This window comes from Perognathus longimembris, chromosome 28 (assembly GCF_023159225.1).
Source record: "Perognathus longimembris pacificus isolate PPM17 chromosome 28, ASM2315922v1, whole genome shotgun sequence".
Taxonomy (NCBI): Eukaryota; Metazoa; Chordata; class Mammalia; order Rodentia; family Heteromyidae; genus Perognathus; species Perognathus longimembris.
The window spans coordinates 691616-930865 of record NC_063188.1 but is presented as its reverse complement, the minus strand read 5'-3'; the positions used below and the strand labels follow the sequence as shown (position 1 = coordinate 930865).

The following is a 239250-nucleotide window of genomic DNA, read 5'->3' as shown; positions in this document are numbered from 1 at the left end:
TGGCCTGCAAGATGAATGTGGTACTACTGCCTAAGATTTAAAAATACATTTGAAGGTAACCATTGATACAGGATGGTTTTAGAAAATAAGCAAAAATATTACCTTTACCTCACCATCTCAGTAATTGTTTCTTAACTCCATAGTCACTCACTTAAAAGCATACAGCTAAACCATTTTAATATACTCAGAACTGTATAGCCACACCATAGTTAATTTTGCATTTTTATTGCATCCGACAGAAGTCCTGTATGTAATTCCTACTCTTTCCCCTCCTAGCCACTAACAATGTTGATGTACTTTCTATAGACTTACCTCTTTTGAATATTTCATAAGAATGGAATTATACAATATGTAACCTTTTGTGTCTGGCTTTCACTGCACAGTTCCTTTGAGAGTCATGTGTATGACCTGTGTCAGAACTTTATTCATTTTTATGGTCATTAAGTGTTCTGTCACATAGACAACATTGCACTTATACATTCAGTTAATAGACATTTGGGTTTCTGTTTTTGTCTATCATTAATAGCACTAAAAATTCACATTGATAAGTTTGTGTGTAGATACATATTAATTAGGGTATGTGGTTAGTAGAAGTACTAGGTCACAGAACAATGTTGTTTTCCCTTGGGGGGGGGGGAGGGTATTTAAACAGTTTTGTAGAAGAGTAAAAAACTGGAAAGGTACTCATCTGTATACTATATTCTAATATACTATCACATATACTGTATCACTATATACTATAAGCTATTGCTGTCACAGAAAAGCTACAATATGACAGTCATGCTTGTATCCAGGGATAAAATGCCCGATTTGGTAATAATATCTGCAATCCAAATGTATACACATTCTGACAGCCTACGTGAAGCCAAAAATGCCTCTGGTCAAAGTACAGTTCCAAAAATCTCAGGTTGCCGTGCTCTGGGGTTCGTTCCTACAATCTTAGCTACTCAAGAGGCTAAGATCTGAGGATGGCTACAAAGCCCACCCTGGCAGGAAAGTCCACGAGACTCTTTTATCTACAATAAACTACCCGGAAAAAGTGAGTGGTGCTGAGGCTGAAGTGGTCAAGTGTTAGCCTTGAGCAAAAAGCTCTGGGACAGAGCTCAGGCCCTGAGTTCAAGCCCCACGTCCAGCGCCCGCGCATGCGCGCTTGCACACATACACACTGCTCAGGTCACTAAAAGGTGCTGGGCAGAAAAAGGCAATGCCGACGGGAAAAGCCTTAATTACAGAAGAGGGAGGGGGTCCCATTGCCAGTTTTTCCTGACCCTCTTAAGTAGCCACTGTGTGTTATGGGGGAGGAATTTGCGGAGGTGCTTTAATGTTCCTTAATTCGGGAACATTGCCACCATAGCCTCAGAACACACCGTGAAAGATGTTCTAAACCCTTGTGTTTAAGACTAGCCAATGAGTGGTCCTATCTTACACCTGTTGTAAAAGTCACTTCCCTGGAGCAGTGTCCATTGGCTTTAAGGCCGGATCCGTGACTTGTTGGAGGTGGGGTTCTATGCTTTATTTAGCAAGTGGTAGCATATCTATTTCAGGGCTGTAGTCAGTATTCACAGGTGTCTCGGAAACATCTCCATTTGGGCCCACCTTATCCACCTACTGGGTTCCTACCACCCAGCTTCAGCCAGAACCCAGGAGTCCCATCCACTGCGGCTCTCAACAATCCTTCCGTTGTATTTGGAAAGGCGGCCATTCGGACTCTTGCTAACCTTCCTCTTGTGAAGCACTGGTGGGTGGCCTACCCCTTCCTTATGCCAAACCTTCCGCCTCCTCCCGGGCGCGCTTTACCCACCATTTGAGACTGCAGGGTGCTGGTACGGCGCGCCAGCCTGCCCCGTGCGGGCTGCGCCTGCCCTCTGGCCAAGGGAGCCAATCCACACATGGCCACGTGTTCGTCATTGGCTTTTGTTGCGTCACTCAGCCCAGCCAATCACCAGGTAGACTGAGGGCTACCAGGGCACGCCCCTGGGGTCACGCATGAATCCGTTGTACTACGTGCCTCAACCAATGGTCCTAAGTGAAAGAAATGCAGTATGGAGGCTGGTGCCAGGGTCAGAGCAAATGTAGAAGGCTGCGAACAGTTGAAGTGGGCGTGACTGTGGGAAGGGTAGCTAGGTTATACCACCCATTCTTGCCTGTAGTCCTAAAGGGTAAATACAGAAAGCCATTGAGAATAGTATGTCCCTTTTCCCATTCACACATCCAACATGAGTGGATGGGGTTGAGTTCTCCCAGCGCACTGTGCCATGGGGTTGAGTTCTCAGTACACATGCCCAACACAGACACCCTTCAGGGGTAACACATGAAAATTCCCTTCTCCTCTACCTTGAGTTTCTGGGTAGAAAATCCATGGATTTTGGATTCAGGAAGCCAAAAACGACACCACATTTGATTTGCTAGCTGGCTGGGAAGGCAAGCAGTTATTTTAAAAAATACTCAGAGCAAGAATCCAGATATGGAGTTTGGCTGGGTGGCCACACCTGTAACTTCAGCACTGCCAACACTAAGACAGGAGAATTGCCAGGTCCAGGACAGCTTTGAATACATAGTAAAACCAAAAGTGTCATAAATCTGGTACTGTAAGAGGTGGCAAGAGAGAAACTGTCTCCCTGGAGCATGGTGAGACAGAATCCTAGCTACAGATAGAGTGGAAACATGAGGAAGCTGTGGAAGCTTCGAGAGTGATGTGTGCTTGGAAGGCTCCTGCCCAGGAGAAATTATACTAGACATTTCCAGGGAAGGAACACCAGTCCCCCAGAACCAAGAGATCAGGCTCCATCCATCGGCAGGACAGCCTCAAAGGAACTGCAGACTGCTCACACCGCAGCTTCTACTAAGGTCAACTACATGTCCCAACCCCAGGTTTCAAGGTGCCACTTGTCTGAAGCCTGCCACCCCTCAACACTTGCTATGAGAAAGGCGGCAAGGCCAGGCACCAGTGGCTCATGCCTGTAACCCTAGCTACTCAGGAGGCTGACATTTGAGGATCATAGTTCAAAGCTAGATGGGCAGAAAAGTCCCCGTCAGATTCATCTCCAATTAAGCACTCAAACACCGAAAGCGGGGCTGTGGGTCAAAGTGATAAAAACCAAGCCTTGAGGGCTGGGGATATAGCCTAGCGGCAAGAGTGCCTGCCTCGGATACACGAGGCCCTAGGTTCGATTCCCCAGCACCACATATACAGAAAACGGCCAGAAGCGGCGCTGTGGCTCAAGTGGCAGAGTGCTAGCCTTGAGCGGGAAGAAGCCAGGGACAGTGCTCAAGCCCTGAGTCCAAGGCCCAGGACTGGCAAAAAAAAAAAAAAAAAGCAAGCCTTGAGCAAAAGAACTCAGGGAGAGGGCCCAGACCCTGAGTTCAAGTTCCACAACTGACATAAAAAAAGGAAGGAAGGAAGGAGGGAGGGAGGGGCTGGGGATATAGCCTAGTGGCAAGAGTGCCTGCCTCGGATACACGAGGCCCTAGGTTCGATTCCCCAGCACCACATATACAGAAAATGGCCAGAAGCGGCGCTGTGGCTCAAGTGGCAGAGTGCTAGCCTTGAGCGGGAAGAAGCCAGGGACAGTGCTCAGGCCCTGAGTCCAAGGCCCAGGACTGGCCAAAAAAAAAAAAAAAAAAAAAAAAAAGGAAGGAGGGAGGGAGGAAGGAAGGAAGGTAGGTGGCAAGGCAGGAAACTTAGCATGTGGGCTGGCATTTTGAAACCCACACAACTTCACTTTGGATTTGACCCTCAGAATCATAAGGCTTGCACAAATGACGAAGAGGATGTTAAGGGATGTCCTGGGAGTCCCCTGGTTCTCTTGCAGTGGCCAGTTGTTAGTTTAGGAATCTGGGCTTATCATTGCTTCACTGTATACCATCAGATGGACCCTCAGGAATAGCCTAGATCCCAGTCCCTATTGCTATCGCAACTGTGGCTGTGGGCAGGGTCAAGCAGGGACTTGCGCTCCTCTAGCACTGGGGTCACTGCCTCTTCATCCCAGTCAAACGAAGTAGGTACTTAGTGAATCATGACGCCATGGCAAGCCATGGGTGATTTGTGCCCGATTTTCCTGAGGAAAACTCAGCCCAGTACTCTGGGCCTCAAAGCCTAACTATGCCAATCCTACGACGCCAACTTGGCAGTCTGTCTTCTGGGACCATTCACAAGACCAATTCTGTATCAGTCAGGGATCAGTCAGAGAAAAGAACGTTGCAACCACCTCAAGAGAAGCCATTTAATTGGAAGGGTTGCTACCTCCAGAACTGGAGGTCAGAAAGCATAGAGACTCTGAACTCACACAGCTTACAAAGGGTGAAATGAAAGCCCCTAATGTGAGTGGTACAGGCCACAACTTGTAAATGTCCCTTGAGAATTCAAAGGGAATGGCAATCTTCCTGAAGTTTATCCTAGGGCTGGGAATATGACCTAGTGGCAAGAGTGCTTGCCTCTTATACATGAAGCCCCGGGTTCAATTCCCCAGCACCACATACACTGAAGTTTATCCTAAACCCAAAGGACAGGATGGCTTTCCATGTACCTCCCCCTTTCACATCTACTGGCCAGGCAGAAGAAGTCAAGGCTGGAGAGTGCAGCATGAAAGATGTCGAGGTGGGGGTCAGGCCTTGCTACTTAAGCTTTGGACACTGTGTTTCCATTGGTCTTCATTTGTAAAATAGTGATAACATTGGAACCTAGCTCATGAAGCTGCCCAGAATGGAATGGACTGGTCCTGGTGATGCTTGTTGAACCAGCTCAGTTTGCAGCAAACATCTATACTGTTTATGTGACTTTGTGGTTCACACCTGTAGAATGTCCACGGCTTTGCTCTTGCTCTTTGACTGACCTGCTCATTGTCAACGATGGCGTCTGGTGTTGGCCTTCTTCCTGGCCTTGACAAGGCACTGGATCCCTTTTCTTTTCTTTTTTTGCCAGTCCTGGACCTTGGACTCAGGGCCCGAGCACTGGCTTCTTCCCGCTCAAGGCTTAGCACTGTACCACTTGAGCCACAGCGCCACTCACTTTTGGCCGTTTTCTATATATGTGATGCTGAGGAATCAAACCCAGGGCTTCATGTATATGAGGCAAGCACTCTACCACTAGGCCATATCCCCAGCCCATTAGATCCCTTTTCCTACCAGCTCAGAGGGGTCCACCTGCCTACTACCTTACAGCATAACTTGGGTGGGCCACCTGCACATCCAGTCCCATTGTTTCCATGCTCTAGGTAGCCCTACAACAACATTGGGTGTGTGGGTAGGATCTCAGTTCTACAAAGCCTCCTCCCCACACCATCTGGACACTCAAGTGCCAGCTCAGCATGGTGGTACACAGGGCCATTCCTACGGCTTCTGAGGCAGGACCATGCCTAGTTGGAGGATAGGCTATGGCATATAAGCAATAAATGAATGACTAAGCATAGAGATAAACATAAAGTTGTATTGAGGATGCTGCAGACCCAGCTCCTGCTTGCCTGTCTGACTTCATGTGTCCTTGGCTTCCCTCTGGGGCTTTCACTTACCAGTGGCCCAGGTATCCATGCAATGAAACAACTCAAGGTCTCATAATTACTTGTCTTCCTTTCTCCCAGAGTCCACTGGGAGCACTGCTGAGGACAAGTCCCAGGTGTGTGACACTCACCAGTCCCGATCCTTGCCTAGTCAGCACCAGCTCGGCTTACCGGAAAACCCTGGCCCCACCTGCCCAGGCACGCGCAGGAAGCACTCACAGATTCTACCTAGCAGCAGCGCCTGCCACTTCAGGTGTCGACCTGGAACTTCGTAGCTGCCTGAGGCAGAGGGAGGAGGCGCCGTGGGCCAGGTCCCCTGTGCAGTGTGCAAGGCCGCCCGCTCCGGGAACGGGGGGACGCGCATGGTTCTCTGCCCCCTTCACCAGAGCGGCTGCTCAGAGGGCAGGCGGGCGCCTGTGGCTGATGGGCACCCGGGTCTGCAGAGACCCTGTCCACGCAGGCCCCGGGAATCTTGCTGTGCCGGGCGGGGAGGAGAGGGCAATTGCCAGCTTTGCACTGCCTGGCTCTGCTCACCGGGAGGCCGGGCTCCTCTCCTTCCTGCCAGTCCACAGGGACTCTCGGTGGTGTCCCCATGCTACTGTCCTCGTCTAAGACCCCACGGGCCAATATCCAGTCGTGTGTGTGTGAGTGTGTGTGTGTGTGTGAGTGTGTGAGTCTTGGGCGATGCTGGGGATCCATGATCCCGCCCTCAGTGACTGCGCCGCCTGCAGCCCAGTACTGTGAGGAAACTCGGTCCCCACGTGTCAGCTGGCAGAAGGACTTCCGGAGTCACCGCGTGAGTGGAAAGCCCCAGGGGCTCCCCCAACCCTCCCCACTCCACACCGGGTTCTAAACTCCAAATGGTGACACGGAGCCAGGCTCTGCGGGCGTTTGCCTGTGACCCGAGCACCCTGTAAGTAGAGGTGGGAACCTGGAGGCCCCACGGTGCGCGACGTGGGGACTGTCTCAGACAACACAGACAGAAGGCCGGGGAGCCCAAAGCGCAGAACCATGGAAGAAATGGACAGCACGCCTCTCCTGTGGGGGGGGGGGGACACCACGACAAAGTCGCATGACCCGGAAATCACACAGCCCTCATTGAATGTTCGCTCACATAAGAACCTAGAACGTTCGACAGCCGGCCCAGCAGTTATTCCCAAGGGTCAGAAGGAGATGTCTGCCAGCTGTGTGTCCAGGGAGAGCCATCCATGGTGGACGTCCAGCATAGCATGGGTGACACCTGAGGGGAGGGGGGCGGACAGACACGAGGAGAGGGGGGTGAGCAGGCACGAGGAGGGGGGGTGAGCAGGCACGAGGAGGGGGGGGCCTGGGGTCTGGGGGTCTGGGGGGGGTGAGGCCTAACCAGCAGCTGCTGCTGAACGCTGAGAGCTGGCAGCTGAGGGCTGGGGGGCGCCACGCTGCACGCGAAGTGTACACAAGCTCTTGGAGCCGCTGGTTCCACTCCGAGCTGCAACCCCAGGACAAAGCCTCGCCCGCCAACCCCGGGCAGCTGGGGTGTGGCCAGTGGCACGCCATTTGCTGAAGCGCTAGGTGGCCCCGCGCGGGGTGCGCGGCCCACCACGGCGGTGGCAGCCCCGCCCACGCCACAGGACGGACCCCACTGGGCAGAGCAAGCGTCCGTCACACGCGAGGGCGGGACTTCGCCTCCGGCTGAGCTTCCCTATTGGTGGCTCTAGTCAGCAAGGGCCGCAGGCCTGTAGGCCCAGCTTCCGGGCTGCACCCGCCCGCGCAGGCGGAAGTGGAGGCGGGCCATCCAGACGCCTTCCGCCAAGGTTCCCGCGTCTCCGTGCTGGGGGCCCGGACGCCGACGCCCCCTTAGCCGGGGTGTACGGGGTCTCGGCTCTCCTGAGGCGAGAAGCCGAGGGGCCTCCGCCGAGCCCCAGCCGCGGGGGCCCTTGGGGTGCCACGGGCCCGCCCCTCCCATTCCCCAACAGGGCCGGTGTGAACGGTCACTCGGGCCTCCGAGAAGGTCCGGGGGGGGGGCGGTGGTGTGCTCCCCAGGGAGCTCAGCACGGGGGGTGGGGGGTCAGAGGGCGAGGCTCACCCCCTCCCGGGGCCCTCCCCCCCCCTCCGCCAGCCCCCCGCCTGGCGCGGAGCCGAGCGCGGTCACGTGGCCTCGGACCACGCCCCCGATCCGGGCCTCTCGGTTCCCCGGCGCCCCCTGGCGTGAGCTCCGCCCTCCCGCCGATTCCAAGGGCGGCTGTTGTCGGCCCCACCCCGCTGCCAGCCTGCAGGCCTGGGTCACCAACTGCCCTGGAGCCAGACCGGCACGGGAACCCGGTCCGCTCCACGCTACTCGTAATGGCTTATGGGCATTAGTTACTTCAGGCCAGATAGGGTGGCCCTGCTGGGCTATTTTCTAACTTCTGCTATCAGGTGGTCCCCATGCTTAGCATCTTCACCCAGTGCCACTTGTTACCCTCCCACATGTGACGGACAAGCTCTGGAGGGGCTTTGGTGCCCGACGAGAGGAGAGGCAGTCAGACAGACATCAGGCCAATATCAAGTCACGTGTGTGTGTGTGTGTGTGTGTGTGTTTGTCTCGGCCGATGCTGGGGATCCATAATCTCAGGTCCTTTTTCTTTCTTGCCTTTCTTATCCCTTTCTCTTCATTGACACAGTGTGTCACTGTGTAGTCCAGGCTGGCCTTGAACAAGACAGGGTAGTTCTTACTGTTTGAGGGATTACAGGCTTTTGCCCCCACCCTCTGCCCAAGCAGCTATTTTCTTAAAACCTCATCTCCTAAGTGACCTAGTTTCACTGCTGCATAGTTTTCATTGACCTCACAGGTAAACCCTGGAACAGTATAAGAATATATACAAGGGAATAGCTTGTCCCTGCTTTCCACTATGAGTCGGAAGCCAGCTTGCCAGAGGTCTTTCTGTGTGCCACCAGAAAGTGTCCTTGTGCAAACCCACGGAGCAGGCTGTCTCAGGGCCCAGGCTGGGGAGGGGCTGAGTTGTTGTTTTATTTTTTTTAATGTGCCAATCCTGAAGCTTGAACTCAGGGCCTAGGCATTATCCCTAAGTTTCTTTTGCTCAAGACTAGCTCTCTTAACACTTGAGCCACAACTCCACTTCTACCTTTTACGGTAATTTAGTGAAGATAAGAGTCTTACAAGCTGGGCTCTGGTGTCTCACCCCTGTAATCCTAGCTGCTCAGGAGACTGAGATCTGAGAATCATGGTTCAAAGCGAGCCAGACAGGAAAGTCAGAGGGACTCTTATCTCCAATTAAGCACTTAAAAACTGGAAGTGGCACTGTGGCTCAAAGTAGTAAAGTGATCACCTTCACGGAAAGAGCTCAGGAACAGCACCCAGACCCTGAATTCAAGCCCCAGGACTGACAAACAAAAGCATCTTGCATACTTTCCTCCCCAGGCTGGCTTTAAACCTTGATCCTCAGATCTCAGCCTCCTGAGGAGCTAGGATTGCAGGCTTGAGATACTGGCACCCGGCAAGGAGCCACCCTTGTAAGGACATAGGTGGCTCTCCTATATTTGAAGGAAAAGATGGCAAATTAAAATCTAAAAAGCAGGGCAGGGACATAGATTAAGGCCCTGAGCTCAAATTCTACTACTGCCAGACAAAAAAGAACCCAGAAAACCCCCAAAAGGAAGGACCCTTTGCCCTAGAGAGCCTGTGGCCCCCCACATCTGCCAAGGGTACTCTGTGGCCATTCTCAAAAACTTGTTGGCCCTGTGGATGAGTCCCATCCTCCAGTCTGTTAGAGCAGGTGGCTCAGCACGTCCTGAATCTCCCACAGTCTGAGAGGCTGGACACTGCCCATACCTCCAAGGTACCCCTTCCCAGGGCCTCTTGCATTGCTTCCTGGACAGTCCAGACCTTCCCTCTGCCTCCACTGCACATAAAGCTGTGTGAGCAAAGGCCTGGGGCTGGGGGAAGCCCAGGCACGTGCTGCTTTCTGCAGGATCTGGACTCTGCTGTCTCAGCCATTGGCAGCTGGAGGCCTGGTGTTTGGGGTTACAGTGGGGCACGGGACGAGCTTTCTTCTGAGCAGAAAAAACTAGTTGCTATCTTGTTTCCCTTGGGAGAGCCTGATCCAGCATGTATCACCCTAGTGTGATTGCTGGCGGTCACCGCTGGGTTGTTGGCCTTGCCCCCTATGCCAACTTCACTTGTCATGTCTGGGTGCTCTGCTCATGGATCCTGGCCAGAAGCATGCATTCAGGACTGTCATGGCCTACAGGCCGCATTTCCCCATCCCCTTCCTGGGAGCCTGGGCTTCTGCTTCACGTGCCAGGCGGGACTCAGGATGGGGCATGGTGACTCCCAGCTCTCAGTGCTGCCTCAGGGCACATGCTCTCCAGTAGCAGAGGGAGTGAATCGGGAAAGTGACCAGTAAAGACTGAGGGGAGCATGTTGCTGGGGACCCCAAAGACCTCAGGATCCCTGCAAGCTGTGGGCTGAACCCAAATGGCAAACCTTGGGAGTGGAAGAGCTCAGGCAGATGGTTTGGGATGGAGATCCTTGGAAGAGTTCTAAAAATCAATTTAGTTCTTAGTCATAGATGACCTACTAACCCTTGTGGAATGAAGAGATCAAAAGCTGGACACAGCCAGGTGCTGGTGGCTCACGCCTGTAATCCTAGGTACTCAGGAGGCTGAGATCGCAGGATCATGGTTCGAGGCCAACCAGGGAAGACGAGTCCCCATCAGACTCTTATCTCCAATTAACCACTCAAAAACTGGAAATGGCAGTGTGGCTCAATGTGGCCAAGCTGTAGCCTGCAGCAGAGAGGCTCGGGCAGCACCCAGGCCCCGACTTCAAGCCCCACAACTAACCAAAATAAAAAAAGGTGGACACATTGGTGGCATTGTTTTTTCTCTCTCTTCATGTCAGCCACCACAGTACTGCCCAGGTACAACCTGGGGGCCAAGGGGACTGTTGTTTCCTAGCTTTGTTATGCTTCCAAGGCCAGCTGCCCTTCCTTTCTTAACACCCCTTCTGTAAATACCAGTTACTTCAGAGCTTTGGGACATCAACCTTGTCACTATGTGGCTTCCTGTTTTGCCCCATCTGCCCCTCCCAGTCCTCACCAGGCTGCAGTCCAACAGCAATCTCACCTGGCCCCTCCGCTCAACCCACTTTGTGAGCAGCCACTGAAACAGGAAGCTGTCACCACAGCCTTCTTCGGTTCTGGTGAGGGTACCTGACTGCTCATTCTGTTACCCCATTTATGCTCACTGATGTATTCAGGTCTGTATTACTGAGCTACAAGGAAGCAGCAGCATTTGCCATGCTCACTGCCCACAAGAATCATCTAGACTGCAGGACAGACCTCAGTCCCTGGCACTGAGAAGAGGATGGTGTGGAGGTGCGTGTGGGAAGGTAAACCAGACGTGAGGGGCTTGCAAAATACAAGGGATTCTGGCTGTGAGTAAAAAACTAGAACTGGCTGTATGTGTGGAAGCACACTCGCATGCATGTATGTGCACAAGCACATGCAGGTACAAGAACTTGAACTCGGGCCTTGGGGTCTCACTGGGTTTTTTTTGCTGGTGCTCTACCACTTAAACCACACCTCCACATCCAGTGTTTTCCTAGCTAATGGGAGATAAAGAGTTTTAAGAATTTGTCTATCTGGACTGGCTTGGAACTCTGATTCTCAGATCTCAGCATCCTGAGTAAATAGGATTACAAAACGGTTGGTTTTTTGCAACAGGTCTTACTCTGTAGTTCAGGCTATCCTCAAACTCAAGACACTCCTGTTTCTACTTCCTGAGCGCTGGGAATACAAACATGTACCGACATACCTGACTGACTCATTCCTTTCTACTTAAATAACTTATTTTTAGTACTAGGGGTTGGGCCTAGCACTGAGCTACACACACACACACACACACACACACACACACACACACACCCCTAACCCCTTTTCTATATATTTTAAATGAACCATGTATTATCTTTTGAATAAAAAAAAACTTAAAATGGGTAGGGAGAGTAGGATGCAGCAAAGAACTTGCCAGGAGAAGGTAATGAGGGTGTCTATGCTGCCACAAACTCACTATGTGGCCAGAGTTAAGAGCCTATAGAGAAGCTCCGGAGCCTTGTAAGAATCCTGCACGGATACCATACCACATGAGAAGCTAGGCTGAGTCCCACTACCCGTAGCAAGCAACGAATCAGAGACTTGACCCTATTTCTAGATTGAGTGTCTGCTTCCCACCTGCTCCTCTACTTTCCTGTGCTGGCAGCTTTCCCTGGTGAAAATATCTACACAGTGTATTGTGTATGCAGTTTTGCCTCTTTCCCAAGTGGGTTGGTTCTCCAAACATAATAGTTACAAACACTTTGGAGAAGGAGTTGGAATAAAACTCACAAACATATCTACAGATAACAGCCAATTCCTCCCCCAATACCAAAGCAAAACTGCAGAAGCAATCCGACAAGGCCATACAGGAACCCTCAAGACCCGAGACCAGAGTCCCCATGCCACAGAAGCCCAACTGCTCCCGCTCCCCCAGCAGTAAGAACCAGCAAATTAAAAATAAACGTTTTCTTTTTTATTGTGTGTCCATGAAAACAAAGTCAGGCCTTTGGTTATCACCCTCCCCGCCCCCCAACAAAGTAACAACAAACAGAAGGCACCCCCACAAGAAAGTAACAACAAACAAAAGGCATGCATGACGACAACAACAACCACAACAACAATAACAACCACAACCATGGTGTCCTCTAAAGGAGTAAGGTCTTGCCCTCTTGGGCCCTAAGGGTTACAGGCAAGCAGTGCTAGGAGGCTCAGAGGAAGGTACACCCAGGCTCACCTGGTCATGGAGGGCCGAAGTGTGCTACTTCCCTGGTAGGACGAAGTGTGTGTTGAGGGGAGCACTTCCCTGGGCTAGGCCCGGCACCCCCAAGCTAGAACACACAGAAAAGCCCCCACCCCCCACCCCCAGCAAACACTGCTAAGGCAGTCAGGATGTCTGAGAGGAACTAACTGGCTCTGAGCCAATCCCCTCAGGGATCCATCCAAAAGGGGTTGCCTTCCTCAGCCTGCATGTTATAGTAAACAAAGAGCAGGAAGGCCGCAAAGACCAGGAAAAGCAACAGCTGGCCCCACAGAGGGACCTGGCGATCCTGACCAAGACCAGCCACAGGAGCCTGCTTTTCTGGCCGGATGGCACGTCGGGTGAGCCATGAAGAGGAAGATGAAGATGAGGATACAGGAGGGGTGGAGGATGTAGGATAATAGGACAAGCCCAGGGAGCTCCTGGAGACATTGGAAACGGGGCGGTAGTGCGCGATGGTCTGGTAGACACTATCCCGGCCATACACGGGACGTTCCCTGAAGCAAAAGAAGGGAGTAGATGGGCAGGACCGCCTGAGCCCATGACCTACCCTGCCCCTGTCCTGGCCCTCCCACTACTCACCTATCCTTGCCCTCTTCTTCAGAAAGAGAGAACATGTCATCACGCACCTGCAAAAGAGACTTGGGGTTAGGGAACTGGCCAGCAGGAACAGCATGGCCCTGTGACCTCCCTGAGTACAATGTGTCTGTCCAGTCTACTCTGATCATAGTGAAGGCCAAGTGTCCTTCCCCTTCTAGAACCATTCAAGGGGGCTGGGGATATAGCCTAGTGGCAAAAGTGCCTGCCTCGGATACATGAGGCCCTAGGTTCGATTCCCCAGCACCACATATACGGAAAACGGCCAGAAGCGGCGCTGTGGCTCAAGTGGCAGAGTGCTAGCCTTGAGCGGGAAGAAGCCAGGGACAGTGCTCAGGCCCTGAGTCCAAGCCCCAGGACTGGCCAAAGAATAAAAAGAAGAAGAAAGAAAAGAACCATTCAAGGCTCCTGGACTTTTTCCTGTGGAACCTTAACCATTTAATGACCACCCCCCAAACCCTCCTCCTTCCTCTCCCAGGATTGTCAAAACCAAAATTGCAGACCATGGCGTAGGACCTATGTCATGTGGTACAATCAACCTCCTGTGCTCTTAGGTTTTTTGTGTTGTTGTTTTTTTTTTTTTGCAGTGTTGGGGAAGGACCCCTAGGTAAGTGCTGTATCACTGAGGTATACACCTAAACACTAATCAGGGAGTTTTGATGACCCCAAATTAGGTCTTTGAGCAAACAACTGTATCTATGCACACCATAATGCTCCCTGGATTTGCACAAGCCAGGGATGATCCCTTGGGGTTGCACTGAAGGCTTTCCTGACAGACAAGCTCACCTGGTGGAGCAAGGTGTCAGTATCAGAGAGTGAAGTTGACGGGCGAAAGCCCTTGGACATGCCCACAGATTCAGGTTCTCCATAAGTCTTGGTGGTCAAATAACTCTCCTCGTAGTAGTCATCATTATAACCTTGGAAAGAGGGTCCATGCGGTTTAGTGGTGACTCTCACGTGGTACAAACTGTATTGGGGGATGGTGCCAGTTTTCCCACCCTATGGTACTGGGTCTCAGGTTCTCCTTATCCCAGGATCCCTGATGGATTGGGGTGAAAGGTGCCCACCCCACCCCTGCCTTACCCTTGCTCTGGTAAAGTAAGGCATCCTCTTTCTTGGGCAGATCATACATATCCGAGTCCACGGACGCTGAATCTGAGTCTGAATTGAAAGATTGAAACGCAACAGGAGTATTTGACCCTCCAGGTTTCCTTCCCTTCTCATGAATGCCCACCTTGGCTAGTGCCCCTGCCACACCCTCGACATCCCATCCTCCCAGTTGTCCGAGCCCCATGTCCACTAGTGGCCAGGAGGGCCTGTGGTGCGGAGGTCTCACCCGAGAACCGATAGGAGTATGAGGATGAATTGGGTGGTGAGAGCCTCCGCCTCTGAGTCTCGTACTCGAAGATTTTCTTCTCGTAAAGCTTACGAGTAGAACCTGGCCAGATACAGGGCGATCAGGGTGGGGGCCACGAAGAGAGCGCGGGGGGATGAACGAAGGGAACCCGACCGGAGGGGGCGGAGCGCGGGAAGCAGGTCTGGGGGAAAGACCCCGAGCGCCGTCGGCTTCCGCTTACCCACGACAGGCCCGTGCGGGATGTTGTACTGGCGCAGTACCGCTGCCAGCTCGGTGTCCGACAGAACCGCGTAGTCGTCCATGGCGGGCGCGGCAGGCACTGGGAGATGAGGGCTGAAGGCCTAAAGATGGCCCGGGCCTGATGACAGGGGCCCAAGCAAGCACGGCTTCCGAGCGCGGCAGGGGAAGCACCTCTGGAACAGGCACGCCTGCGTCACCCCTGCGTCATGGCACGTCACGGCCTCGGGCTCCACAGGCTGCGCGCGCTGAGGGGGGCGGGGCCAAACCCTGGGACCAGCCGGTACAGACCAGTCTGGCTGTGAGCACAGGTGGGGCCCAGCCCGAGTTTGTGGAGCGGTTGGCTGGTGTGCCTAAACGTCCCAATCGTGCAGGATTGGTTGCCAGCGGACAAAAGGCGGGGCCTGCAGGAAAGCCAGGCAGTGTGGATCCACTTAGTAGACAGAACTGATGGGAGGGGGGTGGCCGACTGAGAGATGAGACGTCACACATGGGTACTTTGGTGCTTGGATGTATGAGTGGGGCCGAGTGATTACGACCTGAACCGGCCAAAGCCGGCCAAGAGTTGACAGCTGGCGGGTTTTTGTACTTGGAGTGGTTAGCATCCATGTGTTCTGTAGGGTTCGCAGCCTCCCTCCGGTCAGCAGCAATGCGAAAGGCCCAATACTAAGAGCCCCGGGCGCTGCTGCGTATGCCCAAACACGGACTCTAGCGCGGCCCACCGCAGACAGCCAGTTCTCACGGCCCTGGCCCACACACCTGCGATCCAGGATTCCCCCACCCCCTCCACACCAGGAAGGAAATGGGGCACTGGGCCAACGGACTTTCAAAGGAGCCTGGGTGTGCCAATGGGCACGGGCCATGGCCATTCACTAACTGCGTGCAGATGATGTGCTTACCCACTTGGAGCCAGAAGGGGGCTTCAAGGGGTCTTCTGCTGGCAGAATAGTCCACAGTGACATAGCACATAGCCAGGCAGGTGGGGGATGGAAAACCGTGGGAGTCTGCGAAACCTTCTTGATGATTCCTCACTGTGCCCAACATTTGATAAAGGCCTTGACCATAAAGACGGTGGCAAAAAGATGGTGAAAAGATGGTCACAGTCATTCTTAACAAACTCCACTGGTGGGACTTGTTGCCAATTAGAATGCCCTTTATTGGATAGGCCCAGATCTGGGAGCAGGGACGGTGGGATCATGAAGAGTGCTTTTTGTGACAGGCCAAAAAGAGGGGAGAACTTTAGTCAGGAATCAGGTCCTGGCTGTCTGACATACCTGTTCAGGGTCACAGGCCAATTATTATCCATGGGGGTTTAAAGATATAGACACTTGCACAGTAGTGAAGAGATGGAGCCCTGGTTCTTGATGTTTGGTGTTGGTACTGCGGTTCAGAGCCTGGTATTCCTGCATAGATTTTCACTCAAGGCTGACACTGTACCACTTGAACCACTGTTCAACTTCTGGATTTTTACTGGTTAATTACAGAGAACACTCCATCAGATTTCCCTGCTTCAGCTGACTTTAAACTGTGATCCTCAGATCTTACCTTTCTAAGTAGCTAGGATTACAACAAGCTTGAGCCACTGGTACCTGGCTTGGAGTTCTGTTTTTTTTTGTTTTTTTTTTTTTTTTTTTTTTGGCCAGTCCTGGGGCTTGGACTCAGGGCCTGAGCACCTTCCCTGGCTTCTTTTTGCTCAAGGCTAGCACTCTGCCACTTGAGCCACAGCGCCACTTCTGGCCATTTTCTGTATATGTGGTGCTGGGGAATTGAACCCAGGGCCTCATGTATATGAGGCAAGCACTCTTGCCACTAGGCCATATCCCCAGCCCTTGGAGTTCTGTTTTGACCATAGACATCTACAGACATTTCTGTCTCTAGAAATTTAAGAGGATGTTTGTGGGTTACTGAAGACACTTTGCATGGCAGTTAGAGAGGCAGGAGAACCTTCGGTAGGAGTTTGCTCCTTTTCTTTCAGAACTGCTGTGTGCATGTGTGTGACAGTGTGTGCTCTGGCCCATTCACCAGCTGCCTCATGCAATTTTTAGTTTTGGCAAAATCAGATTCCCCAGCACCTCTCCAAGCCTTCTTTTGCAGTGCTGGCTTCTGTCCCAGAGGACTGTGTGTACAGAGCTCTTGCTCAGTCCTCCCCCATAGCACCCTCCCCATAGAGATCCAAGCTGTTTCCTTATGAGGTCAAGGAATTTTAGGTTTGCTTTCTCCCTAAGGAACACTCCCGCACCTGCCTCTACTCTGCCTTTTATGCCCCCCCCCCTCACCGTTGCCCCTCTATAAGAAATCACTTCATATGGCACCAGGAAACCAAACTGTGATACTCTACTGTACCCACCCCATAAGTACCTGGAGCTTAAGTCTACCTCCTTAGCAATGCAGCTCTGTTCTAGAGCAGTAGAACGGAGGGAAACGTTTAAGCAGCAGAGCTGAAAGGCTACTCCCTTGTCAGTACCTGGTTCTTTGGGTGCTGACCTGACCCACCCACTTCTCTCACACAACGGTCATCAGAGGGGCTGCATGTGAGTGTACAGGTCATTCTGAGGGTCTCTGGGGAGCCTTCTGGGAAGGACAGGCAGATACTTGGGGTATCACTAGGAAACAACCACTTTTAGACTGAGAAAAAGAAAAATGAATTTTTTCCACTTAAAGATGGAAAATGACTTCTAAGAAATAGATTGTATAAATTGCAGTCACAGCAAAATAGAATGTTGAAGGAAAAATGTATATCAAAACATTTTGTTGGGCTGGGAATGCAGTTTAGGGGGTAGGGTGTTTGCCTAACATGCATGAAGCCTTGGGTTTGATTCCACAATAGCATATAAACAGAAAAAGCCATAAGTGGCGCTGTGGCTCAAGGAATAGAGTGCTAGGCTTGGGCAAAAGAAGCTCGGGACAGTCCTCAAGTCCTGAGTTCAAGCCCCAGGAGTGACGAAATAAAATTGTGAACACAAGGGGGAAAAGGTTTTACTGTGATCTTCACCAGCAAGGAAGAAATTGAAGTAATTAACTTGAGAGAGAGAGAGAGAGAGAGAGAGAGAGAGAGAGAGAGAGAGAGAGAGAGAGAAAGAGAGAGAGAGGAGTCCAGATTCAGTGGGGGTCATCATATGACTCAGCTATGCTGTTCTCACTCTTCCATGCTCCATCCATGTGATTGGGTAGGTGTGTTTCCCTCTTCCATGGATAGCCTTGGCTATGAATCCACACACAGGCATTTCATGGACCTCACCTCAGGTCCCTAGTGTAGCAAGTGAAGATACACTGGTATGAATATCATTGTCAACAGAGCCTGCAAACGCAGCAGTCGATACAAAGAGCTTGGACAGTGACTAGCATCTTGTTTTCAAGTCCACTTATAGATTGCCAAACTCACTCAGCAGTTCTAACCAAATTCTTGCCTTCCTTACTACCTCTGTTCTTTTCTTGTTATTTAGTTCTTCTTCTTTCCTCTTTTCCCCTCCCGGGGTCCCCTCTTTTCTTTCCCCTCCTCTCTCCTCTCTCAATGTCTAACTATGTATCCCAGACTCCTCTCCAACTTGAGACTGTCTTATTTCATACTCTTGTGTGGCTGGGATTACAGGTGTGTATTCCCATTCTTCTTTCTCCTCCTCCTCCTCCTCCTCCTCCTCCTCCTCCTCCTCCTCCTCCTCCTCCTCCTCCTCCTCCTCCTCCTCCTCCTCCTCCTTCTCTTCCATCTTCTGCTCTACCAATTGTACCAATTGATTTATGCCCAATATATTTTTGTTTTTCCAGTATTTTGGTTTTTTCAGATAAGTCTAGCTACTATCTTTGTCTGAGCTGGTTTCAAACTCTTGACCCCTCTGGATCTTCTTACCACCCTAGTAGCTAGGATTATGGGTATGTGCCACCATGACCACCTTTCTTTCTCTTTTTAATGAAATAACATAGAATAGAGTACACCAAGGCTGGAGATGTGGCTGAAGGGATACAGTGCTTGTCTAGCAAGTCCAAAGCCCTGAGTTGAAATCCCCAGTATCCACAAAGGAAAGAAGGAAGGAAAGTAGGAAGGAAGGAAGAAAGCAAGCAAGCAAGGAAGGAAGGAAGGAAGGAAGGAAGGAAGGAAGGAAGGAAGGAAGGAAGGAGAGTGACAAAAGTAAATAGAATCAGGCATGCTGGCACACACCTACAATCTCAGCAGAAATTGCAGTAAGAGGATCACAGGTTCAAGGTCAGCATGGGCTACATAGAGAATTCCAGGTCAGCCTGAGCTACATAGCAAGACCCTGACTCAACAAAACAAAAGAAACCCCGAATAGAAAAAATTGGAGTACATTACAGGTAGTGTGGGAAAATTTTCCTTTTGTAAGATGTTTGTTTCAGATTGTGTGTGTGTGTGTGCGCGCGCGCGTGTGTGTTGTATATAGTGAATCGGGATGTGGAATGTATGTTACATTGGAAATGGCATGAAAAATGTTAAAATGGTAATGTTTTGTGTGGCCTCCCCTGCCACGTGATATTTGTGCTGAATCGGAAGCTATTAAGAAATGGACATATAGAAGAGGAAGAGCCTGACGGTGCCAGGGTGTGGCTATGTCCACCAAATTCCTGGGCCCTAGGCTTTTTGGATGCACCCTTCTGCACAGTGTCAGGTTTGTGGCTGTATCTAGTTGCACTGAGAATCCAGTGCATTCCTGCTCACTGCTCCCCGGCTAGGCCTTGCATCCAGATGAATTCACTGGCGCTTTGCCCGTGATAGGCACTCATTGAACACCTGCAAGGGCCATGTTGCCTCTCACTCCAGGGGACAGGATCTGACTTGTGTGGCCTGCTCAGGCTTGGGCAGACTTGTGGTGACTGTGGGTGTGACTCTGGAAGAGGTGGCTTTGGATCTGGGCCTTTCCAGCAGGGGAATGCTTGGCTCCCCTAGACTCAACCACAGTCGTTGAGATTGGGCCTAGACGTGGGCTTCGTGGAACCCGCGCTGGAGGTGATCAGCCCTCCCTCGGGGCCTGACGGCCCTTGCAGAGTGGTGAGCTCATGCTGGGGGGCGGCGTCGCCCGGCAGCCCTGGGCACTGAAGCTCATGGCGCGCCCCCGCACCCCACCCCCCGCCCCCGGCTCCTGGGCGATTTTACCAATTAAGGCTTTCTCGCCGGGCCGGGCCGGGCCGGGCGCGGGGTGGGCGTGGGCGGGGATGCGGCCAACAAGAAGGCGGGCGGCAGCGGCACATTCGCGTGGAGGCGCGCGGCGGGCGTAGCAGAGGCCAGCAGAGCCCTAAGGCATTGGGCGCCAGCGCGGGCGCGAAGGAGAGCCGGGCGCCACCCCGCGGTTGCCTGCCGCCCTCTGGGACAGCAGGTGAGGGGTGCGCGGGGCCAGTTCTGCTGCTGATGGTGGCTGCGCTCGCGAACTAGGGACAGAAGTGGCGAGGGCGGGCGGAGAGGCTGGCGGATGCAGGCGCCAACGTAGCACGTCCATGTCCAGGCCAGGGGCAGCTCGGGGGGCGGGGGGGGGACTCAGGTCCCAGGCATCTGGGAGTGGGTGCCCAAAGGCTACCTTCCAATGCTGCCCGGTAAACTGGGCGCAGCCTGGAATCCAAGCCCCAGGGTATGGGATCCCCGAGAGAGAAGGTGTGTGAGCTTTTGGCATTAGAGGAGTGCAGGCAGGAGATAGGTCAGCGTGTGGGCACCGATGAACCACATGCCTGTTTGGGCAAGAAGGGCATGGAAGGAGGATGACTGGCCACTGGAGACCTAGAAGGACACATTGCAGCCAGGGCAAAGCCCTCTTTGCTCTGGGCCTGTTTCTGGAACCCGCTGCTTTGGGCAAACAGGGCTAATTCTAAGGAAACTGTACCCCATGGAGCCTGTGGCAGGGATGTGGTAAACCAAATTTCCTTGCTGGGCCCTGGGCCCTGTGTTCTTAGGTTGGTGCTTAGTGGGAAAATCACCGGCAGCTGGTATGTAAGCACCAACTTTCCCAGATCCCTACGCCACCCAAGGCCAGGAAAAATGGGTGAAATCCTTTGGCAGGGGTAATTGCATAAGCTTCATACTGCTTGGTCATGGTAGGAGTTCCCAAAATGGGTGTCTTTACCTGTGTCGCCTGGGTCTTCCTTACCAGTCTAGGTCTCGCCTGCTAATCTTCTGCTTCCTTTCCCTCCTGGCGCCCCCTGGCTACACAGGTCTAGAAAAGGCTCTAGGGATCATAGCTGAAAGGCTCCTGAACTTGGGGCTATCGTTCCCAGTGGGAGGACCTAGCCTGGGGTCTGAGTGTGGGGGAGTGTAGAGGTGGGTGGAGTATGTCTAACATCCAAGAATCTACTCCAAATAAGGGAAAATATGAAAGAGCTGGATTTTGCTTTCCTGAGGCTGCCCCATGTGGGGGCTTTGGGATGGGGCGACATCTGGTGGTGGTACTCTGTCCTCTTCCCGACACCATCCTTGTATACTTTCATTCCTTCTTTTTTATACATAGCCAAATCCTAGGGCTGAAAGCTAAGACAACCCAGTATCATCCCGTCTGTGGAACGTGACTATTGGCCAGTTACTAGGATTCAATTTCTTTGTTTTCTTCAAATTAAGAAATGAATTCAGATGACCCAGCAGGATGGCACTTAGTGGAGAACTAATTCCTGATGTAATTTCATCCCTAGGAACTTGCTTTCTAGTGGGGGAAGGGAGAGTAGTAGGACAACACTAAGACTGTTTTGAATGGCACCTGGCAGGGTGGGGCCTCTTTGTAACTCTCACTCTGGTGCATTTGGTGCAGGGGTGTATGAAAGTAGACCTCAGTACTAGAAAGTGCCATTTGGCACCCTACTACCACCATTGGTGGGAAAATCACTGAGGTTATAGGCATCCTTCAAAGTGAACATGTTGAGAGGCAGAGGAGAGAGCGGGGGGGGGGGGATCCCAGCCTCAATGCATACACCAAGGCCACAGGAGAGCCAGCCATATTTGGGCATGACATGCTGGCCAACCCAGGACCCTCTTCCCCCTGGCCTTTGGAATATAAATTATTACTATAATTGAACAGTAGGAACAGATGTGTATGTTTCTAAAGAAAAAGAGATGGAGACGGAGAAAGGAAGAGGGGAAGTGCAGAGGACAGGGAGGGAAGTGAGTCTACTTGGGGAACCAGCTATGTGGAACCTGACTTCTTGAGTGTCCTCTATAGTTTACCTCTTCCTGGTTTTTTGCTGGTCTCTGTCTCAGCACAGCAGCTTTGACATCATCATCTCCAGAATTCCCTACCAGAAAATTAAGTTTCAGAAAGTAGCTTCACACTAGTCTCAGAACACAGTCCTGGCTCTTAAGCAAATCATAGCCACCTGTGTCTCACACTCTCCCTTAGTGTCCTGGTGCCCTGTCCTTGAGCTGCAGTACATCTACCACTGAACTTGAAGCCCATTGAGCCCTAGGTGCTCAATCCTTATGGATTTCCTGAGCAGGCCCTTCTGGGACTGAAAAGTCCTGGTCCCCTTGGCATCCTGCCTGGTATGCTCTGTCACTTTGGACTCGTTGCTGTCTTCGTGCACGCAGTGTGTGTCCACGGCCCATTGCCAGTTGGCACAACCAGGCCCCTTTGAAATCTGCTTGGTCCCTGAGTGCTGGTGGCCTCTTGGCCCATTGTCCCATTTCCTCGCGGGTGTAGTATGGGAGAGGGGGAGGCGGTGGGAACGTGGGTCGCAGGTGTGTGGGCCAGGACTGTCAGAACCGGCTGGCTGTGTGGGGCAGGGTCTGTGGGGCCGAGTTAAGCTCTGCGTTTTGCTGGCGCTGTGAAAGTACTTGCTGTTAGTTTAGGCCCTTCCTACTGCTGGTGATCAGAGGGAGGCTGAGTGCCCTAAGCCTGAAACGGGGGGGGAGGGGGGCATGATGGCGGGGTGTGGTGGTGCTGGGACTGGGGCGGAGTCCCAGTGGTTTAGGGACAGCCCACCCCCTTCCTGGCCCCCCCCCCACTCCGTGGGGAAGCGAAGTCCCTTGTAAGGGCGTGCCGGGTGCAGCCCAGCAATCTTATGTCAAACATTGCTCAGCCTTTCTTCCCTCTGGGTGCATTCCCTATAGTGCTGGTGCAGAGGTTACGAGATTAGGGAGCCTCTGCGCCATTTGGGGCGCCGAAAGACCCTCCCTAAACCCCTGTAAGTTGGGTGGTATCAGCAAGAGGCGGAGACCTTTGTGGGGGCATTCCAACGGGCGGGGCAAAGTGGAGCGGGTGCGGCCCCGAAGCTCCACCCATATGTTCCGCCCCATTGAAGTTCTGCCCTTGGATCCGCCCTCTGCCCGCATTTAAAGGGCTCGCTCTCTTCACAGCACAACCTCTGTTGTTGTCAGCCTCGACTCTCAACACGCCGGAGTGCCTACGGCTTTAATTAAAGGGCCGTCCCCTCGCCGAGGCTGCAGCACCGCCCCCGTGGCTCCTCACGCCTCAAAATGAGTAGCTCCCACTCTCGCGCTGGCCAGAGCACGGCAGGCGCGGCTCCGGGAGGTGGCGCGGAGACGCGGGACGCCGAGATGCCGGCTACCGAGAAGGACCTGGCGGAGGATGCACCATGGAAGAAGATCCAGCAGAATACGTTCACTCGCTGGTGCAATGAGCACCTCAAGTGCGTGAGCAAGCGCATCGCCAATCTGCAGACGGACCTGAGCGATGGGCTGCGGCTCATCGCCCTGCTGGAGGTACTCAGCCAGAAGAAGATGCACCGCAAACACAACCAGCGACCCACCTTCCGCCAGATGCAGCTCGAGAATGTGTCGGTGGCGCTCGAATTCCTGGACCGCGAGAGCATCAAGCTCGTCTCCATCGGTGAGGGCGCGGGCCGCCCTGGGGCATGGGCGGGGGCGGTCCCCCCCACCATCCCGATGGCCTACTCCCAATACCCCTTTCCGGGCCTCGGCGCAGCCATTGATTTCCCTGGGGCCCCTCGGCCACTCTTGCTGGGCGCAGTCCTCGAGAACAAAGGCGCGCGGGCTAGCCTGCGGAGCTTGCGAACCGCTAGGCGACCCCGCCCGCAGCGGGACGCTGGCCTGCGCCCAGGCTTAGCTCACATCCTCCACAGGCCGCGCCCCCACCACTATATACATCGTGGGACCGCGCCTGGCAGGGCGGGTACTGACCGGGCAGCTGGCACTGAGTGCTTCACCTTATCCCGGAGAAAGAGGAGGCCATACAGCCCTTAAGAGGGCTCTGGGGCCTTCATATGCCCTGTGGTTCTAAGTTGGAGGTGTGAACTTGTGGATCCCATTGTGTAGGGACTCTTTCAGCTTCTGTTTTCAAAAGATGGGCATCAGCCTCCCCGTGGGACATAGTTTACATCCCCCATTCAGATTGCCCCATCCCAGGAGTGGGGGGAGCTTGGGGACTAGAGAGAAACAAAACTGCACCCAAAGCAAGTTAGACATAGTTGAGTTGAACAGATCTGTCTTGTAGTCTGCTTAAACAGCAACTTTGCTGTTCACCACTTGCAAACGTGCTTCCTTAGTTGGCTACATCAAGGATGCAGGACTTAGTTGAAAGGTGCTCTGGGCTCTGTGCCAGGCTAGTGGCCTTGTCACTGGGACCAGCGAGGCTGGCATTGGCAAACTCTACTGCAGCATCCCAAGCCTTTCTCAGTAGAGTCTGCCCCAGAACAGGCACCTGAACTGGTGACTGGGGGAATGGGGAACAAGAAAAGTAGCAGAGGGAATGTGGGAGCCCAAGAAAGTGAGAAAACTCCGGTTTCCTTTGCCACTCTGGAGCTCTGAATTCTTTTGGAATGCTAGTGGAGGCCCACCCCCTAGCCTCAACCTACGTCCAGCCAAGCTGAGTCATTTCTGAGTCTGGGGGGGGGGTTACCGGATGTGGGGAGGCCAACCACACCCCAGCTCTTTGGGGGGGGTCTGCTCCCTCCTTCTTTCTCCCCTCCTTCTTGTGAGCTGGCTGGAGCAGGCCTAGTTCCCAGAGCTTTGCCATATAAGGCAAAAAAATGTTGGAAAGCAGCAGTGATTAGGGGAGGGAAGGGGGCTGGCTGGCCCAGGGGCTGGGGAAAGGGGGTGGGATGGGGCGGGGCCATCTAGCCAGGCAGTCTCCCAGCCCTAGGTCCTGGACCTCCCCTTCCTCTTGGGAGGAGGATGGTGCTTCCATTGGCCTGCTTGATATGGTGGGGGGCTGCCTTAATCTTCCTGCACTGGTGGGCCTGGCTTTACTCCTCCCCCACCCGTTGGAGGTCACTGAGGGCTCTTGTGTTGCATCCAGAACTTGGGGGTGGGAACCTGGTGAGAATCCCTTATCTTGTATCCCTGCTGTTCTCAAGCCTCCTTTCCCATCCTCCCACAATTTGAGCACAGTGAACAAAGCAGTCCAGAAAGGCAAGACCCAACCTGTTAAAGGACAGAGGAGGTCACACAGGGGCTCAGCTAGTCTGAGGTTCTGCCTGTTGGGCTGGGAAGCCACCTGCCATTGATGGCCCTTCCAATGTTATCTGTCTTGTCCTCAAGCCTCCCCCTCCAGTTGACTCACTAGACAAATATTCTCTGATTACAGGGAAGGCCAGTAGGGTTTCCAAAGACGAACTCTTAAAACCTCAGCCCACCCTGAGGCACGCACCCGTGAGACCCGGAGGTGGCCTTGGGTGGGGCTCCAGAGGGGTTGCCATGGTGATGGGTGTTCAGGGTGCCCGCCTTAACCACTTCCCCTGTGGTGAGCCTGCTGGTTGCCTGCAACCTATGGCCCGTTAGGTGGCAAATAGGGAGGGCAGTGAGTGGCAGCTGAACAGGTTCTGCTGAAGCAGCAGGATGGGGGACCCCACCCAAGGCAGCTACCACTGAGTTGCCAAGAGGGCCCTAGGCACCAGACCTAGCCTCATTCAGCCCCACCCTCTGCTTCCTCCTCCAGCTAAGTAAGGGAGGCCCACAGTGTCTCTGCTCTGTCACTCCAGCAGTTCCCTACAGGCCCTAGTGAGTCAGGAACATGCAGTCCAACCATTTGTTCCTTTGGGCCTTGGCTCCCCCTGAGCCAGCCCTGTAGCCTCCTGACTCCTAACTTGGCTTAGGAGGATAAGGAAGTAGGGAGGGGCGGGGTTCAACACCCCTTCACCCAAGGGTCCTTGCCCAATGCTTCTACTTCCCCTGCCTTACACTCCCACCCACCCAGGAGCCGTAATTGTATTTCCCAATAACTCTTTGCCAACCTGACTTTCCTCTTCCTCAGCCCCAGCCCCGCTTGAAGTCCAGGGACTCTGTTTAGAAGGCCAGATGGGGCTGTGTTCCTCCTGGTCCACAGAGATCCTGGGTACATCTCTGCCTCGGCAGGAGCAAAGCAACCATCCTACTCACTCTCCACAGCTGCCCTGGAGGGTCCTGAAAGGCCCAGAAAGAGCCCCGGCCCTTTCTGCAGGCTGGGCTGATATTCTGCCCTTCCTCTGGGCTTGGGGCTGCTAGCTATCCCCCCCCCCTTATTGTGTTGCATCATCTTGTATCTTACAGTAACTTTTCTTCCATCCTCCAGCGCATCCTTCATGTCTGAACATCCCTTTGTGATCCCATAGAGAACTGGGGAGTAGGGTAATCCACACTCCACCCCCTTGTTGAGGGGGCCCTCTTCCTCCTAACTGGAGCTGTCTGCTGCCAAACCTTGTCCGAGCAGTAGCCTGGTTCCCTATCTTGGGGCACCCTCCCCCAAGGGTATGGGAGGATCTGTGTCTGCCCACCACTGCCACTCTTTTGCCCCACAGACAGCAAGGCCATTGTGGATGGAAACCTGAAGCTGATTTTGGGCCTCATCTGGACCCTCATCCTGCACTACTCTATCTCCATGCCCATGTGGGATGAGGAAGAGGATGAGGAGGCCAAAAAGCAGACACCCAAACAGAGGCTTCTGGGGTGGATCCAAAACAAGTTACCACAGTTGCCCATCACGAACTTTAGTCGAGACTGGCAGAGTGGCCGCGCGCTGGGTGCCCTTGTGGATAGCTGTGCCCCAGGTAAGGGCAAGTGGCAGTGAGGGCCATTCTTCTGAGGCTGCCTGGTGACCCTGGGAGGTGGTTCACAGCACGGCCTTCCTTATTTCACAGGTCTGTGTCCTGACTGGGATTCCTGGGATGCCAGCAAGCCTGTGAACAATGCAAGGGAAGCCATGCAGCAGGCCGATGACTGGCTGGGCATCCCTCAGGTACGACGCCACTGCTGGGCTCTGCCTGAGCCTGGGAGGTCAAGCATGTTCACAGCAAAGAAAGTCCCAATGGCTTCTGTCTCCTTCCCATGACAGGTGATCACCCCCGAGGAGATTGTGGACCCCAATGTGGATGAGCATTCAGTCATGACCTACCTGTCCCAGTTCCCGAAGGCCAAGCTGAAACCAGGGGCTCCCCTGCGGCCCAAACTGAACCCAAAGAAAGCCCGAGCCTATGGGCCAGGTGAGACAGCCTGCACTAGGGATACTCCCAAGCATACAGTGATATCCTCCCCATGGGACCGTATCCTCTCAGAACTTGAAGTCCCTGAGGGGTCTCTGCTCACATAGCACTTACATGACCAGATAGCTCCTCAAAATTCAGGCAGATGAGAATGTATCAGTGTTTGGTCACAAGTGTTCCCTTAACAAGAGAGAGCTGGTAAGTTCCTCAAGTTCCTTTGGGGAAGCCACCTCAGAGAGGGAGAATCCAGTGGGATGCTTTTCTGAGAGACAAAGCAGTCAAGGGATCACAAGACCAAAGGCTTAGGCAAGGGGTAAGGTCATCACATCAGCAGAGCAAACCTGAGTGCTGCAGAAAGCTGAACCCTTTCTATCCTGGTGGCAGGTGCCAACAGCACAGGTGAGTCCCTAGGCCAGTCTCACATACTGGGGTTTATGCTGAACAAACTTGGCAAGATGCAAGCATGCCTGCTTTGGAGAGACTGGCAGGGAAGGATAGGAATTCTAATACTGCATACCTGACTCTTCCTGTCTCAGTGTCTGGAGTGAGGCAGTGGCCCTAGCAGGTGGCCCACCATGTTCTTCCCTTCCCCTGATAGGCATAGAGCCCACAGGCAATATGGTGAAGAAACGGGCCGAGTTCACTGTGGAGACTCGAAGTGCCGGCCAGGGAGAGGTGCTGGTGTATGTGGAGGATCCAGCTGGACACCAAGAAGAGGTAGGATGATGCAGGCATCCGAGGGCACGCCCTGCCGTGTCCCCTTACAGAGTGCTTGCTCTTCCCAAATGTTACTTCCCTCACTGCAGGCAAAGGTGACTGCCAATAATGACAAGAATCGCACCTTCTCCGTGTGGTACATCCCCAAAGTTACGGGGACTCATAAGGTGAGCCCTGAGCAGGCAGAGGCTGCTGTCTGTGGGCAGTGGGTAGATGGCCCGCACCGCCCTCATGGCTTGCTTTTCCTGGGAACAGGTGACAGTGCTCTTTGCCGGCCAGCATATTGCCAAGAGCCCCTTTGAGGTATATGTGGACAAATCACAGGGTGATGCCAGCAAAGTGACCGCCCAAGGCCCTGGCCTGGAGCCTAGTGGCAACATTGCAAACAAGACCACTTACTTTGAGATCTTCACTGCAGGTGAGGAAGGGACTACCAAGGCCCAGCTGGCCTGGGGGAAGAGCTGGCCTAGCTAGCCTAGGCCAGGAGCTTATCCTGTGCCTTACAACAGGAGCTGGCACTGGCGAGGTGGAGGTGGTCATCCAGGACCCTACAGGACAGAAGGGCACAGTGGAGCCTCAACTGGAGGCCCGAGGAGATAGCACGTATCGCTGCAGTTACCAGCCCATGAAGGAGGGCGTCCACACGGTGCATGTCACCTTTGCTGGTGTGCCCATCCCTCGCAGCCCCTACACTGTCACTGTTGGCCAAGGTAGGCCTAGCCCTGGGGGTGCCCCAACTGTGGTACTGGGGCCCAGACCTCCTGTGGGAGGGGGAAGCCAATGGGGCCACCCAGCTCCAGCCCCCATCTGGGTGCCCCTGGAGCCTGAGCTTCACTCTCTGGGCATGCACTGTCTTTCCTCCCCTCCTGGGACCCTTCCTCCTCCTCCTGCTCTCCATCTCTCCTCTCCATGCTTTTACCTTCGGAAGAGCTCGCTCCAGCTGTCTAGAAACCTGCTGCTCTCTGCTCTGCCCACAGGGTCAACGGTACTTGGCTCCACTTTCCTCTTGGAGGGGAGGGGTGGGTGGGGGTCTTGGGGCTGGCTTTGAGCAGGTGGGAAAAGGCCTGCTATGTCCGAGCATGGGATACAGTCCTGGGGGTTACAGTCCTTTCCAGTTCTTTCTTGCATGTGCCTTACCAGCCTGTCAGGCAAAGCTCTTAAGGGACTTTCTAATTGTAACAGCCTAGTCCTGTGGGTGGCAAGGGAAGGGACAGCCAGCCCCAGGTCCTGGCAGCTTAACTGACTCTTCTGTCCACAGCCTGTAACCCAGCTGCCTGTCGAGCTGTTGGCCGGGGCCTTCAGCCTAAAGGTGTGCGGGTGAAGGAGACGGCTGACTTCAAGGTATACACAAAGGGCGCCGGCAGCGGAGAGCTGAAGGTCACTGTAAAGGGTCCCAGTAAGTTGGGCTGGGGCTGGGGCGGATGGTGGCAGCCCTCGAGGGTCACTGCTGGCTAGATCTGAGTTGATTCTGTCTTGGCAGAGGGCGAGGAACGTGTGAAACAGAAGGATCTAGGAGACGGTGTGTATGGCTTTGAGTATTACCCTTCAGTCCCTGGCACATACACGGTCACCATCACATGGGGTGGCCAGAATATTGGACGCAGGTAAGTCCTCCTACCGTGCTACTCACCCCTTATCCCGTGTCTGATGATGAGGGGCTGGCTGGCCCTTTCTGGGTGGCCTGAATCTGCGGGGTACATAATGACTCCATGCTGGGTGGTGTCTCAGTGCTCCCCTGTGTGCTTCTCCATTTGCAGTCCCTTCGAGGTGAAAGTGGGCACGGAGTGTGGCAATCAGAAGGTGCGGGCCTGGGGCCCTGGACTGGAAGGAGGTGTTGTTGGCAAGTCAGCAGACTTCGTGGTAGAGGCCATTGGGGACGATGTGGGCACTTTGGGTGAGTCAGAAGCTTCACTATGGGCACTTGGGGCAGAGGACTTGGGACAAGGACAGCCCCCCGTTGCGGCTCCAGGGCACTGACGTGAGTGTTGGCTGTTGTCAGGCTTCTCCGTGGAAGGCCCATCGCAGGCCAAAATTGAATGTGATGATAAGGGCGACGGCTCCTGTGATGTGCGCTACTGGCCCCAGGAGGCTGGCGAGTATGCTGTTCACGTACTGTGCAACAGTGAGGACATCCGCCTCAGCCCCTTCATGGCTGATATCCGCGACGCACCTCAGGACTTTCACCCAGACAAGGTACAGGGCACGCGGCACTGGCTTGCTTCTGGGCCTCCTGCATGGGCCCCACTGTGTCCAGCACCATGCTTGGGTGCCACACTAGGCTCCTGCCTGATCTGATTGGGGTTTTGGAGACCTTGACTTGGTCTCCTGAGATCTGGGTGGTCTCTTACCAGGTAAAGGCACGTGGGCCTGGATTGGAGAAGACTGGTGTGGCAGTCAACAAACCTGCAGAGTTCACTGTGGATGCTAAGCATGCTGGGAAGGCCCCTCTCCGAGTCCAAGTGCAGGTGAGGTGCTCACCTGTGTTGGGCAGGCCAGGCAGGTGCCCAGACCTGGGCACTGACCAGCAGGGGCCTGCTTCTGCCTGCCTTATAGGACAACGAGGGCTGCCCTGTGGAGGCGTCAGTCAAGGACAATGGCAATGGCACATATAGCTGCTCCTACGTGCCCAGGAAACCCGTGAAGCACACGGCCATGGTGTCCTGGGGAGGTGTCGGCATCCCAAACAGCCCTTTCCGGGTAAGCTGCTGCCCAGGCCTTTAGGCATCTCCCTAGAATTGCTGCCTGTTTTAAAATACGTATTATTATGAAGTAGTTGTTTCAATTCCAGTAGTCAATTTCTGAGCACAATGCTCCTTCGTCATCATCACCCTTCCATCCTTCTCCTTTCTCTATCCCATCCCAACGTTCATGTTACGTGGTTCATTGTTTATGTAGTGCACATAAAATATAATGTGTACATTTGCTCCCCCTCCGTCCAGTCTTATGCCTGCCCCTCTTGTGGCTTTCCACCCTCTCTGGACATGGGTCATAAGTCAGCTTCCTGGTGCTCATTTTGTTGGGCATTTCGTTAATTGTTCAAAGGAGTTACACAGTTTGACTTTTGTGTGCTCTATAGCAATTTTTTTTCTGGTACTGGGGTTTGAACTCCAGATCTAGGTGCTGTCCCTGAGGTTTTTTTGTGCTCAAGGCTAGCGTTCTACCACTGGAGCCACAGGTCTACTTCCAGCTTTTGGTGGTTTTCCTGCTCCAGCTGGCTTCAAACCGTGATCCCCAGATGTCAGCCTCCTGAGGAGCTAGGATTGCAGGTGTGAGCCACTGACACCTGGCTTCTATAGCAGTTTTAATGAGAGAGTTTGTGTGCCATATGGTCATGCATTTCAAGCAGACGGCCTCTGCTGCTGCACACTTGTCCTGCTCATTCATTTACACTTGTTCCCATCCCCTACAGGTGAATGTGGGCGCTGGCAGCCACCCAAACAAGGTCAAGGTGTATGGCCCAGGAGTGGCCAAGACAGGGCTCAAAGCCCACGAACCTACCTACTTTACAGTGGACTGTACGGAGGCTGGTCAGGGTAAGGCCTGGGTCTGGGTAGAAGGACAGGTGGGGATGTGGGGTATCCCCACAATGTCTGAGCATCTGTTGCCTTCTCTCAACCACAGGCGATGTCAGCATTGGTATCAAGTGTGCCCCAGGAGTGGTGGGTCCTACTGAGGCTGACATTGACTTCGACATAATTCGCAATGACAATGATACCTTCACAGTGAAATACACACCCCGTGGGGCTGGCAGCTATACCATTATGGTCCTTTTTGCTGATCAGGTAGGTTTTACTACTTCTGGTCCCTAGACTGGTGGGTGTTAGAGTATTGTTCTGAACCTTTCTTCTGCCACCACCTACAGGCCACACCTACCAGCCCCATCCGCGTCAAGGTAGAGCCCTCCCATGATGCCAGCAAGGTAAAGGCTGAGGGCCCTGGTCTCAGTCGCACAGGTAAGGATGAGTCTCCTAGAGGAGGTTGAGAGGAAGTAAGGGTGGAGGACTCAAGAGCAAAGTCACCATATCTCCTCAGGTATTGAGCTTGGCAAGCCCACCCATTTCACTGTCAATGCCAAAGCTGCTGGCAAAGGAAAGCTGGATGTCCAGTTCTCAGGGCTGGCCAAGGGGGATGCGGTACGAGATGTGGACGTCATTGATCACCATGATAACACCTACACAGTCAAGTACACACCTGTGCAACAGGTACCCCTCTTGACCCCCTCCACCGCAGTGATTAGGTCTATGCCTCCTTTCTACGATGGGCTGGGTAGGCGGCCCCAAGGGGAGAAGCGTTGGGGAGCAAAGCTGATTATGTCTGACTTCTCTTGCCTCTATGTGCCAAAGGGCACAACTATAGGTCCGGGGAGACCAGGGGTCCTAGTCGATGACCCCTGCCTTTCTGCACCCATCTCAGGGCCCAGTTGGTGTCAACATCACTTATGGAGGAGATTCCATCCCCAAGAGCCCCTTCTCAGTAGGAGTGTCCCCAAGCCTGGACCTCAGCAAGATCAAGGTGTCTGGCCTGGGAGAAAGTAAGTTAATTGGTACTTGTCATAATCACTGATAAGAGGCACCCCTGCCCTCAGCCAGAGTCTTGCCCCAGGGGTTGTTATAATTTAGGTGTCATGGTTGTCTTGGTTTTCCCCTTCTTTTTATCATTCCAACAGAAGTGGACGTTGGCAAAGACCAGGAATTCACAGTCAAGTCAAAGGGTGCAGGTGGCCAAGGCAAAGTGGCATCCAAGATTGTGGGGCCCTCAGGTTCAGTGGTACCTTGCAAGGTGGAGCCTGGCCTGGGGACTGACAATAGCTTGGTGCGCTTTGTGCCTCGTGAGGAGGGGCCTTACGAGGTGGAGGTGACCTATGATGGTGTGCCAGTGCCTGGCAGCCCCTTTCCTGTGGAAGCAGTACCTCCCACCAAACCTAGCAAGGTAATATAATTGAAGTTGGGAGGTCCTAAATGCAGTCCATCGTGCTCAGGGCCCAGGGGGTATCTGCCTACTCCAGATTGCCTTTCCCCTTGCTTATCTTTGCTCTTGTTGATGGATGGCTCAGCCGACGGCAGCCTGTGCTTGTTCGTTTCCCTATTGGGGGGAAGAAAGCCAGGGCCAAAAGAGATAGATTTGGAGTTGAGCTGGGGGTGGCATTGCCTCAGCTCCTGGTCCTCCTCCTCCCTCAGGTGAAGGCATTTGGACCAGGACTGCAGGGGGGCAGTGCAGGCTCCCCTGCCCGCTTCACCATTGACACCAAAGGTGCTGGCACAGGTGGCCTAGGCCTGACCGTGGAGGGCCCCTGTGAGGCACAGCTGGAGTGTCTGGACAATGGAGATGGCACCTGCTCCGTGTCCTATGTGCCCACTGAGCCCGGCGACTACAACATCAACATCCTCTTCGCTGATACCCATATCCCTGGCTCCCCATTCAAGGCCCATGTGGTTCCCTGCTTCGATGCATCCAAGGTCAAGTGCTCAGGCCCTGGGCTGGAGCGGGCCACCGCTGGTGAGGTGGGCCAGTTCCAGGTGGACTGCTCAAGTGCAGGCAGTGCAGAGTTGACAATTGAGATCTGCTCTGAGGCTGGGCTGCCAGCCGAAGTGTACATCCAGGACCATGGTGATGGCACGCACACCATCACCTATATTCCTCTCTGCCCTGGGGCCTACACTGTCACTATCAAGTATGGTGGCCAGCCTGTGCCCAATTTCCCCAGCAAGCTTCAGGTGGAGCCTGCTGTGGACACGTCAGGCATCCAGTGCTATGGGCCCGGAATTGAGGGCCAAGGTAAGGAGGAGTCCTCTGGGGTGTGTGGAGAGGGGGTGGAGAGCTGGGGTCCCTAGAGCCCCAACTTTCTCACTGTCCCTTTTCCTAGGTGTCTTCCGAGAGGCCACCACGGAGTTCAGTGTGGATGCTCGTGCTCTGACACAGACAGGAGGGCCCCATGTAAAGGCCCGTGTGGCCAACCCATCAGGCAACCTCACGGAGACATATGTGCAGGACTGTGGTGATGGCACATACAAAGTGGAATACACACCCTATGAGGAGGGTAGGTGCAAATGCCCTTGTGGGCCAGGTAGCGGGTGCATGGGGCAGCCCAGCAGCCTCCTGACCTGGCCTGCCCTCCAGGACTCCACTCTGTGAATGTGACCTATGATGGAAGCCCTGTGCCCAGCAGCCCCTTCCAGGTGCCTGTGGCAGAGGGCTGCGACCCCTCTCGAGTGCGTGTCCATGGGCCAGGCATCCAAAGTGGGACCACCAACAAACCCAACAAGTTCACAGTGGAGACCAGGTGAATAAGCCACCAGGGGTAGGGGCAGATTTTATCAGTCAACAGGCCTGGGAACCCCAGGGACTAATAGGCTGTCCATTTGGACCAGGGGAGCTGGCACAGGTGGCCTGGGCCTGGCTGTAGAGGGCCCCTCTGAGGCCAAGATGTCCTGCATGGATAACAAGGACGGCAGCTGCTCAGTAGAGTACATCCCCTATGAGGCCGGCACATACAGCCTTAATGTGACCTATGGTGGTCACCAAGTGCCAGGTGAGGAGATGGTGGCAAAGAAGGGCTACGGCTGCCTCTTCATCCCTACTCAGTCTTACATAGCCGCTGTCCCTCTGCCCCAACCCACAGGCAGTCCTTTCAAGGTCCCTGTGCATGACGTGACAGATGCATCCAAAGTCAAGTGTTCTGGGCCTGGCCTGAGCCCGGGCATGGTTCGTGCCAATCTCCCTCAGTCCTTCCAGGTGGACACAAGCAAGGCTGGTGTGGCCCCACTGCAGGTCAAAGTGCAAGGGCCCAAAGGTGAGTGTTCACATGCCTGGGGGTAGGAAGGTCAGGGAGACCTAAAATGGAGGTGGGGCAGGTGTCTAGGGATGTCGGTGAAAGACCTTCGGTTGGCCATAGAGCCGGGCAGAAACGGGAAGAAGATGGAGTAGACAGGACCGGGCTATGGAACAGATGTGGCGAGGGTCTACGTCCACATTATCTTAGGCTGCAGGTGCTTGGGATCCTTCCTGCAGTTGGGAAGGACGTGGTGAGGGCCTGGGGCCCAATGGGATGGGAGTAGGACTGAGTCAGGGTGCCAGCTGAGCTTTGTTTCTGGGGCCAGGCTTGGTGGAGCCAGTGGATGTGGTGGACAATGCTGATGGCACTCAGACCGTCAACTATGTGCCCAGTCGAGAAGGGCCCTATAGCATCTCAGTGCTCTATGGGGAAGAAGAGGTGCCCCGGAGGTGAGCAGCAGGCCTACTGTGTGTGGGGAGGGCAGGCTGGATGCTGAGAGCTGCCTGCCCATCACTCACAACACTTTGGTCCCAAAGCCCCTTTAAGGTCAAGGTGCTACCCACACACGATGCCAGTAAGGTGAAAGCCAGTGGACCTGGACTCAACACTACCGGTGTGCCAGCCAGCCTGCCAGTGGAGTTCACCATTGATGCCAAGGATGCTGGGGAGGGGCTCCTGGCTGTCCAGATTACGGTGAGCTCTCTGGCTGCGCACAGAGCACAGCAGCTCCGGGGAAGAGGAGGAAGGGGAGAGGCCCAAGCTTTTGTTCTGGAGTGTGGAGCTGCGGGCAGGACAAGCAAGTAGGGAGTTGCACCTGGAAGACAGGGAAAGGCAGGCCTCTTGCTCCCAGCTACAGCATTAGGATGGGGGTGAGCAGACTCATTCACTGCAGACGAAGAGCATGGTACATGTGCCTGTGGTGCCTCAGTTTCCCTACCTGTCATCTCCTGGGCCAGGAATAAGGACAACCCTGAGATCTTCTAGGCAAGCTCCTCTTAATACAAGGAGAGGCCCTGGGGCCAAAGTTGGGGGCCAAGCTCTGTAGTCTTGCCTTTGGTCATTTTCAGTACTGTATACTTCAAGGATTCCATTTTCAGACTCTGCCTATGGGAGTATAAAGGACAGAGCTACACGCAGGTAGCCCTTGGGACCATGGTGTTTGAAGGGCCCAGAGGTTCTTCTTGGAGCAATGGTGGGCTTGGGCCAACCTCCCCCCACGCCTGTGCTCCACCCCACAGGACCCTGAAGGCAAGCCCAAGAAGACACACATCCAAGACAACCATGATGGCACATACACGGTGGCCTACGTGCCAGATGTGACAGGACGCTATACGATCCTCATCAAGTATGGTGGGGATGAGATCCCCTTCTCCCCGTATCGTGTCCGGGCTGTGCCCACTGGGGATGCCAGCAAGTGCACAGTGACAGGTGAGCCAGCCTGCCAGTGGCCACCATGGAGCTCGGCACGGGGCGTGGGTGTGCCTGTGTGCAAGGGCTCGCTGCTTGGGGCGGCGTGTGGGAGTGGGAGCCGCCCCCTTGAGTGACTCACCTGACCTTTCTCCTTGCTCTCTGCCCTCTCACCTCAGTGTCAATCGGAGGTCACGGGCTAGGTAAGCTGCTTGCTGGGGCCACTCCCAATGCCCCTCCTGCCCAGAGGGGCAGCTTCCTTTCCTCTTCATTGCTAATTCATTCCCAGAACAGTTCCAGCTGCAGCTCTAGGCAGGGATAGAGTGGGGAGGCTACATGACACAGGGTCACGGGCTGGAGAGGGTGAGGGCCCAGGGAGGTTTCCGGAGCTGAGCGTGGGTGCTCTGGCTCTTCCCCTCTCTGGGCCTCTATTTCCCTATCTGAGCACTTGGGTTGCAGCTGAGAGCTTTGGGGTGAAGTGTATCCTAAGAGGTATCCCACTGGGGACTTTGGGGTCTGGGGATCTTGGCACCCCAGGGAAGTACCTGGGGAGCAGCAGCAGGTGCTTCCTTTTCACAAGTGCTCCTGCATAGGCAAAGGGGACAAAGGGTCTCCTCTCCTCAGTGGGAGTCTTGAGCCCTGGTCAGATCCACAGACTTCCATCCCCACCTCCCAGGGGCCTCTGCGTCCCAGGCTGGGGGAGGTGCATGAGCGGGCGGGGCTGGCTGGCGGTGCAGTAGTGCCAGTGCCAGTGACTGCTTGGGCCTCCAGCATGGCGGGGCGTGGCCCAGCCTCAGAGCCCCAAAGTGCACTCGGTGACCCGTCTCCCTCCTTCCCTCCCTCTCCCTATACCCCCAGCAGTGACGTTATTCACACAGTCCCCATCCTGGGGATAGGGGTACCCCAGGGATGCTGAGAAGAGGGATAGAGAGTAACTTAAGGATTTGGGACAGGGGCTACATTGCTTTACAGAGTAGGCCATGGGATCTGAGATTCGTGTGTGTGTGTGTGTGTGTGTGTGTGTGTGTGTGTGTGTGTGTATCAAGGAAAAGAATGACAATAGTCTTCATTTCCCTGGCCACCATGTATAGAATCGAAGCAGGAACTCCAGCGGAGGGGCTTAAGTCACTTTCAGACAAGTCAGAAGCTTGTCTTGGGCCAGATCAATGGCTATCAAGCTGCAAGTGGGAAGACAGTTGGGGGTGAACTTTGAGGATGGCATGGCCGAGACCAGCTGATTGGCTGGACTGCAGGGAGAACTTGTCTGAAGTTGGCTCAAGCCACCAGCTAGCTAGTGTTGGGCGGGTAGGAGTGAGGCCTCACTGGGCAGCAGGCAGCCAGGTGTACGGCTGAGGGAGCTTCCTGGGCTGTGGAAGGCTAGTACAGAGCCTTGTACAGTATGAGTCCTCGGCTAAGAGGGGGACTTGGGGGCAGGCTGGCCAGAGGGGCCCTTGAACTTGGTCCTCAAGCAGCTGCTTTCCTGGAAGGAGGCAAAGCCTCACGCAGCCCACAGCCTCCAAGCCTCCACGGCTGAGCCCCAGATCATAACGTCACTGTCCTTCCCCTTTCCTCGGGCACTATGGGGCCCTGGAGGCTGCTCGAATGCTCTATCCTTGCAACCCAGAGATGGCTGTGGCTTGGGCCTCCTGTCCCCTGCCCCTGGGTGCTGCCGCTGCTCTGCCAAACCTGCTGTGCTGCACTACTCGGGTGCTAACCCTGCTGCCCCCCTGCTCCCTGCTCCCAGCTGTTGCCTGCGCTGGGCTGCCTCTCACCATGAGCCTCTGGTTGAGCGAGCATTCTCAGTTGTCAGGAAAGTCCAGTTTCACCCACCATCAGGCCTGGGGAGCGGGGGGTGGGGGGAGCTGGGGGTGGGCAGGGAGGCAAGTATCACCGCCCCCCCACGCTGCAGCAGGACTCTACCTCACTGCGTCCACACAGAGCACTGGGGCCCAGGGCCGGGCCACAGGGCGCTGGCGGCTGTGGGCCTTGCCAGAGCACTGATGTTTATCAGCATGGGCCACGAGGTCAGCTGAGGCTGAGTTGGCAGCAAATGCTTATGTCAGGATCATCCCTTCCTGTTCCTCCCCAGCACCTGGGTACCACCATTAGACCTGGGTCATGTACTTCTTGACGTGCTCAGGAGAATCCTTCCTGCCTTCTGAGAAACCACTCGCCATTCCAGCTGGAAGGGGGGGAGGGACGGAGGGAGGGGATCTGGCTGTGCTTGGTGGTGGCATAAGAGGCCTGGACAGGCAGGCTGATGGCTGCAGGCTGAGTGCCAGGCTCACCTGCTGGCCCCCCTTTGGGGACCTGCCCTGCCCTCTCAGGTGCTGGCATCGGCCCTACCATCCAGATTGGGGAGGAGACGGTAATCACTGTGGACACAAAGGCAGCAGGCAAAGGCAAGGTGACCTGCACCGTGTGCACCCCCGACGGCTCAGAGGTAGATGTGGATGTGGTAGAGAATGAGGATGGCACCTTCGACATCTTCTACACAGCCCCTCAGCCAGGCAAATACGTCATCTGTGTGCGCTTTGGCGGCGAGCACGTGCCCAACAGCCCCTTCCAAGTGACAGTGAGGAGGGGCCAGGGATTGGTGGGCAGGGGGATCCAGGAAGATCGTGATTTGTCCCTCTAGGCCCTTTTGAAAACAATCTGCAGCTTTCTTGCTTTACCCTGCAGGCTTTGGCTGGGGAGCAGCCCACCTCACAGACTCCATTACGGCCTCAGCAGCTGGCTCCACAGTATACCTATGCCCAGGGGGGTCAGCAGAATTGGGTAAGGCCTGGCCTACCTCCTGGATTCCTCAGCCCACATGGACACTTGAGGCTGACCTGTGGGGTGTGTGATGAGGCCCTATGTTACATGTGCACAGGGATCCCAGGTTTTACTGTAGCCCCTCACGTGATCTCTGTCTCCACTGCAGGGACCAGAGAGGCCTATGGTGGGTGTTAATGGCCTGGATGTGACCAGTCTGAGGCCCTTTGACCTTGTCATCCCCTTTACTATCAAGAAAGGAGAGATCACTGGTAAACAGGGGCTGGGAAGGAACTCAGAAACCAAGGAGGTCAGAGTGTAGCAATGGGCTGTCCTGACACCAAACCTGCTGTCCTGCAGGAGAGGTTCGGATGCCCTCGGGCAAAGTGGCACAGCCCTCCATCACTGACAACAAGGATGGCACTGTGACAGTGCGCTACGCACCCAGTGAGGCTGGCCTGCATGAGATGGACATCCGCTATGACAACATGCACATCCCAGGTGCGGCCAATGCCTCTGTCTGTGTCACATACGGGGTGGGAGGAGCACATGAGGTTGCCATTCCATGTGGCCCCTGTTCCTCCCACAGGAAGCCCCTTGCAGTTCTACGTGGATTATGTCAACTGTGGCCATGTCACTGCCTATGGCCCTGGCCTCACCCACGGAGTAGTCAACAAACCTGCTACCTTCACCGTCAACACCAAGGATGCAGGAGAGGGTGAGGGACCCTGGATTGATTCCTGAACGGGGCTCCTCACCCTGCTCCCTTGCTTGACCTCGGCTAAGCCATGAGGTGTTCTCACCAGTGCAAAACCCAGCAGTGTATCTCTAGGCACAATTCCCGATCTCACGTGTGACTGTTTGCAGGGGGCTTGTCGCTGGCCATTGAGGGGCCATCCAAAGCGGAAATCAGCTGCACTGACAACCAGGATGGGACATGCAGTGTTTCTTACCTACCTGTGCTGCCTGGTGACTACAGCATCCTCGTCAAGTACAATGAGCAGCACATCCCAGGCAGCCCTTTCACTGCCAGGGTCACAGGTGAGATGCACCAGCAGCAGTGACAGGTCCAGGCAGAAGGGTGGCTGCGGTCCCCTGTGCCGGGATTCACAGTGGTGGCTGGGATGGCCTGCTCTCCCCGTCAGGTGATGATTCCATGCGGATGTCCCACCTAAAAGTGGGCTCTGCCGCCGACATCCCCATAAACATCTCGGAGACAGACCTTAGCCTGTTGACAGCCACTGTGGTGCCTCCTTCGGGCCGAGAGGAGCCCTGTCTTTTGAAGCGCCTGCGTAATGGTCACGTTGGTAAGAGGCTGAGAAGGGACCAGGAGGGTCTGGAAAGGGCCCCCACCTTCCCTCATTGGTGATTTTGCCCTTTTCCCAGGGATTTCATTCGTGCCCAAGGAAACAGGGGAGCACATGGTGCACGTGAAGAAGAACGGGCAGCACGTGGCAAGCAGCCCCATCCCAGTGGTGATCAGCCAGTCCGAGATTGGGGATGCCAGTCGGGTGCGTGTCTCCGGCCAGGGCCTCCATGAAGGCCACACCTTTGAGCCTGCTGAATTTATTATCGACACCCGAGATGCAGGTAGGCAGTGGTGACCTGCCAGCTGGAGCAGACAGGCTGCATTTGGCACCCTGGCTCACAGTTGTCCATTCTCCAGGCTATGGTGGGCTCAGCCTGTCCATTGAAGGCCCCAGCAAGGTGGACATCAACACAGAGGACCTGGAGGATGGCACGTGCAGGGTCACCTACTGCCCCACAGAGCCCGGCAACTACATCATAAACATCAAGTTTGCTGACCAGCATGTGCCTGGTAAGTGTGACCACTGCACATATCTCCCTGCAACTGGCAGCCCTCCTGGCCACCCCCTGGGGCCCACCTGCAGCAGGCACCCTGTGGTGAGCACAGGCTGTGCTTTCTTCCCATAGGCAGCCCCTTCTCTGTGAAGGTGACCGGTGAGGGCCGGGTGAAAGAGAGCATCACACGCAGGCGGCGGGCCCCTTCAGTGGCCAATGTTGGCAGCCACTGTGACCTCAGCCTGAAGATCCCTGGTAAGGAATAACATCCCAGAGGCATTCCTAAGGCAGCTCTAAGGGCGGGGACAGGGGCAGAGAACAGGGATCCTGCTCACCACGCCATCTCCCACTTGTAGAAATTAGCATCCAAGACATGACGGCCCAGGTGACTAGCCCATCAGGCAAGACCCATGAGGCAGAAATTGTGGAAGGAGAGAACCATACTTATTGCATCAGATTTGTACCTGCTGAGATGGGAATGCACACAGTCAGCGTGAAGTACAAGGGCCAACATGTACCTGGGAGCCCTTTCCAGTTCACCGTGGGGCCCCTGGGGGAAGGAGGTGCCCACAAGGTTCGTGCTGGAGGACCTGGCCTGGAAAGGGCTGAAGCTGGAGTGCCAGGTAGGTGTGCTTAGCCACTGAGTGCTTGCTCTCCCGGGTGGTGGTGAGGTGGAGGAAGTAGCTAGCAGCTGTGTTGATCATGGCCCTGCTTGGAGGGGGTCTTCGGCCACAGGGCCAGCCCTCCATGAGGACATACTGCTTTCCTACAGCTGAATTCAGCATTTGGACCAGGGAAGCTGGTGCTGGGGGATTGGCCATCGCTGTCGAGGGCCCCAGCAAAGCTGAGATCTCATTCGAGGACCGCAAGGATGGCTCTTGTGGTGTGGCTTATGTGGTCCAAGAGCCAGGTACTTGGGGTGGTACTGGCTGGAGTTGGGGGAGGTGGGGCCTGCGTACTGGTGTTGGTGTCAGGGGCTACTTAGAGCCAGCTCCCCCCTCCCTCCCCAGGCTGTGGGAGGCAGAGGCAGGATGCCCAAACACTGACGTGTTGTGTGTTTTGTGGGTTGGCCCATGGGGGGGGGGGATGTGGTGTCCTCAGTACAGCCTTGTGTTCTCTTTCTGTCCAGGTGACTATGAGGTGTCAGTCAAATTCAACGAGGAGCACATCCCTGACAGTCCCTTTGTGGTGCCTGTGGCTTCTCCGTCTGGTGACGCCCGCCGCCTTACTGTTTCTAGTCTTCAGGTGAGGCACTGAGAGAAACTTCCCACCTGAGGCTCCTGGGCCCAGCCAGACCAGAGCCACCATGGAAAGCAGGCCTCGGCAGTGTCGAGTGTCCTATCCAGAACAAGTCTGGGTGCTAGGTCTCTGCTCTGGCTGGGCACAGCCCACCGTGTGGTGTTTTTCTCGTGTCTCAGGTCTAAAGGCTTTGAACAGAAGCCTGTGCCCCTTGAGCACCAGGGCTGAGGTTTAAAGAGGGACAGCCTGCCAGGGCTGGGTGCTGCCCACACATGGGACCACCCTTCCTTTGGGTTGCACGCGTGCGTGTGTATGTGTGTGTGTGTGTGTGTGTGTCTGTGTGTGTGTGTGATTGTAGGACATGGGTCTAGAGGGTAGAATGCTGGGAAGTGTGTCTGTGGCTTGCTGCTCTTACAAATCAGTGGCTCTCCCTCTTTAAACTAAGTTGGACACCAGATGGGTAAGTGTGATTCTGTGAGCCTCCTGCTTCTCTAGGGCCCTGCCTCTTCCCTTGCCTGGACCCCAACTGCCCTATCTAACCTCATCTGCTGTGCTTCCAGGAGTCAGGGCTAAAGGTCAACCAACCAGCCTCTTTTGCAGTCAGCCTGAATGGGGCCAAGGGGGCAATTGATGCCAAGGTGCACAGCCCCTCGGGAGCCCTGGAGGAGTGCTATGTCACAGAGATCGACCAAGGTGAGGCCCTCTACCTGCCCTGCCTAGCCATCCAGACATCTGTCTTGGCCTATCCAGGGACAGCAGTCTTTCCCAAGCAGGCCTAGAAACGAAAGGAAGGCCGAGATTCTGTAGCAGCCAAGACCAAGTTCCAACACCTGGGCCCCTGGTCCAAGAGACCCTTGCTCAATTTATAACCAAAAACCCTTGGGGATAGGCTTGCCAGTCATAGTCAGTAGGAACATCTGCGGAGTGAAGCCATGTTCCAGAGGAAACCGTGCGGTTTTACCATTGGGCTGCCCTAGCCCTGTGGCATAGCACTTCATTGCATTACACCTTGCATCACATTATACTCATTTCACAACCCAGTTCCACCTGTTCTCAGTTACCAGAAGGCAATGTGGAATTAATAGTAAAGTGGGTTTGTTTTTGTGTTTTGGTGGTGGAGGTGGTGGTACTTGAAGTTGGCCTGGGTGCTGTCAATGTAGCTTTTATTTTATTTTATTTTATTTGGACTCAGGGCCTGAGCACTGTCCCTGGCTTCTTTTCTGGAAGGCTAGCACTCTACCACTTGAGCCACAGCACCACTTCTGGCCTTTTCTGTGTATGTGGTGCTAAGGAATTAAGCCCAGGGCTTTGCACACTCCCAGCCCCTGTCGTGTAGCTTTTTTGGCTCAAGGCTGGAGGTCTACTAATTGAGCCATACCTCCACCTCTAGCTTTTTGGTGGTTAATTGAAGATAATGGATTTTCCTGCTTACACTGAGTTTGAATCACAATCATAAATTCTCAGCTATTTTTTGTTTGCTTGTTCATTTTTTTTGGCCAGTTTTGAGGCTTGAACCCTGGGCCTGGGTGCTGCTATTCCTGCATTTGTGTGCTCCAGGCTAATGCTCTACCAATTGAACCATAGCCATACTTCCAGCTATTTTTTGTGGTTAATTGGAGTATAAGAGTCTCACTGACTTTCTGCCCAGGCTGGCTTTGAACCATGATCCTCAGATTTCAGCCTCCAAAGTAGGTAGGATTACAGGTGTGAGCCACTGGTGTCTGGATCAGAGAAAACTTTTATTAAGAAGCAGCAAGGTAGGCACTTGGCTTGTAATAGACTTCAATCCAATTGGGCTTTGACAGTGGGCTGCTTTGGCATCTAAAACTTCACCCTTCAGAATATATGTGCTGCTGGGCTCTTATAGGAGGCAAAGGAAATGAAAAAGGCCAATACTAAGGCTGTTCACAGCAGATGCTGTTTACTAGTCACTGAAAGGAACTGCAAGCCCACAGCTTGTCATTGTGCTCCTCAGATAAGTATGCTGTGCGCTTCATCCCACGGGAGAATGGCATCTATCTGATTGATGTCAAGTTCAATGGTACCCACATCCCTGGAAGCCCCTTCAAGATCCGAGTTGGGGAGCCTGGGCATGGAGGGGACCCAGGCTTGGTGTCCGCCTATGGAGCAGGCCTGGAAGGTGGCGTCACAGGTAGGTCGATGGGTATAGCTTTGACTGTGGCTGCAGTCTTCCAGGTGTTTGGTGACAACAGAAGGTGTGTGGAGGTGACAAGCCTGTGCTGAGTGGCTGAACTTAGGGAATCTGACCAGGTGGGTTGTGCCTAACCTCCCATGCTCCCAGGGAGCCCAGCGGAGTTTATCGTGAATACAACCAACGCGGGAGCTGGTGCCCTGTCAGTGACCATTGATGGCCCCTCCAAGGTGAAGATGGATTGCCAGGAGTGCCCTGAGGGCTACCGTGTCACCTATACTCCAATGGCACCTGGCAGCTACCTCATCTCCATCAAGTATGGTGGGCCCTACCACATTGGGGGAAGCCCTTTCAAGGCCAAGGTCACAGGTGAGCCTAGCTCTGGGCTACTGGTGCCCACCCAGTGCCTGGCACTCCAGTTACCATTCAGCCCCATCCATTCTGCCCTGCAGGCCCCCGTCTTGTCAGCAACCACAGCCTCCACGAGACATCGTCAGTGTTTGTGGACTCCCTGACCAAGGCTGCCAGTGTCCCCCAGCATGGAACCCTGGGTCCAGGTCCTGCTGATGCCAGCAAGGTGGTAGCCAAGGGCCTGGGGCTGAGCAAGGCCTACGTAGGCCAGAAGAGTAGCTTCACAGTAGACTGCAGTAAAGCAGGTAGGCAGCTCTGCCTCTGGCTTCTGGAAACACTGCGCCAGAAATAACAAGACATTCAGCATATGGGCTCAGGAACTGCTGTCTTTTGTAGAGCCACTTCTTGCCTAGGCCTCCCTTCCTTCTCCCTTGTCTGTCTGTCAAAAAAATAGCTCATGCCTCTGGGGACAAAGAGGACATAGTCCCATTTGTGGGGAGTCTCCTTCCTGGCTAGTCCCTGTTCAAAAGGGCAAGTGACAAGCCTGGGACTGGTGGTTCATGCCTGTAATCCTAGCAACTCAGGAGGCTGAGATTTGAGGGTGGCGATTCGAAGCCAGTCCAAGCAAGAAAATTTGAAACTCTTATTTATAATTAACCAGCAAAAAAAGCCAAAAGTGGGCCTGTGACTCAAGTGGTAGAGTGCTAGCCTTGAGCAAAACAGCTCAGGGACTAGTGCCTAGGCCCTGAGTTCAAGTCCGAGGACAGGCACAAAAGAAGAAAAAACAGCTCGGAGGAAGTGGGGTTTCCTATGTTGGCCTGGGTTGGGGGAGGTGCTGGCGAGTGTTTGGAAAGAGAGGCTATGACATGGAGACGGGGGTCTTAGTGCTAGCTGAAGGATGTGGGCCTGTGACTGAGATCCCTTCCCGCCTCAGGCAACAACATGCTGCTGGTGGGGGTGCATGGCCCAAGGACACCCTGCGAGGAGATCCTGGTGAAACACGTGGGCAGCCGGCTCTACAGCGTCTCCTACCTGCTCAAGGACAAAGGGGAGTACACACTAGTGGTCAAGTGGGGTGACGAGCACATCCCAGGCAGCCCCTATCGCGTCATGGTGCCCTGAGCCTGGTGCCCATGCCAGCTAGTAGCTCCCATGACCGGAAGTGATCCCACACCCACCCACTCCCCAGGCAGTCCCATCCTCTCCCCTAAATCGTGCCCTTGCCCCGGCCTGCCCTGGCCACCCTATCACTGCAGTCGCCCCTGCCCTGCGCTCTGCTCACCTGCCTCCCCTGGTCTGGCTCTGGCCTCTTGGCTTTCACTTGGGCAGAGGGAGCCATTTGGTGGCAGCGCCTGTCTTCTTTGGTTCTGGGAGGGGTGGTGGTCCTGTGTACAGCCACCTGCTAATACTTTTTCCCAGCCAAGAAGAATAAAGTTTTGCTTCTATTCTGTGAGTGGCCATCATTTTTCATGGGGTTGGGGGTAAGCCTAAACTGGCAAGGCACCAGAAGGGCAAAGCAGAGAGCCAGTCCACGCTTGAGGATTTCCAGGTCGATCCCCCTTGTTCCAAAGAGGCCCAGTCCCTGATTCTAGGAGTCCTCATCTGCATTTAGTTCATCTCTGTATCTCTGGATGACAATACACAGGGAGAGTGATGTGATGTTTGCAAAGTGAGAGCTAAGAAAAGGCCAGGTTGCAGGAGGCAAAGTGCAGGAAAAAAAGGCAAAAGAAACTCATTACTGGCTAGGGTGAGGTTGGAAAACTCCTGTTTAGAACTCAGCGCCACCCACTCGCTAGGCAGGCACTCTATGACGGGCCCATGTCTCCAGCCCCCAATCTGTGGGTTCCGTGAACAGGTGCTCACCCTGAAGGAAGCCCAGTGTCCTGACACCAGATGTGCTGGATGGCCTTCCCCTCCCTCGTTGGGTGGCCTTACGATAGCCGCCCCCCACGACACATGCAGTGGGGCTTGCTTGACCACTTGTCTAATGCCCTTCTGTATCCCCTGTCCATTGGTTCCCACACCAATGCAAGCGTTTTCTACCCTGGGAAGCACCCCAAAGCAAATGTGCAACATCCTACCGCCCAATGAGACTATTCTGTGAGGGTCTGGATAGCCCATTGCACCCCAGCCAGCTCCAGCCAGGGACTGCCAAAGACTCACTTGCGGGCACATGCAGGAAGCCAGGTTCTCTGGCCAGGACACATCCTACAGGTTGACTCCTCCCTGTACTCGAATCAATGGTGTCCCTTTCAGGTAAGACAGCAGAGCCCTTAGCAAGCTGGACACTGGATAAAGTCCAGCCGGTGGCCAGCGGCTTACACCTGTAATCCTTGCTATTCAGGACCCGAAATCATAGGACTGCAGTTTGAAGCCAGTCCAGGCAGGAAAATCTGGAAGACATGGATCCCCAATTAACCACCAGGAAGCCAGAAGCTATGGCTCTTGTGGTTAAGTGCTAACCCTGAGCTGAAACCTAAGGGACAGAGCCTAAGCCCTGAGTTCAAGCCCCTAGTAAAGTCCAGCCCCTTGTCACACTACTACTCAACACAGGAGGGGGAAGGCTGACCCCTCACTTGTGAAGTCTGTAGAAATTTCCCAGCTTTAGCTGGGACAGGAGGTGCATGGGGGGAGGGGTGGGAAGAACAGCCTCCTTAGGCATGGGATCTGTCCTGTTCAAAGTCAGCTTGTGATACATAGGGAGACGTCCAAGGAGAGAGAGAACAAGATGGGTGGCAGTGACTCATGCCTGTAATCCTAACTATTCAGCGGCTGAGGTCTGCGGATCACAATTCTAAGCCAGCTAGGCAGGAAAGTCGATTAAGCTCTTAGCTCCAATAAACTACCAAAAAGTAGAGCTGTCACTCAAATGATAGAGGGCTAGCTCAGCAGAAGAACTTCAAGGGCAGCATCCAGGCTGAGTTCAAGCCCCAGAGTTAGCACACAAAAATTAAAAAGCCATGAAGGGAAGTTAGTGAGAAATTTCCAATTATTAACCAACCAAAAAAGCCGTAAGTGGAGCTGTGCACAGCTAAAGTGATAGTGGACCAGCACTGATCAAAAAAGTACAGTGGCTCACACCTACAACCCTAGCTACTCAGGTGGCTGAAATCTGAGGACTGAAGTTCAAGGCTGACCTAAACAGACAAGTTTGTCAGACTCTTATCTCTAATAAATTACTCAGAAAAGACTGGCCATTGCAGGGGCTGGGAATATGGCCGAGGTAAGAGTGATTGCCTCATATAGATGAAGCCCTGGGTTCGATTCCTCAGCACCACATATGTAGGAAACAGCCAGAAGTAGCGCTGTGGCTCAAGTGGTAGAGTGCTAGCCTTGAGCAAAAAGAAGCCAGGGACAGTGCTCAGGCCCTGAGTTCAAGTGGAAGGACTGGCAAAAAAAAAAAAAAAAAAGCTCAGGGACAATGTCCACGCCCTGAGTTCAAGTCTAAAACAACAACAAAAAAAGCTCTGCTCAAAGGCCTGAATTCAAACCCTAGTACTGGAACACAGAAAAAACTATGCCTGATACTGGCTACCCCTTCCTGACCTCAGTCTGTCTCCCCTCCCCTCTAGCCACAAAGCCCTTCTAGGACCTTGTCACTCAGGAATGTGGGACTTAACAAATGTCACTGGGGGTAGATGCTAAGCGTGGTGTCATCTGATATTCAGAAGTTGGAAAATAGCCCAGGAAGGCCCAAGCCATTAGAAATACCTTAGACATTTTGTTTTCTTTTTTCTTTTTCTTGTTTTGCCAGGCCTGGGCACTGTCCCTGAGCTTCTTTTGCTGAAACGTACGACTCTAACAGTTGAGTCACAGTGTCACTTTCGGCTTTTTCAGGTTATGTGGTACTCAGGAATCAAACCCAGGCTTTCATGCATTCTGTGGAAGCACTACCACTAAGCTACATTCCCAATTCCCGCCCCTTTGGTAGTCCTGGGGCTTGGACTCAGGGCCTGAGCACTGTCCCTGGCTTCTTTTTGCTCAAGGCCAGCACTCTACCACTTGAGCCACTGTGCCACTTCTGGCTTTTTCTGTTTATGTGCTGCTGAGGAATCGAACCCAGGGCTTCATACATGCTAGGCAAGTGATGTAACCACTAAGCCACATTCCCAGCCCCAGTCTAGACATTCTGACAACACAAAAACTAAAATCCTCTCCCTAAGCCCAAACCTCTGAGCCTTTGGCAACAAAGGGAAGAGACAAGTGAACATAAGGAAGCACCACTAGCAAGATGTGAGTAGCAGCTCCTAGCCTACCATAGAGAAGAAATCATAAGGCAGAGGCCTGGGCCCCATCTGACCCAGGCCCAGACCAGGCTAAGAGGCCCAGGAGAGGGCAGGAAATGGAAAAGGCAGAGCTTCCACAGGATCAAGCACCCGTCCTGGGGAACCTGGTCCCACAGCAGTAAGATGCTGGGGCCCCAGAACTGCACAGCTCTGGAAAGTGGCAACACATAGACCAACCAGTAAGGCCAGCAGAACATGGATGCTCACAGGTGGCCAGGCCATCAGCACCCAGAAACTAGGGCCTCCCAGTTGGGGCGGGGTAGGGGCAGCAGCAACTCGAAGTTCTAGGTGAGGTTGGCATCCTCCGTGGGCCAATGCGTGTTGACACCACTGGCTAAGTGTTCACATGCACCTGGACAAGAGATTTCTGATCACATGCACTTCCAGAGAACAGCGCTGATCTCTGCCTGTGCTCGCCTTGACCCTGTCTCAATTGACCTCACAGTCAGGAACGAAGGGGCTCCAGCTGATGCCCAACACCTTGTGGGCCCGGACCATGGAGCGGACCGGGTTCCCGTGCCGGTCTGGCTCCAGGGCAGTTGGTGACCCAGGCCTGCAGGCTGGCAGCGGGGTGGGGCCGACAACAGCCGCCCTTGGAATCGGCGGGAGGGCGGAGCTCACGCCAGGGGGCGCCGGGGAACCGAGAGGCCCGGATCGGGGGCGTGGTCCGAGGCCACGTGACCGCGCTCGGCTCTGCGCCAGGCGGGGGGCTGGCGGAGGGGGGGGGAGGGCCCGGGAGGGGGCGAGCCTCGCCCTCTGACCCCCCACCCCCCGTGCTGAGCTCCCTGGGGAGCACACCACCGCCCCCCCCCCCGGACCTTCTCGGAGGCCCGAGTGACCGTTCACACCGGCCCTGTTGGGGAATGGGAGGGGCGGGCCCGTGGCACCCCAAGGGCCCCCGCGGCTGGGGCTCGGCGGAGGCCCCTCGGCTTCTCGCCTCAGGAGAGCCGAGACCCCGTACACCCCGGCTAAGGGGGCGTCGGCGTCCGGGCCCCCAGCACGGAGACGCGGGAACCTTGGCGGAAGGCGTCTGGATGGCCCGCCTCCACTTCCGCCTGCGCGGGCGGGTGCAGCCCGGAAGCTGGGCCTACAGGCCTGCGGCCCTTGCTGACTAGAGCCACCAATAGGGAAGCTCAGCCGGAGGCGAAGTCCCGCCCTCGCGTGTGACGGACGCTTGCTCTGCCCAGTGGGGTCCGTCCTGTGGCGTGGGCGGGGCTGCCACCGCCGTGGTGGGCCGCGCACCCCGCGCGGGGCCACCTAGCGCTTCAGCAAATGGCGTGCCACTGGCCACACCCCAGCTGCCCGGGGTTGGCGGGCGAGGCTTTGTCCTGGGGTTGCAGCTCGGAGTGGAACCAGCGGCTCCAAGAGCTTGTGTACACTTCGCGTGCAGCGTGGCGCCCCCCAGCCCTCAGCTGCCAGCTCTCAGCGTTCAGCAGCAGCTGCTGGTTAGGCCTCACCCCCCCCAGACCCCCAGACCCCAGGCCCCCCCCCTCCTCGTGCCTGCTCACCCCCCCTCCTCGTGCCTGCTCACCCCCCTCTCCTCGTGTCTGTCCGCCCCCCTCCCCTCAGGTGTCACCCATGCTATGCTGGACGTCCACCATGGATGGCTCTCCCTGGACACACAGCTGGCAGACATCTCCTTCTGACCCTTGGGAATAACTGCTGGGCCGGCTGTCGAACGTTCTAGGTTCTTATGTGAGCGAACATTCAATGAGGGCTGTGTGATTTCCGGGTCATGCGACTTTGTCGTGGTGTCCCCCCCCCCCCCCCCAGGAGAGGCGTGCTGTCCATTTCTTCCATGGTTCTGCGCTTTGGGCTCCCCGGCCTTCTGTCTGTGTTGTCTGAGACAGTCCCCCACGTCGCGCACCGTGGGGCCTCCAGGTTCCCACCTCTACTTACGGGGTGCTCGGGTCACAGGCAAACGCCCGCAGAGCCTGGCTCCGTGTCACCATTTGGAGTTTAGAACCCGGTGTGGAGTGGGGAGGGTTGGGGGAGCCCCTGGGGCTTTCCACTCACGCGGTGACTCCGGAAGTCCTTCTGCCAGCTGACACGTGGGGACCGAGTTTCCTCACAGTACTGGGCTGCAGGCGGCGCAGTCACTGAGGGCGGGATCATGGATCCCCAGCATCGCCCAAGACTCACACACTCACACACACACACACACTCACACACACACGACTGGATATTGGCCCGTGGGGTCTTAGACGAGGACAGTAGCATGGGGACACCACCGAGAGTCCCTGTGGACTGGCAGGAAGGAGAGGAGCCCGGCCTCCCGGTGAGCAGAGCCAGGCAGTGCAAAGCTGGCAATTGCCCTCTCCTCCCCGCCCGGCACAGCAAGATTCCCGGGGCCTGCGTGGACAGGGTCTCTGCAGACCCGGGTGCCCATCAGCCACAGGCGCCCGCCTGCCCTCTGAGCAGCCGCTCTGGTGAAGGGGGCAGAGAACCATGCGCGTCCCCCCGTTCCCGGAGCGGGCGGCCTTGCACACTGCACAGGGGACCTGGCCCACGGCGCCTCCTCCCTCTGCCTCAGGCAGCTACGAAGTTCCAGGTCCACACCTGAAGTGGCAGGCGCTGCTGCTAGGTAGAATCTGTGAGTGCTTCCTGCGCGTGCCTGGGCAGGTGGGGCCAGGGTTTTCCGGTAAGCGGAGCTGGTGCTGACTAGGCAAGGATCGGGACTGGTGAGTGTCACACACCTGGGACTTGTCCTCAGCAGTGCTCCCGGTGGACTCTGGGAGAAAGGAAGACAAGTAATTATGAGACCTTGAGTCACAGCCTGCCTCCAGACAATGAACAGGAGAAAGAGGAAAGGAGAATGATAGAATGTGAATCATTTAAAAAATATTTCATCATTCTGTTTGTAAAACTGGTAGAGCAGGGGCTGGAGATATGGCCTAGTGGCAAGAGCGCTTACCTCGTATACATGAGGCCCTGGGTTTGATTCCCCAGCACCACATAACAGAAAAAGCCAGAAGTGGCACTGTGGCTTAAGTGGCAGAGTGCTAGCCTTGAGCAAAAGGAAGCCAGGGACAGTGCTCAGGCCCTGAGTCCAAGGCCCAGGACTGGCAAAAAAAAAAAAAAAACTGGTAGAGCAGTAGCCCTGAATAAAATATCTGAGGGACAATGCCCAGGCCCTGACTTGAAGCCCCATGAGGGACAAAAAAATCTTTAGTAAAAGCTGAGTGCCAGTGCTTCAGACCTGTAACATTAGCTACTCAGGAGGCTAGATCTCAGAATTGGAGCTCGAAGCCACTTTGAGCAGGAAAGTCTGTGACACTGCTAACTCCAATTAACCACCAAGTTGGAAGTGGAGCTGTGACTCAAGTGGTAGAGCTCTAACCTTGAGCTACTGTAATATGGAGGTTAGATCTATCCAGTGCCATCATTGGCCACATGGAAGTTGTGCTATCTAGCATCTTGTCTTGAAGGGTGTGCCTGAATCCCAAGAGACACATGGCCTATAAGCTACTGAACTTGTCAAGTTTCTGCGACTGGGAGCTTCCTAGGACCCTGCTCCCTGACCTGACCTTATTTAGGGTCAGGCCAGCTTAGGCACCATTGTTCATGCCATATGTCTCCATGTTCATTTCCTGTCTCCTGGCTTGTCTCCAGTCACCGTGGCATCCCAAGTCAGCTCTCCATTGGAGCTGGATTGGTTTGTTGATATTGTTTTTTGTTCTTTTCTCCCTGGCCTGTTTCCTAACAGTGTTAAGGGTATTTACGGACTGCAGGCCTTTGTAGCAACTGGCTGCCTACAGACTACTAATAAAGAGTCCAAGATGTGATCCTTCAATATGTGGCTTTGTGGATAATTTACTACATAATACAATGAAGCTTAGTGACAGTGTCCAGGCCGAGTTTAAGCCCCAGAACTGGCACAAAAAATCTAGTAAAAACTATAAATACATAATAAAAACAAGTGAAATATGCAGTCAGTAATATACTCTTTATGGGAATCATGTACCTGATACAACTTGATCGAGTGGAGTCTTAGCCTGCTTCAGTCATCAGACTTAAGTCCTGTGATGGAAGGGGAGGTAAAGTTTTTGGAAGTGTTACTGGAGTGGTGCCGGTGATCCTGCAGGGAGGAGGTCTTCAAATGAGATGATACCTCTGACAGGTCCTTGGGTACCAAGTTCTTGATGTTGTCACAGAAAAGAATTGGAGGATGCATTGAATTGGATGGAGGTCAAGAAGTTTTGTTAGGGGGCTGGGGATATAGCCTAGTGGCAAGAGTGCCTGCCTCGGTATACCCGAGGCCCTAGGTTCGATTCCCCAGCACCACATATACAGAAAACGGCCAGAAGCGGCGCTGTGGCTCAAGTGGCAGAGTGCTAGCCTTGAGCGGGAAGAAGCCAGGGACAGTGCTTAGGCCCTGAGTCCAAGGCCCAGGACTGGCCAAAAAAAAAAAAAAGAAGTTTTGTTAGGAAGATACACAGTACTCAACGGAGACACAGATGTAGGCATATTTGTTAATAGGTGCAATTGGTGTAACATGAAGGGAAAAAAGTCGTTTAGGGTTTGGCTCAAATTTATGTTACGGTAAGTGCTACGTTTTGTTCTTACACACAGCACATTTAGCCTTTCTTGTTTCCCTTTTCTTTAACCCTGACCTGTTCACTGAACTTTGGTCATTGATGTCTGAACACTGTTCAAAGAAAGGATGGGTTTGGTTATGTCCTCTCTTCAGGGGAAGTGTGCATTTTTGACAGAAGTTAAACTTCATTCAACACATGTTTTATGTGAAGAAGAGCCACTTTTTCAAGTGTTTGTTTTTGCAGGATAGATGTGTTTTAAGATACCCTTGCTTGGTTACTAATTATTTTGGGAAAGCAATTGAGTCAGTGGAAAAGAGCTGCCCTTTTATTGTACCTTATGAGCGTGTAAGGCTTAAAGCAAAGAAGAAAATGCTTTTGTTTCTAAATACATGGAATCGCTAATACTGCGTGTGTGTGAATTCCTGGCTTGTGCTTTGTATGTTTGCTTTCCTTGGTGTCCCCCGATCGCCACGGCTGTGAGGGCATGCCACAAGCGTTCCCCAAAGGGAGCTTGGCCATTTGCTAATGTAAATATGGCCTACACCTGTCAGGGGGCAAGGGGAGGACGGTTGGAAAACACCCCTGAGAATCTTCACCGCGTCCCCAGAACACGGGCGTCCTGCGAAGCTGCGCCCGGGCCAGGCACCAGGCAGTCCCGCCCAACTTCTCTGAGCCATCACCCGGGAATGCGCAGACGGTAGGTGTGGGTGCTAGCCCGAGAACCGCCCCGTAGCGATTTGTGCACCAGGCAGGCTGGCAGCGGGGTGGGGCCGAGAACAGCCGCCCTTGGAATCGGCGGGAGGGCGGAGCTCACGCCAGGGGGCGCCGGGGAACCGAGAGGCCCGGATCGGGGCGGGGTCCGAGGCCACGTGATCGTGCGTCCGGCGTTCAGGCGCCACAGCGCGATGGGCGGGGGATGTTCCCGGTACTCACTCCCTTTTTCCCCGTCTCCAAATGTTGCCTGGGAAAGTTTTCTCGACTGGCTAGAGCCTAGTTGTGCCTGCGAGCTCTCCAGAGCCCTAATTCCGAGTGGAATTTTCTGTGCAGAAAGGCACAGGCTCCCCAGGCAGCCGGAGATGGGTATATGGAACACGACTCCGAAAACACGTGCAGTGCTGTGGGGTTAGGGAGCTTGTGGGGTGGTTCCCCTGCTCCACTTTCCCGGCTGACAAAGGGATGGGAGGGGCGGCCTCAGTCCTGTGCTTTCCCGCCAGGTTCTGGAGTCTGGAGGAAATCCTGCAGTGTTTTTGTCTGTGTGCGCCAGCTACAGGGTACCCGCGCTGACGCGGGGGTCCCTTTCAAGTCATGAAATATGTGTAACCCCGACACGGTAAAGCCGGTTAAATTTCCGCCCAAGATGGCCAGCCGGAAGCTAACTTTTCGAGCTGATGTGTCGAACTCCCATTGGCTAGCAACCCGTCCGTCGTCTGGGGCCTCGTCACCGCCCCACTCAAAGACTGTGAAGCTCGTCCTTTACGCAGGCGCAGAAGAACAGCTCATCTATGGTTCACTTCCATGATAGAGCGTCCACCCGCCCTCTAGCTGGAACTCTATGGTTCCCGGGCGGGAAGAGAGTCGGCGTATATAAGGCATGCGCAAGCGTGGGAGCGCCTCTTTTCCTCCGGCGCGGTGAGTATGCGCTCCCTCTTGTGTGGTAGAGCGGCCTTGGCGTTCTCCTCAGGGGTTTAAGCTTTCCTTCGCCTTGTATCCCAACTTTCTTTGTGTCGTTGCAGCCACTGAAGATTCTGGTGTCGCCATGGGTCGCCGCCCCGCCCGGTGGTGAGTACAGTCTTTTTTATTTCAGTGCTTCGGAAAGGGACCGAATTGCTTTTGGCCCCAAACATGGCCATTGGGTGGAGCCTCCCTCCCGTGGCAGTCTTGTCCTGGGAATCGACTCCATGTTGGCCGTACTTTTCTGTTTGCTTTTGTTGGTGACTGATAGCATTCCTTTTCTTGGAAAGTTACTTTGGGGCTTCCCCGGATTTGACGGTTGCTCCGTGTCGGCTTGGGAGACGAGCGGCTGCAGCGCTGCGCTCCGCCCAGCACCTCCACCGTGCTTTCGGAGCACAGTTGTCTCGGGATCTTTTCGTGCCGATCCGGTTTCACTTCCGGGCCTTGTGTTCGGTGGCCAAGGGACGCTTCAGGGCACCCGGAGAATAGAGCTCGGTGCCTCGTGCGTGCTGCAGGGGGCGCACAGTGGCTTCTCGGGTGCCCGATTCTATCACGTGCCCGGAAGTCTCGAGTTGGCAACCATGTATAGGATTTATAGTGCACCGCGCCGTGCTGGTAGTGCCGTGCTGTTTAATGGGAAAGTTTGAAGCTGGATTATCGTAACGTTGTAGAGAAAGGTTTCACTTCACATTCAAATATGCTTTACTTGATCTTGTTCAAATATGCTGGAAATTGGTTGTCAATGCAAAGGAAAATTTGGAACAAGAGATAATTTGCCTAGAAAGGATAAAAGGGCCATTGTACTTTAGGGGACAATTTCTACAAATATACAAATTCATACATCACACCCCCTTGTAATTGTTCAAGAGATCTTTCAAGAAAATGTATTCACCATTCTGTGTATTTCTTCTGCAGTTACCGGTATTGTAAGAACAAGCCGTACCCAAAGTCTCGCTTTTGTCGAGGTGTCCCTGGTAAGTAGCAAAAGAGCTCCCACAGTGGTTTGATTTCTGCTAAATCAGATTCCCTGCAAAGACATTGCACTTACAACCAACTTTTTTTTCCAGATGCCAAAATCCGCATCTTTGACCTGGGACGGAAGAAGGCAAAAGTAGATGAGTTCCCACTTTGTGGACACATGGTGTCAGATGAGTACGAACAGCTCTCCTCTGAAGGTGAGGTTGGACTGTAGATTAACTTATGTGCACTTACCTCCTGAGCTGGGAAGGGCTGTGCTTGTTCTATACTATTCTCACTTTCCTACCTTCCTTACTCCTAGCCCTGGAGGCTGCCCGTATTTGTGCCAACAAGTACATGGTAAAAAGTTGTGGCAAAGATGGCTTTCATATTCGAGTGCGACTGCACCCTTTCCATGTCATTCGCATCAACAAGATGTTGTCCTGTGCTGGAGCTGACAGGTGAGCTGAGACTTGAATCTTGCCAATACATGACACCTGTGTGCTGGGTTTGAAATTTTGTGAGAAACAATAAAGGACCTCACATTGTCAAGACACTCATAGTGAATTAAAGGGCTAACAAATGCACATCTACAGGACTGACTGCTCCAGATAACCAGGGGAGGTGGAAGCATGGCTCAAGCTGAGCAGATTCTGGGGCACAGGTGGAAGGGGGGTGGTTATGGTGATCATGATAGCAATCAGCTACTAGCAACCCTGTAGCTAGAGAGCTGTCTATAGCATTTGGTGGAGCCTCAACCATCACATTGAGAATCCTCTGCAGCCAATTAAGCCGACCAGGTCCCTTTACTCATGGGGACTTGGTGTGCACTGGTTGCAGACAGCAACCTCCTTGGTAGTGTACGGCAACCTGTTGCTTGTATGGGTTGCCCTAAGGGACCTTGGAGACAGTTTTCCAGTGTTTTCGTGCCTCTCATACTACTCCCCTCTATCTAGGCTTCAGACAGGTATGCGGGGGGCCTTCGGGAAGCCCCAGGGCACTGTGGCCAGGGTTCACATTGGCCAGGTAATCATGTCCATCCGCACCAAGCTGCAGAATAAAGAACATGTGATTGAGGCCCTTCGCAGAGCCAAGTTTAAGTTCCCTGGTCGTCAGAAGGTAAGTAGTGCTGCTAGCCATTCTACCTTTCCTTGTTCCTGTTCACGTCACTTATTTGTTCCAATCATTCATCCCCAGATCCACATCTCCAAGAAGTGGGGCTTTACAAAGTTTAATGCCGACGAATTTGAAGACATGGTAGCTGATAAGCGCCTCATCCCAGATGGCTGTGGAGTCAAATACATCCCGAATCGTGGTCCTCTGGATAAGTGGCGAGCCCTGCACTCATGAGGACCCCTCACCAAACTACACACTCGCCCCCCACTTTAATCATGCTCACCAATAAAACTTGCATTGTGTCTAATACGTCTTACATCTAGTTCTTTATTGGGGTTAGTGGACTTCAGATTCATCTGAGCCACATTTGTGGCCAGGTCTCTGATTGTATTTGGTGGGTACCAGCACTGGGACTTAGTGTTGCACACGTGTTCACAGTCAACCCTGGCCAGAAGCCTCCAATGTTATTTTCTAGTGCCTAAGTAAAAGCCTAGACAGGAGGCTCCCACTTGTTGCCACAAGGAAGTGTGACATTGGGAATATTTGGGCCGGGTGAGGGACAGGTTAGTTACAGTGCAAGTTGACTGGCTTCCCGCGGACCCTATTACTCCCTTGTGCCAGCCTTCTCTACCTCAGATGGAAGTGGAAGCTGCATCCCACCCCTGGCAGCCCTGCTCATGTGACAGGGTTCAGTGGGGCAGTGTGGATGGGTCCTGGCAGGCAGTGGTAATCCTCATCTGCAAGCACCCTGTGGGAGGGACCTTACAGCAGTCTAGGCTGGTGAAGCAGCCATATGAAAAGTTCCTGAGCAGGCTCCCTTGAAAAAGATGAAAGAAGGGAAGCAAAGCAGCTGCTGCAAGTCCTTATGGGCCCTGTGGGAGCTGTCTGCCCGGGCCTTGCTCCTGTTAGCACTAGGAGACAGTGCTGGGGAGTGAGACCAGCACCGAACTAGGAAGGACTGGAAAGTCCAGGGAGCTGCAACAGCCACCCACTTGGTAGTAGCATGTTCCTCCAAGTGACTAAGCCCCTAGTGGGCCTAGCCCATTCCCATTCCTCGTGTCTGTGTGTGCTAGTACTGGGGCTTGAACTCAGGGTCTTGGCACTCAGCATTTTCTGCTCAATTCTCCCGCTACCACCGAGTCACAACTCCACTTCCAGGTTTTGCTGATCGAGTGAAGATAAGAATCTCAGATTTGGGCTGGGAATATGGCTTAGTGAGAGTGCTTGCCTCGTATACATGATTCCCCAGCACCACATACATAGAAAAAGCTGTGGCTAAAGTGGTAGAGTATGAGCCTTGAGCAAAAGAGAAGCCAGGGACAGTGCTCAGGCCCTGAGTTCAAGACCCAGGACTGGCAAAAAAAATCTCAGATTTGTCTGCTTGGGTTATTAGTTTGCACCTCAATCCTCAAATCTGAGCCTCCTAAGGACTTACAGTTAAAGATGGGAGCCACTGGTATTCTGCTCCCTTACTGACTTTGGGGTGGTGTCATGCTGTATTGACAAGGCTGGTCTTGAACCAAGCATTACCTCAAGCAATCCTATTACCTCAGACTCCCAAGTAGCTGGGCCTTGAGACCATCAAAGCTAGAGCTTTAAAATGCATTATTTATGTATTTAATACCAGCACTGGGGCTTGATTCAGGGCCTTACATTCTCATTTTTTGTCCAAGGTTGGAACTCTACCACGTGGGTCACACCTTCATTCCCAGAAAGAATTTCCATTTTTAGGCTGGCTTTGAGCTGCAGTCCCCGCATCTCAGCCCCTGGAATAGGGTTGCAGGTGTGAGCTACTGGTGCCTGGTTCTAAATTTTTTATTAAGATAATTCATAGGTGCTGCTGGCTCACACCTGTACTCATAGCTACTCAGGAGGCTAAGTCTCTTGCTTAGCTTTCTGGTTCAACGCTGTTGCTTTACCACATGAGCCACACCCCCACTCTTTTAAGTGGGGATAAGAGTCTCTCAGAAATCAGGTGCTGGTGGTTCAAGCTCGTAATCCTAGTTACTTGTGAGGCTGGAATCTGAAGATCACAGTGCAGAGCCAGCCCAGACAAGAAAGATCGTGTGATTCTTATTTCCAATTAACGAACAGAAGACTATAACTAGAGCTGCGGCTTAAACTAGTAGAGCACTGGCCTTGAGCAAAAAAAACTCAGGGGCAGTGCCCAGGCCCTGCGTTCAAACCCCATCACACACACACTAGAAAGAAAGAAGACTCTCATGGGCTTTTCTACCTTGGGTGGCTTCAAATGATATCCTTAGTCTGTGACAACTCATCCCTAACCTAGCCCCCACCATTCTACTGTCTATATATATTTGATTGTACTAGTGGCCTCATAGAAGTGAAATGACACTGTATTTAGCTTGCTTTGACTCTTGTTCGTATTATTTTATTTTTTCAGTCGTGGGTCTTGAGGGAAGGGCATGGGCGCTGTCCCTGAGGTCTTTTCGCTCAAGGCTAGCAATCTACCACTTTAAGCCACAGCACCACTTCTGGCTTTCTGGTGGTTAACTGGAGATAAGAGTCTCACAGGCCGGTACCAGTGGCTCTCATCTATAATCCTAGCTACTCAGGAGGCTGAGATCTGAAGATTGCAGTTCATAGCTAGCTTGAGCAGAAAAGTCCCCATGAGACTTTTATCTCCAGTAAGGTACTCAAAAAAGCCTGAAGTGGCACTGTGGTTCAAGTGGTTGAGCGCAAATAGGCTTAGAAACAGTGCCCATGCTCTGAGTACAAGCCTCAGGATGGCAGAGAGAGAGAGAGAGAGAGAGAGAGAGAGAGAGAGAGAGAGAGAGAGAGAGAGAGAGAGAGGAGACAGGAGAGAGCAGACAGGAGAGAGGAGAGAGAGAGAGGAGAGAGAGAGAGTTAAACGAGTCTCACAGTCTTTTCTTCCTGGGCTGGCTTTGAACTGTGATCCTCAGATGTTAGCTTCATGAGTAGCTAGGATTACAGGTGTGAGCCACTGGCACCAGGAAAACAAAGACTAATTTTTGTTTTTGTTGTTGTCTGTAGGGCTTGAACTTAGGGGTGAATGGTATCCTTGAACTTCTTGCTCACATGTAGTGTTCTACCACTTGAATCAGGTTCACTTCTGGGTTTTTTGGTGGTTAAGTTGGGATAAGAGACTCATGAACTTTCCTGCCTGGACTGGCTTTTAACCCTGATCTTTGGACCTCAGTTTCCTCAGTAGCTAGAGTTACAGGTGCAAGCAGGAGAGCATCTGATTACCTAGCAGACAGTGTCAGATCTAACCCAGTATGCAAAAAAAAAACACCCAAAAAAACCTGCGTAGTATTCCCCCTTCCCCACACCCCGAGTAGAGGATCCTCTGGGCATCTCTCCCCAGTTGGGATATGTTATCCTTAAGATAAAGTCCCGGCTTGTTGCCGGTGGCTCATGCCTATAATTGTAGGTACTGAGGAGATTGAGATCTGAAGACTGCAGTTCAAAGCCAGCCCGGGTAGTGGCGCTGTTGCTCAAATGATAATGTAGCTTTGGGCAAAAGAGGCTCAGAAACAGGGCCCTGAATTCAAGTCCTAGGACCAATCAAAAAACAAAGGTAGGGCTGGGAATATGGCCTAGTGGCAAGAGCCGCCTGCCTTATATACTTGAAGCCCTGGGTTCGATTCCCCAGCACCACATATATAGAAAATGGCCAGAAGTGGTGCTGTGGCTCAAGTGGCAGAGTGCTAGCCTTGAGCAAAAAGAAGCCAGGGACAGTGCTCAGGCCCTGAGTTCATGGCCTAGGACTGGACAAAAAAAAAAAAATATATATATATGTATATATATATATATAACAAAGGTATAAGGAGATTTCTGGTACGATATTATGGGTGGCAATATGGCTTAGTGGTAGATGTTTGCCTAGCATGTGTGAAGCTGTGGGTTCGATTCCTCAGTACTATAGAAAAAGTTGTGGCACTGTGGTTCAAGTGGTAGAGCAAAGAAACTAAGGGGCAGTGCCCAGGCCCAGAGTTCAAGGTCCAGAAATGGCAAAAAAAAGAAAATGGGTCTACGATATATGTGGACATTTGTGCATGTCTGGTGTAGTGCTGGCAAGTTTGGAGGGTGTGAGGATCCCATTAGGGTTTTTTCAGGTACTCAGATAAACATTCTGCTCAGGCTTGCAGTACCAGCTCTGCTTTCAGCCTTGAGGGGCTCTTCACGTCTCAACACCTACGCTCCCTTTTTCCGTAGGCTTGCAAATCCTACTACTGATCTGATCTGAGCTGATTGTGTGCACCTTTCGCTGTTGGGGGGGCGGGCTGGAACTCAGTTCGTGGATATTGTCCCTGAGCCTCTTTTTTCCCCCATTTGTGACAGAGCTCCCCTTCGGCTTTTTAGCGGTTAATTGAACATAAAAGTCTCCCAAGCTTTCTGGCTTAGCCTGAGTTTGAAACGTGATCGTCACATGTTAGCTTCTGAGTTGCTGGGACTACAGGCGTGAGCCACCAGTGCTCCGCTCAGAGCGAATTCTGTTGTAAACATACGAAGACAAGGCTGGGAAAATGAGGTAACTGTTTCCGGATACCCAGGGGCCGAGGTGAGACCCAGCCCCCGCGGGCCAGTAAACAGCCTCTGGCTCCCCCCGGTGGCGGACTCAGCAGGCGGGCCTTAGTGTGGGAACGACTGTCAATCTCAGGCCCCGCCTTCCCTGTTCCCAGTGGGAAGATGTTCCAGCCGGGCCCGCAGCAATCTGAATGAGCAGCTACCTGAGCAAAAGGACAGCGTCGACGTGCAGCAAGTGCCGAGGAAATCCAGATGTGAACACCCCAACTCTGACCCTGGCATTCTTTAGCAGGGAATTAGGAGGTCCTCATTTGCCAGCATGTTCCCCGACTTCACGTTCTTAGGCACTGCATTCAACATTGCGCCGATATTAGTGCTCTCAAAGCCTAAAATGAGGGACAGCGGAGGCCATGGGTGCTGGAATCCATCTGTTCCCGTCCTCACTGGATGAATGTTTGTAGCAGGCCAGTGTTCCTGTTGCTTATCTTAAAAACGTTCTGCAGCCGGGTGCCGGTGACCCGCGCATGTAATCCTAGCCACTTAGGAGGCTGACATCTGAGGATCGCAGTTTGACTCTAGCAGGAAAATCCCCTTCACACTTATCTCCAATAAAGTATTCAAAAAAACCCACAAGTGGCACTGTGGTTCAAGTGGTAGACCGTTAGCCTTGAGTGCAAAAGACGCTCAAGTCTAGCTTCCAGGTCCTGAGTTCAAGTCCCAGGACTAGCCCCCCCTCGAAAAAAAAGTAAAAACTGGCGCTAATTGCGCTGGGAATGTGGCTTAGTGGTACAGTGCTAGGGTAGCATGCATGGAGCCCTGGACGCAAATCCTCAGTACCACATACAGAGAAAAACAACAAGAAATATCATGTGATCGTATAAAATATATCACACAGATAAAAATATGTTACTGTATGTATCAATAAATGTTGTACATTGTATGTCCTATCACACATTACATTCTGGATTACATGTATACATCATATGGTACACTCATACAGTAGTATGAGTATGACATTGAATGTTTGTGATTCTCTAAAAGTACATAATATAATACATATGAATTGTGCATACTTAGTATGTTATGTAACAAAAAAATACTAAAATATCATAAATGGTTGGTCCTATGTTGTGGGAATATTCCCTCAATAAAGAGGGGGATAATAAAAACACGTGACCAGATGAGGTGTTCGGCTAGGCAGCCCTAGGTACCTAGGTGAATAGAATTAAGGACTTGCCAGGGTGGGGCGGGGCCGGAGTGGATCCGCCTCCACTGCCGTCAAGCGACGCCATTTGCGACAAGCGGCAGGGAGCCTAGCGTGCTTGTTGGCTTGCTTTCCGGCGGGTGTGCGATCCAGGCGCCTTTACCATCCCTTTCGCTGCTGCAGGACTGCAAGCCTGGCATCTGGCCCCGGCGACGGCTCCGGTGTACCGAGACAGCAGAGCTCCCCGGATCTGGACATACGAGGTGACCTTGGTCTAGTCTTCTGTGGTGCCGAGTAGCGGCCCCCATCCGTGCGCGGGGCCTGTGTAAAGACCCTCCTGTGAGTGCTTGAGGACACTGAGCTACCTCGGTGCCACTGGCAGTCCGGTGGCGGGGAGCAGCGGGCCGCCGTGGGGGGGGGCCGGAGGACATGCCCCTCCATGTAAAATGGCCATTCCCCACCGTGCCGCCGTTCACCTGGACCCTGGCCAGCAGCGTCGTCATGGGCCTGGTGGGCACGTACAGCTGCTTCTGGACCAGTGAGTGACCCAGGCCCCCCCCACGCCTGGCCAAAGTTGGGGACTGGGTTTGGGGACATGGGGAGGACCTACGCTGGCAGAGGCAAGCTTTGGGTCAAGGTAGAGTAGATGGAAACCCATACCCTCCCTCCTTTCTCCCCAGAGTATATGAACCATCTCACCGTCCACAACAAGGAAGTGCTCTACGAACTCATCGAAAACCGGGGGCCTGCCACCCCCCTCATCACTGTCTCCAATCACCAGTCCTGCATGGATGACCCTCATCTCTGGGGTACCTGAGCCAGACTACTGGGCACAGGAAGGCAGGGAAAGAAGCCAGACAGGCCAAATAGGAAAGAATAAATTTGCTTCTTACTGGGATCTTTGCATAGCCCTGGCACTTGTGATTCTAGAATGCCTCAGGATGGAAGCTCAGTTTGTGCAGAGGAACTCAGAAATTTAGACGGAATGTGCAAGTAGCCACACAGCTTTTCCTTTTCCTTTTACTTGTACATCATGGCAGCAGAGCTATGTTCTCCAAACTCTTGAGTGCCCTACCCAGTCTTGGAAACAGCTTGTGGGAGGGAGACAACCCGCTGCACAGGATATCATATCAGACACGCTCTGAGCTGTGATATGTATGAACTGCAGCCTGGTTCTAGCATTGTCCTTGAGTTTGTACCCCTCAACCAGCTCCACTTAGGAGCCTGGTTGCCTCACCTACAAATTCCTGCTTTTTGTTTTATTTTATTTTTTGGCCAGTCCTGGGGCTTGGACTCAGGTCCTGAGCACTGTCCCTGCCTTCTTTTTGCTCAAGGCTAGCACTCTACCACTTGAGCCACAGCGCCACTTCCGGCCTTTTTCTATATATGTGGTGCTTAGGAAATGAACCCAGGGCTTCATGTATACAAGGCAAGCACTCTTGCCACTAGGCCATATTCCCAGCCCCTTATTTTTCATTTAGTACTGACCTTTAGACTCAATGCCACACACACGTTGGGCACTTACTCTAACCCTGGGCCTTGGTTCCAGCCTAGAAATTGCAGTTCTGCAAGGTTGCTTGGCTCAGGTCATCAGATGTCTGGGTAACACCTCAGATAGAAGGGTGCCCACTGCTGAAAAGAGGGGTAAGACTATACTACAGCTCATGGGAAGCCACTTGGTCATTTTGGTCATTTGAGAAGAATCTGTAGAATGCTCAGGTAGAAAGTGGGAGGGAAGGAAGGAGGCCCTAAAGCTGTTCAGTAGCCTGGGCCAGGTAGTCACAGTCACAGTAAACAGATAGGTTTACAAGAATGCGAATTGTTAAAATCTAACAGTGACTGGAAGCTGGTGGCTCACACCTGTAATCCTGGCTACTCAGGAGGCTGAGATCTGAGTATCATGGTTTGAAGCCGGAGTAGGAAACTCCATCAAACTCTTATCTCCAATTAGTCACAGAAAAAGCCAGAAGTGCAGATATGGCTCAAGTGGTAGAGTGGTAGCCTTGAGCAAAAGTAACTCAGGGACAGTGCCCAAGCCCAGAGTTCAAGCCCCAGGACTGGCACAACCTCTCTCTCTCTCTCTCTCTCTCTCTCTCTCTCTCTCTCTCTCTCTCTCTCTCTCTCTCTCTCTCTCTCTCTCTCACTCCCTCACTCTGTTTCCCTATCTGTCTGTCTATCTATCTATCTATCTATCTATCTATCTATCTATCTATCTATCTATCATATATCTATTTCTGCATCTATATATGGGAGCCAGGCACTAGTGGCTCATGCCTATAATCCTAGCTACTCAGGAGACTGAGAGCAGAAGATGAAGGTATGAAGCCAGTCCAGGAAGGAAAGTCTGGATACTTATCTCCAATCAACCACCAAAAAACTGGAAGTAGAGTTGCCTCTCAAAAGTGGTAGACTGATAGATAGCCTTGAGCACAAAAGCTCAGGCACAGTGCCCAGGCTCTGAGTTCAAGCCCCATGTTTATTTCAGGAAATAAAGAAATTTGGTGATGAGTAAATTGTGGGGGTTTGGGAGGAGGTGGGAGTCAGGGAAAACGTGAGGCTCCAACTCAAAGGTCTAGGAGATGCTTCTTTAGCTTGTAGAAAATGTTGCTGCCCTTGACCCACGTTCCTTGAAATGGGGTAACAAAAGAATTCTCCGTTAGGACAAGATGAGCTGGAGCACAAAGCCTTTCTTCTCCTCTAGGGATCCTGAAACTCCGCCATATCTGGAACCTGAAGTTGATGCGTTGGTGAGGACAAATGGCCCCTTGAGTTGTGTACATGTCACCCAGACTTGCCCTTCTCCTCCCTGCCCAGGAGAGGGCATCCAGGAGTTCAGGCAGGGCATGGGGTGGGGCCCCACAGGCCCTGCATTTGGGCCTCCAATTTGCATGCTGATTTTTGTGGGCATTATGCTGGAGGTGGGCAAGGAGCAGTGAGTGTGTGGTCAGGATGACTGAATTTGTCTACTTTAGGACCCCGGCAGCTGCAGACATCTGCTTCACTAAGGAGCTGCATTCCCACTTCTTCAGCTTGGGCAAGTGCGTGCCTGTGTGCCGAGGTGAGCTGCTTCTCTGGAACACACTTCTAGGGGTTATCAGGCCTCTCCTAGGACAAGGGGGCTGGTGGCCAGTGCCCCTGTCCTGGAGGGACTCCTGCAGGACAGTTTGGAAGCCAGAACATGGCAACAGTGGTATCAAAGGCTGCTGAGAGGAGAGATGGTTTCTTGGAGGTATCTTCCTCTACAGCTGTCTAAGGGTTGTATGTGCTAGGAGCTGAGGTGTACAAATCCAAGGAGGCATTATGCAAGGCCTCTTCTCCTCAGGAGGTTGATAGAGGTTCACAGATGGCAGTGTGATCTTATCTTTTTCTTTTTTTTCTTACTGGTCCTGCAGCTTGAACTCAGGGCCTGGGCTCTGACCTTCAGCCTCTATGTGCTCAAGGGTAGCAGTCTACCACTTGAGCCACAGTGCCACTTCTGGCTTTTTCTGTTTATGTGGTGCTGAGGAATTGAACCCAGGGCTTCATGCATGCTAGGCAAGCACTCTACCACTAAGCCACATTCCCAGCCATAATGTCTTCCTGGGATACTCCTTATACCTTTCTTTTGGTTGGTCCTGGGGCTTGAACTCAGGGCCTATGTACTGTCCTTGAGCTTTTTTTGCTCAAAGCTAGTACTCTACCACTTGAGCCACAGCTCCACTTCCAGGTTTTTTGGAGATCAGAGTCTCACAGACTGTCTTGCCTAGGCTGGCTTAGAACCGTGATCCTCAGGTCCCAGCTTCCTGAGTAGCTAGGATTATTTTTTTTTTAATTTTTATTGTCAGACTGATATACAGGGCAGTTACAGTTTCATACGTTAGGCATTGGATACATTACTTGTACTGTTTGTTACCTGATCCCTCGTACCCCCCCACCCTCCCTGAGTAGCTAGGATTATACATGTGAGCTACCAGCACCTAGTTTGTGGAGGACATTTTGTTTTGTTTTGTTTTGTTTTTTTGCCAGTCCTTGGCCTTAGACTCAGGGCCTGAGCACTGTCCCTGGCTTCTTTTTGCTCAAGGCTAGCACTCTGCCACTTGAGCCACAGCGCCACTTCTGGCTTTTTCTATGTATGTGGTGCTGAGGAATCGAACCCAGAGCTTCATGTATACGAGGCAAGCACTTTACCACTAGGCCATATTTTCAGCCCTGTGGGGGACATTTTGATCCCTATTCTCCAGATAAGAGCTCAGAGGGATTGAATTGCTGGCTCCAGATAATAAGATTCAAACCCAAATTGCTATTTCCTTTGGAGAAGCAACATTTTTCCAAGCAGGGAATGAAAGGAATGGTTTTCTAAACATGACAGATGTGGGCTAGGAATGTGGCTTAGTGGTAGAGTGCTTGCCTAGCATGCATGAAGCCCTGGATTCGATTCCTCAGCACCACATAACAGAAAAAGCCACAAGTGGCACTGTGGCTCATGTGGTAGAGTGCTAGCCTTGGGCAAAAGAAGCCAGGGACAGTGCTCAGGCCCTGAGTCCAAGGCCCAGGACTGGCAAGCAAGCAAACAACTACAACAACAACAATAAGAAAAAAAATGAGCCAGGCTCCAGTGGCTCATGCCTGTAATCCTAGCTACTCAGAAGTCTGAGACCTGAGGATCATGGTTCAAAGCCAGCTCGGGCAGGAAAGTCCGTGAGACTCTTATCTTCAAATAACCTTCAGAAAACCAAAAGTGGCACTGTGGCTCAACTGGTAGAGCACTAGCCTTGAGCTGAAGAGCTCAGGGACAACAGACAGTGCCCAGGCCCAGAGTTCAAGCCTCCCCCCCTCCCCCCGACTGACAAAAACAAAACAAAACAAAAAACATGCCAGATACTGGAAAGGTAGAAAGAAAGGTAGAACATGTCAGTAAAGGGCAAAATGTGAATGATCTGGCTACTTCCATTTCTCTAAGAAAATAAGCAAGTCCGGGCAATGCCCATAATCGTAACTATGCTACAGGCTGAAATCTAAAGCTCCAAAGATCTAAAGTTCACTTTTCCCACCTGGGCAGGAAAGTCCGGGAGCCACCAGAAAAACTGGTGCTGTGGCTTAAGTGCCAAAACGCTAGCCTTGAGCTGAAGAGCTCAGGGACAGCGCCCAGCCCAGAGTTCAAGCCCCAACCAAAAAGAAAAAAAAGAAAGAAAGAAAGAATAGAAAAGAAGCAAAGGCTATTATGTCTTGCAAATGACTGTGGCATTAAAAAAAAATCAGATTCTGCTCTGAGACTTGAGGAATCCTCTCATGTACCCTTATCACTGAGTCTCCACTTCTCCCTCTCCATATGCATTTCTGGTATCTTTGCTTTTTTTTTTTTTTTTTTTTAGCAGGGAGGGAGAAGATGGAGATGGAGTTTAGGAGCCTCCACCACCAAGTTACACCCCGAGTCCTATTCTATTCTTTTTACTCTATATTGAAGTTTCATTGTAGTCAAGGATAGAACGTAGGGGCTGGGAATATGGTCTAGTGGCAAAGTGGCAAGAGTGCTTGCCTCCTGTACATGAAGCCCTGGGTTCAATTCCCCAGAACCACAAATACAGAAAATGGCCAGAAGTGGCGCTGTGGCTCAAGTGGTAGAGTGCTAGCATTGAGCAAAAAGAAGCCAGGGACAGTGCTCAGACCCTGAGTCCAAGGCCCAGGACTGGCCAAAAAAGAAAAAGAATAGAATGTGCTGGCTGCTGGTAGTTCCCACCCATAATTGGAGCTATTCAGGTGACTGAGATCCGAAGATTGAGGTTCAAAGCCAGCCTGCGTAGAGAAGTCCATGAGACTCTTATCCCCAGTTAACCAGCTAAAAGCCAGAAGTGGAGATGTGGCTCAAGTGCTAGAGTGCCAGCTTTGAGCAAAAAAGCTAAGGGAGAATGTGAGGCCTTAGTTCAAGTCCCAGTAACAGTGTGTGTGCACAGGCACACACACATGAATAAACTGAGGACTAGAGACATAGCTCAGTGGTACAACATGTTTAGTTCTCACAGCCCTGGGCTCTATCCGTAGCATTGCCAAACAAAACAAAAGCTACAGAGTGAAATCTTATCACAAATACAGAAAACGTCTAATTATATTTGGCTAAAACAGAAAGCCTTTGAAATACTTGACTTCTGTGTTAAAAAAAAAAGTTGTTTTTCTTTCCATTTTTTTGCCAGTCCTGGGCCTTGGACTCAGGGCCTGAGCACTGTCCCTGGCTTCTTTTTGCTCAAGGCTAGCACTCTACCACTTGAGCCACAGTGCCACTTCTGGCTTTTTCTGTATATGTGGTGCTGGGGAATCGAACCCAGAGCTTCCTGTATACGAGGCAAGCACTGTACCACTAGGCCATATTCTCAGCCCCTTTTCCTTTTTTTTCTTTTTTCTTTTTCTCTAGTCCTTGGCTTGAACACTGGCACTGTCCTTGAGCTTCTTTTGCTCAAAGCTAATGCTCTACTACTTGAGCCATAACACCATTTCTGGCTTTTTCTGTGTATGTGGTACAGAGGAATGGAACCCAGGGCTTCATGCATGCTAGGCAAGCAGTCTACCACTAAGCCACATTCCCAGCCCTTCATTTTTCTTTACACATAAGACTTTGTAATACATTTAAGTGATGGAGTGATTTTACATAAGCTACAAAAAGAAGTAGAAATAGCATTTGCAAAAGCTAAAAAGTATGAAATGCCGCTCCAAAGGCACATATTTTCCATCGTCATCACAAGCTCAATGGCTAGGTTTCACCAGTAGGTTTGGGTAAAGAAGGAACAGCACCTATGATGACTACTGAGATCTACGTTGCATATTATGACCTCAAGAATGGAAACTGGGCTGGGTGCCAGCAGCTCACACCTATAATCCTAGGTATGCAGGAGGCTGCAATCTGACGATCGCAGTTCAAAGCCAGACCAGTCTGAAAAGTCTCTGTGAGACTCTTATCTCCAATTAACCACTCAAAAACCAGAATTGGTGCTGTGGCTCCAAGTGGTAGAGCGCTAGCCTTGAGCAAAAGAGATCAAGGACAGTGTCCAGGCCCTGAGTTTAAGCCCCATGACCGATCAAAAGAAAAAAGAAAGAAAAGAATGGAGACTATTATCTTTTTGTACCTTGAGAAAAGTCCAGGGGCTGGGAATATGACCTAATGGCAAGAGTGCTTGCCTTGTATACATGAAGCCCTGGATTCGATTCCTCAGTACCACATACACAGAAAAGGCCAGAAGTGGCGCTGTGGCTCAAGTGGTAGAGTGCTAGCCTTGAGCAAAAAGAAGCCAGGGACAGTGCTCAGGCCCTGAGTCCAAGGCCCAGGCAAAAAAAGAGAAAAATCCAGTGGGTAATCACTCTTCACCTCTACTGAGTGAGCTCCAGGTCAGGTCTCTGTTTAGAATGAATTGAGCCTCCTGGATTCCTAACTAATACTTGTCAAAGAATAGGTCATTTAGAGAGTAGGTTAAGAATCTATTTCTAGCCAGGTGCTAGTGGCTCATGCCTCTGTAATTCTAGCTACTTGGGACAGATCTGAGGATCGCAGTTCAAAGCTGGCCCAAGTGGGAAAATCCGTGAGACTCTTATCTGCAGCTAACCACCAGAAAATCTGAAGTGACGCTATGGCTCAAGTGTTAGCGTGCTGGCCTTGAGCTGAAGAGAAGGAACAGCACCCAAGTCCAGAATTGAAGCCCCTTGACCAGGAAAAAAAAATAATGATCTATTTCTAAGCTGGTGCCAATGGCACACACCTGTCATCCTAGCTACTCACGAGGCTGAGATTTGAGGATCAAAGCTCAAAGCCATCCTGGGCAGGCAAGTCTGTGAGACTTACCTCTAGTCAATCACTGTAAAACCTGAAGTGGAGTTGTAGCTTAAATGGTAGAGCACTACCTTGAGCAAAAAAAGAGCTCAGAGACAGCACCCAGGCCCTGAGTTCAAGCCCCAGGAGCAGCACACACATATACACAAAAGAGCCCATTTCTAGCTGAGCATGGTAATTCTAGCTACTTGGCAGGCAGAGATAGAAAGGATAGTAATTTGAGGTCAGGCTAGGCACAAAAATAGAAATTGAGAGACTCCGTTGCAACCAACTTACAAAAATGCTGTGTGTGTTGATATGCATTTGTCATCTCAGCTATATGGAAAGGATGTATAGGATAATCACAGTGGATCCTTCTCACAGGGGCACTAGAGTGAGGCCCTGGTTTCCAACATTCATTCCTCCTGCTGGCCCCTCCCTTATGGGACTTCCCTGAAAGACCTTCCCTTAGGGAGGCATTTTGGACAAGATTAAATTATCAAGTACTTGGGAAAAACTCAATATTGTTGAAAACAAAACCTCCAACAGAGGCGCTCTCTCTCTCTCGTGCTCTCTCTCTCTCTCTCTCTCTCGCTCTCTTCTTTCTCTTTCTTCCTTTCTTTTTTGTCAGCAGTAGGACTTGAACTTGGGGCCTGGGCACTGTCCCTGACCTCTTTTTGTTCAAGGCTAGTGCTCTGTCACTTGGAGGCACAGCTCCACTTCTGGGTTTTTGGTGGTTCATTGGAGATTAAAGTCTCACAGACTTTTGTCTGCTGGGGCTGGCTTTGAACTGTGATTCTAAGATCTTAGCCTCCTGAGTAGCTAGGATGGCAGGTGTAAGCCACCAGCGCCTGATGAGGGTGTTTTACTTTGAGAGGAGGATAATATTGAATAAAGGAAGTCAAGGGCGAGTATGGCCATGCAGAGAGGCGGGGGAAACAGTCGTGCCTGGTGTGGTGGGAGAAATGAGCACGTCCAACAAGTGGGAATTTAGGGTGGAGTCCCCAGGGTGTGAGCCTCCAGGAGAGGAGCTGGTTTTATTTGGAGGGTGTTGAAGGCAAGCTCCACTTTCTTAGAAAATGGAGAGTGAAGGGAACAGACCTTTTTCTGCAGGAGACGGAGTATACCAGAAGGGGATGGACTTCATTTTAGAGAAGCTCAACCATGGGGACTGGGTGCACATCTTCCCGGAAGGTCAGTGGGGCTGGCTGGCTGGAGGCCTGGGTGTGCCTGAGAGCCCTTCCCAAGCTCCCCCTCTGCACTCTCTAGGGAAAGTGAACATGAGTTCCGAGTTCCTGCGCTTCAAGTGGGGTGAGTGCTCCGCCCTGCCCCCTGTGGCTGGGTGTGTGGGGACGGGGGTAGTTCAGTGGGCTCGCTTTCACTTGGGGGCAGCAGGCTGGTCGGGAAGCGCAGCCCAGCTCATGGCAGCGCTTTGCCTCTCCCCTGGACAGGAATCGGACGCCTGATTGCGGAGTGCCACCTGAATCCCATCATCCTGCCTCTGTGGCATGTTGGTGAGCCATGACCAGGGACAGGGAGAGAGACTTCCCTTGGTGGTGTGTGAGGTGGCAGAGAGAGGGCAACTGGGAGGGGGGTGGGTGGGACTCCCTGTGGCCCCAGGCAGCCCTGTTCCCCTCAGTGACTGGCCCGCTGTCTACCATGCTGCAGGAATGAATGATGTCCTTCCTAACAGCCCACCCTACTTCCCCCGCTTTGGACAGGTGAGTAGATCTGCTGACCTTTGTGTGGCTCTGGCTCTGTGCCTGTCTGCTGGCTCTTCTGCTCCACACACCAGAGCACAGATGTGGGAGGAGCTGAGCTTTAGCTCCAGTAGGGGAACTGAGGGAACCTTAGACAGGGGTTTCCAATGAGAACAGTAAACCAGGTCTGGGTAGGGTAGGCTATGGGGTTAGGATGGTGCAAGTCAGATGTAGGACAAGTGCCAGGACTGGGAGTGCTCTTGGATGCCACAAAGCCTACCTGCTTGTTGTGGGGGGTGGGGGTGGGGGACGTGTGCGTGCCCACCTGGGCTCTGTTCCTAAGCTTTTCTTTTTGCTCAAGGCTAGCACAGTCTACCACTTGAGCCACAGTGCTCCATTTGGCTTTTTGCTGTTTCATTGGAGATAAGAGTGTCGTCACAGGGCTGTGATCCTCAGCTATCAGCCTAATAGGTAGCTGGGATTACAGGAGTGAGCCACCAATGCCCAGCTCTAGCCGCTTATTTTAAAGAGGGAAAGAGGCCAGAGGGAGCACATAATATGTCAGGGTAGGACTTGGCTCTGGCTCTCCAGGTGGCTTGGGCTGGCATTGGGGACACTTCCTTGCCTCTTGTGACCTTCGGTGGCCGGCTTCCCCACAGAAAATCACCGTGCTGATCGGGAAGCCCTTCAGTGCACTGCCTGTGCTTGAGCGGCTCCGGGCAGAGAACAAGTCAACAGTGAGTGTCCTCCCCGTACCTGTCCTCAGTCCGCCCACCCCGCAGCCTCCCAGGGCACCATGCCAAGGTCCCTAAAGGGTACAAGCCAGCCCTGTCCTGTCTTTAGGTGGAGATGCGCAAAGCTCTGACAGACTTCATTCAAGAGGAATTCCAGCGCCTGAAGACACAGGCGGAGCAGCTCCATAACCACCTCCAGCCCAGGAGATAGGTGTTGTCCCACCCAGCCCCTGGCTAGGAGTTCTCAGCTCCAGGAAGTGGCTGGATCCTTCAAGGCACGGGAAGAGGCAGAGCTGGGACCTCAGTCCCAGCCTAGTTGGCTCTCAGCGCCACCATTGGCTTTTGCCCTGCATGAACCTGGGGCTGGAGGATGGATGCTGGTTTTAGCTAAGATGTGGGTTTTTGCAAATTGGCTCCTAACCACTACTGGAGGCTCTCTTCTAATTGGTGAGCATCTAGCTTCTGTATGGTTCTTCAGTTAAAGGAAGGCCTCAGCTCTTCCTCCCACTTGTCTGAGAAGGCACGAAGCAGCTTAGTTAGGGGCCTCCTTCCTTCTTGCCTTCCCACTTCCTCTCCTGGGGTTTGCACTGGCAGGGAGCAAAGCAGGCAAGTGAGCAAGTACTTGGGTGGAGGTACCAGGGCCTGGCTAGAACTGTGCCACAAGGGCCATAAGGCCCTTTGGGCTGGCTGCTACCTGCCCACCCTTGCCAGTGCAAGAGCTGCTCATTACCTCCTCAGGGATGGCCGTCAGCCATGTCTTCTTTCTACGTGAGCTTCCCCCACTGCAGCGCCTGTCATTAGGCAGGGCCTGTACATGGGTCACCTGCAGGCAGGAAGAGAAGTTCTCGGCCAGAAGTGAAGCCCAGCTGAGCAGAGCCTGCAGCAAGGGCCTAAGAGCTGGTCACTCATCCCCATGCTGGGCTCCACCCACTTTTCTACCCTTTCTGTCTTGGCATCTCTCTTGTCCTGGAATCTAGATTTTCATGTTTTTTAAACAATAAAGCATCTACGTTGTGCCATTGTACCTCTGGCTTCTCTGTAGGGTGGGAAGTAACCCACTGGGCAAGAAAGCAGGATCCACCAGGGTGTTGGTGGTTCACGCCTGTAGTCCTAGGTACTCAGGAGGCTGAGATCTGAAGATCAAGATTTGAAGCCAGCCTGGGCAGGAATGTCCTCAAGACTCTTATCTCCAATTAATCACAGAAAAAGATGGAAGTGGCGCTGTGACTTCAGTGTAGAGTTCTAGTCTTGAGCAAAAGGAGCTCAGGGACAGCACCCAGGCCCCAGAGTTCAAGCCCCACAATAAGAAAAAAGAAAGAAAGAAGAGACAGAAGAGAAAGAAAGCAAGCAGGATCCTTGAACACATTGAGGTTACTTAAGCAAATAGACATTGCGCTCTCATAAAGCTTGTTATTTTCTGTAGTCCCCATAACAATCTTGCAAAAGTAGATGTTAGGGGCTGGGAATGTGGCTTAGTGGTAGAGTACTTGCCTAGCATGCATGAAGCCCTGGGTTCAATTCCTCAGCCCACTTTCGGCCGAAAGTGATACTGTGGCTCAAGAGATAGAGTGCTAGCCTTGAGCAAAAAGAAGCCAGGGATAGTGCTTAGGCCCTGAATTCAAGCCCCAGGACTGGCAAAAAAAGGTGAAGGATGATGGATATGGAGGAAGAATGGAACGGTGACTTTGATCCTGGTATATTGTATGGATGTATTGAAATGTCCCAGTGAACCCCCTTGTGCAATAAATATATGCTAATAGCAAGTCTTTTTTTCAAACGATAGAACCACAGAAATGAACCAGTAACAAAAGAACATTCAGACAGTCAGAACTGCTACAATTATATTGAATCTAATTATTTAAAAATAAATGATTTTTCTTAATCACCAAAAGAGCCAGGTGTGGTGGCGCATGCCAATAATCCTAGTACTTGGGAGGCAAAACAGGATTGAGAGTTTGAGGCAAACCTTTGCTTCGTAATCACTTTCAAGGCCAGCTTGAGCTATACAGTAGCCACCTTACCAAAAAAGCAAAAGTAAGTAAGATTACCAAAGGGAGCTGGGTAGCTACTCAGGAGGCTGAGATCTGGGGATTGCAGTTCAAAGCCAGCTCGGGCTGGACAAGTCTGTGAGACTCTTATCTCCAATTAACAACCAGTAAACCGGAAGTGGCGCTGTGGCTCAAGTGGCAAAACACTAGCCTTGAGCTGAAGAGCTCAGGGACAGTGCCCAGACCGGAGTTCAAGCCCCAACACTGACAAAAATAAGTGTGTGTGTGTGTGTGTGTGTGTGTGTGTGTGTGTGTGTGGTTTTGCAGTGCTAGGGGTGGAACCCAGGCTAGGAGAGAATGTGGGGCCTGGGGAGTCTTGAAATCTTGGCCTGGTGATGCCACAAGTTTGTTTGATACAGTCACTGTGGTGCATCTTGGTGTTGGGTTGTTTTTTGTCTTCGGGGGTTATATTTCAAAGAAAAGCTCATCAGGGGTTGGGGGTATGAATGCAGGCCACAGGGACTTTCCATTGTTGAATAACTCATTTCATACACGAGAAACCTCCTACAGTGGGCAGCTGTGAGGTCCCCCTGAATCCCAGCCACTTCCAGTCCTGCTGTCCTGCTTGGTAGTAGGTAAGCAGGATGACTCTTCAGACATCTCAGACATCTTTCACTTTGCATTATGGAACACAGCAGGAACAACTTCCACTAGCTGCCAATAGAACAAACGTAGCAGTTGAGGAAGGCCCTCACCTGGATTTAGAAGTATTGGCACCATGGAGGAGCCAATAGTTCCTGCAATTGGCTCCTGGGCAAACAAGTGGGCTGCTGAGAACTCTGATCATGATAATGCCATTTTAGAAAACTCAGGTACCGGTAGTCATACCTGTAGTCCTAGCTGCTCAAGAAGCTAAGATCTGAGAATTGTAGTTTGAAGCCAGCCCGGGCAGGAAGGTCCATGAGACTCTTACCTTGAATTAACCACCAGAAAACCAGAAGTGAACCTATGGCTCTTTTACTTTTTTTTTTTTTTTTTTTGCCCAGACCTGGGGCTTGGACTCAGGGCCCGAGCACTGTCCCTGGCTTCTTTTTGCTCAAGGCTAGCACTCTGCCACTTGAGCCACAGCGCCACTTCTGGCCATTTTCTGTATCTGTGGTGCTGGGAAATCGAACCCAGGGCCTCATGTATACGAGGCAAGCGCTCTTGCCACTAGGCCATATCCCCAGCCCCCAGAAGTGAACCTATGGGTTAAAGTAGTGGAGCCCTAGCCTTGAGATGAAGAGCTCAGGGACAGTGCTGAGGCCCAGAGTTCAAGCCTCATATATCTGACATACACACACACACACACACACACACACACACACACACACACACACACAAGTATGTGAGATTTTCCTTCCTTCCTTCCTTCCTTCCTTCCTTCCTTCCTTCCTTCCTTCCATCAGTTGGGGGGCTTGCACTCTGGGCCTGGGCACTGTCCAGGAGCTCTTTCACACAAGGCTAGCGCTCTACCACTTTGAGTCACAGGTCCACTTCTGTTTTCTGGTGGTTAATTGGAGATGAAAGTCTCACAAACTTTTGTCTGCTGGGGCTAGGTTTGAACTGCAATCCTCAGATCTCAGTCCCTTGAGTAGGCAGGATTGCAGGTGTGAGCCACCGGTGCCCATCATCCCTCTTCTTACAATGATACTATTGATTAGATTATGACCTATCCTTACCCAGTATGACTTTATGATAACTTAATTACATGTACAAAGACTCTCTTTCCCAATTAGATTGTATTTACAGATGCTGGGTAGACAGGAATTTGGGAAGGAGAACATTTGACACAGTACATACTAGGAGAGAGGGAAAGAAGGGGTGACATTGTTCAAAAAGAAATGTACTCATACCTGGGCCCAGGTGGCTCACACTTGTAATCCTAGCTACTCAGGAGGCTGACCTGAAGATCATGGTTTAAAGACAGCCAGGGCAGAGGAGTCCATGAGATCCCAAATATCTGTCTGAAAACTAGAAGTCGAGCTGTGGCCCAAAGTGGTAGAGCACTCACCTTGAGTGAAAGAGTTCAGAGACAGTGCCCAGGCCCTGAGTTCAAGCCTCACAACCAACCAAGAAAAATGTACTCATTACCTGATGTATGTAACTAACTTCTCTGTACACTCCATTTATAATAACAATTCAAACATTTTTAAAAAGCTTACTGAGTTAAGGGTGTAGGGGACTTCAGACATTACGCAGAAGACCCCAAGTTCAATCCCAACAATATCTCCCATAAAATTACAGTGAACATACAGATGATATACCAATTTCATAGATTCTGCATTAACATTTTAGAATCCTTATCACACATCTATCTTTTGCCTAGTGTCTTTCCTTTTTATTTTTTGGTGCATTTCAAGGTAACTTACAAACAGAAATTCTTTTTTTTTTTTTTTGCTAGTCCTGGGGTTCGAATGCAGGGCCTGGGCACTGTCCCTGAGCTTTTTTTGTTCAAGGCTACCGCTCTAGCACTTGAGCCACGGAGTCACTTCTGGCTTTTTCTGTTTTATGTGGTACCGAGGAATCAAACCAAAGGCTTTATGCTTACTAGGAAAGCACTCTACCAGTAAGGCACATTCCCAGCCCCTAGAAATTCTTTTTTTTCATAGTCAGCATACATATTCTGAAGGAGAGAATTCAAGATTTGGTGTTGTTTATCTTTTTTTGTGTATGTATGCTAGTACTGAAGCTTGAACTCAGAGCCTGGACACTGACTCTGAGCTCTTTTTCTCAAGGCCAGCCTTTTATCATTTAATCCACAGCTCCACTTCTGGCTTTTTTGGTGGTTATTTGGAGATAAGACTCTCATGGGTTTTCCTGCTAGGACTGGCTTCGAACCACAGTCCTTAGATCTGAGCCTCCTCAGTAGCAGGGATTACAGGCATGAGCCACAGGTACAGGGCTGTGATTATCATTCTGTTTGTAACAATTACTATCTGAGAGAGCAAAAGACTGCATGGGAAAGAAAAGAAGTCTCCCACCCAATTCATTTGATACTGTGCCTTTCATTTTCTGACTGTAGCTGTTACTCTTTCTTTTGTGTTAGATAAATGTTTGACAGGGACAATCTTATAAAATTTTACGTTAAGTCACCACTAAGACACTGGGATTGCTCTTGTCAAAAAGTTGCCAAATGAAAGAAACAGTTTCCTAACCTGGCTCCAGTGGCTCACGCCTGTAATCCTGGCTACTCAGGAGCCCAAGATCTAGGCATTGTGGTTCAAAGCCAACCCAGGCAAGAATGTCCATGAGACTCTTATTTCAAAGTAACCACCAGAAAACCAGAAGTGGTACTATGGCTCAAAGTAGAGTACTAGCTTTGAGCAAAAGAGCTTAGGGTCAAGCCTCATGATCAACAAAAAATATTTTCCTTTTTTTTTTCAGGCTGAAGATGGGGATTCCTAACCTTCCATTTTCTGTCTTTGGGTAGCACTCTACCTACTGAGCCACACCTCCAAGTCCAAAGGGATTGTTTTTGAACCAGTCCTGGGGCTTGAACTCAGGGCCTGGTCACTGTCCCAGAGCTTCTTTTACTCAAGGCTAGTGTTCTACCACTTAAGCTACAGTGTCACGTCTGGCTTTTTCTGAATAGTTTATTGGAGATGAGAGTATCATGAACTTTCCTACCCAGGCTAGTTTTGAACAGCCTCCAGAGTGGCTAGGATCACAGGCACGAGCCACCAGTTCCCTGTGCTGTTTTTTTTTAATGTTTTATTTTTGTGATTCTATTTATTTTTTCCCTTTATTGTCAAAGTGAAGTACAAAGGTGTTGCAGTTTCATACGTAAGGCAGTGAATACAGTTCTTGTTCAACTTGTTACCTCCTCCCTGACTTCCCTCCTCCCCCTTTCCCTCTCCCCCCATGAGTTGTTCAGTTGGTTTATACCAAATGGTTTTGTAAGTATTGCTTTTGGAATTATTTGTCTTTTTATCCTTTGTGTCTTGATTTTGATATTTACTATCCCTTCCCTAGTTCTAATACACGTTGTATACAGTATCTAGGGTACTCAGATGAGATACAGTGATAGTGGGGGTAAAACCACAGGAAGGGAATAGAGAGAAACAGAAAAAAGGTGAGGTTTCATATGGCCTTTTGAAAATAATTACAATGACATAGCACTCGTTTCCATAACCTGGAGTTTATTTCACTTAGCATCATCTTATGTGTTCATAAGGGTATAGCTATTGGGCTCTTGTGATCTTCTGCTGTGACTTGCCTAAACCTGTGCTAATTATTCCCTATGAGGGAGACCATAGAGTCCATGTTTCTTTGAGTCTGGCTCACTTCACTTAGTATAACTTTTTCCAAGTCCTTCCATTTCCTTACGAATGGGGCAATGCCATTCTTTCTGATAGAGGCATAAAATTCCATTGTGTATATGTACCACATTTTCCTGATCCATTGTTGTAGTGAGGGGCATCTGGGTTGGATCCATATTTTAGCTATTGCAAATTGTGCTGTGATGAACATTGTTGTGGTGGAGAGTTTATTGTGGTCTTTGGTTGTGGGGTTTGAGCTCATAGTTTGGATGGTGTCCCTTAGCGCTTTTTTTTTTTTTTTTGGCCAGTCCTGGGCCTTGAACTCAGGGCCTGAGCACTGTCCCTGGCTTCTTTTTGCTCAAGGCTAGCACTCTGCCACTTGAGCCACAGCGCCACTTCTGGCCGTTTTCCATATATGTGGTGCTGGGGAATCGAACCCAGGGCGTCATGTATACGAGACAAGCGCTCTTGGCAGTAGGCCATATTCCCAGTCGTTAGTTATTTTGTAAAAAGGAAAAAGGCAGTTTCCTGTCCTCATCTTCCTGCCTTCTAGTGACATTGCTAGTAATGATGTCCTTGCAAGGCCGCTTCCCCCGGGGTTTTGTCCTGTCTCTTCTGTGGCGTGCGTTTCTGGAGCGCCCTCCTCCTCCTCTGCCACGCTCAGTGCTTGTGCATTCGTGAGGGGTGCGAGCGTGGGCCTTTTCCTCCCTGCGCTGTAAGGCAGCTCGCTCTGTCCGCTCCTGTATCAGGCAGAGTCTGAAGGAAAAAGCAGGAGACCTTGCTGTTAAGGAGAAAGAAGGGCTCGGGGTTGAGTGTGGGACTCTGTGGAACTGGTCCTGCCCAGCGCAACCGGGTCAGCGGGAACAGCTTCGCCCGCCTCCTTCTGCCTAGATTACGCGCCTGGAGACGCGTACAGCCAACCGGGGAAAAGCACTGGCCTTGAGTGCTAAGCTGTTGGTTCAATCACCGACGATTCGCCGGGCAGGTCTGATCTCTAACCAATCACGGGGCAGGGCGGAGCTCGGGCGGACTGCACGGTCATGTGATGTGGGGTGGCTGCTTTCCCAGGCAGTGAAGGCAAAGGCTGTGATGGCGGCGAGTGTGTTGACTTGGGTACAGACGGGGGCGCCGTGGGCCCTGGCGATCTGGCGGATGCCGTGGCTGCCGCTTTTGCTGATCGTGACGGCGGCGGCTGCGGAGCAGCAAGTGCCGCTGGTGTTGTGGTCCAGTGATCGGTGAGCAGGCCGGGTTGGGTCCGAACGGGCTGGGCTGGGGAGGGCTGTCCTGCGCGCAGTGGCGGCTGAATCGCCTTCGCCTGACTGACTCTGTGGGTGTCCTCGGCGAGAAGCTTAGGGGCCCCTTGCTCGATGGCGCGCTTCGTGAGGGCAACCATCAGAACCGCATGCCGTGCTTGTCAAGCGGGGACCCCATGGGCTTTGGATCTCAAGCCACGAGCCCCCGCCTGACTGTACGCCTTCTGTCCCCTGTCAGGGACTTGTGGGCTCCAGCAGCCGACACGCACGAGGGCCACATCACCAGCGACATGCAGCTTTCTACCTACCTAGATCCCGCCCTGGAGCTGGGTCCCCGGAATGTGCTGCTGTTCCTGCAAGACAAGGTGTGTCCCCACTTCCCTTCCCTGCTCTGTCCAGGCAGACACCCCCGCCCCCTCTGTAACACCCATTCCCCAAGGAAAGCTCTAGTGATCTGTCCCAACTCAGGGCCATGTGGCTAGATTGTTGGGAAGGCTTCTGGGAGAAGCTTCAGTGGAAATGGTAAGAGCCATGCAGATGGCTCTAACTTCATGGGAGGAAACCAGGGATCACCAAGCACTTTACTGTTCTAGGGATGATCATACCCATTTCCAGATAAAAAGATGTATGAGAGGGTAAGTGATTTGCCCAAGGTCACACAGCTAAATGGCTGGCAGAACTGTATTTCTAATAGTAATGATCATAAAACAAGTACTTGGAAAAGGACCCCTCATTTAGAGCTTCCTATGCACTGTGCTGACCTGGTGTCATTACCTTGGTTTACTGCTTGTATTTGCTGAAGTTCCACGGTTTAGAGACAGCACACGGGTTTCAATTTCAGTGTATACTCATAACAAATTTGCCGTTTCCCCTCTGCTCCAGGTCCCTGCTCCCAATGCAGATGTGAAGAGCACAGGAAGATTCTAGGGCAGCAAAATTTGGTTAGAAGCTGTCAAGTCTCTACTTGTCCCTTCCTCATTAGTGGCCAATCTAGCTGAGCCTCCTTGTGGCCTTAACTGTTGGTGTGTCACATGGTATATGATGGTGATCATGCTTGCCGGGAGTCCTTCTGGGAGGTAGCACATAATGTCACAATGGAACTCAGTGCTACTTTTACCACAGTTCAGCCCTTGGACACATCATCTTCCTAAATGATAGTTGCTGCAGGTGTAAAATGCACACAACACCTGCATAAAAGGGCAGTGAGAAATGATCTGCATGAAACACTGAACTCAGGTCCCTCTGTCTTAGGAGATACTTCCATTCATTCATTTGCTAAAGACAAGAGTGCCTAGCACATATTGGATATTGTTAAGTGCTGGGACTGTCAAGAGTGAGCAGAATAAACCATGGCCCTAGCCTAGGAAGCTGGCCTTCCGAGGGCACATGACCAACACTATCATCTGTGTTGTTTAGAATGCCACTTGTGCAGTGTAGCCAAGGAAGCAGGCTGAGAGGACAGAGTGACCAGGGACAGAGCTTTGGATAAGAGCGACAGCCACGGCGTCACTGGGAGATAGTGTCTTGAAAAAGGGACACAGGGAGGGGGCTGCGTGGCTTGGGGAGAAGTGCATTTCGGGCAGGGAAGCTTTAGGTGCCAGGGCCATGGGGCATGGAATGCCTCTGGTGAGTTCAGGGAATGCTGGTGTGTGTGGAGCATCAGGAGTGAGGTCAAGGTGCAGGCCATAGGCTACGAGGTGGCCGGGATGTGAGAGAAGGCTGTGTAGTACATAAGGGGAGGGAGAAGGTCACTTGCAGCTTTGAATGTAACAGCAAGCCTTGGGTAATGTGGAGCAGGAAGCTGTGGAATGTGTTGGCTAAAGAAAGTCCACTGGACACTGCACAGGCAAGCAAACAGCCAGCATTCCTGCCCGGCAAGGTGGCGAGGTGAGCTGCTGTGTGTACTACACATGAGCTTAGGGAAGCTGATTAAGATCAACTCTGCCCCATACTAGATGAAGCCAGAGAAAGGGGGTGGGGGTTGGGGTGGAGGTTGTCGTGAAGGGGAAGCACTGAAGGACACATGGATGTTGAAAGGGAAGGGGATGGGGTTGAGGTTGCTGTGATCCGCAGAGGCCACCTCACTTCTCCTCCTACCAGAAAATGGTGGGGCCGGGGCTTACCCATGTGAGAAGGATCCTGTCACACTGGACTCAGCTGCTTCTCCTTTGCTCTGACTTCCACTTCTGTCTTACAAGGCATGCAGTGAATGCTGCTCCCTTCCCCCAGCTTCTCTCTTCCTTCCCCAGGTCCTCTTGTCCGCTGACTAGTCCTCCTAAGCTTACCACAAGCCAGCTGCCCATCAATCTCTCAACCTCATGACTGCCTTCTGTTTGTCACCCTCCTCTGAGAGTGCTGGGGAGCTTGCTGCCCCACCCCTATTTCCATGCCACACCTGACTGACTGTAATGATTTTATTCCCCCTAAAAGTGCACACAGGCACCCTGCCTTGGCTCCTTTTCCTGGCGCAATATTCTAACTTGTCTCCTCTGCTTCCCTATTAGCTAAGCATCGAGGATTTCACAGCATATGGTGGTGTGTTTGGAAATAAACAGGACAGCGCCTTTTCTAATCTGGAGGTAAGAGCGTCTCCCAGCCTGAGGCTCTGTGGAAGGCTCTCCCATGTCTCCTCTTTTTTTTTTTCTTTTTGGCAGTCCTGGGGCTTGAACTTTGGGCCTAGATGCTGTCTCTGAGTTCTTCAGCTCAAGCCTACCACTCTATCACTTGAGCCACAGCGCTACTTTTGGTTTTCTAGTTGTTAATTGGAGATAAGAGTCTCATAGACTTTCCTGCCTGGGCTGCCTTTGAACTGAGATCCTCAGATCTTAGCCTCCTGAGTAGTTAGGATTACAGGCATGAGTCCCCTCTCTTAGCACAATAAGAACTATAATCTGGGACTGGGAATATGGCCTAGTGGCAAGAGTGCTTGCCTCACATACATGAAGCCCTGGGTTCAATTCTCCAGTACCAGCGCCAGAAGTGACACTGTGGTTCAAGTGGCAGAGTGCTACCCTTGATCAAAAAGAAGCCAGGGACAGTGCTCAGGCCCTGAGTCCAAGGCCCAGGACTGGCAAAAAAAGAATTATAATCTTCAGAGCTGCATGTGCTGTGTTGTGATATACCTGTAATCCTACATACTTGGGAGGCAGAGGGTTGAGGATCGAGGGTTCACACCAGCCTAGGCAAAGGCAGTGAGACCTTATCTCATAAACAAATAGGCTGGTGAGTGTGTGGCTCAAGTGGTAGAGTGCTACCCTTCAGCTCAAAAAGCTCAGGGACAGCACCCACGCCCTGAGTTCAAGCCCCCACAGGATTGGCACAAAAAAATGAAATTTACAATTAAAAAAAAAAACACCACCAACAACAGAGAAGCAAAAGGGTATGGCTGTAGCTCAAATGGTACAATGTTTGCTTGGCGCATTTGATGACTCTGGGTCAATCCTAGTACTGGGAAAAAACTATACCCTTCAGAACCACAGGTGCTAACTTGGAAGGTAGAAGGGCCTGGGACAGAAAAATTGGGAGCTCTGAAGAAGGGGTACACACATTTGCTTTGTGACTCTGTAAGACCCCTGTGTGGATTTGGCTTGCCAGGGAGGTTTGGGGGGTCAGCATGAGCACACTTTCTTGGTTCATTCTTCTGCCTCTCCCCTGTCCCCAGAATGCCTTGGACATTGCCCCTTCCTCGCTGGTACTTCCCGCTGTCGACTGGTATGCAGTTAGCACTCTGACTACCTACCTGCAGGAGAAGCTTGGGGCTAGTCCCCTGCATGTGGACCTGGCCACGCTTCGGGAGCTGAAACTCAATGCCAGCCTCCCTGCCCTGCTGCTCATCCACTTGCCCTATACAGCCAGGTATGGCCTTGGCCCAGTTTCCAGCCTGTAGCCTTGGGATGCAGAAGGGGGGCTCTGGGCTCTGGTGGTATAGTCCATCTAAAGATGATCATCCTCCCTATGTACCACCTTAAAACCCTTTCAGAACATTCCACATGTGCCCAGAGAGGCAGGAAGGATCTCCTACCAGGTTGTGAGCTAGAAGTAGGTGCTCAGCACTGAGCTAGGCCTGTTATGTTTCTAGGGACAGGCCAGACATGGCTCCATTTGGGGGGGGATCCTTCTTGCTGGCTAGTACCTGTTCAAAGAGCAAGTGCCAAGCCTGATGCCAACGGCACTCATGTAATCCTATTTACTCAGGAGGCTAATATCTGAGGAAGTTCAAAACTAGCCCAAGCAGGGAAGCCAATGGGACTTTTATCTCCAAAAATCTTCTAAAAACTAGAAATAAGCAGGATGCTGGTGGCTCACGCATGTAGTCCTAGCTACTCGGAAGGCTGAGATCTAAGGATTGTTCTTTGACTCCAGCCCAGGCAGGAAATTCCATGAGCCTCTTTTTGGCAGAGGCGGTGTGGGTGTTGGTCATGGGGCTTGAACTTAGGACCTGGGTATGTTCCTGTGCTTTTGTGCTCAAGGCTAGCACTCTACCACTTTGACACACAGCACCACTTCCAGTTTTCTGGTGGTTCATTGGAGATAGGTCTCATGAAATTTCCTACGGAAGCTGGCTTTGAACCGTGATCCTCAGATCTCAGCTTCCTGAGTAGCTAGGATTACAAGGTATGAACCATCGGTGCCTGACCTGTGAGACTCTTATTTCCAGAACAAGCTGGAAGTGGGTCTGTGGCTCAAGTGTACTCTGCTGGCCTTTAGCACAAGGCTCTGGGACAGTGCCCAGGCCGAGTTCAAGCCCCAGGACCAGCACAAAAAACAGCAAGTGACAAGACAGTTGAACATGACTGTAAAGCCAGAGGAGAGGAGACATTGGGATATAGTGGGGTTGGTGGGGAAAAAGAAGCTGTAGGGGCTGTGGGAAGGGTAGTGGGCTTCAGAGAGCTCTTCTAAGCCAGTTGTTTGGACTTGAGGGCCGAGTCACCTACTAGGATCTCAAGCTGTGTCTCGTTCATAGCTCCGGTCTGATGGCGCCCAGGGAAGTTCTCACAGGCAATGGTGAGTAGGGCCAGGGAGGATGCATGTCCTCAGTTTGCCCATAAGCCAGGATCAGAGAGCTGACCCACAGCTCTTCAGCCTCTCCTCACTCTCTCTCTCAGGTTGGCCCCCTGCTTCTTGCAGTGGCTGTTGGCTAGACAGGATAACGGCTGTTCTCAGGCCATGTCCTACTGTAGCCAGATTCGCCTGGCAAGAGGTATATAACTATGCAAGAGGGCAGGGATCCAGTCACTGCTCAGGCCATGTGAATGCAGAGTTTTGGACTTAAGATTAATAACACTGAGAAAACCAAAAGGACTTGTATTGCCATGAAGGGCAGTCCTTCTCCACGGACATGGAGTTATATACACATACATATAGTGTGGTGTGGTGTGGTGTGTGTGTGTGTGTGTGTGTGTGTGTGTGTGTGTTTTTGTTTTGAAGTGTTGCTTTATGTAGGTTGCTGCTCAGTGACCTGGTTTTCTGCTCTTATCACCCTTCAGATGAGGTCATTGGGCAGGTGCTGAGCACACTCAAATCTGAAGATGTCCCTTACACAGCAGCTCTCACAGCTGTTCACCCTTCCAGGGTATGTGCCCTTCCAGCAGAGGTCGGGGGGAATGTGGGGGCAGGAAGAGGACTCTTGTGGGATGACCCTGGGGAGGACTAGGAGGTGTCAAGTCATCCTCTATCCAGAGGGCAGCCTTCCATCTTGTTTTGTGAGCCACATAGGCAACATTCTTAGATACTTGGTGCAAGTGATCTTGAGTTTGAGGCAGAGGGAATATGATCGGCAGTAGGGACCAATGGGGGCAAGCCGGAGGAGGAGCTTCCTCTCACCAGGTGGGACTTTGAGCTGGTGGACAGGCTGCTCGGTGGAGAGGGGAGGGAGGGTGTGCTACTGGGTTACGCCTTATTCCTAGGGTTGTTAAAAGAAGACCTGTTGGGTGTTTCCGCAGGTGACTCGTGATGTAGCCATGGTGGCTGGTGGGTTAGGTCGCCAGCTGCTTCAAGCACAGGCAGCAGCACCAAGTGCGATCCATCCTCCTGTGAGTTATAATGACACTGTGCCACGGATCCTGTTCTGGGCCCAAAACTTCTCTGTGGCATACATGGGCCAATCGGAAGACCTGACCCGCCTCACCTTTGGGAAGCAGGACCTCAACCTGACTGGCTCCTTCTGGAATGAGTCCATTGCTAGGTGAGGGTTCTAGGGGGTCAGTGGGACAAGCTGGATGAAGGGCCTTATCTGACTGGTGAGACCTTTGGCTGGGGAGGGAGGGGGTGGGAATGGCTGAAGCTTGGCTCCTAGGGCTGTTGAGAGGCAGCTGATCGGTGTTTTGGGGGAAGAGGGCATGCTACTACATGGGCTGCCAAAGGCAGGAGCATCTTACAGTTCTGCTTTCCTGTGCTCTGTAGCCCTTGGGTGAAACCTGGGCTATTAACATCACATGATAACCTGGGAACCTGGCGCTTCCCCCTCGAGTACAACCCCTGAGACTGCGCAGGGGTGAATATCAGATCAGCTGCCAGAGCCAGCTCCCATACACTCTCCATTTGCTATTACCCCCAAAGCCCAAACCAGCCAGCTCAGTTACTCCAAGAGGGAGCTGAAAGAAGGCTGGGCAGTGGAGTCAGGGAAACCAGAGGGAGGAGTCCTGGAGGTACAGGACCAGGGTGTCGGCTCCCAGCTGACTTAGTTAGAATTGGAGCCTCAGCTTTCCCGCCTGTCTGCTGAGGGCACCGTCCCTGTAGGTGTCTGTGAGGACCTAGGGCAGCTTAAGTAAGAGCAGACTTCAGGGACTTAGTCTTCTAACCTGCTCCAGAGGACTGAGGAAATGTGGCTCAGGTGGTAGAGTGCCAGTCTAGCAAGCATGGGGCCCTGAATTGAAATCCAAGTATTGTCAAAAAGGATTAAAAAAAAAAAAGAAAACAAAAGTTCATTCATTATTTGGGCTGAATGCATGGTTCCAGAGGTAGAGACCTTTCCTAGCAAGTACAAGCAAGGCTCTGAGTTCAATTCCCAGTACTACAAAATAACTAAATTAAGGAAGCAAATCAGTCATTCAAGGCCGTCCCAGAGTCTGACAGCAACACTTCTGGCTCATCCCGCAGGCTTTCACTGACCTACGAACAGCTCTTTGGTACAATGGTGACATTCAAGTGAGTTCTGTGGGTAGTTGTGGTGCTGGTGGTGGGCTGGTGTGGCTCTGCTCTCCTCTCTTCCCCATTTCCTGTCCCTTGACATCATTACTACCTTTCCCCCAGATTCATTCTGAGTAACCGATTGTACCCAGTATCTGCCCGACACTGGTTTACCATGGAGCACCTTGAAATCCACAGCAATGGGTCTGTTGCCTACTTTAATGCCTCCCGAGTGACAGGGCCCAGCGTCTACTCCTTCCATTGTGGCTATGTCAGCAGTGATCGCAAGAATGGCAATCTGCTTGTGGCAGCCACAGAGCCCTCTCACTGGCAGATTACTCTTCAGGACTTCCAGGTATGCACCAGGGAGGGCCCTGCTTGCTGGCTGCAGGGTCCTGCCAGGTTCCGTGTAAGGGAGGGAGGGAAGATGAGCCTCGAGTGTCAGTATGGCTTGGGCGTGTAGTGGACAGTCCTGTATACTTCCTTTGTGGATATGTGGACTGTCCACTGACTCCAGACTGCAGCCTGTCTGGGCATCCTGTTTGTGGGGCGCCATGTGGTCCCCTCTAATCTGTGTCTCTGTGTTCCCCCAGATCCAGGCTTTCAATGTGACAGGTGAGCAATTCTCCTATGCTAGTGACTGTGCTGGCTTCTTCTCCCCTGGCATCTGGATGGGACTGCTCACCTCCCTCATCATGGTTTTCATCTTTACCTATGGCCTGCACATGATACTCAGCCTGAAGACCATGGATCGCTTTGATGACCATAAGGGCCCCACCATCTCTTTGACCCAAATTGTGTGACCTGTGGCAGTGCGGGTTTGAGGGTATCATGGTGCCCAGGCGGTCACTTTCTCACTTTGTGGATTCCCCTTTTCCTACTATAGCATGAACCTCAGTTTGTCTGGCTCCCTCCTCAACCTGCTGAGGGTTTTTCCCGGGGCTTCCCCCCATTCCTATCAAGATGTATATATTCTGCATAGACAATAAGACAACTGTCAGATTCAGAGTCATAAGTGTTAAGGGACATTAGTTCTTATTTATTCTGTCCGTCCACCATTGTTCCTTGCATTGTAAAGTGCTTTTGTGTAGCGCATGCTCCCTTCAGAAACTTTCTGGGACTTTGAAGCAGCCAGAAGCTTGAGGTGGTATGAGTTTGGGAGTGTGTGGAAATACTACTCAACTGTGTGCCTAGCTCGGCTAGCATCATGATTTTTATTTTTGTGATGTGATAAGAATAAACAGTACACGTGGATTTCTTTCTGTGGCCTGAAAAAGGGACCTTCACGACAGGTGGGCGGGGTGTGCACATTTGGTGTCTGTCATGTTCCCACTAGGAGTGCCGGGCAGGGGCTTGGAGTGCTCTTATTATTCCCTTCCTAATAAAATAAGGTCAGATCACCGCGTATCGTCGTCTGGTTATTTATTTCTGCCCTTGGGTAAGGGAGGAGGTGCCGGGCCAGGCTCCCAAGGGAGGCAGAGAGGTTGGGTCTTCAGCAAGCTGGGACCCTAAGCAGTCCTGGGTAAGGAGGGGCCGACGGGGGGCAGAGTCCGTCCTTGTGGAACTTGAGCATCTTGGGAGGAGCTCGCCCTGACAATGGCAGCTCTCACCTCTCAAGGCGGCAGCAGCGGCGAGGCCCCCTCTGCAGCAGCGGCGCGCGGCCAGCCCACGGGGCCGCGCCGAATCTCCCAGGGGACGTAACAGGCACGCGCGGGGCGGGGCGGGGCGGGGCGCGCGCGGCTCCCGCGCAGGGATCCCTCCCGGGGCGCAGCACTGACCGCCGGGCCGCCCCGCCCCACACCTGTGTGGACCCTCAGCGAGGGGCATCGCCAGCATAATTGAGCTGGTGCCGGGAACCAGACGCCAGTAGTCCTTCTGGGAGGCGAACTGGGAAAGCTGTGGCCCTGCCGAGGAGGGACTGGTCGCGGGGAGAGGGTGGGACTCTTTGACGCGGCGGAAGAATCTGGTGACGGCCCCGCGCCGCCATCTTTGCTTCAGTGCGGCGGCGGCGGAGTCGGTAACGGCAGCTGTGGTAAAGGAGGAGGAGGAGCCGAGCGGGCGCTGGCACGGGCACTGACACTGACACTGGCACCGAAGCCTGACCATGGACGAGGAATATGATGTGATCGTGCTGGGGACCGGTCTTACTGTAAGTGCAGCCTTCAGGGTTCACCTCACCACTTCACACCCTCTCCACCCCCCGCGGCGATGCACACCCGGCCCGCCCGACCCATCTTCCCCATCATTGCCGTGGTCCACCCGGGTTGCTGCTACCATGTCCATGAAAAGGTTTTGTCTCAGGCCGCCCTCTTCCAAGCCCCATCCCTCACCTCCCCACTCGACTGATGCCCCCAGACCCCGCCCACCTAGCCCCCACCCATCAGCCGCTTGACATCCCCTCCCACCATCCCTTCCATCTTGTGTTAATCTCTGTAGGGATGAGGTCTGAAGCCACGGGGATGGAGGGGCTTACAATTCTGGGTCTGGGGGGGAGGGGGGCACCCAGGGAATGTTCCAGAAGCGACTGCGGTAACCACATTCCTACTACCCGACACAGGTTTTCTATGGAGACCTCAGAGTGAATAGTACCTGCAGCCTTTGTCCTTGGGTTACTGACAGTTACTGTTAGGGTTGTTTATCTTTGCCTTTGCCTCCAAACCCCTTTTTAGCTTGCTCCCCTGAGACTTATCTCCCCCATTCTGGACCCACACAGTTTTCCCGTGAATATGGCCCAGAGGCTCAGTTAGGGGCTCTTGCCCTTTGAAGAGCAACCCAGGATGGGCCCTGAGATTTCAAGGACTGACCTACTCATCGATTCCCTTTCACTTGCCCTTTGAGGTTGGGATGGGTCTTCATCCATGGCTTCTTGTATTTTGTCTGTCTTTTTGTGCTACGCTGAGTAGATGCCTTTCTTGGCAGCTTGGTGCTAGAAGACTGTCCTTGTGCCTGCTGGGTGTTCTGTCTCCCCCAGAGCTTCCATTGCTTCTCTTCTCTTCACCACTTTGCCCAGCACCATTATAAATGGGTTGTGCTCAGAGGAAGCTATCGCTCCCAATTTTAGTAATGAACAAGGTGGGGCCGTGTTGAAAGAACTGTGCATTTGGCTGCTTTGCGGTGAGGAACAAATCATAGCTGCTGGTAGGAACATGGGCAGGAGCGAGTTAACAGCAGCAAATGTCACCCATCCCTCAGGAATGCATCCTGTCAGGCATCATGTCTGTGAATGGAAAGAAGGTGCTGCACATGGACCGGAACCCCTACTATGGGGGAGAGAGCTCCTCCATCACACCCCTGGAGGAGGTAAGACTGAATCAAGGCCCAGATTCAACCTCTCACATAGGGGCATGGGTTAGAGCAGCTCCCTCAGTTCTCAACAGGAATGTAGGAAGGGTAGTTGTTGACATTTTTCTCTTTTCCTTCTGCTTACAGCTATACAAGCGTTTTCAGTTGCTGGAGGGGCCCCCTGAATCGATGGGCCGGGGTCGAGACTGGAACGTTGACCTGATCCCCAAATTCCTCATGGCCAATGGTGAGGAAGATAAAGGAACTATTGGGGAGGGGATAGGATTGGAAGGCTGGGAGGACCAAAAGGAAGGTCAGGCTCCAGAGCAGGGGCAGTCACATCAATGAGAGCGACTGGAGGGAGCCATGTTGATGTTGCCTCTCCCCATTCCCCATCCTCCCACAGGGCAGCTGGTAAAGATGCTACTGTACACAGAAGTGACTCGCTACCTGGACTTCAAGGTGGTTGAGGGCAGCTTTGTCTACAAGGGAGGAAAGATCTACAAGGTGCCATCCACTGAGACTGAGGCCTTGGCTTCTAGTGAGTGTGGGTCCTCTGAGCCAGAGCAAAGCCTCCCTCTGCCCAAGGTCATATTCCCCATGCATACCTTACCACAGGCCACTAGCTTTGCAGTTCCTCTATTGCTCCTGTCTGTCACAGCAGGTCGCCAGCACACAAACCTACATGTAGAGGAAACATTGGGAGGGAGGGAGGAGGAAAAATGTCAGCCTTTAGCTAGGGTCCCACTTGATTTCAAAGCATCTCTGAGTGGTAGAGCTGGGAGAGCCTTGTCCTGCCCAATACTCTCTTTGTGCAGATGAGGAAAGTGAGGCAAAGAACAGTAGAGAGATGAAGCTCAGGTCACATGAAGAGCTCAGGGGGGAGCGAGGGCACCCTCTTTCTTGGACTGCCCCAGTGGGGGTTTGTTTAAGTGCTGCAGAGTCTCATGATTCCGTCTGCAGACCTGATGGGCATGTTTGAAAAACGACGCTTCCGCAAGTTCCTGGTATTTGTGGCGAACTTCGATGAGAATGACCCCAAGACCTTTGAGGGTGTTGACCCCCAGAGTACCAGCATGCGTGATGTCTACCGGAAGTTTGACCTGGGCCAGGATGTCATCGACTTCACTGGCCACGCCTTGGCCCTCTACCGCACTGATGAGTGAGGGGAAGCTGGTGTGGCGGGAGCCCACTTGCCTGTCTCGCACCCTGCCCTCCCATACCTGCCTGCAGTACCTTCTGCCCACCCTGCATCCTTCTGCCCACCCTGCATGTACCTTGCACTCACCCACAGGCTCACATGTTGCCTTTCCATCCTTCCCTGCATTCAATCCACATCTTTCCCAGCCCATGGGGGTGGGGGGAGGCTGAGCTGATGTCTGGGTAGGGGTGAGTAGGGATGCTGCTGTCCAAGCATCTTCCCTGACTCCTATCCTCCAGCTATTTGGATCAGCCCTGTCTTGAGACTATCAACCGCATCAAGTTGTACAGCGAGTCGTTGGCCCGATATGGCAAGAGCCCATATTTATACCCGCTCTATGGCCTGGGTGAGCTTCCTCAGGGCTTTGCCAGGTGAGGACAGACTTTTGTTTCAGTTGACATGATTGCTTAGGACGAAGGCCCCAAATGGAAATAGTCTCATTGAGCATTTCTGAAGCATTTCGTTCTTGGTTATTTGTGATCTTCATTTACTTAGCTCCATCCCTGGGTGATGGGTGGGAGCACAACCCTAGTGTGTTGAAGTGCAGAGTTAGAGGGCTCCGTGAACATGGCTTGCTCAGCTCCTGGCAGCACTAGCACTGGGCCATTTCTTGTGGGCCATTCCTTCATGCTACCCTCACTAACTCTTCGCACAACATTATGGGCAGAAACTCCAAAGAAGCTAGAGATGGCTCCTGAAGTTATAGCAGTGATAAAGCTCCATGAACAGCTGTATTTTCTAACTTCCTCCTGCCTCAAGCATTTTTTTGTCAGTTGTGGGCCTTGAACTTGGCCTAGGCACTGTCCCTGACCTCTTCAGCTCAAGGCTAGTGCTCTATCACTTTGAGCCACAGCAACACTCCAGTTTTCCTTTTTTTTGGCCAGTCCTGGGCCTTGGACTCAGGGCCTGAGCACTGTCCCTGGCTTCTTTTTGCTCAAGGCTAGCACTCTGCCGCTTGAGCCACAGCGCCACTTCTGGCTTTTTCTATATATGTGGTGCTGAGGAATCGAACCCAGGGCCTCATGTAAGCGAGGCAAGCACTCTACTACTAGGCCATATTCCCAGCCCTCACTTCCAGTTTCCTGGTGGTTAATTGGAGCTAAGACTATCAGGACTTGCCTGCCTCAGCTGGATTTGAACTGTATCCTCAGATCTCAGTCTCCTGAGTAGCTGGGACTGAGTGCCCAGCTGGGGCAGTCTTTTTTATACCTCAGTGGTAGGTGGGGAGGGTATAGTGGAATTGGTCCCTGTTTTTCCTGGGAGTGGGACTTTGGTATCATCTCCTTCCTGCAGATTGAGTGCCATCTATGGGGGAACATACATGCTGAACAAACCTGTGGATGACATCATCATGGAGAATGGCAAGGTGGTAGGGGTGAAGTCTGAGGGAGAGGTAAGCCTTCCATGTGAAGTGATGTTCCTGTGCTCGGGGCACGGAGGGTTTGGTCACCTCCTTTGGGACTTTGTTCCCAAGGAGCCTAAAGGCTGCTGTGTCTGCTGATGCTCAGTCCCAAGGACCTCAGAGTGGAGAACTAAGAATTCCAAAAGCAGTAGGCATAGTATCTCTTGGAGGTACTCCTTAAAAGCCACATGCTATGTCTATCATCCAGCAAATGTTCCTGAGCTAGGCACAGTGACATGTGTATCCTTGAGAAGCTGAGGCAACGAGTATTGTGAGTTAGAGGCCAGTCTAGGATACAGAGTGAAATATTGTCTTCAAAACAAAACCCCAAGGCATTCCTGGTCCTAGTGTCATGTGCTGCAGGGAAGGGCCATGTGCTATAGGAGTGGCAGTGGTGACAGCTCAGAGGACCGCTACCTGTTCTGATTGTGGGGCACACCTGCTGCCACCCAGGGCAAGGAGTGATCCGACAAGAACAAGGTCTTGTGCCTTCACAGGTGGCCCGCTGCAAACAGCTGATCTGTGACCCCAGCTACATCCCAGACCGCGTGCGGAAGGCTGGCCAGGTTATCCGCATCATCTGTATCCTCAGCCACCCCATCAAGAACACCAATGATGCCAATTCCTGCCAAATCATCATCCCTCAGAACCAGGTTAACAGGAAGTCAGGTAGGCCAGACCACAACTTCTTACCTGTTTTTTTGCCAGTCCTGGTGCTTGGACTCAGGGCCTGAGCACTGTCCCTGGCTTCTTTTTGCTCAAGGCTAGCACTCTGCCACTTGAGCCACAGCGCCACTTCTGGCTTTTTCTGTGGTACTGGCTTTTGTTTCTGTGGTTTCTAGCTTTTTTATGTGGTACTGAGGAATGGAACCCAGGGCTTCATGCATGCTAGCCAAACACTGTACCCACTAAGCCACATTCTCAGCCCATAACTTCCCTCTTGAGCACTTTCTTCAGGGTGGCTGTGCTCTCCCTATCAGCTTTGGGGTTTCCTTTGCCATCCTGTAAGGAAACAATATTCTAGCTGTGGTTACTATGACAATCCCTAGAAATTGGATGGATTGACCCCTTCCCCTCTATGAGAATGACAGCTTAGATGTTGTGTGGCTCTGGGGAGGAGCCAGGTGGGCCAGAATCATGTCTAGTCCATAGGCGCCTTCTTCACATGTTACACTTTCCTCTGGCCAGACATCTACGTGTGCATGATCTCCTATGCACACAACGTGGCTGCCCAGGGCAAGTATATTGCCATTGCCAGCACCACGGTGGAGACTGCCGAGCCAGAAAAGGAGGTTGAGCCAGCATTGGAGCTGTTGGAGCCTATTGATCAGAAGTGAGAACTGGGCCGAACCCAGGGCAGGGGGGAGTGGGTGAGAGAGGGGAGCCCCAGAGGTATATGTGGAGACCATGAAAGGCAAGGGCCTGTGGTGAGTCTTCTCCGTTCCCCTCTCCTTTACCCCCTCAGGTTTGTGGCTATCAGTGACTTGTATGAGCCCATTGATGATGGTTCGGAGAGCCAGGTAAGAGGCCTGTCCCAGCCTTGGCTCTGGCTGCCTACCCAGGCATCCTGCCCCCCAACTCACCCTGCGCTGTGGCTGTCTGCAGGTGTTCTGCTCGTGCTCCTATGATGCCACTACACACTTTGAGACAACCTGCAACGACATCAAAGACATCTACAAACGCATGGCTGGCTCGGCCTTTGACTTTGAGAATATGAAGCGCAAACAGAATGATGTCTTCGGAGAAGCTGACCAGTGATTGCTGATCACCTTCCCCCAGCCCCCGTTGCCCTCTCCCCAACCTGTGTCTGTTCTCCTCAAGGGCTGGGGAGATGGTATGGCTGGGTACCCCTATTTCCAGCATCCTCTGCTTCCCCCACCACATTCCCATCACCCACCTCATTGATTCACTGACCAAATCTTTAACCTTAGAGATGGCTTGGGAGATGGGAGTTGGATAGCATCCTCTTTCTTGGCCCTTGTTTATCCTAGGAAAAGAGGATTCCTCTCCTGATGTATGTCTCCTTCCCCTCCCCCCATTCTTCTGCTCTGTTAGGGAAGGACGTGGAGGAAAAGCTGACTCTGCCTGCACTGCTCTTACCCCCACTGTAGTGGCCTTTGGAGATGCTCCCTGCCTCCCCCCACCAACTGTTGTGTGTTGGGAGAGAGGGGGCCCTCCCAGCACAAAATTGCATTCCTTCCCTTAATTTATTCTAATTTATTAACTAGCCTGCCCTCTCTGAGCCTGAAGCCTTCTGGTGTAGCCTGGGGGCTGTTGGAATGAGCTACCCCTACCCCCTTCCAGCCCTGGAAGCCTGGGAAAGGGGAGGTTTAGGTGTGTCCCCCTGGAGGTTGATATTTTTGTTTTTATTCCTTGTCTTTGTGTTTGTGTTCTCTGGTACTTGCTGAAAAAATGTGAGCAAAGCAGAAGGAGGTGGGAAAATGGACCCAAACCCATGTGCCCTGCCCCAAGCCTTTCCTTTATAGTGGTGGGAAACCCTTATCTTGCAAAGTGACTGTGTCTCCTTCCCCAAACTCTAGTGTATTTCACAGGAAATAAAAACTCTCAATAAAACTGTTTGAAACCTGAACCTGGACCTTTAGATTCTTTTTGTAAAAGTTAGATGCAATGCAGGGCTTGGTTCCTGTGTTGGGGGTCTGGCTTAGCCTCAGGTCAATGCAAGTGAAGAGGACCAACATTTGGTGGTGTCTGTGTGTGTATGAATGCCCATTAGAAGTAGCCTCTGGGTGAATAGGAGGCATCTATGTGTGGGAGCGTGGATGGCGGTGGAGGTGTTGGTTAGGCAGGAGGATCATGAGTTGGGGATCATCCTGAGCAACATTGGGAGACCCTATCTGAATAAAAAAGGTCAGGGCTGGGAATATGGCCTAGTGGCCAGAGTGCTTGCCTTGTATACATGAAGCCCTGGGTTCAATTCCCCAGCACCACATATACAGAAAACGGCCAGAAGGGGCGCTGTGGCTCAAGTGGCAGAGTGCTAGCCTTGAGCAAAAAGAAGCCAGGGACAGTGCTCAGGCCCTGAGTCCAAGGCCCAGGACTGGCAAGAAAATTAATTAATTAAAAAATAAAAAGGTCAGTGGCCAACCTACAAGCTGCAAAGAAGGGGATGCTGGTGGGTCAGCTTAGGATAAGGGTTAATTAACTTCAGGAAGGGGAAGTGTAGGAAGTGTAGGTTTCCAAGTCTGGGTCAAGAGGAGGCAGGGCAGAGTGCTAGTAGCTCGTGATTGTAATTTTTTTTGTGTGCTAGTCCTGGGGCTTGGACTCAGGGCCTGAGCACTGTCCCTGGCTTCTTTTTGCTCAAGGCTAGCACTCTGCCACTTGAGCCACAGCGCCACTTCTGGCCATTTTCTGTATATGTGGTGCTGGGGAATCGAACCCAGGGCTTCATGTATACAAGGCAAGCACTCTTTTTTATATATATATATATATTTTATTATTAATTGAACATAAATTTTTTTACAAGGTGTTGTGCAAAGAGGGTGCAGTTACATAGTAGGGCAGTGTGTACATTTCTTGTGATATCTTACAACCTGTTTGTCCATCCCTTGTCTAGGTCAGGTAGACCCATATGCAATATACAATGTATCAAGCACATATACAGTGTTCACAGACTTGGTCTCTACTGTCTCCCCCTCCCCCCACCTTAACAGTCATATATCAGGGAGATCATGCCCGTTTGTTTTCTGTGTTCTAGGCTTGTCTCGCTCAACATTATTTGTTCGAGTTCTGACCATTTCCCTGCGAATAACAATATTTCACCATTCCTAATCGCTATGTAGTATTCCATTGTGTATAGGTACCATATTTTTTGGATCCATTCGTCTGTGGAGGGGCATCTGGGTTGTTTCCATATTTTGGCTATTGTGAATTGGAGGCAAGTACTCTTGACACTAGGCCATATTCCCAGCACATCATGCTTGTCATCTTATTGATTCATTTGGCTGAGCTCTTAAGATTGAAGTTTGAAACCAGCCCAGGTAGGAAAGTATGTGATTTTTGTCCCCAATTAATCAGCAAGAAGCCAGAAGCGGCGCTGTGGCTCAAGTGGCAGAGTGCTAGCCTTGAGCAAAAAGAAGCCAGGGACAGTGCTCAGGCCCTGAGTCCAAGCCCAGGACCAGCGAATAAAAAAAAAAAGTCAGGCAAGAGGAGCCGGCCAACTTCTCCTACTCTATACGAATCACGTGCCCCAGTCACGTGCCATGTTGAGGGCGTGAGGCGGGGCCGCGCATTCCCCGGTAGCAGACGTCACGCATCAGCTGACTTAAGGGCTGCCACCGCCAAGACTGACACAGGCCGCTGTTACAGTCGCCGTAGCTACCGCCATGGCTCAGTACAAGGGCGCCGCGAGTGAGGCGGGTCGCGCCATGCATCTGATGAAGAAGCGGGAGAAGCAGCGGGAGCAGATGGAGCAGATGAAGCAGCGGATTGCAGAGGTGCGGTCTGGGGCCCAGGAGCATTAGATCAGGCTTGCGTGCTGCGCGGGCCGCCTGGTGGTGCCACGCGAGCCCCCTGGTGGTGCCGCGAGAGTTAGAGCACAGGCGACTGGCTGGGAGCGCTTGGTGGGCGGGGCCTGCGCCGGGGGCGGGATGCTTGCCTGTAGATCTCTGGTAGGTGACAGAGGCGAGCCCACCACGATCCCGTGTGTAACGTGGGTGCAGAGTTGAGCTGTCTGAGTGTGAGGCAATGTAAGAAGCCTCCAGGAGGACACTCTGTTTGGTGGCACTTAGCTAACTAGTTCCCCTCCAGCCATCAGATCCACACCTCCCACTTCATACCACAGGAAGACAGGGGTTGCCCTCTGCCCTTCACCCAAGGTAGGCTCCAGGCTGCCCCAGTGCGGAGGACAGGAGCTGCTGCTATTGGCCTCAGGGACCAAAGACCAAGGAGCCCGCAGCGTGAGCGGGAACTATCTGGACATGGGGCTTCAGGACACAGCAGGCTCCCACGTCACATAAGTGGGAAGCCAGGTCCCACAAACGAGCTTCCAGCTTCCATTGCTGCTGTTTCTTTTGCCAGTCCTGGGCCTTGGACTCAGGGCCTGAGCACTGTCCCTGGCTTCTTTTTGCTCAAGGCTAGCACTCTGCCACTTGAGCCACAGCGCCACTTCTGGCCTTTTCTATCTTCATGTACACAAGGCAAGCACTCTACCACTAGGCCATATTCACAGCCCCTCTTTTTTTTTTTTTTTAATCAGTCCCAGGGCTTGAAATCTAGGCCTGAGCACCATCCCTGGACTCCTTTTGCTCAATGCTAGCACTCTACCACTTTGACCCACAGCACCACTTCTACTTTTCTGGTCGTTAATTGGACATAATCGTCTTAGGGCTTTCCTGCCCAGGCTGATTTTGAACCATGATCCTCAGATCTCAGCCTCCTAAGTACCTAGGATTACAGGCGTGAGCCACCAGCACCCAGCTCGGGTTCATTTTGTGCTTGACACCAAGTTTTCCATGTCTGGTCCCACTGAAAGTGGAGACTTTCTAGCAAGTTGAAGGAATATGTCTCTGCTGGTCACTTCATTTCTAGACCTTGGTAAAAGAAAGACCTACACAGGTATATGGCTGGGCTGAGGAAAAGGAGACCTTCTGGCAAGCTGTTGGCAAAATCTGGAGCCAAGAGAAGGAAAACACACAGGGAGGACTACACCCTTCAGTCACTCTTTTGTCCCTTATCCTCGTCTGACTACCCCTTGGCCTGGATCCCACAAGGTTCAACTTTAAAGGCTGTGCATGAAAAAGGCTAGAGTTGAGAGGCACTAGTGACTCACACCTGTAATCCTTGCTACTCAGCAGGCTGAGATCTGAGGATCAAAGTTAGAAACCAGCCTGTGGAGGAAAGTCTGTGACACTCTTATCTCTAATAAACCACCCAAAAGCTGGAAGTGGAGCTGTGGCTCAAGTAGTAGAGCATTAACCTTGAGCAAAAAATCTCAGAGACAGTGCCCAGGCCCTGAGTTCAAGCCCCAGGACTGGTACCTAAAAAGAAAAGGCCAGACTTAAGCAGGACCAATGGCTGCAGTCCACCGAAGGAGCTGTGGCCCCAGCAAGAGCATGAAGGGACTAGCACAGTTCAGGATCCCATGGGAAATGACCCCATTTGGCTCTGTTGGCACGGGAAGTGCCCCCTCCCCCAGAGTCCAACCTCATGGACCCTTCTACCTACAAATGAGAGAGGGGCAAGGGGCATATCTTTTCCAAGATTATACCCTAGCATGTCTGCAGTCAGATCCAGGACCATAATGTAGGTTCCCAACAGGCTGTCACTTCCACGGTGGGGTGGCCCTCACTGGCATGCTCCCTCCCCTACAGGAGAACATAATGAAATCCAACATTGACAAGAAGTTTTCTGCACACTATGATGCTGTGGAGGCGGAGCTCAAGTCTAGCACCGTGGGTGAGCAGGGCACACATGCCAGCCTCTCTCAAGCCCAGAGGATGCTCGTTTGCTGGCTCTAGTTGTCCAGTCCTTTCTCTCAAGTCTTCTTGCTTCACAGGTCTCGTGACCCTAAATGACATGAAGGCCAAGCAGGAGGCACTGGTGAAGGAGCGGGAGAAGCAGCTAGCGAAGAAGGAGCAGTCGAAGGAGCTACAGCTGTGAGTCCTCTCTTGCTTCTCAGCGGTAGCCCTCCCCTCACGATTCAGCAGCAGCTTGGGAACTCGCAGGGGAGGGCAGGCTAGTCTTCTCCCTGGGAGGGGATCAGCATTTCTGCTCTGGGAACAGGTGTGGCCTTTGTTTGGGTCTATACTACTTTTCTTACTTTCCTGGTATAATCCTTCTTTCTATCCCTCTGTAAAGGTGGTGAGTCCTTTATGTGTCCTTTCCTTCTGCTAAGTATAGGAACAGTCCTCATTCCTCTTTATTTCCTTACTCCTGTGGCCCTCTGTGCCTGTTGTGTGGTTGTCAGCACCCTCCCTATTAGCTTGAGGTTTCATGGCTACCTTTGCTTTGGCAGGAAGCTAGAGAAGCTGCGAGAGAAGGAACGCAAGAAGGAAGCCAAGCGGAAGATCTCTAGCTTGTCTTTCACGCTGGAGGAAGAAGATGAGGGAGGTGAAGAGGAAGAAGAGGTGGCCTTATACGAGGAGGAGCTGGAAAGGGAAGGTGAGGGCCTTGCTCACCAGATCCTCATCATGACTTTTGACTATAAAAGGAACAAATACCCTCATTGTGGAGCAAGAGAGGAACACAGGGGACCAAGATTGTACCCTTCTTGGAAGGATTCCAGTGGGACTCCCCCTCAAGTGTGGAGGGTGTCTTACAAATGTAGAGCATGGCCTACAGCTCCTGGATAGGAGCCATCTGTCAGAGAAGTTGTCAGAGTGAGGCTGGTGACAAGAAATATCTACGTACTGCCACTGGAGGTGTCATGTAGGCTAGATTGGGGTAGTCTGGGCCAGGATTGGCTGCTTGAACTTTCTGAAATAATAGATATGCTTCCCTCTTGCCATAGGGGCCAGTCAACACTAAATTTTACTTGTATTTAGTTCACCATAAATGTATTTGTTTTCCATTTTTATTTTGTGTGTGCTGGTACAGGAGCTTGAACTCAAGGCCTTGTGCTCTTGCTTGGCTTTTTTTTTTCTGCTCAAGGCTGGCACTCTGGCACTCTACCACTTGAGCCACAGCTCCACTTCTGGCTTTTTTGGTGGTTAATTGGAGATAAGAGTCTCATGGACTTTCCTGCCCTGGCTGGTTTCGATCCGTGGTCCTCAGATCTCAGCCTCCTGAGTAGCTACGATTACAGGTGCCTGGTTAGTTCACTGTAAATTTCTACATTGTATTTTACCCAGCTGTATAAAAATACCATTACAGCTTGTTGAGCTAGCTAGCTTCAGGTCTAGTGCTAGGGGCTGTGTGTGGCAGGAATTCATTTTGGTTTTTATTGTCTTACATGAGTTATGCAGAGGAGGATGTCACTATGAGGCTGCTGTTTTGGACTGCACAGGCCTGGAAGAAAGGCTGTCAGCTTCACTGTGTGCCACTGGGTTAAGACAGGCCCTTGCTGTGATGGGCAGGGAGTGTGCTGCCATGCTAGCTAGGCTCATTGGGAGTTTGCCTTCTCTCTGGAGATTTTGTTTTCATAACCCCATGGTGGGACCCTTTTTGAAAGTTTGTCTTGTAGGTCAGCATTTCTCAAAGCATGCTCTAGGTATCCCGGGGGCCAAGAGACCCTTCGAACAAGATCCATGAGATCAAAACCACTTTGAGAATAATGCGGAGACATTCTTTGCTCCTTTTGCTCCAGAGATCACCACAAAGAAGAGGAAGTTGGGGAAAAACCCAGATGTGGACACAAGCTTCTTGCCTGACCGAGACCGGGAGGTAAAGGCTGCCTAGCTCAGGCTCTAACATTGAGCTGACCTAGACCCTGGCCATGAATGAGGCTCTGGCTCAGGGAGTGGGGAAAGCCCTGAGCCTGTCTGCTTCACCCGTTTCTCCTGCTTTCTCTCTTTGTAGGAGGAAGAGAATCGGCTCCGGGAAGAGCTGCGGCAAGAATGGGAAGCCAAGCAGGAGAAGATCAAGAGTGAGTGCTGGGGCTGGGGATATAGCCTAGTGGCAAGAGTGCCTGCCTCGGATACACGAGGCCCTAGGTTCGATTCCCCAGCACCACATATACAGAAAACGGCCATAAGCGGCGCTGTGGCTCAAGTGGCAGAGTGCTAGCCTTGAGCGGGAAGAAGCCAGGGACAGTGCTCAGGCCCTGAGTCCAAGGCCCAGGACTGGCCAAAAAAAAAAAAAAAAGAGTGAGTGCTGACAGAGTTAGACAACAATGGCCCAGTCCCTGGCTCCTGGGGCAGTAAGAGAACAAGGCTGAGGCCCAAGTGGCCCTCCTGCTACCAATCCCCTTGGCTATGTGCAGGAGCCCGTGGAAGTTGGACCAGTGAGGCTGGCGTGGGGAGAGAGGGAGGTAGCACCTGGATCTGGAGCCCAAGAGGCAACTCTGTTTTATAGGTGAGGAAATTGAAATCACCTTCAGTTACTGGGATGGCTCCGGGCACCGGCGGACAGTCAAGGTAAGCAGTAGGAGACCTTCCTTGAGTTTGATGGAACTGACAATTCTGACTTTGGAAGCCATTGGGGGTCCTGTGGGCAGCAGGGAGGATGAGAGTCTCCAGGCTCCTGCCTACTTGAGAATGCTTTAGGTTTTTTTGTCTTCTTTTCTTCCACCCGTACCCCCAGATGAAAAAGGGGAACACGATGCAGCAGTTCCTGCAAAAGGCACTTGAGATCCTGCGGAAAGACTTCAGTGAGCTCAGGTAAGGGTGGAGTGTGCCTCTGGGTGCCAATGTGCACGACCCACGGCTCCAGCCGGGCTACCACACAGCCAAGAGGACTGCTTCCCAACTGGGAAGGTGGCATGCTGGGCACTGTGCTCCCCCGAGAGGAGTCCGTCACTTGCCTTTTTCTTCCTTCCTGCTCTCGAGCTTAGGTGGGAGCGTCCTGCCTTGGAGCTGTGGCCCAAAGGTGGAGGACAATGGAGGCCCGTCCCAGGCTCCCTGAGCCACAGAGCTTCCCTCAGAGTATTCTGGCTGCCTCCTCCCAGCCCCTTGCTCCATGACTGACTGGGGATGCTCTCTGGCTGGCCATACCCTCCTGTGTTTCTCCCTCAGGTCAGCAGGGGTGGAGCAGCTCATGTACATCAAGGAGGACTTAATCATCCCCCATGTGAGTCCCATCGGCCCTGGCTCCTGCAGTGGGTGCCACACCCCTGGGCTTCTGAAGCAGAGGGCCCACCCTTTTCTGTGCTCTCCGGGGGCTGCTGGCCACAGAGGGCAGTATGAGGGTAGGGTAGTGACAAGGGCTGAGGGGAGCCATCAGGCTGACTTCCTGCCCTCATGTTGTAGCATCACAGCTTCTATGACTTCATCGTCACTAAGGCGCGAGGAAAGAGCGGTGAGTGCTTCTAGTCCAAACCCCCATACAACGGACGGACCTCAGCATGTTGGGGCAAAAGTATAACCTGGCTCTCCCCTGCAGGACCACTCTTTAACTTTGATGTTCATGATGATGTGCGACTGCTCAGTGATGCCACTGTGGAGAAGGACGAGGTATGGTGGTGCCAGGGCACTGGGCAGAGAAGGGCACCTTGATCCTGGTAGAGCAGGTGTCCCTGGCCTGGGGAGGAGAGAGCTCAGGAAGGAACCTGAGACTTCTGAGGTTGGACTCAAGCAGCAGGGCCTAATCGTCTCCATCCCTTAGTCACACGCAGGCAAAGTGGTGTTGAGGAGCTGGTATGAGAAGAACAAGCACATCTTTCCTGCCAGTCGTTGGGAACCCTATGACCCTGAGAAGAAGTGGGACAAGTACACGGTGAGATGGCAGGGAACCAAGCCTTAGGAGGCCCCTCCAAGGTGTCCCTGCTGCTGCACTAGGTAGCTCAAGGTAGAGGGCAGGAGAGACTCTGCTTTGCAGGGGGTGTGCTACAATGTCCTGCTAGACAGCCAGATCCGCAATCCCAGCACTCACGAGGCTAAAGCAAGAGGATTGCAAGTTTGAAGACAGCCTGAGCTACATAGAGACACTCTGTCTTAGAGGAAAGAAAAAAGAAAAAGAGTCAGCCAGGCTCACACCGATAATCCTTGTTACTCAGGAGGCTGAGATCAGAGGCTCATGGCTCAAAGCCAGCTGGGTATGAAAGTACATGAGTGAGACTCTTAATCTCCAATTAATTAGCAAAAATCCAAATAAAAATAAAGAGGTTTGTAGGTATGGCTCAGTTGGTACAGCTGTAGCAATTGAACAGAAGCGTCAGGCACCGAATTTTAGTCTTGGTCTCAGACCTAAAAAGGAACTTAAATAGATAAAACCCAAAGTGACATGCCAGGTGGCCCCTGCTTATGTTTTGGCTTATCTTCCTTGTTCCCTGTACCTCCCTCTTGTCCTCAAACCAGATCCGGTGAGCATCCAAGAGGAGGCATGGTCTCAGCTCTACCCTGTACAATCCCATGTCTCCAGGACTACAGGTGCCTAGCTCCCTCGGGATTGTGCCACAGCTTTGATGATGAAAGTTGTCCTTTTCTTGGTACCTGGTGTTGCTATTACTGCCTTTTCTCTTACAATAAAGACATCTGTATGTCAGAGCTGGAGTATCTGCATTGTGAGAAAGTGCATCTTATTTATAAACTTTTTAATTGAGATAACATTCAAATAAAATTCTTTATTTTATTAGGCCTGGTGGTGCCCACCTGCAGTCCCAGCCAGTACTTAGGAGGTGAAGGCAGGAGGGTCACAAGTCTGAGGAGACAGGTTCTAGGTGCCGATAACTCACACCTGCAGTCTAGCCATGAACAGAACTAAGCCAAGTGAGACCATAAGGCCTTGAGTCCATGCCTCCATTCTGGAACACAAACAATTAGTTTTATTTCTACAGCAGTGAACAATCCAAAGGAAAATTTCAGATTTACCTTAAAATTCGTGTGGAAATGCCAGACCCCAAAGACTCCTGAAAAAGATAAAATTTGGAAGACTCCTCATTCCTACTTTCAAAACTTACCATAAATGTAGGGGGGGTGGAGTTATAATATGACCCAGCAATTTCATTCCTAGGTATATACCAAAAACAAAAATTTTCACACAAAACCTTTTACACAAATGGGAGTTAGGTGTGCTGACACACACTTATAATTTTAGTGCTCCAGAAACTGAGGCAGGGGATCAGTAGTTTGAGGCCAGCCTAGGCTATGTAATGAGATGTTGACAAAAAGGGGAAAAAAGCCAGGTGCAGGTGGCTCAAATCTATCATCTTAGCTACCCAGGAGGCTGAGATCTGAGGATTTCAGTCTCCAGTCAACCTGGGTGACAAATTTGTGAGACTGTAAATGACCAGCAAAAGGCCAGAAATGGAAGTGTGGCTCTGACGGGAATCAGCCTTGATAGAAAATATCCTTGCTTGTGAGTGGAGGCCCTGAGTTCAAGTGTCAGTATTAGCATATACACACCCCCCCCAAAACCCAAGAAATTTGCCCACAAATGTTCCTGGCAACATTGAACCAAAAGGTGAAAACAAGCCAAATCTTCACCAATTGAACAGAAAAATAAAATGTGGTAAATTATTAAATCCATGTAACAGAGTATTATTAGGACTAAAAATGAAGTGTCATTTCATGGCACAAGATCCGTGAGTAAGCTTGAAGACCTTAAGAGAAAGAACAGACATATAAAACATAGGTATATATGTTGAACAGTTCCATTTCTTTGAGATGTTCAGGATAGGTCACTGCATAGAAAGAAGAGTGTTCATCTGGGCTGAGGCAGCAGGACGGAGAATGGACAGTGATTGGTACTGTATTTCTTTGGGGGAAGATAAAAAAATGTTCTGGGATTAAGTAGCAGGGATGGTTGCACAATTATGAATATGCTAATAGGCACGGATTTGTATGTATACAGTAAATGAGTAACCGTAGGTGAGTTATATATCACTAAAGCTGCTTACAGGGGGAAAATGGAGCAAAGGCCTCGAGTCCCGGGGGCTGGGGCTTCGGCAGCCTGCAGGAGAAGCAGCTGGGTAGGAATGGCTAGGTATTTGCTTGTTATCAGCCTCCGGCGCCGGGTTTTGTCTGGGGAGATGGGGGGAGGACGGGGAGGGTGGGGATGTGGAGCCCTTGGCCGGCGGGGGCTGTGGCGATCGGGGTCTTAGGCTGCCATGGGGGCGCCGAGCCCCGGACAAGGGAGAGCGAGCACCCGCAGCAGGTGGCCCGGAGCGCGGCTGTGGCGGCGCCGGGCTGGAGCGGGCTCATGCCCGAGGCGAGGCGCGGGGAGGTGTGGTGCCGACGAGTGCGGGTTCCCGGTGTTGCCGGAGGCAGCAGGCGGGAGCTGCGGGGCGTCGGGGAGGCGCGCCACCGCGGACGCGGCCATTGAGGGAAGGGGGTCCGTTTGCAGGGCGGGCTGTTGGGCAGCTCATGGCGGATCAGCGCTGTGTACTGGGGTTCCCAACCCTGGGAAGACGTGGTCCCCCTTCCAAGCACCCTGCTGCTCGGACACCCCCAGCCGGCCTTCCCTGGGCGCCCCCGCCGGGCGCGGTGGTACGGTCCGGGTTTAAAAGGCCCGATGGTCGCGGGCCAGCCCAGTGTGTGGGCGGTGGCGGCTGCGGGGCGCGCGCGGGGCCAGGCAACGGGGGCGCGCGAGTGGGGCCAGTGTGGGGCACGGGGGCGCGTCCACGTGGCCGGCGGGACGGTCACCCGGGAGCCGGCGGTGGCGGAGGGACAGGTAGGTGGCTGCCACCCCTGCTTCCCGGGCGGGGGCAAGCTGCTTGGCAGTGGCCAGGGCTCAGGCAGCCTGGGGGTCCGGTTCTGCCTTTCAGGGGTCAGGCCCCCTGCTGCCCCCTGACCACCGGCCTGCCAGGCCCTCTGTGCCCCGAGCGAGGAGCGGCCGAGCGGAGCCAGGACTGTCGCCTGCGAGCACCCTTTGTGCCGGAGCAGCGGCGTCTACCAGCACTGCTGGAGCACCCCAGTCCACTAATGTCTCGGGGGTCTGCTACGCGGTGCCCCTGGTGGGGGCAGAGCCAGCTGGGCCCCCACTGGGGATAGCATTGGGGAGCGGGCTTTGGACCTACATTTCTCTGTGGGGCTTCTGCCTCGTCGAGCTCGCCCTGCGCTGGCAGGGATGGGCTGGGTGTGCGAATGATGTCCGAGAGCCCCACTTGGTAGTGGGGGCTGGGTTGCAAATCCTGCCTCTCCAGGTCTCCCTCTGAACCTTTCCCCAGCCCCTTCCTAGATGTGTGCTCCAGCAGACGGCGAGGGAGGTGAGAGCGAATGCAGCCTCCCCTCTCCTTTGCCTTCCTTTCTTCTCTGGCTGTTGCATTAAGGGTCTAAGGATGCAGACCTGACAAAAGAGCCCTAGAGACAGGATCAATCTGATGGGAAACTTTGCTTTCAAGCTGGGCTGGCTCCACGTCCTTGCTTGCAAACACTTGTTTTCCTTTCTCTGCTTGCTTCCTCCTTTGGTTTCCCACATGCCCCCACACCCCGTGCTCAGTACCTCCTGTTTCCCTTGAGGATTGCACAAGAACAGGGTAGCCCTGAGCACTGCCCCATTGGCTGCTGCAACCCTGGTCTGCTGTCTTTGCAGCCTAAGGCTGTCTGGGTGTGGCCTGGGGGCAAAGTGCCAGCCTTGGCTCAATCCCTACGGCCCCTACCCCATATCCCCAAGGCCTCCGCTGTATTTGGGAGTGTTGCTTCCCAAACACCAGGTTCTTGAGACTCTCAATGGTGGATTGCCTCCACCCCCCCCCCCCACCTTTCTCTAACACTCTGAATCTGCAGGGAGAGCCCCATAGGCCAGCCTGGGCACCGGTCCACTGTGCCTTGAGTCAAGCTTGACTTCTGTCTGGAGCATAGGTGTGGAGAAAGGCGCGCTTCAGCTTTGTGTTGCAGCTGGAGTGCTCACACAGCAGGTCCTGGACAGATACCCAAGACTCTCACAGGGAGCACCTCAGACCGGGATTGGGCGATGTGGTAGCATTAAAGGCAGTCTCAGCCCTGGATTGCCCAGCGCAGGGGTCCTGGTTGTGGTGGTATTGGGGGAAATCATCCCCACTCTCCTCCCTGGCTTGTGATCGTTCTCCCTGCCTTTCCCTTTCCCTTTCCCTTTCCCTTTCCCTTTCCCTTTCCCTTTCCCTTTCTCTTTCCCTTTCTCCAGCTCAGGCATGGGCTGTGTGCAGCCTGGAGCTTCCCTGTGGCTGCTTTCCTGCAGGACTGGCAGCCCTCAGCTCGGAACTGGGGGTTTAGGTCTTGGTTCTGGAGGGCCTCTTGCCCTGTCTTTCCAAGTGTGTGACTCTACTGCCCCCTTGGGTGTGGCCTAGCTGAGGTGAGGCCTCCTGGCTCCTCTCTGGTGCTAAGGGGTGGCGAGATGATTGATAGCCCCAAGCCTGCCTGTGCTTGCCGCAGGCCTCTCCTCTCTTCTAGCCCCGGTCACCATCTGTGGCTCTGTTGTGGCATTGGGTGAATGGCCCTGGCCCCCGTGGCATGAAGCCAAGCCTGCCAGGGACTGTAGGCCAAGGAGGGTGGGAGGGAGGGCAGGCAGCCTGAGCCTGGGCCCTCTAACTCGCAGTTGCTGTCTCTCCTCAGGCCTGTCCCTGGCTCAGCTGCCGGCCATGCCCACTGTGGGCCTCCTCCCACTGCTCTTCCTCACCGTGGGTGGGGGGCTGGGCAGCAGCAGGCCCTTCCGCGCCTTTGTGGTGACAGATACTACGCTTACCCACCTGGCTGTGCACCGAGTGACCGGGGAGGTGTTTGTGGGTGCCGTGAACCGAGTCTTCAAGCTGGCACCCAATCTGACTGAGCTGCGGGCCCATGTCACGGGACCTGTTGAGGACAATGCTCGCTGCTACCCACCGCCCAGCATGCGTGTGTGCGCCCACCACCTGGTGCCCGTGGACAATGTGAACAAGCTGCTGCTCATAGACTACGCAGCCCGTCGCCTGGTGGCCTGTGGCAGCATCTGGCAGGGCATCTGTCAGTTCCTCCGCCTCGATGATCTCTTTAAGTTGGGTGAACCCCACCACCGCAAGGAGCACTACCTGTCCGGGGCCCAGGAGCCTGACTCCATGGCTGGTGTCATCGTGGAGCAGAGCCAGGGGCCCAGCAAGCTGTTTGTGGGCACTGCTGTTGATGGCAAGTCGGAGTACTTCCCCACCTTGAGCTCCCGCAAGCTCATCAGCGATGAGGACAGTGCAGACATGTTCAGTCTGGTGGGTGAGCTACGGCTGTCTGGATTCAGTCCTTTCCCCTGATTCCCAACTCAGCCCCCTATTCATTCACTCAGTTCTGGATCCACGTCTTGGGGGGCCCCTGGTTTAAGGGTCATTTGGGGTCCTTCACTGTTGCAGACACATTCGACAGGTGCTAAGGATGGGCGGAGTCTACCTGGGGGCGCTGGCTGCAGGGACGCGGTGGCCTTGCTCTCTGGCCTTTCCAGCCTGGGCTCCTTGTTTGTCCAGGCAGGGCTGGTGAGGGGCCGTGCGGGAAGCTCGTACTGGAGCAGCTTGCTGGATCCCGGGTGGGTGGTGAAGGTGGGTGGGTACTGCAGCCCTGGCTTCATCCCACTTGTATTTCCCCCTGCCCCCCTAGGTGCATCAAGATGAGTTTGTGTCCTCTCAGATCAAGATCCCTTCAGACACGCTGTCCCTGTACCCTGCTTTTGACATCTACTACATATATGGCTTTGTCAGCGCCTCCTTTGTGTACTTCCTGACGCTGCAGCTGGACACCCAGCAGACACTCCTGGACACAGCAGGCGAGAAATTCTTCACGTCCAAGATCGTGCGCATGTGCGCAGGGGACTCGGAGTTCTACTCCTATGTCGAGTTCCCCATCGGCTGCTCCTGGCGTGGCGTGGAGTACCGCTTAGTGCAGAGTGCCCATCTGGCTAAGCCTGGCCTGCTGCTGGCCCAGGCCCTGGGTGTGCCGGCCGACGAAGATGTCCTTTTCACCATCTTCTCCCAGGGTCAGAAGAACCGGGCTAGCCCCCCTCGGCAGACCATCCTCTGCCTTTTTACCCTCAGCAACATCAATGCCCACATCCGGCGCCGCATCCAGTCATGTTATCGTGGGGAGGGCACGCTGGCACTGCCCTGGCTGCTGAACAAGGAGCTGCCATGCATCAACACCGTGAGCCCCTTGCCCGCCCCACACTGCCCCCAGACACAGCTTCGCAGCTCTGCGGGCCCCGGGTCCCTTTCCTCGGGTGGCCATGCAATTGTGGACTTGGCATGGCGCTGGCGGTGCTGTCTTGGTCCTGATTGCCATTTTCCTCTTCTTGGGACTTCCACTATCTCTTTCTCTTCTTAATGTCTTCTGCTAGTGTCTTCTCTTTGTATACTGCTGCCTTCTTCTTCCCGCCCCTCTGACCAGTCCCAGCTGGGTCTTCCTTTCTCCATTCCAAGTGTTACAGGGCCAGGCTTTCTCCGTCCCAGCCCTCAGGTTCCTGTGGAAATTGAGTGAAGTTAGGCTGTCAGGTGGCTGACTCGGGTAATGGCTTTCAGATCCCACACTGTTGTGGAACATGGGATGGATCTGACAGCCTTTGTCCAGCTTGGACTCTCACTTGCCCCTTCTGTTTCACCAGCCCATGCAGATCAATGGAAACTTCTGTGGGCTGGTGTTGAACCAGCCACTGGGTGGCCTACATGTGATTGAGGGGTTACCACTGCTGGCTGACAGCACGGACGGCATGGCCAGTGTGGCAGCCTACACCTATCATGAACATTCTGTGGTCTTCATTGGCACACGCAATGGAAATCTGAAGAAGGTAGGCCCTGGCACCTTTGGCATAGCTCTGTGCAGAGAACCCTGGGAAGTGCTGGACAGGACATGATGACTTCATAGGCCAGGCTTCAAGAAGCCAGCCAAACTTAGCCATCTACCCCACCAGTATGTTTTGTTGTTGTCGTTGGTGGTGGTGGTGGTGGTTTTTGTCGGTTGTGGGGCTTGAACTCTGGGCCTGGACACTATCCCTGAGCTCTTCAGCTCAAGGCTAGCTCTCTACCACTAGAGCCACAGCACCACTTCCAGTTTTCTGGTGGTTCATTGGAGATGAGTCTCATGGATTATCCTGCCTGGGCTGGCTTTCAATCATGATCCTCAGATCTCAGCCTCCTGAGTACCTAGAATTACAGGCATGAGTCACTGGCACCCAGCTTCCCACCAGTATGTTTTGGTTGAATCCAGGGGTGGACTTTGCAACCCTGTTTCCCCTTCCTGGCACTGTGGATAGGAGAGCTGTGGGCCTGAGTAGGTTCGAACTTCAGCTCGGCCACAACCTACAAAATCCCTGGCTCAAGAAGATAAGGAGTTGGGTGCAGGGGGTTGTGGTAGTACGAGGCTGCTGGGTCAGCTCTCTGTCCTGATGTTGGGATTCAGGTGCGAGTCGATGGCTCTCAGGATGCTCATCTGTATGAGACAGTCCCAGTGGTAGATGGCAGCCCTATACTCCGAGACTTGCTCTTCAGCCCTGATCACCAACATATCTACCTCCTCAGTGAGAAGCAGGTGGGCCCGAGGTGGGTGGCGGTGGGTGGGGTGGGGTGGGGGAGGGTTGGGTGCTGATGTGGCTGTCTCCAGGTGAGCCAACTCCCAGTGGAGACGTGTGAGCAGTACGTGAGCTGCGCAGCCTGCCTGGGCTCGGGTGACCCCCACTGTGGTTGGTGTGTGCTGCAGCACAGGTGAGGGCATTGGGTGCAGGATGGTGGCAGTGGTGGCTTCACGGGGTTACAGGGCTGTAGCAGCCACATCTGTCTGCCCACTTCTCCGCAGTCATGCCCCTGAGTCTCCCTTTCCCTCCCTCATCCACTGTCTCCAGCTAATGAGCGGAATCTCCACCCTGCGTGACGTACCTTGGATCCCAAGGGATGGGGCTGAGGCACACTGTTGCTTGGCACTGGGGGCTGGGGAGGCCGTCCCTGGTCCCCCCTCCTCTTCTCACTGCACCCCTACCTGGGTCCTCCTGGGGCAGGTGCTGCCGTGAAGGAGCCTGTCCAGGCGCCTCTGCCCCCCATGGCTTTGCAGAGGAGCTAAGCAAATGTGTCCAGGTGCGGGTGAGGCCCAACAACGTGTCAGTGACGTCACCTGCAGTGCAGGTAGGTGGCACGGAGGGGGCCTGGGTCAGGTGTGCCGTGCCGAGGGTGCGCCCTGCCCTGAGCCCTCTGCTTCCCTCAGCTCACGGTAGCCGTCCGCAACGTGCCCGACCTCAGCATGGGAGTGAGCTGTGCCTTTGAGGAGGTGACGGAGAGCGAGGCTGTCCTGCTGCCCTCGGGCGAGCTGCTGTGCTCCTCGCCGTCGCTCCAGGAGCTGCACACGCTTACCAGGGGGCATGGTCGGTGGCTGCGCCGTGGGGCCGTGGGGCCGGGGAGGGGCAGAGGCGGCCTCTTGCCTGTGCGCAGCTCCTGAGCACCCTGGCGCTTGCTGTAGGGGCCATGCACACGGTGAGGCTGCAGCTGCTCTCCAAGGAGACTGGCATGAGGTTTGCCGGGGCCGACTTTGTCCTGTACAACTGCAGCGCCCTCCCCTCGTGAGTACCCGGGGCAGCTCCCCCGCTGCCTGGGACACACAGCTCCTGTGGGCTAGGCAAAGGCCCAGGGCTTCACAACTGAGCCGTCTGCTCTCCCTGATCCCTAACCCCACTTCTGTCTGACCTTGGGTAGGCTCTGCTGGATGCCTCTGCCTTCGTTTCCCTGTGGGTCCCGTGGGAGGGTAATGCAGGGTGGTGGGGCCTTCTCTGTTATTTCTGAAGCCACTCACCACCTCCCTCCAGGTGCATGTCCTGTGTTGGCAGTCCGTATCCCTGCCACTGGTGTAAGTATCGCCACGTGTGTACCAGCCACCCCCACGAGTGCTCCTTCCAGGAGGGCAGGGTCCACAGCCCTGAGGTGAGGCGCGTGCACGGTGCTGCATCTGGAGGCTGGGCTCCGCATGGTTCTGCATTTGATCTCCTCCGTTTCTGTGGGCCTCGAGAAGGCTGTGCCTCTGCTAGGCTCTGTCTCCCCTCTCCCACAGGGCTGCCCTGAGATCCTGCCTCGAGGAGACCTCTTGATTCCCGTGGGCGTCATGCAGCCTCTAACCCTGCGGGCTAAGAATCTGCCACAGCCTCAGTCGGGCCAGAAGAACTATGAGTGTGTTGTCCGGGTGCAGGGGCGGCAACAGCGGGTGCCTGCTGTCCGCTTTAATAGCAGCAGTGTACAGTGTCAGAATGCCTCGGTGAGGTTCTGCCCTTGCGAGTCCAGGTTGGGGCATGATGGCGGTGGTTTTTGTTTGCTTGTTTGTTTGCTTTTGGTCAGTCGTGGGGCTGTCCCTGAGCTCTTGCTCTACCAGTTGAGCCACAGTGACCCTTTTGGTTTTCTGGTGGTTAATTGGAGATAAGAATCTCACAGAGTTTCCTGCCTATGCTGGTTTCGAACCACAATCCTCAGACCTCAGATGTCAGCCTCCCAAGTAGCTAGGATTACAGGTGTGAGACTCCAGCGCCTGGCCAGGTGGTTCTTGTCTATGCCCAGCTTGCTGGTCTAGCAGCCTCCAGTGGCGTTGTCAGGGAAACCTGAGTCTCATGCTGGAGGTTCCTGAGTGAGGGGAGGGATGTGATTGGCAAAAATCTTGGCAGCCTTCTGCTTCTCTTCCCTGTGGTCATGAGCTTGCTTCCATTTTCTCTAGTATTCCTATGAAGGTGATGCGCTTGGGGATACTGAGCTGGACTTCTCTGTAGTCTGGGATGGGGATTTCCCCATCGATAAACCTCCAAGCTTCCGAGGTGAGGGATGCTATGGGGTGAGCACTGGTGGGGGCAGGTCTGGAGGCCCTAATGTTCCCCATTCCCCTGCCATTGCCTGCTCCATCAGTAGCGCCCCCTGTGCCCGCAGCCCTCTTATACAAGTGCTGGGCCCAGCGGCCCAGCTGTGGCCTCTGCCTCAAGGCAGATCCTCGCTTCAACTGCGGCTGGTGCATCTCAGAGCACAAGTGCCAGCTACGGGCCCACTGCCCATCTCCCAAGACAAACTGGATGCATCCAAGCCAGAAAGGTGCCCGGTGTAGACATCCCCGGATCACCCAGGTGAGCCCCACCCACCACCCCTGCCTTGCCTGCTGGCCCCCTGAATTCGAGATGACCCTTTTGCCATGCCTCTGCTCTTGCTTTGCAGATCCACCCACTCATGGGGCCCAAGGAGGGAGGGACCCGGGTCACCATTGTGGGTGAGAACCTGGGCCTTGCCTCCCGAGAGGTGGGCCTGCGAGTGGCTGGCGTGCGCTGCAACTCCATTCCCACCGAGTATGTCAGTGCTGAGAGGTGAGTATGTCAGGGCTGAGAGCTGACTATGGCCCTGTGGGAACCCTGTCCCTTTCTGCCATGGTGGCCCTCACCTCTGACCCTCAGGATTGTGTGTGAGATGGAGGAGTCACTGGTACCCAGCCCGCCACCAGGTCCCGCCGAGCTGTGCGTAGGTGACTGTTCTGCTGACTTCCGCACTCAGTCTCAGCAGCTCTACAGCTTTGTGGTGCGTGGCCCGCCACACCTTGCCCTTCTGCATCTGTGGGGAATGTTGGGGCAGCCCCTGCACTGGCCTTTTTCCCTTCAATGTTGCTTCTTCCCCAGACTCCCACGTTTGACCGCGTGAGTCCCACCCGGGGCCCAGCTTCAGGAGGCACAAGGCTCACCATCTCCGGCAGAGCTCTGGACGCCGGCAGCAGGGTCACGGTGACCATGAGAGATGGGCAGTGCCAGTTTGTGAGGTGAGCTAGGCTGAGGATTGAGTCAGCTCGCCTGGGGCCAGGGGCTCAAGGCCCCAGACGGCCTGCTTCAAGTTCTCTGCTTGCTCACATAGAAGAGACACGGAGGCGATTGTGTGTATCTCACCTGTCTCCACACTGGGGCCCAGCCAGGCCCCCATCACAGTTGCCATTGACCATGCCAACATCTCCAGCCCAGGAGTCATCTACACCTATACTCAGGACCCCACGGTTACTCACCTTGAGCCCACCTGGAGCATCATCAAGTAAGATCCTGGGGGCTGGGGATGTGGCTCAGCAGTAGAGTGTTTGCGTAGCATCTGTGAGGCTCTCGGTTCCATCCCCAGCACAGCGAAACAAGCAGATCAATAAGACCTGGAGAAGCCAAGCAGCAGTGGCTCATGCCTGTAATCCTAGCTGCTCAGGAGGCTGACATTTGAGGATCGCCATTCACAGCCAGCCCAGGCAGGAAAGTCTGTGACGTTCTTATTTCCAATTAAGCACCAGAAAACCAGAAGTGGAGCTATGGCTCAAGTGCTAGAGTAGTAACCTTGAGCCAAACGGCACCCAGGACCTGAGTTCAAGCTGTAGGACTAGCACATACACAGACACACACAGACACAGACACACACACACACACACACACACACACACACACACACAAATAAGACTTGGGGGAAATAAGGCTAGGGGCTGAATAAAGTCCTTGAGCTTTGGCAACTCTTTGGGGCCTGAACGCTTACTGGTAGAAGGGATGCCATTGTCCTGACCATAAAGTACCAGGTACCCATCAGAGAGCCCTAGACTATCATGACAGCCTTGGTAAAAGGCAAAAGATTTATACGATCTGAAGAGAAACCAGAGTATCGTGACAGCCTTGGGAAGTGCACATGGAGGTGGGAGTTTCAGGTTGCTTACTGATCTCTGTAGCGGAAGCACCGCCATCACCGTGAGTGGGACTCACCTACTGACTGTCCAGGAGCCCCGGGTTCGGGCCAAATACCGAGGTATCGAGACCACCAATGTGAGTATCCACTTCCCTTCCCCCATGTCACCCCTGCTCCCTATGGCTTTAGACACTGGCATGTCCACCCTTGTCCCCGCAGACATGCCAAGTCATCAATGACACTGCCATGCTGTGTAAGGCCCCCGGCATCTTCCTTGGGCGGCCTCAGCCCCGGGCCCAAGGCGAACACCCTGATGAGTTTGGCTTCCTGCTGGACCACGTGCAGACAGCCCGCTCCCTCAACCGGTCCTCCTTTACTTACTACCCTGACCCCAGCTTTGAGCCACTTGGGCCCTCGGGTGTGCTGGATGTCAAACCTGGCTCCCATGTGGTGCTGAAGGTGCTGATGGGGCTGGGAGAGAGCACAGAGAGGAGGGGAGTCTGCGAGGCAGACAACACTGGGCTGACTGTGTGGCTTCCATCCCCAGGGCAAGAACCTGATCCCTGCCGCTGCCGGCAGCTCCCGCCTCAACTACACAGTGCTCATCGGAGGTCAGCCCTGCGCGCTCACGGTCTCAGACACACAACTCCTGTGCGACTCGCCCAGCCAGACAGGCCGGCAGCCTGTCATGGTGGGTGTGGGGAGTGGTGGCCACCAGGGAAGCCTGGGGCGGAGGCGTGAGAATTGGCTAACCTTGCAATTGTCCTTGCAGGTTCTGGTGGGAGGCCTGGAGTTCTGGTTGGGCACCCTGCACATTACAGCTGAACGGGCACTGACCCTGCCAGCCATGGTGGGGCTGGCGGCAGGGGGTGGGCTCTTGCTGTTGGCCATCACTGCTGTCCTGGTTGCTTACAAGCGCAAGACTCAGGATGCTGACCGCACGCTCAAGCGGCTCCAGCTGCAGATGGACAACCTGGAGTCTCGCGTGGCCCTGGAGTGCAAAGAAGGTGAGTAAGGTATGATGGCGGGGAGGTAGCGTGCGGCAGGTGAGAGCTGGGGCCTCACTTCTCCTCTTCGCCTTGCCCAGCTTTTGCGGAGCTGCAGACGGACATCAACGAGCTCACGAACCACATGGACGGCGTGCAGATCCCTTTCCTGGATTATCGGACCTATGCTGTGCGCGTGCTTTTCCCTGGCATCGAGGCCCACCCTGTGCTCAAGGAGCTGGACGTGAGTCTTCCCCCAGCCTGGCCCGCCCTAGTTTCCCCAGGAGCACGCCCACTCTACCCTCCAAGATTCCCCCTCTCTCCCACAGATTCCCCCCGATGTGGAAAAGGCCCTGCGCCTCTTTGGGCAGCTGCTGCACAGCCGCGCCTTCGTGCTTACCTTCATCCACACACTGGAGGCGCAGAGCAGCTTCTCCATGCGTGACCGAGGCACGGTGGCTTCACTCACCATGGTGGCCCTGCAGAGCCGGCTTGACTATGCCACTGGGCTGCTCAAGCAACTGCTGGCTGATCTCATAGAGAAAAACCTCGAGAGCAAGAACCACCCAAAGCTGCTGCTGCGCAGGTGCGGGCTCTTCCTTGGCCTTTCCCCGGCCAGGCCGCACTCCCCGCCCCACCCACAGTCACAGCCCTGTCCTTGCCCGGACAAGGCCTGACTGCCTCTTCCTGCTCTAGGACAGAGTCAGTGGCTGAGAAGATGCTCACCAACTGGTTCACATTCCTTCTGCATAAATTTCTAAAGGTGCGCTTGGTGGGTGGGGCCTGGGGGAGGCGATATTGAGGCAAATCTGCTTGTCAGAGAGGCAGCCATCTGTGCCCCTGCTTGTGGCTACAGGAATGTGCTGGGGAGCCCCTCTTCCTCCTCTACTGTGCCATCAAGCAACAAATGGAGAAAGGCCCCATTGACGCCATTACAGGGGAGGCCCGCTACTCCCTGAGTGAGGACAAACTCATCCGGCAGCAGATCGACTACAAGACGCTGGTGAGCGCAGGCCGGGGGCGGGCGCTGCGGGATGGCGTCGGAGGCCTTGCGTCACACTGGCGCGGCGGCTCTTCACCCCGTCCCTAGACCCTGCACTGTGTGTGCCCAGAGAGTGAGGGCAGTGCCCAGGTCCCAGTGAAGGTCCTCAACTGTGACAGCATCACCCAGGCCAAAGACAAGCTGCTGGATACGGTGTACAAAGGCATCCCGTTCTCCCAGCGCCCCAAGGCTGAGGACATGGACTTGGGTGAGGGTCCCTTCCTTCTCCCTCTGGCCCCCACCTAGTATAAGGCTGCTCTGATGCACCCTACCTGAGCTGTGTTCCCTAAGAGAAGGGGGCCTGAAGTCTTGGGGGGATGCCCTTCAGGGCTGACTGTGGCCCACAGAATGGCGTCAGGGCCGCATGGCCCGCATCATCCTCCAGGATGAGGACGTCACTACGAAGATCGAGTGTGACTGGAAGAGGGTCAACTCACTGGCCCATTACCAGGTAAGGGGCTGGAAGCCCACTCACCCCTAGGACAGCGTGGGAGCTGGGGCCCCGCCCTGGGTCACAGCAGGACACAGGAGCAGCGGCGCTGGTTCCTTCCAGCTAGCCTGCACTTGCTGGCCTCACGAGCCCTCCTCACAGGACCCTGGGTGCCACCCTGTGCACACTGAAGGCTCTGGGTGGGTGGTAGTCTCGTGGCCTCTGGCACTTTCTCTTCTCTATCTCTGGGACCTCCAGGTGACAGATGGTTCCATAGTGGCACTGGTGCCCAAACAAGTGTCTGCCTATAACATGGCCAACTCCTTCACGTTCACCCGTTCCCTCAGCCGCTATGGTAGGTGACCTCGGCTGCATGGTCCCTGGGAAGCTGTGAGCAGCCAGCTTAGCTCAGGAGGCCTTCCTGGCTTGTGCGTGGGGGAGGTCTCTGTTTCCAGACAGCCTACCACTGGGGCGGGGGAGGCAGAGAAGATGGGTGGTGCACAGGCTGCCGGGTGCCTGGAAAAGACTGAGATAGCATGCCTGACAGCGGCCGGCAGCCGCAGTGGCCTAAGAGGCCTGCTTGTTCTCTGCCCCAGAGAGCTTGCTCCGCACCGCCAGCAGCCCCGATAGCCTCCGCTCACGGGCACCCATGATCACACCTGACCAGGAGACTGGCACCAAACTGTGGCACCTGGTGAAGAATCATGAACATGCCGATCACCGAGAAGGGGAGCGTGGCAGCAAGATGGTCTCCGAGATCTATCTGACAAGGCTGTTGGCCACCAAGGTACATGTCTGCTCTGTGCTATCATGCTCTCTGTGTCGAGGCCCAGCTTTGGCCCTGAAGCTGACCTGGCCTTGCTAGGCAGGGAGTACTTTCTTAGGGGTTTTCAGTAAGAGCTGTGGGCTCAAGATTGTGGCTGGTGGGGCTGGGGATATAGCCTAGTGGCAAGAGTGCCTGCCTCGGATACACGAGGCCCTAGGTTCGATTCCCCAGCACCACATATACAGAAAACGGCCAGAAGCGGCGCTGTGGCTCAAGTGGCAGAGTGCTAACCTTGAGCAGGAAGAAGCCAGGGACAGTGCTCAGGCCCGGAGTCCAAGGCCCAGGACTGGCCAAAAAAAAAAAAAAAAAGATTGTGGCTGGGCCCACCTTAGGGGTGCTCGCCCTGCCAGTTCCCTCAGGGCTTGTGCCCTCACTGTCCCCCACAGGGCACACTGCAGAAGTTTGTAGACGACCTCTTTGAGACTGTATTTAGCACAGCGCACCGGGGCTCAGCCCTGCCCCTAGCCATCAAGTACATGTTTGACTTCCTCGATGAGCAAGCTGACCAGCACCAGATCAGTGACCCTGATGTGCGCCATACCTGGAAAAGCAACTGGTACCACTCTGTGCCCAGCTTCTGCCGCTTCCTCTTGGGATGGGTGGAAAGAAGCGGCTGGTGGCTTTGCCACACCCCACAGCCTGTGGGGAAACTGGCAGGGACTGAAATAGTCATCCAGGCAGGAGAGGACGGTGGCCGGGGCTGTTGTTGACCTAGCGTGCAGGTGGATGCTCCTGGATGTTTGGGCAGGTGGGATGCGGACTTACTGAGAATAGAAGGGCCATTGAATCATTTGTTACTGCCTGACACTAAATATATCTCTCTTGCTAACTTGGGATAACACATGATTAGCCAGGAACGAGGTGTGAAGAAGGGCAGAGGTGGGAGGGGCCCATGGGGCCAGCGGGGAGTCTTCAGTGTGTGTTCTTCTGTTCAGCCTGCCTCTGCGTTTCTGGGTGAATGTGATCAAGAACCCACAGTTTGTGTTCGACATTCACAAGAATAGCATCACAGATGCGTGCTTGTCAGTGGTGGCCCAGACCTTCATGGACTCATGCTCGACATCTGAGCACCGCTTGGGCAAGGACTCACCTTCCAACAAGCTGCTCTATGCCAAGGACATCCCCAACTACAAGAGCTGGGTGGAGAGGTGGGCCCCAAGCGGAGACTGCTGTGTGTGACAGCAGGCATGAGCTGCCTCACCCTGGGAAGCACTAGCCAACAGCCCCAGAGGCTGGCTGGGCACTGAGGGTAGGGGTTTGGACTTGTGTGACATCTGCTGGATTGACTTACTCAGGGCCCCAACAGGTACTATCGAGACATCACGAAGATGGCATCCATCAGTGACCAGGACATGGATGCCTACCTAGTGGAGCAGTCCCGCCTCCATGCCAGTGACTTTAATGTTCTAAGCGCACTCAGCGAGCTCTACTTCTATGTCACCAAGTACCGCCAGGAGGTATGTCCACAGCCTTTTGGGTGAGGGGCTCTACTTGCTTAGACCTGACAGTATAAGCTAGGGGCAAAGAATAGAATTTGATAGGGCTCAGGGAATTCCCACAAGGGCAGGAGACACAGAGCCCATTTCTTAGACTGCATAGTTTCTTCCCTGAGTGTGCCATGGGGCCAGCACAGGCAATGCTCTCTTAGGATGCTGGGATTTGAGGAACACAGGAGGGAAGCCACTTGATGGAGCACAGAGTTCTATTGAGCAGACGTTAACAGCGCAAGCCAGGCACTGGTGGCTCACACCTGTAATCCTAGCTACTCAGGAGGCTGAGATCTGAGGATTGGGGTTTGAAACCAACTTGCGTAGGAAAGTCAGTGAAACGCTCCAATTTGCCAACAAAAAGCTGTAAGTGCAGCTGTGTGACTCAAGTGGTAGACTGCCAGCCTTGAACACAAAAGCTCAAGGACAGTGCCCAGGCCCTGAGTTCAAGCCCCAGAACTGGCACACAAAAAAACCCGGAGGCATGGCTCAAGTGGTAGAACACCTACCTAACAAGCATGAGCTAAAACCACTGTACAAGCAAAAATTCAGAGGGGGGGGAGGGAGATCAAAGCCCTGGGGAAAATGGAGAAAAGCAGCTAGATATAGGAGATATAAGAGTTTGGGTGAAAGTCTGGGATGGATATATACCTTTTTCCCCCCTTCCTTTCCTTTCATCTTTCTTCCTTCCTGCCTCCCTTCCTCCTGCTCTCCCTCCCTTTCTTTGTGCGATTATTGGCACCTGAATTCAGAGGCATTGAGATCTTACTGAGCTTTTTTTTTTAAGTTGTTCCTATAAAGGTGATATACAGGACAGTTACAGACAGAGTACATTTCTTTTTGGGCAATGTCACCGTTTCTCTCACCCTCTCCCAGTTTTTCACTCCTGTTAGCTTTTCAGTTCAAAGCTGGGACTCTTATCACTTGAGCCATACCATAACTTCTGGCTTTCTGGTGGTTAATTGGCAATAAGAGTCTCAAGGACTTTCCAGACTGGCTTTGAACCGCGATCCTCAGATCTCAGTCTCCTGAGTAGTTAGGATGACAGGTATGAGCCTGTAGGTGGAAAATTAAAGCTCTAGCTTGGATGAGCTCAACAGGAGACCAAGTGTGTATACGGGGAGACATGGCTTGAGCATGGAGACTTAGCTCTGGGACCCTCTGAGTTCAGAGAGGCGCAAAGGTTCTGGAGGAGAGGCGCAGTACACACTGAGGTCCAACAGCTGAGGGAGCACCTCCATGGCCAGGGAGGGTTGCAAAATGCTGCTGCTGATCTGGCACATTGTGCTCACCAGATCGGGCAAGGCCAACCAAGGAGCCCGGAACAAGAGAGGTTTAGGTAAAAGAGATGGGGACTAGGAGGGGACAGAAAGGGGCAGCTGGGACATTGTGGACCCAAACCCATGGGAGGGGTTGCATGCTAGTCACGGAGATGCAAGTTCTGTAGGTGGAAGGGGTTGGGGTCAAGGAGAAGTGGGGAATTGGTCAGAGGAAAGACGTTGGGACAGAGCTGTAGCTGGAAGGGGTTGAAGGGTCTGGGCAAAAATTGAGGGCTGTTCTTGGGCGTGGCCACGTGGCTACTGTATATGTTCTTGATACATTGTGTATTGTATATATGTCTACCTGACCTAGAGAAGGGAAAGAAAAACAGGGTGTAAGAAATCACAAGAGGGGCTGGGGATATAGCCTAGTGGCAAGAGTGCCTGCCTCGGATACACGAGGCCCTAGGTTCGAATCCCCAGCACCACATATGCAGAAAACGGCCAGAAGCGGCGCTGTGGCTCAAGTGGCAGAGTACTAGCCTTGAGCGGGAAGAAGCCAGGGACAGTGCTCAGGCCCTGAGTCCAAGGCCCAGGACTGGCCAAAAAAAAAAAAAAAAAAAAGAAATCACAAGAAATGTATACAGTGCCCTTATATGTAACTGTACCCTTTTTGCACAACACCTTGTCAAAAATTTGTTTAATTAATAAATAAATTACAGAAAAAAAAAGAAATTGAGGGCTGTGCCCTCGGCAGTAGCACTAATGAACCCTTTACCCTAGATCCTCACGGCCCTGGACCGCGATGCCTCGTGTCGGAAACACAAGTTGCGTCAGAAGCTGGAGCAGATCATCAGCCTGGTGTCTAGCAACAGCTGAAGGTGGCCCAATTGGTGAGGAGGGGGCTACTCATTCCTGAGCCATCTTCCCATCAACAGAAGCGGCTGGTTGCAGCCTGGTACCCCAGGGTTGAGCCCCAGATCAAGTGTTGTGGGGGAGGTCACCAGACCACAATGCCCCAGCACACATAGGCCCCATCACTAGTGCCTTCCTTTGGGCCCTGCAGGGGGAGCAGGTGGCAGAACCAAGCCCCCTCAGCAACAGCAATACACCCACCCTCCTGCCCTTGTGCCCACCAGTGGGGAGGGCCCGTATCATCCCTGCTGTTTATACCCCAACCTCCTATTTATTAAAGTTGAGTCCACCTCAGCCTCCATCTGTAAATATGTGTCCCCCGCGGGATATTGCCAAGCGCACTCCACCTTCCTCTGTGGCCCTGCCACCTATCCTGGCTCCTGTATGACAATTGCCACTTTTGAGGAGCTCTCCAGCACCTCACCTTTGCTGTGTCTGTCCCCACCCATCCCAAGAAGGGGGCCCCAGTACCAGCATCACCTAGGGTGGGACACCGCATCTAAAGCTGCTCTCAGGCTGGCCGTGACAAGCCAGACAATGCCCTCCTCCAAACACTGGAGGAGTCCATGTTTCTACGGAGGCCTCTCCTGTCTGAACCCCCAGACAACGACAACCAGACTTGTGCTGGGCCCTCACCCGAGCCTCTGGGCTCTGGGAAGCTCTTGCTTCCAGCCCTACTGCCAAACTTCTCAGTTTTTTCCGCACTTGCCTGGAGCCCCTCAGCCTCAGCTGCCCGATTGGGCACCTGCCCCGGGGGGGGGGGGGCCACAGGGGCAGTGCCTTACTTACTGCTTTGTGTCTTCTTCCTCCCCTGAGCAACCTAGCCCCCACTTGTCTCCTTGTCTCAGACCCCCAACTGCCTCTTCTTTTGTTGCATGAGTTTCTCTTCATCCCTCTCATGTTCTCTCCAAATTAAATGCGGGGAACGGGGTCTGTGTGTGGCTGTCTTTGGGACAGGTAGGTAGACCCGTGGGGCTCCGGATGACCTGGACCTCAATTGGGGGAGAAAAGGAAACTCTTTCTGCGGCTTTGAACTCCAAGGCCACGGCTACCCATCAGCAAAATGTGGCTCTGGCTTCAGGGCAGATGTAAAAGCTGCTGCTTTCTCCTTGCCTCCAGGGCCCCCACCCCAGATGTAAAGTACCATTGTCTTTTGTATTGCCCAGATGTGTTCTCTGCTTCCGCTGTGGTCTCTTTGCATCCGTACTTCCCGTGGAAGGCACAGATGCTGTGAAGATAGAAAGCATAGCATAGCCCCTCTGTGTTCCACGCCCTGCAGTGTCTTCAACTCTATGCACACTTCTAGAGGACCCAGACATTCCCTGACTGTGGTCTGTAACTCCCACGGGGACACACCTACCTACATCTTGGCCCCCACACTCGTTAAGTAATGCTGCTGTGACTTTAAACAGGGTGGCCCAGAAAGCCTTGGTGAAGGTGGCATTTCAGTGAGTCAAGTGCAAAGCTAGGGAACAGAGAACTCCAGACAGAAAAGACAGTGCAAAAGGCCCAAGGGAGTAGGCCTGGTGGGTTTCATAAAGCGTAAGGATCCTTACAAGGCTTTCGCAGGCTAAATAAAGGTGAGAGTGAAGGGAAGAGGGCCAGAGAGGGAAGAGGTCTGATTGCCCTGAACACTGCAGGCCACTGTAAGGGCTTCAACTCAGCGTGGGTGTGTGTGTGTGTGTGTGTGTGTGTGTTAGGGATAATATTCGGGTTCCTAGGCATATGAGGCAAGCCCTCAACCATTCAAGCTCCACACTAGCACCAGGGATTTGTCTCTGACAGAGTAAAGGGGAAGCCCACTGGAGGAGGGCTCAGGACAGAAGAGTGCTGAGATCTGATTTGCTGTAAAAGGCCACATGGCAGCCTTAGCTGAAGCTCATGACAGCACACTAGAGACAGAATTAATATGTAAATAATATGCATGAGTTAACCCACAGATAAAGAAAAGGTTTACACTTACAGCTCAGGACAAAAGAAAATCCCATGATGTCACTTTTGCTGCCTAGAAAGAACCAAAATGACTGAAGACAGAAAATAAGAGAGGTGGTTTGAAATATTGCCCTTGGAGGCTGGGTGCTGGTGTTTCACTCCTGTAATCCTAGCTACTCAGGAGGCTGAGATCTGGGGACCACAGTTTGAAGCCAATCCAAGCAGGAAAGTTCCATGAGACTCTATCTCCAATTAGCCACTCAAAAGCTGAAGTAGCACTGACTCAAAAGTAGTAGACCCATAGCTTTAAGTGAAAAAGCTCAGGGACAGTGCCCAGGCCTTGTGTTCAAGCGTTACTACCGAGACACACAACCCTTGGCCTGAGAGTGTAGCTCAGTGATACAGTGTCTGTCTGACATGCATGAGGCTCCAGGTTCTTCCCCCAACACAAAATAAAATTAATACTAAAGAGGTTTAAAATACTCCACGTGCCAGGTTGCTGGTGGTTGACACCTGTAAGCCTAGCTCATCAGGAAACTAAGATCTGAGCATGTGGTTTAACATCAATGAATTAGGGTAGGGAAGAAAAGTTCAGGAGGGTTTTATATGCAATTAACCTGCAAAAAGCCAAAAGTGGAGTTGTGGTTTTAATAGTAAAGCACCTGGGAATTTGGCCTATTGGTAGAGTGCTTGCCTAGCATGCACCAAGCCCTGGATTCTATTTCTTATTACCACATACACAGAAAAAGCTGAAAGTGGTGCTGTGGCTCAAGTGGCCGAGTGCTAGCCTTGAGCATAAAGAGATCAAGTACAGTGGCTAGGCCCTGAGTTCAAGTCCCAGGACTGGCAAAAAAAAATAGTAGAGCACCAGCCTTGAGCTTTGGAAAAAGCTAAGGCCATGAATTCAAGCCCCCATAGTGGTACATAAAAACAAAATACCCTACTGAGATGGGATGTGGGTCAGTGTGAGAGTGCTTGGCTGGAATGTGCAAAGTGTCTGATGTCCCACCTGTGCACTCTGAGAAGAAAGTCCCATGGATACAACCAAGCAGGAAATGCAACCCATATTGAGGAGAATGCCTCTTTGTCATTATTTTTTTTCCCTGCCCCCCTTTAAAAAATGTGTATTTATTTGAAGAATAAATGCAGTGGGTAATTTCAAAAGGAAAAACATGGGTTATTAGAACAGGAAAATGGGAAGAGATTTAAATGTGAAACAAAATGTTGAAAAGTATGACTTGTGGGCTGGGAGTATGGCCTAGTAGTAGAGTGCTTGCCTTCTGTACATGAAGCCCTGGGTTCAACTCCCCAGCACCACATATACAGAAAATGGCCAGAAGTGCCGCTGTGGCTCAAGTGGCAGAGTGCTAGCTTTGAGCAAAAAGAAGCCAGGGACAGTGCTCAGGCTCTGAGTTCAAGGCCCCGGGAGTGGGGAGGAAAAAAAAATCTTAGGAAGAAATGTAGTATTATTTGGGTGCCTATGAAGCCAGCGAAGTCAGACAAATCCCAGAGATTCTTATCTGCAATTAAGCAGTAAAAATCTGGAAGTGGACGTGTGGCTTAAGTAGTGGAGTGCCAGCCTTCAACAAAAAAAAGTATAGTAGTTTAAAGGAGGAGCGTTTCCTTAGCTGTGTGTGAAATTGTTTGCAATTACCTTGTATTGCTATGTTAAGATCAGAATGTCCTCTTTAACAGAGGACAAAGGCAAGAAAATGTGAGGTGGAAAAAATAATTCAGTAAATCAGTTTTATTTCCTGTGTTAATAGCCATTAAAACCCTAAAGAAAACAAGTGGAGCCTAACACCCATGGGCCAATGAAGAGAAAGCATTAGGTGGTCACCTCAACAAACACGTCCTTGTAGACGCTCTGTGGTAGGTCAGGATGCAGTGCTTCCAGGGGGACCTAAGCTTCGACGTCGGGCCCTTTGCTCAGTCTTTAGCGGGAAACAGGGGGTCCAAAGCGCCGCATGGTCTGCAGCACCAGGGCAAGCTGTTCGAGAAAGCTGAGGATGGAAACCCGGAGCAGGCGAGAGTCTTCAGCTGTCCAGTGTCTACGAGTGAGGAAAGGAGAAAAGCACGCTGAAGTGGCAATTCCTCGCCTTCCCCTGACACGGAACTTCCGAGAGTCCTGTCAGCACAGAGCCTGCGGCTCCCGGCTGTCCGTGGTGCGCAGGCGACTGCTGCGTGCCACTGGCCCACCACGCCGGCCCGCTCTGCAACTCACACCGCCAGGGTGCTGCCGCTCACGGCGAGCTTCTTCCCCAGCGCTCCTCGGTGGGGTTCGGCGTCTGGGGCCAGGGCCCCACAGGCGATCTCGGCTTCCAAAGGGGTCGGGAAAGGCACGCTGAGGGCGCTGGCGCACGTTCCGTAAAGGAGTGTCATCCGCACTGGGTCCCCGACTGCCACGCCACCCCCACCCCCGCGAGGCGGCCCCCTTCCGTCCTCTGCGCACACTAGGGCCGCCCCGGCCCCACCGCACTCCCCACAGCGCCCAACTCCCCCTGGGCCCGTGCTTCCCGCCGGCTCCCCCAGCCGCCTCCGCGCCGCCCCTTCCCCAGCACAGGCTCCGCCACTCTGCTCCGTTCCTTTGCAGCTCGGGTAGGATACAAAATGTGGGCTCGGACCCCAGGCCTTTCGGCGCGGGACGTAGCGTCGTTGCCGGAATCCGGGTCTTGTAGCAGACGTGCAATATGGTGCGCTCCACCATGTGCAGCCTGTACAAAGCCTGAATCGCCGGGACCGCAGCTGCTACTCTGGCCATGCTCACGCTCGGCGACAGAGGTTGCGGCGCCGGCTTCAGCGTCGGCCGCCTGCATGTTCGCAGCTGCTCCGCCTTCCTCACCAAGAGCCCGCCCTCGTCATCGGCGGCCGACGCAGCGTTTCCCTCCTGAAGCTCTACCCCTCGCGCTCGCAGGCACGCATGCGCGATCACACAGCTGGCGAGGCTGAGGGGGCGTGGTGGCCAGTTCACACTCGGGTTCCTCTACTTTGCTAGCAACTAGTGACGTGAACGGATTCACACACCTGTAAAGATACTGCCCTAGCCAGCTGACAGGTGCGAAAACCTTAGGAAACAAACGTTCCTTCACCGAAGCTCCAGCCATTACAGCAGGAAGCGAATTGGGCTTCCTGCCTACACAAGCCCCAAATGACCCTGTGAGTGCGTGATTGCTTCCTGCCTGCCCTCCTGGCGGACCCTCTCTTAGGGGCTGCCTGGGGAATTACTACTCGCTTAAACTCAGACCTACCCAGCACCAGTGCTTCACACCAGCGATCCTAGCTGAGATCTGAGGAGCGCACTTCCAAAGCAGTCTTGGCAGGAAAGTCCATAAGACTACATTTCCAGTTATCACCCCCAAAAGCCGGAAATGGGGCTCTGACTCCAGGGCTACCTTTAGCTCTGATGCTACAGAGTAAAAGGAGCAGAAGGGCAGTGCCCGGGACCTGAGTTCAAACCCCAGGACCGGCAAAAAAAAAGGGGGGGGGAAGAAGGAGGAAAACAGGAAGAGGACAGGGGAGAAGGGGGAGGGGGAGAAAGAAATAGGGGAGGGGAAGGGCTGAGGAAGGGGAGAAAGCTCACACCAATGTGGCTTCAGAGCACTTGCACAAACAAATGCCATCTCCACTACCCTGCACTTCTTTTACCAAGGCCACATGCATTCCCACCGTCTGTTTTCTTTATTATTCTTTTTTCACAGTATCAAAATTCTATTAAGTTACTCTGACTCCTCCAAAACAATTGTATTTCCTACATTACATAAGCAATAAAACTAAACAAAGAAATACAAGCTCCTTCATTTTTCAGTATTAAATCTCATTTTCTTTCCATACTATTCTTCTTGATTTTCTAGTTTTTACTACTAGGTAGTTTTACAAACAAATTACATTGGGCTGTGAATGTGGCTTAGCAGCAGAGTGCTTGCCTAGCATGCATGAAGCCCTGCGTTTGATTCCTCAGCACCACATATATAGAAAAGGACAGAAGTGGTGCTGTGGCTCAAGTGGCAGAGTGCTAGCCTTGAGCAAAAAGAAGCCAGGGACAGTGCTCAGGCCCTGAGTCCAAGGCCCAGGACTGGCAACAAAAAGGGTGGGGTGTTTCACTTCCTCAACTGAGGTTATAAGCACAAGCCTTCCTCATAAATGTCACACATGATTCTCCATTTCCCTCTTATCCCTACCCTCAAGCTACATACTTCACTTTTTACCTCATATACATTGGCTACAATGACTATATTCATTCACCCTTCCTCCTTCTTTTTGTTCTAGACCCAGTGGCCCTGAAGACATGTGACATGTCCCCTCCTTTTTTTTTTCTGCCCGTCCTGGGGCTTGGACTCAAGGCCTGAGCACTGTCCCTGGCTTCTTTTTGCTCAAGGGTAGCCCTCTGCCACTTGAGCCACAGCGCCCCTTCTGGCTTTTTCTGTTTAAGTGGTACTGAGGAATCGAACCCAGGGCTTCATGCAAGCTAGGCAAGCACTGTGTCACTAAGCCACATTCCCAGCCCACTCCTATTTTGATTCTCATTTTACTAATAAAAATAATGACTAAGAAATAAAAATGTTATTATACAAGTCTTACCTTAAGAAAACCAGGAAAATGAATTTTACTCCATTGGCTTGCAAGCACGTTGTGGCATAATGAAAAGCAAAGGAACTTCTTGAAAAAAATTAAAAGCATAAAAACTGAAACAAAAACCTGATGTGTGTGTGTGTGTGTGTGTGTGTGTGTGTGTGTGTGTGTGCCAGTCCTGGGGCTTGATTTCAGGACCTGGGGCACTGTCCTTGAGTTTTTTTGTGTGTGCAGTGATAGCACTCTACTATGTCAGCCACAGCTCACTTCCAGCTTCTTGGTGGTTAAATGGAGTCTCACAAACTTTTCTGCCTGCACTAACTGTGAACAGTAGTCCTCAGATCTCAGCCTCTTGAGTTGCTAGGGTTTCAGGCATGAGCTTGAAAGACCAGGAAATGATTTTCTCATAAGGTATATAAAATTATCAATTTGAATTTGGAAAGAATTATTAACAGGTTATGAAAACCGTGAATTAAAAGTGCAACAAATCTGGATTTGGTACCTTATGCCTGCGGTCACAGGTACATGGGACACAGGATTAGGAGAATCATGGGTGAAGGCTACCCTGGGCACAAAGTTATTGAGTCTCACCTCAACTAATAATGTCAGTCATCTTAGCTACATGGGAAACAAAAACAGGATGATCAAGGTTCAGATTGTTTCAAAGAAAGAAAAAAAAGAAGACCTAATATGAAAAAAGACTAAAGTAAAAAGGACAGGAAGCCTGGATCAAGTAGTTATTAAGCATGAGGCCTTGAGTTGAAAACTGGAGTACTACCGAAACAAAACAATGGGCTGGGGATATGGCCTAGTGGCTAGAGTGCCTGCCTCGTATTCATGAGGCCCTGGGTTCAATTCCCCAGCACCACATATATAGAGAAAATGGCCAGAAGTGACGCTGTGGCTCAAGTGGCAGAGTGCTAGCCTTGAGCGGGAGGAAGCCAGGGACAGTGCTCAGGCCCTGAGTCCAAGCCCCAGGACTAGCCAAAAAAAAAAAAAACCCAAAACAAAACGAAACAAAACAATGGGAAAAAAGCAGCTAACCAGTTTCACAGTCAGAAATGCTTATGTAATTATGCCAGAAAAATAAAAACATGTTTCTTGTAAAAGAAAGTCCTTTTGGTAAAATGTTATCACAGAATAAAGAAACTGAATGTAAAAAAAAAGACATGTGACATGACATCCATGCAGGGATCTGCGGGGGTGGCCCCTCCTAGGGATATAGCTTTGTACAGAACCAGCACCAGCTGGCTAGAACGGACTCTACCAGGGCCAAAGCTAATCTGATTTGCACTTTCCAAGGCATGTTTTAGAGTGGCTGTTTGGAGATGAAACCTGGCAGCAGTGAAGGTGAGAAATAACAGAAACTTCAACCAAAGTACTAGTGTAAGGAAACCTAGTTGCAAGAAACAGAGAAGCCACCACTTAAGAGGCCAAATCATGAATCTTTATTGGAGAGCCTGAAGACTACTGATGGACTCTTGTCTCAAGGACCAGCAGCCCTGAATGCAGCTAGCACAAAGCTTATATAGGTCAAAACCACATAAGGTGTATGGAATTAAACCTAACAAAAGTGTTATACATAAGCAAAGCAAGCCAGATAAGGACACTTAAACCTAATAGAAAAGCAAACCATCTAGGGAAACAATCAGGAAATCAAGGACTAGTGATGTAGGGAAAGCATAGACCAGTCTCCACACTTCACTAACAATTGGAATAAGTGTAATAAGATTTGTGAAAATGCAAAGCACAAAACTATAATCCTGAAATACCAGTTTAATAAGTTATACAGTGTAGTCACAGAAATTCTAGAATAATATCCCAATGTATAAATATGCAGGATCAGGCCTGAGAATGTGGCTTAGTGGTAGAGTGCTTGTCTAGCATGTGTGAAGCCCTGGGTTCAATTCCTCAGCACCACATAAACAGAAAAAGCCAAAAGTGGCACTATGGCTCAAGAGGTAGAGTGCTAGCTTTGAGCAAAAAGAAGCCAGGGACAGTGCTCAGGCCCTGAGTCCAAGCCCCAGGACTGGAAAAAAAAGATAAATGATAAATATGCAGGATCTCTGCATGTTTTTAAAAGGACTAAGGCTGTACTTACAATTACAAGGTTTTTCAGCCATGCACTGGTGGCTATTGAAAAGGCCGAAATCTGAGGATCTCTGTTCAAAGTCAGCCCAAGCAGTAAAGTCCATGAGATTTTTATCCCCAATTAAGCACCAAAAAGCTATAAGTGGAGCTGCAGCTCATGTGGTAGAGCACTGGACTTGAACAGAAAAGTGAAAACCACCAGGTGCTGTTAGCTCACACCTATAATCCTAGCTACTGAAGGAGGCTGAGATCTGAGGATCAAAGTTCAAAGTCAGACCAGTGGGAAAGTTTGTGAGGCTTTTTTTTTTTTTGCCAGTCCTGGGCCTTGGACTCAGGGCCTGAGCACTGTCCCTGGCTTCTTTTTGCTCAAGGCTAGCACTCTGCCACTTGAGCCACAGCGCTACTTCTGGCCATTTTCTGTATATGTGGTGCTGGGAAATCAAACCCAGGGCTTCATGTATACAAGGCAAGCACTCTACCACTAGGCCATATTCCCAGCACCTATGAGGCTTTTATCTCCAATTAACCACCAAAAAGCAAGAGAGCTGTAGATCAACAGGTAGAGCTCTTGCCTTGAGCAAAAAAAGTTCAAAGGCAGTGCTTTGGTTCTAAGTTCACATCCTAGGACCAGCACAAAAAGAAAAGGAAAAAAAAGTGAGAAAAAAAAAGCTATAATTGAGAAAGAACGAAATTAAATGAATATGACAAAATCACAGACAATAATTCAGTGGGTTTTTTCTTCCAGTCTTAGGGTTTGAAGTCAAGGTTTGGGCACTGTCCTTGAGCTGCTTTTGCTCACAGCTACTTTGAGCCACAGTACCACTTCCAGCTTTTTCCAAGTAGTTTATCGGAGATAAGTCTCGGGCCTTTCCCTCTTGGGCTGCCTTACTAATTGCAGTCCTCAGATTTCAGCCTCTTGAGTAGCTAGTATTATAGGTATGAGCCAGCAGTGCCTGGTCTCAGTGCTGCTGCTGCTTCTTTTTTAAAGATAGGGCCTCATGATCACTCCTAAGCTTAAGCGACCCCTCCGCCTCAGCTGGAACTACAGGTGTGTGCCATCAAACCTAGGTAAATCAATGTGTTTTACATCCAATTCTGTTTCTATGCTGCTTTTCTGGGGTATAAGGACAAAAATGATTGGATTTACTCTTGGTGTATTTGCTGTTGATAATGATAGGGATGAGGTGAGTGTGTACCTATTTTGGATATACTTTTCGACTCTTTCTGCTAACAAATGAGTAAATATATCGATGTTAGAATCCAGAATTCTTACTGTGGAGAGAAGGTGTGAAAGAACTGTGATGCTGGATTGTAAAGTATGAACTTGTGATTTCTAGGGTGTGTGTGTGTGTGTGTGTGTGTGTGTGTGTGTGTGTGTTCTAATCACTGTTCATCAAAATGGTCTAGAAAATCAGGCACCAGTGGCTCATGCCACTCAGTAGGCTAAAATCTGAGGATTGCTGTTCAAAGCCAGTCTGAGCACAAGTCTGTGATTCTTATCTCTAATAAACTACCCAAAAAAGAAGTGGCACTATAGCTCAAGTGGTTGAGTGCTAGCCTTGAGCAAAAGAAGTTCAGGGACTGACCCAGTTCACACAGAAAAAAACCCAAACGGTCTGGAAACAATGGCAACGGTAGCAATGAGCACATCAACAACCACACAGACCTTAGAGGTTTTTTTTGGGGGGGGGGGTTGCCTTGAACTCTTGCTTATCTTTTTAGAATGCAACAGGGAGTCAAGAGCGAGTTTCCAGATAGGGGCTCTCTAGTGCTGCCAAGATGTGGAGTGAGCTGGGTGTTGGTGGCTCATGCCTGAAATTCTAGCTATTCAGGAAGCTGACATCTGAGGATCAATATTTGAAGCTAGACCAGGCAGATAAATCTGAGACACTTTTAAAAGTTATTTTAGATATGATATGTAGCGGAATTATATTTACATGCATGCAGTAATAATCTAAGACTCTTATCTGCAAATAAACTACCAAAAAGCTGAAGTAGAGATGTAGCTCAAGTGGTAGAGCACCATTCCTGTGTACAAAAAAAAAAGCAAAGGGAGAGTACTGAGGCCCTGGTTTCAAGCCCCAGAACTGGCACAAAAAAATAACATAAAAATTAAATTTACCTAGAACACTGCCCTCTATCTCTGGCCAAGATGAGTCTTCAGACACCAGGCCTCCACTCCCTGGCACCTAATTGGAAAGCGTTGATACAAGGGATCAATAACCACGTCTAGGGTTTCTCTTTGCCTCTGTTGTGGGTTTAGTAAGCCCACACAGGTTTTTTTTTTCCTTTTTGTGGGGGTGCTTTTATTTAAGAGTTAAAGAAAAAGATGTATTAGCCTCTTATATAGTTATAGTTTCATTTCCACAAGTCCACATAGGCTTAAAGGTCTTTGAGTAGTTAACAAAAGCAAAGCTCCTCCTTGTTTGAGCAGCCTTACTCCTTCGTCACTGTAACGCGAATGTAATCTCCATTCTGCTTTCCCCCAGGATTTACCCAGTGCCTTGTGCAAGACAGCTGTGTCCAGAGGAAGCAGTCCCTGCACACCTTCAGGGGGCAGTCGGCATGGGCAGTGAGCAACTCCTTCTCATTCCCCCAGCCAAAATAATGGGACACAGTTCTGACCATTGAAATTGCAACATTTATTTGCTGGGGCATCGGAGACAGAAGCTACACTGCAGAGTGTTTTTCACTGGCAGTGAAAAGCAGGCAGGATCCATCGAAGCAGCAAGCAGCAACCTTTTGCTCCTTGGAAGTAGTAGTAGAGGATGAAGATACTGGAAGATGCAGTGGGATGCAGGAAGAAAGCGGATATTTGGTGAGATTGTTCACCCACTGCCAGAACTCCTGGCCTTTGCAGTTTTGTAAGTTTCCATTATTGCTAAACCAATGGTTGGAAACCAAAAGCAGCCTAGTTGATAAGAATTCTTCTTGGGTAAAAGTCTCACATGCACCTTTAGTGTTAGTTATTTAAAAAAATACATTCCCTGACTTAAAATAAGCCTGTCATCTGAGCTGTCAGACCACACATGCTCACACACGTACGGAAGGTACCTGCTGTATGCTACTGCAGCTCTCAGGGAGGGCTATGGACTATCATCTGCTTTTCACCCTCCATCCTTTGTTCATCTTCCCACCATGGGGATTCAGTGTTCACCCCATTTGGCCCAGCCAGGAAGGGCAGGGTTAGCACGGAGCACACTGAGGGGCACCCTTCGTGAGAGCAGAGGGATGAGAGTAGTGTCCTCCTGTGTGTAGTTGCCCTGCAGCCTGTGCTGCTCCCAGCTCAAAAGAGCAGGTACTTGTATGATGTCTAGCACCATCAACAGGGCACTGTGCTACTGAGCCCATACTTGTCTCCACCTCAGCATCCTGAGGTTGCTCTTTGGGCAACAAAGAGTGTGCAAAGTTGAAGCCTTTGTACACAGAAAGCATCCATCTTCCATAAGGTGGGTGATGTGTGGGTGTGCGGGCCGAGGCACAGTTCCAGCTGTGACACTCCCTTGGCTGAATCATGTCTAGTCTAATGGGTATGAACTACCCACTTGTTGGAGGAGCCTAGCAGACAGAATGCCCCAGAGAAAAGCTGTGCCACCAAGGCCCAGGAAACTCCATCTCTGGCTCATGCTTGGCTACTGCTTCATTTGTTTACTGAACACCATGTAGAACTGCAGAGGATGGCAACTGCCCACTCTGACACGGGGTAAGGAGGAAGGAAATTGGGTCAGGTTGGAAGAGTGGTTCTTGCCATTAGAAGACTCAAGGACTGGGGACCAAAGTGGCACCGAAAATTGGCCCAAGCCATGCCCCAGAGCTGGGATGATCTTGTGAGTCTAGGGCTATCACTTGGCCTTCTATGGAAAATTGCTGAGGGCTCTGCCAGCTCAAGGTCAAGTGCTAGCACTTGGCAGCAGGGCCAGCTGCTTTTTCTTTTAGTATTCACAGGGAGTCACCCAAGGTTTTGTTCTGGATGGGCTACATGAAGTGTGAAAGCCTATCTCCCAAACAGCACCTTTCCCATCATACTGAGGCACTCCTGTAGAAGCTGGCTGGACTCAGATCTGACTAGCCCACAGCCTGCCAGGTGCCTCTACTGTACTGTCTCACCTGTTCTGCCAGAAGGTGGAAGAGAACCCTGGTCAAGTGCTTTGAATAGTGCCTAGCACCTACCAAGAGCTGGGGTACATACCAGCTATTATTATTACTATGAGCCAAACTGCAACATGAGAACACATTTAATGCAACATGCAGCTGTGGCCTGGCCTTGGGCTCCTGCCCTTATTCAAAGGATGCTATTTGGGGAACCCCTTCTCCATAGCTTCAGAGAGTTCAGGGTGCAGGAAGCGACCAGCTAAGCGTTCGATGTCATCCAGTGTGAGACGGCTTAGAGATCTCTCATAATCCTAAGGAGAGAAAGCCAGGAGAATTCAGGGGGTGTCAGTGGAGAGGGGTATGTTGTAAAGGATGCAGGGGGTGGGAGCAGCCCTAGCAGCTAGGACTGGGTGGTGCCCTCACCCGTTGTAGCTGTTCCAGGACTCTGCTGGCATCCGCCACAGTGAAGTGGCGGGCAAGGACTTTAGAGATCAGCTGCCAGACAGGCGTCGGTGGAGAGTCAGCCAGTCTGCGGGCAGTGCCCGTTTCCAGTAAAACCTTCTCCAGAGGTTTAACCACTAGGTTCAGCTTGGAGCTGGGTCCAATGTTGTAATCTGACAGTCGTTTCTCATCTGCCAAAGAGAGATTGGTGGGGTTTCTTACACACAGGTGTGGTAACCGCAGCGGCGATGCTGCCTTGGGCAGCCAGGGAGCAGTAGTGCAGCGTCTGGCTCTTGTGGCTTTTGCCACCTTCGTCAGGGTCCAGCGGCAGCCGGCACCGGAGCCAGAGTCCCGGCCCAACACCCTGCTGCCTGGGCCCGGCCGCGCGGCACCTCATCCCATCCGTCCCTGCGTGCGGGATCCCGGGGTTACCTGCTAGGGCCTTGCCCTTGAAAAGTAGACGCTGTTGGCGCACCGGGACGTTCAGCTTCTCGGAGACCAGCTGCTTCAGCGTGGACACCAGCTCGTCCTCCGCCACCTGAGCGGGCCAAGGGTGGGAGGCGGGGGGGGGGGGGATCAGCCCACAGCCCCCGGGCGGGGAAACCCTCGTCCCCTCCGGAGGTTCGGCTCTCCCGGCCTCCCGGGGCCGCCCCGCCCTGTCGGGTCGGGCTACCCGGGCCCGGTGACCGTACCTGCAGGCTGCACTCGCGGCCCTGAAGGGCCTTCACCGTCAGCTGCATGGCGGCTGCGGTGCTGGTTACTACGGCTCCTACCCGTCCCAACTGTTCCGCGGCCTCGCGCAGTCGTTCCAGGCGCGCGCCGGAACCGTTCGTCGGCGCCGGAAGCCGTGAGAGGGGCGCGCCCGCCGCCGCCGCGTGAGCGGCCGGCCCACGTCGTTAGGTCCCGCCCCTGGCCCGCGCCCCAGAACTCTCGCCGCCGCTGGGACCGCCCCTGCCCAGGGGATCTGCAGGCGGTGCGCCGCGCTTAGTGGCGGCTGGGGAGCCTGCCTTCTCCTGGCTACCAGAACGGGGCAGGGGGCGAGTCGGGGGAGGCTTGCTTCCTCGGGGAGCCGGCCCTCCGGAGAAGGCGTTCCGGCCGGCCTTGACCGGCTCCCGGCCTGTCCCGCCCTGCCTGGTGCCCCGCCGGCGGGTGGGGCGCGGATCCGTGATCCTGTCTCCTTCACCGCAGCAGCTCAGCCTACCGGACTTGCCCCACTGCCTGCTGCCCGGCCGCTCCCCTCCTTCCCGTCTGCCAGCAAAGACAAGCAAAACAAACCAAAAACCGAAAAGGGAGCAGAACCAAAGGAACTACTGACTTTCCACCCGAAGGGGAAGGATGTGTGGGGACGGAGGATGCCAGACAGCGTTTGTCTACCATGTGCACTGGGTTTCATCCGCAACACCACAGAGGGGCGACAGAGAGCCTGTGCAGGGGTCACTGTGCCACTTAAGCCCACCATCCATCCTGGCTCACAGCTACCCAGGCACACTTCTCTTACCACAATCACGACGCCCCAAGGGGCAAAGACGGAAAAGGACCCAAGCTTATTTTTCTGTTTTATTGAAATATATTTTCTCAGCACTGCACACACCTTATTTAGCATAGCCTCTTTGGCACTGAAAGCTGGAGAATTAAAAAATAAAACAACAGTAAAAAAACCAACAAGCCCAAATTTGTTTGAGTGCATAGTGCATGAGAACTAAAGGCCTTTGGTATACAGGAACTGTAGGGGCCAGTGGTGAACCAAGAGGCTGAGGTGATGAAAGCTTGACCCAGGAGCTTCATGGGACCGGAAACAGGCTTCTGTAGATGAAGTGACCAACGACCAAAGCCAGCATTTCAGAGGTCCCAGTGAGAGCCACGATGAATGGTGCCTGGGAGGCATAGTCGGCTTGAAGGCGGCGGAGAGACAGCTGCAGCATGGCCAAGGCTAACAAGCTGTTTTGCACCCCAACCTCAATGCTCACAGTCCGCCTCTGGGCCACCGGCAGTTTCAGGCATGTGGCCAGGCAGTAGCCCACCAAGAGGCCAACAAGGGGCACGGTGAAGCCAACCACTACAATGGGTAGCCGGACACCTGCCAAGATGAAGACCCCCATGCGGTAGGCCAGGATGAGGCCAGCTAGGAGGAGCACAAAGCTGAAGGGCTTGATGACCAGTACCAACAGCTGGGAGAACTTGGGGAGCTTGAACTTGATGAACACACCTGCTGCTATGGGGATGGAGATGAACAACAGGGTCCCCAGGATCTTGGAGATGGGCACATGGAGGGTTTCGTGGATGCTGAGCAAGTGGCTGTAGATGATGGAGGATAGTGGCAGGAACCCAGTGGCCGCTACTGTTGAGATGAAAGTCATAGAGATAGCCAATGTCACATCTCCTCCAAGAAGCAGGCTGAACAGGTAGCTTCCTCCACCACCAGGTGACGAACAGGTAATGATGAGGCCAAGAGCCAGGGCCTTGGGGAGCATGAACACCTTGGCCATCAGAAAAGCATAAAAAGGCATCACCAGAAATTGGCCCAAAAGGCCCAACAGCATGGGCTGGGGGCTGTGCAGGAGACCCTTCAGAACCTCAAGTTCCACTTTACATCCAAATGAGCACTTGTTGACAAAAACAAGAGGCAGAAGCAGGTAGAGTATCGGATTCTCTGAGAAGTGTGCCAAGCTGGTGCTGAGGGTAGCAGGGGTGTCTTCAGCAGCTGAGACTCTGATGCAGAAATCTCTCCGCTCCTCGATCAGCACGGGCATGCCCTTGTGGAAGTCCAGAAGCTGGATGTGCAGTGGGGCTAGCCCTGCTAGTCCTGAATGGATGCTTACCACAAAGCCACCTCCACTGCCCCACTGGATGGCACTTATGTTCTTGATGGTCAACACTTCTGGGTCCAGGGATGCGACTCTCAGTGTGGGGCTGAGCCCTGTCCTGTTGGTTTGTCCTGGGTATTGGCTTGAGATCACAATGATACCCTCACTCTTCTCAGGAAACTCAAACTCCATTACAGAACCATCCCCAATGCTCAGGTAGTAGCCCTCCATCAGTGATCCAGCGGGGTGCAGAGCAGCGCTGAGGTTGGCCCTGGCCACTCCTTGGGCCCCCTGTGACAGGCTGATGAGCAGCAGGGCAGTTGTTAACATGACCAGGGGTCCAGACCACCACTGACAGCTGCACCCAGCTCTCCTGAATACCATGGCTCTTCTCGAAGCCAAGTGTGCTTCGGACCTCTTTGGCTTAGAAGGGAACCCCTGCTGATACTGTTGGCTTGTCCTAGAAAGATCCACAGGCCAGTCCTGGTCTTGTGCTGCCTTCCTGGATGGTAGTCTTCTCCCTGAGAAGAGAAGGGACACAGTGCACAGGTGCAAGGTCAGGAGCATGGGTACCTGGAAGTCCACTGCTGTCTCAGCAGAGCCATACCAGAAGAAGTTCAGGAATGGAAATGCAAGTTCAGTGCTGGTCCCTTCCCCAGCACAACTGCCTCAGGCATCTTACCCCACACCCAATGGAGCCACCTAAGCCTTCTGATACTTGCTGATTTCCCTGGACTTGACCCAGTCACTTTTTGAGATGTGCTGATACCAGGGACTCAGGAGAACAACCTCTAGTCCTATCACCACTAGCCTGTTTCCCACTGGCTGGTACCAGATTCAGGACATCTTAAGAGTACAGACTGGGGATCTATGTCATTTGTCAGGCATAAAGTAGTGGCAGAGTGACAAGGGCAGTGGGTGACCATTGGCTCAAGGGAATAATGTCTGCCATGGACATCCACTAGGGAACGTTACTTTTGTGTCTATATGGCCTACCCTCCCGTGAAAAGACATGGAGAGGGCAGGGGTGTTGAGAAGCCGATCCATCTTCTCAGAGTCCAGAGCCTTCCTGGAAATGTGCTTCTGTTAGAGCCCTAAACTCCCAGTGGGACTGAGTGTTTTAGAGGGTGGGTGCTTGTGGTGAAAGGAAGAGAGTCTGCGTCCTTTTTTTTTTTTTTTTGCCAGTCCTGGGGCTTGAACACAGGCCTGGGCACTGTCCCTGAGCTTCTCTGTGCTCAAGGCTAGAACTCTACCAGTTGAGCCCCAGTGACACTTCTGGCTTGTTCTGTGTATGTGGTACTCAGGAATCGAATCCAGGGCTGCAGGCATGCTAGGCAAGCACTCTACCACAAAGCCACATTCTCAGGTCTAGTGTGCCTCCTTTCACTTTCCAACTGGGCAACCACCACCCATCATATCCTCTAGAAGAACTGGGGCATCCTGGATATGGGTACACTTTTACATGACTGCTGTCAGTTGCCTCAGGCCCTGCAATGTCCCAGAGACCCTGCCTCTGTGGATCCAAATCAGTGACTTCTCCATCTGAGACTGGGGAGAGAGAAAATTGGGAGTGGAGGGCAGATTGATGAAAGGACTAATGTCTGGGAAAGTGTCCCCATTCGTACCACTGGATGACAGGATGACATTGTCCTTGGTAGCTTAGGACGTGGGGGACTTGGTGCAGCTTTCTGAACCTCCACTGAGCTATTTTCACTGAATAGGGAGGCAGAAAGGCAGAGTGCAGTAGAAGTGAAGTAGAGAGGAAAGGATGCAGGCAGCAGTTTGGTAAGGAGTTTTGGTAGGGAGTTTATGGAGAGGCTCACAGCCATGCACTTCACGCCCTATTCCTGCAGGAAGCTGGCAGGTCTAGGTCACTAGAAAGGAGTTTGGTCTGACACGGTTTCTACCTGAGAGGCTGAAAGACTTGGGCAGATGCAGCCCAAGGCAGGGAAGACAATCTGGGCTTGATGGATGCATTTCTACAGCAGCGGAGTTTTCGGGGAGTAGGGTACATGTCAGTGTTAACTGGAACTCCTCTTGGGAGTGTGGAAGTTGTCGGGTGGGGCACTAGCAGAGCTCGAGCACAAAGTGGGGAGGGACTGAAGAAAGGTTGCACATCCTGACCAAATGATCTCGGTCAAGGGAACTCTCACGTCATTCCAGGGCCAGCCAGGCCTAAAGAACACGCTTCGGCCTTTCCCAGTTGGGCCTGGCCAGGCCCGGATGTCCGAATCAGCGATTGTGGAGCAGGGTCGGGGCCAGAAGCCACCCCCCGCCCGCCCCTTCCCGGCTGTAGGCTCTCACCTGCCTCCGCTGCCGCGGAGCTCGGCACCGGCGCCGGCCGAGCCGGCACAAGCCCGCGAGGCGGCCCTCCCGGGCTCCGCCCCGCCCTAAAGTCCCACTCTGCCCCAAGCTCCGCCTCACTCCGCCTCTCTCCGCCTCTCTCCGCCCCACCGAGGCTCCGCCTTCGCGTCCAGATCCCGCCCTCAAGCAGCGGCCCTCGAACGCCGGCGGTTGAGTCGGGTTCCTGGAGGATGTGACGTAACGTATCTCAGGGCAACAAGCCGCCCCTTGGCAGCCTGCTTCCTGTCTCACTCCTGATTGGCTCCAGCACAAGGGCCACATTCTGTAATTATGGCCTCGGCAGTTCAGGTCATTCTGCCACCAGCTAGGTTCGGAGGGCTTGCTGAGAGGGAACGGAAACATGGCAGAAAGATGGGAGAAACGATGAGAAAGTGTAGAAAGGCTGTCAGAAGGCTAGACAAGTGCAGAGCCGGGCGTTGTTGGCTGACTTCTGACACCTGGGGGATCGAAGTTCAAAGTTCTCTGAGATCCTCATCCCCAATTAACCACTAAAAAGTCAGAAAAGTCAGAAATGGAGCTGTGGCTCAAGCTGTAGAGCACTAGCCTTGAGAGAAAAAGCACCAGGGCCCTAGAGTTCAAGTCCCACCACCAAAATAAATAAAAAAAAGTTGATGTGTAATCACATATATTTGTGGCCATTAGCCTCAGAGGATTACTAAATATACACTTGTGAGTACATACTTTATATCTCCAATGGGGTTGAGAGGTACTGATGCAAGCAGGCAGTCGTTGGAGAACATGAGAGGCTGGGTTTGTAACGTACAACCAGGCTGTAGTCTACAAAAGGACAGTTGGCATAGGGATGTCTGATGATGAAATGAGATTGACAACAAGGAGAAGAAATGGGTCAATTGAAAGAGCCAGACAAAGAAAAAGTTCAGGTTATTCATATTCTATTTGCCTGTGCTCTTGGGACTTTCTGGTGCTGCTGGGTTAAGCTCACCTGGACCTGGCAACTTCACAACAAACAATTTCTGTTGTGTGCCAGAGGTCAAAGGCATCAAATGCACTCAGAAGTCTGCTTCTGTTATTGCCAATCACTTCAGCACTCCCTGCAATTCCAGAGTGGATTGATGGAATTTCTAACAAGATTTTGGTGGCTTTCTCTGCAGAAAAAGTGGTTAAACAAGAGAATGTTTATAGATGATTTATAGGTACTAATAATTTACTCCAAAAGAGAATGAGGAAGGGCTCTACACATTAGGCAAAGACATCCAATTCAGAAAAAAAGGAGTCATCTGGACTGAGAAAACAGAACAAATGATAACACCCAGAAATTCTGATAAAAGCCATAATAAAATACTAATAGGAGAAAACAACATATATGTACTTTCCATGGGAAACCTGCCACTGTGGTGACCCTGAGACGTAAGCCTACATCCTGCTCTCTAGGCAGGAGCCTCCAGAAATTTGTGATAAATATGCAGACATGGACCTCCTCCACAAGTTTGGGGTACATGAGGTACTTGTAGGGAAATATACCTGACTTTGGCTGCCTAGCATGAGGTCGCAACATCCCTGAACAGGTCTCTACATGAACCACTCAGACCCTTCTGCATTCTTTTTTTTTTTTTTTTTTTTGCCAGTCCTGGGCCTTGGACTTAGGGCCTGGGCACTGTCCCTGGCTTCTTTTTGCTCAAGGCTAGCACTCTACCACTTAAGCCACAGCACCACTTCTGCCTTTTTCTGTGTATGTGGTACTGAGGGATTGAGCCCAGGGCTTCATGCATGCTAGGCAAGCACTCTACCACTAAGCCACATTCCCAGCCTCAGATCTTCTTCTTTTTTTATTTTTTTTGAATCATGTTAAGTTCACAGCAATGCTGAGTGAAAAATATAGGCAGTGCCTAAAATATCCCTTACCTCCAGCTTCCAATTTGTGACAATCAATGAACCTCCACTTGATGTTGCACATTCTTTGGGTAAACGTATATTCATTTCTTTCATTGTGGAAAATGTCACTAATTTCTGAGATTAGAAAAGATAATATAATTAATATTAATATAATACTATCATTCCAATGCACCCTTCAGCTGTTTCCACAGTGATTGACAGGGCCAATATTGTCTTGCCTGTGCCCTCCCATGTCCCCATATACTAAAGAACATCCCAACCTAGTTATACCTCAGTCCTTCAGTTATCTACTGGTTACTGCTGTACTTCAGTTGGGCCATTATCCCCATAGTAGAGAAAACTTAACAGATCCTAGTGAGCTGCGGAGAGTTCATGGATCCCAGAGGCTAGAAGGCAGATGAGTACAATTGCACAGTTAGCAGCTTGTCCCCAGATGAAACCGGTCCCCATTGTGCACACTGAGGCTGGGAAGGGCATAGACCGTACTGTGCCCCTCAAACAATTGCTATGAGCTACCAATTTTTCTCCATTTGCCCATTTGTTGGGCTGGTCACTGTGCTGTGTACCAGGATGTCTGTGAAGAGATTCACAGTGATGACTTCTTTCTCCTCAGGGGCTGCCCTGTACTGGGGGCTGCAATATCCCATGCAAACCATGGGTGCGAAGAATGCAGGAGAGGGGCTGGGAATGTGGCTTAGTGGTAGAGTGCTTGCCTAGCATGCATGAAGCCTTGGGCTCAATCCCTCAGTACCACATACACAGAAAAAGGCAGAAGTGGTGCTGTGGCTCAAGTGGCAGAGTGCTAGCCTTGAGCAAAAAGAAGCTCAGGGACAGTGCTCAGGCCCTGAGTCCAAGGCCCAGGACTGGCAAAAAATAAAATAAAATAAAAAGTCTGTAGGCCAGGCACTGATGGCTCACACCTGTAAACCTAGCTAGCTACTCAGCAGGCTGAGATCAGTGGCAGCCCAGCAGGAAAGTCCATGAGAGTCTTTTTTTTTTTTGCCAGTCCTGGGGCTTGGACTCAGGGCTTGAGCACTGTCCCTGGCTTCTTTTTGCTCAAGGCTAGCACTCTGCCACTTGAGCCACAGCGCCACTTCTGGCCTTTTCTGTATATGTGGTGCTGGGGAATCGAACGCAGGGCTTCATGTATGGGAAGCAAGCACTCTTGCCACTAGGCCATATTCCCAGCCCCCATGAGAGTCTTTTTGTTGTTGGTGGTGGTGGTTGTGGGGCTTGAACTCTGGGCTTGGGTGCTGTCCCTGAGCTCTTCAGATCAAGGCTAGGGCTGTACCACTTGAGCCACAGAACCACTGCTGGTTTTCTGGTGGTTAATTGGCAATAAGAGTCTCATAGACTTTCCTGCCGGGCTGGCTTTGAACCACAATCCTCACATCTCAGTCTCCTGAGTAGCTAGGATTACAGGTGTGAGCCAGCGGCTGGGCATCTGTGAGACTCTTATCTCCAATTAACCACGAAAAAAAAAGACAGAAGTATAAGTGGGCTGAAGTGGGAGAGTGCTAGCCTTGAGTGAAAAAGTTAAGGGACAGTACCCAGGCCCTGAGTTCAAACCTTAGTACTGGCACAAAGAAATAAATTCTATAAAAAGGGATATGGTAGCCAAGTGCTGGTGGCTCAGGTCTATAGTCCTAAGTACTCAGGAGATTGAGAGCTGAGGCTCGAAGTTCAAAGCCATCCCTGGCAGGAAAGTCTGTGACTGTGATACTCTTATCTCCAATGAACCACCAGAAAACCAGAAGTGGTGACATTGCTCAAGTGGTAGAGTGCTAGCCTTGAGCATAAAAGTTCAGGGACAGAGCCAATGCCCAGAGTTCAGGCCCCCTGACTGACAAAAAAAGGGGGGCACACTACTGCATAAATTATTTGTGCAGTACTAATAACAATTCCTGGGATGGAACTCAGGGATATGTACGTGCAAGGCAAGCACTGTACCAATGAGCATTTCTCCAAGCCCACAGGAACATATTATAAAGAGTTTGGCACTGACTGAAGGCTGGATTATGGCATCTATCATTATCTACATACAGGAGGACAAGCTCAGCTTGATGTTTGCAGTCCTGGCATTGTAAGTGTTCTTTCTTTCCCTGGTGTGCCTCTCCTCTCCTCCTCTAACTTGACCCTGACCTGCCAATGTAATACCTTCACTTCTTGAGGGTTGATGTGCACACAGAACTTTTTCTGGGACTGGCAGCATTTTACCATCGGCCTTCTAAGTTCATCACCTGACACTGCCCCTCATTTTGTCCTAACTGCTTCTGTACCCTAGGATTTGCTTGTCCAGGGCCCATACTGGATTTGAATTTAGAGCCTGGGTGCTATCCCTAAGCTTTTGTGCTCAAGGATAGCACTCCACAGCTCCACTTCCAGTTTTTTGGTGGTTAATTGGAGATAAATGTCTTATGGAGTTTCCTGCCTGGGCTGGCTTTGAAGTATGGATTTAGACCTCAGCTTCCTGAGTAGCTAGGATTATGGGCATGCGTCACTGGCACGCAGCCCAAGGCGGATTTTCATTTCTATGCCTTTCCCTGGTCTCATACTGGGCTAGAGGAAGTTGGTGAGTTCCCTTGGGTCCCTCAGGCCAGAGCCACGTGTTTTCCAAGGCTATAGCGGAGGAACAACATGAGTCACATGTGAGCTACTGCCCATCCTGTTGATGGCAGTGGCTGTGGACACAAAGGCTGTCTTTTTTTGTGTGTGTGTGTGTGTGTGTGTGTGTTTTTTTTTTTTTTTTTTTTTTTTTTTTGGCCAGTCCTGGGCCTTGGACTCAGGGCTTGAGCACTGTCCCTGGCTTCTTCCTGCTCAAGGCTAGCACTCTGCCACTTGAGCCACAGCGCCGCTTCTGGCCGTTTTCTGTATATGTGGTGCTGGGGAATAGAACCCAGGGCCTCATGTATAGGAGGCAAGCTCTCTTGCCACTAGGCCACATTCCCAGCCCACAAAGGCTTGTCTTGTAAGACTGTGGAAGCAGGTTGGCTGAGCCTGGGAGCTCTGTCCCCTCCACACACACAGAATACCATCACCCCCACTTCATTGAGGACAACATCTGAATGCATTTTATTCCACTGGGCCATCAGTTTATTAAGAAGTCATCCAGAAGGTGGGTAGTGGGGATGCTGACAAACAGTGTGGTGCTGATGTTTCATTAGGGACTTTGATCTGGCCCCAGTGACCTTGTTACCCAAAGCCAGCACGCTCCTGTCACCTGTGAGGCAGGAGGCAGAAAGGCTTGCAGGCAGGCCACCAGGTCTGGCTCACTGAAAGGAATCTGTTGGAAAAAGGTTTGGCCTGCCTGCAGTGCAGTGAGTGTGTGTGGAAGGTACCCCAAACTGCCAGGGGGCTGCTACAATGACAGGGACTCGCAGGAATTGGAAAGAGATGACATCAGGAGTGGAGAAGGGCTGGGGCTGGCTGCGTGCCCAGCTTTAGGGGAACAAGAAGATGGGCATGTGGGCCCCCATGACAAAGTGCCACGGCTAGCTCCGCTGCCCCCATCACCTCAAGTCGCTGCCGCCTCAGAGCTCACACATGTTGTGGCTGGGGAGCCTCCTTTTGGGGCATGGCAGAAAGCCTCCACTTTGCACTGGCACCGCGCCGATCTGTAGGCTTGGTCCTGGAGCTCAGTTGTGCTAGCTGGTCATGCTCCTTCGTGGGATACAGCCTTCCATCTCCAGAGCCTCTGGCCAACCCTCATACTTGTTGGTGTGTTTACTGTTCTTCATATGCTGTGAGTGTAGGGGAGGAAGTCATGGCCGGGCCCTCTGGGACAGGGAACAGAGGCTGGCCAAGGCCCAGGCTTTTTACCTTTTCTGCTCTGCTAACCACCTGTACGTCCTCCAGGCCCTTACCCTCTGCTCCACCCCAGGGCAAACATCTGGTGCTATACCCCTTGACCCATGCCCCTAAGCTGGCTTTTTGGTGATTATTTTAGAGACAGAATTTTGTGCACTTTTCTGTCCAGGCTGGCTTTGAACCTGGATCCTTCAGGTCTCAGCCTTCTGAGTAGTTAGGATAACAGGCATGAGCTACTGGCATCAGGCTTGAGGGGTGTGTGTGTGTGTGTGTGTGTTTGTGTGTGTGTGTGCGTCTGTGTGTCTGTGTGTCTGTGTTAGCCTTTCAGAAATTTTTTTGTTTTTTTTTAAACTGTATATATATATATATATATATATATATATATATATATATATATATATATATGTCTTTTCTTTTTTGGTACTGGGGATTGAACCCAGGACCTTGCACTTGCTAGGCAAGCGCTTTGCCACTGAGCTACATCCCAGCCCACTTTCAGAAATTTTTGTAAGGAGCAGTGCTTAGAGTCGTCATGGCTTTTGGTAGGACCCTCCTGAAGGTTGAACATTCTTTCAGATGTTTGGGAAGGAAGTTTCTTAGGTGAGTTTTGCCAGTGTCCAAACTTTGCCATTTAAAGAAAGACTACTGAAGATGAACAGCCAGTGTACCAGGGCTGCTCTGCTGTACCTGTTCAAAGGGACTGCTGTTCTGCACTCCTTTGGCTCCTACAAACACCCAGCTGTCCCGGAAGGCGAGCTCCTTTACATTCCTGCTGCCCAGCTCGCTAAAAAGCTTCCTGGTCTCTTCATTCATCCTGCCATGCAGAAGGAGGAAAGGCGCGCTGTAAGCTGTCACTGTACAGGGCTGATGTGGAGGCTGGCTTGGTGCTCACTTACTTGGTGGCTGGGTCGTCATAGGATGCCACAAACACCAGAGTGCCTTCGTGCAGTGGCCGAATGAACTTCAGCAGGTCGTTAACATCTGGAGACAGGGGGGAGAGCCTGTGGATGGGGAGCTTCCCTCCCCACCACACATCTCCCCCCAGCCACTGTGCTCCCAATGAGGAATACTCCCAAAGTAGGGTGTGGGCCATGGACGTGCTGCATCTAAGGCCACCAGGATGGCACTAGGAAAACTGGCAAAGGATTCAGGGCTATCTTGTCCCCAAACACATCCTCTAGACGGAGATGGGGGTCTCCTTCCTCCCTCCTGCTTTCTGGGAATCCACCAGCTGGAGGCCTGGCTACCACTCACCTCCTGCCCACATGTCGAAGGCCCGGGCCTCGATGAGCTCACCATTGACCCCTGCATCAAGAGGAGAAAGTCCTGCTGTGGAAGTTGTCAGGGCCCCAGACCAGTCTCAGCATATGGTAGGTGGCAAATGACAACTGTGCGGCCCTTCTGGAAGCTTTGCTAACACCACCCTTGTTCAGGTGGCTGGACTCTCGGTCTGCCATTTGAGGCACCCTCCAGGCTGTCATGCGTCCCTGGGAAGTGTGGGCGGGGAGAGCCAGGGGAACCCTAGGGGCTGCCTGCAGCTGGCAGCATGGGGCCTCACCGTTTACCAGGGCGATGTTCAGCCCACGGCCCACGTTGTCCTTGACGCTGCTCATGAGCCTGGTGGGGGACAGAAGGGTTTCTGTGATTGGTCACAGAGTCCCCAGGCCTTGCAAACCCAGCCGGGACTCCCTGGCACAGTTCCCAGCCCGGATGGACCCCAGAGAGCTCACATCTTATCTTCAAGGCAGATCTTGGGCCCGATGACGTTGGCAGCCCCGCTAACCATGCGAAAGGCCAGGTGCTCCTCAGGACACGGCTGGGGTAGGCCACACTTGTACTTCCTGGTCCGTGGTTCTGAGCAGGGACAGCAGTTGTGACCCATGGGCCTGGCCCTGGGGTCACTTGAGATCTGAGAAGGGGAGGTCAGGACCAGCCAGGGTAGATTAAGTGACCACAGGCAGGGAAGTCTGGTAGGGCAAGGTTGAGGCTATGCACATAGTCTTGTCTCTCTGGCAAGGGCCAGGGACCCCAGGGAGTCTTTTCTGCTATGGGCAAGAGAAGAGACGCAAGGCTGAGGGCTGGCCTGACAGAGCCAGAAGGGCAGGAGTGGAGACCATCAGAGGGGGAGGCCCCATGATATAAGGCTTCTAGCCAGGCCACAGTACAGAAACTGAGGCAGGTGACAACATGGTTCTCCAATATCCTTGGCCTCACTCTAAGGAAAGATAGGAGAACAGGAGGAAGATGACTTCTGCAATGAGGTGAACTGGATTCTCACAAAAATATATGCTGGACCTATAATCCCCAAACTTCAGAACATGGCCTTCTTTGTAAAGATGGCTCCTTGCTGACAAGGTAGTTAAGATGAGGTCACACTGCAGAAGGGTAAGCACTAAAGCAACATGACTGGTGTCCTTATAAGGGAAGAAGAGACAAAGGTACACAGGAGGGAAAAGACAATGGAGGCAGAGATTGGACAGCCATTGCCCAGGAGGACCTAAGGCTACTAGATGTGGGTGAGGTACAGCAGGATCCTTGCCTGGAACTTTCCGAGGCAGAACAGCCCTGCTCATACCTTGTTGGACAGTTCTTGTTTCCAGAATTGTGAAAGAAGAAATTTCTGTCCTTTAAAGCCCGTTTTGTGATGCTCCGTTATGGAAGCCCCAGAAATGGATAGAAATTTAGGCTCTGGGAATTGAGGTGTTTATATAACACATACTTAAAAACAGAGAAATAAATTTGAAACTAACAAACGCTGTAGAAAAAAGGCTGTGTGGTAGAAAAAGCCTACACTGTTCTGAAGAAATTGTTGGTAGCTGGGCACCAGTGGCTCATGCCTGTAATCCTACCTACTCAGGAGGCTGAGCTCTGAGAATCACAGCTTGAAGCCAGCCTGGACAAAGTCCATGAGACTCAGCTCCACTTAACTACTCAGAAAAAGCTGGAAGTGGCACTGTGGCTCAGGTAGTAGAGTGCTAGCCTTGAGCAAAGGAAGCTCTGAGTCAGCACCCAGGTCCAGAGTTCAAGACCCAGGACCAGCGAAAAGAAAAAATTACTGATATGTATGTATGTATGTATGTGTGTATATGGATAGTAGCTGGTTATGGAAGCACATGTCTGTAATCTAGCACTCAGGTAGAGCAGGGTTGCTGAGTTTGAGACCAGGGTGGACTAAATAATGAGGCTCTATCTCAAAAAAATTTCTTATCTTGATACATTGTATATTGTATATATGTCTATCTGACCTAGAGAAGGGAAAGAAAAACAGGGCATAAGGTATCACAAGAAATGTATACACTGCCCTACTATGTAACTGTACCCCTTTTGCACAACACCTTGTCAAAAAAATTTGTGTTCAATTAATAAATAAATTAAATAAAAAAATTTCTTAGAGGGACAGGGCATGGTGGAGAACGCCTACAATACCAGGTAGGCAGAGATGGGAGGATCATAGTTCGAGGGCCAACAGGGGCAAACTTAGTGAGACCTTATCTCAAAAATCTCAAAAAAACAAGGGGACATGGTAACTCAGGCCTGGAGTCCCAGGTATGTGTGAGGTAGAGATAGAATGATTATGGCCTGAGGGCAGTTCCAGGCAAGAGCAAGATCCTATCTGCAAAACTAAAACCAAAAGGCCTGGAGGTATATGTCAAGTGGTTAGAGCATCTGCCTGGCAAGTACAACGCCCAGATTTCAAATCATGGCTAGTACACGAGACAGCAACAGAAAAACAATCTACTGTTTTCCGGAAAACTTAGATAATCGTGAACAGAAGGCTACTAGGAATAGGACTATTAAAGGCACTTAGATGAGGTTTCAGAAATGAGGAAAAAGCTGGGTGCTGGCGGCTCATGCCTATAATCCTAGCTACTCCAGAGGCTGAGATCTAAGGATTTGGGTTCAAAGCCATAGTGCACAGAAAAGTCCATGAGATTATTATCTCCAATTAAACCACCAAAAAGCCAGAAGTGGAGCTGTGGCTCAAGTGGTAGAGTGCGAGCCCTGAGCAAAAAAGCCAAGTGAGAGTTTGAGGTTCTGAATTCAAATCCTGTCTCGGGGCGCGCGCGCGCGCACACACACACACACACACACACACACATATTGAATTTGAATAATTAGCTGAAGAGATTTCTGAGCCCACTGTTAAAGGCATGGCCCGTTTTCTTGTTGCTGCTATGGTAAAACATGAGAGTAGAGAGAAATTGAGGAAAGAACCAACAAACCATCAGGATGAAGGGATCAGAACATGGTAATTTAGAAAATATTGGGCTAACAATAATGCAAAAAACTAGTGTTCTCTAGAGAGAAGGGTTAAACAGGCATGTTCTGCAGAGGACTTTCCTGCCTTATAGCTAGGGACATCATCAGGGAGACAAGAATCCCACAAAGTCATGGCTGGGAGTGGGTGGTTCATGGCTGTAGTCCTAGCTACTTGGGACGCTGAGATTTGAGGATAGTTTGAGGCCAGCCTGGGCAGGAAAGTTCATGAGACTTTTATGTTCAGTTAACCACCAAAAAAGTCAGAAGTGGGGCTGTGGTAGAGTTCTAGAGTTGAGCAAAAAAAGCTCAGGGACAGCATGTAGGCCCTGAGTTGAAGCTACAGGAGTACTGCATACGCATGCATGTACACACACACACACAAACATACACATCACGCATGTGCGCACACACACAGGAAAAGAAATATGGTCAGCTTGTACTGAAAGGGACAGAGGCTGTAAAGGAAGTAGGGTGGTTTTGAAGGTAAAGCTAGGGAAGTAGAAGCTAGAGAGTGCATAGAGGGTGAGGTCACCTTCGTGGGCCCAAAGAGGAGAATCAGGCCACAAAGGATTAGTCTCAGGTGCTGAAAATGAAAGGCGTATTCCCTGACAGATTTTAGACTTGCTTGAGACCAGTGACCCTTCCTCCTTTCTTCTTTTTTCCCCCTATTTTCTCTCCTCCCTTTTTGCTTGTGCTGGTACTGGGATTTGAACTCAGGACCTTATGCTCTTGCTTAATGCTTTTATTCAAGGCTAACACTCTACCACTTGAGCCACTGTTCTACTTCCAAATTTTTGGTGATTCGTTGGTGCTGAGAGTCTCATAAACTTTCCTGCCTGGGCTGGCTTTGAACTGTAATCTTCAGATTTCAGTCTCCTGAGATTACAGGGGTGAGCTCCTGGCTCTATTTTCTTCCTTTTGGAATGGGAATGTTGACCTTGTATTTGTGTCTTCACTGTATTCTGACAACAGGTAACTCATTTATGAGGTTCACAGTCAAGCAAGCTATGATAGCTAGTTTAGGGAAGGATAGGTGAAGAACAGAAATCTTGAGGGCAGGCAGGGGTGTCACAAAGGCATCATGAGGCGCAGAGGGGGGACAGGGATTTGACAGGAGCTTACCTGCAGTCACTGAGTTGTCGGGGCCTGTGGATACAGAGTTATTTGTGTTAATGTGGGGGCCTCCTTGGCCACACTGCCCTTCGGATGCTCTGTACTTAAGTCTATATGGGATTTAGATCCAAATGTTTGCTCAAGGCAAAGGCAGAAATGGATTTGGAAAGAGTGCCAAAGTGCCTGTCACAGGGTACAGAGTCCCCTCCCCATCCCAGAGCCCAGCAGCAAGCTGACCAGGTGGTACTCCCAGCATTCCAAGGGGGGCCTTCCACATCCTACTCTGACCCTACTGAGTTGCATGTGGTATAGGGCTGTAATTAAGGATTGTTGCTTCCCAGCCAGAGCAGCTGGTTGGTAGGAGATGGGTATAGTTGGCATCAGGAGATAGGATGAGGGAAGTCAGAGGTAGCATGTCAGGAAGGCTATGGAAAAGCCAAGCCCCACCCCTACCCCACTGTAGGTGTCAGTCCCATGGTCACCCTGGGGGCCTCTGCAGCGAGACACGAGGGGGGCCCACACTCACTGGTGAAGAGCTGCTGGATTCGAGGGAAGCCACCACCAGGCCCACCCAGGAGAATGGTGACTAGGATCCAGGTGAGCCCCACAGTGATGACCAGGGCCACGATGCGGAGCGGTCCTGGAGGCAGGACAGACATGGGGCAGGCCCACCTCAGACACCAGGGAAGGAATACCCGAATAATCCCATGGCCTCTCACAACCACATAGCCCCTTCCACTGGGCAAGAACTGGTGGGAGGACAGGCTACTGGGGACCCATCACCACTCAGCAGGCCCAAGGATACTCTCCTGTGGCAGGTGAAGGGAGGAAACTGAGTTCAAACCCCAGGGTTGCCATTTTGTTCTTCCTGGAAGGTTTACAGGGGATCTGTATAGCCCACTACTGCATAGGTCCATCCCTAGCACTCCTCTCGACTAGCAATATATTTGTGTCTCATCCTTCTGCCCCTCTTCTCCTCTTGTGCAGAAAGTTTGAACTTGACTCCCCTTTCCTCATGATGATTACAGTGTTATGCCACAGTGACCTGTTGGCTCGCATTTTCCTTGACCTCTCAGTAAAGGTGCCTGATGGAAACATTTCACCTTTTCAACTTTTTAAGTTTGGATAGCCCTCCTTGTCCTTGGCTACAGGGCCTTCCTCCACCTTCCCCTTTCAAGCTGGACTTTCCTAGGCTTCTGTTCCAGGCTGCCTTCTGATCCTTAGATTCTGTTTGTGGGTAATTTCATCTAGTGCAGTGTGTGTGTGTGTGTGTGTGTGTGTGTGTGTGTGTGTGTGTGTGTGTGTGTGGTAGTCCTGGGGCCTGAACGTGGTGCCTAAGCATTTTTACTGAAGGGTATTGCTATATCAATTCTGTCACACCTGCATTTCTGTCTACTTCAGAGCTTAGACTAAACACAACATAGCAATAATACCTTATTTTCTAGGTTCAGATGTAATGTGTTTTGAGCCAGCCACTCCCTTCCAAGATGTTCCTCACTGTCTGGTTCCACTTAGGTGTATAAAGTAGCTACTTTGGTAGGCTTGAACTTCAGTTGCCAAGTTCTGGTCTCCATCTCTCCCCCTGCTCTGTATTTGTGCACTAGGAATTCTTTCTTCCCCCACAAGCCATCTCTATGTGATTTGCCAGGTAGGTACACTGTCACTTTAACCATGACTCCAGCCTCTTTTGTGTTGGTTACTTTTGAGGTCGGGTCTTGCTTTATGCTTGGGCTGTGAGCCTTTTACTTGTGCTTCCCTATGTCAGTGGAGATGATAGGTGTACATCACTGTGTTCAGGAAGGATTGGCCTTGAACTGGGGTCACTTGGATCCCCAGATGCCTGCCTGTTCAAGTAGCTAAGATTACAGGTGAAGGTATGTTCATGTTAGTTGTCCTGCTGTCATTAGTTCAAATCCAAGTCCAACGGCAGCTTTGTTAGTTTTCCTCTAAGAGCATGCCTCTCCCTGCTCTGAGCTCCCCCACTTAGGTCCCACGGTCCCTGGAGCCTGTGTCCCAACTCATTTTTCAAAAAAGAGTAGGTTTGTTGTCTGAGTTGGGTGAACAATACTAATCCACATCTTATAGTTTTGAAAACTGAAGTGCTCAGACGTGAAATGATTCTCTTAAGGTCACAGAATGAGTGTTTGTGCACGGTTCTCCATTTTCGGTACCAAAACCAGTGGCCACCCCGGCCCCTCCTAGCACAGACGTGAGAACATTTGGGCCTCCCTCCCGTTCTCTGTGGAAGCCACCAACCTGCCAACCTCATGTCCAGTTCCCCCGCTGGTTGGGACCGCCGGCAGGTGCACTGTTTGGGGGCCGTGAGCTGTGTAGGGGGTATAAAGCGGAAGAGCAGGTCTGGGTGCGTGCCAGGGCCAAGTCTGTGTTGAGCCCCGGTGGGAGGCAAGCGCGATCGGTGCTAAGACTTGGTCCTCCAAACATCCGGCCAGGCTAGGTTCTTTGGGAACGCCAGGACAATACCTGCCTGGCAAGGAGGGTCCTTGGGAACGAGTCGGATCACTGTCGGGTTTACAGACGCCTCCGGGGCTAGGTTGTCCAAGTTGTTCTCCCGAACTTGGGCCACTGCACTGGGGGTGATCCAGGCGACTAGGCTCACCGAGGACTTGTCTGGCCGTAGAGAGACGTGGGTTCGGCAAGGAGGGGGGCTTGTCCGGCTGGCGATCCCAATGTGCCCGACGAAGGAAGATGACACAGTTGCGTAGAAGCTGCAGGGCAGGCCCGACAATGGCGGCGTTGGGAGGGCTACAGCCTACTCGCCCCGCCCCACCTTCTGCTGCGCGCCTGGCAGTCTCCACCGCTAAACCCGCCCCACCGTTCGCTCCAGCCAACCGGTAGGTGGACCCTAATCCAGCCCCGCCTCTGCCGCGCGCGGCCGCTGAGCCGCCGGGCCACTGAGCTGGTGGAAGAAGGTCGGCGTTTGCCAGGATCCCGGGAAGCCGAGGACGTGCACGGGCACGTAGTTAGCAATGACTGGAAATTGGCATTTGTACCTTTTAGAAGCACATGTAGGAAAAACAGCGGAACCTGACACAGCCAAAGCAACCAGGCAGTGCCTTCCGCTAGCTTTCCTTCCAGTCTGTCCTGTTGGGAAGCGTGCGCTTGCCTGGGTCACGCACCAGGCAGGGAGATGGGGATTCGGAAGGAGCCGGTCACACCCAGCTCTGGTTCTAGGGGACTCGCTCTCCACCCTAACGTGACGGAGTAACCTCTCTCACAGCCTTCTACCGGGCCCACAGCTTTCTTAAGGGTTTTCTTAATGAATGTGGTGGCCTTCCATGTACTTCTGGTACCGAATCATTCTCATTGGGATCCAATCAGAAGCAGCTCTTGACTACTTACACCCATGGGCTAGCACCCAGGCCCCAGGAACCTGCAAAGCCAGTGGTTCTTACATGACAATGTTTACACCCTGCTCAGACCATACAAGAAAGGTTGATTTAATTAGTTCTCCTGAGGGCGAGAAGCAGCAGCTTCCCTAGGGTCACGACGGGTGTGTGATGGCCTACACTAGAAGCCTGGGATTCAGCTCAGAGTCTTCTGTGCATTCCAAGTCCACCTGTGACTTTTGTCTGGAACCTACAAGTGCATGCATGTAAACCCAGGGCCCAGACATGCTCTGCCTCCCCCACACTGCTACCCTGTCCTTTTCTTTTTCCTTATGTATTAAGTATACAAATACTGTGTTTCAAAATATTTTCATAATTGTATACTACACCCACATCCCATCCCCCTCTGTGGGTGCATCCATAGAATACAAACAACACCTCCACGGTGATACACACCAACCTCATAGCAACAGTGACCAGAACAGACAGGAAGACACAAGTGAATACAATCAACAATAGGGATCAAAGGGATTTTTACATTTATCTGTAATGTTCCAAAGCCTTAAAACAATTTTTTACACAATGTCTTGCTTGTGGTTCTCCTGTTTAAGCCTACCAAGTTCTTAAAAGTTTATAATTAGGTGAAAATAGGAAGGTGTTTTTTTTTTCAAGTAAAAAGACAGATTTATTGAGGAAGTAAAAAGTATACTGACCAGGGTCACAGCCCAGACTCCAGAGCTGGGACCACGTGCCCCAGGCCACGCACAGAAAATAAAAGGTTTTTTAAAAATAGGAATTATGATGTGTGCTTGTAACCACAGTACTCAGGAGACTGAAGCAAGTCAGTTGAGAGTCTGTGGCCAACATGTAGACAGCCTGTCTTAAAGCAACAGTAGACAAGAAGCACTAGTTAGGCAGCCATGACTCACACCACTGATCTCAGCTATTCTGGATTCTGAGAACAGAAAAATCAACGTTTGAGGCCAGCCAAACCAGAAAAAAAACCTGAACTATCTAAACCATAACCACTATCACCACCAAAAACAGCTGGAGATGTGGCTCAAGCAATACAGCGCCAGCCAAGCAAATTCAAGGCCCTGATTCAATCCTCAGTACTACGGTAAAGAAACAATAAAAATAAAAATGTTGCAAAAGTAGTACTGACAGTCCTGTTGTTCCCTTCCCAGAAGTGACATTGTATATGATGGTATTGAAGTCACAACCAGGAACCATACACTGACACACTACTGTTCAACAGTACACAAACCTTAACCATTTTTCACCATTGTTTGTGGTTCGGGAATCAGACCTCCCCTCTTTTATTCTATTGTACCTTTCCACCTGATGGTGTCACTCACAGTCAGAGCAATTGTTCCCCTTTAACTCAAGTTATCTCTAGAAACATTTCTCCCACACATCTATCCATAATTGTGCTTTACTACTTTCAAAAGTGCTTTTCAATCCAGCAAAAACCTGGAAGTGAGGTGTGGCTCAAGTGATATATCACCAGCTCTTTTAAATTATTACAAAGATGATATACAGACGGGCTACAGTTATGTAAGCCAGATAATGATTATATTTCTTTTTGGAACTATCAGCCCTTCTCTTGCTCTCTGTAGATCATCAGCTTTGAGTGAAAAAGTGAGGCCTCAATTTCAAGCCCCAGGCCTGTCGCACACACACTCATCCACGCCCCCCCCCCCCCCGCACACAGGGTAACCATCAGTTTCCATTAAATCTTATTTGCTTTTTGTTCCTTTCTGTATTTGTTTTCTCCATCTAGTAGCACCTATCAGCTTTCTTCTGTGCTTCATGCACTTTTTCAGTGAGAGTGGCAAATTTTGGGCTGGAAGCATGGCTCAGTTGGTAGAGTGCTAATCAATGAACAAAAGTATCAGGTACTGAGTTCATGTCTCTGTCTCAGACCTGAAATAAAAGGGAGAGTGGCTTCCATCTGTACCTCCTATCCATGCTTGAAAGACAGTTTCAGGGCTGGGGATGTAGTTCCACCACAAACAAAACCCCAGGATTTTCATTTTCATTATTATTATTTTTGTTGTTTTTTTTTGGCCAGTCCTGGGGCTTGGACTCAGGGCCTGAGCACTGTCCCTGGCTTCTTTTTGCTCAAGGCTAGCACTCTGCCACTTGAGCCACAGCGCCCCTTCTGGCCATTTTCTGTATATGTGGTGCTGGGGAATCGAACCCAGGGCTTCAAGTATACAAGGCAAGCCCTCTTGCACTAGGCCATATCCCCAGCCCCTTCATTTTCATTATTGAACAGTAGGATTGTAGATTGAAAGTTATTTCCTTCCAGGATGTTGAGGATTTTTTAAAATGTCTGTTTTCTGTACTTTCTACTATTATACTGCTATTGCTAGATATTGATTCCTTTTTACTCATTCTGCTTAGAGTTAGTTGTCTTCTGTGCCTAAGGATAAAATTAGAACAATTTGCTTTAATGATCTTTAATTATTTTGTTTTTACTTTAGTAATTTTTCGGGTAGGGTCTTGTATTTTTTGCCCTGCACTGTGACTTTCCTACTGGGATAACAAGTTTGCACTACCACACCCAGCTTTTTGTTGTTGTTGTTTTCCCAGGATGGCCTCTAATTGCAATCATAAATGGTCATGATAGAAACCCTTTTACTAAAACATAAGTTAGTGAGATGTAGGTGGCTCATACCTATAATCATAGCAACTCAGAGGGCTGAGAGTCAGAGAGTCATGCTTTCAATCCAGCCTGGGCAGAAAATTGGCAAGATACCATCTCCAAAATAAGCAGAAAACAAACCTGGGCTTGGGAGTGTGGCTGAAGTGGTAGAGTGAAAATAAGTCAAGCAATCTTGAGGCTGAGTTCTAATCCCTAGTATCAGCAAAATATTAATGGCAGGTTAGTAGGAGAAAAACATAACACGTTTATTTTGCTGTACTTTTATGTGACATGGAAGCCTTCACAGCGAAGACCCAAAGATCCAGTATTACCAGGAAATACCCCCTCAGACTGAGAGACATCATTCTTGCTAGTCAGTGTTGTGTTTCAGATAAGAGATTTGCCTAGCTACCCAAGGATCTGGGACCTCTGCTGCTGTTCAACCAGAGGCAGGGGCCAGCTGTGGGCTCTCATGCCTATAATCTCATCTACTTGAGAGCACAGACAGGAGGACTGAGGTTTGAGGCCAGCCTAAGAAAAAGTGCAGGACCCATCTGGCACTGGTGGCTCACACCTGTAGTCCTAGTTACTCAGGACCCTGAGGGCCGAGTACTGGTTGGAAGCCAGCCAACTCCTCGGGACTTGATCTCCAATTAACTAGAAAAAATGCTGCAGTGGAGGTGTAGTTCAAAAGTTGTAGAGTGCCAGCCATGAGCAAAAGAGCTGAATGAGCCAGGTGCTAGTGACTCACACCTGTAATCCTAGCTAGTCAGGAGGCTGAGGTCTGAGGATTGCACTTCAAAGGCAGTCTGGGCAGGAGAGTCTGTTAGACGCCCAATAAAATACTCAGAAAAAGCCAGAAATGGTGCTGTGGCTCAAGTGACAGAATGCTGTCTTTGAGCACAAAGAGCAAGGCTCAGGACAGCACCGAGGCCCTGAGATTGAGCCTCAGAACCGGCCAAAAAATGGTAACAGAGGGGGGAAAAAAAAAAGGTAACAGCAGTTACATATCCATTGCTTTGTAGCCCAGGTTGGACTGAAAATCTTGATCCTCTTATCTCAGCTCTGGCCTCCACAGTGCTGGGATTACAGGCATGTACCACCACACTGGCATTCAATGTGTGCTTTTCTTTTCCTTCCTTCCTTCCTTCCTTCCTTCCTTCCTTCCTTCCTTCCTTCCTTCCTTCCTTCCTTCCTTCCTTCCTTCTTCTTCCTTCCATGTTCCCTCCCTCCCTCCGTCCCTTTCTTTGTGCAAGTATTGGCGCTGGAACTTGAAGACTCTGAGGTCTTACTTAGCTTTTTAGTTCAGTGATGGCATTTTACCACTCGAGCCGCACCATCACTGGTTTAGTTTGAGATAAGAATCTCTTGGATATGTCTGTCCATGATGACTTCAAACTGTGATCTTCAGAACTCAGCCTCCAGTAGCAAGGATTACAGGTGTGAGCCACCAGAGCCTACCTTGGCTCTGTTTTGTTATTGGGTCCAAGATTCTAAGAGGGAGAAAGAGCCCAGTTTGGGTCAGAATTTGATATCACCTACCATAAAACTCATTCTTGCTGGGTATGGATGGTAGAGGCCTGTAATCCTGGTACTGGAGGGTGGGGGCTGAGGCAGGAAGATCTTGAGGTTGTTGGTTTTTTTCTCTCTCTCTTTTCCATCCTGAGGCTTGAACTCAGGACCTGGGCACTGTCCCTGGGCCTCTTTGTGTTCAAGACTAGCACTCTACCTCTTGAGCCACAGCGCCACTTCTACTTTTTTTCTGAGTAGTTTATTGGAGATTAGAGTCTCACAGACTTTCCTGCCCAGGCTGGCTTTGAATCAGGATCCTCAGATTTCAGCCTCCCCACTAACTAGTATTACTTGGTGAAGATCTTGAGTTTAAGGCTAGCTTGAGCTACATAGCAAGGTCCTACCTCAAGAATCAACAAAACAATCTTCATACATGTTACCTGAATTGTGAAATGGTAACCCCTGTACAACACCTTAATAATAACAGTGAAGTTATATTTAAAAAAAGAATCAAGCTGGGCACTGGTGGATCTTGCCTGTAATCCCAGCTACTCAGGAGCCTGAGATCTGAGGATCACGGTTCAAAGCCAGCCAAGGCCGGAAAGTCCGTGAGACACTTATTTCCAATTAACCACCAGAAAACCAGAAGTGTTGCTGTGGCTCAAGTGGTAGAGCCCTAGCCTTGAGCTGAAGAGCTCAAGGACAGTGCCCAGGCCAAGTTCAAGCCCCACAACGGACCAGAAAACACAATTCTATGGAAATGTAAATCCAGTGGTTATTAGTGTAGTCACCTGGTTAAAAACCATAACCACTATCTAGTTCCAAAATAAACCCTAGACCATTTACAGTCACTCTGTATCACTCCTGAACCCCCCCTCCAGCCCTGGCAACCATTGATCCACTTGGTGTCTTTTGCTATTCTGGACTTTTCAGATAAAAGGAATCATATACTATGGGGCCTTTTGTACTCAGATTCTTTCACTTTGCATAATATTTTTAAGGCTCATCCATGTAACCTGGATCAGTGTTTTGTTATTTTGAATTAGTTTATTATTTAGATCTTTTTTTTTCCTTTTTGGTGCTGTGGAGGGAATCCAGGGCATTTCTGTGCATGACATTGAATCACCTTCCCAGACTTCCATTTACCTACTCATTTTGATGAAAAATTGTTTTCACTTTTGACCATTATGCATAATGCTGTTATAAACATGTGTTTTTGCATGAAGACATGTTTTGACTTCTCCCAGGCTGTGTGTACCTGTGTTGTATCCCAGTCACCAAGGTGAGACTCTAACACACAGTGCAACTGTGGCCAGACTGGCTATTTTTGGCCAGTCCTGGGCCTTGGACTCAGGGCCTGAGCACTGTCCCTGGCTTCTTTTTGCTCAAGGCTAGCACTCTGCCACTTGAGTCACAGCGCCACTTCTGGCCGTTTTCTATATATGTGGTGCTGGGAAATCGAAGCCAGGGCTGCACGTATATGAGTCAAGCCCTCTACCATGAGGCCATATTCCCAGCCTGTAGGCCTGGGTTTTTAAAGGTAAAAAACCACACGCAGGTGTTCGAACAAGTAAGCCAAAGCAAGCAAGCAGACGTCCAGAAGTGAATTGGTGGTTAATGATTGCAGGTGATTACAATTCTGGTAAACAAGGTACTATTGACAAGAACACATTCCAGGTTTTCCTTTTCGGATTTAAGACCAGATCACATTCCAGGTTTTTGCACTTTCTTCTGAGTTTCACTCTTAGTTACTGAATTCTAGTAACCTGGTAGTTAATTCCCTAATTTACTTTAAGTTTCTATTTCTGGAGTTTCCCTATCCCCAAAAGGGTCCTTTGAGGGGAGTCATGATAGGCTGGATGTCACCCCTGGAGTGGAAAGGTTGGGGCCCATGACTCTCCTGTCTCTGCCTTCATGTAGGTACAGAGCTGAGGTGACAGTTGAGCAGCCTCACCTGCCCTAATGGAAGATCTCAGAGCTAAGGAGCCAGTTGATTCCACCCAGCTAGTACTTTATTATGTCTAAGTTTAACGATTCAGTGATGAAATGACAGTTGAATTACCTTAACGCTATCTCATGTTCAGTTTTTTGTTATTGCTTTTGGTCATGGGGCTTGAACTCAGGGCCTGGGCACTGAGCTCTTTTGCTGAAGGCTAGCACTCTACCACCTTGAGCCACAGTGCCACTTCTGGTTTTCTGGTGGTTAACTGGAGGTAAGAGCCTCATGAACTTTTCTGTCTGGGTTGGCTTTGAACCACAATCCTCAGATGTCAGCCTCCTGAGTAGGAAGGCTTACAGGCATGAGCCACCAGTGCTTGGCTTTTCAGTTACTTTGTAGATAGAATCTAGCACCTTTCAAGTGGTGTTAGCTTCCAACTATGACCCTCCTATCTGTCCCTCCCAAATAAACTATTGGGGTGATAGTTGTGTATGTCCAGCTTGGTGGTGTCTTGTTAATTTTTGTTCAGCCTAGTCACCAACCATATTCCTCCCAATTTCTCTAAGTGCCTGAGGATACAAGTATGCACTAGTATACCTGGTCCCCCCATATTCCTTTCTAATGTAGGCATTAGTATTTGTGCTTTTCAGTTGAGTTTGTTTTCTTGGCTCCAACACAGGCACCCATCACAAAGAGGAGCTGTTGGTCCTCAACTGGGCCCCTCACATTTTGTTCAATGTTGGCAACTGAGCAGGTATGACTATAGACTGTTGTTGGCAGGACTGTCATTGATTCCCAGGAGCAAGGTGATAGCTGGGTGTCCTCAGTAGAGCTCTCTTGGGTGTCCTGAATCACATCAAAATGTTGGTCCCACCATTCCTCCTATCCACTGTGTTGGAGGCCTCATATTGAGTTGGATCCCCCTACACTTCGGGGTCCCCCTGGTTAGGAGCCCCCACCTCAGTGATGCTATACCAGCGGGTTCCCAGCATGCAGCTTTGCTAGATTCTCTGTAGTTTGTGAAAGTTGGGGTGTTCCCAAGGGCTTTGTTAAGGGAGAGCATGAAGATCTTTGTGGGATCAGGACAGGCCCCTGGAGTCTTTTGTTGGTCCCAGGGCTTGAACTCAAGGCCTAGGCGCTGTCCCTGGGCCTCTTTTTGCCTAAGACTAGCACTCTGCCACTTGAGCCACAGTGCCACTTCTGGGTTTTTCTGAGTAGTTTATTTGAGATTAGCGGCCCACAGACTTTCCTGTCTAGGCTGGCTTTGAATCAGGATCCTCAGATTTTAGGATTCAGAGTAGATAGAATTATAGGTGTGAGCCACCAGTGCGGGGGTAGGGTGTCTTGGGGTTTTGTTTTCCAATGGTACAATGCCATCCTCAGGCACAAACATCTGAGGTTTTGAGGACCCAGTACGGCCAAATAGGGTGTTGGAAATTTAAGTGTCTTTTACAAAAATTGTCGAGGGTTGGGAATATGGCCTAGTGGCAAGAGTGCTTGCCTCCTACACATGAAGCTCTCGGTTATGTTCCCCAGAACCACATATATGGAAAAGGCCAGAAGTGACGCTGTGGCTCAGGTGGCAGAGTGCTAGCCTTGAGCAAAAAGAAGCCAGGGACAGTGCTCAGGTCCTTAGTCCAAGGCCCTGGACTGGCAAGAAAAACAAAACAAGAGGTGACTCGCAGAAAAAGCCCTGGATAGCTGGGTGTGGCAACCCATGCATTCTGTCCTAGCTGCTAGTGGAGATAGGCCTGTTGGAATACAGCAATGTGAGGTGCCACAAACAAAACTGCCATGGATGACAAGGATGGTGTGGGGACACACAAGGGGGAACACAGCCTGCAGCCCTTGAATGCATCTCCTTTGCCAGGACCCTGCTGTTCGTCATTGGCTCATTTTCTGGGCACTCTAAGCATTCTGCCCCAACAGCTGCGTGCAGCTGGTCTCCTGTGTGGAAGTCAGGCCATGGGCACAGGGATCACTAGTGGTTCCTCTTACCACCTTCCCAGTGCAGTGTCTGGGCACTCCAAGAGGCGGGGGGGGGGGGGGAAGGTGGCGGGGTGGGCAGGCCTGGGACACTCCAAGAGGCGGGGGGGTGGGGGCAGAGCCTGGGACACGCCAAGGTGGGGTGCAGATAGCAGGGTGAAACAAATTGTACATTCACCTGAGGCCTCAAGACATAGCCTTACCTGGAAACAGGGTGTGTGCAATTGAGGTAACATGAGATTATAATGGGGTAAAGTGGACTCCCATCCCAGCATGCAGGTATAGAGAGAGGGGAAAGAGGAGTGAGACCTTGTGAATGTGCAGGGAGCGTTTGGAGCCACCCAGCTACAGGCCAATGAATGCTTGAGCCCCCCAAAGCTGGAAGAGTGCCCCTGGGGGGACAGCCTTGGCTTGGGGCCCTGAAGCGTCACAGGAGGCTGTACTTGGGCTTGAGAGTTCCGAGGCACATGCAGTCCACCTGTTAACGACATTCCTAATAGCGCTGCCAGCTGCTGCTCGGGCCGGAGCCCCACACTGCCTCAGCCTAGCCCTTTGGTACATTTCTTGCAGCTGGGAGCCCTAGGGTGGGGCAGAGGCTGGCCAGTGATCAAGTGTTCACGGGGAACGTGAGACACACCGACCTGTCCTTGCTTTGCTGTAGCACCATGGTGAGTTTCCGGTGAGGAACGGGGGAAGGGACGCAGGGCAACAGGAAGGGGTGGCTTTCTGCTTGTGGCCTTGGGAGGCAGGGGGGAAATGACAAGGGGACAGGCAGGGCTGCTTGAGGATTTAATGGCAAGGGTTGAGGTAGGGGATCATCGCTACTGCTTCTGCCTTCTGCGCGGAAGGGAGGTCGCCCGTGGGTGGAGTGACGGTGGCTGTGGAGTAGAGCTTGTGAGGAGCAACTGGGGGGGCAGCACAAAGCCCCTTCCGGCTGCTCCCCAGGAATGTCGAGTGGCATGAGGCGGGCATGGCCTTGGGCGGATCCTCCCACAGACGTCCTCGCGCACTTGCAGGTTGTGAGGGTGCTGGCAGGCACAGGGGAGTGTGCTTCACGCAGGACCCCTCTCCATTGTCCCTAAGTGCTGTCCTGAGGCGTGTGGGGACAGTGTCGGCTCGGCTGCTCTTCCTTCGCGGGGGTGGAATGAGTGAGGCCGGGCTGGCTTCGGCCCCGCGAGGGCGTGGGATGCCTGCGGGTCGCAGTGGAGGCTGGCGCATGGAGGAATGCAGCGGGGCTCAGTGGCGGCCAGAGCCCAGGGCAAGGAATGTGAGGCGGAGGCCTATGGTCCCAAAGTCTTCCCAGTGTGGGTCAGTCTCCTTCTACGGGGCTGGGGGGTGGGAAGCACAGACACAGTGTAGCATGGAGGATTAGGGGCAGGATGGGGTGTGTCCACGCTCAGAGCTTGTGGGGGTTCACCCACTTGTAGGTCCCCTCGTACTGGAAGCCTACTCTCTTCATCAAGTCGTCTGCCTCAGTGGGGCCGCGGCTGGAAGCAAGATAAGACAGGCAGATAGGGAGATTGAGGGGCCCTTGCCTCAGGGGGCCCTCACTGCCATGGCACCCCGAACCCCACATCTTGCCCTTACCTCCCATACACATAGGGGATGGGCTGGGGCTTCTCGCGGTCAATCTTGTGCAGTAGTGGAGTGAAGATCCGCCAGGCCTCCCGGAGTTCATCGCTGAAGGGACACAGTGTGACTTTTGGGGAACACTGTGGCCCACAGGGAGGGAAAGGCACTCTGCTGTCCACCCCTCCAGGTGGCCAGGGTCACATGGCTGGGCATGCTCACCTGCGCACAAAGTGCATCTGGCTGCCACAGAAGACGTCGAGGATGAGGCGCTCGTAGGCATCAGGGAGCTTGACGTTCTGCAGGGGAGGGGGCTCACTGACAGCGCTGCCCGCGCCCACCCCACCCGCCCCCTCGGCTCGCCCGCTCGATGGGCACCTTGTATCTGTTGCCGTACGTCAGGTCCAGCTCCGACTCCTCGGGGTTGAAGAACATGCCGGGCTTCTTGGTCATCATCTTGGTGTACACAGCCTCATTGGGCTGCACACGGATGACCAGCTCATTGCGCTTGCACTGCTGGTGGAAGATGTCGCCCGCCACGTCATGGAACTGCAGTCTCACCTCGGCCTTGCGCTCGTTCAGAGCTTTGCCGCAACGAAGGATGAAAGGTACCCCTGGGTGAGAACAGGGTGGGCCTTAGCACTGGCTTCGTGCCCAGGCCTGGGCCACGTTCTGGTGTATGTGTTGCATACAGAGCAGATGTACACCTACCATCCCACCGCTCGTTCTCCACATAGAGAACGGCAGCTGCGAAGGTGGCAGTCGTGGACCCGCGGGGCACTGTTGGGTCATCGAGGTAGCCTTTGGTTGCTTCTCCTTCTCCACTGGGGTTCCCCACGTACTGGCCCAGGACCACATTATCAGCCTGTACCTCTGAGATGCATTTCAACACCTTGACCTGGGAGGAAGCCAGGGGGAGAGCAGAGGCCTTGGGTAACGGGGTGCAGGGCAGCAGGGGTGACTGCTGGTGGCCGGCAGCTGACCCCCACTGACCTTCTCATCGCGGACATCGTCTGAGTCTGTGGAAGCAGGCTTTTCCATGGCCACCAGGCACAGCATCTGCAGGAGGTGGTTCTGCATCACGTCCCTGGTGGAACAAAAGGCTGAGGCTGGCTGGGCAGACAGGGCTGAGGGGTGAGCCAGCTGCCAGGGGGCCCAAGATCCCCCCCCACCCCGCTTCCAGTGACAGGCATGCAGGTTTGCTTCCCTATCCCTATTGACTCTGCGAACCCCTCAGATTGAGGACCCCAGAGTGTGGAGACAGCTGCCCAGAATGGGGGTGCAGGGTCCACCAGGGGGCTGTGGCCCGGCGCATGTCCCTCTCTCACCTGATGATTCCAAATTCATCAAAGTAGCCCCCCCGGCCCTCAGTGCCAAAGGGCTCTTTGAAGGTGAGGATCACACAGGCAATGTTGTCCCGGTTCCAGATAGGGCCAAAAATTCTGTTGGCAAATCTGTGTGGAGGCACAAGGTAGAGGCTTGCACAGGAGATGTGCAAAAGCCCCGAGCTGACTCCCCTTGGCCTCCATGGGAGTGACTGCAGGACAGGCAAGGCCCCCTACACCCCCCCTCAACTTGGTGTCCCTTAGCCTGCCCCTATACATGGGCTCAGCCCCAACCTGAGCACCATGAGGTTCTGGACCATCTCTTTGCCCAGGTAGTGGTCGATGCGGTAGATCTGGTCCTCACGGAACAGGGATGAGATGTGGTTGGATAGCTGGTCAGAGCTCTGCAAGTCTCTCCCGAACGGCTTTTCCACGATGATGCGGTTCCAACCTCTGTGGGAAGGCCACAGCCAATTCCTGCAAGCTCTTTCTCAGGCAGCAGGGCCCAAAGCCTTGCTATCCTGACTCTCAGGGAGCACAGATGTTGTCTCCTTGCTTTACAGAGCCCCTCATCCCCAGGGATACCGTCTGCCCCCCACCAAGTCCTTCTTGACTCAACCTGCCTATGAGGAAAACAACTCCGAGTCCTGCCGTCCTGTGTGCTACAAGGGACCGCTCCATTCCTGTGGCTAGTGGGGGTAGAGGAATCAATGCACAGCGAGCTCCCGCAGTGGTCTATTTGTTTATTTTCTGAGATGAGGTGTCACTATAGTGCTTAGGTTGGCCTTGAACTGTCAAGCTTAAGGATTCCTTTTTCTTGGGGTGGGGTGGGTAGAGATGCAGTACTGGGATTTGAAGTCAGGATATCACACTTGCTAAGCAGTCTCTTTACCATCTGGCTGTAGCACCCTCATTGGTTTAAAAAAGACACGACACTGGGCACCAGTGACTCGTGCCTATAATCCTATTTACCCAGGAGGCTGAGATTGAAGGACAACTTTAAAGTTAGCCAGGGCAGTAAAGTCGATGAAACCGTTATCCTCAATTACCCACCCAAAAGCTAGAAGTGGCTGGGACCAGTGGCTCAGGTCTGTAATCCTAGCTACTTTGGAGGCTGAGATCTGAGGATTGCAGTTCAAAGCCAGCCCTGGCAGAAAGTCGATGTTCAATCAAGTACCAAAAAAGTTAGAAGTGAAGCTGTGGTTCAAGTGGCAGAATTCTGGCCTTGAGGAAAAAAGCTCATAGACAGCTCTCAGGCTCTGAGTTCAAGCCCTAGGACCTGGCCCCAAACAAACAACAACTACCACAAACAATCTCCACAAGAAACAGAACAAAAGGAAACAGAACAGGAGACATGGCTGCCAGCCAGCAGTGGTTTCTCGTGGAGCAACACCGCCACCTTGTGGGCATGGTGGAGACAGGGAAAATACAAATGTCCAAGAGTGAGGCGACAGCAGTTTGGTGGAGCAACACTCCCATCTTGTGGTTTTGGAAGAAATTGTGGCCAAGGAAGTTTGGTTTGAGGCATTTAAGCCCTAAGTATGCATTGCACCACTTTTAGTAAAGACTATTTGAAAAGTGCCAGTTACAGCTTATTTTCTTATTTGAAGAGTTAACTCATGTATAGTACAAACAAGGGTCATCTGTATTTTTAGACCGCCTAGACTTGCTGATCCTGGAGAGTAGCCGAGGATATCCCTCCCTTACCCTGCAGATCAGATCAAGGAAGAGCAAATAGAGGAGGCAGGAAGGAAGGAGAACAGGCCTTACGTCTGGCTCATGCAGGTCTCACTGATGTTCTTGGTGACAGCTTCGTAGACAGTGGGAGGCAAGGCCAGGTAGAAGAGGCGATTGGCCTGTGACCCTGGGTGGAGAGCACTGATGTGGCTATTGAGGTCCTCGTAGGACGCTGGGTCATTGTATTGGCCAGATACGTAGGAGTTGCGGGCAAAGAACTCTTCTAGCTTGGGCCTTTCTTCTGGAGTGGCCTGGGAGATATGGATAATCAGACAGGCATAGGTCAATACCCCGCTTCTGTTTCCCCAGAGTCCCTGTTTCTTCAGCCTCAGGGAGTAAAAGTTCTTATTTATGAACATTTTCTCTCATCCATCCAGAGAGGTCTCTCCCTTAGAAGTCAGCCATCTTGGCCTGACTCAGTGAAGGTTTACTCCATCTTGTGAACTTTGCACATCCATAGGGAGGGGACAGAGGCAGTCAGCAGGAACACTGGCTGATGGAAAGTCCCCAGGCAGGGCCTGGGCCAGTCCCCCTGCACCTCTAGAGCCCTTAGACCAGAAGACACACAGAATTCAGGCTTCAGAAGAAACTGACCCAGGAGAAGACAAAATGGGGAAGATTCTCTCCAAAACCATCACACACACCTGCTAAGAAATGCCAACTAGTAGGAGTTCCTCTGGTCTTGGAAGAGGCCCCTGGGAGCTGTCCTTATTCTAGCTCTTGGCCAATTCCACTGTGGCCCAGAGGTAAGCAGGATGAAGCTCCAAAGTCAGGGTTGGAGCAGGGATGGTAAAGGAGATCTTGGAGTGGAGGGACCCCTTCCGCTTCCCTGTGCCCAGAGCTCCTCTTCTCTGAGAGGAAGCAGTGGGGGCTTTCGGGTGGCTGCAGCATCAGTGGCTTTGGGGAGGCAAGGAGATGAGGCCCTAGGGCGCGAGTCTCCATGTGGCCTTGCCTCTGTGAGCCAAGTGACGAGGGAGGGCCGCAAGGGCATACCCTCTTAGAGGCCAGGGGAGAAGACAGAACAAGGCTGGCTGAGACCTCAAAGCCACTCACTTTGAAGAATGGTTCACTCTGCTTGCGGATGTCATCCACTGTGAGGGAAGAGCGGGCAAAGCCCACGATGAAGGTGTCTTCCGGCAGGAGGCCATCTCGAAACAGCCACCTGAGGACAGAAGACAGCTGTAGCCAGGCTAGGGAGGGCAAGAGCAGACCTGTACCTAGTAGGGGGACTAGGAGGGGCAGTGAGAGGATGCACTTACCAGATGGTAGGGTAAATCTTCTTCTTGGCGAGGTCACCCTGTGGCAAAGAGAACAGGTGTGCTGGTAAGAAGCTGGGCACCTGAGTAAGATCATTTCCTACCCCTGGTGATCTGCATATCCATTCAGGGTCACTAGTCAACTATAAAAACATGTCTTTTTTATTGTTAAGATGATGTACAGAGGGGTTACAGTCACATAAGGTATTGAGTACATTTCTTGTCATACTTGTTACCCCCTGGTTTTTCTCCTGCCTTCCTTCCTTTAACCCATCCCCCTTTGCTTTCATCATTTTTTTAACCTTGCCAATGATGGACATCGTCATTCTAGTCTACAATGCTTATGAACTCTATGAACATTAACAATAAAACAATTTCTTCCAGGCCGGGTGATGTGTATATTTCTTTCCTTTGTCTTAGTTTAATCTGTTCCTTCTTTTTCCCTCATTTCTTCCCTCCGCTGAAGCCCTTGAGTGGCTTAGTTTGCTCTCATCAATGTCCATTGCAGCTGTTGGGCCCCCTCTTCTGTATTTTTTTCCACTTGTTTTCCACTCATTCTGTGCCCTCCTCCCAGCTTCCCTCAGATGTGTATACACCACATGTGAGGTAAAGAATATAGGGTCCTCTAAATACTATATGACTAATTAAGAAGAGGTCCTTTGTGTCCTTATCTTTGGAGTTCTTTTCAGTCTGAATTAGCCACTATTTTAGGTACACATGAAGTATGGGTTTTGGTGCATTTTTCCCAAGACTGTCCTTTTTTGGCCTTGCTGTGAATTGGTATCTTGAGTCCTGTTTTCTTTGTCATGCCTCTTTGCAATTTGATTCTAACACCTGCATATCAGGGAGACCATGCACTGTTTGTGTCTCTGTTCTTGGTTCGACTCGCTCAACATGATTTGTTCTAGGCCTGTCCATTTCCCTTTGAAAGGCACATCTGGCTTGGTCCCATGGACCACCCAGAGCAACTCTGAGATCCCAACTGCCCCATCCCTGTACACATGTATCTACTGAATTCAAGAAGAAAATCGGGAAATTTAAATTAATTAGAACTGAATAATGGTAGGGCCACCACATAGCAAAAGTGGCAAGATGTGGATCAAAAGCAATGAGCCACTCATTTAACTGACAAAGTCAGAAAAAGAACGGCAGGCCGAGTATGGCAGTACATGTGTGACAGAGCAGGAAGTTGAGGCCTACCTGGCCTACAGAATGGAAAATTAAAAAGAGGAAAAGACTAACAAAGCCAGAAGCTGCTGTCTGAAAAAGGCCAAGAAAGCCAGACAGACCTGGGACATGCTGTTATTTTTTTTAAACAGGCAGATAAAACTACACCCTGGAAATGCAGAAGAGGGCTTTACAAACTTTATTCTATGACTGACAAAGATGGGCCAAATTTCTATTTATATATATATTTTTTTGGCCAGTCCTGGGGCTTGGACTCTGGGCCTGAGCACTGTCCCTGGCTTCTCTTTGGTCAAGGCTAGCACTCTGCCACTTCAGCCACAGCGCCACTTCTGGCCGTTTTCTATATACGTGGTGCTGAGGAATCAAACCCAGGGCTTCAAGTATATGAGGCAAGCGCTCTTGCCACTAGGCCATATTCCCAGCCCCCAAATTTCTATTTAAAAAAGCCTATGGAAATGGAGCAAGGGATCTGAGTGGGGCAGCCATTGGCATGGAGAGCATACTAAAATCAAGGAAGTGAGAATTCCAGTTTTAAGCAGACAGAAGAAAGGGGTGAGCAGAATCTTGCTACTAAAACACAATGAAGAAGGCACATGGGCATACCCCCTTAGTCTATCTCATTCACATACATACATGCACATAGAGAAAGCTTGGAGAAAACAGTAGCAAACAAAATCTTGTAATGAAGTCAGGTGCCAGTGGCTCACACCTGAAAGTCTGGCACACTCTCATCTCCCATTAGCCATCTGATAACCAGAAATGGAACTGTGGCCCAAAGTGGTAGAGTGCTAGCCTTATGGAAAAATGCTCACGGACAGCGCCCAGGTCCTGATTTCAAGCCCCATGACTAACAACAAAAATCTTGCAACGATAAAAGGTGTAGCACATTAGAACTAAATCCAATTTACCCAGCAAAGAAAGGCTGGTTTAAGAAACAAAAGGCAATCACGAAGGGCCAGGCATGGCAGGAGTTTAAACCTGCAATTTTAGCACTCAGGAAGCTCAGGTAGGAGGATCACAAGTTTGAAGCCAGTCTTGCTACAGAGAAGAACTATGTCTCAAACAAAACAAAAAGCTCAAAAAGGTAATCACTCAGGGGCTGGGAATATGGCCTAGTAGTAAAGTGCTTGCCTCGTATACATGAAGCCCTGGGTTAATTTCCTCAGCACCACATATACAGAAAACGACCAGAAGCGGCGCTGTGGCTCAAGTGGTAGAGTGCTAGCCTTGAGCAAAAAGAAGCCAGGGACAGTGCTCAGGCCCTGAGTCCAAGGCCCAGGACTGGCAACAAAAACCAAACGAAAAGGTAATCACTGAAAAACATATCAAGAGATTAAAGGGAAAAGGGCTCTAATAAATCTTTACTAATTCTTACATATTGATTCTTAAAATTGAGTAACTTTTCTAAGCTTAAAAACTGTATATAAACCAGGTGCTGGTGGCTCATGCCTGTAATCCTGACTATCCAGGAGGCTGAGATCTGAGGCTTGAGGTTTGAGGGCAGCTTGGGCACCTAAATTGTGAGACTCTTATCTGCAATTAACCAACAAAAAGCTGAAAGTGCAGCTGTGGTTCATCAGCCTTGACTGCCAAGCCAAGCAAGAGCTGGAGACCGTCACTTCAAGCCCCAGTACTACAAAAGAAAGTAGATAAATGGTCACAGAAAATTGTCCATTGGTGACAAAAACTCATTTCAAAGTAGAAAAGGGGAACTTCTTTAACTTGAAATAGGGAATCTGTGAAATATCCTACAAACACCATAAATAGGAAATGTTGAAATAATTTCCTGTCAACAATCAGGAACAAGAAAAGAATGCCTGCAACTGGCTCCTTAGACAATGTTAAACCAGCAGCTGTAGTCATTGCAGTAAGACAAGAAAATGAAAATGCTATCAGGTTTGGAGAGGAAGAAATGAAACTGCTATTATTAGATGACACAGTCCATTAAGAAAACTAGCTCAAATCATTCCACTGATAAATTACTAGAATTAATGAGAATTTAGCAAGATTGCTAGATTTAGAGGAAAAAAAATACAGGATTAGGAGAGATTCCTTAGATAGTACATAATCTTAAGAAAAAAATCATAAGCATAGAACTCAATAATTAAAAGAATTGATAAAAAGGAATTTCACCAAAATTAAACAAGAACTTCTGCCCATCCAAAGATATGGTGCTGGATGTGCCGGCACAGAACCCTTGCAATTCCAGCATGTGGGAGGCAGAGGTAGGAGGATTTCGAGATCCAGGCCAGCCTAGGGGGCAGCAGTAAGACTCTGTATTAAAAAAAGCCAGGGACTCCCTCCCTCCCCCTATACAACTAGAAAGCCCGAACGGGCTTAGGTTATGGCTCTGTGGCAAGGAGCGGCCAGCCTCCCAAAGACTTGTGCACACATGCTCATGGTGCACTTAATTCAAAACTTCCCCAAATGGAAGCAATCCAAATGCTCAAATCAGTTGTTAGGTAAATTGACACACTGTATGTATGTGTCCAATTACTACCTAGCACCAGAGAAATGTGCTACAAATCACCCAACATGGGCAAATCACAGAAATATATTCTGCTGCACTGAAGAACCTACACATAGCAGGCCAAGTACTGGTGAGTTCACTTCCAGGCCTGGAATGGACAACAATTACAACAGAGATTAAATCAGTGGTTGCTTGCAGCAGGGGGAGTGCTCGGAAGGAAGACCCAAGAACTTTCTGGGGGACAAAAGTATTCTAGATGATCAATTGTACAGTTAGTATTTATGAAATGCCATATGTACCTAAAAGATAGTGAAAAGAATGAGCAGAGGGTGAGGAAGGGGTCAGAAATTACAGTTGGGGAGTATTGAGTGAGGTGCCACTCAATTATAGGTAATGTTCTTTTTTGTTGTTAGTGTTGGTCTTGGTGCTTGGACTCAGGGCCTGAGCACTGTCCCTGGCTTCTTTTTGCTCAAGGCTAGCACTCTACCTCTTGAGCCACAGCACCACTTCCGGTTTTTTCTGTTTATGTGGTGCTGAGGAATTGAACCCAGGGCTTGATGTATGAGGCAAGCACTCTTGCCACTAGGCCACATTCCCAGCCCATAATTTCCTTTTTTTTTTTTTTTTTTGGACCAGTCCTGGGGCTTGGACTCAGGGCCTGAGCACTGTCCCTGGCTTCTTTTTGCTCAAGGCTAGCACTCTGCCACTTGAGCCACAGCACCACTTCTGGCCTTTTCTGTATATGTGGTGCTGGGGAATCGAACCCAGGGCCTCATGTATACGAGGCAAGCACTCTTGGCACTAGGCCATATCCCCAGCCCCTAATTTCTTTTTTTTTGAGACAGAATCTTGCTATACCTATCAAATGCTGGAACTATAGGCAGTAATTTTCTGTTTCTTGGTCTGGTAAAGCTTCTATGGGTGTGTAGAGTTCCTTTCCATGTATATCCCAATAAAGCATAAAAAATTATAGATATAACACTACTGCCTTCATACTAGCAACAGTTGTCAGGGGGAAAATAACAACTTAAAGCAATACTGCACAGTGCTGATGGCTCACACCTATAATCCTAGCTACTGAGGCAGCTGAAATAGGAGGATCATGGTTCAAAGCCAAAAGCCCCTGAGACTCTTTTTCTTTGTGCTGGTCATAGGGCTTGAACTCAGGGTCTGGGCGCTGTCCTTTGAGCTTTTGTGCTTAAGGCTAGCAGTGTACCACTTGAGTCACAGCTCAGTGGTAGTTAATTGGAGATAAGAATCTTGTGGACTTCAGCTGGCTTTGAGCCATGATCCTCAGATTTTAGTCTCCTGAGTAGCTAGGAGGACAGACATGAATTACCTATGCCTGGCTTTAAGGAATTGTGGCTCAAGTGATAGAGTATTAGTTTTGAGCAAAAAGAGCTCAGGGACAGAGCCCAGGCCCCGAGTTCAAGCACCAGAACTGACAAAAAAAAAGCAAACATTTAAGGCCTTAGAAATGAATGCAAAGCATTGTATATACAAATCTATTAAAAAATAAATCTATTACACATTAAATGATACAACTCCATTAAAGACCTCCAAGAAGAATCTCAATACCCCTCTCCCTCCTCTAAGCCAATATGTACATTCAATCCAGCACCCACCACCCAACATGGTTTTGTTTGATAACTCAACAAAGCACATAGTTAAGGAAGGGGCAAAATTGCCAGCACACTGCAGAAGGAAAATGAAGCAGGGTGTCTGCCCTTTCATGTCAGATCCTGCAATTACGAGTGTGGGCTGGGCCAGGATGTGAGCAGGGCCCCTCCATGAGGAGAGGTGAGCAGGTGGCACAGATGTGGGGGCACTGGACCCATGTGGATCCCAACTCACTCTGGACTGAAAAATCAACTCCTGAGATTAAGGAGTTGAATATTCATACAAAAGTAATTTTGAGAAATCTTTCCTGAGCTGGGTGCCGGTGGCTCATGCCTGTAATCCTAGCTACTCAGGAGGCTGAGATCTGAGGACCATGATTGAAAGCCAGCCCAGGCAGAAAAGTCTGTGAAACTCTTATCTCCAATTAATCACCAGAAAGCCAGACGTGGAGCTGTGGTTCAATTGGTAGAACACTGGTCTTGGGCAAAAGAGCTAACCCAGGCCCTGAGTTCAAGCCCCATGAGAGACCAAAAAAAAAAAAAAAAAAAAAAGAAAGAAAGAAAGAAAGAGAGGGACTGGGAATATGGCCTAGTGGTAAAGTGCTTGCCTCGTATACATGAGGCCCTGAGGCCCTGGGTTCGATTCCTCAGCACCACATATACAGAAAACGGCCAGAAGTGGCGCTGTGGCTCAAGTGGCAGAGTGCTAGCCTTGAGCAAAAAGAAGCCAGGGACAGTGCTCAGGCCCTGAGTCCAAGGCCCAGGACTGGCAAAAAAGAAAGAATTCTTTCCTTCATCTGTATCAGATTAAAAAAAAATCCCAAACAACACACTTAACAGGTATTTCCTCAGATGTCTGGGATAAATTTTCCGCTGGAGCCTGTTTGGGCAGTATGTACTTTGCTGAGCTCAAACAAGCTCAGAAGGGAGCCAAAATGACACTTCCTGTCTCCACCCAATGTGACCATGCACTAGGGTCCCCAGAAGGTGAAGTGACTTGCTCTCCCATTTGACATAATACCCCAACCCAACTTAATGCCTTCACAAGTGGTTGCATACAAAACCCAGCCATGCAGTTTAGCCCTTTAAAAATGAATACAATGGGGCTGGGGATATAGCCTAGTGGCAAGAGTGCCTGCCTCGGATACGCGAGGCCCTAGGTTCGATTCCCCAGCACCACATATACAGAAAACGGCCAGAAGCGGCGCTGTGGCTCAAGTGGCAGAGTGCTAGCCTTGAGCGGGAAGAAGCCAGGGACAGTGCTCAGGCCCTGAGTCCAAGCCCCAGGACTGGCAAAAAAAAAAAAAAAAAAAAAATGAATACAATGGCCAGGCACTGGTAGCTCAGGCCCATAATCAGGAGGCTGAGATCTGAGGACTGTGGTTTGAAGTTATAACGCCCAAATAGGAAAGTTCATGAGACACTTTTCTCCAACTAACCACTCCCCCCTCAAAAAATCTGGAAGTAAAACTGTGGCTCAAGTGGTAGATTACCAGCAAAAGAGGGGAGGGGTAGCAGGGCTGGGAATGTGGCTTAGTGGTAGAGTGCTTGCCTAGTGTGCATGAAGCCCTGGGTTCCATTCCTCAGCACCACATATATAGAAAAAGCCAGAAGTGGTGCTGTGGCTCAAGTGGCAGAGTGCTAGCCTTGAGCAAAAAGAAGCCAGGGACAGTGCTCAGGCCCTGAGTTCAAGCCCCAGCACTGGCAAAAAAAGGGGGTGGGGATTGGGATGGGGTGGTGACAAAGATGAAGATGTAACACTGCCTTAAATATAAACCACAAAAATGGTGGATCTAGGTGTGGCAATATATACAGTAACCCCAGCTACTTGGAAGGTGGAGCCAGGATGATATAAAGTTCGAGGCTAGACTGGTTCACAAGAGCCTGTCTTCATATGAAAGAAAGGGCTGGGTATGTGACTCAGTGGAAGGGTACCTGGCTAACATGCCCTTGATTCTGCGTTCAGTCCCCAGTACCGCCAAAAGAAATGCTCAAGTAATGGGGCTACAATGACAGTCCATTTCTTCTTTCTTTAAAAAACTAAAACAACAACTTTTAATGTTCTTACTTATTTTTTGTGCCCAGTGTTGTGACTTGAACTCAGGGCCCATGTTGTCGCTTGGCTTTTTTGTTCACAGCTGGCATTCTAATACTTGAGTCACACCTCCACCCCTGTCTTTTTTTTTTTTTTTTTTTGGCCTGGGCCTTGGACTCAGGGCCTGAGCACTGTCCCTGGCTTCTTCCCGCTCAAGGCTAGCACTCTGCCACTTGAGCCACAGCACTGCTTCTGGCCGTTTTCTGTATATGTGGTGCTGGGGAATCGAACCTAGGGCCTCATGTATCCGAGGCAGGCACTCTTGCCACTAGGCTATATCCCCAGCCCCCATCCCTGTCTTTTGCTGCTTAATTGGAGATGAGGGTCTCACGGACTGGACTTTCCTGCCTGGGCTGGCTCTGAACCTCAATCCTCAGATCTCAGCGTCTTGGATAGCTAGGATTATAGGTAGGAGCCACCAGTGCCCGCTTGAGAAGCCCGGCCCTCACGTAAGCAGATCACCTAGAGGAAGGCAGTTAGGAAGCTATTAAAGAGCTCCTGGGTAGGCAATGGCTATGCCAGGCAGGGCGGCTGTGGGCACTAAGGGATTCTCGGGGGCCTGAACATTTGTGCTCTTCTAGTGCTTTGTGGAGCTTGCCAGGCCCACAAAGGCATCCTCAGACTCGACAGCAGGCTGTTCCCAACTAGGGTGCCCTGTGTTGTCTTGGGGGTGCCCCGCTGTCACTGAGCACTCAGGAGTGGATTCCTGTTTTAACTGCTACCTTCCATGCGAACTGCTGGGAGCTTGGGCCCAATGGCCTCTCTGTGCTCCCATCTTCGGTGATCATCTTTAGGAAAATGGCCCATGTGCATTGTTAGCTGGACTCCGGCTGCCCCTGGGGTGTCCTCCCTCACATGCACATCCTAGCATGCCTGGCAAGGCCATCTGAGTAGCCTCCTCCATGTCCTCTTCTATCACATGGTTCCTCTTGCTGCTCTCTCAAGGTCCATCTCACACAATCTCCAGCAGGAGCCTTGCAACACAGCTCCTCCGTGGGGTGGGGGAAGCTAGTGCGCATGCTCCTCTGGCTCAGGGCTGGCCTCACACACTCCAGACAGGGGCAGCTTGCTGGGAACCAGACCTGGAAAAAACAATGGGAGTCCCTGCGGGCCAAACCCTCTAAGCAGCCAATGTTTGCCTATGATCCAATTCCAACAGATTGGGAGGAATCAGGGCAGACTCCAGGCAGTGTCCCAGTAGCAGGGCACTGGTGTGCTGAGTCACACTTGCTGTTTGTTCTCAGTCCCTTTGGGATTAACTAGACACAGAACCTGCTTGCCTTGTTTCAGTTCAGTTCCTGCAACCCTGACAGTCTGCTGGGCTCCAAGTCACCCAAGGGAGAGGTGAGGCGGGACCAAGGATGGGGGGGGGCAACAACTGTTCTCAGGGTTGGGGTGGCCAAGCCCTGTCATTAGACTCTCATTAGACGCCTCTGAAGTGAGGGAAATGGGCACAAGTAAAATTTACCCATGCCATGTGTGGGAGTGGCGACAAGGAGAGTAGTGGTTGAAAGCCTTTCATCTTCGCTACCCCCTCACATTGCTCAAGGCAGGGACTGGATCTACACAAGGACATGTGGTGATTGGGAGAAACAGGGCGGGATTAAGGCCTGCAGTTGCCAATTCCTGGCAAGGTCAGGACAAAGTGACTTGGGCTACCACCTACTTGTGGTCATTGAGGTTTGCCCTTAGCCTCTTATTTCCTAAACCTAAATCACTGCTGCCTTTTGCGTTGGTGGAAGGGATTTTGGATGGAGTCTTGCCAGGGGTTGGCTACCCTGTCCCCTAATAGTTGTTCAGGGTTGAGGATCTGTGTTAACTCTCCAAGGTGGAGCACTGACCCTTAGCTGACGGCAGCTGCCTTATGGCCACTGGGACAAAAAAAACCTAGTGGCTCCTGAAGCAAGCTGAGAACGGAAAGAAACTAAAAAGGCCTTCCTCTTCCACCTTGGGGCTCTGTGAGTCACCATGCCTTTGGGAGAATGCCAATATCATCATGACACAGCAAAGAGCCCTATCATCATAAAGGGGAAGTCAGCCCTGAAACATGCTAAGAAATGGAAGGCCTAGGGTTTTTAGGTCACTCCTCACACCAGCTCATTGTCAGGATGAACCCTAAGTACCCACTGTGCCAGGGGCCATCATGGTCCAGATGGATGAAGGCCTGGCAGTGGGCTGATGTGAACACCTAACTTTTCCCCTTGACTTGGAGTGGGGGGGAAGAGCTGTTTTCCAGCCTTGGTAAAGTGCTGGGATGGGGTCCTTCCCTCATCAGTCCATAAGGCCAGTGCTTTCATGGTGGGACAGTAGGAAATGCCTCTTCTCGCTTTTTTGTGGAAGTCCTGAGGACAAAGAGAATGGCAACAGCAGGGGAAACCTGGAGTGGCTCAAAGCTCATTGGGTAACCCCATGAAGCATGGTCAGGTGCCCCCAGGAAGGAAGCTAGTGTGTGGGTGAGGGTTGCACAAGGCAGCTAGGGAGGAAGACGGGGCAGAGGATGGCCATTTGGGCTCAGCGTGCCCTAGGGGAGTTCTGCTTGCCCAGGCTCTAGGCCTCTTGGCTCCTGGCCTCCTTTCGGTTTCTAGGTCACAGTGAGCTTGTTCTCAACTTAGGGCTTTGGGCACTTGCCCTCTCAGCCTTCAGCTGCAGGCCTTGATCTCAAGGCCCTCTTCTTGCAATCTGTGTGTTCTAGGGAGCAAGGGCTGGAGAGGCCCACCTGTGGCTTGTCCCATGTTCTCCTTTGATCTCTTTGATCTCTTATCTTTGCTTACTTACTTGAGTCCCTGACTCCCCACTAGTTCTATGAGGAGGACAAGGGTGGTGGCTGCTACAGTCAGAAAGAGGTATTTGAGCCAGGCACTGGTGGCTTATGCCTGTAATCTTGACTACTCAGAAGGCTGAGATTTGAGGATCGTGGTTTGAAGCCAGCCTAGACAGTAAAGCCTGTGACACTATCCTCTCTAGCTAAGCACCAAAAAGATGGAAGTACAAGTGTGGCACAAGTGGTAGAGATCCAGCCTTGACTGGAAAAAGCTAAGCAAGAACATGAGGCCCTGAGTTTAAGCCTCACTATGGACACACAAAAATACAATAAAGAAACAGGCCATTGAAACTTGATCACTATGTGTTGAATGAACAAACGAATGGAGAACTCACTGGCTTTACAGAAGAGCTGGTACTCTGCCTACCTCCTGCACTGAGTGAGGTGTCAGGCCAGAGCAGCTCTGGGTACTGTCTGAGCACTAGGAATCCATTCTGCTCCAGCCCCCTCTGGTGGGGGGGGGGAGAGGGAGGAACAAACAATGAGGCTCTTCAGAAGATTCTCATCCTCCCCCCACTCCCCTCTGCTAGAGCAGAGCACTTCCCACAGCTCTGCTCTGGAGCCCTCTGGTTCTTACTTCCAGAGCAAGGGAAAGCAAAGGGGAACCCTATTGATTGCAATGAAATAGTTACCCAAACCCAGGCCAGTGAGAGCTCACACAATCAGCCTGGGGCAAAGCCCCAGTTTGCTAGGTGAAAGACTGCCGTTCAGATAAAGTCAGATATTTGCTCCAGGTTGCACAACAAGTCTGGATACTCTCAATGAGGAGTCTGAGAGTCGAGGGCCTGAAGTTGTAATAGATTATTATGGGTTATGTGATACCTTGGGGTGGGGATGAAGGAGAAATCATTCTGTTATTTTATCCTCCCTAGACTGAAGGTTGGACTCCTAGGTCCTATGTGGCTGCTCCTTTAAGGGGACCAGGCAGCAGTCAGGGTTGAGGCCAAGCTTGCTCTGCGATGTGCTCTGACTGGTTACCTCCTTTGGACCTTAGGGTTTTAGAATGAAAGGAATCACCCTTATAGCAGCAGAGCCCTTTTTGCTTGCTTGCTTTGCATTCCTTTGGTTAAGTTCTCTTTTCCCCTAGTTCTGATCAGAATACAAGGGTGGCAGGAGGCAGGCAGGGTTGGTAAAAGGAGTGACATGTTCTATATCAATAAAAAGTACAGTTTCTCAATCATTGAGGGGCTCAGAATGTTAAAGGTGCTGAGCCATTGGTTTTAAGGAGCTCTCTAGCTCCTGAGCAAAAGCTCAAGATTATATAATCAGGCTGAGTTGGTGGTGCATGTCTGTAATCCTATGTACAAAAGACACAGAGATGAGTGAACAGAAATTTGAAGCCAGTCTGGGAAAAATGTTAGCAAAATCTTATCACAAATAAAGAAGCTTAGCCAGGCATGGGTAGGTCACGCTTGTAATCCTAGCTACTCAGGAGGTGAGATCTGGGGATCATGTTTTGAAGCCAGCCTGGGAAGAATCTTATCTTCAATTAATCAGTAAAAAGCCAGAAGTGCATCAGTGGCTACAGTGGTACAATTCAAGTTTTGCGCAAAAAAGCTGAGGGACAGTGTCCAGGTCCTGAGTTCAAGTCCTAGTAGTAGTACACACAAAAATCCTCCCATTCCCTTCCCCTGGAAAAAAAGCCCTAAGCCAGGCATGATGTTATGCTCCTGTGATTCTAGCTAGAGGGAGGCAGAGGTAGGAGGCCCATGGTCCAAGGTGGGACCGAGGTGACACCCTATGTAAAAAATAAAGCAAAAAAGGCTGAGGTGTCATTCATTTGCTTACAAGTGCAAGGCCATGAGTTCAGAGTCCAGCACCTCAAAAAATCACAATTACACTTAGTTAATTGTGATTAGCAAATCTTAGCAAATTCTTAGGCACTTCGTAAGTTAAAAGGAAAGCAAGCAAGTTGGGTCCTGGTAGCCCAAGCCTATAATCATAAATACTCAGGAAGGTAAGATCTGAGGATTGTGGATCAAAGACAGTCCAGGGCAGAAAAGTCTGTGAGACTTTTATCTCCAATTAACCAGTAAAAAGCCAGAAGTGGAGATGTGGCTCAAGTGGTAGGGAACCAGCCTTGAGTGAAAAAGCCAAGCCAGAGCCTGATGCCCGAAGTTCAAGCCCTAGTAATGTTACATATACACAAAAGAAGTGAAAGTAATCAAGAGTGCTTTTGTCATGAAAGATCAGTCCCATCAGTCTCTGCACTTGTTTCTACCTCAAGCACACAAAGGAGGGTGATTTAGCCTGGGTCCCAAGCTCTACTAATGCCACTCTTCTACTTTGTCATGTACCATCAACTGCTACATTTGTGCCTTTGCAGAGCTTGGCTTTTTGGTCTTTCCTATCAGAACAAAATGGCAATTGTGCCAGCTGAACAATTGTGAAAAGGTGGACTGAGTGATACTCCTCAGGAGATTTCAGAAGATGTGGCAAAGGAGAAGTATTTGAAAAAAGTTTCAGTGTTTGTCCCCAGGGAACTTCATGCAGTTAAAGAAAGAAGAGGCAGAGAAAGGGGCTTAGATCCTTCATGCCTGTGAAATGGTGCCATTTGTTAAGGTAAAAGCAGGTTTGGAGGAAATACAGAATGAACAGCAGTCCCTCTTTACCTGTCAGTTTTCCCCAATGGCCAGGAAGAAGTCCAACTAAATGGTCCTTAATTCCCTTAGGACCTGGTAGCTCCAGGAGTCTGGTGTATAGTCAATACATTGGGCACAGATTTCCGAAACGCTTCCCACATACCAGGCAGTGCCGGGGTAATAACTGCACACAGGTGGGAGCATATGTGTAGAGTTCAACCCAGAACTTGTGTGGTCTTGCAAAATCAGCTGGGAAGGTTGAGGTACTGAATGGGAAGTCTCTTGTATACTGCTACATTCAAAGGCTGACTTTTCAGATTTAGGGGCCTGGGGGAGACTCACCGATGCACCCATGATGATAAATATGTGTGTATCAGCCTGGTGGAATGCATTGCCCTGGTACAGCTCTTCCCGCAGGATTCCACACACCTGGGTCCGGCTCAGGGCCACCTGCTGCGCCATGGTGCTCTCTGGTGGAAGAAAGGCTCCTTGACAAGGCAGAAGAACACAAGAGCATTGGGAAGTTGGCCTCCTCGAGGAAGTTCTTTGGGCTCTCAAGTGGCGGATGATTGATTTCGGAAATCACTTGCTGGGAATCGCCAGGAATGGGGTGGGGGTTGGGTAGGAGGGTTGGTAGATTAGAAATTGTAGCTTCTTGGGCTCCAGCCATTCTCTCCATGCTGCCTTCGTTCAGGGCTTACTTTATAGAATCACTTAAAGTATTAAGTGCATTTTTGCTAAAGCGTGGATTCTGGATGGTTGGACAAAATCCAGCAAGGGCATCGCACTTCATGCCCCGGACCATCTCACCGTGGACTCGGCCGGGAACTCTACAGTGAATTGGAGCATTTTTGATTGGGGCAGATGATGAAGTTCAGTTTCCGCTCTACTCCTGTCTAGCTATCAAGGGGGTGGGGGAGGGACCCTAGCACACCTCTCTTTTCAGGCTCTCATCGTCATGGGCCCAATGGGAAAGGTGCGAGGTACAAAGGGATGCGGTTAAGACCCTCTGGATTCCGCTCCATTCCCAACCATGGCAAAATAGCTTGTTGCCAGAGAAACGTGCAGTGCACCAGGCCGCAGCACGCTCCTCCGTCGGTGCGACGCCCCGTTACCTGCGACTGGCTGCTGCTGACCGCGTAGCTCACTACCCTGGAGTGCACGGCTGTTTCCGGGGGCTCCGTCCCGCCGGCTCATTTAATGCGTGAGGGCGGGCACTTAGACTGAGCTGACCCGCCTCAGGAGAGGCGCGCGGGGCGGGTCCTTGGCCCACACCACGAAAATGGGCGGGGCTGGGGCAGGTGCGCACGCATCCCGGGACAGCCCCTAGCACAATATACGCAGTCCCACTGGCACCTGCGCCGGCCGCTAGTCGTTCAGCCGCCTACGGTCACGGCTTCCGCCGCCCCGCGATCACGACGGTTTGAGGGCGCAAGCTCAGCACCTCGCAGTATCTCGAGTACCCATTGACAGCCTGGCCTCACCCTATGGGGTCCGATATTCCCGCCAGGCCCCTAGCGGCCCCAACTCCCATCCCTCTGAGAGGGCCCCACTTCCGCCTGCAGTTTGGCCACGCCCCCCCGTGGTTTCTGGGCGGGGCCTCCTGCAACCTGGTTTGGCTCCTTGGCTGGGATAGGTCACGCTCTGGCAGGATGCCGCCTGATGCTAGGGACTATGTAGGTGGTGACGCTGTGAGAAGTAGACGGTGGTGTTTGTCAGTGGGGACTGCCCTGCTGGCCAGGCGACACTGGCTGCCCCAGGCTTCCCTCGGGAGGAGGGTGCGGCACCACTGTGGTCCCTAAGCTCTCGCCACTCGCCTGTGCCCCAGGGGTCAGGAAGTGCATGTTTTACTTCCGGATCCCATGATGACGACACCGGAATCCGGAAGCGGGGGTTTCCACAGCGGAGAAGGGAAGGGCGACCTCCGCATTTGGACTTTCTCGGAGCTCAGGGGCCCTACGAACTGACAGGCCGTCACTCCTGCCCACTTCACGTTCGACCGACTCTACCGACAGGTGTGGTCCTCTTCTCCCAACATAGGGTTGCATCGGCGGGGCCCAGATCCGGCTAATTTCTGCCCCATACTTCTTGAGCACCGGTTCAAGCAGACGGATTTGGGACCCAGCGAGTGGGGATGATTTCACCTCCTGCCGTGCTACCGCTTCAGCCTGCGACTGTACCCCGAGGGCACGAACTCGCCTAGACCCCTTAGATTTTTCCTTTCATCAAACTCCTCCTCGTTTCCCCCCACCCCGTCCCTGTCTCCTCGTATCTGTATTAAACTCCGGACCTCCCGCTCTTACTTACCTGCTTCTTCGCGCTCAAGGCTGGCATTCTACCACACCCCCGGTTTCTTTCTTTTCCTTTCTCTTTCCTTCTTTCGAGACACGGTGTCACTATGAAGCTCAGGCTGGCCTCAAACTCACGATTTTTCCCCCCTCAGTCTCCCAAGTGCTGAGACTACAGGTGTGCTAACGAATGAATTATCATGCCTGTCTGTTCATCACACTTGAGTCTTCAAAGGCCTCAAGTGTAGCTTGGCAGCTAAGCGGCTTAAAGTTATCTTTAAGGAGTTGTACAAAAGGGTTACCATTCAACATGTCATTTTATAACAGCCGAGTATCTTAAATCATGCCGCTCAATTTGTTTTGTTAAACCATTAGGATCTGCCCTCCCTCACATTTTTTTTTTGCGACCAGCTAACGAATGGACCATTCTGGCATGTTCTAGAAACTTCAAGGGCAGCAAGTTACACTGAGGGCAGAATGGTTGGAGAGGAAGGAATGGGGGACCAGAATGGTATAGAGCCTTTTTGGCTGTTGTAGGGCTTTAGCTTTTATATTAAGAGAAGTGGGGAGCTGTGATAGGATTTGTGGGAGGAAAGGTATGTAATCTGGACTAGACGGATGTTTTGGGCTGAAGCCAGACATCTAAGGCAAAAGGGTAACAGTAGGGTGACCTACTAGGAACGGATCACAAGATTATAGTATTGTGAGCTTTATTCAGGTGTTTGCTGTGCAGAAGAGATGCTGGGCTCTGCCACTTGAGCCATACACCAGCCCCTTTTTGCTTTGTTCTTTTTGTGAATAGGGTTTTCTTTTTTGCCAGTCCTGGGGCTTGAACTTAGGGTCAGGGCACTATCCCTGAGCTGGCTATTGCTCAAGGCTAGCTAGCACTCTACCCCTTGAGCCACAGCACCACTTCCAGCTTTTTGTGTATATGTGCTACTGACAATTCAAACCCAGGGCTTCATGCATGCTAGGCCAGCACTCTACCACTAAGCCACATTCCCAGCCCTGTGAATAAGGTTTTCTCTTTTTGCCTGGACTGTCCTTAGAACTCAGTCTTTCTACCGACACACTTCCATGTAGCTGACGCCATACACACATACCGGCATACCTTGCTTACTTGTTCAGTTGGGTTCCTGCTAACTTTTATCCTAGGCTGCCCTGGAAATGTGATCTCTTTCTTCTTTTTTTTCCCAGTCCTGGGGCTTAGACTCAGGGCCTGAGCACTATCCCTGGCTTCTTTTTGCTCAAGGCTAGCACTCTGCCACTTGAGCCACAGCACCACTTCTAGCTTTTTCTATATACGTGGTGCTGGGGAATGGAACCCAGGGCTTCATGTATAAGAGGCAAGCACTCTTGCCACTAGGCCATATTCCCAGCCCCCTCTCATTGTCTCCAATAATAGTTTTTTGAGAGTTTTCTTAATTTACTTATCACCTGTTTTAAGTATACAATTCAATGGTTTTTAGTACATTCACAGGGAGCTGCAACTATCACCACTAATTCTAGAACATTTTCATCACACCCCCAAAATCCTTGTATCATTTAGTTATCATCCCTCTAAACTTCCTTCCTTCTTTCCTTGATTGGATTTCTTTCTTTTTCCCTTTCCCTTTCCGTTCCGTTTTTGTGCAGTTACTTGGACTGGAATTCAGTCTTGAGCCTGTGTACGGGCTTTTATGTTCAAGGGTGGTGCTCTGCCACTTGAGCCACATTTCCCCTTCCAGATTTTTAGTGGTTAGAGATAAGAGTCTTCTGGACTTTCTAGTCTGGGTTATATTTGAACCTTGATCCTCCATTCTCAGCCCCCTGGTTAGCTAGGATTACATGTGTGAGCCATCAGTGCCTGGCTATTTTGTACATTTCTTATAAATGTGATCATACAATATGTGGCCTTTTGTGACTTGTTTCTTTTTCTTAGAATAGTGTCTAGACCATATGTTCATGTTGTAGCATGTGGTTGTACTAGATTTTGTTTATTCATTAGTTTTTGGACATTTGGTTTGTTTCCATTCTTTGGTGGCCTTGAGCATTCATATGTGTACATGAGTTCTCTTTTCTCTTGAGTATATTGCATTGGAGTTCTTCCTTTATTTTCATGTTATTTCTGTATGCATATCTCTCAGAAATGACTTAAAAATAAACACAGTACCTGAAATAGTTAATGCTATAGCATTCCTGATGGAGAGAGTAGTGGGGGTGCGAGAGGGGGAAGGAGGAAGAGAGGGAGGGAGAGAGAAAAGGAGGGAGAGGAAGCAAGAGAGAGTGAGAGATTGAGAGAGGGAGGGAAGGAAGGAGGAGGGAGGTCAAGAAGACCTCACGGGTATTTGTCCTTGTAACTGCAGAATGCTTTTGTTTTCAGCTGGTAATAAAAGAGACTTGGTTGAACTGGATTTGGGGGACTGTTGGGAGTTTTAGAATCTTTTATTCACAGTGCCAATGTATGCTAAGCAAGTACTCTACCACTGAGTCCCATCCCCTAGCCCTGAGAAGTTCCCAGACTACCAGATATCTAAGTAGACACTGAGTTGGATATATGAGTCTGGATTTCAGGAAAGAAGGCTGTTTGGGGGCAGTATGCATATTAAGATTGGGGCTCAAGCCATGAGACTGGATAAAACTATAGGAATCAATATAATTATGGAAGAGGTGGGGACCCAGTAAAAGGGCCTGAGTAGAATCAGCCTGTGAGATAGGAGGGACATCAGCCGACTGAGTTGTTTGGGAAGCCAAACGAAGGCGATGGGTCAGTGGGGATGGCTATCAGTGGGACAGTATTGGGACTAATAGGCAAAATGGCTAAGTTCATTTAACTCAAGGCAAATTAGCCTCATTCACCCCAGGCTTGATTCTGGAAGCTTGCATTTGCATTGGTCTTTTCCTTGGGCAGGATTGGGAAGGTCTCCAGGCTGCCACTGACCTGCGTGATCTGCATCTACATGACAAATGAACATAAACAGATCAGGCAGTCCCTGCTCTGGTTTCCCAGACTGACAGCCGAGTGTCTCCTTTCAGATTCCTTCACACAGGTTGGACACCAGAGCACCCCTATAAAAGAGAACATGCTTCAGATGCAGTGTGGGCTCCTTGAAGCCTCTTGCTAAGTGGTTTGTGGTTGCTGCAAGGAATGACTGTGAGCTTGGTGGCTTAAATGGGAATTTAATCTCTCACAATTCAGGAGGCTGGAAGTAAAAAATCAGAGAGTAACAGGCCACATTTCTTCTTACAACCGATCTCTTCATCTGTGTGTTTCCTTCTGTTCTCTCTCTCTCTCGTCTGTGTTTGTGTGTGTGTCTGTGTCTCTCTGTGTGTGTATGTGTGCATACTCGGTATTGGGTCTTGAATTTTGCCTCATGCTCTCCCATAGAATTTTTGCTCAAGACTGACCCTTTACCACTTGAGCCTCAGCTCCATTTCTTGCTTTTTTTTGTGCCACCTTTGTGGCTTGAACTCAGAGCCTGGGCACTGTCCCTGAGTTTTTGTGCTCAAGGCTAGTGCTCTACTACTTTGAGCCGCAGCTCTCTTTCTAGCTTTTTGATAGTTAATTGGAGATGAAAGTCTCAGAGCGCCCTTTGAACTGTGATTCTCAGATCTCAGCTTCCTGAGTTGCTAGGATTACAGGCATGAGCCAGCAGACTTGGTATTGGAGACAAGAGTGTTGGGAATTTTTTTTCCAGTCCTGGGGCTTGAACTCAGGGCCTAGGCACTGTCCCTGAGCTTCTTTTACTCAAGGCTAGCACTCTACCACTTGAGCCACAGTGCTGGTTCTGTGTTTTTTTGTTTGTTTGTTTGTTTGTTTATGTGGTACCAAGGAATCTAACCCAGGACTTCTTGGTACTCTACCACTAATCCCCTGTTGGGTATTTTGTTCCCCCCATGCTGGTTTTGAACCTCAATCCTTAGATTTCAGCCCTTTGAGTAGCTACGATTACAGGAGTGCGCCATCAGGGCCATGCTTGGTTTTTTATTTGGTTTTGTTTTTAACTTTTTGTTTTGTTGTACTGTGGTTTGAACCCAGGGACTCAGTCACTCTTTGCTCTGCCAGCACTGTACCCCTGAGACTTGCCTCCAGCCCTTGTTTATTTGTTCTTGAGATAGAATCTTCTTTGCAGTCTGGACTGTCCTAGACCTTGCTGTGTAGCTTAGGCTAGCCTTAAACTCTTGATATTCTTGCCTCAGACTCCCAAGTGCTGAGATTACATGTACATGCTACCACCTTCACTTCTCTTCTATCTTAGGAGACAGGGCTTACCCATGTAACCTGTGATGTTATTATCTTAAGTTCCTTCATTTACATCTGCAAGGACAATCTTGCCAAACCAAGTCACATTTGTTAGTTCCAGGTGTTAGGACTTGATTTATCTTTTGGGGGTTACAGTTCATTCTATTACACTATGTTAAGGAGCCAGGACCTTCCATTTCTCTTTCTTGGATGTGTGTGTAGGACATAGGATTCCTAGTGCACTGATATTTCCATGAATAGTCTCCTTTTAAAATGATAGTTTGCCACCTTTTAGTCCAAAATCCCATTTTAGCATCTGGTTACGCTAGATGAATTGGTTCACTCGTCCATATTCCACTCAGAATGCAAGTCCAGAGTGTCTGCGCAGAGTAACTCCTAGTCCTGGTAGGTAAGAAATTTCTTTCTGTCAGTCCTGGGGCTTGAACTGAGGGCGTGGACGCTGTCCCTGAGCTTCTTTTTGCTCAAGGCTAGCACTCTACCTCTTGAGGCACAGCGCTACTTCTGGCCTTTTTGTTTATGTGTGGTACTGAAGAACCGAACCCAGGGCTCCATGCATGCTAGGCAAGCACTCTACCTCTAAGCCACATTCCCAGCCCCTAGGTAAGAAAATTCTGTGTGGTGTCATGTGATGTCCCTGCTGCCTTTCTCTTCTAGACGCTGACTTGTTGGATGAGCAGACACCTCTGGAAGAATCAGTTGTGTGAGATGGTGCAACCTAGTGGTGGTCCGGTAGGGGACCAGGACATGCTAGGTGAAGAGTCTTCTCTGGGGAAGCCAGCCATGCTACATGTGCCTTCAGAGCAGGGCACCCCTGAGAGCCTCCAGCGCTGTCTAGAAGAGAATCAAGAGCTCCGAGGTAAGTATATAAATCAGTGTTTAAGTGGGGGGTGCAGTAAAAATTCAGAGGTTTACTTTTGTGTTGTTGTGTGGAATGGGGTTTACACTCAGAGCCTCATACTCTTGTACCTTTCTTGCTTGCGTGTTCAGTTGGTACTGTACCACTTCAGTCATGCTGCTGGTTATTTCAGAGACGCAATCTCACAGACACTTCTGCCTAGGCTGGCTTCAAATCATGATCCTCTTGAATTACAGAATTATAGGCATGAGCTACCCGTACCTGTTAGGAGGTCTAATCTTGCTGGAGGGAGAGCTTACTCACCTCACTGCACCTGTCTTTGCTGGGTCTCAGGTGGGCATGTGCCGGAGAACCAGATAGCATTTCAAACTTAGCTGCCTTCTCACTTGGTTTCAGGTTGAGTTTCCTCCAAGTAGACTCTGTGGTGCACAGTAGCCTGTAGGAATATTTAGAGCACTCTCAGGACCAGTTTTGGGAAGAGAAGAAAAGGGTAGAAAGGAGCAGGGATGGATCCTGGGTGGAGACTTGATCTTCTTTGGGAAGAGGCATGGTCTTCCCTCTGAAGGGTGTGGTCTTTCCTGGAAAAAGATGAGGTCTTTCTTGGGAAGGGGTGTGGCTCCTGGAAAGGGGTCAGCTGGCTCTAGGACAGTCCTGGCAGAGGCTTCAGCTGAAAGCTTTTGTCCTCTGAACCTGGGGACTGGGTTGTTTCCTCATCTGTGACATTGGCGCATGCTTATTGATCAGTCTGATGAGAGGAGGACCAGCTGTTCTTTGAGTTTGTCTTTGGCACAGCACATTCTTTCTACTGCACATACCACTAAGAGTATTAAACTTCCAATCAGCTACTAACTTGGTCTGTCAGCACTCTTCTGGATTCCCCACAGTGCTGGCCCCCCCACCTCCTACTGCCACTTCCCCCATCTGCAGGCATGTTTCTGAACCTGCAGAGATACCAGCCTGGTAAGAGTGAGACTGAGTACCCCAGGGTGGGCACTCCTTGGACTCACCTGAACCAAAACGAGTGATATTTGGCACATTTTTTTGTGCCCGTCCTGGGGCTTGAACTCAGCAGTTGGGCACTGTCCCTGAGCTACTTTTGCTCAGAGCTAGCATTCTACACTTTAGCCATAGCACCACTTCTGGCTTTTTCTTTTTCTTTTTTCCCAAAGATTTCTTTATGGAGATTTAGTAAGTACACAAATTTTACAGTACTGTGGCGTAGTTATACTTAGCTAAAGTCACAAACACATTTTAACCTTCACAATGCTAAACATCATCATTCTAATCTACAAAGCTTATGAATGCTACAAGCATTAACAATAAAACTATTACTTCTGGCTTCTTCAGAGTAGTTTATTGAAGATAAGAGTCTCACGGACTTTTTTGCCCAGTCTGGCTTTGAACTGCAATCCTCAAATCTCAGCAACCTGAGTACTTAGGATTACAGTCATGAGCCAGCAGTGCCCAGCTTGACATATCCTTTTAAGTGAGGCTAATTAATGTGCTTTGTATTACATTGTAGAAATTTAGGGCTATATCATTGCTGTCAATGATTTGGAAGTGTTAAATAAATAAAAAAGAATGTTTAGAGGTCATCTATCTTTCTATCTTGGGGAGAGGTCCCCAGGTTTTATATGAAAGGGTGCTGTGATGGTGGGCCAGCTTTGGGCTCAGACCTCATGAGCCTTAGGCTTGCATGGGCCTTTATGCTGTAGCTATTGGGCCAGTGTGCCTGGCTGCAAGGACTTACCTCTTTGTTGTCTCCTATGCCCCCAGATGCCATCCGGCAGAGCAACCAGATGCTGCGGGAGCGCTGTGAGCAGCTGCTCCATTTCCAGGTCAGCCAAAGGGAAGAAAAGGAGTTCCTCATGTGCAAATTTCAGGAAGCCAGGAAGCTGGTGGAGAGACTGAGCCTGGAGAAGCTTAACCTAAGAAGGCAGAGGGAGCAGGCCATGCAAGAAGTGGAGCAGCTGAAGAGATGCCACCAGGTAGCTGGTGGGTAGGGCAGGGCCTTCCACCCACCTATGTTCTGAAAACCACAGGAAAACTACTATTCCCACAAAGAGCCTAAGGTCGGGGGTCCCCAGAGCACCCTCAGGCTTGCTTCTGCAGGGAGCTTCACACAACAGAGGATTGCCACACAGTTCATGACAGTGAAAGGGCACAGGTTAAGACCAGCCAGCCTACACACTCCTTAGGGCAGGGCTGAGGAGAGGCCAGGCGCCAGCGTCCAGGGGCCTCCCTGGGGTGATGCTTCGGCTGTCAGTGATGCGGGCAGCGTGCTCAGTAACCATCAGCTCTGAGGCCCACTGGGGCCCTGGGGTCCCGGATACCATGTGCTCCAGGGCCTCCACCGGCATCATGGCACCAGCACAGAGTACCTGAGAGGACTCCAGTCCCCAAGTAAACACGATTTTCCAGGAACCAGGCAAGGACCCAGGTTTGCCTTTGCATGGAGGAGGATGTGACCCCCAGACCTGTGATCTGGGCCTGTGCACTGTACTGTTCCCAAAGGATGACATGCCTAGTGTGTGCTGAGGAGGATGTTTCAAGGCCTTTGTGATCTCAGGACCTTGGCAATGGTAGTTGAACAGGACTTATGCTTCTGGGAGGGTGAGGTGGGGAGAAGTAGAGAGGACCTGCCACACTTGCATTCTTGGTCCTAGAGTCAAGATATGCACTATGGGGCTGAGGAGCCAATGTGCTTGACTGTGGGGAGGGCCTGGTTTAATGTTTATTTGCCATTTGTTTAGGTGTATGAGTTTGCTAGGGCTGCCAAAACAAAGTACCACATGCTTGGGGGCTTCAACAACGGATGTGTTGTCCCCCAGTTCTTGAGGCTAGAGATCCAAGATCAAGGTGTGATGAGGATGAGTTCCTTCTGTGGGACATGAGGAAGAAACTCTTCAGGGCTCTTCTCCCAATGTCTGGTGGCTCCCAGCATTTCTTGGCACTCATTGGCTAGCAATTGCATCTCTCCAGTCTTAGCCTCTGTTGTCATGACATTTTCTACTTGTGTGTTTCTTCCCCTGTTTTTTTTTCTTTTTCTTTTCTTTTTTTTTTTTTTTTGCCAGTCCTGGGCCTTGGACTCAGGGCCTGAGCACTGTCCCTGGCTTCTTCCCGCTCAAGGCTAGCACTCCGCCACTTGAGCCACAGCGCCACTTCTGGCCGTTTTCTGTATATGTGGTGCTGGGGAATCGAACCTAGGGCCTCGTGTATCCGAGGCAGGCACTCTTGCCACTAGGCTATATCCCCAGCCCTTCCCCTGTTTTTTTTTAAAGGACAGTAGTATCAAATATAAACAAAGGTGGATATTTGTTAAAACTGCAAAAACAGATTTTTGTTCAGTAACTAATGAGAGTGACAGTAGGAAAAGAACTGAAGCTATACTTTTTTGTGTATATGTGCCTGTCTGAGGGCAAAAACTCAGGGCCTAAGCACTGTCCCTGAGTTTCTTTTGCTCAAGGCTAGCACTCTACCACTTGAGCCACAGCTCCCACTTCTGGCTTTTTCTGTGTATGTGGTACAGAGGAATGGAACCCAGGGCTTCATGCATGCTAGGCAAGCACTCTACCACTAAGCCACATTCCCAGCCATATTTACTATTTTTTATTTTTAAATTTTTATTTTTTTATTCTTATTATAAAGGTGATGTATAGAGGAGTTAGTTACTTTAGTAAGATAATGAGTTTATTTCTTTTTGGACAATGTCATCCCCACTTTGGCCTTTTTTTTTTAATGGTTTTCTTTCCTGGACTGGCTTTGAACTGTGATCCTGAGATCTCAGCCTCCTGAGTAGCTAGGATTACAGGTGTGAGCCACCAGTGCCTGGCAGGATCCCGTCCTCTTAAGGACACTGAAGGATCATTCTTGATGATTCTAGTTCAAAGGACTTGCTCTCAAGTCCTTGAGACACACACAACTGGAGTGTAGGAGAAATGCAGACATCTGAAAGGGATAAAGGAAGGGTTCATAACTGACAGTCTTCTCAGTAAATGCTCCAGCAAAGATCAGGGGGTCCTAAATGAGGTCTCAGGCCTATGTCTTAATAGCCCTGAGCATTTGCAAATAGGAACTTGGCAGGGGCCTAGAACATTTCAGGAATGTAGCCTTAGGTTGCTTGTAACCATATTAAAGTTTGGTCAGATCTCTTAGTTTAGGGTTGAATGGATATTTTGTGATTCTCAGAAATTAAAAGATTTAGGCTAGGGGCCAGTGGCTCACACCTGTAATCCTAGCTACTCAGGAGGCTGAAATTTGAGGATCATAGTTCAAAGTTAGCCTGGACAGAAAAGTCCGTGAGAGTCATCTCCAGTAAACTACTAGAAGCTGGAAGTGGCACTGTGGCTCAAGTGGTAGAGCACTAGTCTTGAGTAGAGGAAGCTTAGGGACAGCACCTAGGCCCTAAGTTCAAGTGTTAGGACTGGTATATGCAAAAAAAAAGATTTAGTATTCACTCTTGCTTTGAGAAATCTGTTTCTCCTGACCCTAGGTATGTGGATTAGGCGTGTATTTTTCTTCACTGAGTTTAAAGAGGCTAAGAGAGGTATAGTGATAGTGCCCCAGCTACATGACATCTTAAGCTCAGCCTTTTAAGGTCTAGTGACGAGGCAGTGGCTGAGCTGTCAGCAACTGTGGAAGTCTTAAGGCATCTCTATGCTCCTGTGTTTCTTAGGTGCCTGAATCCCCTCTCCACAAAGATGAGGAGGGAGCCTGGGGGTGTGGGTAATTGGGATTGTCTTCTTCCATTGCCCAAATTGCCCTGCTCGATCAGGCAGCAGCCCTGAGTGGAGGCTGGGAATTGCTTCTCAGCCAGCAGTGACAGTTGAGGTGGGTAACTGGGGAGGGTCATGTGGCCACTGTACTTATGAGGCCCTGGGGTACTAGCTCTGGGGTTGATGAATTCAGACAAGAAACCCTCAGGGTACATTTGTCCCAGTTGCTTGCCGGCTATCTTGGAGCTTGGGTATGCTAGAAATGGGCAGCTGGGGAGAAAGCAGCACTGACTGGAAGTGACCTTTACTTCTGTAGCAGATGGCTGAGGACAAGGCCTCCGTGAAAGCCCAGGTGACATCATTACTGGGGGAGCTCCAGGAGAGCCAGAGTCGCTTGGAGGCTGCTACCAAAGAACTCCAGACTTTGGAGGGCAGGTGAGTGGGGAAGGAATGCCTGCCACCGAGGCTCCAGAGGTTTGAATGAGGCAAATGTCCAGGGCTCCAGGGACTTTTCTATGAGAGCATGGAAGCAGTCACTGTATGAACACTGGTGCCTTCATGGCTGGTTGGAAGAGTTCTAACCTAATTATTGAGGACCTGGGTCCCAGCTTTTGTCACCAGCCTCTCTGACTCTGCTGGAGGCTGGGTTATTTCCTTAGGGAGGCATTTTAGGGGACCCTAAAGCCACATGCAAGACCTTACTCTCTAGATTTAGGTTTGTCCAATGGGTACTTGGTAGGATCCACCCCTGGTAAGGAGCACAGAATATAACACCTCCCACACAGGCTATTTTTTAATACATAAATATTATTCATTTTTCATCATTCTATTTTCCTCCTTCCCAGTCATCCCCCTCAAACACAATGCTATAGTTACGTTCAAATTCTGTACAATTTTATTATGCACACCTACACATATATGTGTTACATACATATACACATATATCTGTACACATACACACATACACATCTATTTTGAGCTTGGTTTCTTTCTTTCTTTTTTTGCCAGTCCTGGGGCTTGAACAGTGGCACTTCTAGCTTTTTCTATGTTTGTGGTGCTGAGTAATTGAACCCAGGGCTTCATGTATACGAGGCAAGCACTCTATCACCAGGCCATATTCCCAGCCCCTTGGCTTATTTCATTGAATATGATGATCTCCAGTTCTATTCACTTTCTTGCAAATGACATATGACATTTTTTTTGTTGGACATAGGGCTTGAACTCAGCGCCTGGGCGCTATCCATGAGCTTTTCTGCTCAAGGTTAGCACTGTACCACTTTGAGCTACAGCACCACACCTGGTTTTCTGGTGGCTAATCAGAGATAATCATGGATCTTCCTAACTGGGCTGGCTTTGAAACAGGATCCTTAGATCTCATCCTGAGTAGCTATGATTATAGACAAGAGCCAGCAGTGCCTGGCGACATTTTTTCTTTGTGGATAAGTAATATTCTATGGTGAGTGCGCGCGTGTGCGTGCTCGCACACACACACACACACACACACAAACATGTATTTATCAATTCATGAGTTGTTGGATATCTTTGGCCATCATTTGGCTATTGTAAACAAAGCTGTAATAAACATGCATATCCCAGGCTCCTTTGGCTCACATCTCTAATTTCATCTACTCAAACGCTGAGATATGAGGATTGAGGTTTGAAGCTAGCTTGGGCAGTCAAAACTGTGAGGGCTGGGGATATAGCCTAGTGGCAAGAGTGCCTGCCTCGGATACACGAGGCCCTAGGTTCGATTCCCCAGCACCACATATACAGAAAACGGCCAGAAGCAGCGCTGTGGCTCAAGTGGCAGAGTGCTAGCCTTGAGCGGGAAGAAGCCAGGGACAGTGCTCAGGCCCTGAGTCCAAGGCCCAGGACTGGCCAAAAAAAAAAAAAAAAAAAAAAACTGTGAGACTCCTATCTTTAACTAACCAGCAAAAAGCTAGAAATGGAGATCTGACTCAAAGTGGTAAAGTGCTAGTCATGAAAAAAATCCCTGTGAAAGCATGAGGCCTTTTAAGTATTAGACCCTGTCATTTGCAAATACGGATAATTTCACTGCTTCATTGAATCATTTTTTAAATTTCTTCCTCTTGCTTTATTATAATACCTAGGAATTATAGTGCTGTATAGAATACGAGTGGGGGAGTGGACTCCCTTGTCTTGTTTCTGACTTTAGAGGAAATGATTTTTTTTGTTGTTGTTGTTGATCATGGGGCTTGAATTCAGGGCCTGGGTGCTGCCCCTGAGATCTTTTGCTTAATGTTAACATTCTACTACTTTGAGCCACAGCACTACTTCCAGTTTTCTGGTGGTTAATTGGAGATGAGTCTCACAGACTTTCCTGCCTGGGCTGGCTTTAAACCGTGATCCTTGGGTCTCAGCCTCCTGAGTAGCTAGGATTGTAGGCATGAGCCATAAGTGTCCAGCTGATTTGTTTTTCCCTGTTTAGTATGTCATATATAACTTTATTGTGTTCATCCTCGTTTCTTCAAAGTTTTTTTTTTATCATAAAAGGGTGTTGAATTTTGTCAAAGGCTTTTTTCTCTGTCAATTGAGATGATCACACGATTTTTGATTGTGTTTATATGTTTGTATTATGTTTATTGATTTACATATATTGAACCCACCTTGCATACAACCAGTTCAGTCATGGTATATGTTGTTGTGGGTTTTTTTTGGCAGTGTTAGGAACTAAAATCATGGCCTCGTGCTTACTAGGATGGTGCTCTACCACTTGAACCATGCCTCTAGCCCCCTTTTACATTATTTTTTGGTGCTAGTCCTGAGGCTTGAACTCAGGGCCTAGGTGTTGTCTCTGATCATTTTTGCTCAAGGCTAGTGCTCTACCACCTGAGCCACAACTCAAATTTCAGCTTTTTTGGTAGTTAATTGGAGATAAGAGTGTCACACACTTTCTTGCCTGGGTTGGCTTCGAACCACAGTCTTCAATTCACAGCCTCCTGAGTAGCTAGGATTACCACACAGGCTGTTTCTCTATTAGGGATATGTTATGTACTAAGACTCAGCACCTTGCATTTCTGTTGGGAGCTCTCATTGGTGCCTTCTTTCAGGCACATACCAACATTCCCTCTTCTACAAAAAAAGCAGATTCTGCATGTAGGCTTCATCATATGAACAGTTCAGACAGGGAGAGTGTCACAAGCAGCCCAGGGAATTTACACCAGCCCAGGGCCCACCTTGCAGTAATACTAGTTACTCTTATGCAGAGGAGTTTTGGTTGCCATTAGTGGGATCAGTGGGTGGTGAAAGGGCAGGGATGCTGCTGTGATTTTCCTAGTGCCACAGTTCATACAGATAGGGGAAGCCCTCCTGGATGGTATAGGTATATGGGGCTATAGGTATGTGGGGCTGTTATCAGGGTAACCTTCCGGCATAAAGGCGGGGAGTTTGGTTGGGCTCAGAGTGGATAGGGGAGCAATGTTAGCAAAGGCAGTAAGGGGATGGCCCTAACCCGAACCCAATAGCTCAAGCTTGCATTGCTGAGTGGGAGTGACCTGTCATCACAGGCCACCTTGGGATCACTTGGAAATGACCACCATTGCTCCTGCAGCAGGGTTGTGGAAGGTGTCAGAGCAGCAAGATGATGTGGCTAGATTCTGGAAATTGGAGACAAAGGGAGCCATAGGGAGCTATGGGCTAGGACCAGGAGATTTGGGGGGATGGGAGTGATCACAGTGAAACAACCTGTACTTTTATAGTGAGAGTATGGAGGAAGGGACGGAGAGATTCCTTGCCAAGGCTATTGATGGCATGTCTTGCCCCTCAAGTCCCTATTACCCAAGTGTGAGAACTGGGTTTCCATAAAGAGTGCTCAGGACTCCAGCTGGGAGCTTGGGGTCAAACCTTAATCTACTCTTGAGCTCAGTATTAGCCCGCTCAGCAAGGAATCTCCTGACTGCTACTGCAAGTCTCTCTCAACATCCCTCCACTGAGACTGTTCTTGCTTAGGGCCTCAGCATTTTCTGAGGCTCCTTTCCCCTCATTCCAGCAAGCAGCTCGGTGGGGAGGCAGCTCACCCTCTTCCTGGCTCTTCTTTCCCTTGGTTTTCAGGTTTCCTTACTGTCTACCCTCAGTTGCCTACTGAGCCCCACTGAAGCAAACACACTTTAGACGGAACTGCTTATTTGCCATCTTCCAGCCGGCTCCCTGCCTCCACTCTGTCAACCGAAGTCAGCTTGTAGTCACAGATGTTCACAACCTCACCCTGAGCCTGTGCTACCCTGCTTGGAGTCCCCTCAGTGTGTTCCTCCTCCCATACCAGGGCGCGGGCAGCCAGCGAGCAGGCCAGGCGGCTGGAGAGCGAGAGGGAGGCTCTGCAGCAGCAGCACAGCGTGCAGGTGGACCAGCTGCGGATGCAGAGCCAGAGCATGGAGGCTGCCCTGCGCATGGAGCGCCAGGCTGCCTCAGAGGAGAAGTGAGTCCGTGGGAAGGGTGGCTGCGAGATGCCAAGGGGCTCGTGGTGTTGTGAATCCTTGTAGGGACTGGCTGGGGGGAGGGCTGACTCTTTTCCTTAGCCTTGCTAATGGGAGAGTTGACCGCTATTATATACAAACCGCCTATCTTTGAGACAAGAATACTATTTATGATCCAGTCCACCTTTACAGCTCACTGTATATCCTGCACGTACTCTTTTCTGCCCCAATTATTTCAAGATACTCTCTTTTCAAAAAGATCATAGAGCACCAAGCTTTTGGCCCATGAATTCCTTATTCAGTGTATAGGTGCTTGCTTTGCAGTGAGGTCCACTCATTAACACGTTAGAAACCACTTGTGCCTCCTGCGATTGAACTCAGGACCTGGGCACTGTCCCTGAGCTTTTGCATGCAAGTCTGGTGCTCTACCACTTGAGCCACAACTCCATTTCCACCTTGTAGGTGGATAATAGGAGCTAAGAGCCTCAAGACTTTCCTGCCTGGGCTGGCTTTTAAATCACGATCCTAAGGTCTCAGCCTTCTGAGTAGCTAGGATTATAGGCGTGAACCACCAGCATCCAGTCCAAATTTCTCTTCTTGGCATGTCTTCGGAGTTTCCTTTAATCCAGAACAGTTTTCTTACCTTTGTGCTTTTCTGGAAATTGGCCTTTTCTTTTTGGCCATACTTGGGGTTTGAATTCAGGTCCCCATGCTTGCAAGGCAGGGGTTCTATTGCAGCGCCATGCCTTTAGCTGTAGTTGGCATTTTTGAATCATTCAGGATAGTTCCACATGATTAGATACATTTTATTTATTTTCTTTTTGGTACTGAACATGGAACCCAGGGCTTTGTGTATGCCTTGTGCGTGCTCTAGGCAAATATTCTACTACGGAGTTATACCTCAGCCCTTATAAACATTTTAAAAGGTTAGGTTTAAGGAAGAAATGATAGGAACTATTTAGCAACCTATTCAGTTGCAGTAATTCAAAGCCTGCCTCATAATTAAGGTGCCCCTAGAGGCTCCTATTCTAGGTCTGTTCTGAGACAAGAAGGAAGAGGGTAGAGCTGGGGATAGGCAAGCTGTAGGTAGGCCAGGACAAGGTGGTCTCTCTAGACAGCTCCTTTTTTCACAGGCGGAAGCTGGCCCAGTTGCAGATGGCTTATCACCAGCTCTTCCAAGACTATGACAACCACATCAAGAGCAGTGTGGTAAGCGGTGAGCGTAAGCGAGTGAGTATGACCAGCCTGGAGCAAGTCTCTCCTCTTCCTCCTCTTTCTCCCCCTCTCCCTTTGTTCCTGGGAAAAGTGAAGAACATGGCCCTTGAGACCTGATGGAATTGGCTTTTTGGAGACATGTTCAACTTACTCTAGATTTTTATCAAGGCTGCAGCTATAACAGTTCAGGGAAGGCCCTCAAGGAGCACACCAGTAGGACAACTCCTGGTGCCCGAGGGCTGGGCTAGGACTTTGGCATTCTCTCTGTGGGGCTGAGATTACAGTTCTCTACATGGCTATTTCCTCCTGCTAGCCATCAACAGTGCAGCTTGTGGCCCAGAGCCAAAGTTAGATCCAGTAACATTCTATGCCCACTTGAAAGGCAGATGGGACCTTTTTTCTAGTTTGTCCTAATCAGTCCTAAGTTGAGTGCAGTTTGAACAATCACCTTTTTTTATGCTGGTACGGGGGCTTGAACTCAGAGTCATGGTGCTGTCCCATAACTTTTTCCAAGGCTGGTGCTCTACCATTTGAGCCACATCTCCCAATTCCAGCTTTGTGGTGGCTATTTGGTGATAAGAATCTCATGGAGTTTCCTGCCTGGGCTGGCTCTGAACCACAGTCCTCAGATCTCAGCCTCCTGAATAGCTAGGATTATAGGCATGAGCCAACAGTGCTTGGCCAAAGTCTTCGTTTATTATTTTTATTTTTTTTTGGTGCCAGTCCTAGGGCTTGAACTCAGGGTCTGGGCACTATCCCTGAGCTTTTTTTGCTCAAGGCTAGTGCTCTACCACTTGAGCACAGTTCCACTTTTTTGGTGGATAATTGGAGATAAGACTCTTATGCACTTTCCTGCGTGGGCTGGCTTTGAACCATGATTCTTAGATCTCAGCCACCAAAATAACTAACTAGGATATTAGGTGTGAGCCATCAGGACCTGGGTACATCTTCATTTTTAAAGTACTAGTCAACATGGCTGGGTTGTGTATATGACCACTTGTGAAAGCAGTAAGCTGTGTTCGGGCTTGCACTGACATTTTAAAATTTTTTGTTATTTTAAAGGTGATGTACATAGGGGTTACAGTTACATAAGTTATAGTGAGTACATTCCTTTCTTTCTTTTTTTGTCAATCAAGGGGCTTGAACTCAGGGCCTAGGTGCTGTCCCTGAGCTCTTTTGTTCCAGGATAACATTCTATCACTTTGAGCTAGAGCTCTGTTTCTGGATTTTGAGTGGTTACCTGGAGATAAGAGTCTCACAGGGACTTTTCTGCACAGGCTGGCTTGGAACCATGATCCTCAGATCTCAGCCTCCTGAGTAGCTAGGATTATAGGCGTGAACTACTGGCACCTGGCTTCTTTCTACTCTCCAGGTTTTCAAAAACATATTACCCCATCTGTCACAATTTTCCCCTGCAATCCGCCCACAAGTTGTGTAGTTCATTTTCAACATAGTGTCTACTGAATACCATTGCTGTACTTGTTCGCCCTTTGTCCATCCATTTCTGTTGCACTTACATCTTAAGGATGGCATTGCTAATCATGAATGTACTCAGAGTAGATTTATAAGGATTGTATAAGATTTATGAGGATTTTTTTCATAACTAACTCTTCCTCATGTGATTTGAGGAAGCATTAGTTATAAAAAATGGCCACATCTCTGGAGAGAAGTTTCGGTGAGGAGAGTAGGGTGTGTGTGTGTGTGTGTGTGTGTGTGTGTGTGTGTGTGTGTGTGTGTGTGTTGGCACATGAGGTGGCAGAGTGGAAAACCCCATCTGTTGGAGCTTAGTGGTACATGTGATGGACTTGTAGACCCTTAAGAGGGAGGGTCAGGCTGGGGATATGGCCTAGTGGCAAGAGCACTTGCCTCATATACTTGAAGCCCTGGGTTCGATTCCCCAGCACCACATATACAGAAAACGGCCAGAAGTGGCACTGTGGCTCAAGTGGTAGAGTGCTAGCCTTGAGCAAAAAGAAGCCAGGGACAGTGCTCAGGCCCTGAGTCCAAGGCCCAGGACTGGCCAAAAAAAAAAAAAAAAAAAAAGAGGGAGGCTGTTGAGCTGGGGATTCTGGGAAGAGATCAACTCCTAGGTGGGAGGCAGGGCCAGATGATCAGAGTGAGTCCCTAAGTCCTGAAATTCTTACATCTTGAGAAAACCTTCACCATTTCTTCTGTCCCCCTGGGGCCATGACAGGATGTAGCCTTTACTCTATGTATTAGCATCTTGTCATGTGCCCAGAAGTCCATGGGATGGGGCCAGCATTGTCCTAGATGTTGGTGAGCTAGGGGGCCTCTTTTGTATCTTTTAGTTCTCACTCAGAGTAGTGGCCTGCTTGGGAGGGGCTTGGCCTTGTCTTGAATTGGGAGGCTGTGTCAGTGCTCTTTGCCTGTCTCTAGGGAATGCAGCTGGAGGACCTCAGGCAGCAGCTCCAGCAGGCTGAGGAGGCCCTGGTGGCCAAGCAGGAAGTGATTGACAAGCTGAAGGAGGAGGCTGAGCAGCACAAGATTGTGATGGAAACAGTGCCAGTTCTAAAGGCCCAGGTGAGGTAGCTCCTCTGGTCTGCACTCTGTGTGAGTTCCTTGGATCACTCTAGCATAGAGTCCTACCATGCTTCTTTTGTCTCTCTCTCTATTTTTTTTTGCTAGTCCTGGGGCTTGAACTTTGGTCCTGGGCACTGTACCAAGTCTAGCACTGTACCACTTTTAACCACAGCACCACTTCCAGCTTTTTCTGAGATCAGTTGCAGATAAGAGTCTCATGGACTTTTCTGCCTGGGCTGGCTTTGAACCATGATCCTCAGATCTCAGCCTCTTGAGTAGCTAGGCTTATAGATGTGAGGCACCTGCACCTGGTTCTTTGGCCTCATTTTATGGTGTCCTCTCTTAGGCTTTCTGTGCTTCATGCACTGTTCCTTGATGTCTCTGTGTCCATTGGGTCTTTTGATGACATATCTGTTTTCCTATGTGCTTCCAGGATACTGGAGGGCAGGGCTCTACTTTATTCCTCTGGGGCATTGATGAGTGGTTGATGGGCAGGTGATGGGTGGTAGGCACATCCCTCTCTTGGATTTGCTAGGCGGATATTTACAAGGCAGACTTCCAGGCTGAGAGGCAGGCCCGTGAGAAGCTGGCTGAGAAGAAGGAGCTTCTGCAGGAGCAGCTGGAGCAGCTACAGCGCGAGTACAGCAAGCTGAAGGCCAACTTCCAGGAGTCAGCCAGGTGGGCCTACGTGAGAAGCAGGTGTGAAACTGGGTGGTGACCATCGTAAGTGCAAGAGACTGAAAACTACTGGCTTTTGGGTTTGGCTTCTTTTGCCTTTGGCCTGTCCTAATGGCCTTCCCCATTGGTCTAGCCAGGAGCTTCACTAAAGTGCATGTTTTGATCAGATGGTTTCTCTTTTCAAAGGATTGAGGATATGAGGAAGCGTCATGTAGAGACCTCCCAGCCCCCTTTGCCCCCTGCCCCAGGTGAGTGGGTGAGCAGTCACATTGGGCTGCGGGAAGGGTGGGCAGGGAGGCAGGGTTCTATGATTAGGGATGGCATGTGTTGGCCTCTCTGCTGCTGGTGGGAGCACCCTATCATGTTGGCTGCCCACCCATCTATAGCTCCCCCACCCCGAGGTGTGGGGAAATAGTTCTCCTTGAGAGTCCCTGCTAGTCCTGGGTGGTTGTCCTGGCTCCTGATCACATGTGGGTGTTGACCCTTGTAGTCAGATATGGTAGTACCATAGCACACTGCCATCCTCTCCTTCTCTCTAATTTTCACCTGGGCTGGGCATGAATTCCACCCATCCAGCGTCCATTTTCTCTTTGCAGCTCACCACTCTTTTCACCCGGCTCTGCCCAACCAGAGGAGAAGCCCTCCAGAGGAGCCACCTGACTTCTGTTGTCCCAAGTGCCAGTATCAGGCTCCTGATATGGACACTCTACAGATCCATGTAATGGAGTGCATTGAGTAGTGCTGGCTGCTCCAATGACACCAGCATATGCTGTATGCTATGCTCAGGGCGATGTAATCTGTGCTTGCCTCTCCTGCCTGCTTAGACCAGAACTAAGAACTTAGTGCCAAAAAGTGGATCCCAGGGAGGAACTGCAGGGCTTTCCTTCAGTGTTTTTATCTGCTAGTCCACTTCTTTTGTGGTAACTGGCGCTCCAGTCAGGTTGCATGCTTTGCCCTCTTTCTTGTGTTCAGTCTGCTTCAACCATATGGTTCTGGTGGCTAATCTTGTCCTCTGTCCCCTCCAGAATGGAGGTAGGGGCTCTCAAAAAAAACCACTTGCCTAATCAGAGCTGGGTGTAGCTTGACTTCTCTCTGGCTGTTGATTTGCCTGCCCTGAGCCCTTGAGCTCTAGCCTCTCTACCTGTGATCACATAGCACTCTACTTGGTTGCCATACCATGGTATGTTTAACCAATGCCATTAATGGGCATTTGCTTTTTGTCCTCCAGCATTTTTGCTACCATAAATGATGTGGTGAAGATGCTTTCATGCTAATCATGTGTGTCTTTGGGATGCTTAGAAGTGGTACTGCAGCCTTTCCAGGGAGGAGGAGGCCAGATAGATACCTGGGTTTCTGCCATCCACTAGGGATTATAGGCGTGAGCTACTGGCACCTGGCTTCTTTCTACTCTCCAGCTTTTCAAAAACATATTACCCCATCTGTCACTCACAATTTTTCCCTCCAATCTGCCCACAAGTTGTGTAGTTCATTTTCAACATAGTGTCTAATGAATACCATTGCTGCACTTGTTCGCCCTTTGTCCATCCATTTCTGTTGCACTCACATCTTAAGGATGGCATTGTTAATCATGACCATACCCACAGTACCGAGTTCCTGTGGGAACTGGGCTATTCATATTTCTTACCCATTTCTTTCTCTGACCATTTGTTAGCTTTTCTTTTTGCCAGTCTTGGGGCTTGAACTCAGGGCCTGGGCACTGGCCCTGGCTTCTTTTTGCTCAAAGTTAGCACCCTAGCTCTTGAACCACAGTGCCACTTCCGGCTTTTTCTGTTTATGTGGTGCTTTGGAATCAAACCCAGGGCTTCATATATTCGAGGCAAGCTCTCTATCACTAGGCCATATTCCCAGCCATTTCTTATCTTTTGTTCCTGGGTTTTTAGGAGCTCTTTGGTCATTATTAAGATTAGCACATGTGGTGTTCCACTTTGGTTTTACTATTTCTGGTTTTTGACCTTGATGATCTTTTTATCTTTACATAGTCACATTTACCCATTTTTTTCTTTTCACTGCATTGTGAACACTTTGTGGTTTGACAGGATGCTTCACTCATGTATATTCCTTTTTTCTAACATTGAAGTGTGCTCTTGTCTTTGCCAAGTGTATTACTGTCTAGGGTGAAGGGTGATGGCCATGGTTCCTCACATTTCCCAAGTGTGTACTGCCATATCTTACGCCAGCCCCAAATCCTCTGGCCTTGCAAATGGAATCCAGTTGACTGGCACATTATGAACAAGTAGAATTTTTTTTACCAGTTTTGCAAGGTTCTGGACATTTTCTTGTCTATCACAGCCATGGGTTTCAACCCTGCACTTGTAGTAACAGAAAATTAATGTTGAGAAACTACAGCAACACGGACCACTGACTCCTCAGACCTAGACTGTTCTTTCCCCTCCTAGCTTCCTTGGTTACAAATGGAATACTGTGACTATGTCTCTGTTTTTTCCCTTTGGAGATTCCTGCTGCTTGATGCTAAGACAGCTGACTAGAGTTAGAATAAAAAGTATTTTAAAAACAATCCTGAGCAGGGGCATCCTCAGCATCTGCAGGGTGAGAGCGCCTTTCCATTTCCTAAAGCCCAGGTGTGTAGCACACAATACTGGGGAAATGTTAAAGGGATAGACAAGTTCTCTGCACTGCATTTCAGTCCTACTTGCTTTGAGGTGCTTCATGATTTGCCTGTGGTGGCTGTGCAAACTTCCTGTAAATTGATGCAGTTTGTTGAAAAGAACAAACTGCATTTTTCACATTTTGGAAGGCAGATGTCTGAAGAGAAGTTGCTTCTTCTGGATGCTCGTGTTTTCTAGCAGTCCTTGGTGTCCCTTGGCTTATGTGGTCACATGGTCTCTTCCTCTAGTTCCTTCTCTTTTGTCTTTTATAAGAACATAAGATATTGGGTGTAGGGCCCTAACTGGATAATCTAGAATAATGTTTGCATCATCTCAAGATCTTTACTTCTACAAGTAAGGTCATGCTCACAAAGTTCTGGGGAGTTCAGACCTCTACATATTTTGGAGGGCGTGCCACCATTCAGTCTCGTATGGGAATGCCTTGAGAGCCTGTAGAGGGCAAATGCAGGCTTTTCAGGACCTGAAGCTCTGCTAATGGCAATTGATCTACAGGTTGATGGTGCCCATCAGGCGATAGAGTTTGTATTATTTTATTTTATTTTTTGCCAGTCCTAGGGCTTTGACTCAGGGCCTGAGCACTGTCCCTGGCCTCTTTTTGCTCAAGGCTAGCACTCTGCCACTTGAGCCACAGCACCACTTCTGGCCTTTTCTATATATGTGATGCTGGAGAATTGAACCCAGGGCTTCATGTATACGAGTCAAGCACTCTTGCCATTAGGCCATATTCCCAGCCCAGGCTATAGAGTTTGGTGTGGGAACATCTTGTCTATAGATGGTCTGCTGCGGGGGTGAGTGGCTGTACGTGGAAGAGGTCAATAGGCTATAGTAGCAGGGAGCTGTTAGGTTATCTGTGCTCTTGGTGTCAGCCTCTGGCTGTGTAAATGTAGATTTCTTGTTTCTTAAGCGAATGACAAGTGGTAGGCGTCTCTCTCTGCCAGCACCCTCTTCTGACAGAAGCTTAGAAAGAAAGAAGGTGCAACCCAGGACCATGCCAGAGGCAGTTGTTTTCCATGGGAGTTGCACAACAGAATCCTTGGGAGCTTGGAAAATGCCCTGACCCAGGCCCCTTATGTCAGTTGAGTGAGAATTTGGTGGTAGGCTCCGGCATTGGTTGGGAGCAACTATCCAGAGAAGCTGGGCACCCTTGCTACTTACTTCCTCCATAGCACCGTGTAGGGATAACCATGCATTAGACACCAAGGCTTTTTTTTTTTAACATCTTACCATTTTCTCACACATGGAGCATCTGCTTTCTTTTCTGGATTTACTTAAGCCAAACTTCTGGAACAAGTGGTTAGTGGTTGAGTTCCACTCATGAGAGAATCAGCCTGTCTGCTTTGTTAGCTGTAGTTCTGGATGCAGACAGCTAGAAAAACATCCATGGCTGACCCTGTTTCCTGTTGTTCATGTATGTGTCCCTCCTGCCAGTCAGTATCCAAGAGGAATTCACATGGCTCTAAAGTACAGTACCCGAGGAGCTTACCTGCACTAATAACAACGACCACAAACACCGATAGCAACAAATGCATACCTATTATGGTACCTTGCTGGCAAGGTACTGATGTAGGCTTCACCTAGAGTCATCCCTCCAGAAGGGGCTACTTGGAGGTATGGCAAACACTTGGGGACATCCTCAGCTCTCTTCAGTTTAAGATAATTGGGTATACAGTGGCATCGTCATGTATCACTGTCAGAGGCTGTGGTAAGTGAGATAAGAGGCTGTAGCTGATAACATGGGCCTGTCCAGCCAGCATTTGGACATCCTTTTACAAGAAACATGGCTTTGTAGTATGTTGATGTAAAAAAGCCAGGGGAAGAACTTGTGTGTAAAGTGTGAAATAAAAGCTGCAACTGCACACCTGTTGTTATTTGGATTGATGTGATGGACTTGCCCGTAATGAAAACTTTTTCTTTTGTATTTATGTGTTTTCTCTATGCCTATAATTGGTAAGCATTACTTCAATAGAAAGTATGTTATTCAATGTTGATACAGCTATTTGTCAAAGAAGGTTCCTTGAGCCAATTTGTTTGTTGGGATTTGAAATTCCTGTGGGCACTGCGACAAACTCTTAACCCACTTGGAGCATAACCAACAGAGATGTATTATCCCCTACTTCTGGAGGCCAGAGGTCTGAGTTGAAGGTGTGCGCAGCGTGGCCTTCTTTGTGAGGGCCACAAGAGCCAGTCTCCTCGTGTAGCATTTGATGGCTCCTGCCAATCCTTGGCACTCCACTCTGTGTCTCATCACCTTGCCTTCCTGCGGCATGTATTTATTTTCTCTTTATAAGGACACCAGTGTCAGGTAGAGGCGGGTAGATCTTCAATCTGTGATCAGTTTTGTTCAGTAACTCCTGACCATTGGTCAAAGAGCTGAGCTCTGTGCTGATCAGCAGAGATGACTTTTAAAGACCAACGAGTCTGAAGAGCATGAGGGTCCAGAGTGTGGAGCTGATGGCTGGCTATGGAGGAGAGTAGGAAGAATCAAGACAGATTCATAGAATTTTTTTTGTATGCATGTGCCAGTAGTGTGGTTTGGACTAAAGGTCTGATGTGTCCCTTGAGGGTTCTTTTTTTTGTTTTTCCCTCAAAGCAGGTGCTCTACCACTTTAGCTACAGCTCTACTTCTGACTTTATGTTGATTAGCTGGAGATTAGAGTTTCATGGACTTTACCACTCAGGATGACTTTGAACTGTGATCCTCAGATCTCAACCTCCTCAGCAGCTAGATGTTCAGGTGTGAGCTCCTGATGCCCAGACACTCCTAGACATTTTTGCTTTAAGCATCCAAATACCCTGATCCCAGCTACTATGATAAATAAGGAAAGGGAAAATCAAAGTTAAGTGTAGGAGTTCAAAGTGCAATTCTGGTTGAGCCTTCATTTCTTGAGTTTCATTATCATTTTGTTTTTTTTTAGTGGTACTGAGGTTTGAGCTCTGTGCATTGTTTCCCGGGGAGATGATCTATCACTTGAACCATACCTTCAGTCCATCATGCCGGACTATCATGGTGATTTCCTTACTGGTTTCCTGTGAGACTGAAGGCTGTCGATTGGTGATGGCCTAGGGCTGGAAAAAGTTGGCAGTTTCCTTGTGGGTTGATGGGAGTGTTCTTGAATTGGTCATGGTGACAGTCACACATGTCTATGAGTATGTCACAGCCATTGCATGGTATACTTTAGGTAAGAACATTTGTATAGCATGTGGGTTAAATTTGAATAGATCTTGTGTTAAAAATGTTATCTAGGGCTTGTGGCCTGGCTCAAGTGATAGAGCACCTGCCTACTTAGCACAAGGTCTTGAGTTTAAACCCCAGTACCTTAGGATGGAGGGGACATTATGTACATCCTGTGTAGTTTCCTGTAAGCCTTTATGAAAATGTAAATGAATGCACAAAAATGATGAACATTTATATGTTCCACAAAACCTGGCTTGATAGCTGACCTATTAATGGGCTCTGGATTTTGTTTCATTCACTAGAAGGGCAAAAGAATTGGAGGCGGAGAGTGGGTGACTGGTTTTATCTGATGAAGCAGAGTGCTCCCAGTTTGTCATTTTCCCAGAGACCCAGGGTTGGAACAAAGCAGAAGCCCTGGCAGCGGCTTTTCTTCTAGACCGAGGCTGCTTTCTCCATCATCATGCAAGGCAAATCCCCAGAAGGGAGTGTGCATGTGTTGGAAGTGGGCGGGTGACAGGTGGGTAAGTGTGGCAGTTGCTGACCAGTAAAGAAGCAGGGAGGCCCAGAGATACCAGCTTCTCTAGATTTCCCTTGCTTCTGAGTGTTCAGGCCTGGGGATGGGCATGTATTTGAGAAATCAGTCTGGCAGAGCCATGGTAGAAATATCTGCAATACCTAGAAATAAGCTTCTTGCAGCAAGCAGTATGTGACAGGCAGGGCAAAAAGCATCACTGAACAAGTCATACACAAAAAAACCAACCAAGTGAATGAACATACAACAAAGTGAGGTGCCCAGAGCAGGATATGTTCCATGAAACAGAGACTTCAGATGCTGGAGCTCTTAGACATTGAAGGCTGGACAGCTGAACTCCAAAGACTGAAATCAGAAAGTTTTCCTTGGGTCCCTCTCCTGAGGGAGAGCTTCCCTGCTTTCCTTAAGGACTTTATTTCACTCATCCAATAAACTTCCGCTGTTTACCTTTTAATAAGTTTAAAGCAAAAAAAAAGGAATATCTATCTGCAAGGAATGGGAAATTGTGGAAAGTGACTTTTTAAAAGTTAATTAATCTATTATAAAGGTAATGTGCAGAGGGATTACAATTACATAAGTCAGGTAAAGAGTAAATTTTTTCTTGGAGAATGTTACCCCTTCCATTGCACTCTCCCAGAGAAAGTGACTATAACAAGTAGAAGATCTATAAATATGAATTGGAAATACTAGTATGAACTTGATGTAATGTTTTAAAAAAATCCATATTTCATTTGTCTTCTCCTGAAATAGCCTTGAAGTAGTGACAACCCAGTAACAAGTGGTACCAAGACATGCTTTTGAAATGTTCCATTAAAAGGAATCAGAGCTCCATGGAGAATGGCTTATTTCAGGTATGAGACAGGAGGTACACAATGTAAAAATTGGCAAATTATCAAAGATCATAGAGGTTTTCAGTAAGACACAGCTAGTGAGTAAAATTGCCACTGGGTAAGAATATGGGAGCCCTGACCAGGTATAGTGGCTTACACCTGTTACCCTAGTTACTTGGGAGGCAGAGGTCAGGAGAGTCACGCTTCAAGGCCAGCCCAGGCAAAACCTTCTCCAGACTCCTTAACCAATAATAATAAAAAAAAACTTGAAGTGGTGATGTGCCTGCCCAGCAAGAATAAGGCTCTGAGTTGAAACTCCATTATCACCCAAACCTAAACAAACCCTCAAGTCTCAGTTGGTTTTCTATATACCAGCAATGAAAATCTGAAAATGAAATTAAGAAAATCATGCTTCCAGTATTACATCAGAAACAGTAAAATACTTAGAATTGTTTTTTTTTTTAATGGTCTCTCTGTATAGAACTTGAAGTTCTGCCTCAGCCTCTCAGGTGCTGGGATTACAGATATGTGGTATCATGCCTAGTATTAGAAACAAATTAAGTCAAAGAGGTGCAAGGCATATATGAAAACTACAAAAGCACTAGGCACAATACCCCATGCCTGTATTCCCACCACTCAGCGGTGAGAACCATGAGAATGGAGATTTTGAGCCCAGCCTGCGCTACACCGTGAGAACAAGAGAAGCTACAGAACATTGCTGGAAGAAATTAAAGTAGACTTTCATAAATGGAAACATATGCCCATTTAGGCTATTAATCTATTTTGAGTCACTTTAAAAATGCAATGTGGAGCCAGGCGCTGGTGGCTCACACCTGTAATCCTAGCTACTCAGGAGGCTGAGGGTTGAGGGTTGCAGTTTGAAGCCAGCCCAGGCAGGAAAGTCCATGACAGTTTTATCTCCAATTTAACCACCAAAAAGACAAGTGGCACTGTGGCTCAGAATAGTAGAGCCTTGGCATTGAGCTTAGGGACAGTGCCCCGGCCCCAAGTTTGAGTCCCTTGACCGACAAAAAAAAAAAAATATATATACCGCGGAGGGGTAGAGCAGCTCATTGGCTGTCCACAATTTGCGTGGGCTCACGGTACTCATTCGGCAGGACCCCGCGATGTGATCTGTGTGCGCAGGCGTGCCAGGCCTTCATACAGTGCTCTGTGTACTTTCTTGAGTAGATGTTCATTGGCCTGAAAAAGTAGGAATTCTTCCGGGTTGACTTGAGAACCTATCATAGGACTGGAGACTTGCTCAGAGGTTTGCGCGGGCACTCTGAGTACCCCGGAATGCATTGCGTGCCCAAAGGCGGAACTTTAGGCAGAGCTGTAGGTCCTACTGCTTCCAGTGCAAAAGGTGCAAATGTAAAGATGCTACCCGAAGCTGATGAAGGAAGAGCTGTGCAAGCAGTAGAAGAAAATGCACGTGTCCCAGAGATTTTACCAACTGCAGCCGGTGGTGTTGCCAGCCAAGACGTGCCAGATCTTCCTGGTGGTGCTGGAGATCTTGCTGATCGTCGTGGAGCTGGCGGTATTGATGCTCTAGGAGATGCTGAGATTCCTGGTGGCCTAGGTAATCCTGGAGACCTTGGCGTTCCAAGAGAGGCAGAGGTTGCAATTGGGGTCCTTCCACACGTACCAGGGCCTGATGGAGATGCTGCGTCTACAGCTGGGGGTCCTGGTAATGTACCCTTCCAGTTGTATTCTATTCCATGGACCCCTCTCCCTCCAGTAGCCAGGATAGGTAGCCGATAGGCCAGCGACAATTTGAAGAGGGGATCTAGGCAGGTGGTGACAAAGTAGAAGGAGGAAAGTGTAAATAGAGGTTTGGGCAGTGCAAGGCCTGGGCAGGAGTACAATGGCTGAGGTGGGGGTGGGGAGGGACCGACTTAAAAGGAACTGCGGGGAAAGGGCAGTGCTACCTTGGGTGGCTCACACATTGGGGAAAACAGTAGACCAAAGAGGTGACCCTCAGTAACGAGGTCTGACACATAGATATAAGTGGTAGAAAGGATAGTGCCTCAACTATGGCTCCTTCAGCATTATCCCTGTGCTTTTCCCATTGCCCATGGTGGTAAAGAGTGCTTAACGTTCCTGACTGCACATGCCAACTCAGTGTGGACCACAGTATCTTTGCTATGTCAGTTCTACAATAGGTCCAGTAGGAAGAGGCAGCAAGTGGTCAGAGACAGTCTTAACTGAAAGTATACTGTAATAAAGACAACAGTTAAGTCTAAATAACAGGTATTGGGCTCTGGGTATGTGTGAAAAAGCAGAACAAGAACATGCATTTCCTTCCCTTTGATTTGATTTTCTCTTTTCCTTTTAGAATGATTGAGTGGTGAAGATTCTGGCCAACTTCAAAGATAAATTTCCTCACTTTAATTGGCATTTTCCTCATGGTAAAGACTCTTGGGTTTTACGTTTGCATTGCCCCCCCAAGCTTCGGCAGGCATAAGTACCTAAGCCCAACCTTCAGTCTCATCTTACTTATACATCCTTCCTTAGCCAAGGTTTCTGCAGTAGTTATTTTGCTCTGGGAGCCTAATGTTTTTTCCTGTATTAACTCTTGGGCCTCAGAGTCTGCTTCTTTTGTTTGTTAAACAAATGTCTGTTACTACAGAAAATAAATCAGAGCTGTTATTGCAATGTTTTAAGTTTCTTTTATGCCACAGTACCTCTAAATACTCTTATTCTTATGTTGCAAGGGAGCTTTTGAGAGTCAGATATTCTAGAAGACAAAGTAATACACAAAAAATAAGCCAGGTGCCAGTGCCTCATTTCTGTAATCCTAGCTGCTGAAGAGGCTGAGTGAGTCTGAAGATCATGGTTTAAAGAAAGCTTGGGCATGGGGCTGGGGATATGGCCTAGTGGCAAGAGCGCTTGCCTCGTATATACATGAAGCCCTAGGTTTGATTCCTCAACACTACTTATATAGAAAAAGCCAGAAGTGGTGCTGTGGCTCAAGTGGTAGAGTGCTAGCCTTGAGCAAAAAGAAGCCAGGGACAGTGCTCAGGCCCTGAGTCCACGGCCCAGGACTGGCATAAAAGAAAGAAAGCAAGCCTGGGCAGGAAAGTCCATGAGACTCTTATCTCCAATTAATCACAAAAAGGCAGAAGTGGAGCTGTGGCTCAAGTGATAGAGCACTAACCTGGAGGAATGAAGCTAAGGGATAGTGACCAAGCCCTGAGTTTAAGCCCCAGGACCTGCCACACGCACATGCATACCCACACCAACAGAAGTAATCGTCCGTTGAGTCCTATCATTAACTACTACAACATTTTGAATTATGTTCTTTGAGTTTTATGTATATATGTATTGGTCCTGAAACACTAAAGGAAGATTTTTTGGTTTATCAACCTTGTTTCACATATATAGAGGGCCGAGACAACTGGTGGAGAGCTTGAGTGAGAGATTAGCTGACTCTAAAGTGTTTGGGACCCTGCAGTGATCCTAAATTTACTAATTAGCCCAGTAGCTCTCACACAGAATCAGTTCTTTCTTTTGTGCCAGTCCTGGGGCTTAAACTCAGGGCCTGAGAACTCTGAGCAGTTCTTGCTCATGGGTAGCACTCCACCTCTTGAGCCCCTTGAGTGGTTAGAATTACAGATAGGAGCTACCAGCCCCCTGGCTTCAGTTGGATTTTTGAAATACACATTTGTATTATTTGGTAGTACAGCTTTACTTCTTCAACTCTAGTCAATATCTTCTTATTGACTGATTTTCATTGTAATGGGTTGGATATTTTTGCTTCTTTGAATGTGTGGAAATTTTACATTGGATGGCAGGCAATTTGAGTGATGGATGTTCTAATTTAAAAGAATCTTGAGTTTTCCCCAAAATGCCGTTAAGTATTTTCAGGCAGTTTATTTTATTTATTTATTTTTGTGTGTGTGGCAGTCCTGTGGCTTGAACAGTCCTGTCCCCACCACGGTGCCAAGGCGGCATCTGGGAAGGATACAACTCCAGGAGGCTTCCCGGCCCTAGGGGGGAGGGGGCGGCCTCTCCCCCGGCTGTGGGGGCCCCTGGCTCGGCCTGGGCCGTGGGGCCTGCGGCCGCGCCCCCCGCGCCTTCCCCACCACGGCGCCTGGGTTCGGGGCTGCCCTCCGCAGCGCGGCCTGGCGCGCCTTCCGGGCCGCTCTGGGCACCGTCGTCGCGCTGGCCACCCTCGGACGCAGGCCTGCCGCCGCCCGCCTGGCCCTCGGGCGCCAGGGCGCCGCGCTGGCCTCGCTCGCTCTCTTCTTTGTCATTTTTTCATTTTAAAATTGTTATTGTAAAGGCAATATATAAAGAGGCTCCAGTTACATAGGTCAGATAAAAAGCACATCTTGGAAATGTACTCATTAACTTGCCTGTGTAACTAACCCCTCTGACATCACCCTTACAATAAAATAAAATTGAATTTAAAAAAGAAAAGTGTACATTCCTTAGCTGGGCACTAGTGGCTCATATCTATAATTCTAGCTATTCAGGAGGCTAAGATCTGAAGATCAAAGTTCAAAGCCAGCCTGCGCAGGGAAGGCTGTGAGTCTGTTAGTGTGAGAGTGCTTGGCTGGAATGTGCAAAGTGTCTGATGTCCCACCTGTGCACTCTAAGAAGAAAGTCCCATGGATACAACCAAGCAGGAAATGCAACCCATATTGAGGAGAGAAAGGAATCACTGGAAGACATTCAGAGTGGAAGAGTCACACTTGCCTTTATTCTGAGAAACCGCAATCATCCTTAGAGGAAATCCCATGGCATGTAAAAAGCTGCTAGACCACACAGAGCAAAGCTGCAAAACAGTGTACTGTACTTCATAGAGCACTAACTCCTTCTGCTTTCCCCAGCACTTCTCCTCCCAAGCCAAATAAGCCACAGAACCATTATCTTGGTGCTTCTGGGTAGGTTGTCCTTGTGCACACTCAGCACTGTTGGGCATGTATGAGTTTCTGTTGCTATTATTTGGTTTCAGTGGGCACATACTGAGCAGTGCTAAGGAAAACCAGCATTCAGTTACTTGGGTTCATTTTGTGCAAAAAGAATAATCAAACAATTATATACAAGAATCCCGTCTAACCTACCACTTTTTAGAATGGGAAAATAACAATTTACATGTTCAAGAAAATTCATTAATACTTACAAAACTGTTTGGTGTAAGTGAACTGAACACCTCAGGGGGGAAAAGGTAAGGGGGAGGAGGGAGGGGTGAATGAGGAAGGAGGTAACAAACAGTACAAGAAATGTTTCCAATGCCTAATGTATGAAATTGTAACCTCTCTGTACATCAGTTTGATAATAAAAATTTGAAAAAACAACAACAACTATGATTTGGGGCTCGGATGTAACTCAGTGGCCAAGCATTTGCCTAGGAAGTACAGTGTTCTGGGTTGGATCCCAGAAAAAGAAAAGAAAAGAAGAAAGTTTTAAAAAACAAACAAACAACAAAACCCAGCCAACCAAACAAAAACACTTCAAAGGAATGTGATTTGTGTGTATACTTTTGCTGCCACTATGTGTGTGTGTGCACGTACGCACACACTGGTGCTATCCCTGAGCATTTTGCCCATGATTAAGTTGAGCCATACCTCCACTTCCAGATTTTTGGTGGTTAATTGGCGATAAGTCTCATGAACTTTCCTGCCCAGGCTGGCTTTGATCCTCAGGTCTCTACCTCCTGAATAGAATTACAAGTGCAAGCTACCAGTGCTTGGCTCAATAACATGTTTTTGAAAAGTTGTTAGTGTAAGGTCCATCCAGGAAGGCCGTGCAGGCACCGCCCCCTCCTGGTAAGTCTCCGCCCAGTACCTACATTACCTTGGTAACGTGGAGGTGGTTACCTCCCCATTCCCTGAGGTCACATCCTCATCCACAGTGGCCACACTTTTCCTCTCCTGGCCAGACCCACACTCTGCCCCCTCCCCCAGATAAGCGGGGCCAAGCAGCAGCCCTTTCAGCCACAGGTGTCTCCACCAGGCATGGCAGGGCAGATAGTTCAGAAACTAAAATTTTCCTGCCTGAATAATGCGTGGTGTTCTCTTCATCGGCTACCTACCTTAATAAACCTTATAGTTAGAATGGAGAACGATCATATTAAGCCCAAATGTAATATTAGTCTTTCAAGAAATATGTGTTCTGTACTGTATATACACATTTAACATATGAATAGAACTCTCTGGCAATACCTCTTCTTCAAATGTTGGCACCTCAGTGAGACCATAAGAGAGGCCTGATTTCACAGCCATGTTTCCTGTTTTTGACAATAATCTATTTCACTTTATGCTGTCATTTCCCATTTAAACCTTTGGTATTTCTACAAATATGCTGTAAAAACAAGGGGCAGTTTCTAACTTAAAAATTATTTTTTTTACTGCAGCTTGAAGGCAGTTTCTTGCATTTGGTATCCTGGTGCTCTTGTCACTTACTTGAACTATGGTTTTGGCACTGATTTTTTTTCTTTCTTTCTTTGTTTTTTGCAGTCCTGGGGCTTGAGCTCAGGGCTTGGGCACTGTTCCTGAGCTTCTCTGTGCTCAAGGCTAGCACTCTACCATTTGCACCACAGTGCCACTTCTGGCTTTTTGTTTATGTGGTGCTGAGGAATGGAATCCGGGGCTTCATGCATGCTAGCCAAGCACTCTACCACTAAGCCATATTCCCAGCTGGCATTGGTTTTTTGTTTTTTTAAAGTAATTATGTTTGAGTTGGAGTCTCTTGAACTTTCCATCCCAGATTGGTCTTGAAAACTGTTATCCTTCTGCTATCAGCTTCCCCATAAGTAGGGTTACAGGCGTGAGCAATGGGTAACCCTTTGTTTTTTGTTTTTGCTGTTCGTTTGGCTAGGACCTGGATGCTGTCCCACAACCTCTTTGTGCTCATGGCTAGTGTTCTACTGCTTGAGCCACAGTGCTGCCTCTAGCTTTTTCTGAGTAGTTTATTGGAGATAGGTGTCACAGATATTTCTGCCCTGGATGGCTTTGAAGTGCAATTCTCTCAGATCTCAGTCTCCTGAGTAGTGAGGATTATAGGTGTGAGCCACTGGTAAACTGGCAACTGCTTGTTCTTTACAGTTTCCTTTAAGTTCAGCTTTCCCCTGGTCTCTGATTCTGATTTCTGCTTTTGTTCTCCAACCACATGCTGGCTTGGTCCCTGAGAAAACAACTGCTAATTGAGAACCCAGGGATTTGCATACAAGATGTAGAAAAATGACAATTCTTGGGGAGGACACCGTTTTTGAACAGCAATACTGTACTGTTGGATTACAGCCTGAAAATGAATAGCGAAGCCAGCCACTGGTGCTGCACAGTGGTACTCCTAGCTACCCAGGAGGCTGAGTTCTGAGAATTGTAGTTTGAAGCTAGTCCTGGCAGCAGAGTTCATAAGACTGACTCTGTCTGTCTGCCTGTCTGTCTCTCTCTCTCTCTCTCTCTCTGTGTGTGTGTGTGTGTGTGTGTGTGTGTGTGTGTTTGTGCTGGTCCTGGGGCTTGAACTGGAGACTTGGGCACTTTCTCCGAGCTTTCATGCTCCAGGCTAGTGTTCAACCACTTAAGCTAGAGCTCCACTTGTGGCTTTTTCTGGTAATTAACTGGATATAAGAGTTTCATGAACTTTCTTGCCAGGGATAGCTTTAAACTGCGTTCTCCTGGGTAGCTTCGATTACAGGCTTGAGTCACTGGCACCTGGCCATAAGACTCTTATTTCTAAGTGGTAGAATGCTAGCCTTGAGTAAAATATCTTAGGGATAGTGCTCAAGTACTGAGTTCAAGCCCCAAAACAAGCACAAAAAATGAATAGGAAAGCAAATATTAAGCTCACTAGTTATATTTTGTATGATCTAGTTTGATGCAATAAGTAAAAAGAATTCCATGGACTCTGACTTACAATAGGGAAATTGGAATCATTAAATGTTGAACGTTATAATTATTTTCTGCATTTATTCAATTTCACACTTTTGAAGAATCTTTAAAAATGAAGCCCAGTTGTTAAATTAAAATAAGAGCTGGATGCCAGTGAATTACAACTATAATCGTGGCTACTGAGAATCACAGTTCAATGTCAGCTTGGAAAGTCTTTTGAGACTCTTATCTCAAGTTAACCATAAAAAAATCTGAAACAAAGCTGTGACTCAAGTGGTAGAGCACTAACCTTGAACAAAAAAATCTTAGGGATAATGCCCAAGCCCTGAGTTCCAGCCCCAGTACTGTTCCAAAAAAATTAATATTTAGATTTAGAAATTGAAAAATACAGTGCTGAGAATGTGGCTTGGTGGTAGAGTGGTTGTCTAGCATGCATGAAGCCCTGGGTTCGATTCCTCAGCACCACATGTATAGAAAAAGCCAGAAGTGGTGCCATGGCTGAAGTGATAGAGTGCTAGCCTTGAGCAAAAAGAAGCCAGGAACAGTGCTCAGGCCCTGAGTCCCAAGCCTCCAGGACTGGCCGAAAACCAAAACAAAACAGAAATTGAAAAATATTTTTTGTTATTACCCATTCAACATAAAGTTTCAAGAATAAAACTGTAAATAGACTGAGTTGTCCAGTATTTGAACTTCAGACCCTTCCCTATGACACAAGGAGAAAGGAACATAAGTATGACTGAGCCAAGGGTGAAAAGACACTCAGATGCAGATTAGTAGCCTAGTTTTATTTTCCACCAAAACAAATGTTTTATCACCCTTTCTCCAATAACAGAAAACGATAAGGCCAATATAGACAGATTAGTGGACACCCATAACAAAGTGTCCATTACTGCTTCAACTGACTTCCATGGGATGACTTAGGAAGGGATACTAGGTTAGGCTTAGCACTTTTCCCTGGCTGAAGCCTAGTAAAAGTAATGGGCCCAAGTGCTATATGCCCTCTATCAAGAAGGAAAGGTGCTCCAGACAGGAGGTGATGGAATTTTGAAGCTGGTCAGGATCACCACCAGTCAGTTGGCTGAAAGTGAGGATAGAAAGTTACAGGTAGTTAATTAACACCTTTTTGGTGGTAAATCTGAAGCTTGTCAGGGACTTTTCCTCCCCAGTTGGCTTTAGACTGAGATCTTCCTGTCGCAGCATTGTAAGTAGCTAGCATTATAGGCATGAGTTGCTAGTGTTCCCCTAAAAGGGGAATTCTTTGTGTCTTAGAAATAAAGGTTAGGAAAAGTTAATACCTAAAGTTTTAAGCCACAAGTTTTGAATGTGTGTGGTGGGGTATGGGAAAGAGAATTTCTTTTTGCTAAAACTTATTCAATGGATAGCTTGTATAGTCCAGATCAGATTAGTTTTGAAAATTCGATATGTTGTAGGTTAACTTTAGTGGAAGTTGGGCAATATATGTAGGTGTTAGATAAAGCTTTCAAAGTTACAGTACCAGCCAGGTGGTGGTTGCTTATGCTTGTAATCATAGCCATTCAGGAATCTGAGATGCAGAAAGTCTTGAGATGTTCTATCTCCACAGTAATCAGCAAAATACTGGACTTGAGACGTGGTTCAAATAGTGACAAGCCAGGTAAGGAAGCAAATGGAAAGGAGAGGGTGAGGGAAACCAAGAAAAGGAAGAGTGGGAACAACAGAAGAGGAAGATAGGTGCATGGAAATGTTACAATATACTCTTCCTGTGAATAAGTAATGTACACTAATACAATTCTGTAAGAACTTAGAAAAGTTATAGGTAGTAACTGCATTTCTTTTCCTTGGCTCTCTCCTATGGTGACAGTCCCTATCACCGGGCCTCTCTTCTTAGACCTTAGGTTTGGTATTCCTGATTATCTAGCACATCACTGATGGGACTGACCTAGGCACTTGCCCCCACAGCTCTGAGTCAGGATCCTTGTCATACTCACATAGCCACCACATTGTCGCAGATTGTGAGTTCCTTGTGAATTATCCCATGGGGGGACTGTATATGTTGGGAGAGATACTGCAAGGCCATCTCTGCATCTACATCAGAACGAAAGGCCACCTGGAGGAAGCTGGTAGAGATGTGGTTAAGGCATCATCCGACACTGAGCCCCTGATTACTGAAAATCCTGCTTTGACCTAGAATGTTCCAGGGCTTATGGCCCTCAAGTCACTGCCTTACAAGTTTTCACACCAAGTCCACTGGGCCACAGCCCTCCGGCAACCTCTTGCAGGTGCTAAGGCTTCCTGTTGTGTTCCCGGTTGCACCCCCAGGTCATCCTTCCATGTCCATCCCCCTTTCCCCCACTGCCCCATCCTGTTGTCCCTCACGGTACTGAGGAGGATACAAGTGAAGCAACTGGCTTTCCGCGCTTGTGCCTGTGAGTACCGAGCATCCGTCCGATTGCGCGGCGGAGTATTCTCCGCTGTGTCCATTCAGCTCCTCCGCACTATGCCCGCCGGGTCCCGAATCAGTGCAAGCTGTCGGCAACAACATGGCGCCTCCATGCGAGACCCCAGGCCCGCTGTGGCCCGCGGCCTCGGCCTCCGCCTCCGGTATGCTTCTTGGAGCACTGCAGCCTCCGAAGTGGCCTGGGCAGCCAGAGTAGCATTGGCTTTCCTCACAGGCCGCCGCAGCCATTGCATTTCGTGCGGCCGCCTGCATGTCTCCTCACCTAGCGTCTGCTCTTGCAAGACCCGCGCTTCCTCAGCACTGGATTCGCGCCGACGTGGAGGTGCGTGGGAGGCACCCCCAACTCACTGCGCCTGCGCAAACATACTTTGTTGCAGATCGCGAAATCCCTCGGGAAGCCAAGGGTCACATGAGTGCAAAATTGAGCCTCACAGCCCGCGCAAATCGGCTTTCTTTCTTTCTCTCTTGTTTTTTTTTCTTTTTTTTGGCCAGTCCTGGGCCTTGGACTCAGGGCCTGAGCACTGTCCCTGGCTTCTTTTTGCTCAAGGCCAGCACTCTGCCACTTGAGCCACAGCGCCGCTTCTGGCCATTTTCTGTATATGTGGTGCTGGGGAATCGAACCTAGGGCCAAGCACTCTTGCCACTAGGCCATATTCCCAGCCTTGCAAATCAACTTTTGGAGTTTCCTCCCAAAGGGTGTCTGTCCACGCAGGTGGGCGCTCCTGCCCGAGACATAGCCCCACATTCTGAAAGACCCCACCAGTGCCTCACAAACTTGCCATTGACTGTATTGCTGATCCATTCCCACTTCAATTATGGGACATAGCCAGGCCAAGGTGATCACACCCCTCAGTTTCCCAGCTGGTGTTACAGTCATGGAGCTACTGGACTAGGACTGCGCAGCAAATATGCCTGTTCTATGCCTACTCTTGTCCCTCTGAAGCACCAAGGCTACTCCCTGGGGCTGGGGATAAGTGACCCTTCTGGAAAATTTGTTACTATCATGATGGGCTGCTCAAGGAGCTAGAACTCAGGACAGATGAGAAAAAAACGGAGACATGGGAAACTGCAGCTAGGAATTCATACATAAACACTATGTTAATAAATAACTTCATTAAAAGCATACAGAGGAACTGAGAATGTGCCTTACTGGGAGAGTGCTAGCCTAGCATGCATGAAGCCCTGGGTTCAATTCCTCAGTACCATATAAACAGAAAAACCCAGAAATGGTGGTGTAGCTCAAGTAGTACAGGGGTAGCCTTGAGTGGCAAAACCTAACGGAGATTGTGAAGTCCCAATACCAACACTCACTACCAGCACAAAAAAGTCCCTTGCACACTTGAATCTTATTAAGTGATAATATCAGTAACATGTAGGATAAATCACACAAAAGGCACAGCGCTTACAAACAGCCTTGTCAACAAAATTGTCATCACTATCTTCATTTTTCTCTTCCTTTGGACATCACTTTTCTCAGCTCCCAGTTCTTCCCCCTAACCTTTACAGCCATAAGAACTATTTCATTCATTCATTCATTCATTCATTCATTTGCTGGTGCTGGGGCTTGAACTCGGCCTTGGCACTTTCCCTGAGCTTCTCTTGCTCTAAATGAGTGCTCTACCACTAGAACCTCTGTGCCACTTCCAGGTTTTTAAATTACATTTTGGGAGATAAAGAGACGCACAGATTTTCCTGTCTGGGCTAGCTTCGAACTGTGATGTTCAGATCTCATCCTCGTGAATAGCTAGGATTACAAACATGAGCCATTGGTGCCCAGATCTATTTTTTTTGTTTTTATTTATACTTGTCAATTTTGTAGCTTGAACTCAGGGCCTAGGCACTGTCCCTGAGCTCTTGTTCAAGGCTGGTGATCCACCACTTTGAGCCACAGTGATACTTGCATTATTTATTAACTTGGAGTTTCTATTGGCTGTTTTGTAACAGGAAACATTCTAAATATTCGACATTTTTGTTCATCTCAGTGTCCTGGCCAAAAGAGTATATTAACATTAGGATAGACATGATGGAACCATCTGTGAGAGAAGCTGCACCTCAAGAGTATACATGAATTAGGTGACGGCCTGTTCAAGCAGGAAACCAGAAGCTGTAGAGAAGTATTTCGTACTGTGCTTAGTGTTCTCAGGGCTGAAGCACTTTTTGCTTATGGGAACTTGGAACTTGAAGATAGACCAGTTAGTTTGAAGGGAAATAGAGTACAAGGACCCTTGGAGCGAGCAAGCTCGAGGCCTCACAGGAGGTCAGGGGAGGAACCTTGGCGGGAAGGCCTGTTGCCGTGGCAACCCGGGAGGGGCCCCGGAGCCTAGGAGGGTCCTGATTGGGTGGAAGCAACTCCTCCCCGGTGGGCGGGGCTGCGCAGGCGCCCTGGGCATCCCCTAGCACGTGCGAGCAGCGCCGTTTCCCACGGTACTTGCTGCCGCCGCTGACTGCGCACGAAGATGGCGGGTGCGGTGGTGTCAGCCCTCAGCCAGCTGGACCTGACGGAGGACGAGGACGGGGCAGCCATGGCGGACGAAGGCCAGAGCGGCGGCGGCGGCGGCGGGGCTGGCACGGGGGCTTCAGCCAGTCCGAAAGAAGAGAGCGAGCGAGGCCAGCGCGGCGCCCTGGCGCCCGAGGGCCAGGCGGGCGGCGGCAGGCCTGCGTCCGAGGGTGGCCAGCGCGACGACGGTGCCCAGAGCGGCCCGGAAGGCGCGCCAGGCCGCGCTGCGGAGGGCAGCCCCGAACCCAGGCGCCGTGGTGGGGAAGGCGCGGGGGGCGCGGCCGCAGGCCCCACGGCCCAGGCCGAGCCAGGGGCCCCCACAGCCGGGGGAGAGGCCGCCCCCTCCCCCCTAGGGCCGGGAAGCCTCCTGGAGTTGTATCCTTCCCAGATGCCGCCTTGGCACCGTGGTGGGGACAGGAGCCGGGGAGCGAGGTCCAGGGACGGCTTCTGCAGGCGGCCTGAGAGCAGGCTGCCCACACCCTGGGGAAGAAACGGACGGTGGGAGGGGCACCATGGGCCAAGGCCCCACCGGGGCGGGCGTGCCCTGAGGGTGGCCAAGGCCCCACCGGGGCGGGCGTGCCCTGAGGGTGGCCAAGGCCCCACCGGGGCGGGCGTGCCCTGAGGGTGGCCAAGGCCCCACCGGGGCGGGCGTGCCCTGAGGGTGGCCAAGGCCCCACCGGGGCGGGCGTGCCCTGAGGGTGGCCAAGGCCCCACCGGGGCGGGCGTGCACTGAGGGTGGCCAAGGCCCCACCGGGGCGGGCGTGCACTGAGGGTGGCCAAGGCCCCACCGGGGCGGGCGTGCACTGAGGGTGGCCAAGGCCCCACCGGGGCGGGCGTGCACTGAGGGTGGCCAAGGCCCCAGCAGAGAGGGCCTCGTGGCGAGGCAGGGAGTCATCCGTGCCTGGTAGGACTGCAGGTGTGTGGAGGGCTGCAGCTCCGGGCGGGGGCCTGGGGTGCTCAGGGTGGGCGCGGCACGCTCTCCAAGTCAGGCCTCTGGAAGGTGAGGAGGTCTGAGGCAGGAGCAGAGGCAGCCGCGGATGGATGGTGCCTTAACCCTGTCTTCCTCTAGCTCGCTGATGGTGCGGTTTGGATCCCCTCTGCAGGCAGAGATGGCCCACAGGGCCCTGCTCACGTTTGCCCAACGTCAGGAAGTGATGGTGCACAAAGAGCTCACAGTGGCTGGCAGTGTGTTGACTGTGTCAGTTCTAGGAGAAGCTGGAGCGGGTGGCGCTGGGTAGTGGGAGGCCGTCTGCACTCTGTGGGTGCCATGTGGAGGCCCGGCTGGGTTAGGTGTAAGCAGGGTGGGGAGGGGCTGCCCTGCCTCTCCAGAGTTCTCCTCCTCTACCTGATGGTTTTTCTCCCCCTTGCTTTTAGTAAGTGGACGGCTGAAGACCTCGTTCAGTTCCAAATTTCAGTCAACAAGTTCCTGGACCTGTTTCGTGTTGTGATGAGGAACATTCGACGCTTGGAAACTCTGGGTGTGCTAAGACGAAGTGAAGGAAATAGGCCCGAACCTTAAATTTTCTCTGTTAGCCAAGTTGTTGGCAATCGACTCTTTAAATTGGATAATTGCCCTTATTCTTTGGTGTCTAATTTTTGATTCTGTGTGTCCTTGATTCCTCCAATTTAGCTTGGTTCCTGTTGTATTTTTTATTTTTAATTTTTTTATTTAATTAATTTCTTCTCCTTCTCCTTCTTCTTCTTTTGCCAGTTCTGGGGCTTGGACTCAGGGCCTGAGCACTGTCCCTGGCTTCTTTTTGCTCAAGGCTAGCACTCTGCCACTTGAGCCACAGCGCCCCTTCTGGCCGTTTTCTGTATATGTGGTGCTGGGAAATTGAACCCATGGCTCCATGTATAGGAGGCAAGCACTATACCACTAGACCATATTCCCATCTCTGTTTGTCTGTTTCAAAAGGAGTTGATTCTTAAAAATTTGTTCCTGAAATAGAGAAAACTGGGGTATTTTTTAAAAATTGTTTTTTTATTTTTTAAATTTGATTTTGCTCTGGCACTTCTTTTTCCCCCTTACTCTGTCAGAGACAAATCCCTGGTGCTAGTGTGGAGCTTGAATGGTTGAGGGCTTGCCTCATATGCCTAGGAACCCGAATATTATCCCTAACACACACACACACACACACACACACACACACACACACGCTGAGTTGAAGCCCTTACAGTGGCCTGCAGTGTTCAGGGCAATCAGACCTCTTCCCTCTCTGGCCCTCTTCCCTTCACTCTCACCTTTATTTAGCCTGCGAAAGCCTTGTAAGGATCCTTATGCTTTATGAAACCCACCAGGCCTACTCCCTTGGGCCTTTTGCACTGTCTTTTCTGTCTGGAGTTCTCTGTTCCCTAGCTTTGCACTTGACTCACTGAAATGCCACCTTCACCAAGGCTTTCTGGGCCACCCTGTTTAAAGTCACAGCAGCATTACTTAACGAGTGTGGGGGCCAAGATGTAGGTAGGTGTGTCCCCGTGGGAGTTACAGACCACAGTCAGGGAATGTCTGGGTCCTCTAGAAGTGTGCATAGAGTTGAAGACACTGCAGGGCGTGGAACACAGAGGGGCTATGCTATGCTTTCTATCTTCACAGCATCTGTGCCTTCCACGGGAAGTACGGATGCAAAGAGACCACAGCGGAAGCAGAGAACACATCTGGGCAATACAAAAGACAATGGTACTTTACATCTGGGGTGGGGGCCCTGGAGGCAAGGAGAAAGCAGCAGCTTTTACATCTGCCCTGAAGCCAGAGCCACATTTTGCTGATGGGTAGCCGTGGCCTTGGAGTTCAAAGCCGCAGAAAGAGTTTCCTTTTCTCCCCCAATTGAGGTCCAGGTCATCCGGAGCCCCACGGGTCTACCTACCTGTCCCAAAGACAGCCACACACAGACCCCGTTCCCCGCATTTAATTTGGAGAGAACATGAGAGGGATGAAGAGAAACTCATGCAACAAAAGAAGAGGCAGTTGGGGGTCTGAGACAAGGAGACAAGTGGGGGCTAGGTTGCTCAGGGGAGGAAGAAGACACAAAGCAGTAAGTAAGGCACTGCCCCTGTGGCCCCCCCCCCCCCCGGGGCAGGTGCCCAATCGGGCAGCTGAGGCTGAGGGGCTCCAGGCAAGTGCGGAAAAAACTGAGAAGTTTGGCAGTAGGGCTGGAAGCAAGAGCTTCCCAGAGCCCAGAGGCTCGGGTGAGGGCCCAGCACAAGTCTGGTTGTCGTTGTCTGGGGGTTCAGACAGGAGAGGCCTCCGTAGAAACATGGACTCCTCCAGTGTTTGGAGGAGGGCATTGTCTGGCTTGTCACGGCCAGCCTGAGAGCAGCTTTAGATGCGGTGTCCCACCCTAGGTGATGCTGGTACTGGGGCCCCCTTCTTGGGATGGGTGGGGACAGACACAGCAAAGGTGAGGTGCTGGAGAGCTCCTCAAAAGTGGCAATTGTGGGAACCTGTGTGAGCCATGAAATCTGCCTAAGAGAGCTGGAATGCCCTTCTCTGACCCTCAGAAGGCTGACAGCTGCCTGAGAAAGCTCTCGCTCTTAGCATGAGGAAGGCCACCCTAGGCGTAAACTCCTCAGCTTGGGAACTTCCCCACACCTCGGAGCCTCACTGGAGCTCACCAAATTGTGTTTGTTTGCTGCTCACCTTCACCTGCTTTCCAGAAGTCACCCATCCTAGGATTGTTTCCCCCCATTCTGGTGTCGGCAACTTCAAAGAGACCGCTACCCGGTTTTCTGCACCTGTTCCCCTAGTTGATGTTGAATTAAAGCCCTGTTCACGGGACCCTCTGGATCTGTTGCTGACAGTACAAAGCAGGCCCCCTGATACCCAGTAATGGGTTTCATGGTCTGATCTCATGATTGCTTTGCTCCCGGGAGTGGCAGATGAGGAGGGCCGAAGCTGTGGAATGTTGAAGAGTTTGTGATTCAGGAATGCGCGCGCCTGGGCACACTTCACGATTGTCAGAGTAATCAATGGGCTTAGCTCAAAGCAAAAGGACCAGGTATTTTGAGCCTATGGGCATGCTACTGAAAAAGTCAGGGGTATAGGGAAAGGAAAAGGATACGGAAAAATTAGCTTGGTATGTAGAAAAGTACAGCTGCTTGCTGCCTCTGCAAGAGGTGGTGTGTTCACAGCAGTGGAGAGAATCCTTCTATGAGGCTCAAATCCGGTCAAAAGTTCAGTCTTTATGTTATGTAATTATAATGGTGTTGGCGTATCATCAGGCTCCTCAGCCAGTAGGATGTGGGCCTGTGCGGGAGGTTTCCATACAGCAAGAGGATATGGCTAGCTCTGAGTTTAGCGACAAAGAGCACAAGGAGACATCCAAGAGCACTGAGTCTTATGACAAAGAGTGGAAAGATGTAACTAAAATCTCTGAGTCTTGCCACAAAGAGCAAAAAGATGTAACTAAGAGCTCTGGATCTTTGACAAGGAGCTAGAGGATGTGATTGAGAGCCTTGAGTCTTGGGGCAAAAGTCAGGAAGATGTGAACAAAGGCTTACTATCTGGTAACAAGGGGCATGAGGAATGTGAAGCCTAGGAGGGTAATGAAGCGGAGTCTTCTGGCTCCTCCGGGGATGAGATATTTAACTAGACTCAGTCCCCCTGGTGCCCTCCTGTGCGGCCATCTGCCCGGCCTATAGCTCAACAACAAGGGGAATTGGAAGCTCACATTAAAGTACCTTTGGTGGAGCCCATTAAATTACAACCACTTAACCAAGAGGAGGGCAAAAATCTCCGTGAAGGCTGCTTCCATGCTAAATACAAAACACTGTCTTCGGAGGCCCATTGGGAGTTTAAACAGGCCCTAAGCACCCATGAGGCCACCGCCCCTGACCCTATGGGCATTCTCAGGGGATTAGCAGACACTGAGCATCTTAGTCCCTACAACGGGAAAAAATCTTGGCCCAAACCTGCCAAAAACCCAGTCAATAGCTACAAATCCAAATGTGGTGGAATGAGGAAGCCCACGGCCAAGCTTTAAGACAAGCCAGGGCTAATGGACTTGGGTGACAGGGAGTTTGCCTAGATGTGGCTGGACAGGTACTGCACAGAATTCAAGTAATCAGTCCGAAGGGCAGAGCAGGGAAAGAGGTAACAGAGCCAGGATAAACAGCCATCTTTTCTGTAAAATCAGGCACGGAGGCCTGGAACCTCATGTTAATTTCAAAGCCCCGGTAAAGGACAAATCTTTGTGAAGCTGTACTACAAACTGACTTAAGTTTCCTTTGATAATGCTAATTTGGTAACTAGAGGCTTTGCTCCTCATCGAGGCTGCAAATGACAGTTTTATAGATTATAAAATGCTTTAGATGTATATAAAAATGTTCAAAGATTAATCCATATATTAATATGCCTTTCCAAAAAGTTGTCTAAACATATTCTGTTCTTTACCATCTAGGTCTTAATAATCTATAAAAGATGCTGTTTACTGTTGACAAAAACCTTGTTTTGTGTTTTCTCTCCTAGTTTGTTTTATGTTGTTTGTCTAATAATGACCACGTGGTTCTAACATGTCGGGCAAAAATAACATTTGCCATTGGAATTCCAAAACAATTTATGGCTTTTTTCATTTTTAAAACCTAAGAGCACCTTAACAGTTTTGTGCACAAACGTCTGTGCATATGTGTGTGTATGTGTGTAAACATGTTCAAGATTATCTGATATTTTGATGCTTAAAACCTGTTATCATAAAAAGGGGTAATATTCTCAATCAAACTGAAGTGTTTCTATTTCAAAAGGTAATGTTCTTGGTACTGATACTTTCTAAAATTATTTACTTTTTGATTACAATTGTAATCATTACATTATCTGTGCTGCTTGAGACCAGTAGCTAAGTGAGAAATGTAAACCTTGTGTTGAAGGGGTTAATTATCAAGTATGCTACTTGATAAAAGGAAAAATCTTTCTCAATAAAACTAGTCAGCCATTCTGTACTCAGCACCACTCCTAGCCAGTCATGATGTGAGACAATACCTTTAATAATGAGGAAAATATTTTAAATTATAATAATCTAGTAAACTTCTCTGCCCCCAATAGCCCAACTGTATGTTAGTGGATACAGTTAATCTCCTTTGAGGAAGTACTAAGATCATGTAACTCCACAAGCCAAAGGAAAAAAGCCAGCAGTTTTTAAGTTCAGGCTGTAAACAGGGCTTGTCAAATTTGGGCACAGACAAGTTTAGCTAAGAGTCAATACAAACAGAAATTAAGGGAAAACAAGTTTAAAATACATAAATATATTTACATATAATATATTTATATATATGAAAGAAAGTACCAAAAACTTCGGGAAAGAACTTAAAGAAACAAAAGAATGATTTCCTCTAAGTAACAAAGGATATGTAAAGTAAAAGTTGTCTTAGAATATTTATTCCAACATGGAAAGAAGCAAGGAAGACAAACCCCAAAAGGTTCAAGTATGTAGCAGATAGTATTTCTATTAGTAAAGTTGGTATATAATTCAGTTAACTATGATTTAAATAAGGTCAAGATGTAGTGCAAAAACTGAGTCATAGCCATCCTCTCACCTGGCCAGGTATTGGGGGCTGTTTTCACAGACATCCTGGAGCCTGGTCAGGAAGGACATGGGGTACTGTCTACCCAGCTACAAGGCCTAGAGATGAGACAAGCCATCCTTTGAATTGCAGATGCCTGGCTCAGTGGGTAGAGCCAGGGGGGCTCTGCTTTGGGATGTAGATACATTTTGTTATTTAGCCGCAGGGGAGCCCTGCTCCCAAAGCTACGTTTATGTGATGTCTTGTTGAAGCTTGGTCTCCCACCAACAAGTGACTTTTGTCTTTAAAATCTTGGTGCAAGGCTGTGTGGTGCAGCAGGTTTCTGTATTTGGCCCAACTACAGACCGCTAGCATCCCAATGGACTCCAAAATTCAAGCTTTCAATATGTGGCTTCTATTTTCTCATAACTGGTTGTATATCTGATTTCTTTATATCCACCTATAAAAATAATTGTCATACACTATTAAGTTTGTCAAGGTTTCAATAACATAAAACTAAACAGTAACTAAGCCAAAGTTCACTTAAGTATTATTTATGTTAAGGTCCTTCAGTAAACATCTGTTAACTAAAATTCTAATTTTTACTTTAAAACTAATTTGTTAAGTCCTTTACCGAATAGCTCCCAAAGGGCTGGGAGCAGCCAGGGAGCAGCAGATTCGCAGCCTCTCTAAAACCATAGCAGGGGCTTAATAGGTGCCTAATATGTCTTCTCTGTATATTTAATATATGGTTAATATGTCTATTCTCCCAGCATATAAGTTGCCTTAAATACAGAACTTCTGTGACAATTGTAGTCAGGCTCAAGAGGAGCTACAACTGCTAAAACAACACTCAAAATATCCAGTTTAAAAAAGGTAAGGTCTTTTTACTTCTAAAATATACACATTGGATTCTGCCAAAAAAGAAAAAATGTTAAACGCTTTCCTATCTCAAAAACACCTCCTAATTTTACTGACAGGAGCAAAAAGAAGAAGGCATATTATTTGATTCATGTAGTAAGGAAAGTTGCATATAGGAGAGAGAGAGAGGGAGTGGGATAGAGATATATTAAGATTAATTTTCATAATCCAGTAGATACCATGTTTAGAAGATAAAACTGATTTGCAGGGTCCAGTTGACTGGAGTTTTAAGGCAGAGGACCTGAGGGGTTGAGGATGCTAGATATTACTATTTGGTCCCACTGGAGTATTCTTTTTTTTTTTTTTTTTGCAGGCACATGTGAAACATTTATGAAAATGCTCGGTATCTTGACAATTGGTCATTTATTTCTAACTTTAAAAATACACATGCATCTTACAGCAAACTATAATGCTATTTAATATACTTTCTAGTACCTTCTGTTACTTGTAAAGATATGCTCATCAGTAACCTGAATATAGGTAATTTGAGAAGTTATAGTGAAAAGGATACTTTTTCCACATTATTGAAAATATGACGCCAGTGACTACTTACATAAAATCGGTAAACTCCTTCATTAAGGAGCTTCTCATTTTGTTTCTTTTCTTCTGTTGACTCCTTGGGCTTGAGCTCATGGTCAGTGTGTTGGGCCTGAGCTTCTTTGCTCAAGGGTAGCACTCTACCCCTTGAGCCATCGTTTGCACAGCTGACTTTGGGGCAGTCAGTAAGAGTCTCATAGACTTCGTGCCTGGGCTGGCTTCAAAAAATAATCTGTTCTCAGCCTCCTGACAAGCTGAGATTACATATCTGAGACACTCAGGCCAGGCACTTTTCACGTGAATGATATATGTTTCCATATATTTTATGTAAGTTATCTCAGGGATATCATGATGATTTGACTTAGAGGAGCTCCCACCATTACTCTGCCCAAAGGAGATGGTTAAGGACAAACATCAGGAGTATTCTGAGGGCCTGACCAACAGACATGGTAACACCCATGTACTGAGGAGGACCGAGGAGCCCCAAATGCCTTAGACTGTATACCCAGGCACTCACCTTTGACATAGTCGTGGCATTCCTAGATACTTGGGAAGGAGAGAAAACCCTGTGCTATGTTTCTCAGCATATTTGGGGATTTCTGCTAATGTGAAGAATTTGGAAATTATCTCAGTGGAAAGGATATTGAAGGAAGGGATGGCCCAAAGTATGGGCTGAATATCTTCCCAACTATCAAGGGGTTCAGATCCAATGTTCTGGGTTAAACTTCATGATAAAAACTAGCACAAAATAAATGTCAGATCTTCTCAAACTAGTCTCTCAGTTATTTGAAATCTGTATTCCTAATTCTATCTGCAAATTGGGTTCTGTCTGGTTGACCTTTAGTTTGGATTGGATGTCGTCCAAATCTACATGTGATGATTCCTCTTATTAATTTTATGCAATCTCACTGTTGTACATATATATTTGTACATATCTATATATTGTTTAAAGATACTTTGACATCCAATAAATCAGAAATGACGCCACTTTCTTTTTAAGATCAAGCTTCCTCAGTGAATCTTAATGTTGAAAAATACATCGTTATTCACTCAGAGATTTTCATCACTCACAACACTAAACGTCATATACAATATAGAACATTACGTATACCACAAACTTGGCTGTAAAATAAAAAAGCTGTCAATTATAAAAGTTCATCATTCATTTAGATGGAATACTTAGTGTTTTTAGAACTTGTTACTTCTGGTTTTTTTGCATGCCATACCTGGTGCTTAGATGAGTATTTGTTCACAAACTAAAGACAAACGAGGTATGTCAAGTGGCATGCTCTCCTATTACTTACAAATACATTGTGTCCCAGTGCTGGTCACTCATGCCTGTAATCCTAGCAACTCAGGAGGCTGATTATCTAAGGATCAAAATTGAAAGCCAGCCAGGTCAGGTAAGTTATCCAGTCAACTTAGAAAGCCAGAATTGGGGCTGTGGCTCAAAGTGGTAGAGTGCTAGCCTAGAAAAAAAAAGAGCTAAAGGATAGTTGACAGCCCTCACACCAAGTTCAAGCCTGAAGACCAACAAAGAACCAAAACACACACGCAAAAACATCATAGATTGAAAGATTTCTCCATTAAGTATGGATTAGGAGTTTCCTTCCTGCTAAGGCCCTTAACATTGTAACTACAGACGCCTACATTTGCTAGAATCCAAGCAGATTACACACATACATCTATAAATGTGTTTGTGCATAGGGACTGACTAGCCAAACTGAGTTTGGGTCTCTAGGTGGTTTTTCTTGTGCTAGTTCACCATATTTAAATTTACACTAAGGGTTGAGTCATAGTCATAGTTCTTATGTGCATACTATACAAGCAAGATATAATACCCCACACAGCTCTATTCTTTGCTTTTTGTATTCCCACATGACATTGAAGGGCTGACTATAGACAGAAGGATTTCTCACTTGAAAAATGTTCTTGTGGATTCTCATCAGTGTGCATCGTTTAATACTCTATAAGAGGAGTAGATCAGTTCACAGCTTTCCCACGAGTGACACTCATGGTTTCTCTCCGCTGTTTGTTCTTTGAGGGAGCCAACCCTCCATGATGACGGAAGGCTTCACCAGAGCTGCGATGTTCATAGTCTTTCTCGCCCGCGGATAGTCAGGCCTAAAGCCTCTCTCAAAGATGGTTTCTATCAGTGGTTTCTGTCTAATATACGTCCTCTGGTGTTGTCTTAGATGAATTGATTGACTGAAGACTTTCCCACACAGATGAGATTCCTGAGTTCTCCCCCCGGGAGGATTGCTCTTCCTTTCTAATGTTACAGGGTGTACCACAACCTTGCACACACAGGTTGCATTGGTGTGATTGCTGTCATTGCTATTCCTGGCAAGGTTTAAATGAGATACTGAATGATTTCACTTACTGATGACACGCATCATTTTTTTCTCTAGTGTGTACTTTCATGTGGTGAAAAAGGCTGGAGGCCAAACAGAAAACTTTCCCACAGAAGTGACACTCATAGGGCTTCTCTCCAGTGTGTATTCTCTCATGTACGGTACGGTTACATGATGTAGTGAAGGCTTTCCCACAGGTGCATCATTCATAGGGTTTCTCTCCAGTGTGTGTTCTCTCATGTGTGGCACGGTGACATGGCTTAGTGAAGGCTTTCCCACAGGTACGACACTCATAGGGCTTCTCTCCAGTGTGTGTTCTCTCATGTGTGGCACGATTATGTGGCACAGTGAAGGCTTTCTTACAGAAGTGACACTCATAGGGCTTCTCTCCAGTGTGTATTCTCTCATGTGCAGCACGAGAAGATGGCACAGTGAAGGCTTTCCCACAGGTGCGACATTCATAGGGTGTTTCTCCAGTGTGTATTCTCTCATGTGTGGCACGGTGACATGGCTTAGTGAAGCCTTTCCCACAGGTACGACACTCATAGGGCTTCTCTCCAGTGTGTATTCTCTCATGTGCAGCAGGAGAAGATGGCATAGTGAATGCTTTCCCACAGGTGCGACATTCATAGGGTTTCTCTCCTGTGTGCACTATGCTATGGCTTTTAAGGTCACTTGTCTTTTTGAAGGCTTTTCCACAGATGTGACATTCATGCCCTTTCTGTTCAGTGTGTGTTCTGTGATGTCTCTTAAGGTCACTTGGCCTTTGGGAGGCTTCCCCACTGGAAGGACATGCATGTGCTTTCTCTCCGGAATGTGCTCCTTCCTGATTTCCAGAATGAGACAGCCGAGTGACCACTTCCCACACACAGAGGGGACCTTCATCTGCCCCTCATCCAGTGGGCATGTCCTCCTGCTGCCAGAAGAGACTTGTCTGAATGGAGGGGGCAGTACACAGGTGGCTGTCATCAACTTCCTGTCTAGTGTCTCCTCCATCCTGTCAACTAAGCTCCCTGGGTTGATCGAGTACATGCCCCAGGTCACTATCCTCACACGCTTTGTCTCCATCGTGTGCAGTCGTATGGTGACTGAACTTTGAAGGAACAAAGGCTGTCCTACACAAACTACAAACATGTGATTTCCCTCCAGTGTGAGTTACATTGTGTTTACAGCATTCATTGCTCTCAACAAAGACTTTAGCACATAGACTACAACAAAGACTCAACAAAGACTTTAGCACAGTCACGCTCTGTTTTCCTTGAGAGACTTACTGCAATGTCCAATGTCTAACGAATTCTTCATAATGCGATTGCCATTTAGATGATCAATTTCTTTGTATTCCAGGTGCTCAGGAGTAAGTGAATATTCATGGTGCTTCTCTCCCAGGTGTAGGCTAACACAGGAGATGTCTTCTGCATCCTTTGGCAAACTCTGTGTCAATGAAGAGCTGTGAGTCTTTGTTTCTGTGGAGTCATTCCTGTCAAGTGAGTCTTGCAGATAAAGACATTTCACTGACGGGGTCACGTGGACCTTACCGCTGACTTGCTGTATGTAAAGACGGCCAGCTTTGCCATGTGGAATAGAAATGCCGATGGACTCCAGCAGACAGGCAACCTCTGACATCACATCTCTCCACAGCTTCCTCTGTGCTGCATTCATCAGGTCCCACTCTTTGGGGGTGAAGTTCACAGTTACATCGTCAATGTTCAGAGGTTCCGGGGACGCCATCATCCCAAGACAGTGTTCCTCTAGACTTTCACTCCCAGGCAGTCCCAGCGCTATGCTGAAAGAAGCATGGAGGGAGAAAGAAGCCAGCGGCCGCCTCTAGCCCAGGATTTCCAGCTCCGGCACTGGAGTATTCTGTAGACCACAGATGAACACAAGCATGAGAGGCCAGGGAAACAAGGTCACATGTCTATTGTATATGTCGAGACCAGCCTGGACAGTCATCTACCTATTTATATTTGGGTGTTTTTGTTTCTGATAAGAAATTTATCTAGGCCTGGCGAATATGGCCTAGTGGCAAGAGTGCTTGCCTGGTATACACAAAGCTCTGGGTTCAATTCCCCAGCACCACATATATAGAAAAAGCCAGAAGTGGCACTGTGGCTCAAGTAGCAGAGTGCTAGCCTTGAGCAAAAAGAAGCCAGGGACAGTGCTCAGGCCCTGAGTTCAAGCCCCAAGACTGGCCAAAAAAAAATAAATAAATTTATCTAGCAGTGACAAAGATGTGATGAAATCATCATTTTGTGAAGCGAAATTTGTACTGTAGATCTACAGCCTTAAATACATAGGAAATCAAAGTAATTCTATACTGTGGGATCCATATTATGTAAATAATTACTCAGGTATAAACACATTTACAGTAATCCCTATGAAGTATCACCCAAGATAAAAGGGATGAGAGATTTAACTGAGCACAAATTAAATGCTGAGCCATTATCTTGTATGTTTTTTGTTTAGGAGAGAAGTCCTCCCTGCATAGCTGGGGCTGGCCTGGAGCTCATAATTGTCCTGCCACAGCCTCCTGAAGACTAGGATTTTGCCTGTTGTACTATGCTTAACTGTACAATATAGATTTTTTAACTTGTATCCAATAACATGATTTTGGAGATGTTGTTTTGTAAAAATGAAATGGTATTATTATCTAGAGTGTGTTATAATTTAGTATTTGGTAACCACATATTTTACTTAGTAATCATTAACTACTCTGATATTTCTATTATTATTAAGGTTTTTTTTTTCCAGTCTTGGGGCTTAAACTTTGGGCCTGGGCACTGTCCCTGTCCTTCTTTTGCTCAAGGCTAGAGCTCTACAACTTGAGCCAAAGCACCATTTCCAGCCTTTTCTGTGTATGTGGTACTGAGGAATTGAATCCAGGGCTTCATGAATGCATGTGAAGCACTCTACCACTAAGCCACATTCCCAGCCCTCAATTATTGTTTTTTACAAGTAACAAAACTATTTGATTTTGAGTTGTGATTCCAATTTATCAACCTTCTCTACACATTAAGTTTGCAAACAGAAACTCATAAATAACATATTGAACTTTTACTTTTGGAGATTTTTTTTTTTTTTTTTTTTTGGCCAGTCCTGGGCCTTGGACTCAGGGCCTGAGCACTGTCCCTGGCTTCTTCCTGCTCAAGGCTAGCACTCCGCCACTTAAGCCACAGCGCCGCTTCTGGCCGTTTTCTGTATATGTGGTGCTGGGGAATCGAACCTAGGGCCTCGTGTATCCGAGGCAGGCACTCTTGCCACTAGGCTATATCCCCAGCCCCACTTTTGGAGATTTTTAAGATAGGTCAAGCTCATACGTTACATAGAAAGGTTTCAGGGAAAAGTTAATATATGTAAATCTTTTATGTTTATATTATTGCTATACATTGCATCTATGAATACAATTTTAAAAGTAACAAACTATTTGAAAATGTTGATTATAGTTAATACTGAACAGCAGCACTCAGTTGGTTTTCCATTTTGGTTCCATTGTCTTAAATTGTTTCCATTTACCTGTTCCCACAGTGTAACCTTTGGGGAAAGGCAAAGAAATGGGCATGAGCCATACCCAAAAAGAAACTCAGACAGAAAATAGTTGCTGTTTTATTTTTAGTGTTAACATTTACAAACCTGAGGGCCACTCCAGAGCAATAATTAGTGACCCCTAAATAAAGTAGTGAGTAATGTTCTAGGAAGGATGTACTGTCTAGAGCAGCAGGACACTCCATGTGACTTCATCCCCTTTTTTCCTGAGGAGGCTTTTGCAGAGCCAGGGCTGCAGGGAACTGCACAGCTTCCATCAGTATAGAAAGCTGGAAGATCACAGAAGCAATGGAAATATAGAGGTGTTCATAGTTTTCAGCAAGTAATTGTCTAGAAGTGAGGGAAAAGGAAATATTATACTAGAGCTAATTCCTTACCAATGTGCCCCCTGCCCAATAGAACCCATAGGCGTAGTCTTTCCCTGGCGTGGATAGAGCGTCCCCGTCAGGAACTTACAGGTGTAGAGCACCATGGTCTCTGAGACTAATCCTGGAAGTTTGCCCATGTCCGATAGAGCGCCCGCTCAGGTGGAGGAACCGCCCCGCCATGTACTACTAGCTCCGTGCCTTGTAGAACTTACATAGTCAGATATTGGCCAAGCACCCCGACTTCTATGTGAACTGCCCTTCTCAGTAGATGGGCATTTTGGATCAGAGTCCTGTGGGCATACTCTGCATCCGCGACGGATAGAAAAGGCACGGTTAGGTAACTGAAGGAATGAGTTGAGGTAATTTTACAGCACAAGCTTTCCTCAGAGGCCGCACCTTGTTGTCAGCTCAAGATACCCCCCTCCCCAGTCTCTTGGTCATTCCTCCAAGCCCGTCGGTTCCCTAACTGCATATCCCCAGTACATCTTTCTGCTGGCACTTGCAATGTCTCCCTCGTCATTCCACACCCTGCCCACCCCTCCGGGGTCACCGCCCAGATCCTGTCAGGATCTTTGTAAAGGATACTACAGCAGCATTTGCTGTCCCTGGTCGTCTTCTGCTGCCGCGGAGGCCTGCTCATCTCCACCTAACTCATTCTGCTGAGCTTCCCCGGCAGCAGTACTTTCTGTTCCTTCTCCTTCCGAGCCACAGGGAACTGCTGGGCCTGCAGAACCACTAGCGTGGCCATCTTCGTGGCCTCGACCAACTGCTTCACCCTGAGGATCAGGGCTCCTGACACCACCCTCACTGTCTTGGCAGCGCTCCACATTACTAGTATAGTTGTGATCGTTTGGCCTCTGCATGGCTGCCGACTTTTCCCCTCAGAGCTCTCCTGGGAAAGGACACGAAGGTGACCACTCCACTGAAGCTTCGCCGGGGAAAATGGCTACCGGACTGAATGCTCCGGGAGGGCTCTGCGGCGCCTGCGCACTCTCCAGCGCTGATGCCAAACCGGTAGTGGCGTCATAGCTTGTTGCCCGGCTGCTTGCCCGTGGGTTCCCAGAAAACCCACTGGAACCAGGGAAAAAGTCACCCATCTTGACAGGCCCCACCCTAGTCACCAAGATAGTCGAATGACTAGCCAGTCCACCTATATACATAAGCTTCTAGAGTGGCTTTGGGGACATTGTTTACTTTTTGGCCTTTATGGATTTTGACACTGTGCAGACGCAAGTGAACAACCGAACATATCATCAGCCTGCCTTAAATTGCCCTTACCTTGAAATTGAGCCCAGAGTGCTCATTATTATCTCTCCTCCAGCCTTGACGGGGTTGGGGGAATCCTGCTGAATATATATGCACACTACAGAGTGAACTAACACTAGGACAGGGACATAGCCTCAGTACAGCGACAACGGAGAACCACGCACAGCCTGACCAGGAACCGGACTTAATGCACAACACTTGGCTAGCTGGGACTGACAAAAAAAAAAAGACCAAACACGTCACGAATGATTTCAGGTAGGATGTCCATACTTGGCAAAACCATGGAAGGTTGAAAGTGGGAAATGTGTGCAGAAAAAAAGCTGTTATAACGGTGCGAAAGACTTGCTATCCTTTGTATAAAGAAGTTTAATACACTTTAAACCAGTTTCCCTATGCTCATAAACCAATGAAGGCTGCTGTAATTGACCATACAGTAGAGCTTCTTGTACTATTCCTTCCAAGAGTGTCTCTCAAATTTGTTATGCTACCACCATTCTCCCCTAGAGCCATATGGAGGATCACAAATGGTAAGCAAAATGGAAAGAGGTCTCCCTGGGATCAAATAAGTGGAGATTTGTACCATTTTCTCCTTTTCTTAACTTCTATGAAAATATATTCTATTTAACATCTTTCGTTTGTATATCCCTCTGTGTGTGTGTGTGTGTGTGTTTGTCTGTATGTCTGTGTGTTTAGGTATATGTGTTTGTGTGCATGTGTGCATTCCACTTCTGGGGCTTGAATCCAGAGCTCCAGCACTTCCCTAAACTTTTTTTTTAGTTCCACACTTCAATTCAGGGCCTGGGCACTATCTCTGGGCTTTTTTTTTTGCTGAAGGATACCACTCAACCACTTGACACAGCTCCACTTCCAGCTTTTCGGTGGTTAATTGCACATAAGAATTTCATGGACTTTCCTACCATTGAAGGGTAATCTTCAGATCTCAGCCTCCTGAATAGCTAGGATTACAGGCATAAGCCAACAGTGCTTGTCTACAAGTAGGATGGTCTTCCTAATGTATTTCTCAGTTTTTTCATTATTGGTATATAGAAAAGTGACTGATTTTGTATGTTAATTTCATATCCTATATTTTGCCAAAAGTGTTTATCAGACCTAGGACTTGAAAAAAATACCTTATTTATTCATTTATATATTTATTTTTGCCAGTTCTGGGGCTTGAACTCAGGGCCTGAGCACTGTCCTTGGCTTCTTTTTGCTCAAGGCTAGCACTCTACCACTTGA

General features: G+C 50.6%; 14 protein-coding genes and 1 non-coding gene across 26 annotated transcripts; 9 read left to right on the top strand and 6 right to left on the bottom strand.

The window, feature by feature from the left end:
• Nucleotides 1–12022: 12022 nt before the first annotated feature.
• Emd (emerin) lies at nucleotides 12023–14770 on the bottom strand. Its single transcript, XM_048336636.1, has 6 exons — nucleotides 14504–14770; nucleotides 14263–14364; nucleotides 14010–14087; nucleotides 13713–13843; nucleotides 12912–12958; nucleotides 12023–12826 (listed from the first exon to the last, which is right to left on the bottom strand). Exons 1-6 carry the CDS (start codon nucleotides 14583–14585, stop codon nucleotides 12499–12501), a joined length of 768 nt encoding a protein of 255 aa, XP_048192593.1. The 5' UTR covers nucleotides 14586–14770; the 3' UTR covers nucleotides 12023–12498.
• A 4918-nt stretch (nucleotides 14771–19688) lies between these two features.
• On the top strand, nucleotides 19689–45520 carry Flna (filamin A). Of its 2 annotated transcripts, XM_048335593.1 has the most exons (48): nucleotides 19689–19844; nucleotides 22799–23291; nucleotides 26197–26445; nucleotides 26536–26633; nucleotides 26730–26877; nucleotides 27476–27594; nucleotides 27684–27761; nucleotides 27850–28012; nucleotides 28104–28304; nucleotides 28853–28990; nucleotides 29075–29198; nucleotides 29352–29488; nucleotides 29594–29787; nucleotides 29946–30059; nucleotides 30148–30291; nucleotides 31004–31127; nucleotides 31216–31376; nucleotides 31457–31547; nucleotides 31627–31796; nucleotides 32008–32125; nucleotides 32261–32523; nucleotides 32772–33369; nucleotides 33458–33631; nucleotides 33712–33874; nucleotides 33963–34123; nucleotides 34214–34384; nucleotides 34692–34815; nucleotides 34903–35059; nucleotides 35605–35794; nucleotides 35953–35976; nucleotides 38101–38348; nucleotides 38456–38551; nucleotides 38700–38802; nucleotides 38891–39031; nucleotides 39120–39248; nucleotides 39398–39571; nucleotides 39676–39837; nucleotides 39917–40120; nucleotides 40197–40349; nucleotides 40466–40588; nucleotides 40690–40956; nucleotides 41106–41243; nucleotides 41463–41578; nucleotides 42133–42265; nucleotides 43548–43724; nucleotides 43875–44093; nucleotides 44177–44380; nucleotides 45010–45520. In XM_048335593.1, the coding sequence occupies exons 2-48, from the start codon at nucleotides 22919–22921 to the stop codon at nucleotides 45195–45197; spliced, it is 7944 nt and encodes a 2647-aa protein (XP_048191550.1). In that variant the 5' UTR covers nucleotides 19689–19844; nucleotides 22799–22918; the 3' UTR covers nucleotides 45198–45520. The 2 variants fall into 2 exon arrangements, with proteins under 2 accessions (XP_048191550.1, XP_048191551.1); XM_048335594.1 differs by lacking the exon at nucleotides 35953–35976.
• Nucleotides 45521–46651: 1131 nt separating this feature from the next.
• On the top strand, nucleotides 46652–56950 carry Rpl10 (ribosomal protein L10). 3 transcript variants are annotated; one of them, XM_048336378.1, is made up of 6 exons: nucleotides 54518–54678; nucleotides 55486–55544; nucleotides 55638–55745; nucleotides 55850–55988; nucleotides 56484–56646; nucleotides 56725–56950. In XM_048336378.1, the coding sequence occupies exons 1-6, from the start codon at nucleotides 54656–54658 to the stop codon at nucleotides 56875–56877; spliced, it is 645 nt and encodes a 214-aa protein (XP_048192335.1). In that variant the 5' UTR covers nucleotides 54518–54655; the 3' UTR covers nucleotides 56878–56950. The 3 variants fall into 3 exon arrangements, with proteins under 3 accessions (XP_048192336.1, XP_048192337.1, XP_048192335.1); XM_048336379.1 differs by lacking the exons at nucleotides 54518–54678; nucleotides 55486–55544; nucleotides 55638–55745 and adding exons at nucleotides 46652–46662; nucleotides 49388–49389 and having other exon boundaries at nucleotides 55763–55988; XM_048336380.1 differs by lacking the exon at nucleotides 56725–56950 and having other exon boundaries at nucleotides 54517–54678; nucleotides 56495–56588.
• Nucleotides 56305–56440, top strand: LOC125344391. Its single transcript, XR_007209517.1, has one exon. It is a non-coding gene; the product is annotated as a small nucleolar RNA SNORA70 (small nucleolar RNA).
• Nucleotides 56951–62463: 5513 nt separating the features above from the next.
• Nucleotides 62464–73576, top strand: Tafazzin (tafazzin, phospholipid-lysophospholipid transacylase). Its single transcript, XM_048336472.1, has 10 exons — nucleotides 62464–62897; nucleotides 63040–63168; nucleotides 65061–65106; nucleotides 65332–65417; nucleotides 71244–71324; nucleotides 71400–71441; nucleotides 71582–71644; nucleotides 71799–71851; nucleotides 72490–72567; nucleotides 72674–73576. Exons 1-10 carry the CDS (start codon nucleotides 62789–62791, stop codon nucleotides 72773–72775), a joined length of 789 nt encoding a protein of 262 aa, XP_048192429.1. The 5' UTR covers nucleotides 62464–62788; the 3' UTR covers nucleotides 72776–73576.
• A 6325-nt stretch (nucleotides 73577–79901) lies between these two features.
• On the top strand, nucleotides 79902–88636 carry Atp6ap1 (ATPase H+ transporting accessory protein 1). The gene is made up of 10 exons (XM_048336268.1): nucleotides 79902–80088; nucleotides 80345–80471; nucleotides 82611–82685; nucleotides 83768–83961; nucleotides 85070–85110; nucleotides 85593–85678; nucleotides 86049–86290; nucleotides 87205–87252; nucleotides 87358–87589; nucleotides 87828–88636. Exons 1-10 carry the CDS (start codon nucleotides 79943–79945, stop codon nucleotides 88035–88037), a joined length of 1401 nt encoding a protein of 466 aa, XP_048192225.1. The 5' UTR covers nucleotides 79902–79942; the 3' UTR covers nucleotides 88038–88636.
• Nucleotides 88637–89232: 596 nt separating this feature from the next.
• Nucleotides 89233–95709, top strand: Gdi1 (GDP dissociation inhibitor 1). Its single transcript, XM_048335745.1, has 11 exons — nucleotides 89233–89383; nucleotides 90427–90534; nucleotides 90664–90763; nucleotides 90923–91057; nucleotides 91480–91678; nucleotides 91957–92088; nucleotides 93011–93110; nucleotides 93617–93788; nucleotides 94308–94452; nucleotides 94585–94639; nucleotides 94725–95709. The coding sequence occupies exons 1-11, from the start codon at nucleotides 89339–89341 to the stop codon at nucleotides 94875–94877; spliced, it is 1344 nt and encodes a 447-aa protein (XP_048191702.1). The 5' UTR covers nucleotides 89233–89338; the 3' UTR covers nucleotides 94878–95709.
• A 1680-nt stretch (nucleotides 95710–97389) lies between these two features.
• Nucleotides 97390–104231, top strand: Fam50a (family with sequence similarity 50 member A). The gene is made up of 13 exons (XM_048335746.1): nucleotides 97390–97573; nucleotides 99449–99533; nucleotides 99634–99733; nucleotides 100093–100238; nucleotides 101383–101459; nucleotides 101595–101661; nucleotides 102090–102151; nucleotides 102318–102394; nucleotides 102749–102803; nucleotides 102983–103031; nucleotides 103116–103186; nucleotides 103338–103448; nucleotides 104030–104231. Exons 1-13 carry the CDS (start codon nucleotides 97463–97465, stop codon nucleotides 104036–104038), a joined length of 1020 nt encoding a protein of 339 aa, XP_048191703.1. The 5' UTR covers nucleotides 97390–97462; the 3' UTR covers nucleotides 104039–104231.
• A 2029-nt stretch (nucleotides 104232–106260) lies between these two features.
• Nucleotides 106261–123098, top strand: Plxna3 (plexin A3). The gene is made up of 33 exons (XM_048335744.1): nucleotides 106261–106343; nucleotides 108203–108825; nucleotides 109205–109744; nucleotides 110202–110384; nucleotides 110996–111124; nucleotides 111197–111297; nucleotides 111588–111711; nucleotides 111791–111947; nucleotides 112043–112142; nucleotides 112386–112500; nucleotides 112628–112828; nucleotides 113279–113375; nucleotides 113485–113675; nucleotides 113764–113909; nucleotides 113997–114117; nucleotides 114216–114352; nucleotides 114445–114615; nucleotides 115280–115373; nucleotides 115456–115695; nucleotides 115784–115927; nucleotides 116009–116243; nucleotides 116324–116466; nucleotides 116552–116808; nucleotides 116919–116985; nucleotides 117079–117225; nucleotides 117313–117472; nucleotides 117612–117715; nucleotides 117953–118049; nucleotides 118291–118481; nucleotides 118907–119076; nucleotides 119456–119668; nucleotides 119827–119977; nucleotides 122050–123098. Exons 2-33 carry the CDS (start codon nucleotides 108229–108231, stop codon nucleotides 122143–122145), a joined length of 5619 nt encoding a protein of 1872 aa, XP_048191701.1. The 5' UTR covers nucleotides 106261–106343; nucleotides 108203–108228; the 3' UTR covers nucleotides 122146–123098.
• A 2747-nt stretch (nucleotides 123099–125845) lies between these two features.
• On the bottom strand, nucleotides 125846–127002 carry Lage3 (L antigen family member 3). Its single transcript, XM_048336045.1, has 3 exons — nucleotides 126721–127002; nucleotides 126338–126466; nucleotides 125846–126164 (listed from the first exon to the last, which is right to left on the bottom strand). The coding sequence occupies exons 1-3, from the start codon at nucleotides 126927–126929 to the stop codon at nucleotides 126050–126052; spliced, it is 453 nt and encodes a 150-aa protein (XP_048192002.1). The 5' UTR covers nucleotides 126930–127002; the 3' UTR covers nucleotides 125846–126049.
• A 7988-nt stretch (nucleotides 127003–134990) lies between these two features.
• Nucleotides 134991–136416, bottom strand: Ubl4a (ubiquitin like 4A). Of its 2 annotated transcripts, XM_048336603.1 has the most exons (5): nucleotides 136413–136416; nucleotides 135999–136075; nucleotides 135739–135844; nucleotides 135289–135497; nucleotides 134991–135176 (listed from the first exon to the last, which is right to left on the bottom strand). In XM_048336603.1, exons 2-5 carry the CDS (start codon nucleotides 136044–136046, stop codon nucleotides 135066–135068), a joined length of 474 nt encoding a protein of 157 aa, XP_048192560.1. In that variant the 5' UTR covers nucleotides 136047–136075; nucleotides 136413–136416; the 3' UTR covers nucleotides 134991–135065. The 2 variants fall into 2 exon arrangements, with proteins under 2 accessions (XP_048192560.1, XP_048192559.1); XM_048336602.1 differs by lacking the exon at nucleotides 136413–136416 and having other exon boundaries at nucleotides 135999–136156.
• A 444-nt stretch (nucleotides 136417–136860) lies between these two features.
• Nucleotides 136861–140488, bottom strand: Slc10a3 (solute carrier family 10 member 3). Its single transcript, XM_048335957.1, has 2 exons — nucleotides 140415–140488; nucleotides 136861–138631 (listed from the first exon to the last, which is right to left on the bottom strand). The coding sequence occupies exon 2, from the start codon at nucleotides 138492–138494 to the stop codon at nucleotides 137088–137090; it is 1407 nt and encodes a 468-aa protein (XP_048191914.1). The 5' UTR covers nucleotides 138495–138631; nucleotides 140415–140488; the 3' UTR covers nucleotides 136861–137087.
• A 4906-nt stretch (nucleotides 140489–145394) lies between these two features.
• Nucleotides 145395–154276, bottom strand: Fam3a (FAM3 metabolism regulating signaling molecule A). 4 transcript variants are annotated; one of them, XM_048335537.1, is made up of 10 exons: nucleotides 153990–154276; nucleotides 153765–153834; nucleotides 152035–152148; nucleotides 151518–151541; nucleotides 147866–147989; nucleotides 147694–147752; nucleotides 147390–147440; nucleotides 147032–147116; nucleotides 146823–146949; nucleotides 145395–146068 (listed from the first exon to the last, which is right to left on the bottom strand). In XM_048335537.1, the coding sequence occupies exons 2-10, from the start codon at nucleotides 153775–153777 to the stop codon at nucleotides 145973–145975; spliced, it is 693 nt and encodes a 230-aa protein (XP_048191494.1). In that variant the 5' UTR covers nucleotides 153778–153834; nucleotides 153990–154276; the 3' UTR covers nucleotides 145395–145972. The 4 variants fall into 4 exon arrangements, with proteins under 4 accessions (XP_048191494.1, XP_048191493.1, XP_048191496.1 ...); XM_048335536.1 differs by having other exon boundaries at nucleotides 153765–154276; XM_048335539.1 differs by having other exon boundaries at nucleotides 147866–148044; nucleotides 153773–154276.
• A 9989-nt stretch (nucleotides 154277–164265) lies between these two features.
• Nucleotides 164266–183099, bottom strand: G6pd (glucose-6-phosphate dehydrogenase). Of its 2 annotated transcripts, none has more exons than XM_048335530.1 (13): nucleotides 182720–183099; nucleotides 181947–182092; nucleotides 168833–168870; nucleotides 168627–168735; nucleotides 167607–167824; nucleotides 166131–166289; nucleotides 165840–165965; nucleotides 165505–165598; nucleotides 165223–165409; nucleotides 164890–165125; nucleotides 164734–164810; nucleotides 164530–164622; nucleotides 164266–164429 (listed from the first exon to the last, which is right to left on the bottom strand). In XM_048335530.1, exons 1-13 carry the CDS (start codon nucleotides 182799–182801, stop codon nucleotides 164339–164341), a joined length of 1656 nt encoding a protein of 551 aa, XP_048191487.1. In that variant the 5' UTR covers nucleotides 182802–183099; the 3' UTR covers nucleotides 164266–164338. The 2 variants fall into 2 exon arrangements, with proteins under 2 accessions (XP_048191487.1, XP_048191488.1); XM_048335531.1 differs by having other exon boundaries at nucleotides 181947–182074.
• Nucleotides 183100–183469: 370 nt separating this feature from the next.
• Ikbkg (inhibitor of nuclear factor kappa B kinase regulatory subunit gamma) lies at nucleotides 183470–203901 on the top strand. 4 transcript variants are annotated; one of them, XM_048335535.1, is made up of 10 exons: nucleotides 183470–183619; nucleotides 188790–188991; nucleotides 190768–190979; nucleotides 194026–194141; nucleotides 197989–198141; nucleotides 199273–199348; nucleotides 201752–201895; nucleotides 202431–202573; nucleotides 202760–202821; nucleotides 203170–203901. In XM_048335535.1, the coding sequence occupies exons 2-10, from the start codon at nucleotides 188805–188807 to the stop codon at nucleotides 203310–203312; spliced, it is 1236 nt and encodes a 411-aa protein (XP_048191492.1). In that variant the 5' UTR covers nucleotides 183470–183619; nucleotides 188790–188804; the 3' UTR covers nucleotides 203313–203901. The 4 variants fall into 4 exon arrangements, with proteins under 4 accessions (XP_048191492.1, XP_048191490.1, XP_048191491.1 ...); XM_048335533.1 differs by having other exon boundaries at nucleotides 199273–199369; XM_048335534.1 differs by having other exon boundaries at nucleotides 183471–183619; nucleotides 194023–194141.
• Nucleotides 203902–239250: the final 35349 nt, after the last annotated feature.

What these genes read in the sequence shown, in the direction of transcription:
- Ikbkg (XM_048335532.1), top strand. Translation starts at nt 188,805, where the DNA reads ATGAGCAGACACCTCTGGAAGAATCAGTTGTGTGAGATGGTGCAACCT. An exon ending in TAAGCGGTGAGCGTAAGCGA is followed by an intron (nt 199,370 to 201,751) that starts GTGAGTATGACC and finishes GCCTGTCTCTAG; the next exon opens with GGAATGCAGCTGGAGGACCT. An exon ending in TGCCAGTTCTAAAGGCCCAG is followed by an intron (nt 201,896 to 202,430) that starts GTGAGGTAGCTC and finishes TGGATTTGCTAG; the next exon opens with GCGGATATTTACAAGGCAGA.
- G6pd (XM_048335530.1), bottom strand. Translation starts at nt 182,801, where the DNA reads ATGAGCCGGCGGGACGGAGCCCCCGGAAACAGCCGTGCACTCCAGGGT. An exon ending in TCAGCAGCAGCCAGTCGCAG is followed by an intron (nt 182,093 to 182,719) that starts GTAACGGGGCGT and finishes TGCCTTGTCAAG; the next exon opens with GAGCCTTTCTTCCACCAGAG. An exon ending in ACGATGTCCGCGATGAGAAG is followed by an intron (nt 165,410 to 165,504) that starts GTCAGTGGGGGT and finishes GCTTCCTCCCAG; the next exon opens with GTCAAGGTGTTGAAATGCAT.
- Slc10a3 (XM_048335957.1), bottom strand. Translation starts at nt 138,494, where the DNA reads ATGGTATTCAGGAGAGCTGGGTGCAGCTGTCAGTGGTGGTCTGGACCC.
- Ubl4a (XM_048336603.1), bottom strand. Translation starts at nt 136,046, where the DNA reads ATGCAGCTGACGGTGAAGGCCCTTCAGGGCCGCGAGTGCAGCCTGCAG. An exon ending in GCCGCGAGTGCAGCCTGCAG is followed by an intron (nt 135,845 to 135,998) that starts GTACGGTCACCG and finishes TGGCCCGCTCAG; the next exon opens with GTGGCGGAGGACGAGCTGGT. An exon ending in CAAGGGCAAGGCCCTAGCAG is followed by an intron (nt 135,498 to 135,738) that starts GTAACCCCGGGA and finishes TCTCTTTGGCAG; the next exon opens with ATGAGAAACGACTGTCAGAT.
- Flna (XM_048335593.1), top strand. Translation starts at nt 22,919, where the DNA reads ATGAGTAGCTCCCACTCTCGCGCTGGCCAGAGCACGGCAGGCGCGGCT. An exon ending in CAGCAAGTGCACAGTGACAG is followed by an intron (nt 35,795 to 35,952) that starts GTGAGCCAGCCT and finishes CTCTCACCTCAG; the next exon opens with TGTCAATCGGAGGTCACGGG. An exon ending in TTATGTGGTCCAAGAGCCAG is followed by an intron (nt 41,244 to 41,462) that starts GTACTTGGGGTG and finishes CTTTCTGTCCAG; the next exon opens with GTGACTATGAGGTGTCAGTC.
- Tafazzin (XM_048336472.1), top strand. Translation starts at nt 62,789, where the DNA reads ATGCCCCTCCATGTAAAATGGCCATTCCCCACCGTGCCGCCGTTCACC. An exon ending in GGATGACCCTCATCTCTGGG is followed by an intron (nt 63,169 to 65,060) that starts GTACCTGAGCCA and finishes CTTCTCCTCTAG; the next exon opens with GGATCCTGAAACTCCGCCAT. An exon ending in GTGCGTGCCTGTGTGCCGAG is followed by an intron (nt 65,418 to 71,243) that starts GTGAGCTGCTTC and finishes CTTTTTCTGCAG; the next exon opens with GAGACGGAGTATACCAGAAG.
- Plxna3 (XM_048335744.1), top strand. Translation starts at nt 108,229, where the DNA reads ATGCCCACTGTGGGCCTCCTCCCACTGCTCTTCCTCACCGTGGGTGGG. An exon ending in GGCCCTGGAGTGCAAAGAAG is followed by an intron (nt 116,244 to 116,323) that starts GTGAGTAAGGTA and finishes CGCCTTGCCCAG; the next exon opens with CTTTTGCGGAGCTGCAGACG. An exon ending in CAAGGCTGTTGGCCACCAAG is followed by an intron (nt 118,482 to 118,906) that starts GTACATGTCTGC and finishes TGTCCCCCACAG; the next exon opens with GGCACACTGCAGAAGTTTGT.
- Atp6ap1 (XM_048336268.1), top strand. Translation starts at nt 79,943, where the DNA reads ATGGCGGCGAGTGTGTTGACTTGGGTACAGACGGGGGCGCCGTGGGCC. An exon ending in GCGCCTTTTCTAATCTGGAG is followed by an intron (nt 82,686 to 83,767) that starts GTAAGAGCGTCT and finishes CCCTGTCCCCAG; the next exon opens with AATGCCTTGGACATTGCCCC. An exon ending in GGAAGTTCTCACAGGCAATG is followed by an intron (nt 85,111 to 85,592) that starts GTGAGTAGGGCC and finishes ATCACCCTTCAG; the next exon opens with ATGAGGTCATTGGGCAGGTG.
- Fam3a (XM_048335536.1), bottom strand. An exon ending in AATCCAGCAGCTCTTCACCA is followed by an intron (nt 151,542 to 152,034) that starts GTGAGTGTGGGC and finishes CTGTATCCACAG; the next exon opens with GCCCCGACAACTCAGTGACT. An exon ending in CTTCGACATGTGGGCAGGAG is followed by an intron (nt 147,117 to 147,389) that starts GTGAGTGGTAGC and finishes CCCTGTCTCCAG; the next exon opens with ATGTTAACGACCTGCTGAAG.
- Rpl10 (XM_048336378.1), top strand. Translation starts at nt 54,656, where the DNA reads ATGGGTCGCCGCCCCGCCCGGTG. An exon ending in CTTTTGTCGAGGTGTCCCTG is followed by an intron (nt 55,545 to 55,637) that starts GTAAGTAGCAAA and finishes TTTTTTTTCCAG; the next exon opens with ATGCCAAAATCCGCATCTTT. An exon ending in TCCTGTGCTGGAGCTGACAG is followed by an intron (nt 55,989 to 56,483) that starts GTGAGCTGAGAC and finishes CCCTCTATCTAG; the next exon opens with GCTTCAGACAGGTATGCGGG.
- Emd (XM_048336636.1), bottom strand. Translation starts at nt 14,585, where the DNA reads ATGGACGACTACGCGGTTCTGTCGGACACCGAGCTGGCAGCGGTACTG. An exon ending in CTTACTTTACCAGAGCAAGG is followed by an intron (nt 13,844 to 14,009) that starts GTAAGGCAGGGG and finishes CCTCTTTCCAAG; the next exon opens with GTTATAATGATGACTACTAC. An exon ending in GAAGAAGAGGGCAAGGATAG is followed by an intron (nt 12,827 to 12,911) that starts GTGAGTAGTGGG and finishes CTTTTGCTTCAG; the next exon opens with GGAACGTCCCGTGTATGGCC.
- Gdi1 (XM_048335745.1), top strand. Translation starts at nt 89,339, where the DNA reads ATGGACGAGGAATATGATGTGATCGTGCTGGGGACCGGTCTTACT. An exon ending in CCAGGTTAACAGGAAGTCAG is followed by an intron (nt 93,789 to 94,307) that starts GTAGGCCAGACC and finishes TCCTCTGGCCAG; the next exon opens with ACATCTACGTGTGCATGATC. An exon ending in TTGGAGCCTATTGATCAGAA is followed by an intron (nt 94,453 to 94,584) that starts GTGAGAACTGGG and finishes TTACCCCCTCAG; the next exon opens with GTTTGTGGCTATCAGTGACT.
- Fam50a (XM_048335746.1), top strand. Translation starts at nt 97,463, where the DNA reads ATGGCTCAGTACAAGGGCGCCGCGAGTGAGGCGGGTCGCGCCATGCAT. An exon ending in TGCCTGACCGAGACCGGGAG is followed by an intron (nt 101,460 to 101,594) that starts GTAAAGGCTGCC and finishes CTCTCTTTGTAG; the next exon opens with GAGGAAGAGAATCGGCTCCG. An exon ending in GGCACCGGCGGACAGTCAAG is followed by an intron (nt 102,152 to 102,317) that starts GTAAGCAGTAGG and finishes CCGTACCCCCAG; the next exon opens with ATGAAAAAGGGGAACACGAT.
- Lage3 (XM_048336045.1), bottom strand. Translation starts at nt 126,929, where the DNA reads ATGCAGGCGGCCGACGCTGAAGCCGGCGCCGCAACCTCTGTCGCCGAG. An exon ending in GGGGTCCGAGCCCACATTTT is followed by an intron (nt 126,467 to 126,720) that starts GTATCCTACCCG and finishes AACGTGCGCCAG; the next exon opens with CGCCCTCAGCGTGCCTTTCC. An exon ending in AGCGGCAGCACCCTGGCGGT is followed by an intron (nt 126,165 to 126,337) that starts GTGAGTTGCAGA and finishes CCTCACTCGTAG; the next exon opens with ACACTGGACAGCTGAAGACT.